Genomic DNA, 288,358 nt, shown 5'->3' on the forward strand with positions numbered 1-288,358 from the left:
TCTGACTTTATGTGAACGAAAAGACACAAAAGCTCCCGTTTTCTCATTGGAAATAGTGATATTTCAAAATATCACTGTCCTGGTCACAAAAGCAAAGTTTGTGGGGAATAATAGCCATTTTCTATACTTTTGAGGCATAAGCAATTAGAAAACAACACTTACTACCCAGGAACAAAAATTGTGTTACATAGTGTTATAAATGCCTGACTGAATTGCATGCTACCCTGACAGTTAAGTTAAATTATGAGTCATGACACTAGCTCTCTTTCTGGGCTTCCCGCAATGCAAAGAGGCAGCATTAGTACAAACTAATCTACAGTTAAAATTACTGATAAATGTGTTGCATGAGCGTGAGTAACACTAATGAACATCACCTCCAGCTTTTACAATTTCTTTGGGTAGCAGAAAAATTGCAATCATTCCCAGTCTGTAGCAGCATAACTCCTGCTCTGTTTAATGAATTCAACAACCTCATACAGAGTTTCTAAATTCCTAGCAGGATAAAGACCTTCATCATACAATGGAAATTCCTTTTTGCAACAAAACTCTCTTGTAACAGCTGTTCTATTTATATGATGCCCTATGCACAAGTATGGTTCACATGTGACAATGTGCGTTTACATTGGTTGCCCTAAGATGTTTTGAAATTTTCAGTAACCATCACAAACTGAACTATGAAAACATCTGCTAGACTTGAAAGAGGATAGACATTCCTTATATTCTTGTAAATAGAAGAGGATATATTCTAAATATGGGCAATAAAGCAGCCCTCCAAACATAAGACAAGAACAATGCAATGCTGTAGGTACACACTTCTAGCTTCTGAAATCTAAGTTGGTGTTATCTGTTTACTTTTAATTCCACAATAAGATCCACAATTCTTGTAAACCTTATATTATCTGTATGGGCAGATAATGTTACTTGTGATGTGATGCATGTAAAATAAATGTACATTTGTATACATATCAAAAAAATAATTATATTATTTATTAATGGATACTGTTTTAATTTATGACATTAAAACTTTCTTTAGCCAGAACATTTTCATAAACATTACACAAAGTAGCACGCAGTACTAAATGTTTCCTTACATAGAATTTTATTGTACTTCATAATTTGATATTGTACACCACATAGAGAACTGCCCCTTCATAAATATTCATATATTTACAGTCCAAATTACAACATACCACATCTTTCTGCAAAACTCTTCTTCCCCAACATACCCTTTTTCATCCTTTGTTTCAAATGACTTCTTCACTCTATACCAAAATGAAATCCCTCATATAAGTAAAGCACATTTTAAAAAGCACAATGCTTGTATTCTTTATCAATTTGCACAGAAGCTTTACCTTAGTTCATTTTGTCATTACAATTCATTTTCAATGTACACTTTTTCTCCCCCTTCAGTTTTTTCTTCCTCACTAACCTTCTGTAACATACCGGTTTACCCCTTTATTTCAAACATTTAAATGGCAGTTCTCTCTCAGTAGTTCCATACAAAAAGCATTTTACATGCCTGCAGTAACCACAAAAAAATCCTCATTCAAGCTGCCACATTGGATGGTTTGCTCTGTTTTATAGTTGTTAGCTCAAACCCACTGTGGCTCAGTTTATAATTCAGTAAAACATTTAAAAAAAAAAAAAAAAAACATTAAAAAGGACAAGCGTTCTATTAAAAAAAAAAAAAAAAATCTGCTGATTGTTTAAGAACAAAACAAACAAAACAAATAACAGAACATTCTACATTTAATTTAATGAAAAAAAAAACCCTACCATAGTAAATTCATGGCTTGGCAGGATAGAATCCATACAATAAGGAATGTACAAATACATTTGAAAGAGTGTGTTCCAGTACATACTATTGAACCTGGGGTCTGTACTTAAAATCGTGTCCACTTATTTACATTTCACAAACAATTTACAACGTGAATGAATCAAATTCCATTGTTTAACTGCTAAAATTCTAATAGAGTTCTACCACAAAAGCCAGTCTAACCCCTAAACACTTACAACACCATAGCGATTCACCAAACCTAAAACAGACCCTAAAGTTTTTCAATACAGATGCCTGCTTTGAAGTAGCTGCCATTAAAAAGATATATACAAAGAAACACATAACAATTAGAAGAATATTACACTGCTCTATTACTTAGAAAACAAGTTTTATAAATAGTCTTTCAAGCCCAGCAATGGCTTTTATTTACACAAACGTTTCTTTTCTTTTCCCTATTGACCGGGACTTTTCTTTTTTTGTTTTCTGTATAGATGTTTTTTTGCGAACTGAAGTTTGTACATTTTCAACTTCCTCTGTGGTGTTCTCAACATTACCAGTCTGGGAAGTGTTTTCATCTGCCTCCATATGGACAATGCCAGAAAGGGTAGATGACCGTCGCTTCACTGTGATGTTCCTTGCCTTAGGTGAACAGCATTCTGGTTCCTCATTAAGCTGTGGGAGCTCCCTTTCTCTTGTTGGGGACTGGGCTGGTTGGTGTGCTGCTATAGCAGTACGGATACAGTTGAGCCACTGTTGCTTATGGAAGATATCGCTGCCTTGCAAAGTATGGGACTGACCCTGAGTTGTGTCTTGGAATCGCACCCTGAAAATATGTTTAGCTAAAAAATAATAATAATAAAAAAAATATATTAGTACTGTTGATTGTCACTATCTTCTGACAAATTAAATTTTATACACAATTACATATTCCAATTACTTTATCATGCAAGAAAAACTCTTTCAACATTATCATGCAAGAAAAACTCTTTCAACATAGTAAGAACTGTGTGAAGCCCCAGGGCTAAGCGAACATTTTATTAGGGTAATTTAGAAAAAAATCAGTAAGAGGCCAATAAATGGTACGTTTTTTTTTTTTTTTTTTAACTGGCTGACTACACATGTTCCTTCAATATCTGGACACCTGGTCTGTTGAAATGTGGCTTCATCAAGATACCATTTACTTATTGTATTTTATGCTCCATCAGCCTTCAAGGCACTATTGCTGGTTACTCTGTCAATTTGTAGCGGACACCAATATCTTACCTTTGTCGGAGTTGCTAAAAGCTCCTCTGAAGGAACCTCCCATTTTGACATCTCCATCCTGCAGGTCTTCAAGAACCAGATCCTGCACTGGAATGGGCTGACGGTACACTTGATAACACTGTTGCTCATTGCGGGTAACCGGTCGAGTGAAAATCAAGATGTCTTGGAACAAGAATACATAAAGTTTCTAGGCAAAGAAGAGAAAAAAAAAATCAGATTTGAAGCATAAAACAAAACAACTAAAAGACTCATACATTACAAAGATATTTGGAAATCAGTATTAGCATGGATATTTTAAGCAGATAAGTAGGCTTAAAAGAAATGTTAAATAAATCACAGCCTATAAACTTAATTTGTAAGCAAATCCAGCCACAATATCATTGTCTGGCATTAAAAAGGATCCCTCAATATTCTTGTATTGCACAATAATTATACATTACACAATCATATGTTCTTTATAGCAAGAAACCTCACGGGTACGCTTTAAAACAAGCATGACGCAACTACTGAATGTTTTTAGGATTTGTAAATTAAGCAACCCACAATTGTATTGCTTAACTATTTAATTTGATTACAGTGTTGATCCTATAAAGTCAAAGCCTTTATTCTCACTTTAGAAAACAGAACTTTTTCCCCCATTTCTAAAAAATACCAGTCAGTTACAGTATTCAAAGTAAAAATGCAATATCTTACTGTTCCACTTTTGTTCCGTAATTCTCCATGGCATAGCAATGCCTTGCTTGTCTCAATACGCGGGTCCTTCTGCCGGTCATCAAGATACTCCAGTTTGTCAATAAAATACTGGCAGTCAGATTCACCTTTCTTAAGATCGATGCCAGAAAGGACTTCATGGATTATAGAAATCTTTAAAAAAAAAGACAAACATATTGTTATAAAACACGTTGCATACCAAGCAGAATTAAGGTTTGGTTAAATAATATCAATGTCTCATTGGCATATGAATTTACAAACTTCTAATTTATTAACAAGTGTTAAAGTGACATACCGCTCCTTCCAGGCTCTGCACGTCTGGGTGATCATTGGGAGTGTGTTTTAAAATCTCTTTCAGCAACAGGGGATATTTAACCAGTCTGCTTCGTGGAATGTCAAGGAAGCTCCAGAGGTCCAGCTTGCGGCTGAATGGAGACTCCAGGCAGCGCTGGAGAAAGTCCTGTACTCTGCGGTCCTGCTTTTTCTGATCCAGGAGTGTCTTTGCTGCCAGCTGCTTACTGCAGTACTCCTTATAAGCATTGAGGCCTGGCAACTAAAGATAAAAGAAAAAAAAGGAATACCATTATTATTTAGAGAACATATGCTTTGTGTTATTTGACATAAACACCCCCCCCCCCCCCCCATCCCCCCCCCCCCCCCCCCCCCCCCCCCCAAAAAAAAACGTAGAACCGTGGATACGCACCCAGTTTACAAATACATGACCGATTTGCCCCACAGTTCCGTCTGGCCCTGTTGCCTTTGTAAGTTGTGCCAATAGATCTGGAAGAGATAAAACAGCCTTATTAAGAACAAAAAAAAGAACAAATCTTTTACTTTAACTCTATGGGCACCAAGTACTTTCCAAAAAGACCCTGGTATAACCCTAGAATAACTATAGTTTCAGTGTTATGAGATTAACATTGGTAAAGTATAGTACTGTAAATTGCTGCTTTCTTGTTTTTTGTTTTCTTTAGATATTTTAATGAAATACGACTACTAATAATAATAATTAATAATAATAGCAATATTTCCGAACGTTTTACCTTCATGCAGAGGGATATATGAATCCAGATCCCCAAATATATGAGTTAGTTCTTCCTCAGACATAATAGACAGCTTCAGCATGGGATCATGGTAAGCCTAAATAAATAAATAAATAAATAAAAGGCCAACATAAATAATTAAAATAAATGTGTTACACACCTTATTTATTTAAATAGAGACCTGATGAATCATCTTTTTTTGAAAAAGCACAGTCATTCTTTTAATAGCTACAATCTCGTTTATAAAAATGCTGCCAAGATCACATGTTCTTGTATACATTTTATGACAAATTATTATAAAAACCACAAAATAACTGACCTTCCGGGCTAACTTGAGGTCTTCGATTAAATCTTTTTCCCCTCGAGACAGTTCAAAAATAGCCTGAGGGGGGAAAAAAAAGGGCAAATTGAAATCCAGTACATGTCAAAATGTAACATAAAACAGAATTAAATGTCTTTTTTGTTCTCACTATAAATAACAATAACAATATTTTAAACTATTAATATTCAATAATGTGTTCCTTGTTTCCTTGACTTGAATATACCTTTGTAACCAATTACCTTCAAGATCTGAAAATGTACACACCAGTTTCATAGGGTTAGTCTGCTGAAGTTGAACTTTCCATTTCAACTTGTACTTTGAATGTGACTGTTGCACATACTTTTCAAATGGCCTTACTATTTGACAGTTTTGACAGTGCGTGCGATGTCTTGGAAGAAATAATCACAGTCTGGCATAAGAAAACCAATGGTAACAGTACACAAAGAGCTGAGTTTTTACAATGTTAGAATGGCTCGACCAAATTAAATATTAGCAGACTGACTCAAAGAACACTATGTAGGCACAACCTTTACACTGACACTGCTAAATAAAACAAACACTACGAAGAGTGAAACTAGGAGCTGAATTCCATGTACAGCATGCAGTTATTAAACAATCAATTATTAGAAATGTACCAGTAATGGATGCCCAACAACCAACTGCAAGTAACCAAAACACAGGGTTCATATTCATTCAAGGACTTGTATTGGCATACCTCCTGCCTCTTTATTTCTTTAGCTGAAAAGTTTCCTTTCATGGAAACATCCAGAGTCTCAGACCAAAGTGTGCTGTTACGCCTCTTTGGTGGGGTTGGGGCTGCAACTTTGCTGCACGATTTCTGGGAACCACTTGGTGACTTGCTTTCCCCTCGAAACGAGATGGACTGTTAAAGGAAAAAAAACAACAAGCCAATTAGTTACTTTAACTGCAGACTAAAATCACATGTTTTGATTACATATCTAAAGCCTTTTCTTTATAGATAATTTCAACTGCCACCACACCTTTAGTTAATTTTGAAAGCATTTCACTTATGATTAATGTATACTATTCTTAAATGATGGCAAATATTATTTTTACCTGGATTGTTTGCCCAAAACGCCTGACAGCGCCATTTCTTGCAGGCGAGATTAGGTTAGCCAGTGATGTTACCTTTCCAAGAGGTCGAACCCGTTTGTTACTTGGCTCCTGCAAAAGACAAAGACTGAATATTAGCTGCTATAATTAATACAGATTATTAATTTGTCACATTTTACAGAACATATCAGGCCAAGTCTAATATTAAAAAAATAAGAACCAAAACATGTTTTGAATAGAGGGTTCCCACTTGACCCTATAAGGAATGTTTCAGAATGGGACTGGTGGACAAGCCCAGTGTCATACCCTCTTGTGTGGAATTTCCCGATTACAATAATGCCCCTCTTGAACTGGTCAGGAAATTGCCCATATCCAACAGCTGTTCTTTAACATGACATGGTTCTTATCTGTTACAATGAACTACTCTCATTTCTAGAAGGTTATAAAGGTCTGGAGCACTTCTGGTATGCATCTCAGCTGTTACGGAAGGGAGTATTGCACTTAACAAATGGTCAGTAACTACACTGTGTTGAACACTGTATCTCAAGTAATGACAGGTTTTTTGGTTTAGATTTGTATTTTACATTTTCCTTGAAAGATAAACATATATCAGGTACAGCAGACCAAGAGCACACAATGGCAATAAGTTTATGTGTGCGTGTACATATACATATTATATATAATACTACTACTTCTCAGTTTGTGGTAGTTACCAGAACTTGTACTTAGATATTTCAAATGCTATTTGATCTCTTTACAGCAGGAATTGATTTGATTTCTTCAAATGGACAACCTGCATTTTAATTGCATACATTTTCTAGTTCTATTAAAAAAGGCCACAACAAAATTAATCAAAGTGATTGGTTATTTTAAGGGTAGGCTATTTACTGGAAAAAAAAGGGGGTGGTACCATACTTAACGTTAAATGAAAATAACTTTCACACCTTTGACTCGTCATCAGGGTTCCTTTCAAGTGCTTTAAACTCGATAAGCAATTTGTACCATCCACTTACTCAAAACCCTGCGGCACAAAACGGCTTTGAGACCTCAAATTGTTCCTGTTTGAACAGGTAGGCTTGCGTGAGACAGTCAGAACACCTGAACTTTGAAACCAGCTGCTAAAAACAACTGGCACAGCCAATATACTGTGCTTCAACAGGTCAAGACATGGATTTAATAAGACAATAGTGAAGTGTTCACTAGTTGATGATCAATGCTCTTTTAAAAACACACACGTTCATAACTAACTAGCAAATAAATCTCCATTGAATCCATGTGCAGCCAATTATTTTAACTATTAGAGTATGTGTGTGTGTGTGCGCGTGTGTGTGTGTGTTACAGCAGTACAATCTATCTTATCTTAAATCTATAGAGTACTGTATTAACTAGAGAAAAACTAAAAAGATGGTCCCTTATTTTAAAATGATCTCTACTAACCACAAGGACCGGTTTTAAAATCTTTATGACATGTACAAAAGACAAATGTTGGCAGCTTTATGGTACATCTAAGAATACAGGTATATCCACTAATATTTGACAATGATATTTGTGTGGTATACTATTGATGCAGGGCACACACTGCAGAAATTGTAGACAGACACCACAAAGGACATTCAAGTCAAACAAACACAACCTGCATTTGACAAAAGCCAGATTAAATCTAAAGCCATTCAGCCTCTGTGCTTGTAAAAGCATGCCATATAACCATAAGACTTTACTTGCCACGAATTTGCAACTCCTGTTGGAAGTACTGTATTTGGCAAAAGAATAGAACTGTTGCTGTACAAATGTTGCATAATTCAGACTCATTTACTAGCAGTATAACATATAATGTCCCAATGGAACTCTGGGGTACAATAAGCAACAATGTTCTCCACATGTCTGACTGCTGGATTCAGATTTCCATTAAGTCATATGTAAGCATTACATAAGTACATTGGTGTTTTTCAGGGAATTTAAACAAAAAAGTGTATCCTTAAATGTTTTCTTTGCTTTTCTTTTATTTGTTGCATTGCAATCTTTGTATGTATGGGACTGGGTAACAACACTTTCGAAACAGATATATTCTATACCAGGTTAGTTCACGAAAAATTGTTACAGTATTCAGCTTCACAGATAGATGGTGATTGTGTAATTTGATATTTACAAACTGTATGCAATGTATATTTCCATGATGTTCTTTATGTAAAAACCTCTAAAGCTGTAAAAACACCATGTGAAAAAAGTATTTCAAAAAAGGAAACATTAAAGTGCTCATCAGTAAAGTTTGGAGGCAACCCAAAGAAAATCATGGAAATATCTTACACCTTAAAATATGCATCCTGAATTGGAAAAACCCTGAAAAAACAATCCACTCCCTACTTAACTCTCTCAAACAGAAGAAAAAAAAAGTACTCTATTTTTAGGTATTGATTAGATAGCATCCATGGGCTGTTCTCTTCTCAGGATAAATGATTTTACCCAGACCACCCAGATCAGATAACTGACTGACAGTTTTGATTTTGCTGCAGTATATGGCTAGTCTGGGTTTCCACTCCACAGACCACATTTTCCCCCTTTCCAGCTGGTGTGCCTCATAAACCAGCTCATATTTCCCTTGATGTGTATTAATTCAGGAGCCAGCCCTCCCAAACCAAAAATTCCAGCAGAATCATAAACTCTAGTATAAAAAAATGAATGCAAGTGGCAAAACACAAACACACACAATTATTATTCTTTTCTTCAAATTATTTGTTCAATAGTGTATCACTGGACTTCTCACTAACCTTAAAAGTTTTTTGTTTGAAAAAAACTCAATTTTTTTTTTTAAAAGGACTGTTTAACCTAAGAGAATATTTAATAAAAGTAATTCCAAATATTTGTATATTCCCACCATTTAATGCATCTGTGCTTAGTGTGTGTGTGTGTGTGTGTGTGTATGTGTGTATATATATATATATATATATATATATATATATATATATATATATATATATATATATATATATATATATGAGCTAGCGCTATTCTATTTTTCTAGTTTACTAAACTGCAGTGGGTAAAGGAGACCGCTGGAGCCGGACCAATTTACTTTTGCCACTGATTAAGTTTTAATGCACCAGAGAGTCAGATTGAATGTTTTTACATTTAAATAAATGGCACTGGGTTGGTTTCTGTTAAACAATAAAACCGAGGACTTAGTGGCACAAAACTAGCATGTTTTTTTTATTTTTGATATAAAGGTTCGCAAGAAGAACAATTACTCATGCAAAGGTACAGGAATAAACATATTAAATTACAAGTAAGTTATGAGTTTATCACTTACTGAAATCCACTGCCACTGACTGTAACTTGCATGCCAACACAATGAAACACATTAGTTCCCTTCTTGGCAATAAACATAAAGGAAGGAAATCCAAATGAAAGCTAAATCAACCAAGAACAGATCTGCGCGGGTCAACGGGAATGCTGACTGGCTGCAGCTTTAAAAGTACCACCCTTCTGGTAATAAAGACAGACTTCAAAAGATATTCAAAATCAACAAAAAAGGTCAAAAAGATTCCCACTGTCTTACAAAATACCCAACCTTGGTATCAAAATGACCACAACATTGTAGATAAACACTACAGAAACAATCTGATCAGCAGCTATGGAGATACACAGTAAAGCCCCCAGTACTTGTCTGAAAACCCGAGACAGCAGTCATGATTACGAAAATGTTACCGATAAGAAAGTTAGAAAAACCATGTAGCTGATATGACATCACAACCTATACAAATAGAACTGAAAGGGCTATTTTTTAGGAACTTTTATAAAAACAATATAAAATGTTTGATTTAAAAACTAAAACAGTGGTCTAAAAACAAAACAAAAAAACCCTCTTACCTCTGATTCTTTATTCGACTGGTTTTGAAAGTCTATGACTTGAAGACTCCTTTTAATAGGCAAAAGGCTTCCGATTTCATCGTAAGCCACCATCCTTTGTAAAATCCTTTAAATCGTCTTCTACACGTAACTCCACATGAAATTCCCTACTATGAAATAACTACCTCCCTCCTCCTTCTTCAAAATACTTGAAGACTCCCAACCTCTGTCTTTGCGAGTCAACTGCTGTGTGGCAGGCTAGAGCAAAGTACACCGAACTTTAGTAAATGTGGGAGGGCTTAACCGTGCATCTGTCCTCCAACTACTGACAGCTGCTGCTAGAGGGGGTGGAGACATTCCCAAATACACCGATAAAATAGGACTTGAGGATACACAAGACACAGAGCAGCAGAATGATATTCATTTACAGTACTTTCAAATTGTTTCAGAAGGGGCACTTACCAAAAGGTTTAAAAAATAAAAATAAAAAATTAAATAGAATTCAAACTATATACAAGAATAGACGGTTCACTTGTTCTGAGTTCAACTCAGTACTGCTGCATATGTGGTGTTATTTCTTACGATCTTCTGCACACTCCACGTTTCAAACTTCACTAGATAAAAGTAACTTCAAGGATGTTTATGATTAAGATGCTTTTTACAGTTCTAACAGTGAAAGTGCAAGTCCTGGATTTCAAATTTAGCCGTAGAAAAATGCTTTTAAACTTCAGGTATTAGAATCCTAATTGTTCTACATTATTCAATTCATGACCTTGAAATGTTTAAGACACTTAGGATATCAGTCCATAAGAAAACATGCAGTTCACTGACTATCTGCCATATTACATGTTTTTAAACTAGAGGGAGCACTGATAACCCATTGCATATGTAGGATATTTAATACTACAATGATCTCATAGGCAAAATAACTAGACAAAATAAAAATATACTATGAATTAATAGGAGAGGCGCTTTCTTTTTTGTAGTAGAACACATAACTATTGTCAATTCTGGCAACACTACCCAACTTTCTTACAGGTTTGTTCTTACATTAAATAAAAACGAAAAACAAATATATACCGGTAACTAGCAATCAGTAATACAACAAAAAGTTTCAGTTGACAGGCACTATATTATACTTTTTACAAGAGGAATGCTGACTCTAGCTCATAAGAAAGCCATAGTATAAGGACATAACGCTGGCTATACCAAAAAAATATTTAGGCTATTTTAGATTACAGATCAAATTGTGTGTACAATTATTCCAAGCAGAACACTTTACATTTGTTTCTATTTCAGGTCATTTTTTATTATATCCACATTTGTATTTCATTATTTTTACATTTCTAAAAGTTCCCTGTATTGTAGAACGAGTAGGGTACACTACATGAGTTCCCAGGGATTCTGTTATTGGAGATATATTGTAAGGAGTGGGTTGCACATAGCAAAAGCAGACAGAGATCCGAGCATGGACTTGCCTAAGGAGGACTAATTTGACATCACTGGTTGTCTGGGATGTTGGGATTATCTTACTCACCTGTAAGTAAGGATTCATGTTTTAAGCAACAAAAGTCCTGCAGCATAATAAGCAAGTCTGGTCTCATGCAAAACCTCTACTGTCTGGGTATGTGGGAGTGAAGTGTGCTAGTGTAATCTATGGCTGAACCAAGAAGTGGTAAGCACTCAACTTAAGCCTGGTGGAATGATAATCGGAAACATGTCACATCACACGTTCAAAGAATACCTGAAGACAGGAATATGCATCCCCAGCAGAAGGACAATAAAATAAAGCCCTACATGTCGTAGCTAGGACTACCACATTATAATGGCTTTAATATGGAGGCCCAATGTTGTTTTTTGCTTTAAAAAATAACTTTGAGGCATTCAATATTCATAACAAACCATTTCTAGTTTTTCTGTGTGACAGAAGATTTTCAATCAAGCAAAAGTCAAGAGCCAGCAAGAACACTGACCTTTCTCTGAATAAACACTAGTGTACTTTAAATAAATACTGCAAGACCAATACTTAAATATCTGAAATAATTGTATTTAGACTTGAAAGAACCATTGTGTAAAGTTGAACTCAGTAAAAGAAAGGTACCTGTACAAATTTAAATGGATCTTATTTTTTAATTTTTTTTATAATCATCAGCAGTCCCTGACAATTCACCCTTGGAATGAGCGCACAGAGAAATGTGAAAAGAAATCTAATATAGCTTACAAACACAGCACAGTGATTACAAAAGACCAGTGACCTGCCTCTAATTTTTTTTTTTTTAACAAATGTTTTTTTCAACAGAATTTGTACTCAGAAAAAGGGCTTAGTCTTCAAGTCTGCACACTGAAAAGATTGTTATAATGGGCTTATACTCCTAAAACAAATCTAGTAAGCTTTTTCTGAATTTTAATACTAGTGTCGGTTATAAAAAAAAGTTGAATTTTTAAAAGGGGCACTAGGCCTATATAGAAGTTTTAAAATAATAATAATAAAAAAAAAAAACTGCTGGGCCACAATCCAACAAGAAATTCCCCAATTTGCACACTGTTGGGATCAACAGTGAGCTGGAATAAAGAACTCCTCTTCATCCGAGTCAATAGCTGATTTCAACACAACAGGTCTAAGAAAGACAACTCACAACTGCAGATTGATATAACAGTCTAGGGAAGATAACTTCACCCAAGGGACTGGTAAAGTGTGCTCTGGTAGAATATTGTTACAACCCTTTGAGTAGGACATCACAAAATTTATAAAGCAAGATATTCTAGGGTTAGTGGAGAGCTATGTTCTGCCTTTAATGAATATGCTTTATTTGTTTTCCATACAGGGCCTCAGCTCAAAATCCTGTCATAAGGTGTCATCCTGGTAAACATATTTTGAATTACAAAATACTGTAGTACTGTAAACCAGTATATAATAATAATGGTGAGTGATGGTTACAAAGCTCCTATTATGCAAGATCAAATGTACACTAATGTATGAGTCCAATTGTTCTTCCTACCATCTACCTACATGACTGCACCCACAGCCATTCCTGACAAGGTTGACATACACTGTCTTAAGAAAAGCCTTGCTGGTTGCTACCAAACACTGAAGGTAGAGCAGTAAACACTCCTCCAATTAGGCAAACAAACTATGAATCAGGTAATGCCTTGAAATACTTGACAGCCAATCCCACGCAGAAATGGAAGAACAAAGGACTTTTTACTTTTAATAATACTATACTATGTAAATATATAGATAAACCAGCATTTATAGTCATTTTCAGGTAGAACGGGATAATAGGTGAATGCTACCAGGTGCAATTTATTGAATGTTTGTATGTTGATGGATTTAAAAAAATATTGCTTTGCTTGCATCTTTAGCATGCCAATTGAAAATCTCATTAAATTTTAACCTGATGAATTTAAGGCAAATATGTTAATATGTATATATTCTGCACTGCAATTGTGGTGTTTTCCTAATTATAAACAATGGGCTCTGTTCACAAACATTTTGAAGTGCTGTTTTTTGAAGGGTGCTTTTAAACTTAGAATAAACTAATAAACCCTATCTGAAACTTGATGCTCTATCATTAGTCAAAATGGGCTTAAAGAACATTCCTTAACAAAACTTTAAAGTTTTGTGAATGGGCCCAAGTTTTTCATCTCACATTCTTGAAAAAACAGTACACCCATTAGCAATAGGGTTACAATGTATTTTTATTTTTTTCACAATTGTTAAAATGTTTTGCCATGGAAAATTTGAGCTATATCCTGAGGCTGCTCAGCGTCGTTCTTTAATCTTGAGGTTTCATTAGACTGTGACAATGCCGGAGTGTCTGGAGTATCTGGGAAGATCGTTAGCGAGATCTTGATTAACTGGTTTGGCAGATTGAAACTGATGAGACAAGATTAGGGAGTATCACTGCCACCTGTGCCAAAACCAACTGTAGTGGTCCAATATCTCAGAAAGGTTTGTTCATTAATATCTTCAATTACTTTTGTTTTTATATTAAGTTCCAGGAGTTCAGTGGACTAGGACTTAATCATGTTGTGTACCCACTTAAGAACAAAGTTTTTAAAAAAAAGGCTTAAGCATTGATGTCATAATTGTGAAAGAAAGGTCTTATTTTTACCTTAAAATCAAAACTGCTCAGACTAACAGCATCATCATCTTTCTCTCTTCGTTTTCTTTTCTGGAAAGGAAAAAAATAATGTAACATTAAACAGATACTGTAGTTATTCAACATGAAAAATAAGTTAGAGTTTTAGTAATTTATTTTTTCAATAAATAGGTATTAGCAAAACATCTGGTTATTAACTAGGCTGATAAATAACAGATCTAATGATCAAGTGAATCAAAATCACCTTTTATTCAGGAGTTAAAAAGGAGTGATGTTACATTTAAAACAAGCAAGGACAATTTTTTGACATCTCAGTGGTTTTATCTGCATCCTCTAAATCAGGGGTGGGAAACCCTGGTCCTGGAGGGTAGGTGTCCCCCCCTGGCTTTTGGTCCAAATGTGCCCTAAACTATTTAATTGGACCAATTCTTGTTCTAAGTAATTTAGGGCATCGTTGAAACAAAAACCAGGAAGGACACCGGCCGTCCAGGACCAGGGTTCCCCACCCCTGATCTAAATCAACATAATTTTGTAAACACAAGTGATTCACATGGTAATTTTTTGTGAAAAAATAAAAATCGAAGAGATTAGTAAAAAGATTAGAAAAACCACAGGAAGGAACCACATTACCTCAAGAGTGAAGTAATGGAGTATGGACCAAACCAGAAAACACTCTCTATTATAGTCCCCAAAATATAGGAAACCCTACTTTAAATCAAATTAAATTTCTATATTACTCTACTGGTAATCACCAGCAAGTGGATCTAGATGGGGAAGAATGTAAAGGCTGGCAAGAGCAAGATGCTGGTTTGAGAGATTAATGATGCCACCCTTAATAAAGCACTGCTTTGCTGTCAGGATTATGTAGTTGGGTAGGTAGGAAGGACATTTTAAATATCTTACTGAACAAAAGTACAAGTTAAACAAGATTGAAAATTACATTTTCTGTTCAAGTTAGTTTGCACATTGAAAACTGTACCGGGAGCACTTTGACTGTAATACAAATATGGGATTGAAATAACTCTCTAGGGTAAAACATATAGGCTATTGGCCAGACAAGGTTTCAAGAGGTTCAAGAAACACTGATATCACCAGACTCGAGACTGTTTTTGAATTATTTGTTAAGTATGAACCAAGTGGCCTTTTTTTAAAAAAAATTGTCTTCATATTCAACTACAGTTGTACAAGAAAAGAGATGTGTTTACTGGTAACTATTGTTTACATTGCTTTATTTTGTTTAGCCTACCTTATCATAATCCATGTATTGTTTAGATCTCAGCAGGGTATAAATCAATTTAAGATTATGGTGCCCTTTGATAAATTAGTCTACAAAAATTAAAGATTAGTTAAGATTAAAAGTCCTTAGCAAAACACTGATTACCAGTTTAAAAACAGCCAACTGTGTTTAAATTGTTTTTATTATTCGTTTAATGAAAAGGGGAAGGCAATGATGTCCATTACCTGTTTTGTATTTGATTAACTGCTGTTTGAAATAACATCTGAATGAGCATTAAGTAGACACATTTAAAGTCCTTCAGTATACACAATTATTATCAGCCTAACTTACATTAAACTTGCACTGCTCCAAACAATTACATGTGATTCAGTGATGTCGACATTTTGCTTCTGTACACAGCATTTATCAACACATTAATTTATATTTTACAAAATCGATACCAGGCCCCTATTAGTGTCACACAATGTTGACTTTCAGTGGGTAGACAATTGGGACCCCTTTCCCTGCACAGACCATAGGATATTTGCATATTACCCCATTAACACCTCACCCGATACCTGTTTTTGCATTACTTACTCTAGAGCTATTATTTCACTACAAAAGACTGAGATTTTTAATGCCTTCTGAATACCCATCTCTGAATATAACTTAATTGTTTGGAGCAGTGTTTCACCAAGAGAAATCAGAAGAAAACAATATAATGGACACAAAATAATATTTGCATCTACTATTAGCAAACGTACAAGCTCCTTAATCATTTACCAAAAGCAAAAATACTGGAACAGATTAAATAAAAGCTTTTGGTTCTGTACAAAGCTGGCACAGCTCAAAATACTAGACATGACCCATGAGGTTTTTAATAGTTTTGCACATGACCATTTTTTTTCTTCTAGTACAAACTTGCATGGTATATTTTACGTGTAATTTTTTAGCCACAAAGTTCCAGAAGAATTTTGATTTTTAAATAAATGTTTAGTGCTTGTTAGTAGCTGATTTTAACCAAATCTGACATTTTTAATATAGACCCAGCTGAAGTTAGGCACTTATTCGATATTCGGGTGTGACTGAAAAGACTGAAAAAGTTAGATGTATTCATTATTTAGTGTTTATTGTTTAACTGATTATTTGCGATAAGAGCACTTTCTGAAGCAACAAGCACATGATGTAACAAATCACTACTGCCACATTAAAATACACACTCTACACAAAATATTGATACCAAATTTATTGCCCTTGCCCAGGAAGAGGCCCCCAAAATCACAGGCAATTTTAAACAATATTTTTGGGAGTCTGTCAACTTAGAAAGGGCGAGCACAATACACTGAGAAAGGAAAATGTACAGAAAACAACTATAAAAACAGTAGCATACTAGTGGGGCTTTGTGAATGCAGCAGCTAACTACATCGACAGTAGTAACTTCCTGGACTATAATATTATTAGGCTGCAAAAAAGATACTGAATTTTTCATATGGAAAATATGGAAAGCTATACAGTAGAACGCCAGAGTTACAAACACCTTAGGAATTGAGGTTGTTCGTAACTGAAAACTGAATTTTCAATGGTTTTATTAAATATGCACACCTGCTATCTACAATATCGAATAATACAGCACAGGATACAACGACAGAGCACAGTGATACAATACTCACAATACTCTAAATTGTTTAAAAACAGTACTGTAAATGAAAAAAAGTCCGAATTGAAATTGTAACTGTAGCAAAAATACAGATTTAAATGTCCATGAAAACCTGGGTTAACATAGTGGGCATTTTAACAAAATTAATTCATGCAGCTTGAGTCCGTTGGCTTGGAAAAAAAAAAAAAAAAAAAAAACTAAAATGTCCCCAGTAAAGCTGCCTGTACTTCCTTTTAAATCTGCCTCACCTTTCAGGAGACATTTGTTGGTTCAGTAATTTTGCCTTTTCTCGTTTGTCTAAGAAAGGAATATCATTATTTTATGAAAAAATGCTTTTTTATGCATGTTGCTTCAGAATGTGCTCTTATCCCAAACAATCATTTAAACAACAAACACTAAATAATGAATACATCTAACTGCATGTTTCAGTCACACCCGAATATTGAATAAGTGTCTAACTTCAGCTGGCTTAAATATAGGCCATCTTTAATTCAGTCAGAATTCCTAAAATGTCATTTAATTTTATTGCGCCAGCTTTCTGTTAAATACAACATTTTTAACTTACTCGTCTTTCGTCTTTAAAATATTTATTCAAGTAAAAGTTTTCCAAAGCCTTATAAAATATCAACACCCAAACCCTATATTTGTTTTAAACATTTCATGATGCTTGCCAAGTGACAGAACTAGGAATAGGTAATCACACCGCATATATATGCGAGTATATATATATATATATATATATATATATAGACACACACACACACACACACACACACACACACACACACACAGATTATATTAGTTCTTTACTCACCAAAGTGAAATCCCAGTTCGGCCCTGGAGTTAGGAAGGTGAAAGAGCTTCCTCGTCGCAGTGGAGGCCTGAAATTGAGAGCGCTGCGTAAGCACTAAAACTATGTGTATCATTTCTAATACGCATGCATAACCGGTGCCAGGCCTCTGTTAGTGTCCATGGCAATCACACGCCATATGGAAATTGTGAGAATCCTTTTTTTTTATTTTAGTATCATCTGAAAACAAGTTTGACCACCAATATAAACTTTGGTAATCTTTAATTATAATAGTTTTAAAAACAAGACAATATATTATACTGCATTACATGTACAGTGCCTATAGAAAGTCTACACCCCCTTGAACTTTTTTTCACATTTTGTTGTGTCAGTGCCTCAGAGTTTTATGCATTTAATGAGGATTATTTTCCATTTATCTAAACACCATACTCCACACTGTTAAGGGGAAAAAAGTTTTTATTGAGAAAAAAATTATATATTAAAAGTCTCCACCCCCCTGAGTTAATACTTGGTGGAAGCACCTTTGGCAGCAATTACAGTCTGTTGGAATGGGTCTCTACCAACTTTGCACACAGCTCTGTTAAGTTCCTTGGGGAGCACTGATGGACAGCAATCTTCAAGTCATTCCATAAATTTTAGATTGGATTTAAGTCGGGGCTCTGACTGGGCCACTCAGGGACATTTACTATATTATACCTTAGTACTCCAGTGTAGCTTTGGCTGTGTGCTTTGGGTTGTTGTCATGCTGAAAGGTGCACGTCCGTCCCAGTTTCAGCTTTCTTGCAGAGGGCAGCAGGTTTTCCTCAAGGACTTCTCTGTACTTTGCTCCATTCATTTTCCCTTCTATCCTGACAAGTGCACCAGTCCCTGCTGATGAGAAACATCCCCATAACATGATGCTGCCACCACCATGCTTCACAGTAGAGATGGTGTTCTTTGGGTGATGCGCTGTGTTGGGTTTGCGCCAAGCATAACACTTTTTGCCACATGGCTACAAAATCACCTGAGTGTTTTTTGCATACTTCAAATTGGATTTAAGGTGGGCTTTCTTGAGTAATGGTTTCCTTCTTGCCACCCTACCATACAGTCCAGATCTGTGGAGTGCTTAGGATATTGTTGTCACATGTACACTTTGATCAGTCTTGGCCATAGAAGCCTGTAGCACTTGTGAAGTTGCCATTGGCCTCTTGGTAGCCTCTCTGATCAGTCTCCTTCTTGTTCTGTCATCCAGTTTGGAGGGACAGCCTGATCTAGGCAGGGTCTTGGTGGTGCCAAACAGCTTCCACTTCTTAATAATCACCTTGACCATGCTCCAAGGGATATTCAAGGCCTTTGATATTTTTTATACCCATCTCCTGATCTGTGCCTTTCAACAACTTTGTCCCGGAATTCTTTTGAAAGCGCCATGGTGTTCATGGTTGAGTCTTTGCTTTGAAATGCACTACCCAGCAGAGGGAACCTACAGGAACTGTTGAATTTATCCTGAAATCATGTGAATCACTACAATTTAACATAGGTGGAGACCACTTAACTTGGTGTGTGATTTTGAAGGTGATTGATTATACCTGAGCTAATTTAGGATTGCTATTACAAGGGGGGTGGACACATCCAAAAAAGCTATTTCAGCTTTCATTTTTAATTAATTTTCTACAAATTTCTAGAACATTTTATTTCACTTGGAAGTTGTGGGGTAGGATGTGTAGATAAATGAAAAAAAAAAAAAAAAAAAAAAAAAAAAAAAACTATTTTAACTCATTTTAATTCCAGGCTATAATGCAACAAAAGGTGAAAATTTTGAAAGGGGGTGTAGACTTTCTATAGGCACTGTATGTGATGAGGACAATACTGGGTCAAAATTGTAGTAAGATCATGTCTTAATCTGTTTACATTTTACTGTCTACATAGCTCTAGTATTAATAAAATAGCTACATTTTTTTTAATTAGTTCACAACATACCAAAGGCTGAGCATTGAAAAATGTGGTGTTTTTGGTGGCTTAATATCCTAATGACCAAGTATCAATACTGAGCCTTCTCTAATTCTAAAATTAAATGGACCAAGGGTGGTCTTCTCTCTATCTATAGATATATGACAATCCTACATAAGGTCAGATTGACAGGTGCCATAACAAGAAGAGGTTGTTACTGAGTAAGAGTGGGTTATATAAAGGATTTACAATAACTGTTCTGACACATTCAGAGTAGAGAGAAACACCAAACTGTTAATAGATTGCCTCACTTCATACTTTGTAAATATCTGAATAAAATGCAAGATCGCAATTTTATGGTATTAAAAAAAAACATCAACACATGATTTTCAAGCTAACTTTACAAAGATTGTGCAGCCAAAGGTACAATAGGATAATTATACAGGTGTGGTTTAAAAGCAAACACAGTATCACATTGCATGTCTGAATATACTGCAGTAAAGACAAAATATGTTGTTATACATGAACAAAGTCTACCAGCATTTTCTTAGTCCAGTCAGTTACAGTATTTTGTCCAGAAATGCTGGGCCTGTTCCTCAAAGTACCATTTTAAGCCCTACGGTATTCAAATAGAGTCAGCTACAGTCTACAGTACCTGTAGGCATCATCTGATACAAAAATAAAACAATAACCCTTCACAGCCTCTATGAAAAGGAGAATGCACGAGAATTGTTGCCAGCTCACAATCTGTGGTGCATAAAGACTACTTTCCACTTGAAAGTCCCACCCCTAATGACATTTTATTTTCGTACAGGAATACATTATATAAACTGTGACTGAGATGGATGAACTAGCAATACTGAGTAAACAAAGGTAAGATAAGGCAATGTAATGTAGTTCCTGCAGACAAGATGGACATTACCCTGCCTTTTAGTAAACTTTACCACTCTGTTAATTGTTCACAAGATAGGCCTAACCGATGTGGTACAGATCACATACATCATGTGCTTTTATAGTAGTAACCGAACGTCACACGAGGTAAATACTATATCAGATCTTGTTCAGTTCCTCAATACGATTGGGCCATTTTCTTTGTCACCTTCTTACATTAGAATGCACTGTAATTATTTATGAATTTGGAAAACTTTAGTAAAAAAAAAAAAAAAAAAAAAAATGAACATATGACAGGAACATTCTATAAATATTCGGTGTATTATAAAGTTTGGGCTTTTAGAAGTACAGAATACTGGCAGATTAAATGGAAAAATCTTAAGCGGGACAAATCATGTTGAGCTGGATTTAACTGGTTTTAGGGTGGCATCAGCCAACATAAACTTTCTCAGGACCATGTTTAATGAAATGTCCTGACATTTCTTGTGGTTTGTTATTGATGTTATTTTTAAAGACTTTCCATTTGCCAAAATTAGAAAGTAAATCAGTATATCAATGTAATGGATTGCTTAACTGTGTTTATTATCTTCTTGTGCTTATTATTAGCTGTGTGCTTTAACTTGTATGCTTGATTTACCATAAAACAAACTAGCACAGTTTTAAAGGTATAAATCATTAAAAAAAATATATCTAACAGGATACATCCATGTGCAGATGATATTAGTGCTGCAACAACAATTTGAATAAATACATAAAAGTGAATCTTGCATTAGTAATCAATTCACTTTAATGTTTATTTATCATGGATTAACCACACCTTAAAAAGCACCATTAGCCTAAAGTGTATTGTGCTCCATTTTGGTATCATAAAAGCATTACTTTTTTATTAACTGGAATAGTAAAGCAGATTCAAAATACCCATAAGTATGCACTATCTAAATAGGTATCCTTAATGTTTAAACTTACCACTGAGAGGTATGCTGTTAAGAATCATAATAATCATACAGATCAGTGTTCTTCATTGCAAGGCCCACTGCCCCCGACAATACACAAATGTGAAAAGGGCGGTGTGGCGGCCCTCACACTGATGTCTTATCGGCAAAATGGGCCCCCCTCTGAAAATTAGTGAAGAATACTGATATAGATTACAGTAAGACTGATAATACAACCCCAAGTAGGTCATGCAAGTATAGTTGCCCAGGCTTCTGACGAATTTGGATTTATTTTATGTCTTCTTTACTACTTTTGGCCCATTCCTTTACAATTTCAGACATGTAGCCTATTCAACATGTTTGCAAGACATGGACAAAAATCCCACCTGGTTAAAAAATGCAGGGTTGTAACACCTCTTATCTAAGATTGTACAAAGTAAACTAATAAAAATGACTCTGCTGCCACCTAGTGGTTAATTAAACAAAGAAAGCGTTTTGTAATGCAGTCCTGAGAAACACTTCCCAAGCTTAGTATGTCCACTGTGGATTTATACACAGACAGTGTTTAGTGGATGCAAGACTAGTATATTCCACCAATGAGGCAATGCCATGAATCTGTAGAGTACTCATTCATTGAGAAATCAAAACATGCAGAATATAGAACCATCTCGATTAAGACAAAATGTATTGTCTTGCACATGTCTTATTTTGTTCTTGGGGTTTTTTTTTGTTGTTTTATTTTTTGGCTTTATTGGAACAGTGTTTGAGAAGTTACGGTGTGTCAGTTGTAGGTTTTGTCAGGATCAATTTGACTTGTGCTGGAGACCGGATCATGCAAGAGCTTTTATCACTGATCCCTATTATTATTATTATTATTATTATTATTATTATTATTATTATTATTTTCTCAAGTACTTTTCAAGTTTTAATTCAGTTAAAAACGTGTTATTCAATCACTATGTCAGGTAATGGAGTCATTCAAATTAGTAGTCGTGCCAGACACAACCAGACAATGTCTTATAAACAAAAAATAGAACATCTGTTTGACAATTTTGTTCATGCCTGCCAGCTGCTGACCACTGGAACGTGTGTAACGAGTATTTCAGTTTCACTAAGCAAGTTACAGTAACAGGGATACCGTTAGTGTTTCAGCATGTGCATGACAATATTATTTTATTTGTTAAAAAGCAGGAGTAGGCTAACCTTTTTCAGATCATGCTGGTAGAGCAACAATAATCAAACAATATACAGGATTCGAATTATGCAGGGTATTTAGTTTGACAAAAACTGAATGCTATTTAATAGAAGCATAGTGTAGGCCACAGGGTGAATAAATGGTTGTTAATAGTGATGGGAAAAGGAAAGACTTGTGAACACTGAGCCCTCTGAACCATTGGTTTGCCAAAAGGTTAACTGATCCAAATCACATGCAGCGTTTCATGTTCTTTAGTGCCATCTAATGGTAAATCTACCCAATGTCTTTAAAGTCAAGGAATTACTATGTAATGAAACAAACAATGACATTTCAGACAGCTACACTATTAGTTTTCAGAGAAGGCATTAACCATTCACAAGTTTTTCAGTACATGCAAACACCTGTGTATGTGGACTGCATTCATTCAGCCAGAAGGTACTGGTGATCCTTACTAACTGGTTAGCATACAGATATTTCGTTCAGACAAGGGTGCCTACACAGCAGTAGCTTGAACCAAGCAGTGTGCAAGGGATCCCAATTTGGGGCCGGAAACCAGAAGATCGTTTCAGGGGAGCAGCAGCCCACTCTTCCTACCGCCTGACAAGCCAATGTTATCCAAGCCGGAGGATCACGTAATAACTTTTACACGAACTCTACTGTTCTTTTATTTATTTTGCAACACTTTTGAAGTCAGCTCTATCATGCGTGTATACACTGCCTTACTCGCTTACACCAAAACAACACAACGGGACGATTATTATTTTTTACATTTCTATAGATTTATTTAGAAGTCATAACACCTAATGTGATGGGGGTCCACAAGCCAAGAACGTTTCGGGACCCCTCCAGTCAAGATGGAAAAGGAAGAAACCCAAAGATGTTCTACTGCAAAGCAGGGGGGTGAGTTACTGACTTTTGTGGTCAGTAAATCTTACATACTAATCAACGCAATGCACAGTGGACACTGTATATTGAATTAACTACTTACCCCAAGAGTCTGCTTAATTTGAACAATATTTTTGTTTGGAGGGGAAAGGCAGGCTGGCACATATTATGCATGTCCCACAGTGGAAAACACTCTGTTGCTTTCACTGCCTGCTATGCCCCAAACTTGGCACACCTTGGCCTAAATGTACCAACCAACAGATTTAATTCGTATTATGTACCATAGATTCAGCCATATTTAAAACGGTACAGGTAACCTGTTTGATTGAATGCAGAGGTTACATAAAAATATAAAACTACCAGTATGACATAATAAATAGGGCTCTAACCGAACACATCTGTGTGTGTGTGTCTTGAGCATGTTGTTTAAGAAAAAACGCACAAGTGGAGGAAAACGTTCTGAGTTTTCCTGCATGTCAGAAGCCATTTACTACGAGGCTTTGCTTGTAAGCTAGTAATCATTGCTTACTCACCGCTTTGAGTTGCAGCTTTCTGGGGTGGTTGCTTCAGAGTTGATGGAGGAATTTCTTCTCTTGGATCCAGCTTTCCGCTTCAGACTCTCATTCTCTGACTCTTTAATTTGAATCTGGGTATCTGCCGTGTCCTCCATTTACAGAAATACACAGCGGGATCGATTTGACACCGAAACTATTTAAAAACAAAAAAAAAATGACGTGTAAGTGGTTAGTATTACTTTGCATTGTTTTGGCTACATTACGGAAGACACAATTCAAACCGCTGCCAAAGAAAGTTTGAAAATGGCGGAAACTTGAAAATCCACCAATCAAGAACAAGGGATGAGTCTAGTTGCTTAGAGAACGGCTCTCTGACAATAGTGAATGGGAGGGGCATGAATTAATTAGAACAACAATAGAACGATGGATGAAGCTACCACTTTCACTGGAAAGGATTAGATTTAGAGGCTTCTGGTTATTTATTTTATTGTTCTTCTTAAACTGCAGTACAATGCAATAGTTACCAGGGTTTCAGTTCAGTTGTAATACTACGTAACAATGTATCTACTACTTTAGTTATTCTTGTAGTATTGTATTGTATTCTTTTTTATTCACATAGCGGCAACCAACGGTAAACATATTTAACAATCTAATGTTGGCAGGGATGGAGTTACATCTGTCCCTGCCAGGAGTTACAGATGTGGCCATTCATAGGTAATTTCAAATTGGAGAATGGCCACATGTATAAAAGGAGCCAGGAAGCCTGTTTGTTTGTTTGGTTGCTTACTTGCTTGCATGCATACATGCCTGCTTGCGTGGCTGCCAGATGGTTTTGTTTGAAACTGTGTTTTGCCTATTATGCTGTGTTTATTTGTTCCTGTGTTTTGTTTACTAAAGTGGGCAACAGCCTTTTAAAACGGCAGCTTTATGTCTCTGGGTTGATTTCCTGCCAGTGGCCAGTCTGGGCTGTGACACTACCTTGTCACATTGGTTTTATTGAGACTCAGCTGTTTATTCAAATGCTTTCTTTCAGTTTAAAACCCTGTAGTTTTGTACAGTATATGGGGAAGCCCCACATACAAGAGGGTAGACATACAGAATGTATGGGTTTAGATTATATGAAGAAATACCCATGCAACTAAAACACTGGCAGCACATAACAACAAACAAGTAGTTCTACAAATTACAATAACAAGGTGTTTGAAAAAAGTTTGAATGAGAAAGTAAGATTGGCACTAACAAAAACATAATTCAAGGCAATTTCACTTTTATTACCTTATGAACAACACGTACAGTAGTATTTCAGAATCTGAATGTCTGAATCTTGTGCAGGTTAAAAACATTACATGTAAAAAATGGCTACTAAAAACACCAAAACAAAACTGTAGCTGCAAAGTTTTTCACAACTGTCTAAAGTTTCTTGTAAACATTAATTCATCGAACAAAAAAAGACTTCAAAGTCCCCTATAATATACTTACTTTCAAATAAAAATTACTTGTACTCCAGTTGACATGAATTGAATTTTTCATTTTATAAACAAAGTACACGTTTAGAGAAAAATATTTGAAAACTATATGAATTTCATTAGGGTTAAAAAGCTATTTTCAATTAAAAGAAGTTAAAGCATTGTGAATAGGGCCCATTATTTTTTCTGTTAAAATGGTTCTGCAAACAAGGTTTTTGGACAATAATTAAATGTGGGATCAAGTTAGCATACAACGAACTGGCATGCTTTGCTGAAAAGATTCTGAGGTGTAAAAATATAGCAGACGTCTCCGTTCACTAACAAAGTTTATAAAAATAATACAAAGACGAGCAGAACACAATTTTAAATTCCATAGAGTTTTAATATTTGTGCAGCAATAAAGAGATTGACATATTAAAATGAGAGCTAGGGTAGATCCACAGTCCATTGAGGCACATTTCCACATTTAAAGGCACCTTGTCCTGGTGCAGCTACTGTGGGTGAGGTCTCTATGACAGCAGACATGGTTAGAGGCTCCCAGTTCCTGCTGGTGCTGCCAGGTTTTTCTTCACTGGATATGGCACAAGGTTGTTTCTCTTGACCTGAAGAAGAAGCCATAACATTATATATTTACAATTGCATTCTTCTTTAGAACTATGATATGGAATCTTGCAATGCAGTCATTTTACTCAATACTGCAACCAGCAACAACAATAAGGATGGCTGCTGTTCAAGTATTATCCATAAGGGAGGGCACCCCTTAGAAATCTTTCCATTGCACCTGTACAGCTTGTATTTCTAGTTAAAGCACACTCTGACATTTTCAAATGGCTAATAATAATAATAATAATAATAATAATAATAATAATAATAATAATAATAATAATAATCCCAGCACCTTTACGGGTGTCCTTTGAAGAGGTACTGTGTCCATGCTTCTTGGTATCCAATAGCTTTGATGGTAGACTGATTCTTTTCACTGCATAGTGATCTGAAAACCATCTATCACTACAAGCATGTAATCGTTCCCCTGATAGAAACCTACAATGGAAGTGTGTTAAAATGAATTGAATTCCTTCACTGTACTTTTTTTTTTTTAACACGGTACAACCACAATTTTGCAACAGAAACACAGAAGGTAAACTTGCAGTCTGAATACAATCAGCTGGTACAAAGGCAAAGGGACCTTTTAACACATTAACATTTCATCTTTATCCTCTTTTATAGTTAACTTCTGCCCTTAAATACCTGCTACCTGTTTGTCTGTTTACTATCTGCTTTGCTCAATCCCTGCTCCTTCAGACTGACAGAGTTTCTCGCTATGCTGGATAACTGTATTTTGCAGTGGTTAAGGGGTGGTAACCCATGAGGTTTGTGAAAAGGCTCAGCCTGTGAAGACCAACATTATCATTGTTACTTGCTAAACTCTTTCATGCTAAATTGTTTCAAAGAGTAATTACTTTCTAGCAGCTGCTTAATGCATGAAGTTCGTTTAATCAATAATTACAGAATATGAGACTTCCTCACTTGCATGCATACAGTGTACCGTATACTAAGTCATGAACATGAGAAACATAAATGACTATTCACACTTCACTGCAATATTCTGCAAAATGTTAAACAATTGTGAAAAACACCACTGCAACTATTAACACAAAAGATTATAATTATATAACTAAAGAGAATGGTAGAAATTAATGAAGACAAAAAGATTTGCAGTTTAGCTCTCAGCACTAGACCCATTCTTAAAGAATCGAATGCATATAATACCCTTCCATTTCAGAATGAGTTTAAACAACTTAACATCCCCTCAATAAGAAAACGAAAATCTGAATTTATCACTCTTTCAGAACAGTGGGTTTTGTTCCAAAAGTGAAGTTAATGTACAGTACCTTGTTCAAGAAACCTGGGGTAAGATATTTAATTGGACCGCTCTTTCCTTCCAAGTCATTAAGGCCCAGAAGTGGGTTATTGGCAATAATCAGTGAAGTTTTATCTTGGTTTGATTCTGATGCTCTTTGCATTAATGCTAGACGTCTTTGGTAGCGGACCATCCGCCCTTGAAACCTCTGATACTTAGTGGTGGGTAGATTCTCAAATCTGTACATCTAATGCAAAGGAAACATTCCAACTCAATCAAATCTTGAATGAAAAATCTATATGGTAGGCTTGTAAGAATGATAAAAAAATCACCATGTTATCTCAACAAAAATAATAGTAATAACAAAAAAAAAACATTCCATATATATATATATAATGTTTCAGTTTCGGCATATGATAAAGTAAGCTTTTTGGATTTGCAACAAGGTTTGAATGAATGACATTGCTTTAGTGTTTTACTGTAGACCTCTTTTACAATGTGAAGAAAGAGAACAATATACCAAGTGTACAAGGCCGTCACTAGCTATGAGGAGACCGAGATTATGTCCTCGGTTGTTTTTTTGCATCATCAGTGCTGATGCTCATGTAAAAATTCTGGTAAGTACAAAAGACTCCTTAATTTTCTCTGTTGGTTTGCCATGTTACATAGATTTGGAGGTTGAATAGTTAATACCAAGCAGTCCTATAAATACTGAGCTATAGCTTGAGAGCTGAGTGTGACCTTGGTAGAATGTCAGCTCTGGATACGATTCTGCAAGTATACATACTTCATCTTTGGTAAAAAAAACAGGCTGTGAAAAATCTTTCGTTCTCATCAGGATGCCTCTAGTGTAGGTGTCATATGCAATCTAAAGAGAAACACAAATATCGAATGTAGTTATGAACAATGTCTTACATCAATTGTACTGACTGACACACTTTTGGCTTAAAGCAATGTTCCAACCAGACCATGTTCTAACCAGGACCAGGTTTTCAAATGCTTAGTATTATACTATTCTAAGCATACCATTAGACCAAACAATGGACTTAAATCATCCAAGTTCTTAGCGTCCTTTAAATCAGCTAACTATGGTGTGTTACCTTTAGTGCCTGAGGAATTGTGGAGTCTAGTTGTATCTGTTTGGATTTAGAATCGTCTCTCAGAATTTTCCAGAGGTCTTCACAGTCCACAAAACCTGTTTAAAAAAATCTGTGCAAGTAACAGAAATGTCCCCGCTAAGGGTTTACATAACACAAGACATATTTCAGAACCATGAAAAAGCAGGCTAACAGCATATGAAATAGATATTTAGTTTTATCACAAACTCAGGTACAGATTTATCAAAATCAGACAAGTGGTTCTCGAACCTCCACATATAGCATTCAATAGCTCGGCCAATAAGGTGTCAATGCAATAGGTGGACTAGCATCTCAAAGTTTAAACTAAGAGGAATAAATAATTTTTAAAGGTATATGGTAATTAGACATGACAACAATGCATTGATGTTGTCAGTGCATTGTAATGCTGTTTCATTACCCATATAGCAACATGATTAATTGACATCATTGTTTGTAAAATGTATCCATGGAGTTATGACATAAGGTCAAAATTAGATGCTATATATTTTAGAAAGGGTAAACAGTAAAAGTTCTGTATCATGTATTATATGGTTAATTGTGTAAAAAGTGGTTAAATGAACATTAGCTAAACTGAATGGCTCTATATATTACATTTTTACTGTACTCCACAGGTACCTCTTACCTTTTGTCTTATTTAATACCCATTTGGCTCTTGGTGAAATAGTTTTCTCCTCAATAATTGGGTGAAGAAAATCTTCAGCTGTTTCTTTTCCTAAAAAGCTATTAAATAAAGTCAATGAATGATCTTGAAAAGCACACAGTACAGTAAAGTACATTACCTTGATTTCTGGATCTGGAAAGTAAATGCTGTCCCACATAGTCTAGTTGACAATTGATAAAATTACTGTTTTCAAGTAAATGTAACATTTTAGGAATATCAGGTTAAATCTCACACCTTGTAATGTAACACTCTTGTAATAGGAAATTACAAATCTAGATTTTAATATCTATTTCACATGTTGTTGGCCTACTTTTTAATAATAAAATAGCAATTTCTTACTCTTACCTTTTAGACATAAGGTAACAGGTTTTTAGTAATAATGTAAAATGTTTTTAGTATTTTAGACAACAGTGTTGTAACCAGGTAAAAGGAATGTTTCAAGAGGAGGATTCAAAAATGTCTTTTATGACATCACAATATTGTAATCCCGAATGTTCAGTTACAATTCCATTGCTTTAGTAACTGTGTTTTCATTATTACTATATTCTCTTTTATTTTATTTGTGTTCAATCTTTTCAATAAAGTATTCAGCAAAAACAAGTATAGAGTAGCAAACAGAGTTAAAAAATCCATTGATAACACCGTGTAACAATTTTTTTTTTGTTCATGGGTAGTAAGTGTTATTTCCTAATTGCTTATGCCTCAAAAATATAGCAAATGGCTATTATTCCCCACAAACTTTGCTTTTGTGACCAGGACAGTGATATTTCAAAATATCACTATTTCCAATGGGAAAATGGGCAAATGTGTGTCTTTTCGTTCACATAAAATCAGAAAAAAACAACATATGAATCCAAATTAACATGTATTTATACTAAAGTAATACAAAAATGACTACAAAAGATTTAGAAGTGAATCTTGAAAAACTACTCACTTCTAAATCTTTTGTAGTCATTTTTGTATTACTTTAGTATAAATACATGTTAATTTGGATTCATATGTTGTTTTTTTCTGATTTTATGTGAACGAAAAGACACACATTTGCCCATTTTCCCATTGGAAATAGTGATATTTTGAAATATCACTGTCCTGGTCACAAAAGCAAAGTTTGTGGGGAATAATAGCCATTTTCTATACTTTTGAGGCATAAGCAATTAGGAAATAACACTTACTACCCAGGAACAAAAATTGTGTTACATAGTGTAATGAATTCAAATGTTTAATTATACGTATACAATAAGTGTGCCAGCATGTCCAATATTAGAGGCTAGGAAGGATTTTATTCTTTACCAAAATGGATGGAAATTGTAATATAACCTTAAATTATTTCCTTAAAAAGTGACAGGGTGAAGTATAATACTGGCGAAGTTTGGTTTCCCAATGGGTGGTGGCGCGGATTCCTGATACCTTTCACCAAGATAGAACAGACCATAGTCCAGTGGCACTCAACTCTGGTCGTCGAGATCTATGCCAGTCCTGGTCTTTATTGCAGCCAGGTCCTAAATTAGTTAATTGCCTCTTAGTAGCTTCAATTAACTACACTATAATATAATTAGAGTAAAAACTTGGACAATTGGATCTCAAGGGCCAGAGTTGAGTACCACTGCCTATGGTCGGGTTGAGGTGGCCATCTTGGTGAAGGTGAACCACACATATGTTTCAGTACTCTACTTAAGGAATACAGCCATTGTTAGGAGTGGGCACTGCATAACTAGTAACAGGTACATCACTGACTCAGTAGGTGGTTAGAAGCATATAAGGGGAACATGTGGGATACAGGGTTGTTAAGCCTGGGGATGATTAGCGACGGTTCCAGCTCTGTACTGCGTGTACTCACGGTTTTTTGATTCCGATGCTGGAGAAACACAGAGCAGGTCGGAGGAGAGCCGGGGGACTATTTACGCTGCTGGAACTTACTGCCTAACTGAAACCCTGGATTAATGGACTGAGGGCTTTAAAGGGATCTTCCTGAACCTGGTGATTTCAGACTTTATTATTTTGTTTTTGGACTATTACTTTGTGGCAGTTTTATTATTTAACACAAACGGTGTATACAAATAAAACACTGTTGAACTTGAACTTTATCGGGCTTGTGTGAATTTGTTTTATTTTTTTGTAAACACTCTTTACAACACCCTTGGACCTTCCACAGTTCTAAATCTATATGCTAAACTGTAAACAAATATCTACTCAGCTCTAAAAGATTTTTGAACCGCATAAAATAGATTATAAATATAAAAAATAAAACCAATCTTCGGCACAGTCTTGTCATAGACTTGTTTTGTTTATTATTCCTTAAAATATTGACCCCTCTATCATTTCACTCAGCTGACCTTTGTCACAGCCATATCAGTAATGGTATTTTTGAAGATAATGTGATTTTTCCATAGCCATGCCATCTAGTGGTAGAAAGTTATGATTGCACTAGTATTCAAAATAAACTCCCTTCTAATTTTTTATTTATTTTTTTTAAATATATTTGTTAAAAGCCTTTTCATCTCTGTTTAAACATATTCGTTTTTGGAAAGTTCAAATGTGAAAAATCCTGTGATAAACTCCTGATAGCGCAGATGGTCAAGGCTGAGGAAGACTCAGAGACGATTGGCTGCAGTTGAAGTGCTTCAAGCACGTATTTATTTAAAGCAAACAAAACCCAAACAGGCACAAAAATCACAAAAACATTCTTGCAATACACAATCATAAAACAAAAATAACCCTCACCCAAGCTGTGCTATCACGGTGAAGAACATACAATAGCTCAATGCCTGGCCACATTATCACATGTATTTGGCAGAGACAGGAAATAACCCTATCCCTGCCAACCACCACCACAAAACACACCCAATATACACCATACAGACAAAAACACCCACACAACAAACCCAATATTTAAAAAAACAAACAATAAATTATTTACATGTGCAGGGCTCTGCCCTGCCACCACTCAAAGAAAAAATCAAAACAAAACAAAACCAAGAAAACTTAAGCTGATTCACAATAGCATGGAGAATGAGCTCAGTAATGTTGTGAGAAGCTAACACAGACTTTTGTTACAGCTCATTATAATAGTGAGTGAAGCACTTACGCAGGAAACAAATAAGAATATCGCTGCCTGCATTTGCGTCGACTTGTCTTTGATGTAGCACTGTAAGCAGTGGTTAAAGCGCCCCCCTAAGGAAATTGCTAAGGAGAGCCCCTAGCTATATGGAACAAGGGGAGCTGAAACAATATTAGAGGATAGTATTATTTCAGCTCCCCCTTACCTCTAGATTTTCACTTTAACTGACTGTTAGCTGTTACTGTGTGGGCCAATTAATCACAAAAGCAATAGGATTGTTCACTGATTTGTGTTCGATGTTAAGAGGGCTCTAGAGGGCTTTTAAGGCTATTTTTGAACTATCTGAAAAAGAAAAATAACTTGCAAAATGAAAACACATCTTGCAATACAAGTGTAACGAAAAGCATTTCATAAGCAAAAAACTGTTTACAAATGTAATTTTCAGAATAAAAGCAAGTACAAAGAGACATTTTCAGATAAGAATAAAAATATTTTACTGTTATAAAACTCACAAATGACTATGCTGTTTCTGTCTAGCTGTTACAATGGTTTTATTCGTTCCATAATACAAAAACACAAAATATTTAACATTTGGTGGAAAATAAACACATGGGTTACATTCTCAGAGCTATTTACTCCAAATTGTCATTAGTACATTTTTTTCAAAAAGGAAAAACTCATCCAATGACGTTACCAAACCAGAAATAAACAACTAAACAACTTAAAATATAGAGGCTTGTAGGTAGCCTATGTTTTTTCTTATTCATTTTATTTAAAGGGAGGATATACAGTAGCTACAGTAGTTGAAATAATGTATAACCTGAAACCACAGCCTTAATTATATCTTTCTTTCTTTTCATTTTTATTTAAGATCATGTATTGGTGCTAAAAAAAATTTTTTTTTTTCAAAAATATATCCATATAATATATATATATATATATATATATATATATATATATATATATATATATATATATATTATAAAGTAGGGCATTTTTAGTATGGGGTATATAATTGCTCCCTATTAAATTCTCCTTTTTGTATTAACAAAAATGATAAGATGTGTCTAGTTGTACTTTGCAGTTTTCTCAGTAAATGGCAAATCATAAGAGAAATACAAGCACAATAAAACATTGCTTACCTATTGCTTCCTCTGTGCTTCCTCTGTGTTTTCCATTTTAAGCTTTTATCCTTGCTTGTTCAACCCTAAAAGAGAACTTCTTCCAAGCTGTTCAAATATATTAGGCCCTTCAGTCTGGTATCTTTAGCATCATTTCCAGAGGATACAAGGTGATTATCTTCCTCCTTCAACACACATTCACTAAACACATGCACAGTACCGTTCTTGCAGTTTCAATGTATAGTACATTGTTGAAACAATACAGGGATTTAAGATCCAATTTCATATGTATACAGTATTTTGAAATGCACCTGCCCTAATAACCCTTAGTTAGTTCTGAATCTTGATTACTGTATTTAAGCTGTGACCCTGTTTATAGTTGCACAAAAGCCACTGTGTTATTAAAGCAACCAGAACAGTGGCAACCTTGAGGAAATGTACACCTTACCTGCACTACAAAAGCAAACAGCAAAGAGATTGTAAACTACGGGGATACTCTTACTGCAAGGCACCAGAAGCATCCATCACACCCTCCAGAGTTCAGAGGAACCCAAGCAATGCAATGGCATTGACACATAAATAACATGTCAGTTTGTAATGTGTTTGTCTATTTTCTGCCAAGCCACTGTAATTAATAATTCCACTGAAATGTAGCGAGGACTTGAACGGGTAGGCTGTATATGATACTATCATCGCAATCAGTGAATAAATTCCACTTATGTCTTTGTAAAAGTAATCAACCAACCAGCTGCATTAACAAATAGAACTGTTCTTCGAAGTCAGAAGTCAGTCTTATTATACAAATACTAATTTAGGACATCATCTTATAATATTAACATTATACCCTTTTTAGAAAAGGGCAGCTCAACCATGGGTGTCTTGGTGGTAAATTAGGCTCTGTTGAAAAATCTATTTCAATGGAGATATTTAAATTTGGCAAAACATATCAAACTGGTTCAAAGTCATTTGGAGGTGTATTTATTGTATAAATGTGTAGCGCCAATGAGCAAACTTTTTCTTGTCAAAACCTAGAATGTTTACTTTCTATCCTCCATTGGAACAATAGTTTACACTGTTTTCTATCTAGAACCAAGTAATAATTGCTATAAAAGAAAACTGTATGAGGTCAACCTAATGCCATTCTCCGAAATAACTAAATCAGCTTGGTTTCAGTTGGAGAAAAAACAAGTCAAATATTGGCATCAAACACTGTAGATGTTGGCAGAATGACCTGTAATTAGTGTTTACCACAATATGTTTGCTGTGTAACTAAGATGTCACACCTTATATGTACCCATTCTTTGCCACAGAAAACAAAACAACATTAAAAAGAGAGTAATAGTTACTTGTGCACATCTTTGTTTTGGGGCTCAGCTTCCACACAAGCTTATTACCACACTGAGGCATGCATGTAAGGTATCTTAAGTACAATAACTTCAAATCATACTGCATTACTCTGACAATAGCTTGAAGTCAATATTGATCAAGAAAAAACTATGAATTCAAACTTTTTTTTTTTAATCATTCAACTTGTTATGCTACTGGCAATTATAGATATTTTTCCACAAAAAGATGTGCAATGTAAAGCTGAACACAGTCAAGCACAAGTGCATCTAATGCTAGGTGGGCTTTGTTACTGTTTTTGTCAGTGTGTGGTAACAACTACAGACACCTAGTAGTAGTGTTCCATACATATTACATTGGATTTGCAAACTTTTTTTTTTTTTTTTTTTTTTTTGGAGAAATACAGAACACATCAACTGAATAAATGAAAAAATAAACAAGGATAAGTAAAGGGGAACTCTAATTGAACTCTACAAGCAGCCAGTATGAGACGGTCCGGAAAAATACATTTCTGAAAGATAGTCTTCCTTGCAGCAGTCAGGCAAATCAACAAGACACTGGTGGGAAGTTATTTTTGTACAGTATATATTTACGATAAGATTTGTATTTGCAACACAAATTGAGATCGCCTTTTATTTTTTTACCTGGAAAAAAAACATCAAAGCAAAGTGTATGCAGTATTTAACAACCAAAGAAGAAAAAACTTCAAGCAAGCACTGGTGTCTGTTGATATTACAGGTTATTTACATTCCACAAAGGTAATGTTACATTTCTTGAAACTTGAGCCAGACCTGCTCCTGCTTCCACTGCAACAGTAGTATGTTTTAGAAATTGTAGCTTGTAGCTAACCAACCTACTTTCATAAATCTTGCCTGTCATGCAATTCCATTGACTATGCAGGAATCAAATATGCAGATTTGAAAGAAGCATGATGAGAACCTGGAACCAACTCCCCAGTAATATTGTGAAGCTGACACCCTGGGATCAAGAAGCTGCTTGATGAGATTCTGGGATCAATAAGCTACTAACAACCAAACAAGCAAGATGGGCCAAATGGCCTCTCATTTGAAAAATTTCTTATATTCTTATGATATTGCAAGCATGTATGTTCATTGTAAACATGGCGTGGGTACTACACCAGGTAAAAGAAGTTCTCTGTTTGTCTGCCTTCCCTTCCAGGAAATCTGTTACACTTCCTGGGTCATTTAATCTCAGCAGTGGCTTCAGGGTCAAAGTATCTTACTGGCTGCAAAGCATTTCTGTCGTGCTGGTTGGCTACTGACAGCATAGGCTGCCCTAAAGGGACGGGGACAATTTCACTCTCCAGGTGAAATGAAGACAAAAGAGCAAGACTGCAATTTATTTCACCTTGTGTAGTTCTAGATATCATGTGTTTTACTTAAAACTAACATTTGAGACCTATACCGTGAATGATTGCGAAAAATGTATTAAATTATTTTGTTAGCTCCAAACACTTTATATATGTAAGAAATATCTTAGCACTCTGTGGTGCAAGAAGAGTGCAATGGAGAACAGAAAATGTAAACATTTCATGTTTCAAACAGAACAGGGTTTAACGAAACAACACTCTCAAATTAGAAGTCTGAAGTGAGCTTATTTTGTAAACAAAACCTCTGACATTGATAAAAAAAAAACAGAACCTTGCAGAAATGCATTACTGCAATGCTGTTTATACACTCATTAAGCTCTGTCCGATTTAAAATCTGAGGTCGCTTTACATTTCACTAAAGCAGCAGTAATTGGATTTGTGTTCTTCATGTCTTCTCCCTACACATTTTATGATTTAAACAAACAGATGTATCAGCGAATGTAAAAACATGTACATTTAAAGAAAAATGTGGATTCTGGAGGCCAGAGCCCTGCTTATTAGGTCTTTGGATATCTCTAGTTTTGTTTAACATGTTATGCTTTCCTAATTACTGTATGTAACTCGACTTTTTTGCAAATAGTCCAGGTGTGACGTAAACGGAAGTTACATCCAGGATTTCTCCTTTTTCAGGGCAGCTGCACACAGTTGAAGTGGTCTATGGAGGCACTCACAGTAATTGTTTTCATTTATTTGTAAATCCAGCTAAAGGAAAGTGATGGTATATACTGTAGTCTATGCAGAATGGGAGCTAAGTGAACTGGCTGTTAGCCACTTTTCCTTTGCACATTTGTCTTGGAAATACCACCGGATTTGGTTATGCCTTTAAGGTCACTGAAAAAAGTCCAGCTATAATCTATGATCACTTTACAACCTCCTGGAATGCTATACAGATCAATACGAGATATTTTAACCTTTTCACAGTCCTTCTGTTTATTGCACATCATTTGTTGTTCTGTATTATATCCTTCAGGAAACAAAACATCCTGATCTTGACAAGAAAGTTGGTACACTGAAATGTTCTGTCTCTTCATTGCTACATTGATTTGAAGCAGATGAATGTATCCCCAGTCATTATAACCGATTTCAAATGGTGCTAGAAAATACTGTGGACTCTGAACACCAAAAGAAACCAGTCATCCTCCAAAGGGGTTTAATGGAAGAAATGGAGGTCCCAGTAGCCACAATTCATAGAAAAAATAACATAATTACATATATATAATATTCAGAAATCTTTACTTAGGAACTTTCGAAATTGTTAATGTGGCTGCAAATATCATTGATTTTCCAAACTGTAAGCAACATGTTTTTCTTGCCGACAGGAAATTGCTGCACACTTTGGGACTCTAGTTTTAATGCCAAGTCATGTGCACCAGAAATCTAGATCATGCCTCAACCTGTGCTTGGCATTTCAGGCATCTATTTTTAATAAATACAAATACAATTTATATAACTAATATAAGAGTTTGTACAGACACGGTTTAAAATAATTTTATACTGGGGCAAGCTATAGAAAAATGGCATTAAAATGTGGTCAGTTCTAGATTTTTTTCATGGTATTTATGAAAATATTAATTTCTGTATGATGTAAATACCATGGTTTTGCACTGAAATAACTGTCCATTTTATTCTTAATGCTGTCATTCTATCTCCAAGAACACTGATTTCAAATGGTGCTAGATACTGCACAGTTACATCTAAACCACCATATGAAACCAGCCTCCTGGAAGAGTACAACGCTGGGGTGCAGTTTTCTGGTACTTGCGGTAAGGGTGAATAGCATTATCTCCCAGAACCTAAACGAAAAAGGACAAATCTGTTGTTTTAAACATTCATAACATACAAAAAACAACTCTTACCTGTACTTAAAATAAACCAATTTACTTCTACAGAAGCTAATGAGGTACAGTACCCCATACTTTATCCTTACCCAGGCTTAATGGCTAAAACTGTGGATCCATTAGCTTGGATAAAATCAAGCTAAATACAAACAACTACTTTTGCAAAGAAACCTGTTGGTATACCACACAGCCAGATCAATAGGGTTATTCTCTACAGACTCATGCTTCTGCTGGAAAAAGTATAACTAAACCACCAGAGGGCAATAGTACTATCGACCGTTTCTGCCCAAAGTGTAAGTATGGGTGTGACCAAACATTTAAGGACAGCACATTAATAGGCGTTTAATTGATGTTCTGGGGGAAAAAATACAAAAAAGTGAATGTGGATATGTTGGTTAAATGTGGCATCCTGCCACAAGGCAATGTTTCCCTAAATACATTTTGCAGAAAAAAAAGTGCAATGGATGAATGATTGTGAACACTAAATTCTACAGAATTCATTGCAATGTGTATAATGTGGTCATATTAGGTTCAATAAGCATGACAATAATTTATTTTCTTTTCTTTATTAAACTGTAAAAACAAAAGTTCATTGTTTTAAGCACAGATCTAAAATAACATAAATCACCATTTTGTTTCTATAATCATTACTAATGCAGCTTTGGTATGCAGTGCTCTCTAGTTATAAGGAAGCCCTTTATACAAATGAGCCAGTAGTGTGATCAAGGCTCCCATTTATCCAGTCAACTAGCACTTGCATTCTCATTCAGGTAGAACACAAATAGCATGGCCTCTCAACTACTGCTCACAACAGAACTGTAGATTGTTTCATAAACATTTGTTAAAAACAAATATATAGTAATTTTTAATGCACTTACCAACCATGCACAAGGAATATTCAAGAAACTACAGTGAAAGATATTGGCCATAACCTTAGTCATGTTATGATATATAGCTCTGTGTTGATTTTGGTTTACTTGAACCTTTTGCCTTTTAGCGAGAAAACTATTACATTCGTTAGATTCTACCAAGAGGAACCAGGCTGGTACCAATACATCCTGAATCCTATACTTTACTGACCTTCAGTAGATATATTTAAAGCCTGTTCAGTAATGTTTTTATTCTATCCTCTCTTTACTAGGCAAGTACCAACAAATCCACTATTAATAACCACACCTGCCTTGGGATTTCCTTTCCAACCCGTCTGTTATTGAGAGATGCATCTGTACAACATAGAAAAAGGTTGTTCTCTTTCAAAGCTTCAAGAATGCAGATTGTTGTTTTTCAATGACAGATACCAGAACCACAGGGGCTGCTGGAATTCTCAAGGAGATCAGCTCAGAAGTTTGGCATGTAGTAGAAAAATGAAACAAACAACAAAAAAAGTTACTAGGAAGTAACTAAGCATATAAAAGTGTGTTAAATTTTAGCAATATTGTAGTTTTTTTGTCAACAATGCAATATTAGGATGTCATTTGATATAAAAGTACTGTGAAATATTACTGTTTAAAATCTAAACGACTGGGAAGTCCAATGGTCAACTAACTGAGTGGTAAATCAAAGGCATTGTATATTGAAAATTGTACTTCAGACCCTAATTGCCAACATCTGTAGTATAATTTCATTTCCAATGTACATAAATGGAACACTTGGCATGACCCAGAAAATACAGGTTGGTCGAAGGGATTTTAGAGACCAATCTTTAGATGCTCTTATAAACAAAGGCTTCTATACAATAGGTACTGGCAGAGTACATACAGGGTTTCTGTCTTATACAAAATAATACCAGCATGTTAATACAGATCTTCATGTCATCAATTCATAGTGCTCTATCATTTTGCATCTATGTGTTTAACACAAATAAACATACCTTGTTTACAGTACCTTGGAGACTGTTTTAGTTGTGTCCGTTCATTTATCAGAAACCTAAAAAGAAAAACAAGTTTAAATATGTCGTTAAAACAAGCACCTCCCTACTATACTGATTCCTATGGAAACAGTGTACACATTAAACAGGGTGGATACAGTCGAAAGGCTAAGCAGTAAATCATCATGTCTTGCCCATGAGTCCTATACCTGGACAGAAAGGAAGATGATGGTAAAGTACCTCTATCAGTACAATCCATTAGGAAACAGGTTGTGTCTTTGTCTTAGTCTAAACACACAACCAGAGACAAAGGTCAAGTGCCATGCCTTTAAGGTCAAATGTACCACAGAAACGGTGTGACCAGGATATTCCTGCTGTTCACGTTTGGCCCTGACCACCAGGCCAAGCTTCGAAATGAACTTTTGTTCATTTCTGAAATATTCTTGCAAAAACTGCGCACACGATTGTATTGTAGGTTACAATTGTTTTAATTTTTGTGAGGTGGGAAAGTTTATTGTTATTTCTTATGCCTTGTTATTTTATTAGTCATACGAAAAACAACAACTGCCACTTAAAAGAAAACCTTAGCTTATATGTTTAAATTATATCAGCTGCTGAAAGGAAAAACAAAACAACATTTGCAATATAGGACGAGTTTACAGAAAATGATGCACTGTACCAAGTTCCTGACAACTGTTTTTCCAACACATAATAACACATGCTTTAATTAGTCACATTCTGAATCACTGAGCACACAGGACGTGGTGAATTACCTTTGCATTTTGTTTGTTTTATACGTATATATGATGGCAAAATATGATATAATTTTGTATTTGACTCTGGACAAGTGAGATGCCGTCCGCCATGGTATTGTTTTGTATTTGCTATTATTTGTAAAAGCCTTGTGAGGATGCGGGACTGATCAGCTACTTATTATTTAACTTGACAATAGTCACGCCTCCTTATTAAACCCGTGCCAAATGTGACCAAGGGATAATATAATAATTGATAGCTAGTCCGTCAGTTACAACTATAAAAGATCTGCAGTTTGGCTGCTTGTGACTGAGAGTGTCAGAGGCGAGACAAGAGACCTGAGTCTATTGAAAATATCTAAATGCAATTGCTACGTATGCTGGGAGTTGTAACCAGCACACTACTTGTGTTCACTGTTCCGTGTTGTTTTTTTTTTGGCCATTGTGTCCTTTTGTTTATATCAGTGTTTTTGTTCTGTTTAAATATTTATTTTTGTTTGTTTAATAAAACCGAGTGTTTCAGTTTGCACCACCATTCCTTGTTTCAGTTTAATTTCCCTGGCCTGACGTCACCCCTGCAGTCATCCATGTCACACCCCCACAGTGAATCAATGGCGTCTTCTATTCACACTCTTATACGGATATTAGTGAACAATCAGAAGATGGCTCACAACTGTCTGCTCTATATAGAACACATATGGAATTCTGTCAGGCTCCAAAAAATACAACATGAGCCACTATAACAATAAGGCATTATAAATTTAGCATTTTGCAATCTGAGTGCCAGTCAGAATCCCAATGCAATGTGAATAGGAGTAACACTGGCACATCTTTTTTCAGTTATTTAAAATGAGAATGGAGATGAAATGCTAAAAACAATTTTATACAGGTTAAGGCTGCTGCACACAAGACGCGATACAACAAAATGAATAGAACCTGTACTTTCGATAACTATCTTTCATACCACAGGTGACATGGCAGGCGATGTGGGAGCGCCAAAAGGGAGGCACTGGAGCAGCACAGAACAAATAGGATGAAATCCTTTTTTTTGCGATCTGTCATGCAACAACTATCAAATGACCAATCAGAGAACAGCTTCAATGCACGTGGTCCAGCAGGGTGAAGCAGTATCCAAATACTGCTTCACCATCTGAAGGAACTGGATAAGCCTGGTATGTACGATTTATTGCCCTATTTGTTGAAATACCGTCAGAGAAGACATTCATAATTGCTACATCATGTTGACGAATATGTACCTGTCTTGACCATAGTTTTGTCAATAGCAATTTTTAATAGTTTTATAGATAAGGCAGTTTTCAAACCTGTCTCATCGCATCTGTGTCGCTTCAGGTGTGTATGGTCAAGTCGCTGCAAAAGTATCTTGTCGCCTGATGAAAAATTGCATCGCGTCTGGTGTGTGGGCGACCTTTAATCATCTTGTGCTTGTGGATGACATCTTAATGAAAAGCAATTTCGTCTACAGTGTAATTGCAGTCTTATGAAAAATCCCTGTATGACGAGGTTCTTCACAATTGCTATCTTTAGATAAATAGGCACAATCCCTTATATTGTTTCTTGATGTATTTATCATATCCTCCTCTCTGTTTGGCATTCATTAGGGACTTTTTCTTTCTCAAAATGAAAGTCTGCAAGAATGCTGTCTCCTTTAATAGAATTAATTTTACAGTAGTGAATTTTGCTTTTACTTCAATACTGGCTTCAAGGGATTGAGCTTATATACTGAAGTTAATGTTCAGGGCAACTCTGGACCACAGAAACTGAAGGGATCTAATGGAGTCCTATCAGTCCATACAGTGGAATACTTTAATTCAAAGAAAATGCTTACCTCTTCGTAACTGGGATCATGACTACTGCCACAATCACTTGAGCTAACACAACTGGGTCACGCTTTATTTTAAGGGCTGTTTTTTTTGTTTATTAACTGTTAACAAACAGCTAATACACATCTTAATGTACATTATTTATTTTCTGTTAACTGTTACTTAATAATATATAATAGGCCAGCTAAAACTGCAAACACCACAGCCCTATGGATGATCAATAAAACACCAGAGCCCTATGGATGATCAATACCCAGTTGATCATATTCTTCAAATTGGTTCAAATTGTTACTGTAGTAATGTTTAGCAAATTAAATCAGGTTTTTATTAACCCTAACCATAGCCTTAACCATAACCCAAAGCTAAAAATTAATAATGCTTGTTAACAGTTAATAGACTAAAGAAACGGCCCTTAAAATAAAGTGTGACCCACAATAGCACAGCAGATGCACGGTTTTGTATTTCAGGAATCAGTTAACAACACTCTAAATGATATGATCGTCCTATATTTTAAATTTTTGGGCCAGTTTAATCAGCATTGTTTAGAGTTCATGAAGCAGGCCCAGTGGGCAAATTAAAAACTGTATGATCTAGTCTCAACTATCATTAGCTGTCACACTGATGTAAGTCTTGGAAACCATAAAGCCAAAGAAAGTAGAAAAAAAGCCAGGAAATAGAAACACTGGAAGCACAGCACCCTACTCATTACACTGCTGGTGGATGAAGATTTTCTAGGTTTTACTCAGAAACAGATGAACTTTTGGCCCTGGGTCAAGTGTGTCCACTGATTCTCCAGCTCTCAAAATCTAGTTTCTGTCGAAAAGCTATTACAAACATTTTAAAATAATTGTTTATAAAGATTTTTTTAGGCACAGCTTTGTAAAAAATAGAAAATCACAATATAGGAAAATTGCAAGGCACACTTGATGCTATTTCTTGAATTTGTGCATCTTTAGTCAACTCATTTTTCAAAAAAAATATTTTAGATAGATACAGAAATGTATAAGGAGTTTCACAAAAAATGGTACTTGGAAATGAGTGTGACCTGAGAACAGACTGCATATCCTGTGCATGGGTGACATTCCATTAAGAGACCAGTGGACATTAAAAGAATGTTTGCTACGAGAAGCCCAGGCTTACAAAGAACATGATGGATGTCTTGTTGATTAACCTGCTGTCTAGTGACTTGCTGCTACCTTGATAACACGATTTTAGCGACAGACTGTTGATATTTAGAGCTTTTTCCAGAATATTCAATGATTGAATCAAACAGCTAACCCACCCAAAAGATGCTTTTAAAGTAAATATTTATGTGTCTAAAACTCTTGTGGACCTGTATCTCCAGATTTCTGTTTAATCTCTCAAGGGAATCAATTGAAGCAACCAAATGACCTGCTCAACAAATAAATGGCAAAATACTATTAAAAAAACAAAATCTTAGTAATCATACATGGAATATAAAATGATTTATTTTTCTTATTCATTGTTTTGTTCAATAAATCACACACCAAATGCTGGTGAGCCACCACTATGCATATTTAAAATGCTCAAACAAAATCCAGCTGTAGCCTATTCTGGCAGGACCAGTATAAATAAGGAATAAAGCCTGGTATTCAGGAAACTTTTCTATTGTTATCAAACTTTATTTAGAGACTTAAAAAAAAACAAAAACAAAAAAACTTCTGTATATAGTGGGGCAGCGTTAACTGCAATGACAATTAAGATATTCAAACATGCAGATTGTAAGTGTTTTTATAGCTTGTGACAGCTTCACAGGGGGTGCTGTTATGTACAAATATTACTACTACTAATAATCTTTATTTTTATATTGTGCCTTTCATAGTGGACCACCATCACAAAGCGCTTTACAAGGTACGAGACTAGGGTGTGTGAACTATGCATCAGCTGCAGAGTCACTTACAACAACTCACCCAAAAGACAGAGCACAAGGAGGTCACAATGAGTCAGTAACTGAGCTGGAATTTGAACCGGGGACCTTCTGGTTACAAGTGCGTTTCTTTAACCACTGGACCACACAGCCTCCTATAATAACTATGTTACATTAACTAAGCCCCATAATGACTATTACCATAAGCTATTTTGATCACAAATGGTCTCAATTATTTACCCTGTAAAATGCCGGTATAACACTGTTGTAAACTTTATTACGAGAGACCCAAAGATGTAGTGGCTGATTTATTTTTCCTATCCCTCTTTCTCCTACCTAGAAACTGAAAAAAATCACCACTCTCCTGTGTTTAATAAATTTTAGATACAGCATGCAGCTGAGGTTCCTAGTAAATAATGACACAATATATCTCTCTTGTAGTACTAGTGAACCAGATATCTAACAATTTCAGCATAAACATAATATTTGTCCGGGACACATTGTCTCTTTCTACACACGGTACTGTAACTCTTGTAGTTTTATAATTAAAAAATAATACTGGTTATGCAACAAGAATCATGCATTGTTTTAAACACCTGAGCTCCTGCTGACACTGTTTGCATGGAACATTAAATAAACAGATATGCCCTATAAAGCTATAGTAACACTTAAGCCACTTCAAGAGGTAAAACACAGCATTAAAATCAGCTCTGAAATAAATAATGTAAGGGTGAAATGTAACACTCAGAGAGCATATCAAAGTCCCTGAAGTCAAAAATGCTAAAATATAAATTGTATAAAAAAAAAAAAAAAAAATAATATAAAAATTAAAAAAAGCATGCTGAGGTTAGTAAAAAGAACATAAGAACATAAGAAAGTTTACAAACGAGAGGAGGCCATTCGGCCCATCTTGCTCGTTTGGTTGTTAGTAGCTTATTGATCCCAAAATCTCATCAAGCAGCTTCTTGAAGGATCCCAGGGTGTCAGCTTCAACAACATTACTGGGGAGTTGATTCCAGACCCTCACAATTCTCTGTGTAAAAAAGTGTCTCCTATTTTCTGTTCTGAATGCCCCTTTTTCTAAACTCCATTTGTGACCCCTGGTCCTTGTTTCTTTTTTCAGGCTGAAAAAGTCCCTTGGGTCGACACTGTCAATACCTTTTAGAATTTTGAATGCTTGAATTAGGTCGCCACGTAGTCTTCTTTGTTCAAGACTGAACAGATTCAATTCTTTTAGCCTGTCTGTATATGACATGCCTTTTAAGCCCGGAATAATTCTGGTCGCTCTTCTTTGCACTCTTTCTAGAGCAGCAATATCTTTTTTATAGCGAGGTGACCAGAACTGCACACAATATTCAAGATGAGGTCTTACAAGTGCATTGTACAGTTTTAACGTTACTTCCCTTGATTTAAATTCAACACTTTTCACAATGTATCCAAGCATCTTGTTAGCCTTTTTTATAGCTTCCCCACATTGCCTAGATGAAGACATTTCTGAGTCAACAAAAACTCCTAGGTCTTTTTCATAGATTCCTTCTCCAATTTCAATATCTCCCATATGATATTTATAATGTACATTTTTATTTCCTGCGTGCAGTACCTTACACTTTTCTCTATTAAATGTCATTTGCCATGTGTCTGCCCAGTTCTGAATCTTGTCTAGATCATTTTGAATGACCTTTGCTGCTGCAACAGTGTTTGCCACTCCTCCTACTTTGGTAGGAGGAGTGGCAAACAGTGCTCATCTTCACTTCATAGTCCTTTCGCCCCAAACTGCACGAGATGACAATAAGACTCTTATACAATAAGACTGAGGCACCCTACACACGATGTAACTAGAAAAGCAAGAAAACTAGTTTCAATGACTTAACTTATAAAATTACATATTCAGAAATAACATTTCAGGATTCATCCTTTCGCTTCCCTTTCCATTCCAATTAAAGCCACACAACTCCAAAGCACTATTAAGATGGCACAACATTAATCATCATTCAGTGGACTAACATGTCTTAGAATACTACTCACCATAATGCTATTTACTACATTTTATTTTAATTGATATAAAACCACATGTTTTTTCAAGGTCCTAGAATATCCCCGGGACAAGTGCTGGTTTATTGCAAAAACAGTTATAAAGGCAAAGTAATTTAGAATAGTATAATTCTAAATTATAGGAGGCTGTGTGGTCCAGTGGTTAATAAAAACAAGCTTGTAACTAGGAGGTCCCCAGTTCAAATCCCAGCTCAACCACTGACTCATTGTGTGACCCTGAGCAAATCACTTAACTTCCTTGTGCCCCATCTATCGGGTGAGACGCTGTTGTAAGTGACACTGCAACTGATGCATAGTTCACACGCCCTAGTCTTGTATCTTGTAAAGCGCTTTATGATAGTGGGTCCACTATGAGAGGTGCTATATAAAGACTATTATTATATAGGACATTACTCAAAACATTACTGCCTCTCTTAGGTTTCACAACATTCCCAAAATGTTAAAAACAACTATTTTTAGTTCAGAAACACCCTTTTTTCAGGCTTTTTCACACTATTTTGATATCCTTCTTGAATGTGCTTTCTGAAACTGCGGAAATATGGAACGTATTCTGGAGGCATGATACTTACTCCAATGTTAATTTATCTTGAGACACATTTAAAACTCCATTTTAAAAAGCATGTTGTGTGTTATACTCATATACATGCCCATTCATCACTGTGACTGGAAATATGTAATTTGCATGACAGGTCACTTGAGGGACAGCCCACTTACACCAAAGTGTGTGCTACAGATGCCAGGTGTTTCATGCATTAAATTACACGGTTTGTCCAAAATTATTTATTTGTAGCTCCTGTGCAATAAATTATGTAATTCCATCTTTTAGTTCTCACTTTTCATTAACATGGATGTCTCTCCTTTTAATTAATAGTAAATTACTGCCTAGAGCAAAGTTGTGCAACCAAACTTATCACCGGCCGCATATCCAGAAAACTAGTTTAACCTAATGTGTATAGCGGGCCGCACATTACTGAAGAATAATCCGAGTTTAGCCCTTAGCTGCAGTATAAATAGGCATACACATATGAGCAATTTCCCTTAGAATTACTGTTAATTTTATTTTGTACTGCACAATACACAAACAAAAATAACAAAGCATTAACATCGTACTGTTACCATAACACACGCACTGCACAATAACAAACAGCAAATTAAATATCTACTTGCTAAAGCGATTTTTATTTTAGCCGACAAGTTGTTCAGTTGTAGCAGGAAGCAATGTAGCAAAAAACATAGGGAAGTGATGTCACCTCCCTAGCAACAAGCCTCCTATGTTGGGAATGGGTTCTTTCAATGCAGTGGGTTTGTGCATTTGAGAAAGGAAAGAAAGTCTTGTGAAATTAGTTGGAGACAAGCTGATGAGAAGCAATTACTCTCCGCAGTACAAATTAAAATGGTGTGCTGCTTTTTATGCGAAAAATTAGAAAAAGCAAGTTAACAAAGTTAAAAAATATATATATATTTACGATATCTTCATAAGTGAAATGGAATTAATACACAGGGCCGCAGTCAGACGATAAATGGGCTGCGGGTTGCGTGTCCCTGGTCTAGAGAAGTGTGTATATAACATGTGCACTGTACAGTATGTAGGTGCATAGTTTTCTTTCAAAACAAAGAGCAATAGGTTTCCTGCAACTAGAGAACACAGTACTAACACAGTGGGGATATGGTACCTATGTAACTGACCATGTCCTACAGTAGTAGTGCACTAATGATTAACTGCATTAATTTCCTAAGCCACAGGCTGAACCCTGCAAGACCAATAAAAAGCCTGTTTCCCTTGTTGCTGTTCTGGGAACACCTCAAAACAGGGTTTGATACAAATTTTCCTCGAATAACCACATCCACGATTGTTGAATACTGAATTAGAAAAAAAAAATACATCAAAAGAGTGCCTAATGCCTAGAGAGAAATTCCCAGAATGCCTTAATATATTTACTAAATGGGTTTTACCAGTGCTACAGGTGCTTTAAGTAGACAGTTCTGTTGTATTTACACATGTGATTAAGTTTCCTCTAACAACTTACTTTACCCTACTGCAACAGTCCTTACTAAAGATGCTCTGCTGACAGTTATTCCCTTGACAAGCCAACCAGGTGAATGACTCTTAAATACTGTCTGACTAAAAACCTGAGCTGGACAGCTTGCAGATATACAGCACAGTAGTACCACATGATTCAAAATAATACCCACAGACATGAGTTCTCCTCTCTACTGATTAGGTTACAAGCATGCCATTTCAAATTGAGCACATTATACAGTAGTCCTGTACATACAATTCCCTTAATCACTATTTCTACTTCACTTAATACATAATTTACTATAATGCAGACAATGTAATGCACTTACCGCTTTCAAAATCTGAGGCTCATATTGTTAAATACTAATGAGCATGTTGCAATAGAAATCAAGACAAGATGTCATTTTTTTTCTCTTAAGAGCTTATTAAATAATAATAATAAAAAAATACAATTTTGATAATTAGGTACCATAATGTAACAGGGTGATACACAATATTTGCTTTCGGAAGGATCCACAGGGCAGCTGTGTTACATTCTATATAAAATATGCAGTGACACAAATGCATGTTTTACAGGCTTTTTATCTTTTATATATGGTATGGCATAAAATACCACAACAAAGTGCTTTATCTAGTGCAAAAAAGTTTGGTTATCTTGTACCTAGAAACTGCAAAGGATCAATTCTGTTAACACATGGTATTATGAGCCTCATCCATTCTTATGATTCATCTACATCCAGTCAATTTATGCCACTTTTTGACAAAAATAATTAATAAAAAGGCAAATAAAATAGTCAAATCTTACATGTCAGACATTTTCCTGATAAACAGCACAAAATAATTCCCACAGATATATCCTGGCATAGCAATCGTTAAAGCATGGAATTCAGGATGTTATTTCTTTACACGCAGTGCTCCAATTTTCTTGTCAAAATAAGCTTAAGAAGTGTACTCCCACTGTTAGGAATATGACACCAGTCTTTCATCGGCTCTTCAATAAAGTCTGAATATACATGTAGTGGAAATTAAGAGCAACAATACTTGCCAAGCTGTTTCACCACCAAAAGCTCAATAAAAAAAGAAGGGTTAAATAAATCGGAACTCACTTTACATCTCCAAACTTAGATAAAACAGAGCAGGAAAAACATCTTGCACTTTACAGCACACAGCCATGTCCCAGCAAGGTTTTATTGAGAGAGTGGGCTTGGATGTAAATGAAAGCAGGGACCGGCACAAGCAGATTTATAAAAAAGAACGCCTACTATATGAAGTACGAGACACAGTGAATTGCCACTCAACCCACCTTAGTATCCGGTTGTCCTGATTTTTTTTTTTGTCTTGCGCCATGGTTTGCCCAAGCCACCTGGCATAGCAATCCACTCTGCCTCTGACTGTATGAAGTCCTCTTCACTGCCTGCTCTTCCTCTCTGTCACCTGCACATGTATTAAAGAAACTTAGGGAAACCTGGCTGTGTTTACAAAATGCTACATGTCTAAAATCTTGCTTCATGTTGTAAAACAGAGGGGGTGGCACAATGAACAAAAAAAGGAAGCACACACCCATTAGAAAAAAAAATGGCAGAGAATCAAGCATGTCAACTACAATACTTCATGGAGGCTGCTCTCAAAAGAAGACAGGAAACAATAATTACATTTAATGGAATATCAGATGAAAATAAATCTGTTTGATCAGTAGTGTACATGCATTGAGTTACTGCATACAAGAAACCATTATTCAACCTTTCTTCTGTGTGGGTGTACCTTTGGTGCCCCACGTCACATTGAACAGAAGCAAAATTGCTGAAACCCTAGGATTTCCAGAGAATCAAAGGCAAATACATTATTATTAAAAAACAAGCAATCATTCAAAAGGCTTTAAAAATTCCCAGCACAGTTAAAATTAGGCCAGATACTGAAATTTGAGATTCACTCAACCTCTTCTTTCATATGACATCAGTGCAGCACATAAAAGCATGTGCCCTTCTTTGGATTTTGAAGCGTTTTTTTATTTGAATTCACGTAACAGATATACTAACCTTCACAACATATTGAAGCCCCATCAAAAGCCACGTCACATATTCCTGTAAAGCAATATAAAGTGTTTCTTTATTTCAACACTGTTACTTACAGTAAATACTGGTATATAATATAATGAATTATCAGGCTTGAATTGATTTTGAAATAAAAAAAAACCTCTACTAATAATGCTATTTTTATAACTTTAAAACACATGATCCTCATGTATTATGTATCCACGTAAGCACATAAGCCCAACCCATAATGGGGAACATGTATCAAAATCGACTGACGCAGCACTGAATTGGTGGAGGATAAAGTAGCATTCTGCTACGGCACAAATTTTACCCCGACCCGAATGAATTAACGGTCCCAAAATTGACAAATTTAAATACTTAAATGTGCTGCGCCAGTGCTCAAAATGATCTACCGGTAGCACAGATGAACAGACTAATCTGAAAAATAGCACCTCCCCTCCAAATTGGCTACCTCAATTGAACAATAGATAGGTCATTTGGAGAGGCAGAAATGACAGTTCAAAATAAGCTAACCTGTGTTTTAAATAAAATGTACAGGTTTTAACCTACTAAACCCTGGGTAGCTCATCTGGAGAGGCAGAAATCACCCATGCTGACTAAGTGTCTTGACTTTATACTATATTATTATTATATGACAGATAAAACGAAATACACATAATGAAAAAGATAACTTAATGAACCAAGGTTATTACATGACAAACACAAACAATTGTACATAATGAAATAGCCAGTACCAAGCTATAATTTCATCCCGAGCGAGATCAAAAAGGTTAATGCGGACCCTAAAAACTCTCCCTTCTCAGTGCTCTCCCTCTGTTCCTGGGTTGTTCAGGAAGGTTAGGAGCCAGGACACTCCGTCGTAATAAATAAGTTAAGACTGCTGCCATAATGCTCCTTCCTATCAGCTGCTGTCTGACTTTTTCTTTGCACCCAAATAAGACCAATTTGAAATCTGACTTATTTGCTGGCGCTTCATGAATCTCATTTTAATATTACAGACTTCATTTACAAATGAGCCCCACCACCAATCTGCCCATGCATATAATTAAGGCTTGACATGCCTTAAAGTGCATGGCTAAATGAGCAGTGGAGTGCATTGCATGGTGGAGAGAATTTGGAAGTGCTAGCACAGCCTTAACTTGCCCATAGTGTCATGATACATATGGGGGAATTTTAAGGCCAGCGTAAACTTGGCCATGTAGCCTTAATGACGTTACAGGACCCCCTATGTCTTTTACTTTCATTTTTTATAGTTCTTGGCAGCTACGCTCTATGCTTTAACTGCTTATATCAAGGAGACATTGAACATGTATTTGGCAAATATTTTCTGCCCATCCCCTTGTGAACTTTACAATCAGACATGACATGAACAGAAGCTAGGCTGCCAAGGTTCAAGCAGAGCTGCTTTACTTATGGGCTTTGAATTTGACTTTATACAAATGTTGTGACCATGGCAGCCTTTTTCAATATTTAGGTATGGCACAGGGTAGGTGGAGTCAGCATAATACTCCTCTGGCATCAATCTGGTTTTGAATGCAAAGGGAAACATAATACCGTAGGTCTGTCTGTTAGTTTTTTTTGTTTGTTTTTATAGTAGTTAAGATCTAGTGGTGAAGAGACTGAGGTAGAGGAATCGAGCCTAGCTCGATTGGGTGGGTTGTACCTCACCATGTCAATCTCTCCCTAGTCTGACAAGTATCCGCTTGAAACCCTGGAACTTAGGAATACAGTGGTATTTTAGTAAGGATATCATTCTTCAGAGGGTTTTTGCAGGCCAAAGCTGAAAACTGTAACATCTTGAGCAGTGCAACGTTCATATAAATAATGTAATAAAACAATTGAGTATGTCAATGTTAATACATGGAGGTGACCGCATTTCCACCCTTGTGTTAAGTGAAAATGTGTTTTGTTTATTTTTCTTCTGGGGTTTATTCATGGCTACATTGTATGTAGTTTTTCTTCTTGTGTCTTCTGTTGCCATTTATGGATTTTATTTTCTGTACACTTGATGTACAGTTGCCTGTGACATGCCACTGCTGGTATAGTCACGCATTTTGTTTTCTTTGTGTAAATAAATCCTGCCCGCTTATGAAGTATGTCAGCATCAACTTCCTGTCTCTTCCATTCTGTCAGCGGATAACCCACAAGCCCTATCACAAGGCCCAATATACAATTCTTGAGTGAAGAACAATAATAGGTTCAATCTAGGTAGAAAGGTTAGTTCTTTTTAAAATACTACAAAAGCCAACCAAGGTATATCTGCACGGTAGTTTTGTAGTTTAACATTATACCAGGTGTACCATTGTTACCAATATACAGTATTGGTTTTTACAAAAGCTTTATCATGCCTACGTTTACAATGCTTGCCTGTGCTTTACAATGGTTTTACTGCTCTTTTACTGTGCTTTACTACGTGTTGCTATGTTTTTTATCCCCATAGGATACCACATTAAGGTTTTCTAAAGGTACACTTTCAACATAAAAAGAAAAGCCTAAGTCACTGTAATTTTCCACAAACCTTACAAAGGCAGTTCCACCTTCAACTCCTACAATTGCATTAAGGAAGGCGTGGCAATGTAATCCAATGGAAATTAATCTCCAGAAAACCCCAACAAATAATTCCCCAAGCTTTGTGTGGGCTTTTAGCTGAACCAATGCCTTTTTGTCACACACTCTCAGAAGTCAGAAGTTGTCAAAGGTCTCTGAGATGCAAAGTGAGATATGTGATGACATACAGTAACTCTGTGAACACTCTTGCAAAAACATGTGACATTTGCTCTGGATAGGTTACCTGTGTACATTTTCATAAGCAGGATATGGTATTCTGTGACCGCCCAGGGACTACTGTGATCTCACTCCAAGTAGAAAAGCTATCGGAACACTCACTGAATAGATACAAATCCCTCCTTTGCCTTGCCTGAACTCCTCCAGTGACAACATTCCTAAAATCCTCAGGGCACTGGACATAATGAATTATCCTTTAGACCACGACTCCTTGAAGCAATGCAAAGTCTGTGTAATGCCTTTCAGATAACACTTATGGAAACTTAAGGGGAAGTCTAAAAATAGAAACACAGTAACTTGAAATTATGACAGCCCCACTACCACCACCCAAAAATAGTTTTTGGTGCTTCTTCAAAAGAAGGGATGACCACACCCGATTTCAATTAGTATAAAACTAGGCAGCAACCTAATTCAATTAGTATAAAAATAGGCAGCAACCTAATTAACGAGGGACATAACAAATCAGCTGACACCAGTGTTGAAGTTCTTTAAACAACTGTTTTTCCTACCCCAATTCCTTTAAAAAAAAAAGTGTATCTCTGCACCTAATATTACAACAAAATGAGTTATTAATGGCCATCTTTCTTTCACTGACTTCATTAAAAGCCACAAGCCTCTTAGCTTGCTCAATGATAAACATACAAATAGTGCAACAAAATACTTTAATTCTTAAGGTTCCTTAAACATTAGAACACACATCCATAATGTTCCCCAAATCAGAGAAACTTGTTTAAAAAGGAAGCTTTAAGGGATATTTAACCCATCCCTTTTGATTAGTAAGAATGCATCTATTCTATTGAGGTATGATCAATACATCATGAAACATCAAATACACAAGTTAAAAGTGAGTTACATGCTATTCCACTATAGTTAATGTGCAGTCATGTGAAAAAAAAAAGAATAAGAAAACTTTTAAAGTCCTCAGTAACCCGAAAAACTAAATCTTACTAGAACACGAACGCCTAATCTTGCTTCATATAATGCACTTGCAAAAGCCTCATTCTGAGCTGCTATGAACACCAAGAAGACTGCGCTCAAGTCTTATGAAAGGTCTAAATAAATCACAAAAGCATTTTCAAAATGTCACATGTTTCTTAGAACAATCCATTATATCCAACATTCTCTCTGATCTGATCGTCGTAGTTAGTTTTTTACACTGCTGGTGTAAGAAAGCAGAAAGCAGAAACTGTTGTACCAGCACACTGTATACTTTAAGCTACCGTAGTCATGAAACAAAATCAATTAAATAGGTAAGTACAAAAGCTATGTAAACCAACCTCAGTCTCCTCAGTGCTAGGCTGTTTCAAGAAGCCTGGAAACCTTTCTCCCTGGACTCAGATGAAATGCTTCCTGGTATCAAGTGAAAGAGGAACAAGTGGCAGAGCTGTCTCTGCTCTTTAATCCACTTCACATATTTCTAGACTGGCTGAATCAACCACGGGAATAAAAGGAAAACCACACCGAGTTGGTTTCTAGTAATTCTTGTCAAGTGAGTCAACAGGCATACGTAGGTTAGTTTGCCTTTTCACCAACACAATAACAAACACTGTATTGCAAGTGTTCAGACAGATGGGGGCGCTCTCACAAAAGGTATGAAAGAATACTGCCAAGAACACATAGTCAACTGCACTTGAACCGTTTTATAAGCTTCTTCTCTAGTGCAAAAAATAAACCCTCTTTAGAATGTATGTATGTCCCCACATTTTCTTTATCAGGCCAGAATATATACAATTTGTGTAATCCATATTTGATGATTTTACTAAAGCTCTAAAAGCACAGTGGCAGGAACATCAAAACAAATGTATTATAGTAAAGCTGAGTGCATAATTGTCAAAAAACATCACCAGCAGGTAGCCAGACCAGCAGATTCATAAGGTCAGATTCTTGTGAACCAAAATGAACCATGTCCCATTACAAGCCCCGTGTATGTTTGACTACCAAGGTTAATCCATAACTTTAGATTCATTTCAAGTAAGCCTTGCGAAACGCATGACTTGTGCATTCTTTCTCAAGTCTTTTGTAATCTGAGCCACTTGCTACTGCTACTACCATCATATTCCCGCTTTGATTTATGCATCCACATAAAAAAATCTACTGATGGAAGAGAAAAACAAAGACCACTGACACACATGCCTGGCTAACCATCAATTTCAGTCTTGTGAATCACCTGACCACAAGATGACTTGCTGTACCTCAGTTCTTTTCAGATGCTTCTCCCTGCTGCACCCAGAGCTGAAATAAACTCCTCTGGGGCCCTTTTCATTTCAGGCATGAAGCGAGTCAAGTTCCTGGTTTTGAACATCATACAAAAACGATGCCAGCTTTTACTGAATCACCTGCCAACAGTAACCAGTTACTTTATTAAGAAACAAACCCTGATCTAGTTTACGCTCTTAATTCCCTAAAATTGAATTTTATTAAGTTTAGATAATATGTACTTTCAAAAGCAGCAATAGTAATGCATCTATCTCTCAGGTATACATCTAAGAAGTGGATTGCATAATGATGGCCTACATATCAACTAATAATGCCTTCTGTGACTTTTGCATTATCCTTCATAGTGAGATATTTACTTTACAACAGACAATAGTACAGCACTAAGCTAAAGCCCTAGAAGTTTGGAAATATTGTTAAAATGCTTAGTGGAAAGCTGAAGTCATTGGTGCGTAGTCAATGTAAACTGCAGGTGTCAGTTTTAAAACTATATGTGAAACAAAACAATTTTCCGGGTATATAGATGTCATTAGCATTACTGTCTGTATCTGTTCTGCTGCTGGATGAGCCATGAGGTACTCTTTTTACTGACAGGATATGGTATAATGGATCCCTTACCAGGTCATGAAACATTACTTTCTCACAATACTTACAGCAGTAACCAAATACAGTAAATCTCATATTAAACACATACAATGACTGTACAACATACATAGCTATCCCAATGATACTTATTAAACAAACAAACAAACACCACATTTACTGATTTGTTCACATCACAGCTAAATTCTTGCATGCTGCTTCATTATTCACAAACGTATTCAATACTACATACCTGTTTGAGTTATTTCAAGACCAGATACAAGAAGCAAAAATGTTGGAAGTTGCTATTAAAAGACCCCTCAAAGGGACCAGCATGTTTTAGGCTATCAATATGTGATACGCTTGAATGTCTCAATCCAGTAAATGGAGGGTTCTCTGGCCTATATAGGAACCCTAACAAGGCCACAGGAGAGGCACATTCTGTAATTCCAATAGTACTAATATAACATTGCTGTTTTTTGACAGGGTAGCCTGCCATGTGAAGGGCTGTCAATTTGACATGAGCACATAAGGTATGCAAGCACATCATAAAGGTGTTTTCTTCCTTTAACCAATAAAGCTCAGATATGAAAAACACTCCTTCATTTTTTTTGTAAAAGGCATCATGTCTAGGTTCAAAGTATGCCCACCTTAAATTTCTCTTTTGATCAGCAATACACGTTATTAAAGATTAAAAATTATTCAGTACCGTCAGCCAATCAGCTTCCAGCTCTAGCGAGCACTAATACATGGTAGATGCCCGCTGGAGCATCATTCACACCAACTGTGAATCAAATTTAAAATCAATCTGCACAAGTGCTGGCCTTTTCTTTTTGACTTGCTGTATTTCTCAGTGTAGTTCACATCTATTGGACAGTAAATACTAAACAAAATCTAAATTGGTCCAAATTAATTTTATTATCCACCAAAACCAGCTAATCAATACTTTGCATCCACAATAGCAACCAATCCTGTACTTGCAACTGCCGAGAGCCAATCACAGACTGTCAGCTCGACAGGAGCACAGACACAACAACAAAGCGAGATGCGGACAATTCAGCAATATTGCTCCATTCATATGTAGATTCAGGAGAGAGAGGTTCTAACCTTGTGAGTTAGGAGGCATTTTAGAGTGGTCTTTGATGAGAGATTGTATTGGTAGTTCAGACTCCATCGTACATGGACTGTTCAGTAATTGCTCCTTCATTCCTGATTATAAATAGGGCTTTAAAACCCTAACAAGTTAATAAAAAATAATAAATTGATTATTTCCTTGTTCTTTACTTAAAAAAAAAATGTTTGGGACTATTTTCTTAGAGCGTCTTTGCTCAGCGGAAAAAGGTACCTGACGAATCGATACAAGTTTAAGGTAAATCTAGGTTTTAAGTTGTTTTTTGTAAAGAAAACAATGGTAAAAATGGTTTTCTAATAGCGATAGTGCCCTCTCGATGATGGCTCTACTGTGTGATAGTTGATCTTGACTTAATTAGCGTCCTTGCCTTTGGCTTGGGACATATAACTCCCGTTGCAGTCAACTATCACACGTTAGAGCCCTCATCAATGGGCACTATCGCTTAAATGTTCATTTGGAAATGCTATGAGGAACACGGTTTCCTAATATTTCATGATCTAGCAGGTATAATGTGCATATCATTTATAAAGTCACTTTAAGGTGCAGCCAACTAGACCTAGACCTAACCTTTGATCCTGTAAATATGCCACATGCTTATAATCACTCACCACCATTCAACCACCTAACCAGCATCCATGCAACAGTTCTAAAAGCCATTAAGAATACAGTACAGAAAAGTACAGAATACAATGACATGGAATCAGGAAAATAAATCCATATGGACATTTCAGAGATTAGCTTAATTTGGTACACTGTTAACATTAACGAAATGAGGGCAATTTAAAAGAAAAAAAACACCCCAGGTAGCATAATCCAGATCAAATGATTTGTAAACATGAAGTAATATGGAAATGTGAAAAGATCTGTATCATTGATATATCCAGAGGTTAAAAACATATGGCACCGAAAAAGTTAATGTTCACTTGTCACCGCCTGTAATGGAACTTGTTTGAGAAAAATCATAGAATACAACTGTACCAACTATGAAAACCTTATGCAAAGCATGCGATCCGTATCATTGATATGGCCAGAGTTTAAAGCAATATCACAATGAAAGGGTTCGTTTTTTTACTAGACAACACTCTTAATGGAACTGAAGAGGCTAAGATATAGGTGTACATGTAATTTCTGTAGCATGCAATGCAAAGATATTCAGTACCTGAAGCTACAAAAAGAAAGTAAATGGTGCTGTTAGATTTTGCCTGCAGAGTTTCCATAGCACTGAAAATGTGAAGTGCAAGCCTAACTGGTTTATGAAATTAACAGTAGTGGGTGTGGTGACTGCGGTGGCAGGTTAACAAACCCACAAAAACTCCTCTTACAAGGAAGCTTAATGGCAACGACTTTACAAGTAGTTTTAAAAGGTATTTAAAAGTCTATCCTCCTCATCAAGGTAGATAATAGCACATTAAGATAAAACTATTTTTCATTTTTGTATATTCAGACTGTGCTCTAAATAGTCACTGAATGAAAAGGGCACAGTACTTTTTTTCTTCATTGTAAGTTTATATGCGCCACTAAAAGCCTTGAGAAGGCAAATAATTATTGACTATTACTGTCTTTACTGATAGCAAATGTTTGATGGAGGACAAAATCAGAAGGGATTTGAGAGTATCAAAATCCTTTAGCTTTCTTAGCTTAACTTTTCAGTTTTCTATTCCAATGAGGCAGTAATCAAGTATATCATTGAAAACTATAAATCATACACAAACACTTTCACATTACCAACAGTTTGTATTCTATGTCTAAATATTCTGAATCTGCCAAGACTTTTCACATAAATTTTAATGAACACCGCAATTTAATAAATATTGATGAAAATAAATACAATCCCAGATAACAAGCATTCACATGACTACATTTCTGTGGAAAAAAAACAGGAGCTGCAGAAACCTGCAAAAAATGTCACACACACACACAAAACTGTTAATCCTTCATCTTTTACAGCAGTTGCTCCATAATAAATGCATAAGAACGCCTACGACTACTTTGAACCAAGGCCACAGAATTCCAAAAACTCAACAGTGGCTGTTACATGGCGTTGTGACAGAGTAACATGATTCACTTGTTTTAATATTTAAATTAATAAAGCAGCACTAAACAGCCTGCTTGCCTTCTTTCATGCAGCACTGTTGTTTTATAAGCTGTACAAATAATGAAATAATAACACCTGCAACCTTGAGCTTCTTTTCATTAAAACAAAACATTTTGATCATAAGACTAATGTTTGCCACCTTTACAAGCTGATTAATTGTCCCTCTGTACATACAAGGCGACTCAAACACCGGTACATGATAATCTGCCGAACCTTAACTGGGAAAATATCTGCTTAGTTGCATAGTTTACTGGAGCACTCTTCTTCATTGTACAATGTAAGATCCAGTCATTTCATTAAACTGGCTAATTAGTAATGTTACTAAACTGGTTGTTCCCAGTATCACCACTTTTTGGTCGTCACTCATTTCAGTTTGCAGCAGCCAATGACTGAAATGAGTTTCAACAAATGTTAAAATGAGAAAGGTTCACATCTGAGGTTGCTTTTAGCCACAGGGTCGGCTCATTGCTGACGACATCTGTACTTGCCAAGTTGCTGCTGAGTTTTATGTTTTGTGATTATGTGTTTTTTTACTTCTTATTTTTTGGGGTTTTATGTTGTTTGCTGTGGTTTAATCCTAAATCAGCAGTAAGTATTTTAAACCATTAAGTACATAATAAACACAAACAACATCTATCACTATAATAACGGGTAGATTTGTGACTTAACTATGAACTAGGACATAGGTAGATGGATTTATGTGGGTTTCAGGTTCATGTGACTGAAGGATATGAAACATAATGCTAACAATTGACTGCACACTCAAATATGAATTGATCTTTCACATGTTTTTTTTGTTTTTTTTTGTAGTACAACTGAAGTTAATTCTTGTCCATTAATTTGCACTAGAACTGGACTCAAATGAGTATACTGTGCTCCTCCCATTAGACCCTTTCCTAAGCCCCTATTGCTCTCAGAGACACAACAGAATTATGACTCTCAAGCCAACCCTTTATGTTACCAAATAAAGTAGGTCAAAAAACAACTAGCATAATGCACCAACATTATAATTTAGGAGCGGATGCCGCTAAATGACCCAGTAAGTATTGAGTTACCTGATTGGTAAAATAAAACTCTTAGCAATTCATCAAACTGTAACTGCACAAAAAGTACATTATTTAGTGTTCTGAAATTAAACTGGGACTGTCCCAAATGTTTCCACTATGCATTTTTAAAATTAACTTAAAAAGTATGAAATGACTACATTCACACAATCAGGGCTGGTTTGAGTATACCTTGTTAAAAAGGGATGGTTTCAACGTGGATACTTAATCTAAGGGGCTGTGAAATGCTATGAGTAATCAACAATAAAAAGAGAGGGATCCGTTGACTTAAAGCCCTACAACTTATCTTCCTGTGTTATATTAGAGCTCATTTTGTTCGATCACACGTTTAGCACCATGAGTAACAGGACAGTCCACAGTGAATTTCTATTAGAGTTGATGATTGTTAGGTATAGCATTTTCAATCTTTCTCAAGTTTCTGGAAGTGACTCAGAGGCTGTGAGGTCAGAAAAGTGCTCTTAATTATTCATAAGGAGTGCTTTATAATGTTGGATTTAGAACAACAAATGTAAGTCTAAAAGGCCAACGCAACTGAGACTCTTCATTAAACAAAGTCCACACTTTCACATTACCAACATTTTGTATTCTATGTCTAACTATTCTGAATCTACCAAGACTTTTCACATACATTTTAATGAACACCGCAACTTACTATAAAACAGTTTGAGGTAATGTCTGGGTTAATTCTGTACTTTCATGAAATCATTTGTAAACTCACATATACACCCACACACAACCAGGCCACCTCATTCCTATATTAGTTTAGCTCCAGTATTTCTGTCTTTTGGCACTATCTGTTAGAGGCTACAAGCTGCATGCTTTTAATTCCAGTACTATATTATGATAATGATTAGTGGTTGGGCTGCACATCATTGTCTCAACAGCTATTGTTGGGAGTGGCTACAAACAGAACGACATTAAGCTTCCTCACAGCCAGTCACTCCAGAGCCTCTGGACTGTGGCCAAGATATTGGTTGTCTGATTTTTAACCAAATGTCCAACTATTACGTTAACTGAGTGGATGTGCTCCATGAAAGAACAACGAAAAGCTAGCAGAACTCTCCTAGTTTCTCCTGGGATTTGGTATTAGTTGAACTTGTTCAAAGACATTTTCTGGATGGAGACCATTTAGATCTTGGAAATCACTGACCTCTCTTTGACTTTGTCATAGTTTACACACTCAGCTTGGTACAGTATGTACTATATTTTGACACCACAAGAAGACATGGCATATCACATTGTTTGTAGATCTTAAACCTTAAACTATCAGGGAAAACCATACGAGAAAAAATGAATGAATGAGAATAAAGTATATAGTTAGGAATCATTGAGCTTCGTGTAAGTCATGTTGCAGATTGGAGTGTAAACTGCAGATGGGAGCACCTGTTTGGCCCTGTCTAAGGATATCTTGACACATCTTTTCTACCCACCTACACATCTATTGGGTCAGGTGTAAATCACATAGGTTTTTAGAACTTCACAGAAAACCTAGTAATTGGAATTCTGTACTTTTTATGTGCACGTCATTTAGTTCTTAGAAAGCTGTTGCAGTCTCAGAAAGCACACTGGCAACCACAGAATAGGTTTCTCCCTAAAGGTAATTACTGTACAGTACACCCTGCTCTGAATGAATAACCCCCTCTACATGTGGTCATGCATTTTCAAGCCTAGCTTTTTAAATGCAAAATAAACATATAGGATTAGGTTTTTACTTTCTCCCAGATCCAGACTAAAAACCAGCTACTGCTGTTAATAAACAAACAATCCTGAAAACCTCTTACCATTTTTGTAAAAAAAACATTATACAAAAATAAAGTTATTGCTGTCATATGTTTATTTGATCACAATAACATGGACATAATCTAATTGGAAATTGTACTTTCTTTCTTTCTTCCTTTTAAAAAAAAGTGCATTTAAGGACTGTGCTTATCTTCCTACGCAGTTTAAAACAGAAGTCGAACCACAGTGACCTGAAACTAATGTCTGTAAATCCCACCACGTATTTTGGGAAACGCTTTATTAAGTAAGTGAATACCCAAATACCAGCAAATGGGTATGTAACAGTGCTGGCTCCAGCTTCCTTTTAGACACCTACACACTGCAGCACTTTGAATTCCAAAACTGCTTCCTGTGAATCATTATACCATTTACCAGTTTTCATCAAACCCTAGCAGGACAAGTAAGAAAAATGAAACAGACTGTGGTGTGCTAGATAATACCTACACTACCTGCTTTTTATTCTTCTGTCTTCGGTGACACAGGGTGCCAGGTAACAGATTCTGCTAGTAATACAGTATAGTATTTATCTACTGAATAATAGTACAATACATCTTGATGCTTTCTGTTTAGCCCTTATTCACGCATTAGCAATAACTTGGTTATTAGTTCTTAACATTTTAATAGCCAGTCTTGTGGATTTCCTAGAATGGCTGTAGATTCATACATCTATGATTGCAATGCTTTGCCTGTTATTTCTTAAATAAGTACTTCAAAACACAGAAAGGAGGCAAGTTACATTTAGACTTATTTGTATTATTTTATGCTACACAGACAAATAAAACAGACAACTTAAACATTAATATTGAAAACAAATAAACGTAAAACATTTAACACAAATATACAGAAAAAAATGCTTAACACATTTTATTATTAAAAACGCATTGGTAAAACTCATTTAAAATAGCAAATGGTAGGTTCATCTTAATCAACTCGCAGTTGACAGTTTCACATAATCATTTACTTGCAGGGTTAAAACACAAAAATGTACAGCTATGAATTAAGCAGTTTCAACGTTTGAGTTTACTACTGTATATTAAGCAAATAAAGATCAATATTAGAAACTGCAACGTTATAAGTTTATAATTAATAGTTAATAATTTGTTTGAAAAAACTTACCTAGTTTCTGCTATTCTATCTTGTTCCTCGACAGCAGTAGAAGGGTGTTTTGCCCCTACACCAGAGTTACCGAGACTGGAGGTGCAATAAAAAAGTGAGTGAGCCTTATTCCTCTGACGTGTGACTCCTCTTATAAATGAAACAGAAACAGAAATGACTCGTGATGGTGTTTTCACAAAGCAACCTGCTAATTCCTCTATTTAAATCTATTGCAAACTGATTGTTGACCTACACCTCCAGCGTACAAGCTAACCTTTCAAATGTTTAAAAACAAATAAACCTCCGCCCTCCCAAAAGTACACTTCTAATCAGATCCAATTTCAAATGATTTCCACCTATTTAAGTAGATCTTGATTACTTCTATTGACTGTGTACTGCATCAAGTAGCTGAGGTATATAACACTGGAGTACATTTCATTGTACTAGTTGATGATTCACCCTCATTACACAATCACTATCTGCCTCATGGCTGCAACAGACTTTGACGATCTAGCATGATCTTGTCATCCAAAACAAGGAAAACATGCAATCCCAGTGCCATATTACACATACTGTTTAAGAACATGGTGCAACACATGGGCAACAGGAGAGAACAAGCAGCTCAATTTCAGAACCCCTGACCATGTAACATGACAGATGTTTAAAAGTAGGGACTATTATTAGAATCTCATATATGCAGGTTTGTGTTTTTGTTAAATATCGGTAAGATAATATGCCCATTTTTTGTTTTGACACATGTTGTAAGTGATTGTTGCTGGATTGCTTTTTAAGGAACAGCAGGGGAATTAAAATATCCTGATTAAACTCAATTCAGTGCTGTGAGATTACCAGTTAATGAATGCCAGTTTTGCAACACATCATATGAACAGCCTGAGAGAAGTCTCTTTGTAAATTGATCTTCTTTCTGCAAACAAACATAGCCGTGGCAATGACTCTGCACATTCTCTGTGATTTAGCCATTAGTTATCTGGCACCAGTCAATACTGGCTGTTCATCAGCATTTCAAAAATGGCTAAAACACCACTAGAAACCCTTGCAGAGCCTTGTGTATAGCTCCAAATATACAGGATTTTAAAAACAATGATCTTCTATTTGACCTGTGACAGGAGACACCTAAAGCAACAAGCATGCCAGTGACACTCATCCACCACAAGTGCTGTAAATGCAAAAATCAGTAACATGAAACAGTAGCTCACCTTCACTGGTAATAAGTTCACTTTTTTAAAATAAAAGAAATACTCTTTCACCATAAACCAATGTGAGGATAGTTTTGTTAGCCTGGTATTGTACAGTGTACACAACAAATGAAAAGCTTCATTGCATATGTGAATAGAGTCCAAGGACCCGACACCCTTCCCTTTTTTTTTATGTTACACCTAAATTCATAGAACGGATCTGAATTTGCATTACACCCACTTCAAACATTTATATACTAAAAAAAATGTTATTGCAGCTTTTAGATGTAGGCCATTTGTGGGTTACTTTTAATGCTTGGATTCTCCTCAATACAAATTATACTGTGTATGGGATAGTTCTCAAACTGTATTATTATTATTATTATTATTATTATTATTATTATTATTATTATGGGGGCCACCGGGTTTTTTTCCGTCTAAGCCAGGGTTCTGCTTAAGCCCCCAGCAGCAGAACAATCTTATTATTATAGTTTTCATAGCCTGTTAATATTTAACCCCAATTCAAGGTTGTTAAACTAATTTTCTCCACTAGCCAGCAGAGAAAAGAAAACAGTAGCCCATCATCATTTATTCTAATAAATGTAACTGTTGTTACACACTGCCAGCGTGTGTTTAACAACGCATATTAGTTTCAGAACAAAGTACATTACTCAATTGTATTTTTTGAAGCGGTACACTTAATTAAAACAAAGATTTCATTTAAATTAATCAATCTCTAGGCATTCCCCACATCCTCCTAAACGGCGCTTCATTCCTTTCACTCTCCTCAGTATTAGTATCCAAGGTTATCAAAGTGGGAGGGCACACATCTGGTGATTGGCTAAAACAGGTAAAAGGAGAGAGAAGGCTTGCCACTCTTGGCTGTTTTTTTAGATGGCTTTACTCAAGTGTTTGGCTAACAGAGGGTCTAATCATAACTACAGAGGAGAGAAGAGTGTGTCTGCCTCCTCTGAACGTCCAGTGGTGACTGAGAGGAGAATCTGGATGATAGCTGCCTCTGCGTAAAATCTATATTTTATTATTGCATATTATATAAATACATAAATACAAATCAAGTTAATTAATTTAAAAATTCTCGAGCAGGCAGTACCTCCCTTGCCTCCTCTTACAAGTCGCCAATGATTATTATTATTATTATTATTATTATTAGCCATCCAAAAGATTTCTATTCATTGGATTTCATTCACCTCTGAACTATTGATAACTAAGACCCAAAGAAAACTATCATATTTTAGGAAACAGAAATAATCAATGAAAAACAAAGTCAATTATAATACGGTTGCAAAACTTTTTTTTTATATTAAAGTACTACTTCTAACATCAAGCTAACTAATGGCCAGACCAAATCAAAGTTAGCACTAAAGCACTGGCGGTAATAAAACACAAGAATTCTCGCGGAACCAAAACAAGCCCTTTTCACTCTTCAAAAAGCAGCTATCACTTGTTGACTACAAGTGGGTTGAGAAGGGGGAGTGGTTTGTTATCGCCCGACCAAATCTACACAATTCCAGCTATAAATCACATTGCAAGATTTTCGCAGGACCGAATTTTATACTTAACTAAGAAGTTGTCAAAAGCTATCACGTATTAAGCAATTAGAAAAAAAAAAAAAAAAAAAAACACTAAATATCCTGATATTTGCGAAAAAAGTACATACCTCAAGCGCTCCACTGATCTCATATATTGAACCCTTGAAGACAACACTGAATAATTTCAAATGAATAATTTACAGTATCAAATATTATTAGATCTATTATTCCTATTATTAGCCTACTACTTTTTTTGCTACAGTTTGTTAAATGTTTAATAAAGCAATATGCATTATTTCTTTAATACGTACAAGAGAGCTTTGCATGGTTTTTTATTTCTTATCTTAGTAGTAAGCTATGACTTAAAGGCACAGTGCTCCATTACACTGAACTTCGATCAAACTCAAGACTAGCAAATGTAAACAAACTAGAATACTAATAAATAACGTATGAATGTTTTAACCACTTTAAAGGTATTAACTTTTAGTTTTTAACATTTGGTTACTCTCATAAAGTACTTCAACATGCACTAGTAAGACCTCATCTTGAATATTGTGTGCAGTTCTGGTCACCTCGCTATAAAAAAGATATTGCTGCTCTAGAAAGAGTGCAAAGAAGAGCGACCAGAATTATTCCGGGCTTAAAAGGCATGTCATATGCAGACAGGCTAAAATAATTGAATCTGTTCAGTCTTGAACAAAGAAGACTACGTGGCGACCTAATTCAAGCATTCAAAATTCTAAAAGGTATTGACAGTGTCGACCCAAGGGACTTTTCCAGCCTGAAAAAAGAACCAAGGACCAGGGGTCACAAATGGAGATTAGACAAAGGGGCATTCAGAACAGAAAATAGGAGGCACTTTTTTACACAGAGAATTGTGAGGGTCTGGAATCAACTCCCCAGTAATGTTGTTGAAGCTGACACCCTGGGATCCTTCAAGAAGCTGCTTGATGAGATTCTGGGATCAATAAGCTACTAACAACCAAACAAGCAAGATGGGCCGAATGGCCTCCTCTCGTTTGTAAACTTTCTTATGTTCTTAACATGTAGACCTACAAAAGCAAAATTACATGAATCCCAAATTCTCGACATGTAAGAACAAGTCCACCATTCCAGTACAAGAGAGCACAAATTTTATTTTGGCCATACCATTTCTGCATGCCAAGCGGTCCCCTCGAAACATATAAATCTGTGTAGATAACAAAATTACGTAATGCCTATAATGGTAGGCTAACTGTCATCTCAGAAGCACCAAGATGAAGTTTTTAAATTTGCTTTGGGTTTTTGACAGAAATAATAATAATAATAATAATAATAATAATAATAATAATAATAATAATATAATAATAATAATAATAATACAACAGCTACCCGACTCTCCGTTTAAAAATAAATAAATCTGCAATCAACTTTTTTTTTTTTTCATGGCACTGGATAGTATTTCATTCAACTTCTTATTGTACTGATCCTGGAGACATTGTTACGTTGGTTTTTGGATGTTCCATTCACCCCAAGATTTGTATTTTTTTTTTAAATTAGCATTTCAATTGTATAAAACTTGCATGGAGTTTCTTTGTTAACTGACATTTTTTAAATTTTTAATCTCTGTTCTTGTGCAGTTATAGCACACTATACAGCCTTGTGCACAACAAAGTCCTAAATGACGATATGAAGTAAATAGCTATGAGAATCTAGTCCTTTCTTTTTACCCCTAAGAACAGAAGAGAACAAATCTGAACTGTAAGTCTATCTCCCGGCCTGGAAGGGCGCCAAGTAAGGTTGATAGTATGCCTTCACAGTTGCTGTCACATTTTCTGGATAAAAACCCCACTGTTGAAGGATCATTGGTAAGGCTGTGAATCTGAAGGAAAATGAAGACCAAACAGCATTCTACAGAAGTTAGAGATAAAGTAATACAAATGCATAGATTAGGGAAAGGGTACAAAATAATAACCAAGTGTTTGGATATTCCAGTGAGCACAGTCGGATCAATAATTCACTATGTAACACAATTTTTGTTCCTGGGTAGTAAGTGTTATTTCCTAATTGCTTATGCCTCAAAAGTATAGAAAATGGCTATTATTCCCCACAAACTTTGCTTTTGTGACCAGGACAGTGATATTTCAAAATTTCCAAAGATACACAAAATACAGTATAATTGTAAATCTCGAAAAACTACTCACTTCTAAATCTTTTGTGGTCATCTTTGTATTACTTTAGTATAAATACATGTTAATTTGGATTCATATGTTGTTTTTTTCTGACTTTATGTGAACGAAAAGGCACACATTTGCCCGTTTTCCCATTGGAAATAGTGATATTTTGAAATATCACTGTCCCGGTCACAAAAGCAAAGTTTGTGGGGAATAATAGCCATTTTCTATACTTTTGAGGCATAAGCAATTAGGAAATAACACTTACTACCCAGGAACAAAAAAAATAATAAAAATTTGTTACACGGTGTAAATCAGTGGAAGTTGCATCACACCACCCAGGCACTGCCAAGAAAAGGCCGTCCCTCAAAACTCAGCGCTCAAACAAGAAGGAGGCTTGTGAGAGAAGCCACAGAGAGGCCAACAATCACTTTGAAGGAACTACAAAGTTCAGTGGCTAGAAGTGGAGTAATGGTGCACCAGTCAACCATATCAAGAGCTCTGCATAACACTGGCCTGTATGGGAGGGTGGCAAGAAAGAAGCCGCTACTCAAAAAGTACCATCTGAAAGCTCGTCTGGAGTTTGCCAGAAAGCATGAGAGTGACCCAGCTGCGATGTGGGAAAAGGTTTTGTGGTCAGATGAGACCAAGATAGAGCTTTTTGGCCAAAACTCAAAGCGCTATGTGTGGCGCAAACATAACACTGCCCATGCCTCAAGACACACCATCCCTACAGTGAAGTATGGTGGTGGCAGCATCATGCTGTGGGGATGCTTCTCATCAGCAGGGACTGGGCATCTTGTTACAATTGAAGGAAGAATGGATGGAGCAAAATACAGGAAAATACTGCAAGAGAATCTGCTTCAGTCCGCTAAAAAACTGAAGCTTGGGAGAAAATTTACCTTTCAGCAGGACAATGATCCCAAGCACAAGGCCAAAGCAGCATTGGAGTGGCTCAAGAACAAAAAGGTGAATGTCCTACAGTGGCCCAGTCAAAGTCCTGATCTCAATCCCACTGAGAATCTGTGGCACTATTTGAAAATTGCGGTCCACAAGCGTCGTCCAACCAACCTGAACAATCTGGAGCAAATCTGCCAAGAAGAATGGGCCAAAATCACTCCGACACTGTGTTTAAATCTGGTACATACTTACCCCAAAAGACTTAAAGCTGTTATTGCAGCGAAAGGTGGCTCTACCAAATATGAATGTGTGGGGGTTGAATACTTATGCAAGCAAGATATTTCAGTTTTTTATTTTTCTTAAATATTTCCCAACATAAAACCAATGTCACCTTACAATAATTGATTTTGAGTTTCAGTGTTTTAAAATAAAATATCGAACAGAACGAAATTTCAATGTACCATTTGTAATTCCGTAATATGAGAGAATTGGTCAGGGGTCTGAATACTTTTGCAAGGCACTGTATATATATTAGGGCTGCACCAAATCCAATTATTTGAGATTCGAACAAATACCGAATCTACAAAAACTGTTAAGAAAACTGAAGGAAAACAAACTGGCAGCTACATGGGACAATATAAATATATCCCTGAATAAGATTTCAGTTTGAAACTTACATAGGTTACTACTTTTGCAAAGCACTGTATATATAAAGAAACCTAACTATCCAGCCAGATCATTCAGAGTACTGTAAAGTAAATGAGGAGGAAAGGATGGAAATTGAGTACAAATGCACAAAATACTATGTGGTAACAGGTTCGCTTTAGGAGAACATGAATTCAATGTAGAATTCTACTTTGGTTTCCACTGGTAACTTCAATGTGAGAACAATAAGATTGTGAGAATACTATTTGTAACAAGCAGGTCAAATTTTCACTAGGCAGTTTTTAAATTGATCAAGATGAGATATCTACAGTTAAAAATGTTTTTATTAAAAAAAATAAACACTTAAAAAAAAAAAATAGCATATTCACATTTCCAGTCAATGGAAAATTTTTCAGTTAACAAAACTCAGTTACTTTCACTCTGGGAGACAAAGGTTAAAAGGTACTTTTCTTTTATGACAAAAAATAACAGTGATCTGTTATACAACAAGAATGTGGTTTAATATCCACAAAGCTATGAGAAACAGTTAGTAACATCTAATATAACTAGTTTCTAATTGAACAAACTCCTATCTGTCACAATAACACATATTCAAATAATCGTCTTACGCGTTTCTAAAATGATGCTATTTAGATGTCTTTCAGCAGGATGGGTCAACGACTCAAACTTTCATATAAAAGCATGTAATACTAGTGTTTAGTACAAGTGCTTCAATGATTTTAGACATATCAAATAAGACTTATTAAAAACACAAAGGGATAGATTATCAGGCAAATATTGATGTTCTTAGTCTTAAAGGGCTTATACTGTATTAGGCAGAGTTTGCACATTTTTGTCATCTTACTTAGTGCCACTTAGTGTCATAAGCAGTGCACACATCCACATTTTGACTTCAGTGGCAGATTAAAGAGTGTGACGCATATCTGATTCTTTCATTTTGGCCCGTTCCAACCCTTGTCCATTTTTCAGGATTCACAAAAAAGATACAATGTCAACTAGATAGCTGAAAGGACTGTGTTTCAAAATAAATTTAGATGATTTAGATGTACTGTAGTTGGTTACATTACTGTATTTTCAACAGAAGTATTTTGATTCAGAACAATATGATTCTGAAAATATCACTTGCCAAGAGAGGCCACATGGACTGTGCATTACATTCTTTTAAATCCGGTACGTATTAATTTGTAGCAGCATGCAAAATTCCACATTACAACCCAATAGCAAAATGTAATCAAAACGTTACCCATGCACAGAATTGTGTAAAATATAAAAACCAATGCAGTTTATCAACAGATTTAAAAAAAAAAAAAATAATTGAAAAAGTATTCAAAATTGCATGTGCTGCTCAATAAAGCTCTGATTTCACAGTGCACTTGTAATTAAAAATGCACAAATGTAAGATCACAGATTTAAAAAAAAAAATACATCACAAAGTATCTAAAACTGTTTTATGATTAACTGTTTCACATTACTGTAGCTGGAATCGCTCTTCTCAATTGTTTATTTGTTGCTGCATTCTCATCAAAAATACAAAACAAAAACAAAACTTGGCTGTGCCGGATAATCAAATAAATTTTAACATTGAAGAGATGGGCTTTGTATCTGAAAACTGATGAGTCGGAAATCGCATGCGACATATAAATGCATTAATTAATTTTAATTAAAGCTTTTATATATATATATATATATATATATATATATATATATATATATATATATATATATATATATATATATATATATATAATGGGGATTGATTTTATTCTTAATACAAGGGCAGTAAAACACGACTGACATGTCTCTGGGTATTGTATATGCGAGTGCTGGTTGGACTTTGCTCTTGTTCCTAAGCCCTAGCTGAGCCATGGCTGCCTCTACAGGTGTTGCTATAATGGAATTGTTGCAAAGAATAATGAAGATCAAGTTTTGGATTTCAGCAGAGAAGCTAGACCTGTAAAAAAGTTCAAAAATCACTTTTTTTCGCACTAGAACATACGTTATTAGTAAAGCTAATACTCTGCTATTTTAACATTTCACTTACTGTAAGTAAGTTTCACAGTGATTCGTGTTAAATTCCACCCAATATAATTTATGGGGGGAAAATCCCACAACTTTATATAAGTTAGTTGTGCTAATTTGGCATTTAGTTTAAAAAAAAAAAAAAAAAAACACAACTGCAGAGTAATACAGGGGTCACATTTTGTGTAAGTTCAGAAGAACAAGTTTGAACAGGTTGAAAATGACTTTTTCAGAACCACAAGTAAACTGTCAAAGTTGTTTGGATTTACTTTTTGTTTTTGATAATCTATTTATCAGTAGAGGGGAGTAGGGGGTTACCAACTTGCTTAAGGTACATTGCCTTGCTTAAAATACTGCTTGTGGTCTCTGTTTTTATTAAAATGGTTATGGATTTCCTTTTCATGTTGATACTGAAATGCCCAGCAACTCAGAACAGTAATCTAACAGCTCCTGTTCCTTCCTGCAAACTTGTTTATTACACATTGTTTACAGTTGTTTTGTTTCTTCTCAGAAGAGTCCGAAAACTAGTTATTATTATTATTATTATTATTAATTAATAATTAGTAATTTAGCATACGCTTTTATCCAAAGCTACTTACAGAGACCAGGGGGTGAACTATGAATTAACTACTGCTGCAGAGTCACTTACAATAAGACCTTGATTTTCCATCTCATCCAAAGGACAGAGCACAAGGAGGTTAAGGGACTTGCTCAGGGTCATACACAGTGAGCCAGTGTCTGAGCCGGATTTTAAACCGGGAACCTCCTGGTATCATGCCCTTTTCTATAACCGCTGGACCACCAAGCCTATAAACTTATATGCTTTTATCAATACATAAATAAAAATGTTAATGAACATTAAATACTACAGTAACGAAGGATTACTTAATACAATATTATTTTCTAACTTTACAAAGGATTAACATTTAATTAGATTTGGCTACCACTTGTAGCCCTTAACTGACAAAAGAATATGAAGAACTGGCTAAACAGTATCAATTGTATGAAGATGAGTACATACTCTACAGCATTGCAACTTGACATGGGAATAAGCCCTGGGGGCATAATATAAGGGGAATTGTATACATCTAATAGAAAGATTAAGCAAAATGGATATAAAGGGTGATTAGAAAGTAAGTTTACCATATGAGATATAGTGCATTGATGTAGTAAATTTAGTTAATAATCACACTACCTAAAAAATGGAAAGTGGCTGTAATGTATATCATGACATATGTACTGTATTGTAACAATTTCCAAAATATGATGGCCACAAAAGGGTTAATTTTATTGGATGACACCAATAACCAAAGGTGAGCAAGAAAATTAAAGAAGACAGCTGTAAACCAAATCTGAAGACATCAAAGCCAGAAGCCTCTCTTTTTCTTATGAGCAGATCAATGCAGTGTTTCCTTTACTTGTGATGCTGTTGTGCTTTTTCAATCTTACGTGTTTTGCAGCAATACCGCCCAACAACGACTGATGGAGGTAAATTAGGAAAAGGAACAACACCACTTTACAGATCCTGTGTTATCTCAATTGCAACTGTACTTAAACGAATGCCTCTTCAGTAACGATTTCCACAAAAAGGGATGACGTAGTTACATTTGCAGACAGAATTAATTGTTCACAAACTCTCCAATATTTAATTTTTTATATGATAAACAGTGGTAAACAGTAAATACATCTTTGCCAAGTAAACAGTAACAAAAGGGGAACACATGAAATAAGATCATTTTATAGTTTTACAGAAAGTTTTCCATATTGACAGATGGACTAACAGTTGAAAAACATCTCCACGATGATATGCATTTCCATAACACATACAAATTCAATGAATCACCTTCATTTCGAGCAGTACCTAACTTAAACAACATTTAAATAGGGTGGGGGTACCGTGAGTAACCATTAAGCCTTTACCAAAAGTCATGCTTTCTCAGTCAACATCTTCTGGAAAGTGACACACACATTTTGGTTGAAATAACAGAACAATAGAAGCTCTGTAAATCATACAGCTTATTAAGAAAAAATGCCTTTATCTACTTGAGTTTCTTATATTTTCCCAATTAGCTTTTTAAAGTGATGATGAACATCTTTTCTCACTTCAACAAAAATCAGCCATCTGCTTTGAAAGGAATATTTTCAAAGAGCACACCCCCTGATAAGAGGTATCCTGTTACATATCCTGAACAGGACATATGTTTTTAAACGCTCCCTTCTGAAATGTGATTATGTAACTCTCTACTGGGAAGAAGAGTGTTAGAACTACAAAGGATTAAAACCTGTGTTGATTACAATTTTCGTTCTCTTGTTTTCCCATTTTGGAGAGACCCAACTCCTTGTTGGGTTACCTGAACAAATCCTGTGAGCAGTTTCATTTTACATCCCAGAAATAAAAATTCCAGCCATCACAGCGCAACTTTAAATAACACAGACTTGTTTTAAAAGACTGCCGGAATCATGATTTACCTGCTCCCCGCAAATACTGTCACCTTGTCATTGGAGGAAAAAATGGTTAGTAACGATATTGCGGTCCTATGTCGGACCAAGTCTGACATTACAATTTTCCCTTTCCAGTCATCAAAAAGATGTAAAGCACAGGTTTCTAGTCATTTTTTTCTGGATAAAGCTGAGAAAACCTTTCAATGGCCGTGTGAGACTGATAGGAGCTGAATGAAGACGAAAGAAAAAGGGACGTATCCGAGCAATACAGACAGCCCTTGCACCACAGAGATAACACGGACACATAACAAATGAGATAGCTACTTCCGCATTCCAGCGCTCAAAGAACAGACAGTGGTCTTGGTATTGAATTTATTGTATACAATTACCGTTACAGTAGACATTTTAAAATGATACCTGAAGTAGTACATAATGCCAAAAAAGTACTTAAAAGTTGATTTGTGAAGAGATAGGAAACAGAAGGTCCAATACATTTTTTAGTATTGTTATAACCTATATTGACGTGATACTGGCTCTTTTCTAAACAACATGTAATTATATGAAACAAGATACAGTACAGTGTTCAGTAGACACACAATATCAATTGGTTACAAGCTCACAGTGGCTTGCATGCTTGATTGTATTAAATATGTAGTACATAAAAGCTATTCATTAGAAATAATGGTACTGTGCATAGCAGATTTCATTTTCAGGCAAAACATTGTTTTTGTTTGTTTAAGAACATGTAGCTCCAACTCCGTTTCAGTCATTGCAATAAATGCACAGGAGTAATACATTTAGGTTGAACAACAGCCAATTTATGAGACTCTGAAGGGTTAAAAAATTTACCGATTCATGGGCTGTATTGGTGAGGCAATGCTTAAATAGTCCTGACTGTGCACACACCATCATGGCTAGCCACTCCTTGAATACTGTTGTATTGTCGATTCTTTCAAAATCAAATCACTTTTTACAGTCTGTGCATGAATGTACATTTTACTGCTAAGCTGCAATTATCCAAATACTGTGTACTTTGTAAATAAAATATTGTTTAATTTGCTGCTGTATAATACATAAAATAGTGTTTTTAATGACATGTTGAAGACTAGTAGGTTTAAACACTGGGCTGAGACCCACTGAGTGCTGGCTGCCACCATGGGAAACAGCAGTATGTTTGAGTGTAGTAAATTATTATGAACCAAGAGAGGCAGTCCATCCAAAAGCAACACATACTTTTAATGCATGAACACAGCAACTTCTGAAACTGCACCACAGCAATCATCCCACTCATATGTCAACCAATTGTGAAGCTACTGAAATCTGTAACTTGGTTTACAAATTACTATACTGCAGAACAGCATGCATGAAATGTCACAAAATAGGTTATTATCTTTTTTCCTTATGAATACTTAATACTTTTTTTGCTGAAATTGCTGTGACAAAAAAAATCTGCAAGTGCAAGTCTTAACCACGTGTTGCACCATCTGCAGCCGAGTGAAAATCTGTAATGAATCCACAAGTCAATAAATCCCTGGTTTGGTAGCTTTATTGTGTGCTTTATTCCTTTCTGAAAAAATGTGCTCATGACAATGTAGAGTAAAGAGCATTGGGAATCTAACCCAACAAGCTGTGAAGAAGGAGAACAATTGTTAGGAATCTAACCCAAAAAGCTGTGAAGGAGGAGCACAGTTGTTAGGTCTGTATCATTTTATTTATGTTCTCTTTATTCAATATTAAAAGATAGAGATTTACATATCTTAACAATAATTTGCTTCTCGTGAATCTATTGCATCTTGAGGTTTTCTAATGCACACGTTAAGCATCCTATAGGAGCGCCCCCCCCCCCCCATCTATGACATCAGATACAAATTCTACAGGTTTCCAGGAAAAAAACAAAAAACATTCTGACGTCAAAGAGGCTGTCTGAACGACTGCCTCTTCCCACCAAAGCCACGTTTACACATAGAAAATAGGAAACTAGATCACAAACATTACATAGAGACACATTACCATGGCAACCAGTACGCAAGTATTTAGAACAACTATGGAGCAGGCAGATTTAGTTATGATAAAAGGCCTTTCGTGACATGTCCGTTGCATGTAATGATGTAATCGCTGTGCTGTAAGACACATAAAATTAGATACGTAAATAATTGCATGGGGGGGTGGGGGTGGGGGGAGTCAAAAATGTTTACACTAGATTCATTGTACTCTGCTTATTTTTACACAATAAAGAGCTGTAAACCATTACAACTCGTACTATGACTGCTCAAGGAAAGAAGAATGAAGTGTTGATTAAATCCTAGCCAGCTCCATGGAAATAATATTACAGATGGCAATCTGTACACCAAAGAACCCACATAACTTGCTTTAACATTACTGGAATTTCCCCACGTTTCATATCAAATTTTACAATCATTAGCTTGACCATGCATAATTTAATTGTGCTTAGATTACACTTGAAAATACATCAATAAATAAATATAACATTTTATAGAATACTTTTATTATTGTTCTCAATACTAGGTTAAGACAAAAATATTGCAGTAGAATACAGTATAAATACAAATATTTAATATGAATCCCTTCTCCCAGGTTATGTTGGGGAGGTTTAAGATTAATAAGACACAACAATTTTTAAAAATAATATGTAACTTGCCTGCCCAACGATTTGTATTGGTATTTTAATCCTGTTGCACATACTAAGATCTCACTCTTTTCTCATGCTGTCAAAGCACTAAAAACAACTATTTGTTTCACTTCTATCAGTTGCAGTTGCTGTGCTTCAAGTGAACCAGAAACAGTGTGGCCTAGCTAAATAGCCTCAAGCACCTATTGGGTGAGTGGCAAGCAGATTTGCATCTGAATAACCTTACCCACGTACTCATAGAAACACACACATCGACCTTTTCTTCATAATAGAACCCGAACAGTCGAAATACATCATTGACCATCTTCAATCCAAAGTAATTCTGATAGAAAAAACAAAAATATATAACAATATATATATATATATATATATATATATATATATATATATATATATATCCTTTCCCTTTAGAAACAAAAAAGAGAAATTGTTTCTCTGGAAAAAAGTGTTTTATATCGACGTTTCTTTTCTTTGACATTAAAGGGGTTTCACTTCCCCTGAAGGTTACGCTGGTTTGATTTCACACTTTAAGTTTGTATGCATGTAAAAGGAAATTAAACATCTGCTGCAATAGGCAATTTCCACAGTATTTAATCACATCTTTGATTAACTTATATTTTTTGAAAGGAGAAAATTTCATGTTAATGTTTCAAATTACAAATAAACCACTGTTGTGCTAAAATGACGCTCATTTACATTACTTTGTTGTTCGGTTCGAGTAGGGCCTACTGTAATATAGGCTGGAGTTCATTAAAGACTAGTAAACCCTTAAAATACGCCCAAATGCTTTTCAATTGTAAAACACAGTCTTACACAGGTAGATACACAGGTATGAATAGCTGCAGTAAACATACAAAACAGGCAAGGTTTAAAGATTCAGGTAATGTAATTCAATTTTCATAGCTGAGTCTCTAACTCAAACATTTAATTGTTTCCCCAAAAGAACAACACACTTGAAGATATTTGTACTTCTCTTCAACTATAAAGGAACATGGCCTTTTTATGATTGTGCCCTTGTGCATTTCTACACTACTTTTTTTGTATATTTTCCCTAAAACTGTGGGTTTTAGATAATTTTAAAACAAGTACATTTTAATGCAAATACATTTCTGTGTTAAAAGCAGAAAGGGTAACTAATGTTCTGTAGATTTTATCCAAACACTGAATTATTTCTCTTTTACAAACAAATTACTCTCTTTTAAGTTAGAAGCACATATAATAATAATTAAAAAAATAAAAATAAAAAATACAAATTCTGATGACATAGCAATCTCAAACGGACATTTTACAAACACAGTCAATATTATTCAGTTGCACACCCCAGTGTTTTCCATGTGATGGTAAAAATATTTAGTGCCATCACAAATTCTCACCTTCTCACAATAAACGAATACATTTAAAGTAACACATTTGCACAATTTCCACTTCTTAATATTCCCTATTCTATGCTATGAAAATACCATCACAGCATACAGCGTATTTGTGAGACACCTCCCATTACTTTAATTACGCCTGCAGTCACTGGTTTTAAAATAAACTATTTAATTAATTGATTTCGTTAATGTTTTGCTATTTTAATTATATTAATAAAAATGTATAGGTCTGCAAATTACAAACTTAAAATGCTGTGGAAATACTATTTGCGCTAAATGAGGCTTAACTTTTACAGGTTTGCACTTCAATTGATTAATATTAACTATTGTGTTTTATCCCTCACATAAGTTTTTTCTTCTTTGTGCCACGACAGTGCATAGAGCAAAGGGGACACTTTATTCAAGCACTGATGAAAGTAAATGCAACCCTTTCTATAATCACATTTCCCACAATATTTGTTTATTACATTTTTGGGGGGAATCTGACAGGTGTTGTTTAGCAGCTGCCTCTGGTTTATGATATCATCCAAAATGTATATTTTATCTCTGCCCCAAAGAGTTTTCACTAAAATAATGGCACAGGAGAGGTAGCATTCTATCTGAAAACTATGGTACATTTTATCAGGAAGTATTTTATTTAAAAACAAAATTTAAAAAATGTATGTTGCCTTGTTATTTGTTTATGAAATAATTTTAAAAGTTTTGTTATGAGAGCATTAAAATAAAAACAACATAACAACAGCAAATGGGATGTTTTCAATTGTGTGTTCTGTGTTCAAAACCATCTATCATTCATGTAAACCGCTAATGAAATAGTTAAGATTTCTTATTTTTTTTTATTGTCTGCATTAAAGTGATTATCAATGTTAGTATGCAATACAAAGCCTGATACCATGTGGATTGTTTTTATGATTACATTATAATTTAAGTTTCGGGGGTGAATGGGTTGGCAGGATTTTTTTTTGTCCCACGTAGTTAAATAGTTCATTTCGGAGGGGGTGGAGGGTGGGGGTTAAAGCCCCTAAAACAACCCCCCTAGCTACGCCACTGCTTGTAACAGTCTTGTAACTTACCTGTTATCTTGATTTCTTCAATTAATATTGTTGGACAATAGTCTCCTGGTGAAACAGTATTACATTTTACTTTATATAATATGCTTGTGCTTGTGTGTGTGTGTGTGTGTGTGTGTGTGTGTGTGTGTGTGTGTGTGTGTGTGTGTGTGTGTGTGTGTGTATATATATATATATATATATATATATATATATATATATATATATATATATATATATATTTTGTGTAAAAATAGGCAAAAATTGAAATCGAAAATTCATTCCAGGCTTGCTGTTTGCAGGTAAGGTTGTTTGCTCTTTGAGAATTTATTTTTAATAAATCTTGTGATTTGCACTTTTATTAATGTCAAAAGCATTCAAAATATCTGTACTATTATAACAGTGGCTGGGTTACATTTGTATAAGTTAATTTTGAAAACAAAGTGATTTACTTAATTTTGTATTTATTAAGGGGAATGTAAATTTTGACTACAATATGCTTTAGTCTCTTTGGCCTCTGTACGAGTTTTCCCACATGGAACACCATGTACAGTAATGTTTGACAAGTCCAAACTTGAAAGACATGTTTTTTTATGCCATAAAGGTGTCCCAAGTCAAGTACATGTTACAGTCACTGGCTAGCACTGATCGAGTTACAAGACTATCCTCTAGACAATTTCATTTATTTTTAAGAGCTTTCACAACTTATAACACAATTCTTATCTGACAAAATTGCTACATATGAAGAGGTTCATAGTAATTAAAACAGGACCCATCAATCTGATCCTATCCTAGGTACGTCCAAGGCTCTTATAAAGGTTGCATCTTTGCTACTTTCATCAATTTATTGGAATACTCTGGACTCGAACTGGCGACCTCCAGGCTATAGAGCACATCCATATATCTATCCATTTCATTCAGGCAATAGGTAGTGGGCACTTGAAAGGAAGGTGGAGGATACTGGTGAAATGGACTGAAGTGCAGCATGAAGTGCAAAACACAATTATAAAAAAGCCGCCGGCATTATCATTAAGGTGAACTACACCACTGCTAACCATAAAATCGCCCATCAGCCACTACTTTCTGCCATCTTGGAATCCACAGTAACAACTGTCCTGCTCCCTTGCAATATTTATAGTTAAGAATAAACACGCTCAATAACATTTACATGTGAAATGCAGGTTTCCTTGCGAAAGTGAGCGTGGATTTCTCGTGTGTTTCGTTATTTGCACAAGTAAATGAGATTTACCCTATCCCTCTCTTTGGCCTTTTTTTCGTTCACAAACCCGATTTACCCGAGACTGTGTATGACCTTTCTGATGATGTCATACTGGAAAGGAAAAACTGTAATGTCGGACCTAGTCCGACATAAGACGGCAAAGGGTTAAGCCTCACAATGTGACCTAGATCACACACTTCAAAAAAGTACCTTTTTGCTGCTTCCTGAAACGCAGACTAGAACATGTTCCAGCAGATTTTATTATCAGCAGTCTGTCTGGTGACAGTTTAATTTTTATTCAATCATTCACGCAAACATCCCTTGCATCTGTGAGTGCATTGAGAAGAACGGGAGAAAGAAGAGCAAGCCACGATGATCTGAATGTGAAGGGCTCTTCAACTAATTTTTTTAAGATTGGAAAAAAGATTGGAAAAAAGATTGGAAAAACGTTAGGAGTAGGCGGGCCAGAAGTATTTTATTCTGTACATTTGTAAGCAATACAATACATATTATATAATGTAACATTAGTATACTGAACAAGACTTACAAATGTTACCATATGAATAGTACTTTAATAATAGCACAATGTGAATATTTAACAGAGTATCATTAGAAACATTTTAAAATGCATGTGACATTAATAGTATAACTGTTATTCTATAATATATAGTCTGAGAGTGAGAACTGCACAACACTGTGGTTGTAAGTAAGGTAATGATGTGACAGAAAAAGAGTGAAAATGTACATAAAAAACTTCCATCACACAATCTGAGTGTGTCACTTAAAACAAATAAACTTGTGTATATATATATATATATATATTTCAATTAATGTAAAATAAACAATGTTCTGTCTATTCATTAAAATTGTCTTTTGAATACCTGATGTCAGTGCAGCTATACATACGAAGAACAAAAGAAAACACAAGCTTCCTGTTCATCATATGCTCACAGCGGCTGAGTCGTAACTGTCTCTCTCTGTTATCTGAACCGAGATTCACTCAGCAACAGCTCCCTTGCTTGTGTCTGACATTAACAGTATAACTGTTATATAATAACAGTTAATAGTGAACTTCAATGCAAAAAATTGCACTTCTTTCCTCGAGCCACCTTAAATCACATTGTATTCCTTAATTAAGAGACACACATTCATTGCACAATAAACACATTGGCTTTGTGTTCGGTACAGCTGATAATATAAATAAGTATTTATCGGTCCACTCACTGTTGAATCTACGATTTTCACCATCACATTTTCTCTTCTTACTAGCTAGAGTAGAGACAGCCATGTTTATATCACTTTCAAAATAAGACAGAGAAAAACTTTTAATAGCAACCCGAGTAAAAAACAAAATCACCTCAGATTATGCAAATTTTACTATGTTTTACTGGCACACAAGGAGTTAATGGAAATGTTATCTATATAATTGAGTTATATTATCTTATATTATTTATCTATTAGTATTTTGTGGCATGCACATTAATTTTTACATCTGTAGTTGAAGGTGTTAATAATAACAAGAATAACGAACCTGGAATCATTTGGTTTCATAAAGAGATGAATCTCAGCAGTACTCTTAAGGAAGAACATATTTGTCTTTATCATTCTGTGGCTCTGCCATGATGTTTGTGCGATTTGTTTGGAATGCCCATATGTGACAGTATGAACAAAGCAATGAGCTGATGCAGAGGACCATTAACGAAACTTTGTGGATTCTTCATATTACATGAAAGAATTTTAAAAAAATACAAATCTGGGCGATAGGCTTCTAGACCATTTATAAAAGGCACTATGGCTTCGAATTTAAGTAAGCAGCAAAAAAAAAAAAAGCCCAGTGTTTAATGTTTCCTCCACACACCCACTCAGCTACTGTTAAAATCGCTAACTGGATTCTACAGAACTTTCTATTGTTATTATTTTTACATTACAATCTTATTTTCAGTTAAAAATATGTAAACCTGTGCTATTATTAGCTTAAACAAGGAAAAGGAAATCACTTCAGCTAACTTGCATATTTTAACTTTACAGACAATATTATTTTCATGTAAGGAAGTACATTTAGTGTTTGCACATTTAGAATGTGTGGAAACAGTAGTTTACATTCATAATAAAAAAAACTATTTTATAGGAGCTTTAATAATTCTCCACTTGGATCAATTTAAGCAACGACTGGCACACTACTGTGAATGTTCCTTCAGAACATATTTAACAATGAAGAAGTCACACTGCCAATATGTTTAGATACAGTTTGTATTTCCAGAGGTGTTTGAAGTGTGCTAGGCCTAAATGTGTTAGTTATGTGTCCTGTGACTTAATTTTGATTGGCTCATACCCATAATCAAACAGGAGAGAATCATTGAATACAGCTGTGTATTGCATTTAGGAGCAGTATGTCAAAGTGTGTAGTATGTATTATCTTTGAAAGAAAAAGTCATGTGACTGCTATATGGAAGGTCACTGGAACAGTTAACCTTCCATTTACATGCAGCAATCCTGGGAAAAAAAGTTCTCAAATCTCAAATGGTCTCAAGAGATACAGTATGAGGTGTTGGTATCAGGTGGTTGTTTGTCAAATGACTGCAGTGAAACTGGATGAGAAAACACATAAATCAAACTGAACTGAATTGAGAATGGGGTACGGCGCAGTACATTTGGCACAGCTTTTACGACTTAGCCGGGCACATCTGGCGAGCCTTCACTGCATTTTCTATAAGGAAGACTCCAATGCAACTCCTACCCTCTGACAGCAGAGTATAAAGCTGGGATTTCCAGATCTGTTTTTTTGGAGATTACAGGAAATCAAAGGTCCAAGCAGTACAGAAATACAATAGAGATTGAACAGTTTAATGGTGCATATGTGCCACACCACACACAGGGTTGGTTCAAATTAGGATGCCACTGTAATGTACTTGTGGAAAACCCATTTACAGCACAGCAATAAAAGGTTAACTTTTATAAAATGATTAAACCAACAAGATTCTCGGACCACCATTACACTGTAGGTCAAAAGGGGTAGCTGATGCTTACAAATGTAAAGCGTAAGCACTGCCTGCTGATTACTTCTAGAAGCGTTTGGTTCGTCATGAGATCAAAATTCACTTTCACATTTTACAGATGGCATCCAACACTATAAAAACAACAACCATTTTGATTACAAAGCTAGTCCCTAAAGTCTTCATACCAGACAATGGAAGTGCATTTCCAAAATACTATAATGACAGAAACCTGGGGCCTATTGCACAAAAGTGGTTTAAAAAAGCCAGGTTGTTTAAGTTACCTGGTTTGAGTTAACAGGATTAACATAGACTGAGTTTAAATTAATCTAGGTAACTCAAACCAGGTTAATTTTTTCTATCTATGCGCGTGGAACCAACTATTTGAATGTGTTGTCATGGTAATTTTTATTAACAGTCATCTGGAAAAAATGGAGAAAACGAAAGGGCGACTTTTTTTTTTTTTTTTTGAGCAACACATTTTAGTCTTATTGCATGACAACATTAAAGATTTTTTTTTTTTTTTTTTTTTTTTTTTAAAAAAAAATAAATAAATAAAAAATGCTACTGCTGTTAACACGCAAGTCTTTTCCCGAGGACACAAGCACAAATCCCGGGCTTTATTATTTAAAACGTATGTATTTATATTGCGCTGTATTCTGATTAATGAAAAATAAAAAATATTTACTATAGGAATGTTTTTGCCTTATTTATATGGATAAAAACATTAAATAGAATAATTATCTGCAATAGGAAGCATAGAACGCCTCCTTGTTGTTCCACTTGACTGGACCAAGTCTGGGAAATTTCACGAAGACTGGCAGCAACTTCTTCAGTGCAAGGTACACTTTCCTTATAGCTCTGCATATCGTTGCTTTATTAAGATTTTCGGCATTGCAGACTGTACACACTGTTCCACAGGCCATAAATCTTAGATCTATGCAGAGTACCTGTATATGGGTAAGCTTTGCTATATGGCTCTGCTTCATCGGGTTGGTTGCTCAAGGGAGGATCTTAGGAGATCCTCCAGATATAGGTCACCATCCCTAGAGAAGCGGTATCGCACATACTGTACAGGGTGGAATCTGGATTATTAATCAGATCCTGGCGATCACTGAACACCCTCTCCCCACGAAAAGATCTTCTTATAATTATAGCATCAACATCTACCATTCTCGGTATAAAAGGTGACAATTATTTTTTTTTTTCAGTTTTAAAAGTCAGGATTAATCTTTGTTATCCTGCTCCGAAACAGGTTTATTTAAGCGTGATATGTTACCATGGTTTTAAGCCAGAGCTATTATTATCTTGTTTTGTGCAACAGAATAAACCTGACTTTCACAATTAAACCTGGAAGTTATCAGGATAACTCTTTAAACCACGTTTGTGCAATAGGCCCCTGGTCATTGACAGTGCCCGAGCCCCTCCCACAAAATATTTACCTTTTATTCTCATTAAAGAAAAACCAAGTAATAGTCATCCACAGATAAAACCGCCTTCAACTTAGACATTTATAATTATTAGTTATATGGTCAGTAATTGTTTTTGAAAGCATATGGCATTTCATGGAAAACCCAGTAGGAGTATTAACCTTGAGCATTGTGCTATGCCATTTTATGTTCCAAGATGTACATTCATAGTTTTAGTATTTCTTTTATAGTGACCTTTTTTCTCTACACATGCCTTAGATTTTGAAAGGCAACCCATCTCGCTTCTTGACAATTGCCCACATTATAAATCAGATTTGAGTCATTTGGCAATAAAACTGCTTTTTACTGGGAATCAAGTAGAAGACCTTGTAAGACTATTCAGCTAAACCAAAATAGACTTACTTGCTTATTTATTTATTTATTTATTTATTGTCAGAAGTATGAGTTGTCTCTCTGTTAGAATGGAATAGCCCGCTATGTGCAAAATTGTTAAGTGAAAATGAACCCAGCTATTAATTACGAGATGTGAGTACACATCCATAATTAATTCTCATAGTATAATGTTTGTAATTAAATTCTGCATGCGTATTAATTATTGGTTGTGCAAGAAAAGCAGTGTTGCAGCCTAGTATGGCACGTAGGGAGCAGCTTCAAGTTCCTATTTGTAGACAGTCCCCATCTGCATTTACTGGTACATGAGGCGCACACATGTCATAAGATACGGAAGTGGAGTTCTCAGTTCTCATTCACACCCAGCTGTCTAACTGAAAGAAACCAGACCAGAACTCTTAGAAAACTCTGGCCTGCCAATAGAGTACATGTCCGTCTTGTCCCCTGTCCCCCATATCATTTAGAGACTAAAGATAAGTTAGTAATGACAACGGGTGGTTTCCCATTTAAAGGTGCAGGAACTGATTTCCATTGTCACCCTATTATTTGCTGTCAATATGCAAAGCAATCTTGTCTTCTTTGTTAATACTTTTCCCCCCCTAATCTGTCCAGAAACAGAAAATCTTTCATTTGGTTAATAATAAATATAAAAAATTTAAAAAAGACAGGACCTATGGTAACACATGGTAGGAATACAAACATTTGTTTAGACTCCTAAAAATCTAAAATTAATAACTAACTAAAACATATATATACACATTTAAAAAGGGCTTGGGGAGGTGGGCATGGAGGGTAAATAGTTGAACAATTGCTTTCCATGTTTCAACTAATCAAGGTAAATATCTCGTCAAAAGCATTGTCAAACTACTTTGTTAAAATATTGAAAATTAGTTTCATCACTGTTAGAAATAAATTAAATTGAACAGCATTATGTAGTTGTATGATTTATTCATTAAATCTATACTAAAGATTGCTCTGTTAATTGAGTTAGCTAATATTCTGCCTCAATGTTTCCCTCCATCTCTGTATCATAATCTGTATGGATTCAGTTGCATGGCATACTGTATTGGCTTCACAGCCAATACTAGAAGCATGAACTACACAATACACATTTTAAACATAAATGGGACAAAAATGTAAACTTTGGTAAAAACCAACATACCACAGTAAAATCATTGTAAAGCATGACACAGAAATACAGTATAGTGAAGCGACGACACTGAAGTAAAAGGGAAGAATGGGAAAAGCATGGTAACCATGCTCATTTTTTATATGGGAAATGGATCGTTAAATGAACTATACATTGTGATAAGAAAAGTTACATTTCTGTGATAAGAAAGGTTACACTTCTGTGTATGCATTATGGAAGAATTTTTTAAATTAAGGTTTTCACATTTTGCCAAACACAGAAAAATTGTAAATGTTTATCATCCTAACCAATCAGAATGTGTGTAGGTTTAAGGTACAGTATTTCAGTCACTTAATTTTTGCCCTGTATTATCACGCTTAACAATAAATACTGTTATTTGAATTATTTCAGCAAAACCTTGCTCTACTGTAAAGCTTTACATTAACCAATATATAAATATTCGATACCTTAATGTTACACCTCTTTACTAATTGAGTTCAAACAACTGATTGAGGAACATTTTTTATGCAGTCAAACCTGCTTAAACAACCCCTCAAGGGCCTTCAAACTGTGCAGGCATAATCTATATCCACTGGAAATACATAAAGCATTAAAATCTCTCAGAGTGGTCATTGAAAACCAGTATTCATTAAAACAAGCTGCCTTCTACAGATTTATGGCAAACTTTACTAACCACTGTGAAAAATATTATGCACTGTTTATAAATGTACATGCTGTAGTGAGGCGAGAAGAATTTCAACTTTTTAGCAGGGGGAAAAAGCAATTTAGGAAAATGTTTTTTCAAACAGTATGTTGTTGAATGAGCAACTTTTAATTTATTGAACATTATAAAATAACTAGTCATGTTCTCCATTTACTACATTAACTTTTCAAAGTAAATACTGAATTAAAACTAGGCCCTGTGTGACACAGCTTTGAAAATAATAATTCAGTTCCTACAGTCTAGAACATACTAGATAATGCCTTATCAATTAACCTATTAAGCATCAATTAAGTGTTAAACCAAGGATTTATACACATAATAACACCTTAATGATGCCTTACCTTTCAGATGTATGCTTTTAGTTATTTCCTCACTGTTTTACTTGTTAATGTTCCTTTGCGTATTTGTTCGTCTGTAAATCTTCTGCATACTGTAATAACTGCCCAGGTTTAATCCCGCTCACCACCATTACATGCCCTTGGGTTTTGATTTTCTTCTGTCAATCTTTCAAAGCCAAATGAAGATTAAACAAATGTCTGTGTTTACTCCTTCATTAGTACATCCAAACACCTTCATTAGTATGTCCATCTTAAATTCCATGTTCTGCTACACAATCTTCAGTATCCTTAAGATTATTTTTTAGAAATTCTGGAAAAGATATAAAAGAATAGTAATTTTTTAATTTTATTACAATGCTCTGCAAGTGTTGTATACTGTAGATACTGTAGACTGTTACAATATTTTACTTTTTTACTAACAAGGAGTAACAGTTAATGACACATCTGCAGTTAGTGCTGTGCAATTATAAGGTTTCATATACATGCCTTAGTCCCATGTTCATATATGTATATGTCTAATATGGTTTATTATATCCTTAAAATGTATATTGATGCATAAAAGTTTATATAAATTCTTAGACTAAAGTATGTAATTATAAGAAAATCAAATACAGTACTAGGGGCAACTTTAAAAAAAAGAATAATAATTTACTATTTTGATTGTTTAATTCATAATATAAAAGTTAACACTTCCTTTCCCGTCACTAATTGTTAAAGACAGTTTTCTCTCTTGAAATTAACTCAAGATTCTTAAGACTGTAAATAATAAATTCTGACAAAACAAAAAAGTGTCAACCCTCACCAGGGCAAACCATGTATTCTGAGGCATTCCGGTTTTGCATTTGTAAAACAAATATGAACAAATATGTCAAAATAAATACTTCACCCCTGTTAGTAGTAATGCTATCAACAGTTAGTGGATGTTTAAAAATATGTTTACAATATACATATTTTTAAATGTGTTTCATATATTTAAAAAGTAAAAGAAAAAAAAAAAACACAACATTTCCAAACAGTATTTTCTTCCTCTTATTTGCTCTTATAATTAACTTTAACAGTACCATGCTATCCCTATGTAGTATATTTTTAACCCCTTTTTTAAACTTTATATTTTCACAGTGATGAATTACAGGAAATGTAGTATAAACAAAATTACAACAGTTCTATTCTATTCTAAGTCTTAAAGCAATACATACAATTAAAAAAATGAAATGTCAAAACAGATCTCAATGAATTAGTTCTTTGTGGGAAATCTTTTGTATTACTTTAAGAGTCACAGGAATCTGAAGATACATGTTTACAACGACTTTCTGTACAACTATGTATTTTTCTACACATGTTTCAACTGGTAGAAATGTCTGGTAGTTTGGATTCTTCCTACAAGCAAGATTTATTCTTTGACTAGTTTTGTTTTTATCACTACAATGTGTTTTAAATGTAAAAAATGAAAATTTCATGTCAGTACAATCTAATAATTATGCAAATCCATAAAAAAGGTGTATTTTTCTAGTGAATTAATACAAATTACAAAATTAATTGTTGGATATTTTATATATACAGTGCTCACCTTTATAATGCTATAGTGGGGAGCCATAGTTACAAGATCATGCTAATTGTGTTCCGCCTTATAACGAGTATAAATGGGCTACTGTAATGGCATTATGGAGCAAATGGGAGTGAGGACCCTACCACCTTATAAACGATTCTGCACTATAATGAAGCGCGTTATAATGGGTGAGCACTGTATCTTTATCAAAACAGTGATTATTTCAAAAAAGCTGGAGAGTGTGTGATTTTTTTGAACATGCAAATTCTGAATGCCCCTTCACTTGTACCTACATGAATTTTCCACCAGCTCTCTTCCTAGTTTTCCATTCTCAAATACCCCACCCCCATATATGAAACAAACAAAAGGAAATGAAATAATGTTTCATACAAAACAGCCTATATATATATATATATATATATATATATATATATATATATATATATATATATATATATATATATATACTTTTTTATTTAATTTTTATTTAACTTGAAAAATAAAGAGAGTTTTTATTTAATTTTTTTTGTTTATTAACTGTGCCCCTGTTTGATGTTTACGAACACAAATGCTGCTAATCAGAGGTTTCTGTTGTGTGACTATATAAAAACGTGTAACACATTGTTTTATAGATAAAGAATTTGATCAACATGAACATAAGGATATTATACAATCGTGATACAGAAAGACAAATATTTAATTCAGGCTCTGGGCACTTTATAAAGAACAATTCCCAAAATGTGTTTGTGCAAAGTAGCTATATCACATAATGGAAAGCACATGTTGTGTAATGCTGCTGTAGATTCTAACCTGTCAATATGAGGCTAAAATCATTAATCTATAATTGCACCTCAGTGGTTAAGATGTACTTTTATTGGAACAGGCTGGAACTATTCATATTTGAGAACCGTAGCTGCATCTCTGTTACCCTGATTGTCTATTACCATGTTTCCATAAACAACAGAACTCAGGTATGTGCTGGCTAAACTTTTACGATTAACGTTTGCTATCTCTCAGTTTAAAACTTAGCTATGGGTCACAACATAACAGTGGAATGATCACAGTATCATGTACTAATTGTCGGACAGTATTGCCACATGTGAAAACTTTTATACACAACCGAAATGAAAATGCTTTAAATTTGCTTCAAAATAATTTAAAAATGGTTAATAAACTAGCAAGCAGTGGTAAAATCAGCTCAGTTTTATATGGTGCAGAACTAGTTTATCTTAACGGTTTGTTTTGTTTATAGACTTTGCGATACCTACAGTGTATTTACAACAACGACTATACGGTAGACTGGTATAGAGAACTAGGTTAAAGAAGCACTGGACAAGGGGAATAATGTGTCAGATGTCAAAGTGGATATGAGAACAGCAGAGATGAAGCCAATTTGCTTGAAAACATTTGAAGCAGACCGGAATTTCCACCAAAGGATTTAAAAAATCTGGAATTGTACTGAAGCGATCAGAAACCCAGAGGCACTGTATCTGCTACTATAGTAGGACTGTTCTTTTAATGCTGAGCATTTTGTGTTATTTTTTTTTTGTTTTACAAGGGTGTAATTAGGTAGCAGACAAAATTGTTTTTGCTAGACTTGTTTGAACGTCTGTAACAAAATGTTTGATTTTTATTATCGATGTGTTGTTGTGGAAGGGGTGTGGGTAATTCACTGACTAGGAGACAGACAGGTGTACTTGAAAACACCACACAGGTGCCCAGTTTTATTTGTAAACAGTTCTTGCTTTTTCCGGCAGAGGGCACTATTGACTGTGGGCTGCCTATCAACGATGATAGACAGCAACACGGAAATACCACAGCTGGTACGTGAACAGCAAGTGCACTCGCAGGTGCTCAAAGAAATAATAATGAAAACAGAAGGTGAAAAGAACAATGGAAAATAAAACAGTAATAAAACTACAAATAAAAGGTGCTGCACTCGGCAGCGTTATCCCGGTCGTCGCTACCCGCACGACCCGGATCACCGTCCTACTCTGTAGGCTAACTAGCCTGTTTTGTCACAATACGCCGGGGTCTGCCCAAGGGTTCCCCGCTCTCTCTGTCTTGCTATGAAACTCTTTGTTTCGCCTGATTCCCGGTCCTGGATCAGAGCTTCCGCACTCTCGTTGCGTCTAAGTGGTCAGACCTGAGGAAACAACGGAGTGATAATTTATAGGGTAACAATCTCCCAAGACGCGCCTCTCAGCCATTCAGAGAGGGGGAAAGTCCACACACCCACTTTCCCACCTCCCCGTGTCACTGCAATGACTTACAGGCGGTTGTTGGACAACTGCTGCCCTCTTCCTGCAGCCCGTGAACACGCCAGCAGAGTCAGCACAGATCTCTCCCTGTTACAGTTGTATATATGACTAATAGTGCAGGCAACGCAAAGTCCATAAACAAAGTTCTGTTCTGCATAAAACTGAGCTAATTTTGCCAGTGCTTGCTAGTCTCATAACCAGTTTAAAATGATTTTGAAACAAATAAAAGCATTTTCATTTAATCTTTTTTGTTAAGGTTTTCACACGTAGCAATACTGCCCTACAATTATTGTATGACAGTACTGTAATCATTTCATTTGTTTTGTTGTGAACCATAGCTTTAAAACTAAGAGACAGTTATGTCGAAGTATTTCAAGTCATTTTTTTATTCCTTCCAGTCATGACAGCCATGGATAATGCATCTTCAGAACTACAATTTAAATAAATGGCTGCTGTTTTGCATTTGACAGCTTTCATCTCTCTATTCCACAGGTGGTTGCCCCGGAAACCATGGTGCTATAAAGCCCCCTTCTCTTCCACTGAGTGAGCAAGTTACAAGTCACTCCAGCACCCACGTAGTGAGTCATCACAGATAAAGGCTAAGGATACCATCCAAGTGGTTCAGGGGCTAGGGCGTACGCAAGACAGTGCATCAACCCCCTTTTTTCACAGATAATACAGGTACCTACAAAAGAATATCAAGAATGCATCCATGTTCTCCCCGCCAGATTACAGAAACATCTAACAGCACTTAAATTGCAAGTATAGAAAATCCACTTAAGGTTTCTGCTCAACCTTTGTATTGTTTTGAGTAATTTTTTTGTGTTTTTTATACACATTTTTCCCTTTATTTTCTTTTATTTTTAAATTACTCTGCATTTTCTCATAAGGTTGCAGAGACAGGGGCTTTTGTAAAAAAACATTCTCCAAACAAGATGCACCCCAAGCCCAGTAATGATACTTAGATATAAAAAAAGAAGAAGAATTCATTCAAAAAAGCAAACATGATAGTACGTTAATAAATCAAGCAGACAAACATGTTTTCCCAAAGCCATTACACCACAGTCAGAGCTATTAGGATTAAGCAATTTGACTTCCAACAATCATTGAATCTTGTTTATGACACACTCAATACTTCTGGGGACCCCAGTGGCGATAAGGTACGTACTGCAGTACAGGGCTGAACCGGGTATCGGGCAGGTTTTTGCGGTCAAATATCCATCCCTAATTTTATATATATATATATATATATATATATATATATATATATATATATATATATATATATATATATATTAAAATGGTAGAATATCTATCACGTTTTCTGTGCACGACCGAACGACTGTGTGGCTTTAACAATTTTTGCTATTCAGTATGACAATTACTGCCAAATGGTGTTTTATTTTAAAACTACACAACAGACGGAAAAAATTTTTTACAAAAAAATGTTTTAAGGTAATTTAATAAATATATATATGTATATATATATATATATAAGTATATATATATATATATATCTATATGTGTGTGTGTCACACACACACACACACACACACACACACTGTAAATTGTCTGAACATTTAAAGAACAACTGAGGATTTAGACATGGTTGTTATTAGACTTACCCTACAAATGTCTACTATAATGTACGCAAAGAGAGGCTATAAATTGCAATGTAGCTACAGGTGGACTGAAAACACTAAATGTAACACATTAAATGTAATACATCCACAGCTTACAGTGCATCATCAGCAGTATTTATCTCATTTTGACCATGCTGAAACTATAAATTAAAACCTCCAATGTACCTTTGATGTCTCATCAACATGTGTTTATGTCCTATCAGCCATACAGACGGAAGACTTACAGTTACAGATACATTAACCAGGCATATTAAATATACCAGCTCCTACTATTTTTTTTCTATCCAACACTACTGTGGATCTGTAAAGCAGATGAGTTTAATTAGATAACCCAGCTAGTTCTGGCACATACAGATACATAGTGCTGTACAACTGAGAACGCAGCGATAACACTTGCACCTATTGCTACAGTCTGTCTTGCAGCCATATTTTGTCAGTTCCTGGAAACTTGTCGCAATAGGTGGAAGAGTAGTCCAACAGATCTGCCACATTTCACCTTGCTTGGTCCATCCCCAGTCAGCAGGACTTTGGGTGTCTGGCTGACAGACTGTTGACTGCCCCATATGTATCCTGCCTGATAGACAGAGCACTTTGCATTTCACATGAGGGCAGACTGAGTTGGTGGAATCGAATCATATGACCTCTGCTTCCGGGCAAAGAGGTCCAGCTTTGCATCGTTAACATCTGTAGCTGTACTGGACCTGTTATACATTATAACCACAGATTTCTCCAAGATCTGTAGGTCATCATCAATCGATGGTGGACGCTGATTAAGTTTCGTAAAGATACTAGATGCTTCATCACACACGTTCTTCCCTTGCCAAGGAAGGCAGACACAACATCACAACCACTGAAGGCATGGAAGAATGGGATTCCACTTGCTTTCGATACCATGTCATGTATTGTAATCCATCGGGAATCCTTTCCTTGACCAAAGGCAATCCACATTTACTCAAGGCCAAGCTTCTTCAGAGATGGCAGAAAAGATATAGCACTCTAGCCAGTGCCACTGGATCTTCTTGACTAGCGCAAAGAGTGGCTGGTCAACAGTTATGACGGGAGTCTGTCCTGGATTTATGAATGCCACTGTGTCCCTGATTTTGCTCATGATATACTTTATGGTGGCAACAGAATGTGCCTGTTCTCGAAGAAAGAGCAATAGTGATGTGATGCTGACTTCAGTTGACTCCTCTTCTGTGATACATGGTGGACTGACCATGTTATACAGAGAATCGTGTACTTGTTCAATAAGCATCACCTTTTCCAGCCAATCACAGTCCAGCTTTAGATTTCTGCTGAACAGGTTGAGGCCTTGTAAAGACAGACTGGGTGCTGAAGGATGATTTGGATTCTTACTTATGAAGGAAGCTGGTTGAATATTTGGGATTTGGGAATCTGGAACTTTCTTCACTCTGCTATTTCTCATTTCGAGTGGTTCTTGCATCTCGCCTTGATTTTCAGAATTTGGATTTTGGAAGATGGAGATAGTAGTGCCATGGAAAGATGTGTTAACTGTGGTTACAGCTGGGTTGTGGTCAATGTTGTCCACTGCAGATGTTGTGAATAATTTTTCTCAAGATTGGTGGGCACACAACTCCATCTTCCACATACAGTTACCACTGCTTCTCCTAGTTGTGATGAGATTTTAAAAAATCTGTCATATGAAATGCTGGTCCCATTCACATGGAGCATATCTATTAGTTGTCTTTTCCAGTTCTTTGCAAATACAGTGATGACCACATATATAGAGAATGGTCTCTCACAATCTTTGGCGTGCCTGTGACTTTTTGCTCCTTCATACTTTGTGTAAAAGTTGTACTGCAAAAGCTGTGCAATGGTTAGGTCTGATTTAGACACACCATGTTTAAGCTGTGATTTGATATCTGCACCACGTTCGATCAGGCACACAAGCTGAAGAAGTGCTGGTTTGAATGGACTCTTCAACACATCCTTGATGGAATGGATTGTCAAATTTTGGCTTGTGATCAAGCATCTGTCTTGTGTATGATTTCAGCAGCTTTGGCTAGCTGAACAGCATCACTGTATTCACAGGCTTGTGACAGAGCTAAGCCTACATCTTTTTTGAAGGCAATGGGTACTTTCCTTCCTTTCTGATGCACTTCCAGCTGGGGCATGCAAGATAGTAACTGGTTCTTTAACCTAGTTGAATTCACATCTGGTGATTCAACTGTGCTTGTACAGCGTGTCTAGCTCTGAAAGCCAGAATATGAATGGATCAGCACCTTCACTAGTAGCCTTTGTCTGAGTGATCTAGGGGACAAGTTCTGGTAATGTTGCTAAGCAGGCAGGATGGTACTTTAGCTCCTGTACCACAACACTGAGTTTTGCAAGGAGCCTTCCATCGTTATGTCCTAGCACACTGGTTTAATCTGTCATTTAATTTCATAGTCATTGCTTCTTTAAATCATATGTTGGGGCCTGTTTCTCACATAAAAAACAAAAAAAACAAAAACATTTTGATGTGTTTGTTGAGAATTTTTTTTTACCTTGCTACAATTCTCCTCTGTTGCAACAGTATAATTTCTTGTTTTAGTCTTTTGTAGCTTTGTGTTGTTGAACAGAAGTCTACAGCTTTGATGATACGTTGAGGTGTTTATTCTCAAAGTATTCTCTGTGCCATCTAGTCTGGTTGGTTCCAGCAAGATTGGCAGAGAATTGATAGCATGAAACAGAGGAATGTTTGTTGCAATGTTTCTATAGATATCTTGTTCTTTTTTGTAGGAACTTGGTGGTGACTTGAGGTCTTCCTGTTACTGTTGACAAAGGCAACATTTACCGCAGTCAGTTTGCCATTTAGATTTGTTAGGCGTAGCCATTTTCCATTTATTGTATTAGATCAACGGTTTAAGGCTGAGAGTTTATCCTTTTACTACCTTAAACCGTGTGTGCTTTGAAGTATGGGATACAACTAGGTTTGTGCCTTTACCCTACACCTAGCCTGATCATTCATCCAGTGTCATTTAAGTCCTGTCCGATCTGTACACCTTCTGGATAACTGAAACCCTGTCACTCTTGGCTCGGCTCTCCCGCGCTGGCACATCCTATCGAGTCACATGCGGCTTCCTAACCAAAAAATAATTTAGTTGACAATGAACCCCATGCCGAGTTCCACAGCAATGATGACACCAGTGTGCCCTGGTAGTGACCTGACATCCCTCTTTTGTCTGTGACAACGTTTTTTTCCCCTGAACATCTGACTGCTCTTGCAACTGTTTGGATCCATAGGTGAGAGTTGGGGTGACCAGTATCGGTAGTCCATCCAAAGGATGTGGCTGACTGCTGACTACCGAAGCAAAGGTACTTCCCCTACTACTAAACTCTTACACCCCAATTAGTAATATACTACAAATGACATGCAACAACTCTTGAAATGATACAAAAGGAACATTTGAGGCATTTATAGATAGCAGAATTAATTTCAGCACGGTCAAAAACATAAAAATGATCATTACACAAAAATGAAACAATTACAATTACTGCTAGCTTAAAAACATACTTGGAAGTAGATTTTTTTTTTATTTTTATTGAGGAGCTGCATATTTTCAATTGCTTGCTTATTTTATTGAAGCCAATAACATCTTTAAAAGCTAACCAATTACCAAAATGAAACTTCCAGAATATTCTTTATTTACTAGTGTTCTTTCACCAGCTATAGAACCACTCCATTAAAACTTTACCACTTGGCTAAAACAACAGAATTACCTACAGTCTGGTTAATTATAAATGTAAAATAATTATTATTAAAAAATCTGAAGCAAAAAAACTATTGGAGGTGAATCTCAGTAATGAAGACTTGCATAAATAATGTTCTCCTTACTGTATATTCACAAATGGAAGTTAGGTTACTTTATTGGTTCCTGGCTTCCCTAAACCTAACTAAGCTCTCTTACCATGACAAAATGCCGTTCTGGCACACATGGTACTTTTATTTGAACGTACTGAATGTTTCCTTATGCAGAAATAATAAGTGACGATTTCAACTTTAGAAGCAATTCATGAATGCTTTATTACACTCTCATAGCACATTGCGAATGATGGAAAAATACAGTTGGTTGAAATGTTTTAAATTAGGGAAGTCTGTGAGACAGAGATTCTAGCTGAATGAAGACAGCCTGCCTTCATTCACCTAGATCTACTACAAATATAATCAATAAAAAGTCTGTGTCACCCTATTCCTGCCACTAATAGAAGGAACCCCCGATATACCCCAAAAGTCAAGCTTTTACTAACCAGTTACATTTCGTTTCATTGCCAAGCTGCAAAGTATCTGTGTTTGTATACTTGATCTTCAAGAATTAATTTTTGAAAAAAGAAAATAGTTTATTTGATTAAAACTTAGTATTGCTATTTAACATTATTAGTTATAAAAGGCAGATTGATGGACAGTTTGCTTTCCATCTTGCAACCTTCTCTGCAGCCCAGTCCAAAGTTTTTTGAGCACTTTGACATGCAATGCTTCATGACTTGCTTGTGCATCATCATTGGCAGACATGAAATCTCTTTTAATATTCAGACCCTGCCAAAGAGTTGTCACTAAGTGATCAGATCATGTGTTCTATGTGCTATATGATTACGATTATGTAATCATATAGCACAATACAAAGTCTGCAGCTGGTCTAGAAAAAGATGAAGACAAGTCTCAGTGATCTGTAACACTGTTCCACCAATGAGGCTTATTCATGGCTGAGTAGTGCTTTCGTTGTTTCTGTACTTTAGTTTTGTTTTGTGATTTTGCAAAATGATCAGCAGTAACTCATTTATACCTACAAATCTAAATATATTCAGTATTAATTTAAAAAAAGGAATTCTGCAACACATTTAAACAGAGTGCTTCTTACGAAATAAGATCATATTAAACAATAATATGCAAAATATAATAAAAAGAATAAAGACAGATGCATAACCCTACAACATAGCATAACTGACAGAAGAGCATCTATACATTGCCTAAATCGTATAGACTTGTGCTTGTTTCTTCTATTGATCTAGATTGTGGTTTACTGCACATCAACATGTTAATATACTGTTAAAAATAAATAATGTTAAACAAGAAATAACTAAGTAATATCGGTTACATCGTTTTAATACAGAGAAAATCAGTCAATGGCTACACACAAAATACAGTATATTATCAAAAACTGTTTCATTTAATGCATCAGTGTCGCCTCTGTGTATATGATCATGTTGCATGGAACATGCTGTACCTATTTACAAAAACTCACGTCATATCCTTTTTGTAGGAATAAAGGCTTTTTAAAAACAATAAAAACAATGCTGTCCAAAACTGAAGCACAAGGGACATCTACTGGTGAACAACATGCACTGAAAATAAATTAAATTAACATTACATATGGGATACAAGCTTCAGTACACACAGCACATCCTCCAAAAACCTGTCAGTTTCCGATAAATGGATTTCTGATATAACAGATGTGAGAAAATTCAAGTGTTGCATGTGTGGACAAGGTCTTACCCAGTAAGTTTTTACCAATTCAATCTCTACACTGTATTTTTTCTTGTTTTTGTGTTTATTAATATGTACTGGGAAGTTTATTTTCCAATGACCGGCAGGTTTTTGGTTTGAAATATCTGGATGATGCACCCTTGGTACAGAATGTTCTTTATTAAAAATGAGCGTGTCAGTGTCTAGACCCTAGGTAAATACTTTGTGACTGTTAAAAAGAGGCACTTGTGTGTCTGGTTCACTTCCAATCAGAACCACTGGCAATCAGATTTGCTGACCAAAAGGGAAATCTGGCATATCTGTTTTTTCTGCAGACTACTCTCTATACAGCTGAAACCAAAAAAGTCACATGACCTCAATATCACAGTCAATGTTGTAATCACCGGCACATTTCATATGCAATTTCTATGCAAACATCAAGTCAGGCAGTACCTCATACAGTTCCAGAGATCTGAGGATTTGACAGTGTAGCTCCAGCAGCTTTTAAAATCTATATTAAAAATCTATCTATGTATATATGTATTTAATTACATCTTTCTTCTGTAGTAACATAACTTACAGTATAAGAGGTAGCAAAACCCTAATTTACAATAAACCCCATACTTTGAGTACCTTATTATGTTTATGTAGACCAAATAATGAAATGAATTGTATTCCATTTAAACATGTGTGACCTGAGGCAACATATTGCAACACTATGTTATTCTTCATGCTGGTTTCCCAAATGATGACACAAGCATTACTTCCTGTTTAGTTACTACAAAGAAGAACAGACACAACACACATGCAATGTAGCTGTACATGTGATCTCTGCGGGATATTAACTTGAAGGCTGTGTGGTTTTGAAATGGGACCGAAAGTACCTTACATTTTTAGCATCAGATGTAAATATTTAGTGCCAGGGGTCAAAAGTTTACCCTTTATTTTGCCTCTTATTAATTTATTTACAGTAATAACAACAGGGTGGCAATGGTGTTCCCTTGCCTTTGTGTCAGCAAACACAACACAAACCAACCCAAACATTTCAGAATGGGTTCCTCCCCTGTATCTTCCAAATGAAAGTCTACAAAACAAAGGCTTCGCATTTTTTAAGTTTTTACTTTTCTATGAATTAGTGGTCTTACAGTGAATTAACCATAGATAATTACTGAATTGTGAAATATTGACGGAGCACTGTACTAAGTATAATACAATGTATGTATTTATTTAAAACCACTGTGTAAGAACAATTAAATACATAATTTTACCAAACATACTGCTGGCCTACCATTCCGAGGCTCACATTAAGGCTATGTGTGCAAGCTTTACCATCCACAGGCCTCCAAATATGAATCTGCTGTTTTAACCTCCCAGTGCTTTATCAAAATGTCAGGTTAATATAAAGTGGTACTGTACAATGCCTAATATTGCATTGTACAGTCTTAAATTGTGATAGAGATGTAAGAAAACGTTCTGCAGAGAATTGAAACACTTACTTTGCACCGGCTATCAGGCCTGCATCATGTGTCACTACAACATCCCCCTTTCTGCAGTGAGATGTAAACACTGTCACGTGCTTGAACTTCATAAGACCAAGAGGAAACACATACTCACAGCTGTTTTTTCTAAGAACTGCCATGATTTTACAGAGCAACACTTAAAAAAAAAAAAAGTTTTCTTTCTTCTTCAGGAAATTCAACAAGAGCTTTAAACCACTGACCTCAATTATAGCATTTCTCTTAAATAGTCTTTGATCAACAGAGCAAAAATAAAACCCTGCAGCATTTTAAAACTACTGTTTCCTTACTACAGTTGTACAATCACATGCAATGCTGCTGTGAATATAATAAGCATGGGTATACAAAATATGCTAAAAGGTAGAAAATATGTGAATGTGTTTCATGTGCATTTGCAAATTATTAAAAAGGTGCATTTTCAAGACAAGACATGTTTAAGAATAAAGAAGAATATAGGCAAAACAAAATAAAAATGTCTAGTCTATATATATGCTAGTCAAAGCAACAGTTTTTATAATGCTGTTGCCTAATACTATTAAGGGATAGTTTTAGGGATGTTTTTCAGCTGGTTGGTATTTAAAACGTGTGTTTGTAAGTCTTTTTTTTTCTATTACAGCAATGAACCTTACCGCAAATGCTATAATGACCAGGCTTCTGGTTAAGAAAAGGACATAAGATGACAAGCAAACACTGGTTCTGAAAACTAAAAAATATTTTTGATATAATTATATATAGTATATATATATATATATATATAATATATATATTATATATATATATATATTATATATATATATATATATATACTGTCCTTTACATTGATTAAGAAATATATATTTATATGTGTGAACTATGTCCTCTTCCGCAACCCACCTTTGGAACTTTTGCGAACTGCCAAACCTACAGTACATCATTTACAGGTTAGTACAGTACATCATTTACATAATTTACATTTAAAATGGCTGGTTTGTTATATCTTTCAATATAATAATAATAATAATAATAATAATAATAATAATAATAATAATGAAAGCATGATTGCGATGGAAAAAAAATGGCTAGTAACTTGCCCACCGAAATGCCTAAAGATATAATCACCGTACTGGATCTCTGCTGTTCAGGAATGACATTTCCACATAGTTCTGATATGTAATTCCTCATGCAAGGCCCTCTTGCATCTGTATGTTGTGTGTAGTATCAGCTTTTAAAGTGGTAAGTGAAGATTCCACTAGAAATTAGACATTGGGCCTTATTTTTAAAGTACATGCAGTGTGTAATTGTAACGTTTTTGTAAAAGTAAAGCGCTCTAGCAATGTTAAAAACAACTTAAGTGGATTTCAGAGTCTAGTCTCTTTCTAGTGTAGGCAGTTTATACCAAGTCGATGTTTGGAATTGACATTGCGTCCTTAAAGAGTAAGTAATGGGGTTCCGAAAAATACAGTGTTACACGTCCCCACGTGTTACTACACTGAACAAAAATATAAACGTAACATGCAACAATTTCAAAGATTTTACGGAGTTACAGTTCATATAAGGAAATCAGTCAATTGAAAAAAAATCATTAGGCCCTAATCTAAGGATTTCACATGACTGAGAATACAGATATGCATCTGTTGGTCACAAATACCTTAAAAAAAAAAAAAAAAGAAAAGGTAGGGGCATGGTTCAGAAAATCTGTCAGTATCTGGTGTGACAACCATTTGCCTCATGCAGCGCAACACATCTCCTTAACATAGAGTTGATCAGGCTGTTGATTGTGACCTGTGGAATGTTGTCCCACTCCTCTTCAATGGCTGTGAAAAGTTGCTGGATATTGGCGGGAACTGGAACACATTGTTGTACACGTCGATCCAAAGCATCCCAAACATCCTTAAAGAGGGACATGTCTGGTGAGTATGCAGGCCATGGAAGAATGGAAGAAGGCCATTTTCAGCTTCCAGGAATTGTGTACAGATCCTTGCGACATGGGGCCGTGCATTATCATGCTGAAACATGAGGTGATGGCGGCGGATGAATGGCACGACAGTGGGCCTCAGAATCTGGTCACAGTATCTCTGTGCATTCAAATTGCCACCGGTAAAATGCAATTGTGTTCGCTGTCCATAGCTTATGCCTGCCCATACCATAACCCCACCGCAACCATGGGGCACTCTGTTCACAACGTTGACATCAGCAAACTGCTCGCCCACACGACGCCATACACGCTGTCTGCCATCTGGCCGGTACAGTTGAAACCGGGATTCATCCGTGAAGAGCACACTTCTCCAGCGTGCCAGTGGCCATCGGTTAGCGTTTGCCACAGAAGTTGGTTACGATGCCGAACTGTAGTCAGGTCAAGACCCTGGTGAGGACGACAAGCATGCAGATGAGCTTCCCTGAGTTGGTTTCTGACAGTTTGTGCAGAAATTCTTCGGTTGTGCAAACCCCCAGTTTCATCAGCTGTCCGGGTGGTCTGCGGTTGTGAGGCCGGTTGGACGTACTGCCAAATTCTTTAAAACGACGTTGGAGGTGGTTTATGGTACAGGAATGAACATTCAATTCTCTTGAAAAAGCTCTGGGAGCCAATTGCATGCTCCCTCAAAACTTGAGACATATGTGGCATTGTGTTGTTTAACAAAACTGCACATTTTAGAGTGGCACATTGTCCCCAGCACAAAGTGCACCTGTGTAATGATCATGCTGTTTAATCAGCTTCTTGATATGCCACACCTCTATATGGATATCTTGGCAAAGGAGAAATGCTCACTAACAGGGATGTAAACAAATCTGTGCACAAAATTTGAGAGAAATAATGTTTTTGTGCGTCTGGAAAATTTCTGGGATCTTTTATTTCAGCTCATGAAACATGGGACCAACATGTTGCATTTATATGTTGCGTTTATATTTTTGTTCAGTGTAGAACTGTTAAATAATGTACCTGTAATTTTTTTCATTGTTAACATCCTGACAACATTTTACACATAAGAACATAAGAAAGTTTACAAACAAGAGGAGGCCATTCGGCCCATCTTGCTCGTTTGGTTGTTAGTAGCTTATTGATCCCAAAATCTCATCAAGCAGCTTCTTGAAGGATCCCAGGGTGTCAGCTTAAACAACATTACTGGGGAGTTGATTCCAGACCCTCACAATTCTCTGTGTAAAAAAGTGCCTCCTATTTTCTGTTCTGAATGCCCCTTTGTCTAATCTCCATTTGTGACCCCTGGTCCTTGGTTCTTTTTTCAGGCTGAAAAGGTCCCTTGGGTCGACACTGTCAATACCTTTTAGAATTTTGAATGCTTGAATTAGGTCGCCACGTAGTCTTCTTTGTTCAAGACTGAACAGATTCAATTATTTTAGCCTGTCTGCATATGACATGCATTTTAAGCCCGGAATAATCCTGGTTGCTCTTCTTTGCACTCTTTCTAGAGCAGCAATATCTTTTTTATAGCGAGGTGACCAGAACTGCACACAATATTCAAGATGAGGTCTTACTAGTGCATTGTACAGTTTTAACATTACTTCCCTTGATTTAAATTCGACACTTTTCACAATGTATCCGAGCATCTTGTTAGCCTTTTTTATAGCTTCCCCACATTGTCTAGATAAAGACATTTCTGAGTCAACAAAAACTCCTAGGTCTTTTTCATAGATTCCTTCTCCAATTTCAGTATCTCCCATATGATATTTATAATGTACATTTTTATTTCCTGCGTGCACTACCTTACACTTTTCTCTATTAAATGTCATTTGCCATGTGTCTGCCCAGTTCTGAATCTTGTCTAGATCATTTTGAATGACCTTTGCTGCTGCAACAGTGTTTGCCACTCCTCCTACTTTTGTGTCGTCTGCAAATTTAACAAGTTTGCTTACTATACCAGAATCTAAATCATTAATGTAGATTAGGAATAGCAGAGGACCTAATACTGATCCCTGTGGTACACCACTGGTTACCACACTCCATTCTGAGGTTTTTCCTCTAATAAGTACTTTCTGTTTTCTACATGTTAACCACTCCCTAATCCATGTACATGTGTTTCCTTGAATCCCAACTGCGTTCAGTTTGAGAATTAATCTTTTGTGCGGGACTTTGTCAAAAGCTTTCTGGAAATCTAAATAAACCATGTCATATGCTTTGCAATTATCCATTATCGATGTTGCATCCTCAAAAAAATCAAGCAAGTTAGTTAGAAACGATCTCCCTTTCCTAAAACCATGTTGGCTGTCTCCCAGTACCCTGTTACCATATAGGTCATTTTCCCATTTTGGTTCTTATTACAGTTTACATAATTTTACGTTTAATAGAAGTCAGGCTTATTGGTCTGTAGTTACCTGGTTCAGTTTTGTTTCCCTTTTTGTGGATCGGTATTACGTTTGCAATTTTCCAGTCTGTCGGTACCACCCGTGTCAAGAGACTGCTGCATGATCTTGGTTAGCGGTTTGTAAATTACTTCTTTCATTTCTTTGAGTACTACTGGGAGGATCTCATCCGGCCCAGGGGATTTGTTTATTTTAAGAGCTCCTAGTCCCTTTAACACTTCTGCCTCAGTTATGCTAAAGTTATTTAAAACTGGATAGGAACTGGATGACATGTGGGGCATGTTGTCAGTATCTTCCTTTGTAAAAACTTGTGAAAAGTAATCATTTAATATATTTGCTATTTTTTTTTTCTTCATCTACGATTTTGCCATTTGTATCTCTTAAACATTTAATCTCCTCTTTGAATGTTCTCTTGCTGTTGTAATATTGGAAAAACATTTTGGAATTGGTTTTAGCTCCCTTAGCAATGTTCATTTCTATTTCTCTCTAGGCCTTTCTAACTTCCTTTTTGACTTGCGTTTGCAGTTCCGTGTACTCTTTCTGCGTACTTTCTTTTTGGTCCTTTTTTAATGCTCTGTAAAGTGCCTTTTTTCGCTGAATATTTTTTTTAATTGATCTATTAAACCATTTTGGCAATTTAGTTTTACATTTAGATTTGTCTACTTTAGGGATGTAATTGTTTTGGCCTCTAGTACTACATTTTTGAAGAACAACCATCCTTCTTCTGTGGGTGTTTTCTCTATTTTACTCCAATCTACTTCTGTTAGTCTCTGTTTCATACCTTCATAGTTTGCTTTTCTAAAATTGTAAACCTTAGCTTTAGTCATTACTTTTGGGGTTTTAAAAAACACTTCAAATGAGACAATGTTGTGGTCTGAGTTTGTCAGTGGTTCTCTGACCTCTGCTTTAGTTATTCTATCTTCGTTATTTGAAAAGACTAAATCAAGGCATGCCTCCCCTCTAGTCGGTGCCTTGACAAATTGTGTTAGGAAGCAGTCATTTGTCATTTCCACCATTTCTATTTCATCCTTCGTGCTACCCACCGGGTTTTCCCATTTTATTTGGGGGAAGTTGAAATCCCCCATTAGTATGGCTTCTCCTTTGCTACACACATTTCTAATGTCTTTGTATAACAGATTATTGTGCTCACCGTCTGAATCTGGCGGTCTATAGCATGCTCCTATTATTATGCCCTTTGAATTTTTGTCCGTTACTCTGACCCATATTGATTCGGTTTTATTTTCTTTGTCCAGGTTTAACACGTTTCAAGTTCTAGAATTTTGTTTCTGATACTTCTAGCATTTAGATAAATACATTTAATGGTTGTCTTACCTGAGTTGTTGTTCTTGTTTTGATGCGGTCTCCCTTCTGTTTTTTTGTTGATTTCTCCCCCCTTCCTTTCTAGTTTAAATGCTTCTGAACCTGCTCGAGGATCTTTTCTCCAAGTAGACTGGTTCCCTTGTTATTTAAGTGCAGTCCATCCCGTCTACACAGATAGTCCTCGTTGTAGAATGTGGTCCAATGATCAAGATAGGTGAAGCCTTCCCGTGTGCACCACATCTTCAGCCATGCGTTTTGATTAATTGCAAGGTGCCGGTAGTATACCAGAAAATACCACAGTTTTGGTTTTCTCTTTTAATTTCCTTCCTAGCTCTCTGAATTTGTTTTGCAGGGATTTTGGTCCGTCTCTTCCAATGTTGTTTGTACCGATGTGGACGACTACTACCGGGTCGTCTCCTGTTCGTTCTAGGAGCCTGTTTTCAAAATGTCCACTCTAGTGCACTGATAATGTAAGGATTGTTGCCCACATTGTCAAACAGGTAACCCAGCAATAACGATCCATGATGTGGTACGGAACAGAAAAGCCAGAGCACTTGTTATGTTATGGTTTATTTCTGTTTTTTTTTTTTTTTTTTTTTTTAAATTGCTCTTCCTGCAGTGATTTAGAGGACACATCTCAAACCCCAGTGCACTACAGCGGACATTTTGGAGAGTTTTGAAACAGACTTTAAAATGTAAAAAGTTATCAGGATGTTAACAATGAAAAGAAAAATTACAGGTATGTGATTAAACAGTTTTGTTCTGCATGTTTTTTTTTCTATTGCAGTTTCTGCTTGGATCGTGAATGTACTGCGATTAGTAGATACAGTACTAGGATATTTTTTCATCCACTTTATACTATTAAACTGTTACTATTAAAGGTGATGAAATATGTTATTTTTTTTGCTAAAAACAACATAAAATGTCTACTTAAAGAAATAAATGTTTTGAAACTTTTAAAATATTTTTACAACATGAATTTCACAAATGTGAAAATAACTAGTTCATAATATTAGTCCCTAAGTTTCTCAGAGGGTACCAGTGGTGAACTGAAAGTGAATATACTGAAGACTTATTTCAAAAGAAAATGTTTCCAAATACTTTGGTCATATTTTACAGCACCTCCTATTGTTCTGATAGGCTATTTTGATGCACAAAGTATTCCAACCACGACAAGCTTTATTGCACTGCGTTGTAAACATGGCACAGTGATGTGACATGACAGCGTTGATTTACGCAATTATCGCCTATTAGCTACACATGAAGCAAAGTTGTTTGCATGCAGATATACAAATATCATGGATGAAGAGAATAATTTCAACACAATACAATGGTAACTGTATGAGCTGTTATTGTTAGAATATAGTAGTCTCTAAAGGCAGCGAGAGTGATGATTCAGACAGGTTTGTTTTAGCAACAGTCAGTGGATAAACCCACCCACAATTCTCTGTGATTGTTTGCAAATATGAACACTGACTGTTCAGTAATTCTCCAGATTTGAATGGAGCTGCTTTTTAATGCTACTAGTCGCTCAACCTTCCCTTTTGTCACATCAAGTGTCATTGTACTGTAATAAGTTATATAAGGTAGTAACACAGCAGCCTGCATGACAATACAATATTTTCTTACCAGCGCGACAATGCTCTTGGGAAAAAAACAGGACGAAATGAACGTCCCAAGAAAGGTTCTGGGCACACTGGGGCCAGTGTTCCAAAAGTGGGACTGTCCGGTTCAAAATGGGACGTCTGGTCACCTTACTGCACTACCACTTTAACTGCACTACCACTTTTAAATTTGGTGGGACGTTGCAAAAAAGAAATCTGGCAATGCAAGGGCAGTCGTTTATTCCAATCACCGGATCTCGGCACTGACCGATATATAAAGCAGCTTTAAACCCTTGTTTATGGCCACAGTCATAGGATGCACTTTTGCTGTCTTCTTGGTCAGCATTTTTATGAAATTGTTTGCCTTCTTAAAGTAGTACTGTCGTTTGTAATAGAAGTTCCTATCTTCTCCTCATTGCATAACAAGAACAATGAATCAGAGAACAATGATTTTTTTGGTTCTTAGTGCCTATTCAGTGGCAAGGTGGAGAAAGGCTAATTTGATTTCCCCACACAAAAAAGATTGCTTCACTGGTGCCCAGGCACCGAAATTAGAGTGGTCTGGCACCATATGGTAAAGATTCTTAAATTAATTCTGAAGACAAGGTTCTGCCTTATATATTATGTGGCACAACGTAAGGTGAATGGTATCTGATAGAAATATGGATGTGCTAGAGAAGCAGGCTATTTTTCACTGGACAACTCTGTAATGGAACTTGAGTGACAGGAATATAGAACACAGCAATGTACCAAATATGAAGCCAATATCTTATTATATGCTGTCTCTATCAAGGTCCAGTCCAGACATCTGTAGATTTAGAATGAATATATATATATATATATATACACACACACACACACACACACACACAGCTCCCCATACAGATATGCTTAAATCCAAGAGTTGTACCTATACGCCTAGATACTACAAACTACTGTATGACCCGCCCCCCCCCCCCCCCCAAAAAAAAAAGCACAGATTGTGATACCTGATGCAACTTTTTCAAAATACCCTTCCAAATAAAGTCAATAATTTAATAGCATGTTTACTGTCTCCAGAAACTTCTGATTCATAAGCAATCAAGATGGGAATTTGAGGAGAACACATTCAAAATGAATCGGTGTCAAATGTTTCCCCTTTCTCTGTGGGAGGACATGGAAGACAAATGTGGTTATATTGACATCACCAGAATACTACTATGGATTTACACATGTATAAATTGGTTTTACCGCGGTCTCAAGATATATTACCTCAGAATTGTGACATTTCAAATTGTTATGCCTAGATCACATGATACATTACCTCAACAGCTGAACATTTCAAAATTTAAATTTAATGCCATGTCCTAAATGAGCCAACGTATTTCAGGAAAACTACAACTGGCACGTGCTAAAAACGCTCATTTTTACCTGAATCTAAATGTTCTTTTTGAACACATTTACATACAGAATGATTCTCATGGTTCATTGTTAATTGACAGTAAAATGAAAATGACATTGGAATTTGTGGATAACTAATACTCCAAATTTTCATGTATGACGCAAAGCCCAAATTGTTATTCAAGTCAGTCAGTTTACACAAAATGCTATGAGAGTGTTAATAAAATCTTTAAATCCATCTACCATTTTTACTGTTGATGCAATATAATAAAAAACATACCGTATTACTTCGACGCCATCGTATTGACGCTTATAACGCGCATTTCTCTCTTACTACCTCACCAGCTGCATTTCCTATGTGGCCACTACTGAAGAACTGAGCTATGCAGAAACGCATACTGCTTAAGCGTGAGGTGTTATTTAGATATGGATTACTGTTACTATAAATAATGTTTCCTTACGCTCTCGTGTGACAGGTTATGGTTCTTGTTACGTCTAATCTATGAGGCGCGCAATATAACGGCCAGTCAATCGAGTGTTATTGTTTTTTATTTTATTTTATTTTATGTTGTTTACCTTTCCACACAGAAGGGATCTGACGTCGTTTGTTATTGCCACCGTTTATAATAATGTCAGTACATTACTGAGCAGTGGTGTTGTGGCAATCGATATGCTACGTAGGCAGTGAATTTAAATCAATAAGACAATATACAATACAGCAAAAAGTACCAGAACTACAAACAGTGATACGCAGAACTACGACGCGATAATTGCAACAATGCAGTGATATGTGTAGTACGCTACTTTCACTGCCAGACTTAATGAAACAGGTTCAGCATCATCAAACTGCATTATGAACTGTAGGTATACGTATATAAATTAACAGTCGTGTCAGTATGTATGTTTACATCGGGAAAATTTCAAATGAAGCTCAATATTTTTGTTTAGTCATTCAGTAATCAAATCTATATGTGTTTGTTGTCTTAACAGCTATAAACTTTAGGGACGTCTTGCTATATCACCTTGCTCTAACATCCTGACTCCAAAGCAAAGGGTTGCGTTCGTGATGACACGCCCACGTCTTGTATGTAAACATGCCATACATCAGCACTACCACCACCCAGTGTTTACCTCAACTTTGAATTGTATCTGCGCAACATTAGCTGGAATGCGGACATTGAAAAAAAAAAAAAAAAACATCCAGTGTCAGAGAAGCCATGTGGCAAGGGACCAAAAATCTTCTCTTATCAACAAAAACATGTCGCAATATTTTTTCTTAATACTATAATCCCACCCTGGATATGTCAAAGGATGAAAGGAAAAACTGCTTTAAAAAAAAAAAAAAAACCTCAGCTAACTATCACATTGTAAGAGGACAACAATAGACAAACCTGCTGATCTATACTGTAAATACTGGACTTTACCAGTTTGGATACATATATAGATAACCCAACTTACGTTTCCCTGTTGCTCAAGCACTCTTCCCGATTCAGATGGAAAGCACATACTTAAAACAGTTAATAAAAAACACCTTATATATATATATATATATATATATATATATATATATATATATATATATATATATATATATATATATATATATATATATATACAGATATATAGCGTCAGTCGACTACGAACGTCAACTGATGCTGAAGGTTTATCTCCCTTTGATCAGGTGTAATGTGGGCTTTCCTTTCCTTCCTGGTTTCTCAGTGCTAGCGCTGGCTCTGCGTCTTTGGGACGTTTGCAAAAGATTGCGTAGTTTCTCAATGTTTTTGTAGCTCATGGCACACTTCGCTTTTCTCTTCGTGCTGTTTCATTGTATCATGTCCATCATGTGACACACAGAGTCCTCTCTATGGAAACTTAAAGGGACCTCCCACGTGACTTTTGCAGCAGTAACAATCACCACACAGCAACACCAGCAGCCACAGCACGAGAGCAAAAGTATATAATCACACTGGAGGAGCTGTATGCAACATTTGGATAACTGGGCAAACAGGTTACAGTTGACCAAACGCATTCGTAATAAAAGTTATTGTTGAGATTCAGCAACAAAATAAAACAAAAACAAAACCAAAAAAAAAAACGGCAGCTTTCCAGAACAATTATCCAAACTAATATTCCAGGATTTGTTCAGAATTTAATGTCAAACTTTTATTGAAAAAATATCCAAAAACAGAGTAATTTAATATGCATCCTCGCCGCCAAGGTTAAACTAAAACAGAACGCCATTTGAAGCAGAACAATATAACTGTAAATGGCAATAATTTTGTAAAATTATTTATAATAACAAGTAACCGTAGGCTATATCTCTTGACTGCCTTTTGTGATCAATATTATACTGCTTTCATGCAAATGTGTGTTGCTCAGCCGATTCAGTAATTATTATAATCTTTTTTCTTAAGTCAAATTCTCTGTAATGTTCATATATCAGATTTTAAAAGATGTTAGCTCTAGTTATCTGTTAGTACTCAGTATGATTTTACTTCAGACTGCAGTGTCCTTGTCAGACAGTGAATGCAATTTTACAGGTCAGAGTCATAGTACTTTTCCAGTATCCTGAATAGCATCAGGTATCAGTCTTGTTTACAGGAAGCATGTGCACAACTCACTGAGTATACTAGTATGCGAATGGCTGTTTATTTCACCTCATTGCATCAGTTTAGTGCTAACAAACTGCTGTACAACAATGAAAATGCAAATCGATGTCACAATATTATATTATAGTATTAAGTGCTTGGACAAATATTCGAATATTGTGCTGGGTGTCAAAATTGACCATATGATTATAGAAAAGAAGTTTGTTTTTTTCTATTTTGTTTTATAGGTAATTGTATTACAGATACATTATTTCCAAAAGTACTCACATTGCTAGTGGGCTGATGAGATGTGTACTCACTGGAAACCACCAATTGTTTTTAAAGCCTTTGGGTTTAGGGCTTAGATGGGTGTTTCTTTTTGCACAGAATATGATGCCACAATGACAACAGGATTCTACCAAAACCATTTTTTCCCCAAAGGAACATTATTTTTCATAAAGGGATCACACACTTTTTTTTTTTCAGCTAGTTAATTGACCAACCAGCCTCTGCTGACGATGTCAGATTGTTCCTACGTGTATTTATGAACAATTATAATGGCTTCTCTGTTATTAAACATGATAGGTGCTTTCTTTGAGTTATTATTCTGAATGAAGCGGAGTTGCTTTTGGGCTATGCAATTCTTATTTTCCTATTGCACGTAATAGATCCCGTATATAACTCCATGCTGTAACAGTAAGATTTATGCAAATCCCAAGTTAAGCCTGTTCTGGCTAAAAAGGCTTTCTATATTTAATTTGGTATTCAACACACCCTTTTAGCTAGAAGTGGCTACATGTGAAACATATATGTGGGTAAGCCATGTTAATGCAAATATCCATGCATTACAAGCTGTATGCTTTAGTTGTCTCAGTGATGTTAATAGAAGTAATTTATTAGCACATGAAAAAATTATACTCTCAAATGGAAGCTATGGATCGCTTCATACATCGACAACCAGTTACAGTAAAAACCCAAAGCCATGTACACCAGTAGGTTCTTGGTATGGGGCTTAATGTTCTGTAATTTACTGGCATGGAAAGGGTTCCATTATTCCTCCGAAGGGCTCAGAACAGTGTCATGCTATGGTGCACCATTAATACCCTGCCAGGGCTGAAGGGTTTCACAATGTCTTACTGTTTTAATTTACAGTCCCTGGATGTTATGATTAACAGTGTGTCTTGCATTGGTACTAACCAAAAAAAAAAAAAAGGAATTATCAGATTTTTTTGGAAAAATAAACAACAGCAACAATATGCTTTAAATCCTTTTTAAAGAAGACTACGTTGTTCTTATTTATAAATATGTTTCTGTATATTAATAAACCATTAACAAAAACTTGTGTTAGTAATATAGTTAACAATGTTGTTAAACTGAATAAAGGGTTCTATATACGAATATATATATATATATATACTATATATATATATATATATATATATATATATATATATATATATATATATATATATATGTGTGTGTGTGTGTGTGTGTGTGTGTGTATGTATATGTGTATGTATATATATATATATATATATATATATATATATATATATATATATATATATATATATATATATATACACACCCATTTTTCTTGTATTATGCCCTCTACCGCTTAATTTACAGATATGTTTGATTCCTCCTCTCTACTGTCTCAGTATTTGAAATATACATCAGCGAGGTGAAGATGAGATGCATGCATACTGCACAGTGGGAAGAACAGTTATAATACATATTCTCCAGTAATAAATCATTTCCCACAGGAATGAAAAATAAATTTAAAAAGTTGCTAATAAAAAATAACAGCACATTGGCAGATACAAAGAATATGCTATTTGGTGTTTCATTTTATGTAGGGCCTACAGTAAATAACTAGGGGTTTAGAACTGATGTCATTTATGAGAAGTTTACATGCATCATCAAGCATCATCCCACATGACACTGCAAATTACATCACACATCATCTTTTCTCAGGACATTTCCTGAAGGTACTCTTAAATCATGAATCATGATCTAATTGCTTCTGTTTTTGCAAGGTCATGTAGTAGAAACATAAAGTAGTGATGCTTCCCAGGAAGCCTTTAACTGTTAAAATCTTTTGACTATCTACTTACAGTCAACAGTCAATATTTTTTTTTAGTATCATTATATTTAAGTCCCTTTATTATTCTTTCTAAAGAGTGAAATGTTTGTAAAAATATAAGCACCAAATAGAGTCCCCATAAAACCCTATAACCACAGCATATGTAAATACAATAGTAGAGTAAATGATAATGCTAAAAAAAAAAGTCATTTAATAGTCAGTAGTAGAGTTAGAGGAAATTTTATTGTATCAGCTGTTGTTTGGCTACTGTTTATTGCTAGTAAACGAGTTCACTAGTGTTCATACATTAAAACCTTTGGTTAACCGAGCCTGTATTCATGGTCTGTGGGGACTATGAGGAACAGTGACTGTGGCATGACAACCTTTCAACATTCTTGACAGGAATATCAACAAAACAATCCCCTTGTATCTGGCAATTCTCGAAATGTAAACAACTTTAACCAAGAGATACATTTAACTTGAAAACAAACATCACTTAACTTGGGTATTTTGGTACAAGGTCTTGTGGATGGGGATTTCCAGAAAAGGAAACAGTAAGGTTGGTGCATGTTAGTGCAAAACGGAGACGCTTATGTTAACAATTCAGTGTGTTGAATTTCATCTTGATTATGGACAGGTTCTCAGCAGTACAGAGCTGCATGACCATGTTAAATCTGCTCTCTTTCTTGCTTTCTTTCTCTCTGCTGCATTTAAGGCATAGTGTCCTACTCTTTCACTATGGAATGTCCTGTTTTCATGTTTTTCTCCTTGTATCGTGTAGAAATATTTTCAGATTTTTTGAAGAATGGCTAAAAACATTATTCTAGATTGAACAGTGCTGTGAAAAAACTATGAAAATATGATTGAATAACAAAAATGGGCTTTAAAACGCAATCCTTAACAAAACATTCCTAAAAACTGTCCAAAATAGAAGGTTAAACATTTGCCTTTTCTTAAGGACAAAATAAAACATCCCAAGAAAGAGGCAATATTTTGAGTTCTAACTCCTTTCAATAGCCTCCTTAATAAGGGTGTACCTAGATAAGGTATTAGATTCACAATCCTACCGCTTCATGTCACTCACATGTGCTCTCATTGTTAGTCATGGCAAGTTCTCAGGACTGATTAGAAAAGGTCTGATGAGCACATGCTCACATGTTCAAATCAATTTTAGAGCAATTACTTAATTTACTGATACAGAACAGTAGAAACAGAAAGCTACTTAAATATATACCACTAAGAATCTTGTATTGCGCTTGACTCAAAACTGAGTCAGCCTGGAGATACACATTGACTGGTTTATACACAGGACACATACTTTTCTGAAAATGACCTCATATGGTAGTACTGCAGCTTCCCAAACTTCTTAGAAACTAAAGAAACCCAAAGCAAAGTTCAGAAAATACCTGCTGCATGTTAGATGGTTGACACCATGTACATTTAAACTAGACATTTGTAATAAATGTTTTAGAGCAACATAAATATACAGTATTTCTATATGTGGTGTTCAAAGTTCTAAATACAACTACACTATGAAACTGTGTACTTGTATAACCTAACAACAAGCTTCTGTCATGAGTCTGTATGAGGTACATTAGTTGGGCGAGGAGAAACGAGACGGTCACACATAATTTATATTTTAAAAAAGCATTTACTGGTTAACTAGAAACAAAAAGATAATATTTGTACAGTATTGGGGATGAAAAGAATTTAACACACTAATACGTGTATTGTTTTTGGAATGTGTAGACATTATTTACTTCATCGTTATGTCCTATGGTGACTCTGTGAACAAGGAAAATATATAATAAAATCAGTCACGTTATTTACTGCTTTAAGTTTTGTAGTGTATTATAAAAGTATGTAAACCACAATCCAGTGCATCATGTGTTGCTTCCTTCTTAAACAAATACAAAAAAAAAAACATGCGGTAATTTGCAGGATCCCGCTCGCAAGTGACACTTATTTATATGCATTTTTGAAGTCTACTTAAGAAAAGAATGTTCCTACCCGCATGGCCTACTTGATCAGTCATAACAAACACTTTGTTTTGTCATTAGTAGTGGTACTGTTTCTTTAAGAGTTGTTACCACGCCCCTGGCAGCCCGCTGTTGGGTTCGTCTCAACAAGATGGCGGCTGTTCCAGAGAACAGAGTCCTTTCCTACAGTGTGTTTAAATGGAGCTCTTACTCCTCTACGTACCTACCAGAGTGAGTAACGCTTCGTAATTTGATTTTAGGAATTCCTGTATTGCTTACACACAGATGTGTCTCGACGTTATGTCTCTGTTTTGCTAAATGCATGCATACATGGCCTGTCCCCGAATGAAGTCCCGCTTTTACGTTAATATTTTAACCAGTGCAGAAATACTGCTATTTTGATACTCAAAAAAAAAAAAAAAAAAAATATATAATAAATCAAATTTTCCACTTAACGATGTCGTGATTCACCGGGGCATATTTACACAATAGTACAATGAAAATAGCAAATTAACTCTCTGGATTAAAAAAAAAAAACCGTAATTATCCTATTGAATTTCGATAGGCCCGGTTTGTAAAATGTTGCATGTTATATTTAAACTCTTCGAAAGACAAGTGGACTTTACCAGTTCTATGTGTATTCTCTCTTCTGCGACGATGAGCCGACGACTGCTAGGATAGGACACATTGGATAAGACACATTGTATAGTCTTAACATTCCATGAAAGCCGCGGTACGTCCCGACAGTATTTATTAAACTGTTATGCAATATACATACATACTTGTCTGAACACCTCAAACTTCAGTAAAATATTATTTTATTTATTTATTTATTTTGGAAAGCAGTGTTTTTTTGTTCACATAATAATTCACTTTTCATACGACTGTCAACAATAAGGCAGCCCTAATGTAACTAGGCACCATCCTAGTAAATCATAACTCCCAGGTTCCAGGATTCAAAATATTATACCTCTGTGTGTGGTGGTTTTCAAAAGTAACCCCCATGTGGTCCATTTCATGCGCTAGTTCTGTGTCAAAACAATAAAAGGGAGATTTTCCTGATATCATTCTGCATTTTGTTTTCGTAGTCTTCGGTTGTAGCATGTACACAGAAGGTAAAATATGTAGTTTCCAAGGTGGGATTACCCTGCATTTAAGGAAAGAACCCTCCTCCCCCCCCAAAAAACGAAACCAAATCTGATAAACAATCTGATAAACACTTCGTTTTAATATTTTTTGTCCTGTACATTCACATTTGCATGATCTTAGAAACCGCAATTTTCGTGGTGTAAAATTTATAATAGCTGCCAAATAAAACAGCTATAGGTTACCCCTCAATAATCCACATGGTGATGCAGCTTTAACTTTACCATGTCCATTTCCAGGGCACTGATGAAAATTGATTTCTTGAATCATCATTCTGTACATTCAGAAATAAAAAAAGAAATAATTGCCACTTGCACCATTTTGTTTCCAGCAGTTCCTCAGCAGAGGCTCTGTGACTGATTAGTACAGAACGCTATAGTGTGCATATACAATAACAAACAGTGTATGGTGTGAGTGAAATGTCAAAGGAGGAGAAAGGGCCTGGTTCAATAATTACTACAAAGAAAGTAAACAAGCATCTCTAGCAACTTAATATTTTCAATATAACTTCTGGGGAGAAAAAGTGTACTGCACTTTGACCTGTGACCCAGATGGCCACCATGTTGAGTTTGTGACTTTCTGCTTCCTGGGTGATAAAGACCTACTGCTTCAAGATACTGGCTTCATATTTCAGCACATAGGTGTAATTCTGGGATTCTCAGTCGAGTTCAGTGTGGGTATTGTGCAAAAATGTGATCCCTTTCATGCCTGTTGTATAAAACTGCTGCCACAGTGTCGTAGGTTAATATCTGAGAAACCACTTAAGGGGGTGGCTTCATATTTTCAAGGCTATATATAAGCCCTATGTAATTATGTATTTTAAACAAGCTGTTATAACAAATTGCATTTTCATGAAAAGACTCAGATATTGTACATTGACTTCACTGTGATTAATTGTTTAAAATACTGTTTGCTTTGTGAATTAATTTAATGCATTTTTTTTCCAAAATTGTATTTTAGGAACATTCTGGCTGATAAACCTAATGACCAGTCTTCTCGGTGGTCTTCTGAAAGCAACTACCCTCCACAAGTAACACATGCCTTTTTAAATTTATTTCAGATATCTATTTTCTTCTCCCTTAAGCCTACATGTGACAATAAAATGTGTTTAAAGGAACCTGAAACACCAAGCAGTTTTAAAACAGTGTGTAATCTTATTTGTCAATGTCTTTTGTGTACTGAATAATGCTCCCTCCTCATTGCCCAAAGAGAGTGTTTTGTCATATGTGTAGTTGAAAAGATAGTGAAAGCCTACTTCCTTGCTTCTCTCTCTCAATGTTTCTGTCTGGTAAACCTCAGGTTTGTAAAATTAGAGGGCTTAAAAAAGGTTTAATGTCAAAAAAGTTACTTTCATTTCAAACCTCAGCTCTTTGTAGTGTTCCAAAGTCAGTCTCGTGGTTTAGACTAAAGGAAATTGAAAGTGGAAGTTGATTGTACGGTAGAGGATTTTGCTTTCAGAATTAGCAACACATTTTGTGTACTTGCTGTTAGCAAGACAAAATGCAGAATTCTAAATAATAAAAATCTCCAGTACTAGCTTCATTTGTGTAAAGATTTATCACTGTTGAAAAGCTTTAGTATTTAACTTGATTATACAATGTACAATTTGCAGAGCATCTGTTAAAAAAAACAAAACAAAATAAAAAAAAAACATTGATATGAAGGGTGACAAAAAGTTATACACTATATCTGAAAATTTCTTGATGGTGGTACTGTTCTCTGAGATACTGCAAATGTATAAGCAGAATTTACACAGTAAAATTGCTCAGTTGTTTATTGACGCTTTGTCCATAAAGTATAATTAAAAAATGCAATGCCCAAGAGCTAACCAGAAACAAGCAGTATAGGACTGGCCTGGATTTTCCTTTTTTAATTTTAGATCCCCTTGGAAAAATAGTAGAATCATTCCAAAAAAGTTTTTTTTTTTAAGCTAAACAAGTCTGATGTAAAATGAATATATATCTAAGTAGTCTTAAGTCAACTACATTTAGTTTAGAAAAGTTGCAATCGTTTATTTTTTTAGGAACTGTCATGGAATCAACAGACTTGGAATCAAGTGTGTTTTTTCAGACTTCTTATTTTACTGTGAATCAATGTGACTGGTATATTTTTTGTCATGTGAGGTTTGGAGTTTCTGGATTATGCATACTAAATATCTGACTGTCTTTCAATATGATTTAATATGAATGTAGGTTATAAAAGATGTTATGGCATTTGTGACCTACTTTTTCACTGTAGTGATACCTGATAGGCTGAGCTATAAATACTATACGTGGTACTTTTAGCCACATTTAATGGGTAGAACATTACATGGACAGAAATACGTTATCCCACTGTATACATATAGTATGTATGTCTGTATTATATAAACTGGTGTATGACTGTGAATTTAATTAATCAACCATATAAAATCTGTGAGGGCTATACACCAGCAACAACCTTAATGCTTCAGAAGTGATGAAGTCTGTTTCTATCTTTCTCTTCTTCTAATTGTGTTTTAGTACTTGAGTCTGAAAATGGAGAAGCCTGCCATTGTCCAGAGTATTACTTTTGGAAAGTATGAGAAAACTCATGTATGCAACCTGAAAAAGTTTAAGGTTTTTGGAGGGATGAGTGAGGAAAATATGACAGAACTATTATCCAGGTAAGTATATTTAAACATTTTAAGTCTTTCTAGTGGACCATATGTCCAGTTCTGTGATTTTTCTATTTGTAGATGATAAACACACCACACTTACTGAAATTAAATCCACACAGCTGTATTTTTTGGTATCTGTCAAGTTCAGTTTACCATCCAGTAGAAATTAAACGTTTTGTGAGGGCCTTTGTTTTCATCTCATATCCTATTAGTGATTTATACTCCACTACCAGCCTGGATCTAACTGGTGGAGGCTCTGTATCCTACATTGAGTGAATCATTAAAGAAAAAAAAAGTGACTTTCATTAAACAACATCTTTATTGGTGCCTGTGTAGTATTTAAATGGTGGCAGTATTTAGGTTTGTCACCATTTACTGCGGATCAGTTATGTCAATTTCATTATTTTCTGTCATTCGCTTGTCCCTGTGACTAATAGTTTTCCAATAATAATAATAATAATAATAATAATAATAATACAAAAAAAATTCTTACAAACGTCATACTTTACAATCACTACTCAATTTTGCACATTTCTTATTTACTTAATGTTTACAAGCCATGGTATTAGATATGCCATTCCTCTTTCACTGTGTCACCGGGGATCTTTTTGTCAAGTAAAACAATATTAAATTGTTATTACAACAAATTAGTTACATTAGGCTTTGACCTATTTATAATAGAGCCAAAGGAAGCATTTCATGCTGTTTGCTGTTTCATATTAAATATTTGTAAATGTACTGCGTGTAGTTTACTTTCTTGTGTATTTGTTTTATTTGTAGTGGCCTGAAAAATGATTACAACAAAGAAACATTCACTTTGAAACATAAAATTGATGAACAGATGTTCCCATGTCGATTCATTAAGATTGGTAAGATTCATTAAAATAAGTGAAGAATTTAATTTACATTTTCTTATTCTCATAAAAATTATTTAAACCTTTTTTGTTATTGACTTCAGTTGGGTTTTTATGTGATACTTTCACCAGTCATTTGTCATCCCTTTAGTAATAGTAAGTTTACCATTGCATTTTTATATTAATAATTTTAATACAAGAATAGATAAATCAGTCGTATATATTTTTATAGAGTCATGTTAAATATTAAAGTTGTGTTGGTGTATTATTGCATTTAACACCTAATCTCAGCATATTCGTTTAATGATAAGAACAGTTTCAGATTTTTTTTTTTTTAATGGCAGATCAAGGTAGGGGTTGTCCAGAATGATCATCAAATACAGCAAGTATGCGCAACACACTGTGTATGCTTACAGCCAAAGAAAAACCCTAGATTTTCAAAATGTAATTACTCGCCATAGCGGAAGTGAAAATAGACACTTGTGACTAGTTTACTGTATCCTAGTTTATTGTACAAATAGACATAGGCTTTGTGTAAATTGAGCACCGGTTTAAAATGTTATAATAATCTCTCTGTGGCTCGCAGGAGGATCATAATAATCTGTCACAAAAAGACATTTGGTGGCTATAGTACTTTTACAGGATGGCATGTTCATATTTTAAGATGTATAAAAATGCCATTGTGTTGATCAAAAAGTGTACAGTGCCCTCCTCCTCCTCCCTGCCAGTCCTAAATTAAGAGACTCTCACTAAGTGAAACTTTTCATAACAGTTCCACTGATGTCCTGGGGGCCCAGTTTCAACTTCAGTATCTGGTATGTTGAACTGCATGGGATTGATGAACCTGATGTGGTGCAGCCGTGCCTTAACTGGTACAGCAAGGTAGGGCCGTGTTTCAATGTTGTCTCGGGTAATCAGAATTATATCACTCCCCACCCCCCAATACATAGCACCAATGAAACCAGTAACTATGCAGACATAATACATTTCATAATACACATCTGTTGACGTGTTGTTTTTCAAACAACATTCTTGCATTTATGCAAGCAGAGATTTAGAAAATATGTTTTACTTGCAAATTATTACAATGCAGGATTGTTCTTTCAAGTATTGTAGTTGTGTAAACATGTGAAAAAACAGCAGTAGCCTGTGGGTGTTTTACAAAATAATGTCCTGCTTGTTCTTAGCCCTGCATGGTTTAAATACAGTTTCTGAACAGAACTTCATCCAGTATTACTGGTTTCAATTACTGGTACTGTATGTGTGTGAGCCTTCTTTATTTTTTTATTTTTTTAATATGTAGCTATTAAGAGAACTTGCAATAATGACACAAAATATTTTCTAGGTTAAAGATTTTAAGAAAAATCCAATTGCATTGAAGCAGCATTGCAAAGACAAAAATAATTGTGGGTAGTATTGACTGCCACTAAACATGCAAGCAGTCAATAGCTTTAATCAGCAAACATAACATAACCTGAAATTTAAAAAACAAGTCATATTGCTCGTTTTAGTTGTATTGGAGCCACTTTTGATTTTATGCTTTAACTTTCAGGTTTAGTTGTATAAGAGCTGTTTTTGATTGTTTCAAATTTCTCTTTGTCTTCGCAAAACTCTTCTTTTTTTCTTCCTGTCTAGAACACAACTAAACAATCAACTAAAAGGGGATAGTCAAAACTGATGCACATAACAACTGTACATGTACATAACGCCACTCAAAGCTGTGGACCTCTCTATAGGATCCAATCTAATATACTAATATGTATAACACCCTTTTTTATTTTTCACTGCAATACTCTAAACCTCGTTAGTTCTCCTGGATAGTCTTTCTGTTACTTGGTGCTGAAAGAATTAAGGTTCATTCAGTAAAGAGCTTCGCATTGTTCAACATTTCAAAACACATACATGGACATAAACAACGTTATTTTCCAGTGCATAGGTTAGATGCTGTTGTTCTAAATTGAAGCTACATGATTAATTCAGAGACCTCATGGGCTTTCCTTGTGTTCTAGTAGTACCGTGAACAGGAAGCCATTCGGCTGTGTCTGAAGCACTTCCGCCAGCACAACTACACTGAGGCATTTGAGTCGCTGCAGAAGAAGACAAAGATCGCTCTCGAACACCCGATGCTGACTGACCTTCACAATAAACTGGTCCTGAAGGGAGATTTTGATGCTTGTGAGGGACTAATAGACAAGGCTGTGAATGGTAATTGGATTATGGAACTATTACTCTACATTTTATTTTATAGATCTACGGCTTCATTGTATACAGCACTGAAAAATGTAAATTCAGAAAGTTATAATTAAAGTCTGCAGGGTATGAATTCGATTTGTTTTGTTGACTTTCACAAATAGCCATTCGTGTAATGTGAAGCCCACTAGTATATGTCTGTCTCTTTAATATATATATAATATATTTATTAGCAAACAGTGATGTACTCTGACCTTTTCAGCCGGAGTCCACGTTGTTCTTTCAAAACAGGTGTCTGTTTCTTTAATTATTACACGACACAATGGAAGTGCTCTGTAAACGCCGTGGCGTACGTTTATTAGCAAACAGAAGTTATAAACAAACAAAAACATAAAACAAAACCTAGCCCTTCTTTAGGCGCTAATTAAACTGGTTAACAGTAGTTCTATCTAAAGCAGGGCAGGGTAAGCCTGTTCCCCTGTTTAAATCAATTCCATAAATCACCTAAACCAAATCACATTCAAGAACTTTTGTCAGAACTCGTACCTTTGTTTCTACACACCTTTCCACCGATCAGTTTCTTTCCTCGCTCTCCGTTTCAACCCTCTCCCCTGAACACACCAACTAAAACCTTTTTTTGATTTGCCCATACAATTAAGCATTGTTACTTAACTATACAATTAAGCATTGTTACAGCATTTATATAATATATGTGTTATAATATTACATATAAGCAATTGTTATATATACAATGTGTGTGGCTAGCCCCAGGGTCCTAAAGCCTCCAAATTGACGTTTGGTACATACACATCATCACACACCCTCCCCCTCTGCACGATCCCGTGGGGTCGGGCATACAAGATTTTTGCTGGCTGTGGAAACCTAGGCAGGAAATCAGCATTTACGTGTTCTTTACCTTTTCTATGTATTAAGTCAAAACAGTAGGGCTGTAATGTTAAATCTCTTTAGGGAAAAATACCCTGGAAAAAAAAAATAAAATTGTTCTTTTGTCTGTTTTTTTAGACGGCTTATTTAACCAGTACATCAGCCAGCAAGAATATAAACCTAGATGGAGTCAGATTATTCCAAAAACTACAAAAGGTAAAATAACAGTACATTTATATTGTATACTTCACCATAATCCTTTAAAATTTACCAGTATATCTTTTGTAATGGGTAAACTTTGTATGGTAATTGTTCTAAACTATAAGATTAAAATATTCACCATGGCCTTAATTACAACCTTAGGCGATTTCTACTTTAGCTGTTTTGTGAACATGTGTTATGGTGCTTTGCTAAGTAACTTTGGTTGCTGAAACCAGACCAGGGTCTATGTTATATAGTAAATATTTATCTGCCAAGGTGTTCTCTCCTTGTTGATGTCTGGGACTATAATTTTATGATTGCCTTAACTGTTAATCACATTATCCTTTATTTAGTTACCCGTTTTTGCTATTGTAGGGTTTGATGTGAAGTGTTGTTGAATTAGTAGACTATATATAATGTGCGGTACACTTTTTTTTTTTTTAATTGAAGGTGATGGAGATGATAGCAGGCCAGGAATGAGGGGAGGACATCAGATGGTGATAGATGTCCAGACAGGTATGGACTGGCCTTTGATGCAAGGCAGTTTTACTGATGATTGTTTAGTTTTATTCCAGTTAAATCACTCTGCAGAAAATTAAATAATAGGGGTTGATCAGATTGTTGGTTTGTCATGTGATTTTTTTTTTTTTTGTTTTGTTTTTATTATGATGATTTTCAGTTGTTTTCAAACAGATTTTTATGTACTTATGGTCATGCCAGGACTGCAAAAATAGCATGTGATGCAAATTGGTAAATGTGTGAAATATTTAGTTAATCTTTTAGGATTGGTGTTGAGCCCAGACTGGGAACATTAATCTCTGTATGTGGGCATCACCCTTTTGGCAGTACTCCAAAAGGATGTAAAGTGTATGCCAGATCCTGCACTGTGTACATCTATAAACAAGGCTGTTGTTGTTATGTGGATTTTGTAAGCTATGAGAATTTGTATATCAGAGACCCATTCTTGGGCTGAAACACTAAGCTCTGTGCCAGAGAAGAAGGGTAATTAGACTTAATGAACTACAATAACCTTATTTGAAACAAAACACTGTTCTGTTCCCTTTTTCAAATTTTGTTTATCCTGCATAATGCTAACCTTTTCATGTCTATCTTCAATTAAGTTGTAGTGGGGAAAAAAAATCTGTCAGGAGTGACCATGTGTTTTCATGATGTACCTGGAGTAAAACTTCAGGTTGGGAAAAGAGTATATACAGTAGTTTTTATTCTGGATTGATACAAACTGTGTTAAGGGGTATCTCTTCTGATTGGACACACCTTAAAAAGAGACCCCGTACAAACAATATGTTCACTTATTGTAAGTCACAAAAAGGAACATTGTACTTAAGCACTGCTATTAAACATAAAACTTGTCTTTTTTTTATTTCATAATGTTCTATGTATTGGGTGAACACCAGATAAAATGTACTGGTATTTAGATTAATCCATATGATCATTTATAATAAGGAATTGTATGGTCAATTGCCTGTAAGTATTAACAGAAGCCCTTGTCACAGATCGTTTTGAAGTCATTTGTGAGCAAAGATTAAGAGTCTGTGTTTTGCTGATTTTCTGGTCAGATACAACATGTTCAGTCATAATCAGGGGTCTTTTGTGGGAATGCACTTAGTGCAGCAGCAACAGCTGTGAACTTCCTTGAAACCAACCACCCAGTGAGGAGGTGGAATTGCTGTTATATCTAAATGCACCATATCTGCCAGTTTACCCTGTTGGCCCCTAACAGGAAGTCTGGTTCTGAAATGTATTCCCTGTGAGCAATAATAGGATATTATTGGGAAATAATGACCAAGTCATCATTGACCTGGATTTGTGTCATTCCACCCTGGCACAGATTTTAGCTATAAAATGATCAGTCTGAAATATAAAAATTCACTCTGCTAGAATACTGACTGTTCTTTAAGAGGAGTCTAATTATAATTTAATGAAGTATTGTTATGAGCAACTGCTGAAAATGTCACGCTTTAAAATTTTTTATTAAAGTTGTTGTCAGGGAAACATACCTAAAATGCTAAATTTTAAAGCCCATATATTCTATGAAAACACAGAATCTGAAAACGTTTATATTGTGCATGGCATTTTAGAAGGTAAGTTTGAAATTCTTCCTCGTTAGAGATGCCAACTGCTACGACGCTACACCAAAGGGGTATTAAGCTAAAATTTTTGTTGAAAAAAATAAATAAATGATGGATACTCAATGCGAAGAACAGTTATTTTTATACCATGTGTATAATTTCCTGTTAATTTTTAATAATTGTATTAGTCTAAATAGATATTTCTGTTGATGACAGTTGTATTATAGCATTCTAATTGGCTCCCTAAAGCTCTTAGTACTGACATCCATGTTACTTAGCAACCGGCTTAGGGGTCCTTCAGAAACTGCCGTGCAAATGTCATCTTGTACATTGCTTACTTTACCAGTTAATAAAATTGAAAGCAGAAATCGAACTCCCCTCCATCTAAAACTTAAGATCCATGTTGGCTTGTCAGAAATATGGTGTCTCTGAGTGATACTAGTTCTCACATTTCCAATGAATACTGCCAGACAGACTTCTGTAAAACTTGGTGGTTGTCATGACTGTGCAACTCACATCGATTACTTGCAAGGAAACAGAAGCAATAAGCAAGGTCTGTTGTTAATTCAAACTGTATGTGTGTCTTTAATTCAATGACAAAGATACTTCAGTGATAAAGCCAGGCAGAGACACTTTTTAAAAAGTTTATCTTTAAGTAAAGTCTTCCGTTTTCTGTTGCTGATCACATCAGTTCTCTGTATGCAAAACTGTATTTCCTGACTCAGAAATCTGCAGTTAAAAAAAAGAAAAAAAAGAGAAAGAAACAACTGAGACACCAGCAGCTCTGTGGTACTGTACACAGCGAGATCATCAAACGTGTCAATAGACTCAATTTTATAAAGTATTAGTATTCCTTGGTCATTTTTGATATACTACTGTGTCTATAAAAAGTTTTTACATGATTGATTAATAATGCAAAACTGATGTTTGGAAGTTGCAAACAGTATTACTATTTAAGTATTGTCATCGGTGTTACTGTCTTCTTGGTAATGCTAATCTAAGTCCAAAGTATATGCCCAAGCATGCATCACGTCATCTGCCTGTAGTGCATTGCAAGCTCAATCCTCAATAGTTGGGCAGTGTATCTGCATTTTAGTAAATGTTTTAAAAGCCTAAGTTATATAGTGTTTTACCGGTACTTGGCTTTCCATAATTGTTGTGTAATTATTTTTTAAAAAAATGGTTTCTTACCCTTTTTAACAATGTTTGTTGTATAGTTTTAACAGTGTTTTTACTCCTTTAGCAAAGCTTAGTAAACCTGCACCATGAATTAATTTTTTAGCTGAAAAGTTGGAGGTCCAGCTCATTTTAAAGAATGAATTGTTAGTTACAGCACATGGCCCGATCCCACATAAAAACCATAGTACCATCCAAGAACACTACAGTTTCCAGTAGTATACCATAGTACATGCTTTAGCAAGCTGTAGCGTTTTTTGTATATGGGATAGTTGCAGAGTATTAACACTAAAATTACAAAAAAAAAAAAAGCAATTATGGTGGATCTTTCATGTGATATATTTCTCTAAACGTATATTGATTCTAAAGTTTTGGTATTTAATATTTAAAATCCAGTTTTGGTAATCCTGATAAACCTGTCCTTGCTAATATTTTAATCCAGAATAAAATACAAATACTGTTTTTCAAAAACACTGTTTTTTTGGGGGGACCGTGAATTTATAAGATTTGTGTCTTTTCAATTACCAAAATCATGGATTGAACAACAAAATATAGTTTTCCTGCCTTGTCAGAGCTTATTAACCCTTTGATTTCTGGGAGCTAGCCACCCCTGGACTTGAATATTGCAACATTCTTTATTTTTATTTATTTTCATGTTTTAAATTATTTGTTATCTTAATTATGATACAGTAATCTTTTACAAAGCTTACCCCCCCCATAATATTTTCAATTTTTATTACAGAAACCGTGTATTTGTTTGGTGGCTGGGATGGTACGCAAGATTTGGCCGATTTCTGGGCATACAGCGTTCAAGATAATCAGTGGCTCTGTATATCCAGGGATACTGAAAAAGAGGTAAATTCAATCGCTTTCTGATTGAGGAATCAGACTATGAAGTGTACACTTGAATTTTTGGTTGTTGTTGTTTTTAGATGGGTTTTCAGAAGGGAGAGAATAGAAAAAAACAAATAAAGCCAATCAACAAAACCTTCTAGATGGATTAACCATGTCTTTACCAGAATAATGATTAGGTCACGCTTTATTTCAGTGGCCCTTTTTTTTTTTTTTTTTTTTTTTTTTTTTTTTTTTTGTTAAAAACAAACATTGTTAATTTTTAGGTTAGGGTAATAAAAAACTAATTTAATTTGCTAAACCTTACTATAGTAACAATTTGAACCGATTTCAAGCATATGATTGACTGACTATTGATCATCCACAGTGCTCTGGTGTTTGCTGTTTTAACTGCCCTATTATATATTATTTACTAACAGTTAACAGAAAATAAATGTACATTAACATTGTTATTAGCTGTTTGTTAACAGTTAATAAACAAACAAAGAAAAAAAAAAAACAACCCTTAAAATAAAGCGTGACCAATGATTATATACTTACAAAATTAACTATAATTTAATCCATGAGCAACTACTTGACTTAAACCGATGGTAGCTAGCAAAATAATTTCAAAATAAGTCAGTGTGCATGTCAATTTTATATATAAGTCTCAAATGTACAATTTTGTATTATTTAAATTAATGAAATCTGGTTCTATACTCTGTTTTCAAATAGTGTACACTTACACTGCTGAAATGCTGGTCAACAGTAATAAGAGGGTTTTTTTTTTCAGTTTAAATTCTATGATAACAGCGCTGTTTGTTTTGACAACAGAAGTGGCGAAGCAGCCAGTCTAAATGACCAAGCGCACAATAACCTCATCTTCAGCGCTGACTTATTCCGGTCATTCTGTCCAAGAGTGACTGTGACTCACTGTTCTTTGTCAGTGTCAAATTTGCCCTTTCATTGTTACGTAATGCAGATTACTACATGGAACATTGTGGTCTTCCTACAGATTCTTTTACTCAAAACCATGAGCATTTTGGTGGTTTATAACCGCATGCTCTGTGTTGCATTATTGATTTTTGTTTTTAAACTTCACTAATCCCTATTGAAAAAAAAAAAAAAACAAACATTGGGATTCTTGACAGTTCTGGGATCAATCAGCTAATTTTGTGTTGAAATTCATTTAAACTGAGTGTGTTCACTGTCCTTGTTTTCACAGAATGGTCCCAGTGCCAGATCCTGCCATAAAATGTGCATAGACTCCCAAAGAAGGCAGATCTACACACTAGGGCGCTATTTGGACTCCTCTGTGAGGAACAGCAAATCTCTGAAAAGCGACTTCTATCGTTATGATATTGACACCAACATATGGACGTTACTTAGTGAAGATACATCAGCTGATGTTGGACCCAAGCTTGTTTTTGATCACCAGGTAAAAAGATTAAAAATAAATAAATAGTATATACATACAGTGCCTATGGAAAGTCTATACCCCCTTTCAAAATGTTCACCTTTTGTTGCCTTATAGCCTGGAATTAAAATGCATTAAAATATTTTTTTTTTTTTCATTTATCTACACATCCTACCCCAAAACTTCCAAGTGAAAAAAAAATTATAGAAATGTGTAGAAAATTAATTAAAAATAAAAACTGAAATAGCTTGGTTGGATAAGTGTCCATCCCCCTTGTAATAGCAATCCTAAATTAGCTCAGATGTAACCAGTCGCCTTCAAAATCACACACCAAGGTAAGTGGCCTCCACCTGTGTTAAATTGTAGTGATTCACATGATTTCAGGTTAAATTCAGCAGTTCCTGTATGTTCCCTCGGCTGAGTAGTGCATTTCAAAGCAAAAACTCAACCATGAGCACCAAGGCGCTTTCAAAAGAACTCCGAAACAAAGTTGTTGAAAGTCACAGATCGGAATGGGTATAAAAAAATGTCAAAGGCCTTGACTATCCCTTGGAGCATGGTCAAGACGATTATTAAGAAGTGGAAGGTGTATGGCACCACCAAGACCCTGTCTAGATCAGGCCATCCCCCCAAACTGGATGACCGAGCAAGAAGGAGACTGATCAGAGAGGCTACCAAGAGGCCAATGGCAACTTTGCAAGCGCTGCAGGCTTCTATGGCCAAGACTGGTCAAAGTGTGCATGTGACAACAATATCCTAAGCACTCCACAAATCTGGACTGTATGGTAGGGTGGCAAGAAGGAAGCCATTACTCAAGAAAGCCCACCTTAAATCCCATTTGACGTATGCAAAAAACACTGTAGCATTCTGTAGAAATGTGGCAAAAAGTGTTATGTTTGGCGCAAACCCAATACAGCGCATTACCCAAAGAACACCATCCCTACTGTGAAGCATGGTGGTGGCAGCATCATGTTATGGGGATGTTTCTCATCAGCAGGGACTGGGGCACTTGTCAGGATAGAAGGGAAAATGAATGGAGCAAAGTACAGAGAAGTCCTTGAGGAAAACCTGCTGCCCTCTGCAAGAAACCTGAAACTGGGACGAAAGTTCACCTTTCAGCATGACAACGACCCAAAGCACACAGCCAAGGCTACACTGGAGTGGCTAAAGAACAAAAAGGTAAATGTCCTTGAGTAGCCTAGTCAGAGCCCCGACCTAAATCCAGTCGACAATTTGTGGCATTACATCAGTGCTCCCCGAGGAACTTGACAGAGCTCGAACCATTTTGTAAAGAAAAATGGTCAAATATTGCCATATCTAGGTGCACAAAGTTGGAAGAGACCTATCCCAACAGACTCACAGCTGTAATTGCTGCCAAAGGTGCTTCCACCAAATATTAACTCGGGGGTGGAGACTTATCCAATTATGATGTTTTGTATTTTTAATATATATTTTTTTCTTCCCTTAACAGTGTGGAATATGGTGTGCAGGGGGTGTAGACTTTCTATAGGCACTGTGTATATACTTGTTGTCAAGAATGTAATCTGTGTTGTTGCGTCTGTGAACAAATACAGGATGATTATGCAGAGATCGTGTAACCTGCTTTATTAAGGTACCGTATTCAATTTCACACCGCCCTCAAATTAAAGGCGTCCTCGTATTGACACCGCAGTCATATATCAGCTTTATAATAGAGGCCGCCCTCGAATAAACGCCGCTATCAATAAAGAAACATTAAGGTATTTTTTTTTCTCCCCCTACTTAAAAAACATACACAGTAAACAAATAAACACTGACTATGTACAAAGAGTCGGAAGCCTCAATCTAGCGCGTAAATTACAAAATAATGTACACACACAGTAAGCGTATTTTATTTTATGGTAGTACAGTTCTGAAAGAAAATCCAAGATAAACTACATATAGAACAGCAGTCCTTCTGAAGTTCTTATAGGTGGTTTTGTTTTTATTTCAATTGTAATTCCCATATAAATAAAAACAATGTGCTTACTATATGAAAAGATTCAGTTTCGTTTTCTCTTTCAGAGAAATTACAAACAATCAAGTTACAGTGAGAAAAAAATAACCGAGTAGGATATATTGTAGTTTTTACAGAAATCAAGCTGATATCCTGAGGTAATGTTTGGTGCAGAAAAGCATCTATGTCACACTCTTGGATTTAACTGCCACACCACCATTGTCCTGCCCCATAACAATCAATACACACTCCTGATTCGCTGGTACAGTACTCCTCTGACCTTCCAACTCCCACCTAATAGGCTCTCGGTAACTGTCACTGATAAATGTACTGTAGTCAAAGTAGGTCAGCCACACACGCTGCTACATACAGGTAGGCTACCGTATTACAGAAAATAAGCATCCGCGATACTTCTAAAATGTTAGAAATCATGTAATAAAATGCAGCATTTAAAAATCGTAGTATTATAAATAAAGGTTGCCCTCGTATAAAGGCCGCCCTCTTCTAAGCGTCGCAGTTGCTTTAATATTCATTTTCCATTTTAATGGGTTTCCCGGTTAAAAGATTGGAAGTTTTGTGAGATGAGAAAGTGAAGTGCGGCTCCAGACGCCTGTTGTCATGAATGAGTTAACATACAGCACAACGGATACAGTATGTGGTGAAGGCATGTTCTTTTGCTGTAGAATTAAGAGGCCTTTTTGTATTTTGTGTTCTTCCTGAATTAGATGTGCATGGACTCTGAAAAACACATGATTTACACATTTGGCGGAAGAATATTAACTTGCAGTGGCAATGTGGATGACACTCGGACTAATGAGCCACAGTTCAGTGGACTGTATGCCTATCACTGTCAATCTAATACATGGAAACTTCTCCGGGAAGATTCCTGCAACGCTGGTCCTGAAGATGTCCAGTCAAGGATAGGACACTGTATGCTCTTTCACACTGTAAGTAACAGACAACCTACATTGGGTTCAGTGGCATTTTAATTGATTCTGGAAAAATCTAGTTTTCTAAGTGATGAGGTAAACTGGAAGCAGTTGATTTTCCTCTCAAACCCAGTGCAGCACTCTCTGTTGGCCCCCAGCCAAGATCTGCAACTTGGTGCAAGCTGAATTTGTAGCACACTTGCATGACTCGCCCTGCACTTCATGCAGCAGTGCTTTTACTAGGTGAGCCACTGGGGACCCTGACTTGTTTAATATTTATGTGTATTAGCATGTTCATTTTGTTAATGAATTACACCTTTTTTATTGTGGTACTTCTATAAAAAGGGAAAAGAATAACCAAAGAGAAATTTGACCCACTACTTTAAATGTTTCATAAAAAACATTTTACTGTCATGGATTACATTTTTGTTAAAGGAATTCAAATAAGAGTACTACTTTTATTGTTTTGTAATTGTCAGCGTGTGTGTGTGTGTGTGTGTGTGTGTGTGTGTGTAATAATTTTCTATTTTTTTTAACCTGTAGAAAAACCGCTGCTTGTATGTCTTTGGGGGGCAGAGATCCAAAACTTACTTGAATGACTTCTTCAGTTACGATGTGGACAGTGACCATGTAGAAATCATATCTGATGGCACAAAAAAGGACTCTGGCATGGGTATGTCGTTTACTTTACAAATATATTTTGTATCAATGCAGTTATCGGCTGTTTTTTTATTATTTATTTGTTTGTTTATTTAAATTGTAAGATAACCGTGTATGTAGGTGCATTTGCTCCCCTTTCCGCCGTCAAGGTTATTGCACTTACTGCCGCTGATGTAGAGTTAAATAAGTGTGCAGTTAAGTACAGAACATTCCTACACGTCTTATTTTAGAGGTACTGTGATTTGTCATCTTAAACTTTATCTGTGAATAGAAGGATATACTTGCCGCTATTCCCGGTTTTGACAGAGAATCCTATATGATTTAAGTAACGTTGCAGAATGCTTTACGCTTTTTTTTTTTTTTGCTGTGCTTATAATCTTGGATCTCGGCAATACACCACACACACACTTCGCTGTAATTTGCTAACCGCACATTATCTTGATTGGTCTTATGCGTTTTGACATGCAAAATGTACCACAAAAAAAAGATTATTAGAACAATGTATTGAATATATTTTGTTGTTATGGTGGGGGGAAAGTTGCAGGGTGCTTTTAGTTGAAATACAAAAAAAGCTACTGTCTGAATGCTGTAATCTGCCCCTGGGTTGTCTCTCCTTGGCCTTGCTTAGCAAACTAAAATAAAATGATCTGTTTTCTAAGTTTAGTTTATGAGTGCATAGGAACAGAATGTGTTTGGCAGATATATTTCATGGGAACAAAGTAGCCCAAAACAGGATAGTCATAGTTGTTTGCAAATCTTTCTGCCTGTTTATCTGTCTAGCAAATATGCTCCTGAATATTCTGTGCATTGTTGCAACATCATTTCAACTATACTATTTTTGGGTTAAAAAGTGGGTTACATTTTGAAACAAACAACCTCTGTCTACATATTTGATTAGTTTATGGAAGAATACTTTGCCGTATGTTTAGGTTGTTTCTTGTCTTACCAGTCCCAATGACAGGTTTTACTCAGAGAGCCACCATTGACCCAGAATTGAACGAGATCCATGTACTCTCTGGGCTTAGCAAGGACAAGGATAAACGGGAGGAGAATGTGAGAAACTCGTTTTGGATATATGACATAGCCAGAAATAGCTGGTAAGAGACATTTAAGACATATAAGACATATAAGATATATATATATACACACACACACCATGTACCATAGAGGGCACTGAAGACAGCAAAAAAAACAATGCCATCTGTGGTCAAATATTATATAGATCTTTTGAGGCAATGTCTACTAAGAGCATTCTGCATACAAAAACAGTGTGTTTTAAAGAAATGATATCCATAAAGACAGATATCACATGTCATTGTTTGCCTGGTTCTCTTCCGGTAATAGAAAATACTAAAATAAGCTCAATGACAAATATTTTGACTAGAAGTCTTTACCAGATATTTTCTTTTTCTTTATATATTGGGGGGGGGGGGGGGGGGGGGGGATGGATCTGCAATTATTTATCTTATCTTTTCTTTTATCAGTTTAGTTTGATTTAATTTCGTGATTTTCACTTTCTTTGGTTTTAAGTGTGCCACCTTTGTAGTGAATTGTGAGTGCAGTCGTGAATGAGAGTTAACCTGTGATTAATCTCAACAAAATAAATGTTTTTCCAGTATGCTGCAGTACAGCAATAAATATGTCTGCACCCAGGGTCATAGGAGAATTTGCTACCAGGTGACTTTTGCATGGATTGGTCCTTGATTGAGACAATGGCAGCTTTCCTTGTTATAAAATTTTACAATTTTCTAATGGCATGTTTCAGTTTCATGGGCTATCTACTGATAACACCACTAAGCCACCAATAGATGGTTGTCTGCTTGAGAATTGCATTTTTCTTTTTTTTCTTTCTTTTTCTTTTAAGGTCATGTGTCTACAAGAATGATCAGGCAGTAAAAGAAAATGCAAATAAAAGTCTACTGGAGGAGGAGCCCTGCCCACGGTTTGCCCACCAGCTGGTTTATGATGAACTGCACAAGGTAATTTGTAAAGAGCGATGGTAAAATGTTTTTTTTTTTGTATTTTAATTTCTAAAGTCTACAACTTTTGCAACAGCCTTTGTTAATTCTAAAATGGTACATTGTTAATGAATGCGGTGCTCTGCACATTACCAAAGTGATCTGATTTCTGGAGTGGTCTTTTTAAAGGAGACCTTAAGTTGATTTCCAGATATATGTGATGTGAAATAAAAAGATTTAAAAAATGGTACTTTATCACTTAAGCAACAAGTACCATTACCAATGCTCCAAATATATTCTCTTTAGGTGGTTAATTGATATTGAATGGTTACAGAACACCTTTTACCTTGGCTGTATCATGTGTTGTCCATATCTTACCACGATCTTGGTTGTTTTACAATTTTTTACTCTTTACTTATGGTAACTCTTTAAAATCTGTTCTTTTTAAAGGCATTAGTTATCTACCTGACTTAATGGGCACATTTTTTGCACTGTATGTGAATTGCCCATGTAATGCATTTAATATGGAAGGGGCCATTGTTTGTGGTTTGCCCACAGGAAAATATAGGCTGGTGTATTTTATAAGTGTAACTTTAGTATAGGCCAGAGTCTTTAAGCTGTGGATATGTTACCTATATACAGATTCACTATTTGTTTGGTGGAAATCCTGGCAAATCTTGTTCCCCTAAAATGAGACTGGATGATTTTTGGTCACTGAAGCTCTGCCGCCCATCCAAGGAGTACCTCCTCAGACACTGCAAATACCTCATTAGGAAATACAGGTATGCAAACACTAAAGGTCTGTGTTCAGCACTTTCTGTTTTTGCTTTAGTACAGTACTGTGCACATTTCAATTAATGTTTCTTTTTTAATAGGGTAACCGTAATGCATACAGTTTTTTTTATGACGTTATTCATTTTAAAACCAGTTGTGAAGCTTTTTTGATATTAATAGAGTTGCCTTTTATTGTATTTGTATGTTTTTTTTTTTTAATTAACAGTATTTTATGTATTTGAGTCAATGAGTATTCGTATTTTGCTCCTTTTCCAGCGTTCTTATTTGTCAATGTACACGTTATAAAAACAAATTAGTTTTAGTTTTGTGATAAAACTGGTGCTTGTATTGATTTTATTGATTGATTTTTGAGTGTGTTGTGGGCAAACAATTTGAACTTATTTTTTGTATTAACCCAGTATTTCATGTGGTTGTTTTTGCAATGAAGAACATTGCTGGTTAATTTTTCATCGATTGTCCATGCTTACCAATCGCGTGTGCCATTTGGAAAGAAGAAAACTTTGTGTTTTTATTCAAAATATATATTGTGTGTGTGTATGTGTATGTATGTATGTATGTGTGTATGTGTATATATATGTGTGTGTGTGTGTGTGTGTGTGTGTGTATACACACACACACACACACACACACACACACACACACACTAGGAAATTAAATATGTGCACATTGAGAGCTGTGTTTGGCACAGTTTCTTTAGTTCCCCAGCTCATCCCTTCATAAAATCCTAATGTACTAAACTTACTACATCTGTAGAGTTGTAAATGTTTATTAACTTCCAACCTATCCTATGCAGTATATAGTATGCAGTATATAGTCTACATTACATTGCCACTGAAGTCACGGGATGTGGTCTATAATCAGAAATGTAAACATTTTATATATATATATATATATATATATATATATAATTTTTTTTTTGCTTTCTTTTCATTTTTTTTTTATAGGTTTGAAGAAAAAGCTCAGACAGAACCTCTAAGTGCTTTGAAGTATTTACAGAATGACTTATCTGTAACTGTGGATCACTCAGACCCTGAAGAAACGAAAGAGGTATGTGGAATTCCTATGCAGTTAATATGCAATAATAATTCTATATATTTTTTTATATTTCTTGTCAATCTAACGCTGCCTCTTCAACTGCTGGTGTCTCGGATGAAAACTTCATATTTGGATGAAGACTTCATATTTTCAATATCATTAAAATATAGTGGCACCATTCACTTTGACCTGTGACCTAAGATGGCTACCATGTTGTGATTGTGTGACTTTTTGGTATTGTGATGGTAGACTTGATGCTTTCAGATAGTGGCTTCATACTCTGCAAACAACTGTATTTCATAGTTCTCTTGGTGAAGTTTGTTTTGTGGGTACCACACAAGAAAAATGAACCCTTTTGTGGCAAAAATTTTACAAAGCTGCCAACACTGCACCGTCGTAGCCTCCTATCAGAGACCATTTGATGCACTAACTTCGTATTTAAATTAGATTTATTTTTGCTGCATTCTAAAGAGATGGGACATTTTTCAGTCATTGTCTGTCTTAATATTTTTACAGTAGCTCTCTCTCTCTCTAGGTATAGATATATATATATACACACACACACAGTGCCTTGCAAAAGTATTCAAACCCTTCCTATGGTGTCCCATTTTGTGAAATTACAAAGTGATGCATACACATTTTTTTAAACAGAATATTTTATTCAAAACTTGAATGCTCAAACTGAAGACTTCTAAGGGTGAGAAGTTACAGTAAATGTCAGGAAAAACTAAAGAGAAAAAACTGAAATGTTGATTACATAAGTATTCAGACCCATCAACTCAATGTTTAGTGGAAGCACCTTTGACAGTAATTACAGCCGCAAGTCTTTTTGGGTAAGTCTCTACCAACTTTGCACACCGGCTTAGTGCACATTTGTGCCCATTCTTCTTGGCAGATTTTCTCAAGCTCTCTCAAATTGCTTGGGGATCTTTATGGACAGCAGTTTTCACGCCTTTCCACAGATTCTCAATAGGATTGAAGTCAGGATTTTGACTGGGCCACTGAAGGACATTCACTTTCTTATTCTTAAGCCACTCCAGTGTAGCTTTGAGAAGAAGTATCCACATAGCATGATGCTGTCACCACCATGCTTGACTGTAGGGATGGTGTTGACTGGGAGATGTGCTGTGTTGGGTCTGCGCCAAACGTAACGCTTGCCATTTAGACCAAAAAAAGATCACTCAGGTGCTTCTTTACAAACTCCATGCGGGCTTTAAGATGGCTTATTTTTAGTAATGGCTTCCTTCTTGACACCCTGCCATACAGGCTACTTTTGTAAAGTGCTCTGGATATTGTTGACTGAGGCACATTTTCTCCCATCTCAACCATTGAAATCTGTAGCTCTTTCAAAGTAGTCATTGGCCACAGTGGCATCCTTCGCCAGTTTCTTCCTTGCCCGGCTACTCAGTTTGGAGGGATGGCCTGATCTAGGCTGTGTCTGGGTGGTACAATGCATCTTCCATTTCTTGATGATTGAGTAGGCTGTGCTCACAGGGATATTCAGAGACTTCAATATTTTTTCTACCCTTCTCCTGATCTATACTTTTCATTGACTTTATCCCTGACTTGCTTTGAAAGCTCCTTGGTCTTCATGGTTGAGTCTTTGCTTGAAATTCACTACCTGACCAAGGAACCTCACAGAGACAGGTGTTTTTATTATGAAATCATGAGAACCATTACTATTGCACACAGACAGAGGCCATTCAACTAACTGTGTGGATAGTTAAGGTCATTTTGTGCACCTGAATTAATTTAGGTTTGCCACAGCAAATGGTCTGAATACTTATGCAATCATGGCTTTTCCATTTTTATTTCATATTAATGATCTATTTACTTCTTTTTTTGTTTTGCTTTGAATGTGTGGAGTAGGTTGTTTATATAACACACATTTCTACTTCAAAGTGTCATAACCGCAAGCTTTAAAGCAACAAAATTTGAAAACTTAGAGGGTCTGAATACTTTTTCAAGGCACTGTGTGTGTGTGTGTGTGTGTGTGTGTGTGTGTGATGTACAGTGTTTTTTTGTTTTTTTTTTAAATAAGGAACGTTCAGGGTTAGAAACTTGCAAGTGTTTTGTTCGCAATCCTGGGTTGCTTATATTCTCTGAGGACCGGGTGCCAATTTGTTTTAATGAAAATGTTTCAAATCCTGGGATGAACCCTATTTCTTTTAGAAATGCCAAACAATATCTATTAAGTTGTTGTGTTCTTTGTATTATGAATTATGAAGTGGAACAAAATGCTTGTATTCCCATGCTTTACCATCTGTTTATTTACTGTTCAGTTTCAACTCCTGGCTTCAGCACTTTTCAGATCCAGCTCAGACTTCATACCACTGGGTAAGTGAACAGACTACTGTGCTTGTAATTATAGCAGAAACCAATAGCATTGTCACATTCAAAATGTATCATTTTCTCTACAGTTATTATACAACAAATGTTCCTAAATATTGAAATGATTACCTGAGAAACAAACAGTGAATGCTAAATTGCAGAATATTTTATTTGTTTGTCCATCTTTTTAAAGATATTCTATTTTCACATCGGTGAATTATCAAACAAAATAAAAGCACATATACATGTAAAAATAACAAGAGACATATGAATGTTGAAATGTCCCCTTGTACTGAACCTTTAGCAGCTGATGTAATTTTCATACAAAACATTAAAAAAACAAAATTGCAACTCTATTCAGTTTGTTCAATCATTTACCGGAAGCAAACTAAACTGCCTGCCTGGTTCTTAAATACAGTGTAACAGGTGTACAGTCAGTAAGGCAAACGTTTGCTGTATTCATTTTTGTGTGATACAAATGGGAAATGCATATTACACGGCAATGGGTACTTTTCATTGAAATTTTGAAATCTGTTATAACCGTGAAAAAAAAAAAAATCCTTAATTACAGCTCTGTTGGTTGTATTTGTTATTTGTGTGAGTTTAACTGCTTTCTTTGGCTGTTCTTTTTCACATTTTTATAATTAAGTTAATTATTAATTATAATACATTTTTATAGTTTCACTGCTGAAAATTCTGTGGTTGTAAATTAATTTTAATTTTTACATATCTATATCTGTATCCAGCAGTATGCAGATATTTTATTAGATTACCTTGGTAAAATATCATATAATATATAATATATATATATATATATATATATATATATATATAGCAGTGCATTTTATAATGTAGTATTATTATTATTTGCTTTTCTGTACAAGAACAGTATGAAGTGGGGGGATGTAGTGCATGCATCTGATTCAATGGAAAGTTACATTTTAGGCACATGTTTATTTTTATAGGAATGCAAAAGTTTGGTAAAGCAACATGTTTACTGTTTGTTGCCCAGGTTTTTCAAACGTGGATCAGACCTATGCTCAGCGGACTCAGCTGTTTGACACTCTGGTGTATTTCTTCCCTGACAGCATGACTCCTCCAAAAGGCAACCTGGTTGACCTCATCGCACTGTAGCAGAGCAAGGAAAAAGCACCTTTTTAGTATTTTATTTAATAGCAACTAGAAATATTTTTATAAAGGTTCTAGTTCCAAAGTAATGGTCAAATGACTACTTACCCGTTTTGGGGGGAGTGAGTTTGTAATGATAAAATCCAGCTTGAGTGGTTTTGGTCAGAAAGTGTTACCTCTGGCTTTTTAATCAAGTGCCCCTAGTTGGTATAATTTAATTTCACAGGTCTGTTTCTCAACAGTGACAAATATCATAGATAATGTTAGATTAAATTAGCAAAATCACATTGGTCTTTCTATTGAGACTATCATAGTTCAGTCTTATAGTTGCCTGTAATTGGATTAAAGTGTACTGAAGTATTATTTAGAAAAATAATTGCAGTGGTCAGAATTATTTTAGGTTACATTTTTAATTTTTTTTTTTTTATCTTGGTTTGCTTTTTTTTGTTTGTTTTACTTCTTTGCTAAGATACACTGATTGCAACTTTTGTGTTTTTCTGCAGGTATTTTTAAAAATAAAGAATGCTTCAGTCACCTATTGGAATAATAAGATTTCATGAATGTCACGACTTCTGTAACCTTTTAGTAGGTTTGCTGTTTACCTTGATCTGATATTTTTTAAGGGCTTTTTTTTTTTACATACCATTTAAAAATGTACATTTTTTAAATGTCTCCAGAGATTCATAAAAATACCGACTGCCTTGTCAATTCTATCACATTATCTGATTGTAACAGGTTACTGAATGTCAGAATTAATATTTAGTGCAGTCCAAGAGTTTTATGAATGCTGAATCACTAGTTCTTTTGTTAGAGCTTAGTGATCTGAACAACTGATGGTACAGACACACACAAAATTAGGTATTAGCCCTAGTTGGTATTTTACAGTGATGGTACAGTATATGTGCCTTTTTACTGCCAACTGTATGGGCAAACCTGGTCCTGGTTTGTAAGATTAGCCTAAAATTTTACAAAATAATTTAGAAAAAAAATCTCTATCTAAACAAATTGCATCAGAAGATTTTTTAGTGATTTAATCATGTCTTTTGTCTTAGCTACTCTACCTATATTTTGCTTTTAAACCAATGAAAGTTATGCTCAGAAAGACTTTAAGTCTTTTTGTCCTTCTTGAAAGTGCTGCAGTTAACTTATTGATGTTGCCAAAACTATTTTATATATGATACGTGAATGTGCTACTGATTTTACTCGTTAATGGGTTCAGGGGTCATCTCATGTCTTGCTTTGTGTCTGTATTTTACAGTGTATATGTAAAACAAAATTAACATAGAACAAAATAGTTGTATCATGAAATTGGAAGATTGTAGTGGTATGTAAAATCATAATTCTCCTCAAAAATCCACCAGTTGTGAAAAAAGTATAAGAATAGGGTTTATATGTAAATGTTGGTATGTGACTATTCTGCATTCCTGTCCCTGACTGTGATTGCCGAAACAACTGTGAGAGTAGGGTTATGCAATATGGGTTTATTCCTGTCACAGTGTTGGTTGTAAGTATCGTTTACATAATATGGAAAAATCATTAACAGATGTGATATTGTTTTTTTTAACCTTACATTGGTAATTACAAAGTATTAGTACCCATCATACCTTCGTTATAAGTTGCTTTACTGAAAGTATGAAACTACTTTTTAAATAGTTGTTCCTACAAGTTTGAAAGTGGTCATGAATTTCCAGAAATTGGCAATTTTTAAAAATGATTTCAGTAACTTTTATTATTTTTAAAATGCCCTACCATTATGATTCAGAGGTAACTTAGTGAAAGTAAATCGCAGAAAAAAAAATGCATATTGTGATTCATATTTTAAGGTCTTTTCCATGGTTAAGGCTTCTGTTAGATCAGTCGTGTTTGCGTGATCTGCCAACATGGACTATATCCTTAGGAATACCCATTGTTTACTAAATTTGAGAGTAAAAAAATAAGTTAAAATTACAAAAATGTCTTGCTTTTAAATATTTTATTTTATGCAATGTAGCATTGTAAACTGAAAAAATAATCCTTTACAGTGCTGTGTAAGAACAAATACATATCTTGTGGGATTGTGTCTGGTGTGCAGTAAACTGAACAGTAAATGCAGTGTTGGATCTTCAACATGCCTCTGTTTCCCATGTGTACAGTGATGTGACAGTACTGTTGTAGGTCATACTGATATCACTTCAATAGAATACACGACAATGATTGCAGAAGAATTGCATGGTGCTTTAATTTTCCCAGTTTCATTGTAGAGCTAGATGGGAATTATTTATAGTAAACAGGATGGGATGTGGGGATGGTTTTAAATGATCTTTCTTACATGCTCCAAAAAGCTGAAGCAAACTGTTGGTCATCTTTTCTTTCAGTTCCATTATGACTTACCTAGCTTCATTAATCCAGTGTGTTCTGGGATCTACTTTTTCTAATCATTTAATTTTAAACAGGTTTATTGTAAATTGTTTTTTACTCATTACAATGTCTTAATGTCAAATATCACTCAGGGTACAACGATTCATTGTCATGCTGGAAAAACAATGATGCAAATATATAAGGATTATAAACTATAGCTTCTTTATAGAAGAAAAAAATGATTCAGTGATTTAGATGCTAGATGTAGTTTATGTCAGCATTTAATATATCATGTAAGATGTTTGATAACAATTCCCATTGTATATTACAATAACAAAATGTAATAAAAAGAAAATCTTGGCTATGATCAGAGAACTGAACAACCTACAACTTTCATGTTACAATTGTGAGAGAAACTATTATTTTAGAAGTTTGAAGCCAAAAAACATAACATTTTATCATTAACATTTTTTACTTTGTGTTAAATTGGCCAAATCTAATCTAACAAACTTATATGACAAGTTGATTTTGTATTTTGTTTCATATCCTAAAAAGGGAAAGCGTTGAAGATGTTGTATTTTTTTGTCATTTTTATTAACGCATTCCGCCCTGAATTGTATTTGTTGAGTTGAAGAATGCGGAATTAAGTTATATAATTAAAAAATGAACTCTTTTATTGAGTATACATGAGAACAGAACACACATAGATATATATATATATATAATATCAGGGATAGTCATTGAAAAGCACAGATCAGGAGAAGGGTAGAAAAAAATATTGAAGTCTCTGAATATCCCTGTGAGCACAGTCTACTCAGTCATCAAGAAATGGAAGGTGCATTGTACCACCCAGACACCCAAATTAACTTCCAGGTGCATTGTACCACTGTGGGTTAACCCAAATTATATTATATCATATATATTATATATATATAATATATATATATATATATATATATATATATATATATATATATATATATATATATATGCATGCATGCATGCACTGCCTAAGATACTAGGGAGTCCAGTGGTGTTTCAACGTGGTTATACCAGTACCTTGAGGTCACGATAGGACTGAAAGGGTTAAAGTTGTGATTGGAATTAATGCTTTGTACTTTCCCTAGCACAACTCAATTTCAGTTTATTTATAAAGGTGCATTAACTTATTTAATTAGGACAAAGTTTCAGTACAAGTGTGATTGTCAGTATTTCTTTCATTAATGCAGTGAAATATTATGATGACTTACAGTAGTCTCTAAATTAGTGATTTGCAACTAAATAAATGTTTATTCTTCATTTTTCATTTCTGAAAAATGCAGAATATGTTGTAGATGGCCACTACACCTAATGCTTGCATGACTTAACTTATCAGAAGATTTGCTGAGGCATGTTGTTTTTGTTTGATTGCATGATATTGGTCTTTGTCAGGCTTTCATGCCAGTGAAAAATGTTGAGCACCTTCCAAAATACAATGCCAAATCCATTTTTTGCATTACTGTATTTTTCTTCTCGTTTATTAAGTTTTGTCTTGAATGGACTGTTAGTAGGATACTTTTAATTTTCCCTCTGAGCCTTCTGTAAGTAAATTTTGTTTTGAGACCCTGGAATTGTTTGATCACACACACCAAATAATATAAATAAATAAATAATATATATAAATATATATATATATATATATATATATATATATATATATATATATATATATATAATGGTTTGTTGTTGGCACAAACCGTGATGCTATTCTAAACTTACACATCTGTAATTCTTTATGTAAATACATTACATGTAATGTGTCTAACAATAAACAAGGGAAAAGTAATTATTTCTACGTTTTCGTAACCAAAAGACGCAAACAACTTGCAAGATGTGACCCTGCTTCAGACAGATGTGTTGAACGTGATCTACATGGAATTAAGCTGTCTAACTTATCAAACTGTATATACAGTTTAGTGGTGCTTCTTTCTGTTGCAGCTGATTTGGCAGACCATATCACATAACCTATTTATATTGGATTTTCTTGTCTCCTTTTCACAAGATTGACAAATTAAGGCAAGTATTACTTGCGATTACATTTCTTTACCAGTAGATGGTACTATATATCATGATTTCTATGCATCCTCATCCTGAAATACAATAAAAATAATAATAATAAAAATGATTTTACACAAAACAGACCTAGGTCAAATATTAATTAACACAAACAGTACAATTTAGATTTTTTTTTTTTTATGTATTATTATTGATAAACAATTATTTGTGTAAAACATTCAATCCAGTTACTGGTACAAATTCAGTGTGTCAGACTTCTGTTCTTAAAAACATTATCATTATGCACATCGATAGCTGGGTTAGATTAAGTGTTAAACCAAGTATATACTGAAGCATGGTGCAGATAAGTGTTGATTCATTTTTCAGAGCTACGGTGGTATATGTTGCAGTGTTAAAATACATTATTTACAAGAAAAATACACAGATAACCCATATCCTACTATTAAGATTTTGATGCAATTCTCACATTAATACTTTAGTTTAGAACTACATTGCATCAGACTTAATAAATACTAAGCGGTATAAAACTTTTTTTTTTTTTTTTTTTTTATCCACTCACTATGCAAATAAGTAACGTTATGTCTTGAAGTAACTTATTCAAATGCATTACAGCAGCAAAAAAAAAAGAAAAGGGGGAATTAAGTAAATAGAAAGTGAACTAACACACACTCACACTCCATTTAGTGGGTAATGAAAACCGAACGTGAACCTCAGACCCCTAGGTATTGTCCACCCAGAAATTTGGCTATACTTGTTTGGGTCTCTCTGAAGGTTCAGAAGTGTTCTAGTCTACTGAGATGTTTTGGTCACTTTGCACCACACCCATGGCACTGTGTAACTTGCAGCACACTGCCACGTTCTGCTGCTCTGGATTTTTATTTTTAGCCACAATGTAATTATTAAAAAAAAATACATTGGTTGTTTAAAAAAATATCTGAATCCTGTACGCATTTCATAAACATACAGAATTATTTACTTGCTTTTCCTTTCTGAGAAAGCTTGTAGGAGGACAGCAGAAAAGATGTAGATGCTGTGTGTGTTGGTTTTTTTTCACATGTGTAGAAACAGAATGATTGCAAACTTCACAAAAAGTTAAAGGGTAGGGGTTAAAAATACACATGTATGTCTACATGCCCTAAAAGCACCAATATGAAGAGATGGCAATAACAACAAACAACAATTTGTAACACTGGATCAAATGAGGTTAGAGTGCATCTAACCTACCAAAAAGATTCCATTACATAATTTTGTAACCACTTGGTAATTATTAAGTACATGTGGTATTTTCACAATGGACAATGAATGTGTTACCTAAACTTTAACACAGCAATGATATTTAAGTCAATCAGCAGATAATTTTGTCACAAATTAAATTTGAACACATTAATAACTTTGTTCAGTACATTTTACAAAAGGCTGCAAAGAATGGTAGTCAGCTTTCTACTAAAATTTTCATTTCATGGTCATTCTACAAATGCAAACATTTTTCAAACAGAAGCACAATGTTCTCAATATAATACATTTTAAGGAGTGGAGCAGGGAGTGGGTATAAGTTCTGCAGTTCTACAGCAGATTTCTTTATACAGTGGCTCTCAAAAGTATTCACCCCCCTTGGACTTTTCCACATTTTATTGTGTTACAACATGGAATCAAAATGGATTTAATTAGGAGTTTTTGCCACTAATCAACACAAAAAAGTCCATAATGTCAAAGTGAAAAATAAAATCTACAAATTGTTCTATATTAATTACAAATATAAAAAAGAAAATAATTGATTGCATAAGTATTCACCCCCTTTGCTTTGACACACCTAAATAAGCTCTGGTGCAACCAATTTCTTTAGAAGTCACATATTTTGTTGAATGGAGTCCACCTGTGCAATTAAGGTGTTTCACATGATTTCAGGTTAAATACACCTGTCTCTTGGAGGTCCCACAGTTGGTTAGTACATTTCCTAACAAAAACTACATCATGAAGACGAAGGAACATTCAAAGCAAATCCGGAATAACGTTCTTCAAAAGCACTAATCAGGGGTAGGCATTAAGAACATTTCCAAGGCACTGAATATCCCCTGGAGCACAGTAAAGTCCATTATTAAGTAATAGAGAGAATATAGCACAACTGTGAATCTGTCTAGAAAAGGCTGTCCTCAACAACTGAGTATCCGGGCGAGAAGGGCACTTGTCAGGGAGGCCACTAAGAGGCCTAATGCAACCCTAAAGGAGTTAGTCTTCCACGACTGAGCTGGGAGACACTGTGCATAAGGGTGCTTCATAAAACTGGCCTTGAAGGAAGTGGCAAAAAGAAAGTCATTGTTGAAAAAAACGCACTTCAAATCTCGGCTAGAGTTTGCCAGAAGGCATGTGGGCGACTCTGGGACCAAGTGGAAGAAGATTCTATGGTCTGATGACACCAAAATAGAGCTTTTTGGCCTCAACGCTAAGCGCTTTGTTTGGTGCAAGCCTAACACCGCTCATCATCCTGAGAACACCATCCCTACCATAAAGCATGGTGGTGGCAGCATCATGCTATGGGGATGCTTCTCTGCGTCAGGGCCTGTAAAGCTTGTGAAGACAGAGGGCAAAATGGATGTAGCAAAGTACAGAGAAATCTTGGAGGAAAACCTGCTGAAGTCTACAAGAGACCTGGGACTTGGGAGAAGATTCATCTTCCAGCAGGACAATGACCCCAAACCTACAGCCAAACCCACACTGGAGAGGCTTAAAAACAAAAAAGTAAATGTCCTGGAGTGGCCCAGTCACAGCCCGGACCTCAATCCAATTGAGAATATGTGGAAACAGCTGAAAATTGCTGTTCACCAAAGGTCTCCATCCAACTTGACGGAGCTTGAGCAATTTTGCAAAGAAGAATGGGCAAAAATTGCAGTGTCCAGATGTGCAAAGCTGGTAGAGATTTATCCAGATATACTCATGGCTGTAATTGCTGCCAAAGGTGCCTTACCAAATATTGACTCAAGAGGGTGAATACTTATGCAATCAATTATTTTCTGTTTTATATTTGTATTTAGAACAATTTGTAGATTTTATTTTTCACTTTGACATTATGGGCTTTTTGTGTTGATCAGTGGCAAAAACTCCTAATTAAATCCATTTTGATTCCATGTTGTAACATAATAAAATGTGGAAAAGTCCAGTCTGTTAAACGTTTGGTTTATAAGTAGGTGTCCTCTAACCCTTCTGGTTCCTCCTTGGTGAGGTTGTCAATTGGAACAATATAGCCATCACCACTGTTCAGGATGGTCTTCTCCTGCATCTCGGGCTGGACCTCCAGTGTAGGGTTGTCATGGTAACCATTTTCAACAGTCTGTAGCTCTTCTGTGAGATGATGCTGAAGATATTAGAGGAATATGTTGTTGTTTTATGTTGGACACACACAACTTCTGGGCAAAAATATCACAATTTGGAACAATACCTACGTATTTGGTATGTTCCTGCTCTTCCTCCAGTGTTGAATCAACAGATCAGATTTTGTAAAATTTGTGACTATTTTAGGTTCTAACTTACGAGCACCGACTTAAAAAATATGGCCACTTTTCTGAAGCCGTCACCTAGAAAGATTTACTTATACACCCCTAAACTAACGACAGAGCCCCAGTGGAAGCCTTTACATATTCAGTTTTCAGACTAGTGATATGCCTTCATTAAAAATGGTCCTATCAGTGAGCTTGTCTTAAACAAGGACAATTCACATTGGAATGTCTGCATATTTTACAGCAAGCTCCATTACTGTACTAAAATACTACTAATAAAACATGTATTATTATAACACCTCCATTACTGTACTACTTACTACTAATAAAACATGTAATATAACACTACAGCAGATAAATAAAACTGAGCACATGGCATTTATATAAATATATAAAATGTATGACAATTCCACTGTGCTACTCAACTCTGACAAAGACAGGTTTGCCATTGCTACATCTTAGGGTTTAACATATTTCATGATTCAACTACCAGTATTAAGAACTATTTCCAACATAGATTATTTAACACATTTTATTGTATTTGTCTGAACGCTTGCTGTATTTACTGAACTATTGCCAGTACATTTAAGCAAGTGATTTTGGAAGCTCTGGAATTTTGGAAGCTTTTTGTTTGTACTGTGTACAAAGTGTTGCTTTGGGAATGTCTGTCATGGGACTCTGAAATATGATATTGTAGTGAACAGAAGGTAATGCCCAGTAACATTACAAATGATTCTAAATCATCTCCTAAATGGCCATTAAAGATACAAAGGCAAAGAGTTATATGATTTGTATAGACAGAAGATCATTCTTTTTAAATGTTTGCCCTGCCGTCCAAGAATCTTGGTTATGCCTCCCTTGATCCACGTGCTGTATCTCTACGAGTATACTTACCCGTTTCTTCCTATAGGATCTTCTTTGACATGTTGCATACACAACAAAGCCAATGATTATACACAGAAGAACTCCACTCGAAAGGAGACTCGCAATCAATGTAGAATAGTCACCAGAGCGGCTTTCACCTCTGGACTGTGGAAAAATCAACTGAAAATTATAATCTTCAGAAATGACTTTATCACATAGGAATTACAAATCACATCACTATTATTATACTGGATTTGCTCTCTCCAGCAACACCAATAAGATGTTCAAAACAGAAGACTTGGGAGCCTATTCATTTTTCTAAATATATCATGAGAACTTTCATTTTAAGTCCATGTTTTCAAAGTTCCTATTTCTAAGTGTACTATCCATTAAAGCCCTTTTTTAATACAAAACTCGACATGCAGCACATGTACTGTACATAAAGGTTCTTGCCTCATTTAGAAAAGCTTTTATATCACCAAATTACTGTTTAAAGTTACATTGATTCACTGCAACAAACATGAACAATACCGTGTGTGACAATACCCTTCTGACAAATTTAGCATATTCTGTACACTGGCACTAACTTTTCAATGTATAACAAAGTTAAATGATAAATATTAGGAAACTACTACACATGTAGCACTAACAATTAAAATCAGTAAAATTCACACATCTTAACTACAGGGATAAATAATGACAAAATGAATAAGACTTTTCCACCAGAGACCTAGTTTCCTGAAGTTGCTCTGCAGCTGAGAATTTGTCTCTTACTCTTCAATGAATATGGAAGTGGGACACATAGAAGCAAATTCACAGATAAGGCTCACCCAACACACCCTCAAAAAAAGAATACCTAATGATAAAAAATATATGAATGGCCCAGATACCATAATAACTGGAGCTTCTTTTAAGATTTTAAAGGTCAGTTATTTCCTGACATCGCATAGATAATGTATGTAGAGTCTGTGGTAGCATAGGCTAACTGCAGGGAACAAGAGTGAAAAAAAAGTGTACTGTTAACAGTAAGTCCCAAGAGTTTGATGTCTCCCTTCTTTGTATTCCTCATTGTTAGGCTACAACTGGAGCTGATGTTCAGCTAGGAGCACAACTTTTCTGTCACTTTCAAACCTTCGGATGCTTTAAAACCTTCCTAGACAGACAAAAAGTGTTTTAGTTTTAATAAACAAATGTTTATGTAATTTAGCTTGGCAGCTCAGATATTTTACCTACTAAACATTACTCTGCAGAATTGTTCAACACATACAAGCTGTTGACAAAAAATAAAACTTCAGTTATAACACTGAATATAGTGTAGGGCCACCACGGGCACTGGTTTTATAAGAAGCGTCTGAAACGTTTTAAATGGTTCTGATTTGGGAAACTTTTGAAGTGAAAATGAAAGGACTGTGGAAACATAAATGCTAATTCATTTCAGAAACCATGTGGTTATTTTGTCAATTTACAGGAAATCACCTCTGATTCCTTCAAATAAAAAAATGTGAAATAGCAAGTATGTGATCAGTCCCATACGAAAACACGTGAAACCGACTTGCAAGAGCGAAGTGCTCCATGTTTATTATTGTGGTGTGGACCATAGTTGTTCCTGTGATTTGCACAGAAGTTTTGGGTATTGGTATCAGTTGTTTTAGGACTTTGTGATATTGTTGGTACCTGTGATCTCAGTGATGTTGCTGAAAAGGTGGTAACAGTTGAGACAGAGCTTCTTGATGTATTTTCTGCCAGTCCAGGAGTTGATGAACTTGTTAAGTTTAATGGGCTAGCTGTAGCAGATGTGCTAGGTGAAGTAGATGGGCTAGTTAAAGTCAGTGTTCGAGATGAAGTAGGGCTAGTTGAAGTACGTGTGGGAGATGAAGCAGGTGGGCTAGATGAAGTAGATGGGCTAGATGAAGCAGGTGGGCTAGATGAAGCAGGTGGGCTAGTTGATGTAGGCATGTGAGATGAAGTAGGGCTAGTTGAAGTAGGTATGTGAGATGAAGTAGGGCTAGTTGAAGTAGATGGGCTAATTGAAGTAGGTATGTGAGATGAAGTAGGTCTAGTTGAAGTAGATGGGCCAGTTGAAGTAGATGGGCTAGTTGAAGTCCGTGTGTGAGATGAAGTAGGGCTAGTTGAAGTACGTGTGGGAGATGAAGTAGGGCTAGTTGAAGTATGTGTGTGAGATGAAGCAGGTGGGCTAGTTGAAGCAGATGGGCTAATTGAAGTAGGTATGTGAAATGAAGTAGGGCTAGTTGAAGTAGATGAGCTAGTTGAAGTAGGGCTAGTTGAAGTAGATGGGCCAGTTGAAGCAGATGGGCTAGTTGAAGTAGACAGGCTAGACTGTTCTTTAGGGGCTTCACTTGCTGTGAAAAAAGACAGTGTGTTTTGATATTAGCTGCATGTGATTATACACAGTTTAGATTTATTGTAAGTAAAATAGAACCCTGAGATGCAATCAGTTAAGATTTGAATCTTCAATGTGTATCATCTTTTCAGTCTCTCCCTGTGATGCTGCCACTGGTCTTTGCTTTTTATGATTAACTCTGTAACATAGTCCATCAATCTATGGGGTTTGTGTCTGACCATTAAAATACTGTAGACAGTCCATTTTAAAATACAGGAAATATACACAGGGTCCATTTTACTTTGTGGTTGTAACAGAGGGATTCCACTGTACTTACACGTTCCATGAGTTGGACTTGTAGTGGCATTCACAGCAGTGGCAGTAGAAGCTGGTTGAGGTGTGGTGTCAGTGATGACCGTTGATGTACTGGAATCCGAAGATAACATTGATGTAGTTGTTTTAGTTGAAATTGATTGACTTGCAATAGGTGTACTTCTGATTGTCGTTGCAGCCTTTGCTTCAGTGCTAGTTATAGGGTCACTGGCTAGTTGTTTCCTGGTAGTTGTCATCTCAGCAGTGCTGCTTGGTTTTTCAGATGATGTTGTACTATCAGTTAAACACAAACCGGTAATCCAAAGACCTGAAATTAATGAGAATGTGCTTTATAAGCCTACCTAAAGTCTGGACTGGCCAAAGTGTCAAAGCTAATTCATGTATAAACTATACCTAGTATGAGGGGGCTTTGGGAAAGCGGCAATCCTGGTTGATTAACCTTTTCTTTACTCATATTCTACGACTGAATTATTCCATCTGGCCCAGAAATGAACTTGTTGCGACCTCCAAATCAACAAACACCTATTCTAACTGCATTATGGACCATTGCTTCAGCATTACTGTAGGTAAAAAGGATGTGGCTATACATTTCCCACAACAGTGAAGCATTTGAAGAAACCGCTGCTTAGTTGTTTTGTTCAGAAAAGGCTTCTTAGTTTTTTTCTATGTAAATTAAAATCCCTCTTTCTTAGGTACTGTATACACTAATGAGATGGCTGGAAAATAGCCCTAAAGCCCCATTAGAGTTGAATAGTAAACTGTGGAAGCTAGTCAAAGAACAAAACAGTGAACAAATGTTCTCAAAGAATTTAACATTTCAATAGTCACAGGCAGAAACAATTCAAAGACACATTAAGCAACACAAATACTGTACTTCAGTGGAGAAGAACTCAAAGCCGCACACATACACGCTATGTGGAAATAAATGCCAGGGAAGTTATGTTGCTGATTCATCCTGTAGAGAAAAGCATCTGATACAGTGTTTTTAAATGGGCTATTTGGGACTGCATCACCATTTCAGTAAGCCCATAACACCAGTTGTGTTAACCTTTTATAGCTGTAGCATGGCTTCAGGTACGACTAGGCAAGTAACTTTAATACGACAGGAACGGCGTATAGGTCGACAGAGAAGTCTGAGTATACATAAAAAAAACAATACACTTCCACGTCTTGTAATTATGTGTATTGGTAACCTTCAATCATCAACCAGCAATTTGTTTAGTTCTTCTTGAGGGCGTTTCATCTCTAGAGCTTTAACACATCTATTGCAAGCTTGTAGTACCCAGCTTGCGTATTTAGTGTCGGGGATCAATGCATAAACCTCAAAAAAACTAAGGAAACTGTAATGAATTAATTTTGCACATGCACATTGCTGGAGCATGTTTCTGTGTGTAACACCATCACTATGCTTCAAATCCTTAAATCGATTGATAGAATAAATCTAGATGCCAGAACAAGTTAATTATTGTGTTCTATAATTTGACTTTATAATCAGAACAAGATTGTTAGCTATGTAATATAATAATGTAAAAACAAAACATTGATTGTATTATATAGTTTAATCAGTATACATTTATTATTGATTGCTATACACGTTTCCTCTCCTTCGGCAATTATTTTAGGATTGTAGTGAATTATATTATCGAGTGTATTGATTGTACAAGGAATACACAAATTGCTATGAATTTATTTGTCAAAATTGAATGCCAAATTATCAAACTTTTAACCATTCAAAACCAAACCTTTCTACTAATTGGTTATTTTTAGACAACAAAAGTGATTATTTATGGTTTTCTTTCAAGACTTACTGTAAAGAGGCTGTGTTAAGTGATGCAAATGAGTTCAGCATCTTCTTTAAAGAAATGTGTCAATCTTTACTGCTAAGCACTTTGTTGGGTGTAATATGAGAACAGGAAGCAAACAGGTACGACCTTCCTTTCATAACAGGTGTTTATGACACAGTAGAGGAGACCAAGCACAGGAATTTTCAAAGGAGATTAAAAAAAAAAAAAACAGTTTTAGTCTTGGTTGTACTATCTGCCAAAGCATTGTTGCCATTAATATATAATAAAATGGAAGGTCTAGTGATGCAAGGGTTAACAAGGGTTATCAAGAACAACTATATCTGTAAGTCGTCAGGGGTGGGTGAACGTATTGAAACACAGAGGGACTACAGTTGTCATTTTGACCTACTGAGATATCGAAGCAGCATTCTGTTCATTCTCAGGGTGAACACAACAGAGCAGCTGCATAGACTTCTTGATAGACTTCATTTACCATGGTGAAGCAAGGTAAAGCCTAAGAACCCTACTTTCTACCGATGTAGTTTGTTTTTAGAACTATGGAAACAAAAATACAAACAGCGTTTCTAAGCTGTACAACCTTCTTCCCTTACTCCTTGCCTAAACTGGCAGACGGCACCTGTAAAACAAGGAACTAACAAAAGACCCTGATGTCACGTTGTATAGCATGCCACAAGAATTCAAGGTATAACTGCCTCCCTGGCCATGTGAACGGTGGTGATAAGGGTGGAACAATCCAGAGTATACAGAACACAGAGGATTATCTTTCATTTTCTTTTCAAGGAGCCAGGGCTTATCAGAGCCCAGCTCTCTATCTGCATCAATGTGTTCCTGACCGCAGGCCCTGTTTGATTACTAAGTAGACAGTGCGTTTTTAATTGTACCGATCTCTTACACATGCAGCCTGTCTGAGCCCCAGGATCTAGGTCAGCTTCTTTGTGTAAATGGTCATTAATAAATCCTTGTTTGCACACTCTTACGATTCATTACAGTACAGCAGACATATTACACTAAACTAGACTTTTATACTGGCCAGAGGATGGCAACCATTTCTCCAATACGAACAGCCTTCAAAACACACAGCTGCCCAACAAATGTTTCTGTGTTCAGATATCCAGATTTTGTATTTACTTTTTGTTACTGTTGTCAAGCTTAATGCGGCCTGTACGACAGCTGAAACAAACAAACAGAGCATTAAAATATTCAGTCGATGAAAACACACACACAGCAGTACTTTGTTGTGGAGTAAGAGGCCAGGTCTTCATTACCATAGAAAAGTCCTCAAGAACCTTCAAAGAAGTACATTTTTATATATTTGTAGGTACCAGGGAATTTGCTTTATTATAAACGTGTTCAACCATCCCTTTCTGGTTGTATAAACCCTGGAGAGCAGTTGCTAGCATTTGCTAATATTGTTAATGTTTAGTTACCAATAGTTATTATTCCCAGCTTCATGAACGCTATAAATAGATTAAATCTTCCCAATGTATGTGGCTGCTCTTCTGACAAAAGACAATAAAAATGCAGTTCCAAAAACTCTTACCCTGAACTTCATACAAGCTACGTAAACGATACCTAAATAAGTTCCACTACATTTCCATTAAAATATGTTGATTAAATAAATGTCTAAATGCTAAAGCACTATTGAGAAAGGAGAAAGTCATTTCTTAAAGATTCCAGCTGTTTAGATTAGTGCTGTAAATATAAAGATGCCAGTCTATACTTATTGGATAAAACAGACGAGCAACATTAACTGGTAAATAAATGAAACCAATTTGAGGGTCTAACAATATTCCTGAACAAGTTTGTTATCTAACGTGCTGCATTGTTCATAGTGAAGGTGTGGCAGGGTGAAAGCCCCAAATGTAAATTGTATATTTTTATTTGACTATAGGGTTGACAAGGAGGGGGTTAAAATCCTGAGAATGAGGCTGGAGACTTAATTGAATAATTAATGATATAAGGGATTAGACAGTGAGGAGTGCTAGTGAGTTGTGTATATACTGTGTTATGGAGAAAATGGTCAGGGAAGGCGAATGACCGGCTTGACAGCCAAATTGTTTTTGTTTAACCTTTTATTTTGGCCCTTGTGCCTGTTTTTTTGTTTGTGTGTTTGTTTGATAATAAACGTGTGCACCAGTGCTTTAAGCTGCAGCTTCCTTGCCTCTGTCTCATTACTGACGCTATCCTGTTACATTTTATTAACAAAATAAGCAAAGCACAAACAATTACTTCTTGTAAATTTTTTTAAATCTTCATGACAATGTGTGAAGCTTGGAGAGTAATTATTTTCCTAATTACTAGGCAGACACAGGCATTTCAATATCCCCTCCCCTAAATGACTATGAATTGAGTAATCTGCATTGATACAGCTGACGCTTTCCTAAATCAGAACAGCATAGCAACGCATTTCCTGAAAAGTAGGGCAAAAACATTATGAGGAAAACTGTCCTAACTTGTCCATGTAAACGCCGCCAATGTTGGTTAATGAACTTCTTTCCCTTGCAAATCTGACAAAGATGTGTAGAGAATGCATAAATATTATATAGAAATCATGTAAAACTTATTTAGTTTTTCTCTAGATTGTAAATTATGCCTCAATTAAATTACTTCACCTCCCACTCCTGTAAAGAAGGGTAGGTGAGCGAAATCAACCATCAGAGCGTGTAAATTAGAAGTGTCCCAGCTTGAAAGATTTAAACACAAACATCAGTTAAAAGTGTACTGTAGTCCAGCATGGTAAAGTGAAAAAAGAAAAAAAGAAGTAATTTAAGCTACTTTAACTTATCAATTTTAGCTATAGGGTTAACAATATGCATACTAAACACATCTTTGTATTTTAGCTTACACTGTACACCATACTACTTACACTAAATCAAATTATTTTGTCGAATTTTGAAAAAAAATCCTGTTCTACATTTTGTTACATAGCTAAGTCAATATCTTTTGTAAGTTTAAGAAGTACCAAAGCAGGAGAGTGTTTAAAGTACATATTTGCGGCATATCACAGTCAATGTGCAAGCATATTACTTGAGTTCACTCTTTAACATTGCTATATAGGTAAACTGGTTTGGGTCTGACTTTTACAAGGCCATTGGCTCCACAAGTATGAAATATGAATCTGTAACATGTAAACTCAATTTACATTGAACAAGTGGTAGTTTACAATAAGTCCCATCTTCAGGCAGAGCCAAATGCAGTACTTTAAAAATTCACCAAATAAAATAATATATCTGTTAATAAAATAATACTGAGTACACCATACAAGCTGCTGAGCCATGGCAAAATTTCTTGTTGCAGTAAGCTAGTTTTCAATCTATGTGGGTGAAAGCTAAAGTTACTATAATTATAATAATTACAATTAAAGCAACTTGCAATTGAATATGCAGAAAATATTTTCTCAACATAAACCTTAAGAAAACTGCCAATTGGTAATCATTGGATAAGGATGATTAAATTAAGACAATCTTCAAAGCACAACCACAACTACATACCAACACAACACATATGTGCTTAAGCCATCACCAGATCAGTACAAAATTAAAATACCAATTTCAAATTGTTTTGGAATACTGAGTGTGGTTCACAATATTCATCAGCTATCCTAGATTCAATAATTTGCCAAGCTTGAATGCTTCAGGTATTGGGGCATTAGACAAAGAAACCTGTCTGATTTTTGTTTTCTCTCATTTATGGTGAGCCTAAAACTGCCTCCAACATTATATACAGTCAGCAGACCTACCAGCAATGAATTTTTTCACAACCATGTTCATAACCATATCTATTTACTACCAAGACACAGAATTCGAAGCAGATTGCCTACTTTGTTTGTGTATTTTAAATTAATTTATCAATGTTATTATATTTAGTTTAAATGTGTTGCAAACTCTTTATTATATCTGTGTTTGTCCTATAACCTTATTGAAAAATGTATTTCGGTTATATCCTAATTCCATTTGACATAATTGGGTAAGCACTGCACAGTATAAACATCTGCATTTATTAAAAACATATGCTACATCAAAAAGCACAGGAATTAAGATTCTACTTGAGGATGTATTAACTGGAGACAATGTTTCATTTTGCTCTTAGAAACAATAAAGGTTTAATTGCAATTCATCTCCAGCATTAAAGCTTGGGTTAACTCAGCACAGCCCAATGGTGAGGTCCTGTTTGTTCACAACAGACGTTAACTCAATTCTGTTTTGTGTGAGGCGTGGGCTATATAAAATTAAAGAATGACACAGGAGTGTATGCAATGGACTCATTTCCTGGGTATTTTGTAAAATTATCCTTTCTGCATATTGAGCTGATCTTTTAAAATGTTAGCAGAAAATACAAACGGCATAATCAATGCATTGTTTTACAGTGCACATCGTGCCAAGCTGGGTTCTCTTTGTAAGTCTGGCCCCATGACAAATCTTTTTAGTCAGGTTACACATGGAGTCTACTGAAAATCCCTGGTGGAGATCACAGTGATGCTACCCCACTGAAGAGCTCACAGGGGAGGGTCACTCAAATATCCCACCAAAGAAGGGTCTTCTTTACACAGCTGATATCCCACAGTTCAATAGACTCTGTTGTGGATTCTGTGTTGTTCACATATAAATAAAAACACAACTGACAAAATCTGATCTACACATTTACAACGTGGAATGACAATGAAAACATATTTGCCATATTGATTAGTTGATATTTCAAGCCTTTTTTTTTTTTTTTGTTAAACAGTGTTTGCCTTCTCCAGCACACTTATCTCCGTTATCTTCCACATCACCTTTGCCGTGTTTCCTTGCAAAACTCAACAACAAACAAACTTTTCTCCAGAGTTTACTAAATGTGTTTTCTATCTAGTTACTTGAAAGTATAATTAATAATGTAAGATAATGAAACAGTTTAAAAACTCACCCATGAAACCAATCACACAAACCAAGACACGCATTTTCTTTCCTGTCTCGCTTGTTTTGCCCACAGCCTTGTTCTCCAATTACTGTGGATGCAAATAAAATGTTTTTTTTTTTTTTTTTTTTTTTTTTTTTTTTTTTTTTTTTTTTAACGGGTCCTTATATTTTTCTTGATTTTTTAAAAACAAGTAATGCTGTTACATTCGCTGTTGCTTATAAAGATGACATGGTTTTTGTTTGTTTGTTTTGAATTAATCAAAAGTGTTTTTGCAGTCAGATGCCTAGTCCCGCGCTTTCGGCTTTCATGTGGATGTTGCAGACGTGAGGTCATTAAGTTTAGTGAATTGCTGGCTAAGATGTGCACTACTAGAGCTGGAGTTTAGCGATATGAAGCGTTGGCACTGCTCACATGCATCAGATAATGCTCAGGCGCTCACCATGTGAAACCAAAACAGGACCCAATAGAAACACTGGGAGGACCCCATGCACTCCAACAATAATAACAAAGGAAGTACCTCCCATAACAATAGAAGTATGACAAGTGCGCATAGCTGTGGGCATGTTTTATACATACAAGCATTTATTCCCATGTCTTTGTTTGTAGTTTAATATTGTGAACTTGTATCATAATGACCAACAATGTAATTTTCTTTTGATTAGGTGTTACGGTATCCTGCTACTGTGTCAAGATTAATATTTTATTTTAAATTGAGATGCTGTTAGTGCACTCATAAATAAGACATTATGAAATGTCACATTCTAGTCATTTACTGTAGATGTAATGACATATACCTAGGGGAGTGGACAAGCTACTCTATTGCAGACAGTCATACATTTTCTGCCCTCCTCGCCCCTTGTAAATTGGTGGGCGAGGCTTTTATTAAGCAACGGTAGCTTGCAAATAGTGAAACTGTAACCCTATACAAACAATAATGGATGTGTGTTATTAACCACACAGCATTTTATTTTATGTTGCACTTTATAAAGTTGTTAAAATTAAGGCTTTTTGTTAATTATAACCTTGCTTCCATACTATTTCAGCAGAAATGTCACTTTTCAACAATGTTTTGCAACACACCAGTGAACCAACCATTTCCATTTGAAGGTCAGGTCTAACTTGCTCTACAGCACAAAGCGCTTTTCTTCAAGATAAAAGTTGTTTAGGATGGACTGCCTGTAAAGTCAGAAATATTATATGCAGATGTAATTTCTGCCCTACCCTTCAGCTGCAAGTTAGTAAATGGACAATCTCACCAATTGTTTACCTACAATTGGGATTCATGTGCAGACCTGTCAACTATCCCTTATTCACCAGGGGTCTCCCGTATTTTGGACCCTTATCTCGGACATCCACTGGGACAGATATTCTCCCTTATGTTGCTCAAAACTCTACTGTTAAACCCCCTTATGTCAGCAAACATTTAATGTCTGCAAAAGTCATGGCCGGTGTGTGCCAAGAGTATATAGCTGCAGAAGGAAGGCTTCCACAGGGTAGCTCACACATGGTAGCTCACACAGGGTAGGTCCCACAGGGTAGCTCACACAGGGTACTGCTGAGAGCACAACTCGTAATTTAAGTAGTGCGTCATTCACTCTCAACACCCCTGCCACGTGACCATAATACCCCACGAACCTTAGGTTAGGTTATTGTCATGAAATAAACTTAATTTTAGTACCTAAATTTATAATGCTTATTGTGAGATCGGGCTGTAGCATATAATGATGACGTCTATTACGAGTTGCATACAGGTATGCATAAGCATAAGTAGTGCTGTAGGAGAAATGATCTCAGGGCAGTATGATCTCATTAAATCACAATGCTTTATGTTGTGGGGAAGCTGTCAGCCACAATTATTAAAGGCATTTCACGTTAAAACAATTTGAATTTTAAAGCAGAAATGTACAGTACAATGAGATCTTGTGGTACTGACAGTCCCAGTGTACTACCCTGAAAGTGGATGTGTACAGAGCCTTACACACACAGTGGAGGATGTAGTTGCTGTAATTCTATGAAAGATATTGGACAAGATGATACAAAAAACCATAACTGCACTTTCAGTTTTACTGCAACGACTCTTAATACACTAAGTAGCCTAATACTCAGTGAGTAATATTATTTTATTATTAAAAGAAATATTGTTAGTATGAACAGAACATAAAGTACATTTTTTGTAATGCATCATGTCAGCAGCTTCTATATCTATCAGTGTTGGGGAAGTTATTTTTAGTAAGTAATCTGTTAATGTTACTAATTACTTGAACAAAATTGTAACAGTAACTTACTAACTTAGTTACAGTTGTAACAGTAACTTAGTTACAGTTAGAAATAGTCACTTTTCAGGTACAATTTAGAGTAATGGATTACTCCCCAACACTCTATCTAAGGGAACCTGTGAGGGTGCGTGTGAGGAGTTGACATGGTAGCCTAGCCTTCCTAAATCTTCAGCAGCTGGTTAAAGGAATTCTCTGTTTATCTAAGAGATAAAGGCTGAAAACCTTCACATTTTTCTCCAATTTTGTTCTCCATTAACCACATCATTCTTTCATAACATAGGAGTGAATTGAAAGAATAGTCGCCCTTTCTCTGACTAAATCCGCAGGTTGATTTTGTTTATACTCACCTGACAAATTAGAAATACAAATACAAATATGCATGCATAATACATATCTTATTTCAGGAAAGCAGTACAACCTGAAATTCACAACAAGCATCCTGTTAGATTAAAGTAAAACCACAGGAATCAAGACCTTGACTTGTGCATGTGTATTCATATTTTGAATTATTGTCTATTTCATCAAAAGGACTTGCTTAGACTGCTTTTACAATGTAAAGCTATATTTGCGTTCTGTTTTTATTTGTATTTTTATAACGAAATTATAAACTTATATGCTTTGTGTAGGTACTGCTGCCTAAGGCATGGTAGTAGGGTTTACTACTGAGAGCAAATCCTGCTAACTGTGTGTGGCCATACATGAACAAGTCACTTTTGTCTCAGACTGTTTATAAAGCTGTATATACAGGACCCCACTATCGTATGCCTCACATTACACTCAATATTAATTTGTAGGCCAACACGTCAATATGTATTGATATGTTGTAAACAAGATGTGCCAAGGGGTGCAATAATCCAATGTCCAGACAATGGTATCTCTCCAAAAACATAATTTAATAATTTAATACACAAAACAAAAGTAAATAAATGCAAAAATAAAGCATCTCAAAAACAGGGTGAGTTGCAGTCCCAAATAATAACAAACAATAACACTCTAGTACCACAATCCTCCATGCAGGAAGCTGTGCTCTTGTGATTAGTGTCCTTTTTCCCAGGTGGTGCTTGGCTGTGCAGTGAAGAATGGTGAGTCAGGGTTAAGCCCGGGACACACCAGTGCATCGCGTTTCTTCACTTCTTTTTGGACGCGCGGTTAGACAGGGACACACCAGCGCATCGCTTCGCCGCACTTCTGTTTTGACGGGGACCTTTACTGGTGAAAAAAAAAACCCACCAAGCAACCATTTTGTGCAAAAAACAACAAACACATGTCTGTGTGCAATTTGTTTTTTGCACAAAAGGTCCCAAGCAGTTGAACGCAGTGAGACGAGCCAAGCTGTAATTGAATAGAAAAATACAGACACAGAATATTGTAAATAGTTTCTATTGTACTTCAATATAATATTGTATTCTACATAAATTTTTGATTGGGGAGAGGTGTATAAATGAGACCTCCCTTTAGATTGTAACTGGTAGATTGGCCAACTGTTTAATAAATTAACTCTAAATTTGTTATGCATCAATATATAGGCTATTGACATAATACATAAAGCGCAACGCCAAAAAAACAATGAAAGAAAATGTAATAGCCTAAACAATTGAACAGAAATTAGTGTTTATACCAGTATATTATATGATACAGAACCGAAATTGTAAATAAGACAAACTGAAAATAATTGGGTTTATATAATAAAATGCATCTATTGCAGCCTTGTGCATATAATAATAATAATAATAATAATAATAATAATAATAATAATAATAATAATAAAAAAAACAAAATTTTGAACAGAAATGAGTCTATATACAGTGCCTATAGAAAGTTTATACCCCCTTGAACTTTTTTTTCACATTTTGTTGTCAGTACCTGAAAGTTTCATGTACCTCAGAGTATTTTTCCACTTATCTATACACCATACTCCACATTGTTAAGGGAAAAAAAGTTATATATTAAAAATACAAAACTGAAAGATCATAATTGGATAAGTCTTCACCCCCCTGAATTAATACTTGGAGGAAGCACCTTTGGCAGCAATTACAGCTGTGACTCTGTTGGGATAGGTCTCTACCAACTTTACACACCTAGATTTGACAATATTTGACCATTCTTCTTACAAAACTGTTCAAGCTCTCTCAAGTTCCTTGGGGAGTGTTGATAGACAGCAATCTTGCCACAAATTTTTGATTGGATTTAGGTTAGGGATCTGACTGGGCCACTCAAGGACATTTACCTTTTTGTTCCTTAGCCACTCCAGTGTAGCCTTGGTTGTGTGCTTTGGGTCATTGCCATGTTGAAAGATGAACTTTCGTCCCAGTTTCAGGTTTCAGAGGATAGCAGGTTTTGCTCAAGGACTTCTCTGTACTTTGCTCCATTTATTTTCCCTTCTATCCTGACAAGTGCCCCAGTCCCTGCCAATGAGAATCATCCCCATAACATGATGCTGCCACCACCATGCTTCACAGTAGGGATGGTGTTCTTTGGGTGATGCTCTGTGTTGGGTTTGCGCCAAACATAACACTTTGCATTTAGGCCAAAAAGTTCCATTTTAGTTTTGTCAGACCAAAAAACTTTTTGCCACATGGCTACAGAATCTCCTTAGTGTTTTTTTTTTTGTATACTTCAAAGGGGATTCAAGGTGGGCTTTCTTGAGTAATGGCTTCCTTCTTGCCACCCTACCATATAGGCCAGATTTGTGAAGTGCTTGGGATATTGTTGTCACATGCACACTTTGACCATCCTTGGATAAAAGCCTGTAGCTCTTGCAAAGTTGCCGTTGGCCTCTTGGTAGCCTCTCTGATCAGTCTCCTTTTTGCTCGGTCATCCAGTTTGGAGGGACAGCCTGATCTAGGCAGGGTCTTGGTGGTGTCATACACCTTCCACTTCTTAATGATTGTTTTGACTGTGTTCCAAGGGATATTCAAGGCTTTTGATATTTTTTCATACCCATCCCCTGATCTGTGCCTTTCAACAACTTTGTCCCGGAGTTCTTTCGAAAGAGCCTTGGTGCTCATGGTTGAGTCTTTGCTTTGAAATGCACTACCCAGCAGAGGGAACCTACAGGAACTGCTGAATTTATCCTGAAATAATGTGAACCATTACAATTTAACACAGGTGGAGGCCATTTGATTTTGAAGGCGATTGGTTACACCTGAGCTAATTTGGGATTGCTATTACAAGGGGGGTGGACACTTACTGTATCCAACCAAGCTATTTCAGTTTTTATTTGTAATTAATTTTCTACAAATTTCTATAATTTTTTTTTCACTTGGAAATTGTGGGGTAGGATGTGTAGATAAAATGATGATATATATATATATATATATATATATATATATATATATATATATATATATATATATATATATATATATATATATATATATATATCAAAGAACCAGGTGAATTTATAATGAATTAAAATAAAGAACATCTCTCTTTAATCATTCAAAACTTACCTTATGTGTTTAAACATAGATAGTTACATTATTCGTTTGTGCATGTGTGCATGCTTGGATTTTTTGTATGTAAGATGAATGTTCTTTGTACATATTGTTAGTTATGTTTAGCTATCTAAACATTCTTCCGCTCTGATTCAAATTCTGATTATGGGATGGCCTTTTCCTCCATTTTCTACTGTCCAGTGACTTCACGCAGATGTTGACTGCTATGCATGAGAACGATCCTTGACAATCCAATGCATGAGAAGGAAAGGAGGGGATTAGTGTGCCGGCCTGGAATCTTAAGCTGCCTCCAGCACGATGGGTTGATGATGGCTGACGCACTCGTGGGTCTCCGGCCCCAAGATGTGGCTTAACTGCTCAATGCTAAACAGCTCAACTACTTCTGCTGCTGTGCAGATATCTGTTCAGGTACGTCATGTGGTCAGCCAATTGTTGTGCCACAACTCGATGTCTGACTCCAGCCGGGGTCGCATTCCTGTCGTTGCTCCTCCTGTCTCTGTACCTCCCTGTCTTCACTCCTCCTTTCTTCTTCAACTCGCCGATGATCTTGCACTTCTAGAGTCAGCACTTCCAGTCAGCACTTGCAATTATTAAACCCCTCAGGGTACTTTTATTCAAACAAAAAACAATAAGCAAATAATAATACACTCCTCTACCAGCGATGGCCAGGAGTGTATACAAAAAGGATGCAGACCCGCACTTAAATAATAATGTGCTCCACTACCAGCAATGGTAGGGAGCACACAAAAAAGTCCCAGAAACAATAATTAACTAATTATAAATCCTGCAGGTTTGTGTCTGGTCATGCACAGCAAGGCGCTCTTTTGCTCCGGTGCTATACAAGTGTCCTGTGTAGAGTGGTGAGATTTGTACATGGTGATCAACAGCTGGCTCCGTGGTGGTTGCTTCCATGCTACTTGTCCTGTGCAACAACAAGCAAAAACAAAACAAAACAAAAACAGAGCACCCCGGTTTGTTAGTCATCAATGTAAGAGGTCATACTCACATAGCTGCAGCCCCTACATACTGCCCAATTCCTCCCCGCAATCAGCTCAGTGTCCTGTCTATCCACTCACTGCGGACCCCATAGCTGATTGCAATGAATTTAGCAGCTCTGCTGCTACGCGACCTGCCCAAGATGGCCAACTTTCAGTGTCTACCCCACGTCAGTCCAACCTTGTCCTGGGAAAGTGTACCACTAACCTTACCCAGTGCCTTCTCTGGCCAGGTGGGAGATTAACAGTTTAGACCCCTTCTCTCTCTGTCACAGTCTCATAGATATATATCTTCCATAATGTTCCCTTCCATCTCAGGACTCCTTTTTTACTACGGGTTACAACAGGAAGCCTCTTAAACCCTATGTAATGCAAGCTTGTCAAAGAAAAATTATACAGTGTAGATCTTGGTTATCCCCCAGGCAACCATATCATATATATTTTCATTATCAGTACCTTTCACTTGTGCAAAGCCTGGTTTCTCCCAAAGAGGGGACACTTTTTATAGTTTTCAATGATTCCCCAATGCTGAGCATGAGGTCTATGAACAGCTACTGTAAGAATCATCAATTCACAGTAATACGATGCAATATATTTATCATAACAAGAGTACTTTTAATTCAAAGATGCCTCTCACCACTGACAATAGATGAGACATTTCTTGTTTTGTCCTTGGTACTTCACGAATTCTCCATAAAGGTCCTCTGGAACATAATCAAAAGAGAATATATTTCATATATTAATCTGCAAAGAATTTGGGGGAATAGGTGCACCATACTAAAAAACAAAAGAATAATGAAAATGTTTGCCCTGCATTGAAACACAATACTTTTCGGTTCAGTCAGAGCTGGACATATACTATGTTTTGCACAGTGAGATTCAAGACATTTTTCAAGTAGTAAGTGATTGATTTTTGAAGGAATTGGTGTGTTAGCTGAGAAACAACCTGCAACTTGTCACTATTACAGTAATTGTTGTTCAAGACTAGACAGTATAGTACTTCATATGGTAGACACATCAATAGAGTAAACAGTTTTGACAAAGAAAGTCCCTGAGAAGGTACTGTAATGTACAAAGAGTTTAAACAAGGAAAGGAAAGGGAGCTGGTGGAGCAGAGATATGGCTCTGCATGTCTTCTGAATTTCTAAAAGCTACTTGGTGAAGAAAGTGGAGGAGTAGCAATTGAAAGGGCAAAGGTCAAGGCATGGATAGGTGTGGTATGATAGAGTACATGTGGATAAGCACAGACATGCTGCAGAGTTCAACATTGAATGGGTGTTTGGAGAGCATTAAGGTTCACCCCTAAAAAGGTGCTTTCTTTCTATTGTGCTTGAGATCTTCAGCCATAATCTTTCCAGCTCAACTGCAGCCAATTGCTGCTCCTTTCTGCTGCTTCAGATAAGCTCTTCACTGTGCGACGCAACTCTTGTCCACTGAACCCAACATCTTGAGAAACCGGTTGTAGAGTGTATCACAGATCCTCGACAACCCACCTCCACTGGGTAAACCTGGACTCTCCATCCTCACTGTTCCACTTCAGCAGCTAGTTCTGTGGAACTCCCAACCATTTCCTGATGTATGCACTGATTAAAGCTTCTAGCTTCCCAACTTTTTAGCTGATTGAATTTGTTGGCAGATCACACTGGTGTGTTCTAAGCATCCTGGGAACCTGGAATGCTCACTTTTTGTACTAAAGTGTCAATGAGACAATTCTTTAATAGGTAAGTTGACAATCTCTGAGCAATAATGCTGAAGAAAATCTTGCCTGACTGATGCTTGTAAAATCTTTTTCTTTTTGTATAAAGACCCCACCTGCTTGGCACCATGCTCTTGGTACAACCTATTTTTCCCATGCTACTTTCACCAATTTCCACAGGATTTGTAGAACACCAGGGGCGCTCTTGTACACTCTGTATGGAACTCCATTAGGCCCTGGAGATGATGGCGCCTTTGCTTTTATCACAGCTTGCTCTACTTCTTTTCACTTAGGTGAACAGTCCTCCATTTGATATTCTGGTGGATTGATAGGTGGGATGTCTGAAGGAATTGACATAGGCTCCTGCCTTTTTGAATCTGTATGTGTTTCCTCCAAATAGCTGTCCAGCTCATACTTAGATGATTTTAGTGTGCCATTTTTCTTACTGGTGAATAACTTCTTTACAAATTTGAATGGATCTTAATAAAAGTTAGTTCTCACACGTTCCTTATTTTTGTAGCGTTTCCGTAGGTGTTCAGCTCTGGGCAATGTTGCAAGTTTATCTTTTATGACCCTTTGTAATAGATTGAGTTGATTCCTCAGCTGCCTTCTTTCTCTAACAAAGCATTCAATCTCCTGCTGCTGTCTAGACTTTCCAGGAATAGTTTGTACTTTCTCTTTCCTTTTTTCAACTCCAAACCTCTCGCTTCCTTGATGTCCCTAAATTTATCCAGCTTCTTTTTAACTGTTCCACTTAACCTTTCCAACACAAAACAGAGATCCGTGTTTACTGTGTCCCACACCGTTTTCTGACAAGCTCTTGGCCATTTGCTGGGATAATTAGGTTCATCGCTAGTTGCATCCACATAAGTCCTCCTCACATCTATGACAGGGGTGCTGATAGTCTGAGAACTGTGGTTTGCTTCCTGTCGCTGGATTGCATTGGACTGACTTGACTGACTTAAATGCAGCAAACTTTGATATTCTATTATAAACTCTAGGAGTCAAAAATGCATGGCATTGTAAGCTGTGTGCTATTGTTTCAGTCAGGAAAGCAGAAAGGTGTTGCCTGTTGTATAAACTAATCAAGACGTCATCTCTGTGCACTTAGTCACACATCTAAAAAGACATTTTTACTATTTTGAGTACCTGTAAAGGGAATTTGTTAATGTTCTGTCTGGTGGTGCTTGTGGGGGAGGCTATTGTATGTGTGGGAGAACGTCATACCTTTGACAGAATACAGAACACTCTGCACCTTCTTATCAGAAAGACTGGTACTGTGTGGAATGTGAAATGAAAGAGAACTCCCATGAGTAGGTATAAGGCAGAGATTAAGAAATAAGATATAAGCAGTATGAAGGGGATGTTTTGTAACTTAAACTTTTGACCTGTAATTGTTCATCCCATCCTGATCATAAGCAAAGATCAACATTTTATTAAATATTCAAATTGCCAAGGCTATGCTGTGGTAATGGATCACATAAAATAAGATTAACCAAACTAAACAAGGCAATGAAAACTGAAGGAAATGCATTTTGTAATTGTACACCCAGCCCACTTTTAGGTGCAGCAGTGTAACTGGCACAAATGAAGGAACAGTCAAAGCAAGTGATCGAAATTCTGTCTCAGGTTTGAATGCATGGGAAGACGCTGGCACACTGTGGGAAACGTCCCGAAAATGAAAAAAAAAAAAAAAAAAAAAAAACGCACAGGCTTTTTTTGGCTCAATAGACCTAAAATTCCTTTAACACAAGCAGTGCCCAAAACGTAATGCCTCAAAGAGTTTAATATGAACGAATTATTTCATTGAAACAACCCAAACTACATACTGTAGTACTTCTCCTGTGGTGGGTGAGCTCTCTTTATGACATGATCCAAGCTAGTACAAGTACTCAGAATTAAAAAGTAAGTAGCGGGTTCTGAAAAATATAGCAGTACGCGTTTTATTTATTTATTTATTTATTTATTTATTTTTAAATCACTCTTCCTGCAGTGATTTAAAGGACAGATCTCAAATACCAGTACACTAGAACTGCCATTTTGAAAAGAGATTTGAAACATACTTTACAGCTACAAGTGTAAATAGTTGTCAGGATGTTAATAATGAAAAGAAAAATTACAGGTACGTAATTTAAACAGTTGTAGCAGCACATGGGGACGTGTAACGTTATATTTTCCGGAACCCGGCTTCTTACTCTTTAACTTCAGCAATGTCAATTAACAGATAACATAGTATTAATGGCATGCTTAAAAGAGAATTTAAAGACTAAAGACCCATATCTGTTACGGGCCAGAGCAGCTCAAATATTATGTACTCCTTTTCAGTGTTGAGGTTGCGCGTGCTTCACATCTAAAATCTACAGCCTCAGGCTGAATGGTTTCCTTTCTGTACATAAGAACATAAGAACATAAGAAAGTTTACAAACGAGAGGAGGCCATTCGGCCCATCTTGCTCGTTTGGTTGTTAGTAGCTTATTGATCCCAAAATCTCATCAAGCAGCTTCTTGAAGGATCCCAGGGTGTCAGCTTCAACAACATTACTGGGGAGTTGATTCCAGACCCTCACAATTCTCTGTGTAAAAAAGTGTCTCCTATTTTCTGTTCTGAATGCCCCTTTTTCTAAACTCCATTTGTGACCCCTGGTCCTTGTTTCTTTTTTCAGGCTGAAAAAGTCCCTTGCGTCGACACTGTCAATACCTTTTAGAATTTTGAATGCTTGAATTAGGTCGCCACGTAGTCTTCTTTGTTCAAGACTGAACAGATTCAATTCTTTTAGCCTGTCTGCATATGACATGCCTTTTAAGCCCGGAATAATTCTGGTCGCTCTTCTTTGCACTCTTTCTAGAGCAGCAATATCTTTTTTATAGCGAGGTGACCAGAACTGCACACAATATTCAAGATGAGGTCTTACAAGTGCATTGTACAGTTTTAACATTACTTCCCTTCATTTAAATTCAACACTTTTCACAATGTATCCGAGTATCTTGTTAGCCTTTTTTATAGCTTCCCCACATTGCCTAGATGAAGACATTTCTGAGTCAACAAAAACTCCTAGGTCTTTTTCATAGATTCCTTCTCCAATTTCAATATCTCCCATATGATATTTATAATGTACATTTTTATTTCCTGCGTGCAGTACCTTACACTTTTCTCTATTAAATGTCATTTGCCATGTATCTGCCCAGTTCTGAATCTTGTCTAGATCATTTTGAATGACCTTTGCTGCTGCAACAGTGTTTGCCACTCCTCCTACTTTTGTGTCGTCTGCAAATTTAACAAGTTTGCTTACTATACCAGAATCTAAATCATTAATGTAGATTAGGAATAGCAGAGGACCTAATACTGATCCCTGTGGTACACCGCTGGTTACCACACTCCATTCTGAGGTTTTTCCTCTAATCAGTACTTTCTGTTTTCTACATGTTAACCACTCCCTAATCCATGTACATGTGTTTCCTTGAATCCCAACTGCGTTCAGTTTGAGAATTAATCTTTTGTGCGGGACTTTGTCAAAAGCTTTCTGGAAATCTAAATAAACCATGTCATATGCTTTGCAATTATCCATTATCGATGTTGCATCCTCAAAAAAATCAAGCAAGTTAGTTAGGCACGATCTCCCTTTCCTAAAACCATGTTGACTGTCTCCCAGTACCCTGTTACCATATAGGTAATTTTCCATTTTGGATCTTATTATAGTTTCCATAAGTTTGCATATAATAGAAGTCAGGCTTACTGGTCTGTAGTTACCTGGTTCAGTTTTGTTTCCCTTTTTGTGGATCGGTATTACGTTTGCAATTTTCCAGTCTGTCGGTACCACCCCTGTGTCAAGAGACTGCTGCATGATCTTGGTTAGCGGTTTGTAAATTACTTCTTTCATTTCTTTGAGTACTACTGGGAGGATCTCATCCGGCCCAGGGGATTTGTTTATTTTAAGAGCTCCTAGTCCCTTTAACACTTCTGCCTCAGTTATGCTAAAGTTATTTAAAACTGGATAGGAACTGGATGACATGTGGGGCATGTTGTCAGTATCTTCCTTTGTAAAAACTTGTGAAAAGTAATCATTTAACATATTTGCTATTTTTTTTTTCTTCCTCTACGATTTTGCCATTTGTATCTCTTAAACATTTAATCTCCTCTTTGAATGTTCTCTTGCTGTTGTAATATTGGAAAAACATTTTGGAATTGGTTTTAGCTCCCTTAGCAATGTTCATTTCTATTTCTCTCTTGGCCTTTCTAACTTCCTTTTTGACTTGCATTTGCAGTTCTGTGTACTCTTTCTGTGTACTTTCTTTTTGGTCCTTTTTTAATGCTCTGTAAAGTGCCTTTTTTCGCTGAATATTTTTTTTAATTGATCTATTAAACCATTTTGGCAATTTAGTTTTACATTTAGATTTGTCTACTTTAGGGATATAATTGTTTTGCGCCTCTAGTACTACGTTTTTGAAGAACAACCATCCTTCTTCTGTGGGTGTTTTCTCTATTTTACTCCAATCTACTTCTGTTAGTCTCTGTTTCATACCTTCATAGTTTGCTTTTCTAAAATTGTAAACCTTAGCTTTAGTCTTTACTTTTGAGGATTTAAAAAACACTTCAAATGAGACCATGTTGTGGTCTGAGTTTGCCAGTGGTTCTCTGACCTCTGTTTTAGTTATTCTATCTTCGTTATTTGAAAAGACTAAATCAAGGCATGCCTCCCCTCTAGTGGGTGCCTTCACAAATTGTGTTAGGAAGCAGTCATTTGTCATTTCCACCATTTCTATTTCATCCTTCGCGCTACCCACCGGGTTTTCCCATTTTATTTGGGGGAAGTTGAAATCCCCCATTAGTATGGCTTCTCCTTTGCTACACACATTTCTAATGTCATTGTATAACAGATTATTGTGCTCACCGTCTGAATCTGGCGGTCTATAGCATGCTCCTATTATTATGCCTTTTGAATTTTTGTCTGTTATTCTGACCCATATTGATTCGGTTTTATTTTCTTTGTCCAGGTTTAACACCTGGGCTTCAAGACTGTTTCTTATGTATAGCGCTACCCCTCCTCCTCTTCTGTCCTGCCTGTCTTTCCTATACAGTGTATACCCACAAATATTATATTCGTCCCATCACTCTCAGATAACCACGTTTCTGTAACACCTATCACATCATAGTTACCTGTTAGTGCAGTAGCTTCAAGTTCTAGAATTTTGTTTCTGATACTTCTAGCATTTAGATAAATACATTTAATGGTTGTCTTACCTGAGTTGTTGTTCTTGTTTTGATGCGGTCTCCCTTCTGTTTTTTTGTTGATTTCTCCCCCCTTCCTTTCTAGTTTAAATGCTTCCGAACCTGCTCGAGGATCTTTTCTCCAAGTAGACTAGTTCCCTTGTTATTTAAATGCAGTCCATCCCGTCTATACAGATAGTCCTCGTTGTAGAAAGTGGTCCAATGATCAAGATAGGTGAAGCCTTCCCGTGTGCACCACGTCTTCAACCATTGGTTTTGATTTATTATTTCCATGTTTAGCTTTTTTCTATAGTTGCCAGTAGTTAAACCCTAACCATTATTAATGATTTACTGCAGGGAACTACATAAATACTGAAAACAAGGAGATTTCCATGTGCACTGGGTGACTGCAAAGATGCTACTTTTAACTTCTATTTATGTTTCCCTGAGACTTTCCAACTGTAGTTACTGAGTTATCTAAAGGTCAGAACCAAACCTTTGGTATCTGGGGATTTTAGATAGTATTAGTATCAATCATGTCAGCCCTTTCTGGTTTACAGCACCTCTAACATGTCCTCCTCAGTGTGGGATATGAAACATCTGTTTGTTATCGCACCCAACTCAAAGACTTCTGTGGAATCAACAGGAACTGTATTATTTTTCAAAGGCAAAATACATTGTTATACGTACCTGTACAATTCTAAAATATCATCTGTGATGACACATACACATTCTTACTCCCACTAGCCCAGGAAGCAAGATCCTGAAATGCATTGTGTACACAAATTCCATTTAATAAAATGGGTTTTCTTTATCATAATTTGGCCTTGTTGCTTGAATAAATAAATAAAACCAGAATATACAGTATTACCATGATTCCACATGAACACACGATTCCCCCCCCCCCGGCAAATGCCCCACTCACCTGCTATGAATGATGACACAGAAGCAGTTACATTCGTAAGCATGGGGTTAACAAAGTTCAAAGACCATAATGATAAAGAAGCTTTGTATTTTTTTTTTTACTCTGTTAATGATACATGTCTGTATAGTAGCATAGGCTTAATTTACACAGGGGATGCAAGGGACATATCCAATATACTTTTTCACGATGGAGAAATGTTCCCCTCATATTGCTGCAGAACTAAAACTTTTATGTCTCAATAATTTATTTGTATATCACTAGTCAATAATAGTCTCCACTAGGACCCAACATAAAAGACAATCTACTGAAGCAGCATTGGCACGTAATGCACTGTGGTCAATGTCAAGCAGAGAGGAGAACCCGGTAGTAAAGAACTGTTTCTACAAGTATGGTTTTTTCTGTTCATTGTGAAATTTCTCAGTCATGGTACCAGTCCCAATGCCTCCAGCCTCAATACTATATATGTTTTCTATTTGAACATTGGGATCTTATTGTCCTAAAGTTGCTACAGAAACTGCCCCCAGCACTTTTGTAACCAAAGTTCCTCCTCTGTTTAGTAGGTCATACTGTTGAAAATACTGTTGGGTCTAGTAATTTCCCAACTGGAGCTCACTCATTCTAATCATCTGTGTACTGTAATTACATTGATGACATACTACTATAAAAAACAGATGAACAACAAATATTATTATGTGTATCTGCAAAGATGTTGGGATGACAGATGACTATTCTGATATCCACAGAGGCGAGTGATTTTCAAATACCATCTAGTAAACTGCAACACATTAAATACACAAATCTGTCAATTTTTTTAATGACTTAATAAAAATATTTAGTGGCTTTGCTGCAGGTTTTTATTAATCAGCTTTGGAAAAGGGTACAGAAACCTGGATAATGAGCCTTTGCTAGACACTAAACACTTAAGGTATTTCTGCACAACTTAAGGAAGCACAAATAAAATACTTATAAACCTGATTTGATCTACATCTCTGGAGCCATTTTCTAAGCTTCATTTTTTTTTTTCCCATAAAGGCGTCACAGGAACAGCACCAGAGGCAAACATTTTCTGTTATAGACAGACTGGATACAGTACAGGAAGCCACAGTATGAGCTTCCCCATACACTGCTCCACCATTGTGTATCAGACTTTTCTTTAGGTGAGATGCAAGTACATTGTCAGCCTGCCTATGTACCGGTAAAGACAATCTCTATTAAAAAGACAATTAATCCAAATACAAAACAAAAATTGGTACTGTAATATATGACGAGAATTAAAACTTATATCAGACCTACCTCCCTTGTCAAATACATATGTGCAGTTCGGTTCACATTATCAACTTGCCTTTTTCTTCATTATTCTACGAAATTATATTTTAGCACTATTAATTATTTAACCCTCAGCAGGGGGTGAGTGAAAAGGACTGATGCAGAAGTCCTGTATTTATGTAAAGTACCCTCGTAGTCAAGTTTGTGCTAAATTAACAGTCTGCTGTGTAATTGTCTGGCTCTTTTTTGTAGTTGTTAAAACTTGTGGTATGTATGGTCGCAGGATCTCATAGATACAACCAGTTGTCGAGGTTAAAGGTGGGAAAGTGTAACAAGCAGTCTGAGTCGCTGCCATCATGGATCCTGACCCCGATCTGTGGCATGTTACAATCTCTATAGCCACTCATGCAGAAGAAGCCTGGCACTTTTGCATAGTTGTTAAGATGCTGGTTTGCTTGCAGTTCTTGCCGAACCTCTGACATGTTATAAAGACATGAGAACAAAACAGCTGAATCACCCTGTGTCTTACAATAACTTACACTCTGAGCGAAAAATACAGATAAACAAAGAATTAAAAGCATGGGTTTTCCCATCTTTAGGTGTGTCTCTGCCACCTTATTATAGTCCAGCAGGATAAATTATTATAAAATGTGCCTGCTGAATTTCCTGATGCCATTTGCTAAGATATAGTTGACTGGTACCAGAATAAGTCATTTTGGATACGGAAAACTGGTGGATTTTTTTAAAGTGGGTATTATTTACAATATTTGGCAATAAATTATGTTGTTTAAATACCAAGCACTACTGTATTTTGTGAGAGAATTTTGCACAACCCTTTTTATTTTGAGATTAAAGACCATGGCAATCAAAGATCCTATAGATCTAACATGGCTCTTGTGTGTTTCTTTGTAAAAAGGCCAGATAAGTTTTATTAATTTGCTCTGGCTTTATAGGAATGATAATTTTGTACATTAAAGGCTGAGTTTTTAGTGGAAAATAATTAAAAGAAACCATCGCCTGTTAGAGGGGTGAGGTGAGGGCGATTCCATCCATCTTGAATCCTTGTCTCTGCATGATGTAGGAGTTGCTGATTATTTGAATCCTGACCCTGCACAGACCTTGCCACATTCCGTAGAGAGGAGCTGAGCTTCAGCCCACAGAGATGGAGACTCCCTTTCCACCTTGCCAGCTCTATTTTTGGCATCAGCACATTCGTGCTGTTTCACTAATTCCCTGTTGGAAGAGGTTGTCCCTGTTAGTACTCTGAGGAAGCTGAGAAAAGCCTAACATTGAACCAAAAATACATAATAAAAGCATAATATACAGCTGCCCCACGACTTCCAGCTCATTAGAGCAAAGCATTTTGAACTTTGTCTTTAGGTTGTTTCTGTGATAACATCACTCATCAATATACAGTACATACATGTGAAAGGCATTGCTTATTAGAAAGAATGAATTTTATTTATTTATTAAGTTATTTAGTTATTTATTTAAATGTTATATATTTATTGGAGTTAATTAGTTCATTATTTTCTGTTGAGTCCTGCTGGTATAATCATGTTCAGTCTATTTATCCATTTACTTAATTTTATTCTTCTATATGTCGCATTGTCTAATTTTAGCTGTTCTAATACTACAAACTTTACATCATTTATGTCATGTCCTTGACTGATGAAGTGCTCTACTATTGGTTCACTAATTTTCTTATTTCTAATTAATGAAAGGTGGCTCTGAATTCTTTTATATATGGTAAAGTTGTTCCAGTCTCTCCAACATATTTTATTTTCTTCAAATTTTTCACAGCCTTTTCCATAAACAGCATTGCTATTTTTACAATAGGTATTATTTTTTAGTGGATATGTGTTGTTTTTTTTTTAATTATATTTTTACTTTTGTCCAAGTACTATTGCAAGTATTTGTAGAACCTATTCTGGCATTTATTCTTTTATGTGAACTAAAATATGACCTAAATTAGCTTCTCTTTTGAATGCTACAACTGGGGCCTTAAGAAATACTACGCTGATCATGTTCAGCACCTCTGCTGTTGGTATTGATATATCTAGTCTATTATCTAGTGCTTTTTGACAAGCTTCTAAAGTTTCTTTACAAAGGACACTTGGGTACAAGGATTTTACATCCATGCAAAATAAAATTGTATTCTTTTGAAGGTTGTGCTTTAGTGATTGAAGTCTTTTTAAAATTGTGTTGTATCCTTAACATTGCTTGGTAATTTCTCAACAAGTGACCTAAGTTGCTATTATGTGTGTTAGATTATCAATCTTGCTGACTATCATTCGCACAGGGTGTTTTTTTTTTTGCCTGTTCTTGCATTATTTGGGTGCATGTATTTTTAAAATTCTTTTGATATAATGCCTTCATTGTATAGTCTCTCCGTGATTTCCTCAACCTATTTAATTCACATTCTACAGATTTCATATAGTCATCTGTGTTCATTATCACTATTCCTGAACCTTTATCTGCTGGTCTTATACTTATATCATCATCATTTAACAACTCAGTCATACCTTGTTCTTCAATATTAGTTAAATTAAGTTTACATTTTTAAATGTTTAAAAATAATATACTATATATATATATATATATATATATATATATATATATATATATATATATATATATATATATATATATATATAGTTAGCTCTTTGGAGCAAAAATGTAGCACTGTATATAACTGTATATTTAAAACGTAAGAAAAGTAAACACAGTGCATTAAACTTATTCAAGAATTCTGTGGAAGATGTTGTGATTATGTCGAAGAGGTTCTAAAGGTCCTTGTTTGAAGATCAACTCATATTCCTTTTGTTTCCAAGCAGCATTTGTTCCATACCGCAGATAGTGCTGTCTTCACTTTGTGGAACATTTACAAAGCATTCAAATCAACACCACTACATTTCCAGGAGCCCGACATTTCACCAGTGATGATCACACTGCTGAAGACATCGGCATCTTGAAAAATGTCATCTTCAGACTAGGAAAACTCCCCCCTCTCTCGCTTTATACATGCATATAACACAGACCACAAAAGTGGAATCTTTAAAAAACAGGGACAAACATTATTCTATAGGAACATTTTAGAAAAGATGAAATACATATTTCTTAAATATGTTGACTATAGATAGCATATCTAATAGATATGATAAAAATGTCATTAAAACTGATATACACTGACGGAACTCTTTGCTGCCAAGCAGAACTGAACACTACCTCCTGCTGTGCCACAGTAAAAATGGCAACCACATTTGAACTATTCATGTACAGTAATGTTAGAAAAATAACTACTCTGCAGTAATATTCATTCTAGACATCATTGTACATCTACAGCCAACAGTTTTGCATCATCTAGAATTTTAAGATTGAGATTAATAATAATAATAATAATAATAATAATAATAATAATAATAATAATAATAATAATAATAATAATTTTAAAAAAATGAACATAATTTAGATCTTTTATTTAACATCATGTAATCAAAGAGACTACAAAATGACATTGCAAAGGTTGACAGGAATCCATAATAGTAGTACTGTATTTCGTGTTAGATTTCGAAATGTAACATTTATCAATTTTTAAGCCATTAAGTATATGGCAAACTACAAAGTGGTACATAATTCATTATGTAAATGTACGTTAACATTATTCAGCAGGTTTCATTCGACTTTATGAAGCAAAATTAATTCATTCTATAGGGTGATGCAAAACTTTTGGTCATAGTTGTATGTTTTTAGTTTCAGAAACAGTTCTGTCTTATAATCATATTGTAACAAAGATGAATCTTTGGCATGACACACAACTGCTGTTTGAGGTTTCAGTGAGGATTACTTTTTTAAGAGAGGCACCAAGTGATGTCAGGTTTTGCAACGTGACATAGCTGAAGTTAATATGGTTATCTTTCTGCTCCAGGAGAGGAGAGAACATGAATTCCACAACACCAGTGCTTTAAAATTAGCCAGTATATTATGAACTCTGAATGTTCTAATTCCTACTGATATATAGAAACTGAATATATTATAATATCAAATTACATAAACACTTGATTTTATATGCAACAATGACAATGGGTAATATTAATACATCTATGAGTGGTACTATTTTAATTAACCTCTATAACGAGAGAATCTGGCTCCTTATTGTTGTAATTTGGCAGCCTGATTTGACATGGCTTCCCATCTGCCATTTCACTAATAAGATACCTACCATGCACGCTTCATAAGCCCTTGTGCAACTGATTATTCTGTTTTCCTCATTAGCAAACCTTGTGAGGTGCAGAAAATCACCAAAAGGCTCAATGGGAATTAAAAGCATAAAAATAACCAGTGCAGAAATTAGTTTTCAAAATCAAAACGCATGTTTTTGTACATGGAATTTAGCAGCTGGCCCAAGAGGCTGCCAGTGCAGTGAACAAAAGGCAGATGTTAACAGCAAATTGGAGCTATAAGGAGGAAACTATAATAACTATACTGCCTTCACTCTTTCCAGATCTCCAGTGCTTATTTTTAAGTATGATTTGCAAGGGATTAAAAATCAGGTGACTCCCAGACGTGGATTCGTTTTCATCAAGGAAATTTGGTAAATTCTAAATTATGTTGTGACCAGAGAAGGCGTTTTGTGCATGATTTGTAAACAGTGAACCGGATGTAAATAACTTGTGCAAGAGGAGATCATCTGAGAAAATTATCTGTGCGGTTTGCACGCGACTAAATTTCAAAAGATCTACACTGTAATAATGCATTCATTTCTTACCCATTAAAAATCACGTTATTTGTTGCACAGTATATTAATTATATATCAATTTGATTATCTTTTACTAGATTTGCAAACTAATTTAATTTTTAACTACAGGGTCTACTCCTAAAAGCTGGAATTTTAGAAATGAGGGTATGTGTAGATATGCTTTCTGCCCCTTCTACAACTTTGAGTTAGTAAATGAAAATATTCAAAACCAGTTACAGAGAGGATCGACATTACTGCTTAATTCCACACCTGTTGTGGTAATTTTTCAAGTCCTGTCAATTTATTTTTATAGCAGCCTGCACAAACCATGTTCTTCTGCTCCCTACACTTTTTTCTTCACATAATGAAACAAACCTATAAACTGGAGCTTAAACTATTTCAGGTTTCTCTATTATGACCTTTGTATCTGGTATTTATCCATCTGCTTCAAGGGTTACAGCTGAGTCTTTTTCCATTGGAATCCGCTTTTGGAATGTGTTTCCTTCATTGTCAAAGAAGACAGCTCTGCTGCACCACATTTACGTTCTGTTTACACATTGGTATGCCAAAGGTTTGAGGCATTTTGATAACCTTGTCTTCATAATGTATGTTTTCAAAAATGTGACGCATTATACATAGCTGACTAAGGTTTTCTTGAAATAGCATTCAAGGGTTTTCAGCGGGTCACTCAAGGTATTTTTTTACATTATACCTATTTTAATCAAAGGATTTTGCTCTCGTCTTTTTAAATAAGAAAGAAGAACATATTAATCCTAATCGAAGCTCTCAAAAGATTTTGTGCAGACACACCCCACACAACATTATCTGTTTTATAAGAAAGAATGGTAGCTGTTATGTGTGGTTTATAAAGCAGATGAAAAGAAAGTCACAATTTATTTCAAGAAGATTATGTCTGAAATGGGGTTCCAATGTTAACATTGCACCCAAAGATGTTATCTTTAAAATATTCCATGCAATTGTCATAATCATAACAATGTTGCTTATTGTTCCAGTGTGTGTTGGATCCCAAAGGAGATGATGGTGTTAAACATCATGCATCCAGTATCTAGACTGACCAGAATTTATACAGTACAGTATGTATATAGTTACCATTTAAAAAATCTGATTCTCTGCCATTCTTAAACTGACACAAGTAATAAGAGGCTTGATTGATACTAATACATTGAGAAATATGTATTATTGATATTCATTAATATTACTGGAAAATCTACTTAATAGTTGAAGCACACAAATGTAACTAGTGTTAGTGTTTATTTGACAGAGAGAAACACCAAGACATTTACATATTGGGAGGAGAGATGTGAGATTGCGCTTTTTTTTTCTTTACTGCAATGACCCCACAATTTCCAACACAGATTGCATCAGCAGATGACTGACCCAGAGCAGGCCCTTTTAGGGTGACTACTGATGGGGCTGTGTAAGCCTAATGGATTGGGAAGGATAAGCTCTCACCAGCACATATCATTCATGGATCCCTAACTGCATGGCAATGCACTCTAAAGGTCTTTATCAATAGCTGGAGTCAATTTTTGGAAGCGCATCTTGTCCGTGCCGGGATCAATCTTTCCCACATGTGCTACTTGTGAGTTTCTGCTACAGTGAAACATCAATGTGCTGCCTTGTCGTCTCTATTCCCTTGTTTTCAAACTCCATTGAGCAGGCCGCCTTATATTGTTTAATGACTCTTTTTTTAAGTTAAATTAATTACAGCTTAATTACTAAGGAACTGTTTTGCGATTATATTTAGATAAGTATTGAATGTAACATTAAATGCTGCTTAAGTCAGATCAATAATTACATAGTGACCTGACGTTATCTGTGAACATGATGTATATTTACCTTGACAAGTCATCTGGTCTGCTTGCCTCTAAAGACAATTATGAATGGTACTATTTTATATGGCTCTTCTGTAAGCAGTTATTATAAGCAAATGCTTTGTACCTCAAATGACAGAATTTGCTGAGTGAATAATGACGTAGGTTAACAATGACTTGCCCATGCTGATGCCAATAAAAGAAGGAATATGGTAAATTAATTACTGGTATAATTAATTATCCCAAGTTTCATTGAACAGAAGAATCTCTAAGTGAGGTTGAAGTAAAACTATATTTTGGTCAATCAAAGTACAGTATCAGAGTTTGATCTGGCAAAATTATTGTATTATTATTTTAATGTATATAGACAGGCCCTTTGAATGTATCGGTTTGGGCCAGTTTCATTTGGTGGGGGCAGGAGTCTGGGTTATGCTCAGGTTTAAAAACCTTTAGGAGGTCAAGTTTACAACAGCATGTAACAGTACTGTGCTTTGTCAGTGTATATAGGCTTGAAATCCATACAAAATACTCCATTAGTTGCATAACTCCAAAGCCAATAATATGACATGGGGAAATCATGCAGTCCCAGTTGTCTGAATCCAAAGTTATTTTATTTATTTATTTATTTTTAATTTCCTGTACAAGAGGGCAGAGTTAAACAAACAGCCGTGTTGGGTGATGCAGGGGATTTGAAGAGGAGAGAGATACTCTTGCTGTTGCTGTTGCCACACTTTCAATTAGAGTTTGGTTGTCATTTTCCTTTCGAATGTATCATGAGATATAAATATGAAGCTGCTACTGGGAAATGTCTATGACCTGGTGACCACCGTCTGCCAGGGTGAGAGGCTGACTAATCCTTCATGCTTTAATTTAAAGCCTCATTTGAAAGAAGACATGTACTTTGCCAGACTATGATGTCATTATGTGCTATTGATCTTTTAATGCCGGAGGATACTGAATTTATTTGAAAAGTGGGGCTACTGTACATTTTCCATTGTACAGTAAAGAGAACAGGATTTGTGTTAACGTACCACTTTTAAGTAAAACTTTTAATTTAATTAAACATTTTGCTTAACACGGGACAATAAAGATGCTCCCAAATTAAGTGAATAACTACTTGATTATGAATTATATGACAAGTGCAATCTCTCTGTCATTCAGTTCAATTCAAGGCAATAACAGGTCATGGTACAGTTTCAGTATCTGAAGCTCCCTTTCCCAGCACATCCTGTCTCTTAATGACTGTTGAATAATGCCTTTTTGCTTCAACAGCAGCAGACTTAGCAGACTACTCTGTTTTTTTTTTCTATTCAAGTTCCCTGTTATACATTACTCTCAGTACTACATATTTGTGAATATATTGTTTTTCTCATGCACAGACTATTGTTGTGCTAGTTATTTTTCAATTTGTCAGTATTTCTGCAAAGCTTAGCATCTTGAAATCATTTTTTATGACGTACAATTTCTCCAAAACAACTGAGATATGGAATGTCATTGTCTTTTTATAAAAGCTGAAATACACTGTCAAAAAAAAAGAGGTAATCTTTTCTAATCTAATACTGGTAACAGAAAGAGATGTGGAGGTGCTAAAAGCATTCTGCTGTGCATCGGCTAAAACACAGAATGGTCTGCAGTATTTTGATGGAAAATGTTTTCATCAGATAAGCTCTGCTTTTTTCATTGCAAACAGAAAGCAGATGAATACTAAACTTGACTGAATTATTAAATCACAAAACAAAGTCTGTCCATGTTAATGCTTTTGACACTGGACTAAGCAGTTATGACCAAAATGCTATCCTTGTTTACTTATGTGCAAAACTTGAAGACAGATAAAAAGCCTAGCATTATTATCATTTAACCCAAATTAAACTAAGCCTGTATAGTTTTGTCCAAAATAAAGGAATACGTTAGTATATACCTCAACTTACACTCTCCCACTTCCCAGACCTGTGATATGACATCATTATGTGCCACTTTCACAGAGAATTATCTACTTGTAATTCAGTTGTAAAAGAAAGAATAAAGAAAGTCAGGGCTGGCCCCAGCACAATAACCAGACAGCTTTGCTATTACTTCACTGCTTCTCCAAGTGATTAATGTCATCACTGCAGAGTCATGAGGGTCATTTCAACTAAGGCCTAATGCCACTTTCCAGTGAGTTGAAAAATCCATAATTAAACTCATTCGTATTTTAGACATGGCTGGAAATCATTCAATCGAGTAAAAAAAAAAAAAAAAAAAAAAAAAAAAAAAAGAAGAAAAAAGAGAAAGAAATGCAACCTGCAGATAAAAAGATATGAATGTCTTGAATGTAAAATCTTTACATTTTAAAGACAAGCAACTCTACTCTTTGTTGCTTGGTTGACTGTGTCAGCAGGTTGCCAAGGTTGGCCTGGTAAACTGCAATTGATTCCTTTGGTTTATATTAAAATATGCAACTGTGTAACAGTAGGTTAGTCCATATTTTATTCCTTTTACTTCTTGAACAAAAAATAAAACAACCATAATATTTGAGACATTGCTTGATTTATTGAAAATATATATATATATATATATATATATATATATATATATATATATATATATATATATATATATATATATATATATATATATATATTAATCAGTGTGAGATTAACCAAGCAGATTGCTGTACCAGCAAGATCAATCACTGAATCACAATATTCTAATAGTGTACTATAATCAGCAGAGGGCAGCATCACACCTGCAAATGGCTGTATTTATTCAAAATTAATAGTAGCTCATTCTTACACAGGGTGGCAGTAATACTAGTTTAATGTTATAGTAATTGTATAATTATGTTTTGTATGTATGTCGTAAAGATCATTCCTAATGTCAATAAGGTTAAAATTCAAATAAAAGGATAGAAACTGAAAGGTTTGCTAATGTGACTCACACAGCTGTTGAGGCTAAATGTTTCAATAATAGTCTTGTTCTTTAAATGACTTTAAGCTGGTATACCATATGGAGAAATACCCTGATGTTTGATTGTACAATTGCTGTATTAGTCTGTTAGTTATTAGTTATTTTACACGTAATTTTATGTTAAATGACAAACTTAATTAAAAGTCTAGATTAAAATGCTGTCCTGTATATGTTTTAGCGTGTTTAACAATTCGATACACCAGCAGATGTCGCTATAAGGCAGTGGTGCCTTAAAAAATTGACAATGAAAAGAAATGCCATAATCTTTAAAGAAATGCAAGTCTTGAATTCAGATGTAATTGACACTTTGGGCTGATTAATGTAAAGGGTAGAATTAAGGGATTAGTTTACATTCCACTCTTTCTGTAGCTGCATGCCATCCATTATAGAAAATCTAATTTTCTACCATGTCACTATCACCGTGGGCGTGCTGCCAATAAACACCTGGCTATATCTCAAGCATGTGTTTTTCTTATCCAGTTGTGGGACACCATGGTGTTCACTGGTTTATTGCTCAGTGAATTAAACTCACTGTTTCCATCACCCATTCCTAAAAAGGAGACTAATGTTACAAGAGACACACATCTCCTCCTTATTTAAACTTTGGCCTTTAGCTTGATCTGCAGACTCTATTTTAGATTCATCAGCCCAGTGCATTATGTTTGCTGTTAACACTGTCTGGTAACCAGAACATAACATGCTTGCTGAGGGAATTTTTAATTCTAGGTTCCTGAGGCTAAGCTTTTATAGGGAGTTAATCTTTTTTAAGGCTATTTGCGCAGCATGCCTTACAGATTGGGTTGTCGTGGGTACTAGGGTCATTAATCCATCTATAGACAAACACCCTTACCTACTATCAGGCTACCACCAATCCTGTCTACTCCTATGCCTTGTTTCCATCTGCCACTGGGATCGTTTTGAATGCAGTTTGAAAACGATCCTGCACGGTTCCATTAGCAGCAGATCAATATCAACATGATTTGAACTGGGACTTTGACAGTATGAGTTTGAAATACATACTGAGAGAATACTTTCAGGCTTTGGATTGAAGAAAAAAGCAACCAGGCAAATGTGACTAAGACAGAATTTAGAACTGAAAATTGGGTTGCATGCAGACTATCGATGGAGCCGAAAGCAGCCCCAGTTTGGTATGGGGGGGAGAATAAGACGAAATTTCACATACTTAAGATGTAAACATGACATTAGTGATAAGCAGCTGCAAGATTTTTTTAAGATCTGGCAGACACAGGAACAAAAATAGTGATTGCATGTAATGTAATTGTTCATGTTTGGTACAGTGGGGAATCACAATCAAAGCTTGCACTTTGTATTTGTATTCTTTTTTATTAAATGTTGTTATCCTGCTGTTGTCCTTGACCTTTAGAGTGTCTACGTTTGAAAATGTAATTCCAAGAGAAAAGCTTTGCATAAAAACCTATTTACGAAGAATGTCAATGGAAATGTTATTTTGGTATTGGCATCAGTGCTGGGTGAAAGGAAAACGTTAATTAACCTCATGCTCAGTTTTAGGGAATGTTTAAGTTTTCAAGGATACAGAATCAGGAATGCATGCATACTTGAATGTACACTGAATAACTTTTCTGGCTTCTGCGTTTGTCTGTATATATAGTACTATATAATATTAACATTGCATTGTTTGTATTCTAGTACAGGTTTTGATGAGTGAGGCAAGAATTATTTTAACAAATATGTCTTAAAGTGTTACAGAACATGCTGCAGTGCTTATAAATACACATTGTCCCCTTTGCAGGAGTAAATTTTCAACATAATCCAGATAAAAAATGTTTTGGATCAAATCTTTTATTTGGGCAACAAATAACAATAGAACAATACAACAAGAAATTCCCCCAATTTTTCCATTTTTATCCCTCCCCCTGGGTGGCAACCTCCCTCCCAAATCCCCCTATAAAGGACCTCAGGGACCTAGTTCAGTCAATAGTAGCTGGATACAGATTAATTACAAATCTGATGGAATCTGGTTCCATGGACCCGTGTGATAGAAAGTGCCAAATAAATGATGTCAAGAAAAGAGAAGGTCCAGTGGTGCCATGAAAGGGAGTGCAGCGGCTGCCTATAATCCAGATTATCATGGGTCATATAATAGGAGCCAGAAGAAAGAGGCTCTGGATACAGAATAACAGAATTTCACCAAAAATACAATGTCTCCCCTCTCTTGTTAACAATGATAAATCACTCTATTTCTCTTTTAAGTTTCCCCCTCAAAGCTAACATATCATTAATATTGAAAAAGGATTGAGAGGAAACAGACAAACAGAAAGCATAAGTCTAGGGCCGGGATGAGGCGGACATCTTGCTAAGGGCAGCTACACAGATGCTCCCAGTCCCATCTCATCAATATGGCGATTAAGTAATAGACCAATCAGTTAGTTATTAGCTGTTGTTTAAATGATGATTTGGAGCTTGGCGTGTATGTTGGGTACTGTGAGCTAGAGGTTAGTTCTTTTGGGGAACAACCTGGCAGGAGATCTACAGAATGAGCAAGGGAAAGACATTAACTGCCTATGGACATGGCTCTGTGCTTCTGTTAACAAGAGCCTAAAAGCAACCAACCCTACTTGTGTCAAAAGTGAGGGAGAAAGGACATGCTGAACTATCCGTTGAGCCAGCTCATGGTGCGTCTGGTTCCTCTACTACCAAGCTCACCAAAGGCTAAAATTTGTATATATTTGATTGGTTTGGACTTTAACTAAGCTTCCCAGAGCTTAACAGGCCCTCACACCAGTACCTTTCACAGGGACATTTATTTAACATTCTGTGTTCTAAATATAATGCTAAGATGGAAGTCGCTATTCTATCACTAGATGCTGAAAAGGCATTTAATCAGATCGTATGGGAATACATGTTTGTAATTTTAGAGGGATTTGGTCTTGGTTTTTCTTTTATTACATGATTAAAACAAATATTTTATATGTACTCAAGGGCCTTTGTTCTGACCAATCAAAATATGTCTGTTGCTATTTCACTATTCAAAGGAATATGTCGAGGTGTCTGCTGTAACCAAATTGTTTGTAATGCCAACACCCAGTGGAAAAAAAAAAAAAAAAAAAAAACATTAAATTTCTCTTTATGCAGAAAATATTCTTCTATATATATCTCATCCCAAATCATCTATCCCTCCCATATTACATTTAATAGACACATTTGATACTTTCTTGGGCTACTAAATTAACTGGGATAAGACTAAGCTGATGCCAGTCAACAAAAATATAGACCACATATTTCGCTAGTACTTTACAACCAGACCCCACAACATTTTGTCCATTTGTCTCCCATCACGTGACAGTGTAAGCAAGATGAAAGTATTTTGTTTCATTATTTCTGGTTATGACCCAAAATTCACAGATTTTTGTGTTACGTATTTCATTGTTGCTCAGAAATATATCAAGATAATTTGGAACTGGGTCCAAATGTTAGCTATTTTTTAAATCTCTGACAGCATTGTTCAAAAGAACCATTACAGCTTAAAAATTAACATTATAATTTTAGCAGAGAAATGTTGTCCCAACATTTGATTTGGGATCAGAGATCAGATACTTTACATAGGAGAGAATGTGATTTAAGATGTTGGATAAGATTGGTGATTTTGTTGCAGTCTGACAACCTTTCATTTGATTACCTAGCCAGAGATGGAGTACACTGAAAAGTAAGGCAGTGCTAAAAGGAACTGTCTCCTTTTTTAATGTACATGTATTCTTTAGGTACAGATGGGTATCCCATGGTTGCATCTGGACGATCCCTGTGGTACACTTTTATAGCCACGCTCTGTATATTCTCAAGAATGTGTATTGTATTTTTTATGCTGTTTGTTTATTCTATTCTTTACCTAGAAAACAAAAACAGTGCCTTGATAATCCATCTGAAGAAAAATGATTGCTTGATTTTGTACTGTTTTAACTAAATAAAAGATTTTAAATAAATAAATAAATAAAAGACTACATTGGAGACGCTTAGCCCTGTTGCTCCAGCAACCCTGTAAAATCTCCATACCACCTTTGCAAGGAAACAGTGGAAGAAAAAATTAATCCATGATACCATACATGACATTACAGTATTGTGCATAGTTATACAGTAATATGTTTAAAGGCTGTTGAGATTTTCTTCCTGATGGTCTGGTTTGAAATTCTTTATCAAACGAGAACCATCTCTCAGGAGAATTGTTGCATAGCAAAGTGTTCTTGTAACATGCCAGCTCTTGCTCTCAATTATAATGACCAATAGGCAGACAATTCTGTCTAAGAGCTGCAATGATATTACACACACCTTGCGTATGACGTGCACTGTCTACAATGCACTGAGCAGTCTTGGGTTACATCCCTTTGGAAACACACACCACTTGTCTAATATGTCACTCTTGTATAATGCACACCTTGTATTCTAATTGTGGCAGGGCAGAAACCCTGCTGGTGTAAATAGTGTGTGGTGGACTGTAAGTTTGGCAGGGATGGGGTTAAATCTGTCCTGGCCAACAATCACAGGTGTGGCCATTCTCCAATGAGATAATTGAGTGCTAATTGGAGAATGGCCACCTGTATATAAGGGAGGAGAAAGCCTTTGCTTGGAGAAGAGAGTTTGGGGAGTGGTTTTTGGACCTGTAGTGTGAGATGTGTTTTGACTATGTGTAGTGAAGGTTATTGCCCAGCCTACAACTGGTTATTCTTTTGTTTGAACCTTTATTTTGGCCTTGTGCCCTGTTTATTTGTCTTTGTTTAATAAATGCACACACTAGTGATTGGCCACACCTGTGATTGTTGGCAGGGACAGATTTAACCCCATCCCTGCCAACCTTACATTCCCCACACCCTATTTACACCAGCAGAGATTGTGCCCTGCCACATACCCTATCAAAAAACACCATAGTATACTATATAGAGTACTATTACCAATGTATCCTGCATACATTGCATATTGCACAGGTAATTTCTCCCAAAAGTTGTAAAATATATTTAGAAAATAAGATGTACAACAGTGTTCACTGTTTCCTGTGCTCACCAGTTTTAGACATGTTTAACCTACTCATAGAATTGTATATGAGTCACAGTGAATAGGAATACATACTTACTGTATGTTTCAATCTTAAAGAAAAAAAACTAGAACACTTTTTTTTTCAACTTTCAGGAAAATGATCATTGACGCATTTCTCAGACTTCCATGTTAGCTTTGATTTCTTACTTTTTACTGGCAATTGTCAATGTTATAAAAAATTAAATTCTTGACATTCTTTACCTTTCGTGACACTATCCCTCATGCAGTCGTTACTCTTCCACTTAACATGTGACCCTCTGTCATGCATGGAGACGAGACACAAGAATAGACAACTGTCCGTATAGAGTACCCGGTATGAACTGAGTCTGGTGACGTTATCAGAGGTCAAGATTGAAAGCCTTCTTTGACCTTTCACTTACCATGTGACAGAGGTTCCAGATGTTGTAACGTATGATTAGCCCCACAGTGAATCAGGCCAGCCAGTTTCATTTGATTCTAAAATTCTATTCCGTTCAATCCAGTTATTTATTGTTGAAGCGGGATGAGAACTCTTTGAGATCTACTTTTCATTTCCAAGGTGGTCCTGCAGGCAGCAGCAGCACATTCAGTGCCAAATAATGGCATTACTGTACAGGTGTCTTCATTTAGCTAAAAGCATGCCTTGATCAATGTTCAGTCTCTGTAGTACCTCCAAAAGCATCGATGGAAAGTCATTAGAACACAATATTTAACAAGGTCTTGTACACAATTCTCCATTCAACCCCCCCAAAATTGTAGTAGACTTGCTGTTCTTGTTTAAATTTCACTGGAACAAGGCAAAATGTATAATATTGTAATATTATACTGTATATTCAAAACATGTTAATATTTTTCAAATGGCATTATAAATGACACATTTCCGGAAGGCATTCTAATGAATAATCAATTTCTATTTGTTTGTGCATACATGAGTGTGTGTGAGCTATATGTCACACATCTACGTTTCTTAATAGAGCCACAGGCTGCTGCTGGGTGTTTTTCAGATGTTGTAATTTCAAGGTTGCATTACTCTTTGCTGGTATTATTTTCATACCCTTGCCTTCTAATATTGCAACTGATTGAATTGCAAACTCGCTTCTCTTTGTATGTGTATGAGGCACTATGTGGTTATATCATTTTGCTTTCTGAGAGTAAAAGAAAAAGTCTAAATAAAATGTCTATAGTTTGATCTACAACTATAACAGAGCAGATGAACATTTCGAATATTTCGCTCGTTTAGGAAGTAAGAAGGCCAGCATGGGGTCACTCACCACTGCTACATTGAGAGCTGAAATTGTTGTGTTATGAGATGAACCCTTATACAAGTTTACCACAGTAAGTTTACACAGTGATTTTTCAGTTTTCCCATGCTTTTCCCATAGTTATACAATGCATTCAACTAGTTTACTATGGTTTAACATGCTTCGTAATATACTTTAACAATCTCTCTGGGCTTTACAGTGCTTACCTATGCTTTACCATGCTTTTATGCTTTATTACACATTTGTATGATTTTACTATGGAAAACTTTTTAAAGGTAAAGTATAATACTTTATTACACCATATTTTTCTATCTAAAAACTATATATGCTCTCTGGACAAAAGGCAACCTCCAGTGTAAACACAGAATCTAATTATGTGTTGCTAATTAAGTTGTACATGAAGGAATAAGTGCTTCGCAGTAGCAAAGTTTATTACTGATAGGATCCGCATGTGCCAGCTCTTTCATAAAGCTTTAATAAAGTGGCTCAATCCAGCTGCACTTGCTAGTCATGTTAAAATTCAGACAAATCCTACAGTATCAACTACTTAGTTATTATGTATATTATGTATAACCGATCAATTTTTCTCTTATTTTATAATATGCAGAAAAAAATCACAATAAAATCTGATTACTCCCAGAGATCTACCTCACTTTAATTCCACTTAGAGATGCATAGACCAAATTCTACGCCTGAGGAAATATTGTTTTATAAACGTCCTTGATAGAGCTAGCAGTGATAGTTACAGACTCCATTATTAATATTACAACTAGGGTGCCACAGTATAACAGTGCTGTAGGAGTTGAATAGTTGCTTTGGTTCAAGTCAAACTCAGAAGCAGCACATTATTGTTATTATTATTGATTATTATTATTATTATTATTATTATTATTATTATTATTATTATTATTATTATTATTATTATTATTATTATTATTTTTAACAAAAATACAGATCCTTAAAAAGGGAAAGACCAAATGACTGCATTGTAATAGCTAGAACTGGAAGCATCAACTGTCCTGGATGTTATTCACTCAGAACACTGACATCTCCATGTACACTCAATGCACTCTGTAGCTATTGCTTAAAGAACAAAGAGCTGCAGAGCAGTAAATATTACCTAAAAGTATTTTCATCCTTTCCTAAGTCTAACATTTTCTAACATGAACCACGCACACATTATGGTAATGATGAATTACAATTGTAATGGTATATTGGAAGCTATTAGTAAAGAAAAAAGTATCAATCACTCCTTTCTGGTTCTTAAAGGCTGCACTATTTCAACTTCAATAGGTGGCATGAAGGAAAGCAGCTGCTATAGAAAATACATCTGTCATAGGAAGAACAGTGAGTGGTACTGCAATTACACGGTCAGAAATGTAATTTCAAACAAAGCACTATTTTCCCTTGATCCCCATCCTGTAAATGACTCAGAAAGCTAGCTCAGAGCTATAAAAATCTACCTTTCCATGATTGCCAGCTACTTCTGCTCAAATGCCTTTGGCAAAACATATAAATATTTGTCCGTCAGGCTGTTTTTTCAGTTTGAGAAATTGTTGGACCACTACTTTTTACCTAAACACAGTATGGTGGTTTTCTTGAACGGACATTACAGTGTTTCGGGCATAGCAGGTGATAGTATAGTTTAGAGATGAATTTATATTGAAGGCAGTGGATTCAGAATTGAAGGTAATGTTGTGCCTCTACATGTCATGAGCCTAACTCTTAGTTACACATCTGTATGTTCATTTGCTTTCCTTCTTTTATAGTGCCACCCAAGCAGAGGTGTGAACCTAAAGCCATTACAATACATAACTGTGCATTACTTCTTTTCTTTCACAATGTTGTGACACAAAAACTATACAGTAAACAGAAACATGAAATTGTACATGCGATACTGACTAAGAATGAAAATAAGATTTATAAAAGAAATCCTGCTGTTTGGTCACATGGCCAATGAAGCCAGTTTTGAATAGATTTCTAGTGTTGGCTACAGTGTTTCATGCTGGTCAAGTTCTGCTACTGGGATTATGACAAGCCCTCATAGTCTCCATGTTCATAAAGAATCCAAGCAAGAATATATGTATGTAGTGATGACATCCATTCCATCGCCTCAGTACACAACCTGGACAAATGGAATGCTTAGCAGTCAAGGAAGCTGGGACTCTACTGTTTTTAGATTAAGATGCATTTTTACAAAACAGCTTTTTTTTTGGTAGTTTTTCAATTTTACAACCAAAACTTTTTAAAATTCAAATTGGATTTATGGTTTTTTTTTTTTTTTGTGAGACTATTTTAATTCTTCTATTTATCTTAGTTTTTCAAATTTTAGAATTTAACTGTGTTCTTTGTGTTTCTTTTCTTAATTCCAATTTCATAGCATTTTTGTTTTACTCTTAATTGTTCTCATTTTTACAAACCTGTTTTTCTATTTTTATGATTAAAACCACATTTTTTGTCACTTTTTAAATTTCTGTTTATTACATTTTGTATTAGACAGGTTTTTAATTTAATGGTTTAATTGTTTCTTTTTTTGTGTGTGTGTGAAGCGGTTTGGGATCCTTGTGATGAAAGGCACTATAGAAATGTGAATTCTATTATATTGTATTGTATTTTATTGTATCATAAATCAAAGGTTCTGGGATGGAGCACCTTTACAAAATTGTTAGCTCTCTAAGTTATTCACTCATATTACTGTCTAGGCTTGGATGTAATTCATTTCTAATGTGCAACTCTCAGAATTCTCTTTGAAGTAATATCTATACCCCATGGCTTAAATGATGCTGAAAGAAATGTTAGAATTATGACAAGCAATAAAGGAGGATACTTCACACACAAGCCATTTCTCAAAATATGACACAACCAAGGCCTGCAATACATATACAATATGTTCATATTATGTGTGTGTGGGTACGTATGATGAAATCACTGGTAAGCTAGATTTTTGTTTTTTCCCCTTTTATATACATACATAATTTCAATAATAAGGTAATTTACATATAAATAAAACATTGGCATTTATGTACGGGGAAAGGGGGGGGGGGTTGACAGTGAAAACACACAGGAGACATTTCAAAATTCTTAAAAATATAAAAATATATATCTACATTTCCTTATATTGAAGTGCATTATCCTGTTTAGTATCATGTTATGTGTGTTCTGTATGATTCTATGTTACTGTTTCTTTCTAGATTGCTATTTATCATGCATACTAACTATTCCCCCAAACAATGCTTCTGAAAAGACTCCCCAGGACTGATTTTTTTCTTTTCTTTTTTGAAGTGAGTAGTGGAAGAACACCACTGCTGCACAGGCTTCAGTTCATAATGCTTCACGTTGGGCTAATATGCTACACCACTTCACTTCATTACGACAGCCTTGAGTGTTTTTTTCAGAAGCAATTCCTACTGGAATAGTTTGTAAATAGAATCATACTGAGCACTCACGATAGGATATTAAACAGGTGAGAAATTAAATATTAGGAACAGGTAAATAAAATGATATAAATGATTGATGTATAGACATTTTGGACATTATTTATATGGGGTACACTTCAAAATATACTTACACTACATACAGTTTTCCTCTCGCTATATGAGGTAGATGAATCCTAACTGAATCATTTCATTTCTTATGTCATGGTCGTTTTTACAGATCACTGTTTATGTAAATATTACAAATGAAAATGATAATATCAAAGAAAAATACTTCTGTTTTATTGGGGTGTGTGGCAAGAAGGCTTGCGGATGACGTCAGAACAGGAAGGAGACACACACAAACAGTACTGGGATGTATGAAGCGCTGATGCGCGTTTTAATAATTGAATAAAAAGGTTGAACATAACAATAGACTTTTACAAAACAAAACGGCACGTGGCCAAAACAAACACAGACACAAAACACTGAACCAAACAAGTCGTGCTGGTTTGAAAGTAACTATTGTTATTGTATATTTCTCAGTTCTTACTTTTCTCGTTCTTCCTCCCTGAACACCCAACCCCGAGTGAGAAATCCATGCTGCTTTTATCTGCAGCTGTGCCAGGACTCGATTGCTAATCAATCATTCAGCTGGGTCGAGACATCTCACCTGTGCAACATAACCCAAACTAAAAATAACCCAAATACACCCAGGGGCAGGGGGGGAACCCCGTCACAGGATGATGTTGCTAGGAACTGAACATATTATTGCAGTGTCCAAGGGTGTTAGAGTACTGGAGCACATATCACCTGCTGCCAGCTCTCTGGGGAACAACAACTGTAAAAGCGACCACCAGAACACAAGAATGCAGTGTCCTTCTTGCAAAACACGTTTGCTATTATTATACTCTGTGACTAAACTAGAAATGAAAAATGTATATTGCTTTTTTTCCCAAATAGTGTTTTTCTTACAGAGATATTATTCTACTCTACAGCTAATAATGTCAACATTATATATATATATATATATATATATATATATATATATATATATATATATATATATATATATATATATATATATTAAATAAACAAATAAATAAAAAAAGAAGTGTATTTTTAAAGGTGCGCTATATCTTTAATGACTGGGTCCAAATGTAATTTTAAGCTCTGCACATTTTAGACTTTGTGTTTAAATTATTCCTTTGGTGTTCTTATTTTTTTCACAAAAGTAATATCTGTATATATCATGACTATTTCTTGTGCCTCAGGGTAATTGAGTTTTGCAATAAACACATTTGCTGTGTTTTGAAAATCTGTTGTAATTCCCCAGTAAGGCCAAGTTCACAGTAAATTTAAATATTTACCCAAGAAGAGCATTTTGAGATATGACATCATATTTAATAAATTAAGAGATCAATGCCAACCAAGCCATAAAAATCAACCCAATACCCAATACAATACAGTGCATCAAAATCTTGGTTTCTTTAATTAAATAACCTTTAAATGGGTACAAAGGATTGCAAATAACCCTTATTACTGGGTTTTAATCACTGTGTAAATGACTACTAATGTTATATTATTGTTCCAACCCCTTCTCAACTCAAGGGTGTGTGGCAAGATGGCTTACAGGTGACGTCAGACCAGGAAGGAGACACACACACACACACAGTACTGGGAGGTATGAAGCGCTGTTCGTATGTTAATAATTGAATTAAAAGGTTGAACAAAAGACTTTTACAAAACGGCAGACTTTGTGTTTAATTATTCCTTTGGCATTCTTATTTTTTCACAAAAATAATATTTGTATATATCATGAAAATTTCTTGGGCCTCAAGGTAATTGAGTTTTGTAATACACACATTTACTCTGTTCTGAAAATCTGCGGTCATTTGTTTTTATTTGAATACTAATGCAATACTTCTTACATTATGGATGAATCACAACAAAACAGTGGCTATAAATCACTATGCACGTTTTATCCTGAATGCAAATCTTATAGTTCGCTGGTTTCTTTAAATTCCTTAGTTATATTAACTTTCTTTAAAATTGATGAAAAATCCGAATTAATGATGAACCAAACAGGAAATAAGTTTCATATGTATTTTTAAATTGTTAGTAAGATAGCAAAGTGCAATACAGTATTGGTACATCCTAACCAAAAGTGAAAAAAGTATAGGTAGAAACCGACTTGGCGTCTTCCTGAACATGGTGCAGAATTCAGAAGGGTGGAGGCCTTGCTAAAATGCATTTTAATCTTGAGGAGCTTCAGCAAACCTGCACAGTGTGAGTACAATGCCGGTACCAAGGTAAACAACAGTTTGGTTAGGTAAGAGGAAGTACATTCAGGGTATAAGGTTCAAAAACAAAATAAAAAATGCACTGGATACCAGTTTCTACAATATTTTAATAGTAAAACTCCAGAAGGCCCATGTGTCTTTTCAGGTATGCCGACAAACATCAAACCCTCAAACTGCTAAAAAGAAAGATCACATATGCAGTTTATATAATTTAAATTTAAATTAAAGAAAAAATTATTTTTAAAAGGTGCGCTACATCTTTAATGACTGGGTCCAAATGTAATTTTAAGCTCTGCACATTGTAGGCTGTGTTTAATTATTCTTTTGGTGTTCTTATTTTTTAATAAAATAACAGCTCAACGCCAACCAAGCCATAAAAAAGCTACCACTAGTTCAGTTACAATGTAAATATTGCTCACAGTGGTTTTGTAGTATTTGATTTGTGAGAAGTAATTAATGAAGCAATACATGCCATGTAGAATAAAAAGCAACCCAATACCCAATACAATACAGTTCATAAAATCTTGGGTTCTTTAATAAACAACCTTTAAAAAATGGGTACAAAGGACTGCAAATAATCCTTATTACTGGGTTTTAACCACTGTGTAAATGACTAGTAATGTTATATTATTGTTCCAAGCCCTTCTCAACTCATTGGAAATTCTTATATGTTTTATAAAACTCAAAAGGAATAATTAGAGTAGATTGTCACCAACATCCATGAATTCTACCCGAAATACTGTAGGAACAAGAGACAGAATTAATTCCTGGTGAGTTTGATCCATTATAACCTCATACTGTGGTAATTCCACAAATCCTTATTGAGCATCAGAATATCAGCCTTTATGAAAGCCTTTTTTCTAAATCTTGAGTTATTATATAAATACTTTATATTGATTAATCCCACATTAGTCCTGCTTCATTTAATCCTTAATGTGCTCAAACCCAGGTTAAGTAACCTTCAGATGTAAATGGATTTTGTTGTCTTTCCAGTACTAAAGCATGAATCTTGGCAGTCCTATTTTTAGGGTTATGTTAGTTAAATTAATATATGGGTGTGGCAGGCTGGCGAGTGGATAGAGGCCCAGAGACAGACTTCAGTTCAAACAAATATACTTTTATTATAAATAAACACAAAATGAAAGGGCACAAGGGCCAAAACAAAGCAATTTAAACACAAAAAAGATAAAAAGCAAAACTTACAAAAATAACAGTTTCCAGGCTGGGCAATGCCTTCACTGGATTCAAACTTTCTAAACAACCAAAAAAAAACCCAACCTGCTTCCTCAGCTCCCTCTCTCCAAATGAGAAGCAGAGGCCTCCTTTTATATCAGGTGGCTGGGCGCTGATTGATCATTAATCAACCTAATCAACTAATCAACCCCAGCCACCTGAACATAATAAACCCAGGCAGGCAGGGGAAGTTAACCCCATCCCTGCCAATTTAAAGGGCAGAGCTTTGCTCTGCCACAGTGGGACATTAGGAAATGATGGTGGAACACATCGATGGGTTATTTCAAGAAGTTTTGTAAAGTTCAGGGTGACTAATGATACCAGTTTGTTACTGAAGTAAATACACAAATAGGTTTAAGAAAGGCAGGGGAAGTGAAGTACACAATGGTCCACTGTAACTGTTATTCATCTTAGTAGTATATTTTCAATATCATTAATTTGTAGACCAGCAAACAGTCTTTGCTCCTTTTTTTTGGACTGGTTGAGGGTATTGTATTAGACTGCACTGAAATATGGGATCAAAACCCTAAACTCACTGCCCCAACTATGTTGTTAAAAATATGCTCTATTTATACATTTTATACAATTGTCAGCATTGTCAATAAAACTGAGTAATCCCATCTTTCACACTAGATTGATACTGTAGTGTCTTTGGGCTCAACATTAAATCGGTAATAGAAAACCCATGAGAATGGAAACAGAAAAAAAGGAAAGAAATCCAAAAGCACTACATTAGCAGGAGATCAGTATGAACTTTTCTTCTGATTGTCAGCACAATAAATTAAACTGATAAAACCCAGTACAAATGGTTTACTGATTAATAATAAAAACTCATAGTTTTATTTTAATGGTCTAATCAGCGTCAGATCTAAAAACAGCCCTTTACCCCCCATATTAACAACAATTAATAACCGCAATACTCAGACCATCCACAGTTTAGGGCAGAGGTGTCAAACTCCAGTCCTCGAGGGCCGCAGGGTCTTTTGATTTTCATTCCAACTTAAGCTCTCAATTAACATAATTGATCTACCTATTTGTTCAATCTGACATTTCATATTTTTCAAAGTCTTTTACAGCTGATGGTTTTAAGAATGCACTTGAGTCAAGGTACACTACCTAAACATTTTGAGGCCTTAAGAGAAGTGTTAAATGTGTCCAGTTAATCAAATTAGTAATTGAGAGCTCGGGTGGAGCGAAAGCCAGAAGACACTGAGGCCCTCCAGGAACTGAGTTCGACACCCCTGCTTTAGATCATTAAAACTGAATAGAGTGACTCTCAACATGTTAATTACTAAGCTTGCTTCTGATGTCTCTTTGAAGTTTTGCGTCTGTAAACACCTATTCTTTTGAAAATTGGTTCTATTAGGCTATACCATTTTTTTAAACCTAATTTCATGTCTTTACGGGGATACTTGTCTGTTGCAACATAATATCTCAAACAGAAAAAATAAGTCCAATTAGGCTCCCTTTACTGTGTATAAAAATATAAACTATGTTTGTTTATAACCCAAAGTACAGTTAGTCAATTAAAAATGACTAACCCCAACCTTTTCAATCATCTGAAATGCATTGTTGCTAAGGAAATATAGTCTTTAGAGCCTCATTTGAGTAGTGTCAGCAATGGATGACAATATGCTTCAGTTATCCTTGTACAAGTGTACTAATTGTCAGACATAACCTAAAATATACGAACAAACAATTCTGCAATGGCTTTGTCAAACTTAGTTCTTTGCATTGTTCATCGTGCTTACAAAAAAGACATTTTGTCTGATTCAGAGGATCATGTGCAGGAAGGAATACAAACTTTTAAAGAGGGATTAATTTACATCTGTTCGGTGTCATCATAGCCAGCATACATGTAGCTGTTTATCCAGGGTTGTATGGTATCTGTAGGATAGTTAATGAAAGTACATTTCTGAGACCATAGTTGGTAGACATTTTCTTTCAAAAAATAAATAAATGTAGGGTGCAGTAGATTGGAATCCAGCAGTACTAAACCCGTATTACAAGTTCAGAAATAAACTGTTAAGACTTGTGACTAATTAAATCCATTCATTGTTTAACAAAAGTGGTGCATTTCACGAGAAACTATAAAAACAAGAAGCGGGTGAAACTGAATAAAAATCATTGTTCTGATAAAAAACAAATGTTAACAAGAGATGCAGGAACAGCAATATGATCCACTAATGGATAAAAAAAAAATGATGAAAAGGTAGAGTTCAACAAAAGTGCCTGCTTCAACATTTCATTGAGGCCAGACTCAGACTTTCATGAAGGGGGGTGGGGGAGGAGGGGGTCACCTGACAAAAAAAAAAAAAATACAGATTTCAAACTTAAGTAATCTTTTAGAATATAATTTATTTATCTCTCTGACAGTTAAATGAGAAAAGTTAACCTGGTTATCTTTTTTGAAGACCTGAAGCTTAAAGAATCTCACCCAAAGTAGTTTATTGATTCCCATACTTCCTCAAGCTAAATGACACATCAGTCTGTTGGAAACACATCAACAGTTCTCAGTAGCATTTAACAAAACATTCATGTTGTGTTTGAAAGGTTTTGAATACAGCAGGCTAGCGGTAGAGCCTCAGGAAAGAGTAATGGTACGTGAGATTACTGAGGCATACATCAAATCTTATTTCAAAGTACGGTACAATTACAGCATGTTAAATAATGAATTTCCTTATAAACGTCAGTGTACAATGGTGAAAGCATAGCAAAAGCATTTTGAAATCATGGTAAATATATTGCATCAATATGGCATTGTAAAAGAATGTTCACAGAGGCGCAACTTCTTATTTTCAGATCTCTTAGAATTAGCCAGAATAAGTTAATCTGAATCATTGTTGATATTTGGCCAGTACTACTTCACTGATAGAATAATAGGAGATCTTTAATGTTCTCCACAGACACATACCTTGTTTTAACACAATTCCAGGGGACCTCTGAAGGCCTCCCTTCCAAGTAGAGGTCTGACCAGGTCCAGTTCCTCATTGCCACCTGTTCCATTTTATGGGTGGCAGTCCAGCACAGGACTTAGGAATGAAACATACCCAATGTTGCATCCTTTATTTACTTTATTTATGTACCGTACTTTGTTTTTATTCAAGGACAGAGAATATCATGACCTTTGGGGGAAAAAAAAATCTCAACACTGTATATACTTAGGCATGTCACAAAGAAAGAAATCAATTAACCAGTAGTTAAACCTAATTAAGCAACAATGAACAGCCCATCATTTCAGCGATTTAACGATAGCCACGCTCATGTTTTGTAATACAAACCAACTGGGAGCCACAGTCACAACAAACCGCTGCTTAATCTAAATTGAAACCCTGCTAATCTCATTAATGAGCTAACCCTCGTGCCATAGAGCTCCAAGACGCCTTAATATCACTGTGTGCTTATCTACAGAAACTAAATGAAACTACACCATGCAGGGATGGGGAATTCAGTAATTGTATGCCAACATTAACTGTCCAGATTTTACAGTTTTACTAGATTGTACAGCTTTTACCCAGACACTAGATCTCTCTGATATATAATTAAGTAACTTAAGATAAACCTACAGTATGTTGATTTTAAGACTGCTTCTGAAGAGTTTCCACATTTTGAAATACTTTTTTTTTTCAAAGCTACATATTTTTTTATTATGTCTGATTATGCATAGAATAATTCATCTCTAAGCATGTGTCTGCTTTTTTTATATGCTATGAGAAGCATTGCAGATTTTTTAAAATTTATTTAGGTACTGGCACTATTCCTTTTTAAGTTTAACTGAAGTGCAACACAATCGTCAGCCAAGCATCCACTGGCATACATCTCGCATACGCTTTACCCACCTTCCATAGCCATATCTTGCCAAGCTGAAAACAGAAATTTAATGATCCCCTTTTGTCACTGCGACAGGGTAGCGTCACGACCTAAGCTGTTACAGACAGGAAAGAGACTCAGAGACAGAAAGCTGCAATTTAAGCGTGTATGCACATGATTAAACAAATAAACATGGCACAAGGGCCAAAATAAATAGGTTCAAAACAAAAGAACGAAATAGTTGTAGGCTGGGCATTAGCCATCGCTACAATGTTAGCCCCGCCCCGCCAAACTCCTCCAGCAAACAAAGCATTTTTGTTCCTCTTTTTTACATGTGACTACTCCCCACTTAGCATCAATTACCTAATTGGGAAATGATCACACCTGTGATTGCTGGCAGGGACAGATTTAACCCCATCCCTGCCAACCTTAAATTCCCACGCACACACTATTTACAGCAGCAGGGCTTCTGCCCTGCCACAGTCATGATATATGATTGCTAAAGCGGCTGTTAATCCTAGTGAACAAGTACAAATCGGTGTGTGCTTCATAGTGATGAATGACTGCATCAGTAAGTGGAACCTCTCAATGCTGTATTAAATACTGTTGTGGGAGTTTGAGCGGAACAGGCCACAGCTTGGGAGAATCATGTACTAAGAATGCTTTGTAATAGGAGTTTTATTGATTGGACTAGTTTTTAATGGGATTTCTTCTCTTTTTAAAAAAACAAAACAAAACAAAAACAAAAACACAAAAAAAACCTTGGCTAGATTAAACACCATGATTGGATAAATAATATCACATGACTGTGCAGTAAAAATTGTCTTACTGCATGGCGTAAGAAATAACCCACGACAGGGTGTGTGGTAATACAATTATTACCTCACGCCCTAGGTGCATTGTGAGGTTTGATTTAAAGCGAGTGACGGTGGGAGCATCACATACCCAAGCTGAGAGAGAGTTCCAAAGAACTGTGATGTGCCCAGAAACCAGACTGTAGAGATTCAAGCAGATTTTTATCAGTGAGACGTTTCATCAGCTGACTGGCTACAGCCCGTTCGAGAGATTTTTAGAGAAAAGGGAGATTGGAGATGGGACAGAAATTAGATAAGTCATCCGGGTCAAGGGAGGATTTGAGTACTGGCGTAACTCAGGTAAGCTTAAGGGCAGCAGGAACTGAGTCCAGGGACAGGTTGAGAGTGTGCATAATGGAGGGAGCAAGATCAGAAGCACTGAGATGGACAAGGTTAGTTGGTCAGGGGTCCAGGGGGCATGTGGCAGTAGTTGATTTCAACAGAAAGCCCAATCGCTATGTCAGCAGTGAGAACAGGTGAGATTTGAATCAGAGTTTAAATCTGTTTCTGAAATCAGAGGGTGGTGGTTCTGCTTCACTCTCATTAAGAAATTATTCAAATGACAATCCTCCTAAAAAGGTACAAATGAACTTGTGGAAAGTCACACATGTTTTATTATTATTATTATTATTATATTATTATTATTATTATTATTATTATTAGTAAGACATAGTAATATTAATAAATCAGGTAATAGAGCAGGTCTATGATGTCATAGCTGTGCGGTAAGACAATTATTACTGCACGGTCATGTGATGTTGTTAAGCCAATCACAGCACTTAATTTATCCGAGCCATTTTATAATGTGACATACAGTAGGGGCTCATCACCTCTGAAGATCAAAGCGTGTCTGAGAAAATGAACTTCTTGCCACCATTGCTGGCAGTTAAGGATTTCAGGTCCCTTAGATATTCAGCATTTTTTAAATCCTTTTTTAATTGCAAACACAGAAATTAAATATATTATTATTATAAGATGCATTTGATATGGAGCTTTTACTGGATATATTAAATCCTAAAACAGGTCCAAAGAGGGATATGCAGTATTAAGGATTAGGCTGAGTCTGATCTGTCTTTCCTTTTTTTTTTTTTTTTTTTTTTAAATAGGACATCTTCCTCTGCCAAATTGTATAAACTAACAAATGTCTTAAAACAGACAATTTTAAAACAGCATTTTGCACAACTAAAGAATGTCATCATGTTACATATGAAGCACCTGCGGAGACTATGATTTGCAAGGTAAATTAATACAAATAATTACAACAATTTGGTTCCTGGTTTGAATCTAATGGACAGGGAGGAAAATGTAAACTATTCATTCTCATCTGACACCTCTTTATGTTTGTATGTATGGCATGTTCAAGCTTTTTCAAATACAAACTTAGTGAATGGAAATAGACATCTCTGCTTTGTAATAAACTTCCATATGTGAAGGAAGGAATGACTGGATATGTTATCTTGCCATAGCAGAACACACCACACTTAGAAGAACTGGCAATGACAGGTGAGATGAAAATACTGAGACCTGAGGCCAGTCACACTGAAAGTACAACATTCTCTGGAATGACATTTTGACAGGTTTTTTATTTGTGTCTTCACATTTCTGTGCACTTTTACAGTAGGTACAGCTTTCCTATGTCATATACACTGCTGTGCAAACGTCTTAGACATTTGTATTTTTCTACTGGGATGCATTATGAGCATGAACAATTTACAATTTTTAAATATCAACAATATGCATGGTATTTTTGTCATTTCTAGCCAGTACAAACGTCTAATTTTTGTATATGAATACATGTTAAAAAAATATTTGTTTGAATGTTCGGATATTTGTCCCAGCACTAACATATAATACTCTGCACAATTGCATGGGATCGGGCGCATAACCGTAGTGAGAGAATACAATGACAATATAGGTACATGTATAAACGTCTCAAATTCAGAAAAATAAACGCAACTTGAAATACGTTATGCACTCAATACAAACAACACTATTCTCTCGCAACGTGGGCGGCGCCACCATAGGGCGCTAGGGGGGCCATGGCCCCTGCACTTTTCCGACAGGAGGGGCGAGCATATAGTTTGGCCCCCGTACTATTACTCTGAAAAAATAAAACTGCTCTTTTTTAAATTTTTTTTTTTAATGTCCTTCGTGTACCGATGTGGCGCTGTTGTGTATTAACACCTTTTTTTTTTTTTAAAACGGTGGTTATTTTAAATTAGAACACACTTTCTATGGCTTTGGGAAAGGAAAACAGAAGGGAAGATAACAGTTAGCTGGATGTGGCCAGATTGAATCGGCAGTACCGATATGCATGACAGAAAGTGGATACACACCAGACTATTTAATCAGGCACATTTTTGTAGAGCTTACAGTTCTATAATTAAAATAATTGATAATATTGAGAAGCAAATACTAATCAATTCAGATTTAAACAGTGAGAGAAAGTAGCATGTAAGGGTTTGCATGACCACCTTTGTTTTACTGTTAAGGAACAAGACTGCGGTAATCTGTTTATTTAGACAAGTGCGTGCAGTTTTGTATAAAGTGAAACTAATGAAACTTTGTACTTTCTTTTTCAAAATAACCTACTTTAGTAAGCATTACCAGTAGGGACAATTTTGAATACAACTTCATACAGATCCTGTCGTGTTTGACCAGCAGCAGAACAGCAATAAAAAACATGCACTGTTCTTGCCAAGTGCTTTTAAACCTTTCTTCGTTTTCAGCCAGGTGGCTGAGAAAATTATGCCAGGGTTTAATTTTTTTTTTTTCCCCCAAATAAAACAAGTATTGTTCTGTGATTTATCAACAAGTTAATATAGCTATTTTGTTTCTCAGACGCCTGCTTTGATAAGTGATAGTTAAAGGGTTAATGTTTATGGCCATGTTACTACAATGGAAGGATAGGCAGATTTGTGATTTTACCATCCTGTATGTCATACCTCAGCTGTAGTAATAGAAGCTCAGGATAAAGTCAGGTGCTTTACATTGAGCTCTTTATAGAATGTTACTAGCAGTAAGAGCTGCACTTGTGTTTGCAACATACAAAATTAAGGGTCTTTATGTACAGGCCTATTGGTCCAACATTATTCTAGTGGGCCCCCCCTCCACTTTTTTATCCATGATATGAGTGTACAAAACATTAGGAACACCTTCCTAATATTGAGTTGCACCCCCTTTTGCCCTCAGAACAGCCTCAATTCGTCGGGGCATGGACTCTACAAGGTGTCAAAAGCGTTCCACAGGGATGCTGGGCCATGTTGACTCCAATGCTTCCCACAGTTGTGTCAAGTTGGCTGGTAGTGGATCTCTACTCTGAATTGCTCATTCCATCTCATCCCACAGATGCTCAATTGGATTGAGATCTGGTGTAAGCTGAATTCATTGTCGTGTTTGTGGAACCATTCCTGGACAATCCTAGCCTTGTGGCATGGGGCATTATCCTGCTGAAAAAAATCCATTAGCAGATGGATACACTGCTGCCATGAAGGGATGCACCTGATTGGCAATGATGTTCAGATATCCTGTGGCATTCAAATGTTGCTCCACTTTTATCAAGGGGCCCAATGTGTGCCATGAAAACACACCCAACACCATCACCACCAGCCTGAAATGTTGACACGCAGCATGATGGATGCATGTACTCATGTGGTTTTCTCCATACCCTAGTCCTCCCATCAGCGTGAAACAGCAGGAACCGGGATTCAATAGACCAGGCAATGTTTCTCTAATCCTCCAGTGTCCAATGTTTTCATTCCTTAGCCCACTACCACCACATTTTCTTGTGTTTTGCCTAAAGAAGTGGAACTCTGTTAGGTTGTCGGCTGCCATACCCCATTCGTGTCAAGATACGATGACTTGTGCATTGTTGGTCTTTTGGCACCAGTGTTGTACTGGACTGTCAGTTGACTAACTGTAGCCCGTCTGCACAATGTGTCAGCCTCCTTTGGCCTCTTTCATCAATGAGCTGTTTTTGACCACAGGCCTGCTGTTGGCTGGATGTCCTTTGGGTGGTGGACCATCCTTGATACACACGGGAAACTGCTGAGCGTTAAAAAACCAGCAGAGTTGCAGTTCTTGATACACTCAAACCGGTGCGCCTGGCACCTACCATACCCCGTTCAAAGGCACTTAAATCTTTTGTCTTGCCCATTTACCCTCAGAATGACACACATACACAATCCATGTCTCAATTGTGTCAAGGCTTAAAAATCCTCCTTTAACCTGTCTCCCCTTCATCTACACTGATTGAAGTGGATTTAACAAGTTACATTAATAAGGGATCATAGCTTTCACCTGGATTCATCTCGTCAGTCTATTATATCTATCTATCTATATTTCTTACATCAATGAGGGATCATAACTTTCACCTGGATTCACCTCGTCAGTCTATTAGAGAGAGGGAGATATATCTATATATCTATATCTATCTACACACACACTAATCCGTCACGTATCACATATCCACCCTAACCATTATCTGCCATGATCAATCTCTTCAGGAGCGTTAATTTATTATTGAACAGCAAAGATTAGTGGAGAGATTGTAGACCTTACCAAAATGTGTACATTATACTGTATGTACTCTGTGTGCAATCATTGCTGGTAGTGTCAAGTGAGCTGTTTATGTAAATAAATCCTATTTGCCTGAGGGGCGTATCAACTTCAACCTCCGTCTCGATCTCCTGCCTGTCACTCAGCAGCGAATGCATGCACCCCCATGACAGACAGCTACTGTCACAAGCACTAATGCCCTGTAGCTTTCTAAACAAGGGATTTAGGGGAGCTCCGTAATAAAAGATGAATCGCAAAACAAAACTTGTGTGAATATAGTAATTGTTACAGCTGTGTATAATGGTACTTAAAACAGGATTCCTTTATCTACCTTTTTACATATCCTCCCTTACTCTGGTCCCACCACATTCGGATTTGACTCTGTGTGTGTATGTGTGTGTGTGTGTGTATGTATGTTAATTCTGCAAAAGAAAAGTCTTTGAATGATGTCTGGTTATTCAGAAAGTTTTTTTTTTTTCTTTCTGAATAGCCTGGCAAGAAGCAATTACTTTTCTCCTCAGTACCATTAAACATCCCAAGAGAAACGTATTCATCTAAATCTCTTAGAAATACACCAGATTTACTACATATATAGCATTTCCTACATCTTATCAGACAAGCTTGGAAACCTTAAAACTCAGAGATTCCAATTGAACTTGTATTATACGAATTATTCTTCAAAAAAAAGCACAAGTAATATGAATTAGGAACCATTGGATTTGAAGATGAAGGAGTTACTTTCCCTGGGCTTGCTTTACTGAAATGGAAATATTATTCCGATAAGGCGGCGAGAGATTGTCCTAGGACAAAATATTCCAGAAGTTATTAAGCACGAAGACACTGCTGTTAGAATTCTATAAAGAAATGACACATTCTGTCACATCTAGTTATTGAATCCTGATTTCATTAATGCATGAAAACAACAGCCTCCATATATCTTATTATATTTCACAACCTCGCAATATTACAATTTCTAGACTGCATGTAGATTTGTATATACATATACAGTACTTCTGCATATATATATATATATATATATATATATATATATATATATATATATATATATATATAAATGTGCTGCAACTCACACACGTTCGTTGCCCCTTTAAAATGCAGATCCAGACATAGGAACTTGAAGTTTTACAGCGCTGATGCACTATTTTTAATAATCAAACAAAATGCAAAATAAACAAAACAAACACCTAGCTCTTTTTCGAGCACAAACTAAAAACACAAACATGAACCTAAACTATCTGACAGGACGTCTACCTGACACAAACAAACAAAAAACACACAGTTTCACACTCCCAAGGGTTTTTACACTACCTTTCTGATGTATGCTTGAGCACACCAGCAGGCTGAATATACTGTCTGCTTTCTTTAAATACCCTGCACCTGGCTCTAATTTACAATGATAGCCAGGTGCAGGGGATAATTAATAATAAAACAAATGAACAAATCAATTAAACAATTAAACAAATGTGCATTTGCACATGTTTTTTTTTTCTCAGCAGGGAGGAATTAACCCTCTCACTGCTCACTATATATATATATATATATATATATATATATATATATATATATATATATATATATATATATATATATACACACACACACACACACACACACACACACACAGTGCCTTGCAAAAGTATTCAGACCCCTGACCAATTCTCTCATATTACTGAAGTACAAATGGTACACTGAAATTTCTTTCTGTTCGATATTTTATTTTAAAACACTTAAACTCAAATCAATTATTGTAAGGTGACACTGGTTTTATGTTGGGAAATATTTTTAAGAAAAATAAAAAACTGAAATATCTTGCTTGCATAAGTATTTAACACCCACATATTAATATTTGATAGAGCAACCCTTTGCTGCAAAAACAGCTTTAAGTCTTTTGGGGTAAGTATGTACCAGATTTGCACACAGTGTCGGAGTGATTTAGGCAGATTCTTCTTGGCAGATTTGCTCCAGGTTGTTCAGGTTGGTTGGAAGACGCTTGTGAACCGCAATTTTCAAATAGTTGCACAGATTCTCAATGGGATTGAGATCAGGACTTTGACTGGGCCACTGTAGGATATTCACCTTTTTGTTCTTGAGCCACTCCAATGTTGCTTTGGCCTTGTGCTTGGGATCATTGTCCTGCTGAAAGGTGAATTTCCTCCCAAGATTCAGTTTTTTAGCAGACTGAAGCAGATTCTCTTGCATTATTTTCCTGTATTTTGCTCCATCCATTCTTCCTTCCATTGTAACAAGATGCCCAGTCCCTGCTGATGAGAAGCATCCCCACAGCATGATGCTGCCACCACCATACTTCACTGTAGGGATGGTGTGTCTTGAGGCATGGGCAGCGTTAGGTTTGCGCCACACATAGTGCTTTGAGTTTTGGCCAAAAAGCTCTATCTTGGTCTCATCTGACCACAAAACCTTTTCCCACATCGCAGCTGGGTCACTCTCATGCTTTCTGGCAAACTCCAGACGTGCTTTCAGATGGTACTTTTTCAGTAACGGCTTATTTCTTGCCACCCTCCCATAGAGGCCAGTGTTATGCAGAGCTCTTGATATGGTTGACTGGTGCACCATTACTCCACTCCCAGCCACTGAACTCTGTAGCTCCTTCAAAGTGATTGTTGGCCTCTCTGTGGCTTCTCTCACAAGTCTTCTTCTTTGAGCGCTGAGTTTTGAGGGATGGCCTTTTCTTGGCAGTGCCTGGGTGGTGTGATGCAGCATCTACTTCCTGATTATTGATCCAACTGTGCTCACTGGGGTATCCAAACACTTGGATATTATTTTGTACCCTTTCCCTAATCTATGCATTTGTATTACTTTATCTCTAACTTCTGTAGAATGCTCTTTGGTCTTCATTTTCCTTCAGATTCACAGCCTTATCAATGATCCTTCAACAGTGGGGTTTTTATCCAGAAAATGTGACAGCAACTTTAATGGTTCACAGGTGGAGGCCAATGGTAAGGTAATTGTGTCCTCGTTAGGGCAATTTCTTTCTTCGGTGCAAACTGGGAGCTTCCACAGCACAGGGGTTGAATACTTATGCAAGCAAGATATTTCAGTTTTTTATTTTTCTTAAAAATATTTCCCAACATAAAACCAATGTCACCTTATAATAATTGATTCTGAGTTTCAGTGTTTAAAAATAAAATATTAAACAGAACAAAATTTCAGTTTACCATTTGTAATTCAGTAATATGAGAGAATTGGTCAAGGGTCTGAATACTTTTGCAAGGCGCTGTATATATATCTGTAAATGGACAAGGGTTTGAATTTTACAGTAGTTAAATTCCAGTTCCAAGAATTCCTTCCACATAATTGTTTTCTAACAGTTTCATTTTCAGAAGTTGTATGCAGGAGAGGACATTAAAATAGGCTTTTGGGAAAAGAAGCCACCCATGTCACCAACTGTCTGTGTTTAGTTATACTCCCCTAGTGGCAATTAAGGACATAACAGCCACCAGTAGCAGTTATTAACACAGAGAGAAGATGAAGTGTGTAATGGATCCCCTCCTAGCGGCTGATGAGTCAATAATACTGACATCAGCAGAAGACACATAGTTGCCTCTTGACTACAGATCTTGCTCTTTAGTTGAATGGTAAGATGCTTGTCTTTGAGCCGTGAGGTTGATGTTTCACGTCTACATTCTTGCTCATGCCACACATGGTAATACTTTTTGGATAAACAGATCATTTCAGCTGCCAGCTGTCGATCTGGCGCATTCCAGAAGGAATACATTCATCTGAAAAAAAAAGGTAATTTGATGTGAAATAAGAAAACACTTAGCATTACACATAGTAATACAAGGACTGTGGTTTAAGATAAAGTTTCTTCTGGAAAAATCTGATTGCATGTTCTGTACACGTTTTTTTTTTCTTAAGCTGATTTACTTTCTGCCTCCCTTAAGTCCATAACGTTCTTGTCAACGCTTAAGCCTGTTTTTTTCATACTGTACCATGTAATATTTAGTTTAATTCAAAAACCCATCTGTAAGTCCTTAAGATGATACATTCTCTGAGCTTTGCATCACTTTATTATTTTTTATATTAATTTGTCAGGCTTTTAGAAGAAGTAGAGTTGTCGCTCTGTTTTGTTGCAGAGCTAATGTGAAGTTTACTCATTCTGCATTGTGAAAAAAAAATGAGAAACATGTGAATACATACAGGGTGAATACTTATGCAATCAATTATTTTCTGTTTTATATTTGTTATTAATTTAGAACAATTTGTAGATTTTATTTTTCACTTTGACATTATGGACTTTTTTTGTGTTGATCAGTGGCAAAATCTCCTAATTAAATCAATTTATATATATATAATATATATATATATATATCATATAAGATATATAATATATATATATATATATAATTATATATTAAAAACAGCATTCAAAGTTTGTGCCTTTTGAAAATCTAACACATTTTTTTATTGAGCATTAAGTCTTTGCCAAAATCACTTTGATTTATGTAGTGCTGGACATTGTTGAGTTTCAAAGCCTCAGATACTGTATATTTCAATTTTGGGAGATGAAAACCTTAACACAATTTAATATTAAGTTTAAGTTTTTAAACACGTCTTTGTCTCTGTTTTAAGACTGGGTTCTATTTTCAGTGATTCTTAAATCTTGGTCATCTTCAGGTGCTTTGTCAACAGTAGATAACTAATAAAAATGTAATCTGTTATAAAACCTAATCCATTCAAAGGCATAATTTATGTAGTGAAAAGATGTCAATTTTTTAAAAATGTGTTTGAAATCTTAGAGTAGCTTGCTTTTTTGAAGGGTAATGCGAGAGGTTGAATATTAGGAATTATTGACTAATTGAAGATTAAACAAAACATTGCTTTAATTAAAAGCATACACTGCTTTAGACTCACCATTTCTAAAGGTAATTACACTTCTAGTTTAAGAGCTCCAATGAAAGCTACTTCTTTAATCCCAATAGTATGGCATGTTCTGTTTTGCGGAAACAGCGATATCTTATTGAGAAATTGGAAGTTGCTCCACTAATTTGAACAGTATTTTGTTATCCTGTTTGAGTGGCTGGTTTGTTTACTTAAAACACATTAGATGGAGATTATTGATCTCATTCTTAGTTAAAACAAAAATGAAATAAGTATAAAATGAAATAGATTTTTCATTGCCCCTTTATTAATTTTCTGGCAATCAGGCCTGCTGCCATCCCAAACCAAAAAATCATAACCAACATTCTTGTTTGGCACACCGGCTTATTGTAGCCCATTATGACCCTTTAGATGTTGTTATAAATTAAAATTGACCTTACATTTGAATTCATTAACTGATAGCAGCCACAAAGAAAACAGGCCACCAAAACTTAAATTCATGTCTTGAATACATGCAAAGCAAATGAAGCTACCTCCCTGAATACAATTATACTGACCTGCTTGCAGAAGTAACTACATTAAACAATTTAAAGCAGATTACAGATATTCGTACTGTGACTGCAGACGGTACAATCTCCTTTTCAAAATAGGTGTTTAATACATTTTGGAACTGGGTAGTAAGCACAGCCTTCCTCAAATGACTATCAAGTTTTTTTCAGACAAGCTGTTGTCTGTTCAACCAATCACACTGGTACATTATTACAGCTTTCCCAGTTTTATTAGCTGCAGATACCTGTAACTACTGCTCATGTTCAAATTAGAACTATGCACAGTAACTAACACGCGCAAAAGGCAGCTCAGAAGGGTTTAGGGTAGGCAGGCTGTGTGGAATGTTTCAATTTAATTAATTCATGAATCAAGGATATACAAATAGCAGTAATTTGTCTTGGTAAATACATTTCCTTAATCTGTACTGTACATATTTGAGAAAATGTAAATACTGTAACTAAATCAATAAATAGTTCTTTATGTAATGCTTACTGTCCACGATGGGTCATCCAGTTAGGCCATATAAGAGCCAGAATTGAAACCATGTGCAAACCACAATAGGAAAAAAATGCAGCATTTGTGTCTTTCATCATTGACCCATTGGTGTTTTTTTTTTAATGTAAAGAGGTTTTTCATTTTCTTCTAAAGTACTCTTATGCTGTTGAATCAAGTAGTTTATCATTTCCCATTGAGAGTTTTAAATACTGTTATCCTAAAACAATTAAATTAACAGTATACCCTGCCTTTAGGTTTTTAACCTGAAAGCAGTTAAATGCTTTATATTTGTGTCTGTCTGCAAAACCTATTCATTCAGCCCTATCTAGTGGTATCTTAAAAATGTAATATCAGCTTTTTATTTACACAGCTACCTATGTCTGAGCTTGTGGAAAGGCAGCTAAACCCTGATAGATGTAGAGAGATGACATTACGATTGATTTTTACTCTCCACACTGGTTTATGCTTGCAAAAATCTAATAGAGGTGCTGCCAGCACTGACAACATGTATTCAGTATGCACAGCACTGTCTAAATAAACAAAATGGTTATGCATAATTATATGACTACTGGAATCTCTTTGCCACTCACTGTCATTGGAGTTTCATGTTATTTTGCTTTTCAATAAAGAAACATCACAAAGGGTCCCATTCACAGCACAGCACAGCCTGACAGCAAATTACTAATTCCATTCTAATCAGACCAACAGCATTCAGAACTTAATAGATTTTTAAAAATTGTAATCCAGGACCTTTTTTTTTTAAAATCAGATATCCTAGCACTCCAAAACAAGTCAGTTGATTAGAAATATATCTATAACAATAACGTTGAATCTCTAAAGAATTTAACAATTTCTATTTCCTATTTCCATTTAAATCACAGTTTTAGGTCCACAAAATATATGGTCTTAATGTAACATCTGACAAGCAAATTGAATTGCACCCCCCCCCCCCCCCCCCCCCCCCCCCCCCCCCCCCCTCTGGCCGTGGGGTTTCTAATGCATTTCTGATCCAATTCAAAGTCACGATTTAAAAGAAATTAACCAGTGTGTAAGTTCATAATTATTAACCTCTAGTAATCCTTTCTGTTAAGTAAAATAAATGAAAGTGTGTGTATGTAACATGGAATTAATATTAATGTATTTATGAACCTTAGTGACAATCTGTAACAGGAAAGTAGAGAGTTGTTTGTTATATGCTATCTGGGATATTGGTCGGGTTGTAAGTAGCTTTGTCATTTTGTTGCTGAGTGTGTGGTTTTTAAATACAGGAATTTTTAACCCTTTAAGGTACAAGGGACATATGTATCCCACAAATCAAGTTATGCTAACTTTCTTCTGTTTACAGTGAGGTGCATGAAACAATGTTTACAATTTACTGACAGGTTGGATAGGGTCATCCAAATTTTCAATTTCCTTGTGATAGTTGAGTCACTATCAAATGTATTTTAAGAAGAAACCGTTTGAACTACTGCTCAATTCCTTGTGTACCTTAAGGGGTTAAGTAAGATACATGCAATCTTATAATACAAACATGTTATGAAATATATATCTAACATTCATACATGTATAAATCTAAACCCACAACCCATACCCATACCTTCAGTGATAATTATTACATAATAAGAATTAATATGATAATAAATGTTACAATATTTTTTAAAGGTCACTGCAGTGAGCCGACTGACCTTACTATATATATATATATATATATATATATATATATATATATATATATATATATATATATATTATGTTTTTATAATTCATTTATTAACGAGCCTCTCTAGCTGTAGGACACATAGCATTAGATGTTTCCATTCTGTGAAAGCTGGACATTTCTCTCCTTCCCAGTATTTAAGGATTACCTTTTTTTTAATATTAAAGAACACTAGCTTAAGACAATATTAACACAATTTATATTAAATGGCATCCCACAAGATGTTATGCCCAAAATGCAGACACTAGGTATCACTGTGTGCCTTACTTTGTAAATATCAGAAATGTACTTCTGAATCTCTGAATCGCACCTGATATTTTAGTGTGAAGCAAAAGCTGTGATATGCCCAGGGCTACATCCTAAAACTACTAATCTAATTTCAGTATGCAAATGAATCAAGTAACAACACATATGTAAGTGTGAGATGCTTGAATTATTATTGTTGCACTATTAGCTTATAATTATGTAATACTAAATTTAAATATACAGTAGTCTCCACATATAGGAACATCTCCTAAGAGAACACTTTGCTTAAGAGAACACCTGTGTTTTGAAATGGATTTTTCCCATTTTAAATGCTCTGCCTAAAGGAACAGGAACTTTGCTTGAAAGAACCCCTTTTAGGCACCGCTAGTGATTCGTTCACAACAGATACGGTATGCTTTTGTAACTTGATAACTCATCATCATCAAACTTAAATTCAAATGGTTTATGAAATCTTTTCAAATGTGACTTATCATCGTGAGAGTGTCTTGAGGCACGGCGATTTCTTTATTCAATCTTTCCAGTACTGCCGTCATATCATTGCCTCATTTTGTGTTCTGGTTTCCACGAGTGCACCTCATTGCTACAAAATGGCATGTAAACAAAATGGCGAAATACTCCGCTGTTTCTCTTGCTACGAAAAGTTGGAAATTGTTCGAGATCCTGAAAAAAACCTGAATCAGGCACAAGTCACCATTTGGGGCAGCATTTTCAAAAATCAGTGTTATTGTATCAAACTCATGATATAATAATGAGAGCTTTAGCAGCAAGTGATTTTCAAATGAAATGTGTTAATTAAATGAATCCGTTATTGCTTTGAAATTGAGTCGATGAGGTCGTTAATGAACGCATTTCTCAATAATAAGCTTAATTGTCACAGGTAACGTACATCACTTCCTGTCTGACTAAATAAGGGGAACTCATTAATCAAAATGGATGTTAGCTAGATCAAGAAAATGAATGGAAGCATAATTCGTTGTTATGGAAACTACTAGCGTATAACAAGACGGCTTTCTCGCCAGCAGCAGCCAAATTGCAAATTAAACATAACCGGAATATCTATTTTGCGTATAATTTGTAAACTTGATTTAAAATTGTGCATTTTGTCATAAGAATGTCTGTTTATTTAGATAACTTCACATATACAATGCTGATTTATGATTATCTGGCGTGTGGGTAAAAATCGGACGGCACAGATCTAAAAAAAAACCAAAAACCACAAAAAAAAAAATAAAACTTTTTTATTTAATTTTTGGATGGGGCGGGGGGTAAGCCATCCATCTATATTGGTTGGAATTTATTTTCTTATGTTGACATCTACTTTTGTATGTATTTTAGTTTGTACGATTTTAGGCTATAAATAAATACGTTTGAGGTGTCATTTGTGTTTGTAGGTGTTCATTATTATACATTTACAATATACAATAGAACTCCCCAACCCAATACACAATTTGTTAATAGTTAATTGTTCAGTGAATTCTATGGTACTTTTTGCTTGCCTCCGCGATAAATAAACACAACATGAATAGAAGTAGCCACAGAACACTTACAGTATTATAACAAGATGTTATGTTATGTGCATACAGACATGTGAAGGTGAGAGTTTGCAAATACGTTTGACAAAATCCATGTTAGTGATCTCGATCACATTAGGTATTGCATTCATGTCTGTGGCGATATCTTTTGAAAGCAAGCTCCATATTGCACTTTTTAACTATTAGACGAAATGTTTACAAAATACTTAACAGCTGCTATTAGGACCATGTTGCTTGATTTGTTTAATATTAATAATGTTAGAATTAAACTATACCAAATCACAAAGAGAAAATATGTTTTTGCTGACTTTATAAGTATTTGGGCGAGACAGTATAGGTTACCTTCATTGTAAATAAAAAACGTGATTTGGCATAATTGAATGATAACGTTATTAATACCCTACGTTAAGACACTTCGCTTGCGTCCCGAGGGGTGATCTGTAAGCCAGAGACTACTGTACCAGTACAAAAATATGTCTCAAATAATATTACTGACTACTCTTCTATCAGTACTGCAAAATAATAATAAATTGCTTCATTCTCCCTACTGTTGAAACATTTTAGCCTCCTGATTTACCTTTATTACGATTACAGTTTTTGCACGGAAAAAAAATTTGAAATAAAGAAATACTTTCTGCATTCTGGATCTGCCACGGTTTAGATCATTAAAATAGAGCCGTTGTGTTTTGAGGTTATAAAAATGAAGCATCTATCTGTGCGTGTGAGCGTTTAGCGTGTGGCATTTTACATATTGGAAGTATGATTTAAACAACGGTGGCATTTAGATCTGCAACTGTTTAGATCAATTAAACAGACCCCATTATCCCTTATGTTGCATAATAGTTATTAGTTTACTATTAGCACCTAATTGACATATTTCAGTAAAATACACAACCATGCAGGAATGCTGACCCAAGCTTATATTGGTGCATTTGGATCTGTAGCTTATACCATAGCGCCTGATTATGTTTACCAGAGGTCTGTCAAGTTTGCAAGCTACTCAGACATGTTTCCAAGCCTCTTTCTAACATAAATCTCCCTTTACAGATTTATATTGCCCTGCTATAATCCTGTATGATTATGATTATGGCAGCACATTGCCAGATAAGGATGTTTCTGTTTTTAATATTACTTTCCCTGTTTAAGATCTCTGTGTAAATCAGCTTAACTGCTGTCTGATTGCTTTGTGTGTTTTAACCAAGATTAGAAATGCTTTTATCATGTCTTGCTTTCATTCTTCCAAGTTAGGGTCAGTGCTTACAATAGCTTTTTTTTTAAAGCACTAAACCATACAGAAACATTTGATTTTCATTTTATAATGTGTGTGTGTGTGTGTGTGTGTGTGTGTGTGTGTGTGTGTTTGTGTGTGTGTGTGTGTGTGTGTGTGTGTACAACTCAAAAACTGTTGCTAAAACTATGAGCACGGAAGAAATGAAACAATATACCGGCTTCAGATTTCATTTCTAATTATTGCTTTTACCTGCCTCCCCAACTGTTTTGCATCATTTATTGAGCTCCTCATTTGGTCCAGTTCCCACGAGAAAAAACATTTTATGCGCACATAATGTCATCTCATATTCCAAGTCCTGTAGGATGAAGTATTTAATATCTTAGCTTCATGGTTTTTTTTTTTTTTTTTTTTTTTTTTTTTTTACAAGTACTCTTCTCCATAAATCCTTCTGATCATTTTCAATTGAATCACTGATGGCTCAGTTCTCAAAGCTTTAAACTCCAAATTGTTAATAGCACATTTTAGTTTCTGAATTATAATTCCAAAACTAATAAGAAACAAATTAAACACTAATACCCCTTTCACACAGAGAAGTTATGGGAGTTCAGAACCGGCACTGATATGGAATTTTAGTCTGTGTGAATTGCCTATCCAGTCACAGAGCCGTCATATTTTATGCCATCTCTGAACCACCTTGGCACTGAAGCGTCTCAACTCCTGTGTGAAATGCTATGCCGGTACTGAAGCGCTATAGTGCCCATGGATTGATAGTCAACATCCCACGTGACTGCATGTATACTGGACGTGTTGGGTATTTAGTCATTGGTGCTACATGCTTTCAAAATCAGTATAGAGTATACTGAGTATACTGAAGAGGTATGAGGTTAATTATGCCCAGCAGAGTTTCCCTCCAGAACCCTCAGGATCACAATGGACCCTGTGGGCCCCCAATGTGCTCCTGACTCCAGTGTGACACTGCCTTTCCTGGACCCATAGGGGAACCTACAGTAGGTTCTAATATTCTATTATTTGTAAGGAACAGACAGCAACTTGAATTTTTTTTTTTTTTTTTATCATGGGCACTTTTTTAGTAGATGTTCTCTCTTGAAGAGTATAAAAAAACAGGAATTTGTAAATACAGTATAATTGTAAATCTCAAAAAACTACTCACTTCTAAATCTTTTGTAGTCATCTTTGTATTACTTTAGTATAAATACATGTTAATTTGGATTCATATGTTGTTTTTTTCTGACTTTATGTGAACGAAAAGACGCACATTTGCCCATTTTCCCATTGGAAATAGTGATATTTTGAAATATCACTGTCCTGGTCACAAAAGCAAAGTTTGTGGGGAATAATAGCCATGTTCTATACTTTTGAGGCATAAGCAATTAGGAAATAACACTTACTACCAGGAACAAAAATTGTGTTACATAGTGTTATTATTATAAAAAATAATAGTGTTACATTAAACAAATTCCTGTTTTTTTATACTCTTCAAGAGAGAACGTCTACTAAAAAATGATAAAGTGCCCATGATAAAAAAAACAAAAAACAAAACAAAACAGTATAATGTTATAAATGTAACATAGATGGAATCCTTAGTCTTTATTGCATTTCCTAAGCCTGTGGCTCGGTTTATAGATGATGAGTTATTTTTCTGTTTATGCCTTTGACGTCCTGTTAGTCAGACAAAAGGATTTGTAAAGATCTGTATTATTTTATACAGAATCAGCTTGCTCCTGGGTATCTTTAATTGCAAAACACAGTCTATGGATATTTCTTTTATATGTAACCCTAAAGCAAAAATCAATGTTGGGTTCACTAATAAATATTTATACCATTACTATTGTAACATTTGTTACTTTAGCATTTGTTACTTTTTTTTTTTTTTTTTTTTACTGTACTTGAGGCTATATTTTCCATTTCATTTTAATCATTCGGCCATTTAGTTAAATGATTTGAGTGCAAGAAATTGTACTTATGTACAGTATTTTAACTGATGATCTAAAGAGCTACAGTAAAATCTGAGGAGTGCTGAAAATACAAAGAGAAACTTTTCTACCAGACTGTGAAGAAATTGATAAAGACTTCTCATCAACATGTTTATCAAATAACTTTATTTGTTTCTTTTAGCATTTGACAAGCAGACCTGACTGTCTTTATAATAGCTCATTACACAAGACAAGTATGATCAGTAAAACAACTAAACTGAAACTGTATTACTTTGTGAGTTATTGTAGGATTAACACTTTTTTGATGGTTTTGTCAGCGTTAACCCTGTTGGCACATTAGTAAAGATTCCTCCTAATTATGAAAACCTTAAAGTAGAACTGAGCAAATTGATCTAATTTCAATTGTTATCTTATTATTACAGTGCATATAGTGTAACAACGTGGGTAATATGTGAAAAAGGCTGACCTCACAATTGCTTATTGCGCAGCTGAGCAAAGAGAAACAATGTATTATTATGAGTAATTTACCTGTTCTTTTCTCTGACCTGAGTATGTCTATAGTTAGTACTTTTTTTCCTGTTATGACTACATTTTTTTAAGCTGCCAAGTAACTTTTATGCTATACATTATTCACAGAAAACAGACACTACATTAATTTGCGTGATTCAGGTGTCAAAATTAGCATTTTAAATGTTTTTAAATTAAAATGCCAGATGTACTTAAATGCATAGTTTTAACCCTAATAAATAATTTAAAACTCTTTGTTGATTGAAAAAAGTATCAAGGTCTGTGAAACACCATACTGTATTCGATATGTATTAGACATCCTTGATACTTTATACACTAAATACATACAATGCAATTTGGGTATGCAGGGACTTCCAACAGTATAGGTTTTGTTTCAACCTAAACTTAATTATTCACATAAATGTATTCATTTTTGAGGCTTCAGACAGGTAGCTGTGTAATCAATTGTCATTAAAATCCAACACGTTTTAGGATCTAGTTTAAACAAAAAACTGGACTGCTAAGGGTACATGAGGACCAAAGGTGAGAATCTCAGAAGTACTGAACAGATTTTGGATAGATCAATTCTAATTTGTCCAAAAAGAAGAACATAAAGAATCAATACTCTTTAGATAAAGTGCCAATCATTATCATTACTAGTTTCTTAGAAAAAGAAAATAAATGGTTGAGTACATTTGAACTTGCTTTTATTCTCTCAAGAGTACAGATTATTCCTCACCCACAATCATGCATCATCTGTTGCATTGGAGTTAAACATGACAGGCAAGACCTGGAATATTTCCAACAACTAGCTCATTATTTACAAAAGCAAATCTTTATTAGTAGTATTTAAGAATGCAGTACTGTATTTATGTCACCTGGTGCTAACTCTAAACATATAGTGCCATTACATTTTACTGATAATGTCTCTTAATTCAATGAATGGCAGCACCAGGCTTTATTCAGTGCACATCTTCTAATAAATATTGATCGAGACAAAAAAAAAAAAAATCTATATTTAAATCAATACACAAAGTCAATAGACAAGAAAGGGCAGTGCTTAACAAAAACATGTTTAATTCAAACCATAGCCATGCCAACATTTATCATGAAAACTTCACTTTATAGGTAAGAAAGGAAAATAAATAATAATCTAAACCAAATAAAATAAACTGATGGAAATAATAAAATGTGTTTGTTTTCACTACTAGGAAAAGCATACCGTAATTATATTTAGTGAAAACAAATGTTATTATTCTGTTTAGTAGCTCCAGCTCATGTTTCTCATGTGGAAAGGCAAACCTTGACCCGTCATTGAAATAACATTTACCTCTAATGCTTTTTTTTTTTTGCAGCACACAGTGCAACCAGTGGCCAAATACTATAATTCTGGGATGGATCCTAATAGTAAAGGACAATTCTACATTTCCTGCACACACCCAGGTTGCTGTTCTGTCGCAACTGTAGCCTTCTGATGTCAACTTGTTCTCTCAGGGCAAGCGACGCTGAATGTTCCAGCAGTAATTCCGCAAGAACAGTTCCTTGGTGGGAAACATCTGCCCAGAGCTTTTCCACTTGCTTCGATTGCTTGGAATGCCGACTCTTCTTCTTCCTCGGGGGAGGGAAAGGAGAAGCAGAGGAGGATGAGGAAGACTGTGAGGACAATTTTCTGCCTAAATTACTTTCCCAGTTGCATCATCCACTCTCCCTTGGCACAGACTCACAGGCTTACTGAGCAGCTTTGGTATACAATGTTCAGGTTTCTAGTCTTTAGGAGGTAAATACTCATATGGTAACTGTTACAGGATAAAGAGAACCTACTCCAGGGATGTGTGTGTTTATTCCTGTTTCATTGCAATCACTATTTGAGATCTTTGGTTCTACAGTGTCACATTTTTATTTTCAGTGTTATTTAGCAGTTTGTTTTAAAATTGTAATGTTATGTTCAAAGTATTTTTTTTCACATTTTTTCATGCAATGCAGAGAAATATGCCATGTTTTTGTTTTTTAATTGTGGAATTTCTATAACATTAGCTCTATTTGATTATTTCCTAATCTTTAATAGTTAAACTCCAGTGGGGTAAATATGAGTTAAAGAACAGCGATATTTAGATCTGCCACTGTTTAGAACATTAATATTGACCCAATATATCTGTAAGAGAAATGTTTAAAGCTAATTACACAGAGTAAACCATTTATCTTCTGCTCTAATGAATAACACGAAGGAGTATATTGGAAACAATACATCCTGGATTTAAGGAAGATCGTTCTTCAATTCGATCTTTGGTGAGACTTAATTATAAGAGGACTGCTATGAACTTCTTTACACATTTCTGACTCAAAGGCCAGACCTTGTTAAGAAACCAGTTAGGTAATAGGTCCTTCTTCCCACATGGATGCCTGCACAGAAAGTAGTATCATTAAAATAAAGGAATTCTCATTTAACGTCCCATTCAGTAGACTATTTAGCATTGACAACATGTGACCTATTCCAGTCTTTTAGATTTGCCTATTTTTCAACCAACCAGCCAATGAGAAAACATTTCAATTAAACAGTGCTTGTAAGTGAAATTTGATTATTTTATCAAATGGACAAATCCCACATTAATGGCATATATTATGAATATTAAGACAACTGTGTCAGAGAAAGGATAGAGACAGCACAGTGTATTTCTACTGAATATGGTATAATTAAACTTAGATGGCTTGATTGGGAAAGAAGAGAAAGCTGGTCTTTTCATTGCTACCAAATCATAAGTATTGGTTTTACTAAGGATGATTGGAATACCATATAGAACTACATGTATATTAAGTAACATCATTCCATAGTTTTACTCAAACCTAAATACCATGAAAAGAAAAATAAAACAACACAACACAACACACACTGATCACCAGCAACTGCTAAACATTCTAGCATCATGCTAGAAATACAGTTGTGGCCAAAAGTTTTGCATCACCCTGTAGAAGTACCACATTTTGCTTCATAAAATTGAATAAAACCTGTTGAATAATGAAATGCTAACATACAGAATTACATAGCGCTTTGTAGTTTTCTATATACTTAACGAAAAACGGACAAATTGAAAAATGTGACCATTTCAAAATCTAACATGAAATACTGTACTACTATTATAGCTTCTGGTAGTCTTTTGCAATCTAATTTTGTAGTTTCTTTGATTTCATGATGTTAAATAAAATATCTAAATTATTTTTCAATTCCTCTTCCTGCCTACTCCAGCACACAATGTTTGTTCTATCCATTTCTCTCAGCAATATTTGTCATGTTTGACTGTCCTCATGATCATAAAATCAGTTAAAATGTTCAATAGTCCATAAAATAAAGCATTGTTTTTCATCTTCCCCTTAGTCCCTCTGAATTGTGAACCATATCACATTGCCATATTGCATGGCTTCACAATTTGACCTATAGCCACTGATTAATGTAAGAAGTCATTTTAGACTACACAGAACATTTTTATTGCGATAAAATGGTACTTTCACTACAACACTGCCTTTCACACCAGTGGAGACAGTGCAAACAACGTAATAGGCCACTCCTCTCATTATATCATCAGCTGGAAAACAAATCACACCTATTGGTCCTGTTATACAGCTAATAAAAATGTAGAACACATGATAGCTTTTCAGAATACTTATTTCAGTAAAGGTAAACTAAGCATACACACCAGCTATATACCTGGAAATGGACTCCCAGATGTTCTCCCTCATTGCCGTGTCTTTATAATTTTTGCGTCCTTTATTGTACAGCTCCGTGTTTCCATAATGCAAGAATGATCTTTTCTTCTGCCATTGTTTACTGAAGGCATGCAAGGGAAGCTTTTTCTCATTGGTCAGTTCCTTAGCTGCCCTGCAACAAAAATCACGAAAATAGACAGCAATCCTATTTTTTTTTCGCATTTTTTTTTAAAAGCAGAGCTTCTCTGTTCACTAATATGTTTTTGTTATTTTGAAGCATATCTCACAAAGATTTGTGAAAAGTGGAGAGCTCTATCAAAGAACATAAGGCATAAAGTCTTCTCATGTCAGGCTATCATCAAAACGGTAGAGAGAAAAACAAACAAAAAAAAAAAAAACAACGGTTATAAGGTTCTCTTAACATTTCGTCTTCGTAGAGAGCATGTAGTCAACTTGAGGGGAAAAGTAGGATGACAACAACTTGTAAGTAAGCACCACCAATTTCAATTCAGTAAATCTAACACATTATGCGTGGTCAGTAAGACATTTTCCTCACCATGTTGACTGTTCTTCCTTAAACTCATCAAATTCTCAAAGGCTAGTTGTGCTAACGTACATTGGGTTATTTCTTCTGGGTATTCTTTTTGATTGGCTTTCGTGACCTTTTTTTGGAAAACAAACTATACTGTAGCTTTATCACGTGATCTTAAAACATTTGTGAAAATACACGAAACAGCAACAATAGTAACCTTACTGGAGTCCAATCCATGAAACAATTAATACAATAATGTAGGTGCTACACAGTTATAACAAAGGCAACAATAACAGTAGTTTTGCAAGTATTATTCTGTACAAATTATTCTCTTCCGTTTCAGATGTGTATATAAAGGAACACAATAAGCTAACTTTTACATAAAAAATATAGTACCATACTTAATATACCTGTACTTACTATATAAGAAAGGTTACTTCCAATTGTGGTTTGAAAACAGACCAGTGCTCTTGAATCCAAGAATCTCATTTCTTCCCAGCAGTCTATTCTGATTATGTCTTGAAATGACCAAAGCTTTTTTTTTATTTGATGTGGGAAAGTTATTCTTCTCAAAATGGAAATATGTCACTAGTGTTAGAAAAGAATACATTCTGTCCGTACATCAGCCAGTCTGCATTGTAGAGTGTTGTATTAAACAGTTATATTTTTCAATCTGTGGAGAGCCAAATTAATTTCACCTTTTCTAATACAGTTATGTGGGCTTGCTGCAATAAATATAAACATGGTTTATTAATAAGTTTGAATAATAAGTCATATATTTTGATTTATGATCTACCTTGAGTGTTGCAGATTTGACAGTACTAAACTGTTAATTAACACTGCAGGGAGAATACTATACTGGTTCTGATATTTCTTAAGGTACAAATCTTAACCACATTATACATCACCCCCAGTCTGATGTAATTTCCTCTTTACTCATCAGTCAGACCTGAGGTGCTATTTGTTAGTGGCTCTTGGGTTTTTTGGTAGAAGCCCAACAGTTACACATCCATCTAAGCTACCTCCTGTGGAAGCATCATTTTAGGCTTCTAAAAACTAAGCTTTTTTTTTTTTTAAAAATCTAAAACAAATGCTTTATTAACCCCATATCTTTACAATTTACTCACTTCTCTTGAACAGTTAGCCAATGCATCTGGAGATGCTTTGAAAACCAACTTCTCATATCTTTATTTCTAGAGATCACCCCCCCCCCCCCCCCCCCCCCCCCACCACCTTGAACATTATATACAGGACGTAATGCACTTTGACACCTGGCCTTGAAGAAGTCCTTGACAGCATCAACTGTCCTCCTGTCCTCTGAAAACGAGTCTGTTAATTAGCCTCTGTTAGTTGAAAAATTTACATTTATCGGTTCCCTTAAGGCTTGATGTGTTTACAAAATAAGTATTTGCCTTCAGGTCCTAGGTTTCTAAAGTATATAGGAGAAAATTTGCTGCAAGGCCTATATCCATCTATGTGTCATATATGGTTGATTTGTTATGAATTAAAAAGCCTGTAGCTGCATTGTATACTCCTCCTGATCAATTTGGCTGAAATGCAACAATAAAACATGCAGATTGCGGCATACTGAAGCGACAAGCAGAAACTGATGAGAACTCAGTTCAGATGTTTTATGTCTGAAAGTCTATATTTATTATATACTTAAAAGCAAGAAAAAAACAGAGAAAAACGCCCCAAACAAGCATATCTTTATGAGTGCACCTTTACTGTTAAGTAACAATATTTTGGTTTGCTGTACTTATTTAGGCTAAATAAAACACCTAGATTAAAAAATGGAATGTGATGAACTGTATTTTCTTCACTTGTTTTTTCACCTTCTGCAACAGAACAACTGTATTAGAGAAACTATCACACAACTTCGTTTGATCAATGGAGTGTTGTGAGGTTAATACTGATTTAAAAAGAATAGCCCTTTTTTTCAAGTGCACTTGATTTCTCATTATTTGAAAGCATTGTACATGCCTTGCTATTTGCTAGGAAGGTTGGGACAGCAGCAGCAATGGGTTCCTCCACAGTCATTGCCTGCCAATCATCAATGAATTATCAAGCCATCGTCTTCAAGAACTAGAACTCATAGTCAGACACATAGCTGCAGTAAGGCAGTATACCATGACAATTAAATAGAAAGAAATCTAGAGAACCCCTATTTACTGAATCCTACCACGTTTATTAAACACTATACTAAGCACACAAACATAATCCCTTTTCTCCAATTCACAAAACATTTAAGCTATAGTTAAGCATCAGATACAAAATTCTGGGCCAGCAGTTGGCCCACAGGCAAAGAGAGGCATCTGAGAGGACCAGATAAACAAGGAATAGGGTTAGGGCATAAATGATTGCATTTTGATCCTGTTAATGAATAAGCTCTTATATACAATATGGACAGGCAAGATAGATAATCCCATTAAGGAAATTAGAAACTGCCTCTATTAAATAGCATTATAAAGTTCCTAAATACCCAATCTTCAAAGAATAACGCTAATGCTCAAATAATATATTGTTGGTAAATCTGTGTTTATTTATTTATTTGTGGGGGGATAGTATTTTTTATATCACACATTTATTTTCAAGGATTGATATACACCATTGTTGCCAGAGAGCACTTTCTGCCATCTGTTGAGTTCTGTACAGTAATCTGGACATGGTCTAGCTATTCAGCTGTTATGAATTACAATGTTGCTGCCACTCTACATTGTAAGTGCTTACATGTCAACATAATCTTCTGACAGCTTTATGTTTATGATTGAAGGATGAAACTTTAATCACAATGTCTGTTTGTTTACACTGTATGAATATGTGCATGCCTTGCACTTCAAATAAACCTCACTTTTAAAATGGCTTTGAGCAGCATTCTGATTGGATCTCAATAACCTCCTTTCCATTTCTATTTTAAAATGGCATTAACATTCTCCAGGCTGTGTAATTGTTTGTGTAATATACACCCTTCTCGGATGGCCCGGTATATTATAAAACAATCACACACACTGTCTTATTGTCGACATCAAAAATATATATATATATATATATATATATATATATATATATATATATATATATATAAAGTATATATAATATATATATCAACACACTGTTGTGTATATATATCATATATATATATGGCAATTGTGTAGCGGTTTCATCAGCCTTAAGGATGATGAATTATGATGAATTAATTAATTTTGAATCATCAGCTTAAAAAAACTGCTACCTATATATGGCTAAGAGAACACCCCTCAGGAGGCAAGTGAAGTGCTCTCTTAATAAGGGTTCTTTAAGACGGAGTTGACCACCCGACACAACATGAATCAATAAATAAATAAATATTTATTTATTACTTGTCATGACGCACGTACATCAACCTATAAAATGAACAGAATAAATACGAGAAAAGCAATAGGCAAGTGTAGTTTAATAAACTGCAATAACCTACAAACTAATATTAACAAAACTAACTGTCAAACTAAATTAATAGAGCACCTCTACACATGTTAAAAAGAAGCAGCTCTAGATTCATTATGAATACCTGTACTCAGGAGCAATATAGAATGATAAAGCAACTCACCAGAACAGAAAATACCAAATTGCTCGGCGACTTGTGTCTGATTCAGGTTTTTTCAAGCGCTCAAATAATTTCCAGATTTGTGAAGCAAGAGAAACATTTGTTTACATAAGAACATAAGAACATAAGAAAGTTTACAAACGAGAGGAGGCCATTCGGCCCATCTTGCTCGTTTGGTTGTTAGTAGCTTATTGATCCCAAAATCTCATCAAGCAGCTTCTTGAAGGATCCCAGGGTGTCAGCTTCAACAACATTACTGGGGAGTTGATTCCAGACCCTCACAATTCTCTGTGTAAAAAAGTGTCTCATTTACATTTTGTAGCGGTGAGGTGTTTGATGACGATGAGTTCTCAGGCTACAAAACAGTCCTGTATCAGTTGTGAACGAATTGCTAGCGGTGCAGATATCACAAAGGAACTCTCATTTGCGGTAAAATATCTTTGCTGTTGATTTCTGTATTATTAGAGGCTCACTCTAATTTGAAAGCAGACTCAAATTGTTGAAGAAACGGGCTTGTACCCAGGAGGTCCCCAGATCAAATCCCAGCTCAGCCACTCACTCAGTGTGTGACCCGGTGCAAGTAATTTAACCTCCTTGTGCTCTGTTTTTCGGGTGAGATGTTGTTGTAAGTGACTCTGCAGCTGATGCACAGTTCACACACCCTACTCTCCTATCTTGTAAAGTGCTTTGTGATGGTGGTCCACTATGAAAGGTGGTATAAAAAATTAAAGATTATTATTATTATTATTATTATTATTATTATTATTATTATTTATTATTATTATTATTATTATTACCTACCACCAAATATGAAAGTAATACATAAAGAAGCTTCAAAATCCATTTCAATTGATTCTCTTTGCATTTCCATAACTGATTTATTTGTACCAACTTTACATATAGTGTCAGAGTAGATGAGTGGAGCCAGTAGACTTGAAAGGTGTGTATTTAAAAAGAGCTTGGCAATTTTCAAACGATTTACTGTTCTCTGAGGAATGTGCAGGAAAAAGGTCAACAAAACACTGCACATAACAGTTTAAGAACTCATTATGTATTTGCACTGCTACTGAATTATGATTATTTTTCAATTAATGATCCCCATTTGTCCTGCCATTCATATGAACATTATATAATAATTCAGTGCTCATCATATAATAATTCAATAATTACACTGGCGCTCATTACAAGTGTAAAGCATTATTTAAAAAAAAAAAAAAAAACACAGCCTACTGGGAAATGGAGTCAAAGTCAATAGCAGTAAAAACGCCAGCAGAATTTCAGAGCACAAATAGCTTTAGGCAGTTGGCAGAAATCCTTGCCCAAGCCAGCATTCATGCACAGACGAAAAGAGAAACATAGGTCATGGTTTTGTTCACTTAAATGGCTTATCACAGATTTACAGGATACTCATAAAGCACATAGGATACACCATAACAGGAAATCATGACACATTTACAACTTTCTCTTGACATCCAGTCTTAGCATGTAATTATAATGAAAGTATTCACATTAGAAAGACAGGAAATCCATTTTGCAAGGCCTATTTTGTTGTACTTTATATAATTAAATTCTATACCATTGCATTGTATTCAGCCATATTGTCCTTAATGTTTTTCACAAGTACAACGATATAATACAGCAATCCAGGATGTATTTCCCCAGTTTTAGTGGTTCAACACGTTAGGTGGCTTTGTTGTACTGGTCTCTGTATGAGTACGGTGGCTCATTAAGGACAGTAGGAAAAAATAAATAGAAATGTGTTTGAACATAAGAACATAAGAACATAAGAACATAAGAAAGTTTACAAACGAGAGGAGGCCATTCGGCCCATCTTGCTCGTTTAGTTGTTAGTTGCTTATTGATCCCAAAATCTCATCAAGCAGCTTCTTGAAGGATCCCAGGGTGTTATGTCAAGATTGCAAGATAAATTCTCAGTAACTTGACATCTCAATCCATTGTTGAGATCACAAGATAAATTCTCTCAGGTTCTAGACATAACATAAAAGCATTTTTCATCCTCAGAAAACCTTTTTTTCCGAATGTATTTCTATGCATTAGTAGCTTATGCTTTTATAAAGGTAAAGGATAATTATAACATGTATCTCCCATGTGTTATTTAACTAGTTTTTGTTGCTGTTGTAAAGTATCACTTTGGATTTGTGAGAATAGTTCTATAATTATGCTAACAAAAAATAAGAGATAATTAAAGATTGGAGTAAATGCTTTGAAAATATAGCCCATTGGGTTACTAGCTACTCGTTAGCTACAGTAGTTCATAATTAAGATAAAATACCAACATCTCATATGTAATAAATGGAGTATGTTTTATGAATACCTATAACAAACTATGGAGAATTGTAAATCAGTAATTGAACCCGTTTAGAATGTCACAGGGTGCAATACGACTCTGTGGCAAAGTGGCTGGTGAAGGGGAACAGGTGTACATAAGAACATAAGAACATAAGAACATAAGAAAGTTTACAAACGAGAGGAGGCCATTCGGCCCATCTTGCTCGTTTGGTTGTTAGTAGCTTATTGATCCCAAAATCTCATCAAGCAGCTTCTTGAAGGATCCCAGGGGTGTCAGCTTCAACAACATTACTGGGGAGTTGATTCCAGACCCTTACAATTCTCTGTGTAAAAAAGTGTCTCCTATTTTCTGTTCTGAATGCCCCTTTTTCTAAACTCCATTTGTGACCCCTGGTCCTTGTTTCTTTTTTCAGGCTGAAAAAGTCCCTTGGGTCGACACTGTCAATACCTTTTAGAATTTTGAATGCTTGAATTAGGTCGCCACGTAGTCTTCTTTGTTCAAGACTGAACAGATTCAATTCTTTTAGCCTGTCTGCATATGACATGCCTTTTAAGCCCGGAATAATTCTGGTCGCTCTTCTTTGCACTCTTTCTAGAGCAGCAATATCTTTTTTATAGCGAGGTGACCAGAACTGAACACAATATTCAAGATGAGGTCTTACTAGTGCATTGTACAGTTTTAACATTACTTCCCTTGATTTAAATTCAACACTTTTCACAATGTATCCGAGCATCTTGTTAGCCTTTTTTATAGCTTCCCCACATTGTCTAGATGAAGACATTTCTGAGTCAACAAAAACTCCTAGGTCTTTTTCATAGATTCCTTCTCCAATTTCAATATCTCCCATATGATATTTATAATGTACATTTTTATTTCCTGCGTGCAGTACCTTACACTTTTCTCTATTAAATGTCATTTGCCATGTGTCTGCCCAGTTCTGAATCTTGTCTAGATCATTTTGAATGACCTTTGCTGCTGCAACAGTGTTTGCCACTCCTCCTACTTTTGTGTCATCTGCAAATTTAACAAGTTTGCTTACTATACCAGAATCTAAATCATTAATGTAGATTAGGAATAGCAGAGGACCTAATACTGATCCCTGTGGTACACCGCTGGTTACCACACTCCATTCTGAGGTTTTTCCTCTAATCAGTACTTTCTGTTTTCTACATGTTAACCACTCCCTAATCCATGTACATGTGTTTCCTTGAATCCCAACTGCGTTCAGTTTGAGAATTAATCTTTTGTGCGGGACTTTGTCAAAAGCTTTCTGGAAATCTAAATAAACCATGTCGTATGCTTTGCAATTATCCATTATCGATGTTGCATCCTCAAAAAAATCAAGCAAGTTAGTTAGACACGATCTCCCTTTCCTAAAACCATGTTGACTGTCTCCCAGTACCCTGTTACCATATAGGTAATTTTCCATTTTGGATCTTATTATAGTTTCCATAAGTTTGCATATAATAGAAGTCAGGCTTACTGGTCTGTAGTTACCTGGTTCAGTTTTGTTTCCCTTTTTGTGGATCAGTATTACGTTTGCAATTTTCCAGTCTGTCGGTACCACCCCTGTGTCAAGAGACTGCTGCATGATCTTGGTTAGCGGTTTGTAAATTACTTCTTTCATTTCTTTGAGTACTACTGGGAGGATCTCATCCGGCCCAGGGGATTTGTTTATTTTAAGAGCTCCTAGTCCCTTTAACACTTCTGCCTCAGTTATGCTAAAGTTATTTAAAACTGGACAGGAACTGGATGACATGTGGAGCATGTTGTCAGTATCTTCCTTTGTAAAGACTTGTGAAAAGTAATCATTTAATATATTTACTATTTTTTTTTCTTCATCTATGATTAAACATTTAATCTCCTCTTTGAATGTTCGCTTGCTGTTGTAATATTGGAAAAACATTTTGGAATTGGTTTTAGCTCCCTTAGCAATGTTTATTTCTATTTCTCTCTTGGCCTTTCTAACTTCCTTTTTGACTTGCGTTTGCAGTTCTGTGTACTCTTTCTGCGTACTTTCTTTTTGGTCCTTTTTTAATGCTCTGTAAAGTGCCTTTTTTCGCTGAATATTTTTTTTAATTGATCTATTAAACCATTTTGGCAATTTAGTTTTACATTTAGATTTGTCTACTTTAGGGATATAATTGTTTTGCGCCTCTAGTACTACATTTTTGAAGAACAACCATCCTTCTTCTGTGGGTGTTTTCTCTATTTTACTCCAATCTACTTCTGTTAGTCTCTGTTTCATACCTTCATAGTTTGCTTTTCTAAAATTGTAAACCTTAGCTTTTGTCATTTCTTTTGGGGATTTAGCGGTGATGTGATGCAGAAGTGACAGGCAGACAACGATATCCAGAGAAAAAGTGCTTTTATTTGTAATCCAGGACTGGTGACCGTAAAATAATAAATCCCCAGCTATACACAACAACGTGTAAAGCGCGGGGATAACAATAACAGGGCACAGTCCCGAACAAAAACAACCACACTGTCACCAGTCCTGGGTGAGTGCAATCGTGCTGGTGCTGAATGAACACACGGGTAATTTGTGACGATAGTGCAGTGGTGCTCCGGACAGTGCTGACCCTAGTCGACAGCTCCGGAGGTGTGCGTTAACTGTCTAGAAGTGAAGAACAGACAATAAACAGGACAAACACAATAGCACACAACACGTATTCTTTTACACACACTGAGAGCTCCTCTCTCAATTCTTCTCTCTCTCCGATCGTTTAACCCAAACGAAGGAAAAGATCAGCGTTACCCTGGCCCATATATGTAATCCCGCATGATATCTTGGTAAACGGTTGCAGCTGCCTTATTACTTTTGGCTGCCCCTCGTTTACCTTTCAAGTTAATACGGTCTTACAACAGAGTCTCGCTTCTTTCCAGGCTGACCCTCTTCCCGGTCCCGGAAACGAACTGTCAGGCCAGCCCTTCCACATACTTCTCTCGTTCTTTAGCGCCCTCACAGGTCGGGAGGAAGATTTATCACCAGAACTCATTGTATTTCTGTCAGAGGCTCGCATAATTTGAATTGGTTTCCCGGCTCAATTAACGCCCAAACAGATTTGCTTTACATCAGATTGTCTTGGGATCAGTTGTAAGGGAAGCACACATAGGTTGGGTTGTGATATGTAAATGTGTTACATTGTTCAAAGGCATGGGAGCTGGACAGTATTAGAGCATGATGGAGCTTCTGACCCACAATTGTACAGAATAAAACATTTCAATCAAACCAAGTCAAATGTGCTCTGTATCACGGGGCTGAAGTTCAGTTACAGTATGATCCCTGCTATGAAGGTTTTTTTTTATAGTGGCGATTAACCTCAACATACAGTTTCAATAAAAAAAAAAAAAAAGTATTTTGACTTTATAATCCAAGAATTTGCTTCTGTAAAATATTCTGTATTTAATAGATCAATACAGACATTGCTCACCACTGCTGACAGAAGATAAATATAGCAAAGGTTTTATTTTCACAAAGAAATCATAAACTGAGCATATTGAAGTCATAAGGTTTATTTTAAGATAATATCTATCTATAATCCACATTCATAGCTGTTGAAATGCATAGCATTTATTAAAGTCCACAGAATCATTACCAGCGACTATCAGTGAGGATGGCATAACACAACTGATAGTTACCCCTGTTCCCAGCCATTAGAAGGTAAGTAATACAGGAGATGGTCTTATGTAGTATCTCACCCTTGAAAGGGAATTTGCAATAAATGTACAATGATCCTGCCAGCTGTTTAATTTAGTATACAAACCAAAGGTCCGGCCACATGAGCAATTATATAATGAAGACAACTTATCAGATGTAGGGCTTTTAACTTGTTCTTAATGAATGTAATTATGAAATGAATGCCTGAAAATCTATGAATGCATATAATACTTCATGTATTGGACTTTTACTATGAAGAACTACCTAAACTTGTGAGTTAAAGTTATTTTAATCTACTCCAATTAATTTGTTAACCAGCAAACAAATTTTTATGCTTTTAATGAATTCATTAATAACAAAATCCCGCTCCTTTCAGGTTACTGATACTACTGCATTAGTTGCTTTATGCTATGTTCATATTAATAATCTTTAAAACACTGCACTGATGATTCAGTCACTAATTGATTACTAACGCATCTTAGGGGAGTATAACTGAAAAAAAGGAGAACACAAATCAAAGAAAGAAAAAACATAATTTAAAACAGTTCAATTGGTATCAATAAGATAAATCAATTGTTTTTATATGAAGTAATTCTGTACACAGGAAGCATGTTTATTAAATCCCACATCTTTTCACGTTTTCTACAATGTCCTTTCGCCTGACTGGAAAAAGCATGGCAGGGGGCCGTTTTTATTGACTGCTTACATAAATGAATGAAGGGTTTGTTTTATTTTCTTCAGGAAATGATGTATTTTGAATCGGTGTAACAGGGGCAGCTGCCGTCACTGGCTTCTCGCTTGCATCCGGATGTCCGCAAGACAGAGACAGGTGCAACACTTCTAATGCGCTACCAAATAAGGTTTGTTTAGAAGTTAATTTGTCTTGTATAGGGTGTCTATTATTGTATATTTATTTATTTATTTTGTTTTTTAAATTTGGCAAAATCTTTTCACTCTAGTATTTCTCATTGAGCATCAATCACACTGGAAAGGCGGGACAATCCGATAAGTGAATCGATGATCTATTGACTCAAGCATTTTTCATCTGTAAGTTGCACCCTTGGGCTGTGTACATTCGGTCCAATCATTTTTCCTTTTATAAAAGGAAATTGGAAAACAGGAAAACAGCTCGTTTTTTGTTTTAACTTTGTAAGCAGAGATATAAAAAGAAAAAAACACAATGTTGATTTCCGGTTTTAGAGAAATAAATACAAACGTGATTTGTTATGCTTGTTTCACCATCAGGTTTGTGCAGGGTGTTAAAAATATTACATACATGTCATTCTCTATGTATTTATTTTTTCTTGCCAAAACACATGCCCTGCATCCCACCAAAATAAAAACTGATTTGTTTTTATGTATAGTAGTTCTAATTTATCACCTGAAAGACATGGGGCTCGTTTGTATATCATACAATGTCGTACTATATAGCATTTCTATATAACTATTGCTTGTACAGATTACAAGTGATAACTGATCGAAAGACCTATCACATTTGAAGTTATGATCTTGTAATATAGAAATAAGCCCCTGGTTGTTTCAGCAAACAAAATTCTCTTTGAGCTCAAATGAGTTATGTGTGATGGACTGGAAACAGGGGCGGGACTAGTGGTATACAAACTTGGCTTCCATTCCAGGAAGTCCATTACTTCATTATACAGTTGTGAAATTTACAGTCTTTTTAACTATTTATTTTAATTTTTTTTTAATTTTATTTAAAATTTGTTAAATGTTCACCTATAGCAACCTCTTTTTGAGGATGTTAATTTGAGTGGTTTCTTCAGCCGTCAGTTCTTGATTCGACGCTGAAGATCGTGAAGATCCCTTTTCAAGTCTTGCGAGGATTTCCAAGTTCTGTCTGAAAACAGCACGCTTTCTTTCTGTTTCCATCGTGGACGATGCACTTGCTGCAGACGCCATTACTCCCTTGGCCTAAATTTATTATTTATTTACTTATGTAGAGTGGCAGTTGATTGGTCATGGTGCTTACACAATGGTTGGATATGCAATGTTGCACTGCAGACTTGCCGTGCAGCCACCTCAGAGCTATTGCGTTGGAGGACAACGTAGCTCTGGGCAGCTTACGGGCAAGCCTGCAGGCACCCGACCAGACTACAGGGGTCGCTGGTGCGCGGTGAACCGAGGACACCCTGGCCGACCTAAGCCCCCCCCGCCTCTCCTCGGGTGGCGCTTGGCCAGTTGTGCGCCGCCTCCTGGGAATTCCTGTCTACAGTTGGCAATGGAACAGCCTGGACTGAAACCGGCAACTGCATTTCAATTTTTATTTATTTATTGATTAATTTTTTATTTAATTTTGGCATAAATTATCCTTGCGTGGTTACATTAAAAGAGATGATCTACTAAATTATAAAGATAGAGATAAAAAGGTAAAAAGAGTCCCATTAGTGATAACTTACTCCAAATTTTTGCCTAATATTTCTAAGATAGTTTGGAAATACTTATACAAAATTCAGAAAAATTGAAAAAAACTATTTCTTAAGGCCCCAGTTGTAGCATTCAAAAGAGAAGCTAATTTAGGTGACAATTTATTTCACAGTAAACAAAAGAATAATTGACAGAATGGATTATAGAAATATTTGCACTAGTACATGTAATCGAAATCGAACATTTATGTCATGACTTGAAGATTGCTGTCCATCAACGCTCACCAAGGAACTTGACAGAGCTTGAACAGTTTTTTAAAGAAGAATGGTCAAATGTTTTCAAATCTAAGCGTGCAATGTTCGTAGAGACCTATCCCAACAGACTCACAGCTGTAATTGCTGCCAAACTCAGGGGGTGGAGACTTATGCAGTTATGATCTTTTAGTTTGGTATTTAATATATAATTTTTTTTGTCAATAAAAACTTTTTTTCCCCTTAACAGTGTGGAGTATGGTGTGTAGATAAGTGAAAGTAGATAACTGCAAAAAATGCATGTACTCTGAGGACTCTATGTATATATATATATATATATATATATATATATATATATATATATATATATATATACATACATACATACAGTGCCTATAGAAAGTCTACACCCTCCTTTTTCACATTTAGTTGTAAAACACAGACATAGTAAATCAACAACTAGCTAGGAGAATCTAAACGTGGCTAGAATTTAAAAATGTCAATTAGAGCTACAGTAATAATAATAATGATAACAGATTACCTGTAACCCTAACCCAACTGTGTTCAGCTGTTAACTGAGGTAGTTTAAATAAGATATTTGACTACATTTGCACACTTCCTTTCACACAGCTGTTAACTCTACTATTTACACCTACAGTCATAAGTGGTATTTATATAAAACAGAAATATGTTATGGCACATTAGGCAGATTTTTTTTTTTTTTTTTTGTTACAAACACATATGGATATTTTATTCCAAACAAAAACACATGTACAATAACATGCAAACAGTTGTGTGAGAGTGTGTGTGTGTGTGTGTGTGTGTGTGTGTGTATGTGTGTCTATATATATATATATATGTGATTATATATATATATATATATATATATATATATATATATATATATATATATATATATATATATATATATATATATATATAATCATTGTGCTAGCTAAGCGAAGGGAAAATAAATAGCACAGATCAGTACAAAATTGTGTTTAAGTGTACTGCTACACTTTTTTAGCATGATGAATGTCAAGCAGACAAACATCGACTAGTGACTATGTCAATGGTTTTAAACTTAAATGGCTTATAGTTTTGATCCATTAGATGTACTTTTGGGAAAACAAGACATGTTTTTCTAAAACCTGAATGCTACGCATGTGCCTGTTTTCCTAAAACATACAGCTTATGCTCACGTGAAAGAAACTGTTGTCTATTTGAAATGCCAATGCATTAAAGATGCATTAATCACTGCTTTCTGTTTTCCCAGTGTATATTAATTTCATTTTGCAGCAACCTATTCAGCTGTCCTCTAGTGTAGTTGGCATAGGTTCCAAATGCTGGAAGAATAAATAAGCAGTTGGATGAGGAAAGACTCTCCTGGGAAACGTGCCTCTAACACGCAGTGTTTAAATCTAAAACTCCAATTTAATGAAGATGATCTCAAAGATGAGTGATATTACATTAAATGCAATATATTTTAGAAGCTATAGATAAAAAAAGGAAAAAAAAAAGTTTGGCATTTCCAGGAGGTGGTTTGAAGGACCCCCTGTTCACCTGTGAGACATTCATATAGTCCTCTGTGATGGGGTACACCCCACCCCTGTGTGTATTTTTTTTTATTTTGTATTAATTTATATTGTATTTGTTGCATTATGATTTAGAGGTATTGTTTAGTGTGTAAAAACACAATGTTTTATTGTTCATTATTTTACAGCATGGATGGGGTTAAAATTCTCCATCCATGCTAAACTCATGCAGAATGTGACCATCTCCAGATGGATTGATTGACTGATTGATTGATTGATAATTTGGAGACTCTCACATGTATATAAACCTGCAGCTTTGGCTGATAGTTGTTGGTGTGCTCAGAATGAGAGTCATGAGTAGGAGAGAAACCTAAAGTAAACAATTGCTACGCATGCTGGGTACAAACCAGTGCGATACTTGTTTGTTTGTTCCTTGTCGTCTTTTTATTTTGGCCACTGTGCCATTTTGTTTTGTACTAGTGTTTTGTTCAAACTTTTATTTGTTGATTTATCATTAAATGCGCAGCAGTGCTTACATACAGTACCCTATTACTGTTGTCTGTCTACTTCCTGGCCTGACGTCACCATAGAGCTATCTGTGACATCCTCCTTCATTATTCTCATGATTTTATAATTCAGTTTGGCCATGTTGACAATACATTTTACTATGCAAGGACCTTTTACCAAATTCACTTACCTTGATAATAAAATGTTTTAGGTTAGTCAAATAATGCCTTTTTATGAACAGCATATTGCCTGAAAATCTACCATACTTGATTCTCTTATTTGAGAATCATGAAATTAGAAAATGTTTAATTGCAAGGGGGACCCGAGTAGCTTACACGGTAAAGGCATGGCCAGCGATTTTGTTTCTCTAACCAACCTGCATGAGCACATTAAGAGGGTTTTTTTTTTAAACACAAGAATGGAAAGGCCACACAAGAAAGAAATTTCATGACAGGAAGAATAATTATTACTTAGACTTTATGATTATAGAATTCCAAGAGGAACTTGAGTTGCTTAAATAGTAAAGGCATGACCATGTGGTGTTTAGGGTAAGTCATACAGCGAGGGGAACACAGAGGAGTGTCCTATCTATGGGAGGCTGCTGATCTTTACTGGGGATTCCACAAGGAGCGCCACATTGGCACTTGACTGTGAGTAAGGGAGGCAAAATTGCTATAAACTGTTTCTCCATACAGCACTACTGCAGACCATACTGGTTAGGCACACGGTGAGCTCAAAACAGACACCTGCAGGGCTGGCCGTGGTCCTTAATCTGGTCAAGAGGCAAACATCACAGCAGCACAAAGCAAACAAATACAACATAGAAAAAATAAATAAATAACACATTAACAAATATATACATGTAGTTTTAATTTGATTTGAAATTCATTGCAATCGTAAGCAGTCGCAAACTGAAATGAATTACACCCAGAAACAGTGGACACTCTGGGAAGAACCAGTCTAATAAATGAATCTGATCTTAAATTGTAAACTGAAGCAGAGAACTGTAATAGATTGTGCAGATATAGTGGGGTTTTCCCAATCAGAGTTCTATAAACTAACCTAAGCTGGTGATCAAATTGCCTAGTGTGCAATGAAGGCCATTTAACCATAATATAAAGCTCGCAGTGATGAGTAAGATGAGAAGCACCAGTTATAAATCTTATAGCAGAATGGTATAAAGCATCAGGCTTTCCCAAAGCAGCTTGCTGACATCCACTGAAAAAGGTAATTGGCTTGATCGTGGGGCTGGAGGACAGCCACTGGCTTTAGTTCTCCTGAGCAGTTGTGTGGATTGCTGCAGGGAGGGGAAAAGGGAGGTAAAATAATTGGGCACACTACTGTAAAAAAAAGTTTTTACATTTTTTAAATCCCAAATCAGTTTGGTGAAAGCCTATTATAAATTAAAAATAGAACGTTTTACAGTGTAATTGACGTAAATATCACTGGCTTGTGTGTGACTATCGCCACCTTTTCTAATTATAATAAAATCATTTCTTAGCTGTATTATATAATAGGTTTTTGAATCATGGTCTGTCCAGGTCCATTTAAATGTCCTTTAGTTATGGTTCTTTAAGAACTGATCATAAGGATAGCTCCATCATGTCCTCAAAGTCAACAATAAAAATGTAATTTATTTGAAAAATCAATAAACAGTGAAGAAGGTCTCCAGTCAATGATATATTACAGAATAACCATACATATATAGAGTAGCATATTTTTTATATCAACGGTGTACTGTATGGTGTATCATATGGGCATGGCTCTCCCAGGTACACAGGCCTGTACTGCTACAAGTGCAGACATCAGATCTTACAGCTGTCTGTTTCTTTTCCGCACATACCAACCCAGACAGGCACAAAATCCAACAATGGAAATTGTCATTCCGAGAAGGAGAGCAACCGCATCCCCTCCCTGGTCTCTCCATTACAATTTATATCTCTCTACTGTAACTGTAACTGTAACCTACTGTAACCTGCCCCTAACCCAATCATATCAGCTGTCTTGCTATACAATCAACCTGCTCAGCCTATGTGACAGCAAAATCCATGCACTAATAACACAAAACCTAATTTAGCAAGATGCAGTACTACCAATAACAGCTCCCAGTCATTTCCCCAGCTTATTTTTTCCCACAACAACCAAGAAGAGAACTTGGTACACAATTTGGATGCAAGCCAAACAATGCCAGGCACATTTAACTGTAAAGACAATTCTAAAAAAACTCAAGCCTTTAATTCAGATTCCCCTTGAGCTGCGTGGGTTTAGAAATAAAAAAAATAACAAATAGGTCATTATTTTCTTAAATTATCCGTTGTTGTCAGCGGGATAATGCATCTTTAATGACTCTAGCTTTTGTAACTAATTACAGTACCATGGTTTCCAATAAATAAAGTAGCTTTAAGGCAATGGTTTTAAGAACATTTAAAGTTAATGTGACTACAGTTAAGAAAAGGGGGCAGTGACTCCAGTAAAAGCTCTCCAGCATGAAAGAAGGTTGTCATATGATTCGCTGGTTTGGGTCCAAAGTTAGTTCACCTCACTGTACTTCAGCACCCGTATACCAGCCAGACCCATGTGTCCATGTGGACTTCAGAATGTAGTAGCTCATTGCTTAGATTTGTCAGGTAAGTCAAGGTAAATGGAATTAAATTATTTAGGTTGTCTGTTCAGTCCTCTGTTGGCAAGTAAATTGCAGTGCAACATGCAACATTTCAAACTGTGTAGAAAAACACATTTCTTGTTAGCTGTGCAAAATATGCATCATTAGTTTTGAAGGTTTGTTTTTCAGTAAGGATTGGTAATACGTTAATTAACTATTAAGAGGGGCTCGCTACTTAAATGTCAGCAGCTATTCAGGGTATGAAAGACTGTTGTTGGCTGAAAGACCAATTCATATTTAACGCTATGCATTGTGATGCTAAACCATGCTTTTTAGATACATACTTATGTTTTAATATTTATATTTAGATCTGCCCCAATCAAAGAAAACATGTTGCTTATAGGATGTATAGGGAGGTTGCAGCAGGTTGTAAATGAGCCAGTTATGTTTTATGTTTATAAATTTTTATATTTATTCATAACATATAGTAAACAGGAAAAGGTTTTAAATAGATGTGTTAAATATATTAGATCATGGAGATAACAAATAATCACTGGTAAGCAATTTGAAGTTTGTGTGTTTTAAAGTTAATTGCTTTTTAAAATTAATTAATAGATAATCATATTAGACATATAATCAAAGTGTAGTTACACAGAAATATACTCAATTAATTGTTAATTACTGTAGAGTTATGATTAAGAAACTTCTTGATTTGGCTTAAGATGTACGAATCAGATTTACTGTCATACATTTATTTTACAGATAATACAGTACAGTTTTGCAATCATACCATCCATAATGTTTTTTTTTTTTTTTTTGTTTTGTTTTGTTTTAGTTTTTCATAACACTAAACATTAAGGGCCCGATTGACAATGGCTTTTGAATTACTACCATCTCTGTCTTAATATCAGTGCCAATAGCCTTCTTCAGTAAATGATCTAACCCACAAAGGTCAGTCTGTGTGTCTGAATTAGAGCTATTACACATTTTCTTAATAGCACTTTGTGGACACATTAAGGTTGTTCGGTGTTAATAATATAATCCATGCAAAAATGAGGTACTAACTCTATTTTATACACTGGAGATGTAGGAAAATGTCTGCCATGCTTTGGTTACACAGAAGGCGTAAGGAGCAAGAATTAGGCAGTGGAAATCCTGTCTGACCCATATCGACCCCAAACAAATATAGACAGTTTTCCAGATTATATGTTTTTTTAAAAGGTTTCGCCTCACATGGAAGGCAGTATCAGAAATATGCAAGGAGCTCAGTCCTGAACTGGAATTTACGAGCAGTCGATCACATGCAATATCTGTTGAGGTGAAGGTTTAAGAAGCATTTACAGTGCTGTATTTTCTGTAATTGTACAGCATTTACTAACTCTGTATGATGTTATTATTATTATTATTATTATTATTATTATTATTATTATTATTATTATTATTATTATTTTAGTAGTAGTAGTTTTTTTTTTAAATTATTTTTTTTTTAAAGCAAAAACACTATTTTTCTATTTTGTTTTATCCCCCCCCCCCCCCAAATGGGAATAAAATGTTTATTTTACTTTGTTTGTGTTACACAATTTTTAAAAAGTTGATTTTTACTTCGTTTTTCGCAAAAAGCAGGGCAGACAATGTGCCTGCCCTTCCCCCACTCTGCACAAGGCAAGAGCAGGGGATTTTAAAACAAAACGATTTTTAAAACAAAACCTAAAACAGTTTTAGAACTAAAAATAATTTTAAAAGAAACTAAACAAAGTGCTTTTTATTATAAAATTAAAAAGCACCGAAAATAAAATGGATAAAACAAAGACAAAATTCAAAGAAAGAAATCAAACACACACTAACAAAGGAAACAAACACTAATTATAAAGAAACTAACCGATAAAAACTAAAGATTTTTAAATCAAAAGATGCCTTACTACTTCAGATAAATGATTTTAGCAAAAAGAATAGGAAAACAAAAGTTGAAACAACTGTTTTTAAAGGTTTTAAAGGGAAAAGGCAGGAGCTCTCGAACAGTGCAACCTGCCAGTAGTAGTCGTAGTAGTGATATTATTATTATTATTATTATTATTATTATTATTATTATTATTATTATTATTGTCATACACCAAATGTACTACACATTTCTAGATAAGAATATCCTATAGGAATCTTGCAGAAGGCTTGTAAGCTACCTGAACTGACCCAATTTAAAGGTTTAATCTGTATATCTGATCAGCCTGTCACATAAATGATTATGTTGCCGTTCCTCCACCACTGCAGGACACAGTGCAAAGAAACACAAAATAAAACAGATGCACACACACAAGTTTCCACTTTGTCTATCAATAGAAAATCTAACTGATAACTTTATACTAATACTAAAACTATTACTGCTACAACTTCTGCCGAGACATCGCTTGGCGGGAGACCCTCCGACCGCCGGAGGGCGTCAGTCCCCAGTGGGAGGCCCTGTACTCCCTGCTGGTCTCCAGGGGAGCTGGAGACCTGGGATGGAGGGTCCTGCACGGAGCGCTCGTGTCAGGAGAGTTTCTGAGTCACTTTACCGACTCGAACGCCGCTTGACCTTTCTGCGGTCAGTCCAAGTCGGTGGCTCACATTTATTTTCTATGCGCCAGGTTGCAGCTATTCTTCCTTCTTTTGAAGAACCTTCTGCTGCAGTTCTGGCTGCATTTCTCCCCCACCCTCGTCATCTTCGGGCACCCTGTTCGTGACTCCAGCAAAAAGAGAGACCTCCTCGTGAATCTGCTCCTGGCTCTTGCTAAACTGGCCATTTACAAGACCAGGAAGCGTAAGATGAGCGGGGAAGGTCTCTTTGACTGTGGGGCCATGTTTAGGGCCCTCCTCCGATCGAGGGTTAAGTTAGAGCACGCCTACGCGGAGTCTGCTGGTGACATGGCATCATTTGTCAACCAGTGGACTCTAGGGGGCGTGCTCTGTACCACCTCCCCATTTACAGTTCTCATTAACTTACAGTCCTTTTTCCCGGTTTTTTCGTTAAATTAGTTAAATGCCTACCTATTTTCTCCAGTTGTCGCAAATGACGACTGGAGGTGACGTAGCCTATTACGCATTTAAATAGGACTACTATTACCTTTAACATTTAATTTACAGTCCCTTTTTCTGGTTTTCGTTGAATTAGTTAAAAGCCCATCCCTTTTAGAATCCTCAAATTGAGGATGCTAATGAGAATTATTTTCTCCAGCTGTCATTTGACGGCTGGAGTAGTCCTCCACATTGGACAGTCCAATCATGGGCTTTTAAATAGGACTACTGCTACCTTTGGCGGAAGATGACGAAGGGAACATCGTCATTCGGTAAGCGTCGCAACAAGACGCACGCACTGTGTCGCAGGTGTGGCTCCAAAGCTTACCATCTCCAAAAATCAACCTGCGGAAAATGTGGTTACCCCGCCAAGCACAAGAGAAAGTACAACTGAAGTGCCAAGAACAAGAGACGTAACACCACTGGAACAGGACGTATGAGGCACCTAAAAGCCATGTAGCGCAGATTCAGGAATGAATTCCGTGAAGGAACAACCCCCAAGCCCAAGAGAGCTGCTGTTGCAGCATCAAGCTCCTTTTAAAGACTTTGGTTAAATAAAATGTCCTTGTGGCAGGCTGGCGAGTGGATAGAGGCCCAGAGACAGACTGCAGTTCAAAAAAATAACTATTTTATTATAAATAAACACAAAATGAAAGGGCACAAGGGCCAAAACAAAACAATTTAAACACAAAGAAAGACAAAAAGCTAAATTTACAAAAATAACAATCTCCAGGCTGGGCAATGCCTTCACTGGATTCAAGCTCTCCAAACAACCAAAAAAACCCAACCTGCTTCCTCAGCTCCCTCTCCCCAAATGAGAAGCAGAGGCCTCCTTTTATATCAGGTGGCTGGGCGCTGATTGATCGTTAATCAACCTAATCAACTAATCAACCCCAGCCACCTGAACATAATAAACCCAGGCAGGCAGGGGAAGTTAACCCCATCCCTGCCAATTTAAAAGGGCAGAGCTTTGCTCTTCCACAGTCCTGTTAAAAAAACAAACATTGCTTGTATTCTCTTTATTGCCACTAGCATCACCACTGAGACCACAGGGACAAACGAAGATAATGACTTGATTCAGAGCAACTGGCATCATTAATGGCATCTGTTTGAATATTAAAGTGTTTGTTAAACGGAAAAAAAAAAAAAAACTACTACTACTACTAATACACTCATAAACCTTGTTTGCAACCTCATTTCCAACCAATAGCGAATGTTTGAGATGCCCTCATCCAACAGTGGGCATATAATAACCGTTTCTGTAGCTGAAGATGATTATATACTGAGCTACCATTTGACTCTGATGCTCATAAATGAGACATGTTTTTGTGTGGTTTTGAAATGAAAAACGCATTAGACTAGTGCATTCCTAATAAGCTAAGACCTGCCAATCATTGTTTTGGAACCTGCTTAGAATGGTAATATACTGTCACTGGGAGAGCAATGAGAAATGAAGCTAAATGTTAATTATCTGTGCTAATTTTGATTCCAGCCCACAGTCGGCAGACTGTAAAGAATACAATACGTCCTCACTGGTAGAGGGCTCCCTAGTGGCGAGTAGGACAATGACAGAGGCCAGGGTTTAGTCATGGAGATGCTATCAAGGGTTTTTATGATGAAACCTTGAACTGGAACCAGTCAATTAGGAGACAATGGTTGAATAATGGTTTATTAATATCACTCTGAACAAACCCTTTTGTAAAAATCTTCAAGCTTATAACAGTTTAGCATTTTATTACTGATTGCAGTCTTTACCAATGTACTGGAAACATTACCATTTTATATTGGCTGTCAAGAAGAAGGAGAAGCAGAAGAAGCAGAAGCAGCAGCTTGGCCAGGTAACACATCGTTGATATCACGATTTTAGGAAAAGGCTTGCTGTGACTATCAAGATGTTGCTGACAAAGATATGGGTCTCAGTAGAAAGTTTGCAGTGGATATTTATACTGCGATTGATTTTTAAATCAAGATTGTTAATCTAAAAAATGGTTATGTAAGATCTGTTTGATATAGGCCATGTAAAATAGCCTTGTTTATGTCTGCAATGTTGTAAAAGATTAGTTTTTTATTTGCAGAACATTCTTAAAAGTATCATTAAAAGTGGGCTAGAATGTGGGATACAGATACAGTAGATGGAGGCTATAAAAAAAACAAGGGGAGCTGAAGTTAATTTTAGGTACTCCTTACACTGATCATGTCACTCGGGGTGGGGGGCAGTTGATCGTAAAAAGTAATTTGGCTATATTGCATATTTGCTGCAGTAATAGAAAAGGCATTTAAAATAAAATGAAGACTAATTCTCTAATTCTAAAATATTGTTATTTTCTTCTCAGGCCCTAGTACTTACCCCAAATGGTCTATAATTTTTGGTAATAATCACCTCCTTATCTCATCTCACTGCTTAAATTTAATGGCATTCTATTAAAATGTGATATTCAGCTTGCAGTGCCATTATCAGAGTGCCCACTCTAGCTCACATAATTAATAACTGTTTAAATGAATTTATCCAAGAAAGGTCAATCTCAGCATTTTCTTAACTCTTCTTTCTTAATTTCACAGAACTATTGTGTAGTATCTTGATCTTGAAATGTCCTTCTACAATTTATGACAACATCCTGACAGCAATGAAAAGGCTTTAATACAATTAATTAAATTATTATTTGCATATGTGTAAATTCATTAAACCTAACTGGTCTTCTTAACAATTCTAACCTTTTAAGTTGGCTTCTGGCACAGTTAAAGTCTCTGGCCCAACTACAATTTTGACAAGCTCCACATCAGGCAAAAGTTTTGCATCAACTAGACTTTTATGAAATATCGTAAAAACGATTAATGTCTTTAATGGCACAGGCTGTCTGTCTATATCCTGCTATATCAGGGCTTTTTCTATTATTGAATACATTGTGTAGACTCAATATCACGTACGATTTTCAGGAAAAATCAGCTTCACTCCATTTTTTAGGCATAACGTAAATACAAAGCTTTAATTGAAGGCACAAGAACATCTCATGTAATGTGTTGGCATTCTATTCTTCCTGAAGCCTCTTTTTTTCTGGCTTGCACAGATTTATATGTAAGTGCACCATCTTTCTTGTGGGCAAGGCTGCACGAAAAAATAAATAAGCTATAGGAGGGTGTCAATACACATGGTCATCACTATTCTGTTATTAAAGTTGGTTACCAGATGCAATCTGCAGTTGTAATTGTTTGTGTCGGTATAGTTTTATCTGTATTAAAATGTATTCATTCAGTTGATTTGCTACTAAAAAATTCAAGCTACATTATTAGGTACTAGGACATTGGTAATGATACCTTTTGACAATGGAAACATCCACAAATGTCACGCCTACATACTGTTATCTGCTAATTAACATTCTGAATTTGACAGTATCCTTAGTTTTTTTTTTTTTTACTCATTTAATAAGATTCCCTAAATTATGACTTTGAGTGGCTCATCTATAGGAAATGCTAGATGGGATCACATTATAACCACTAATGGTGAAGCATGTGAAATACATCAGAAAAAAAAAATGCGTATTGCTATTGTCTACATATCTATAAAAGGGAAATACAAAAGTTTTTATAAATGACAACTCTTGGTATCTATTTATTTTTGTTTATATTGACTCAAATATAGACATACCCCTACAGTATGTGTTATTGTAAAATCAGTAACATGCCAACACCTGAATAAAGAGAGAAAACTTTGGACCCCATTAGTATTTAACTGAATCCATATAGTGAACTGTGGTTTGTGCACAATGACATTGTCAAAGGGTGTTTCCCATTTATACCTTCAATTTACACGTTTAATAACAAAACAGTATTATAGAAACCAACATAGGATCTGACAGCACATGCCCATTGGTAAATTAAAATGCTTTATTTTAAACATAAGATGGATAGCATTTTTGACATATGCAACAAAATGCTCACAAGTAAATTAAGTAACGTTACAGTACTAACTTTAACAAATACTAACTAGTGTTAACATACCGAGAAACCGCTTGCTGAATTTTGAACACAGCATAAAATCAGCCACCGGTAACCCTTTTGTTTTAATGAGTACAGTATGTATCTCAGTTTGCAAGTCTTCCTCTCACATAGACTGCCTTTGGTCAGATAGTGTTTCACTTCTTAGGTTATTACTAGGGGGTCTAACTAAATCGCGATTTCACAGAAATCGTGAAATTGAGGGGTCACCGCGAAATTCACCTATTTTAGGGCCCAATGCATACAAAAAAGTACGGAGAGGGAAAAAAAGAAACCTTGTTTTAATGAACTACTAAACAACGCAAGTGATGCAAACTATTTATCTTCCTTCTGTAGATAGCCCTTTTTTATTCCTTCCCCGTCCTGTGGGCATTGCACCTAAGCAAAAAACAAACAAACTAAAATTGGCCACAAATAGCATTTACAAAAAAAAATAAAAATGTCCAAAGCGGTTAACGTTTTGGTTTACTATTCAAATGACAACAAAGTTTTAATCAGCCTATCGGTGCATCAGGGCTGCTTTTCTGTGACCTGTACTGTGCAGTAGTGAATGGGACAAAGTTGGTGCTGCATTGTTTTAATTTAGGTTGCTAAAAATCTAGTTTTCAGCATTGAAGGTAAAATAGCAGAAATGGACGACAAAAAAAAGCAAAGTATATTTCGGCTGATGATTGTTTCAAGATATTTCCCAAAGAAACTGTACGTGCAGATTTAGGTAATTGTTTTGCATATCTTAATGTATCTTTGGAGAAAATACGATCGATCGCTATTGAGATTCAGAATTGCACATTAAACAAAGGGCTGCTGAACAGAACGTGAAATAAACAGCTTTCAGAAACCAAACTAGAAAGTCAGCCAAGACAAGTATTCCTGTCTGCAAGTTAAATCGGTACTAATGATCTAGCACAGCCACCTCGCTTTAACCTGTTGCTTACTTTTTCGCAGTTGGAATTTTAGACCTGACTAGCCATGTTGTCTATGTTTCGACTCGGTACCAATAAAATAAATTATTGGATGGGATGAATAACAATGACAACTAAAGTGCTGCATACATTGCTTTTCTAATCGATTTCTACATCTGTATAACTTGGCAAAGCTTTGCCTTAACTTCCAACCAATTTAGTGGATGTAGAGGTGCAGTCTGAATGTATGGGCAAGTCAACTGCAAGGGGATGCTGCATGCTTACCTTTAACAAATGATAGCACTCTGTTTTAGTAAGGAAGCAAGCACCACTATTTTTAGGCTTTATAGTGTTCTGAAATACTGTCTACTTAGGTTTATTCAATGTTTAAACAGGTACACAAAATGTCTGCAAAATCTTAATTTTATTCCGCAACCTACCCATGAAAAATACATACATTTACCGCAATTTAAGTAGACCCGTAGTCATTATGTCTCAGGAGTGTCTTGCGGTTCAGATAATGTAAAATCATGTCATCGTGCTTTTACAAGTTATACATTTCATTTGGTTTGTCCAGGATGGGTACACCAATGAAGTGTATCTGCCAATAACAGCAAAGAAAAATAAAATCGCTCAGACAATCAGAGGAAATGTTAAGATAACTGTGTTCTGTATTGGCTGGCCTCGAGCTGTGTCATATTCCATTTAATGTTATTTAAGGAACAATTAAACACCAGCATGGGCCACTGCAGATACATTCGGAGATTTGGGCCTAGGGTAATACAGTGCCTCCTATTAATTTCCTGGGCCTTCAGATGTCACAGTCATTTCTCTAATCCTTTAATCTCAGATTGAGGTAGGCCCCAGGTTACATGATAGCTCTCTTTGTTAAGCAGTTCACGCCCCAGCTTGTCAGCACAAATGGAAATTCTGAGGAACAAACAACACAAACTTTAAATACTTTGGGGAAATGATAAAAACTAAAATGTAATAGAAATTTGTAACCATGAAACAAAGATTTCAGATGATATTCAGCTGTAAGTAAGTTATTGAGTTATTGTTGTTTGGGAAAATACTGTAATGGCAAAAACAGTATAGAAAATAAAATCAACCAACTAACTAAAAAAAAAAAAAACCTCAATCAACAAAAATCTGTGTTTGTCCTTATAAAAGTTTCCCATACTAAAAGCACAGCAAAGTGTTATAAAGCAAGGTAAATAGATAAGCATCACAAAACCCAGAAAAGTATGGTAAATCATATTAAAAAATCATGGCAAACAGTGGTAAACTACAGTAAATGCATAGTATAATCATGGAGAAAGCATGGGAAAATTGCAAAAATATTCTGAAATTTACCACAGTACACTTTTATAAAGGAGAGGCCAACATAGCCCATTTTGTTTCTATAGTTTTGGCACCGCACCCACAGACCAGCAGGAGTTGTAAAATTGTCTGTGTAAAATATGCTGTGAATTTATCAAGGCCTACAGATTTATCTTTTTTTTTTTTTAATTTATTAGTAGCCAGTTGATTTTACCTTGTTTTTTTCTCCCAATTTGAAATGTCCAATTGTATTTTTAGGCTCAGCTCACTACTGCCACCCCTGCGCTGGCTCGGGAGCGGCGAAGACGAACACATGCTGTCCTTTGAAGTGTGTGCCATCAGCTGACCACTTCTTTTCACTCTGCAAGCCCGCCATGTAGCCAAACCAGAGCTACAGCTTCGGAGGACAACGCAGCTCTGGGCAACTCACAGGCAAGCCTGCAGGCACCTGGCCAGTCTACAGGGGTCGCTGGTGCGTGGTGAGCCGAGGACACCTTGACCGATCTAAGCCCCCCCCACTGGGCAGCACTTGGCCAATTGCGCACTTCCATGTGGGAGCTCCCGTTCACGGTTGGCAGTGGAATAGCCCAGTCTCAAACTGGCAGCCTCCAGACTATAGGGCGCATCCTGCACTCCACGTGGATCGCCTTTAACGGATGTGCCACTCGGGAGCACCCTACAGATTTATCTTTGGCCTACTCCCTTGGAGACCTTTCTTTGCTCAAAATCTTTCTTGGTTGTTGTTTTCTTAATACAGAACATTAACAATAATACTCATTGTTCATTAACCAGGATTATAACCCATTAAGATTAGCATCTAATTTCCAATGAGGTTCTGGAAGACAGCAGCAGCACGTAATTACACTCAAACAAATGGCAATTGTTGTGTTATAATATCGGGATGTGTTTGCTTTAGAATAGATAACTTGTGCACAGCAGGAGACAGTTCCTAACCTGAAAGAAAATCACTGTTTTATGCAGAAGCCGTGAACCGAGAACATAACTCCCTTCACTCACAAGAATGTTCAGTCGGTTTCTAATGAGTGTCTGTCTTATTATTCCCATGAATTTGTGGATCATTAAAATTTTGACTGTAGGTCCATAGTGTAACAGCATCATACATTAAAGGGTCTTTTCTTTTCCCTTAATAATGTATTGGCTCACATTTTACTTTGTGAAACTGAAATAGATGGTTGTCATGGCAAATTGTCTTTGGTGTTTCTCAACCCTAATTTTATATTTCACAGAACCATTCAGTACATACAGTACTGTACTTGCAGAGCAATATATTGAAATTGTGTCACATCCAGTAAAGGCACTTCGCGTGGAGTGCAGGATGTGCCCATAGTCTGGGGATCACAGGTTCGAGTCCAGGCTATGTCACAGCCAACTGTGATTGGGAGTTCCTAGGGGGTGGCGCACAATTGGCCTTGACAAATTAGCAGGAGCACATTTTGGAGGACGCATGCTCCAGCTTCTGTTCCCCGAGTCGGCAGGGGGGTTGTGAGCAGTAAGCCAAGAATACAGATAATAATTGGGCACACCAAATTAGGGAGAAAACCAGGGTAAAAAATTAGAGATGACTAAAAAAAAAAAAAGTTTTGTACCAATTTAATCTCCTATCCAGGTTTCAAAGCAGTTTGTTATTTAATTATACCTGTTAAACGTGGTGTAGGATGTTCCTCTGTGACCAGGAGGTAGCATGTGAGCATGTTGCAACATCCAAGCAAGGTGGTATTAAATGTCTATACTACATATGTCTAAAACAGAAGTTGTTTTACTTTTCCCTTACCTTTCTCTTAACTGTTCTTCAATTATTATATAAATGTTCTACCCTTTTTAACTTAATATGTTAAAAAACCTGCTACTTTAAATAGTATTTCCTGCACTTTCATAAAACTGAAGCAAAAGGTCAGGTGGAGGTCAAAGAGTTAAGACTGCTGCCAGAGTAGAGCTCCAAATAGAGCTCCATAATGCTAAACAGGATTTTCTGGCAATTATAGTGAGATTATCTAGAGAGTTGGGATAAAGCCACCCCCATCCTTATAGCATGAACAACCTAGATAACCACATATTAAGATACTGGTGGTTCATAATGCGTTGAGTGGTGATTTGATTTTCAGCCAAATCCCCATATAATTAGGCTACGGTTCATTTTAATAAAAGAGAATACGACAAGAGAGAAAAGTTGTTTTTTGGGGTTGATATTGATTTAATGCATTTTGTATTTAACTTAAATTTAGGTTTGCATTGTTAAAAGCTTGAATGAGGATTTTTTTTTAAAAAAAATCTGTTTTGTTTTAAGCAATCAATAAGTAATAAGAAAGTTATTCATCATATCACAAAATATTGCACCTTTAAACATATTCAGGATGTCCCTACATTTCAAATTCCTTGTCTTCATCGTGTTTCCAGGAAAAATTAGATGTTTAGGATCTGGCCACAGTGCTGTAGTGTATCTTTTCAGATGGCTGTGTTGCATGCAATATACAGCACACCAAGGGCCATGATCACAAAACATTTACCACTGTGCTAAGTTTGCACCAATTTTTGTAACAGGAACAATACATTTTTAGCTGAACTAGGAAGACGGGTGCATGTAAGAGTGCTTAAATGAACCTCCTGAGTTGATTATTTAAACATTTTTAACACCAGTGTTATGTTTGGTTTTGTTTTTAGAAAATACACTGGTGTCAATTTAACACAGTCATGGGGTTTCCATGCAAGTTTTTTTTTGTTTTTTTTTTAAACTCAAGACATTTACACAAGAAAAATGTCTCGTGTAAAATGCTTTTTTGGGTTTCCGTTCACTCAGTTTATTTTACTCGAGTAAACCAGGCTTTTCACCCGATGTCATGCAAATGAATAGGAAAGGTGGGGGTTGATATGTAAATTAGCTCTGCATAAAGTACCTGTCTTGTTTTTGAAGATTACTAGTGACATTTTGTGAAACTGTGGTTTCCATGCGCAGGGAACTGGTGCACGAGTGAATCTAAGCTGCTGTAATAAAGCAAAATAGCTCATGCCTGGTTGGTTAATAATGTGTTTTACTGCTCTTGCCCAAATTGTTTTTCAAATGTCATCAGTGGGGTGTCATGTTATTAGTAGTATATACTGTTTCAACTAATTTATAATCAACTAATTTTATAATCTTACGACTCAGTAATTCTAAATAATCTCAGAGGTATAAAATGAAACTGACCAACAGGTATTGCAGATCACCATAGCTGAAAACCGGCAGAGACGTTTTATATATATATATATATATATATATATATATATATATATATATATATATATATATATATATATATGCTTAAAAAAAGCCGCCTGCATTATCATTAAGGTGAACTACACAGTAACAGCTGACCTGCCCCCTTGCAATATTTATAGTTAAGAATAAACACACTCATTAACATTTACACGTGAAATGCGGGTTTCCATGCAAAACTGTGCGTGGAGTTTCCTGTGTGTTTCGTCATGTACACAAGTAAATCAGATTTACCCTATTCCTCTCATTGCCCGTTTTTCCGGCCACAAACCTGATTAACCCAAGTAATTCTCCCAAACGTGCACGCACATTGCTATTTCAAATGTACATTGACCCGCATGGAAACCCTGTGAGTGTTACATGTTTTGTGAATATGGCCCTACATGTGAAAGCTAAAGTGTACCATTGTGCGCAACCGCTGGCTGCTGCAAAAACACCTTAAAAAAAACGAGACATTTCTTGAATGCATTTTCAATTACACAATGAGCTGACTGATGTGTGTTTTTAGAACTCTTTTCAGCAGGGGTTAATGGGCTGGCAAATGGAGACTCAAACTTGAGCTGCATCAGGCTTCCATCTGCCAGTGGTTAACTATGTATGAATCATGGGTTTCACAGGGTCATTAGGAACAAAAATGGGAATGCCTCCGTTGACATCAAAGACCACTTTTCAGAATCTAGAAATTGCCTTCTGTTCCTGAAAACACATTGTCAATCTGCAGGTGGTCTGAGTGTCCCATAGGCGCAGTGATTGACCTTGATGCATACTTTATTCTCCGTAAGGGTTGCCTGTCAACTGGAAAAAGAGACTTATTGATCTGTTTATCTTTTTGTATCTGGTAGACCTGTTTAAAAAAAAAAGCACACTATAGCCTACAGAGAACCACATGCCCCTGAAGTGTTTTTGATGGCCACAACGTGTTGATACATTAACCTGTTGCCCAAGTTGTTTTTATATGATCCTTCTCTTGCTCCTTGCATTCATATACAGTGGTATACATATCAGAATATATCATTATTTTTCTTGTTGTGTCGTCATTTCTTTGATGCTGCAAACTAAAATTGTAAACAAAGCAAAAACTAAAAGATCCACATGCAAACAAACAAAATTTAAAAAAATTAACATTTAAGGTCAAGGACTAGGTATACTAAACAATATGGCTTCAACTACAAAAGTCAGTAGCCTTTAAACATCATTTAATCTGTCTAGTTGAGATAATACCCTTAGGTGTATTTCTGGTAATCCAGGGAAATGTTCATTAACTGAACAGCATTTAGTCTTAAATAACAATAATTGAAGAAATTAATTTAAAATGCATTGATGTTATAAAGCACAGTCCCATTTTAATAAAGAAATACATGCTTGTAAACTTACAGTTTAAATAAGTGCTAGCCAATGATTTCAAATCAAATTTCATATCAGTTATTAGCTTTAACATTAATATTGTTCTGCTTTGATTGTGATGAGAATTTATTTTTTCTTCTCGTTGTTTTACATTAATTTAAAATACAGTGCTGTAGATTAATGGCTACATGGTCTACAATGCAGTGAGTTTGAAATATGTGTCTGAAATATCATAGACCACTGATAATTTTACTATAGTGTAGTAAATAGATTGAATGGCACTCCTTAAAAGCAGATACCTCGGTAACACATACTGTAAATGAGGAATAGTTAACAGTTTTCTCCAGTAACTCTTAACTAAAGCTCTGTGGAGCCTGTTTTGTATGGATTCATTTGAAACAACACCATTGATGTGTCTATCAACTGATCAGCTCAAATTCCTAACAATACTGATGAGCTTTCTGCAAAATGCAACATTATCACAAAGTGAGTACACAGCCTTGATTAATAGCCTTGTGATGCATTATTAATTTACAATGTAACACAGTGTTGTCAATTAGGAGAAGATATCTGTGTTTTGATGGGCTTAAATCACGAGGATTTGCCATTAAACAGCCACTTTAGCAATTCATTTATCAAAGCCCAGAGAATCGCATATTATTCCTGCCACAGCCTTTACAGTCACATTTCTCCTCTTTTACAGAGTCATTCATCCAAAGGGAGTTTGCATTGTAATGATGTGCATTATATGCATTATTACTGATATTTCACTGAGATACTGTGCACTGGACTGTTGGTTAGGTGCATCTCCAGGGAAAAGCCTAATGAACCCCTTTCAGAGCAACTTACAAGGCCTACCCCTGGCAGCCTCGAACATTTACATGATGTATGAAAAGCATGCATTATTTTATGGTGGTTTATCCTTACTGTATCTTTACAATAATAAAGAGATTGAACATAAACTAGTTTTTTTTTTATTAGATGTCGAGGAAGCCCAACATTTCTGCAGAGGTAACTGTGTGATGTTATAATGTAGGAGACTGCAAGAAGGGTTTGTATTTAGGGATGAAAAAACAGAATTTTTATTTGCTGCTGGAAGCCCTATGACATATGGTGCTGTAGAGAGCAGATGATGCTGAAAGTCAAAGGTTTCCAACATGTCGTCCAGGGACCACTTGTGACACATTAGTTAGAATAGAAAATGAGAAATCTGTCAAGGTGCAATTAGAAGAGAATGTTATAGTTACTTGGAAGACGTTTCTGAATGGGAATACAGAAATGCAACAACTGCAATTAATTTAATGGTATTGTCAGTGTGAAAATGGCTTAGAGTACACAGTAAGAATTTATGCTGAGAATGGATTGAGGAGCAGAGGTTACTTTCACATGTTCTTATTGTTGTGTTTTTCTTCCTTTTCTTAGAATATTTCAAAGTAACAAAACTAATTGGATTAATGTTTTGTAACACAATAGCTGAGTAATGATTTCCTCAGACCAGAAAGCTGACAGAGACACACCACAAAAGTCTTGCAAACACATAATACAAAACAATACTGAGGTCATGCTGGGAAGTTGGTGATCCTCTAATCCTTTTCTTTCTCTTCCGTTTATAATTTTGTTTAGCTTCTTTCTGTTTTGTTTTTCCAATCTCTCATACACACACATTCCTCCTCCGAACACCCACCCCAAACAGAAGAGGTTTTTATTTTGCAGGTTTTTATCCCTGTGACTATCTCTGAATTAACTCTAAATTACACTATGTAACACAATTTTTGTTCCTGGGTAGTAAGTGTTATTTCCTAATTGCTTATACCTCAAAAGTATAGAAAATGGCTATTATTCCCCACAAACTTTGCTTTTGTGACCAGGACAGTAATATTTTGAAATTTACCTATTTCCAATGAGAAAACAGGCGAATTTGTGTCTTTTCGTTCACATAAAGTCAGAAAAAAACAACATATGAATCCAAATTAACATGTATTTATACTAAAGTAATACAAAAATGACTACAAAAGATTTAGAAGTGAGTAGTTTTTCGAGATTTACGATTATACTGTAAATCACTTTCACGAATCAGCCCCCAAATGTAGTCTCCCATCATGTTCTCATTATACTGTCCTTGATAGCGGCGTTCAAATTCCAGTATATCCTGGTGGAAGTGCTTGCCTTGCTCCTCCGAGTACACTCCCATGTTCTCCTTGAATTTATCAAGATGAGCATCAAGGATATGGACTTTGAGGGACATCCTACAGCCCATTGTGCCGTAGTTCTTCACCAGAGTCTCAACCAGCTCCACATAGTTTTCGGCCTTGTGATTGCCCAGGAAGCCCCGAACCACTGCGACAAAGCTGTTCCAAGTTGCTTTCTCCTTACTAGTGAGCTTTTTGGGGAATTCATTGCACTCCAGGATCTTCTTTATCTGTGGTCCGACGAAGACACCGGCTTTGACCTTTGCCTCAGACAGCTTAGGGAAGAAGTCTTGAAGGTACTTTAAGGCTGCCAACTCCTTATCTAGAGCTCTGACAAATTGTTTCATAAGGCCCAATTTGATGTGCAGTGATGGCATCAGCACCAGTGGCTCCCACTTGACGTTGTTCCTCCCCACAGAGAACTCGTTCCTCTGTGGCCAGTCCCACCTGTGGTAATGCGCCTTGGTGTCCCTGTTGTCCCAAAGGCAAAGATAGCAGGGAAACTTGGTAAAACCGCCTTGGAGACCCATCAGGAATGCTACCATTTTGAAGTCTCCTGTGACCTCCCAGCCGTACTCATCATACTTCAAGGCGTCCAGCAAGGTCTTGATGCCAGGGGAAGAGACTGGTACTTGTTACCATTATGGAGCAGCATGGCTTTGAGGCTCCTGGATGAGCTGTCAATGAAGAGGCGCCACTCATTCTGGTTACAGGCGATTCCGATTGCCTCGAACAGACTGGTCACATTGTGGCAGAAGCAGAGTCCATCTTGATGGGTGAAGAAACTGGAAAAAGGTTGGTGACGCTTCCTCTGATCTACAACTTGCACACTTTCATCCAACAAGTTCCACTGCTTGAGCCTAGACGTCAAAAGCTCGGCATTGGACTTGGTGAGACCAAGATCTCTAATCAAGTAGTTGAGGTCTTTTTGGTTGGGGTAGTATGGATTTCTCTCCTCAGCTCCACCTCTAAAATTGGCATCTGGATCTACAACGTCTTCCTTGCTCTCTGACTTGCTGCTCTCTTCTAAAGACGGCTGCTCTCTCTCCGGAGGAGTGGGTACGGGGAGCTCATGGCAGTGTGGCATCGGGGCGATGGATGAAGAGAGGTCCGGATACGTGATAGCAGGTGCATTCTTGCCAGTCCGATGTTTGAAATGCAGAAGTAGCAGTTGCTTGAGTGGTCAGTGGGTTCCTGCCAAATTCTTGGGATAGCGAACTTCATGGCTCTCTTTTCCCCTCTGTACAATCCTACAAAAATACATTTATTTCACCCCTGACTAATGTGTAAGAGATTCTCGCAACATTTTTCATATATGATATATTTTTTCAATAACATTGAAAATTGTAAAACGTTTTAAAATGAAAATCTTTTACAATTTTAAAAATTTTAACAATTTTTATAACATAAAATTCTGAGCAACAATTGTCCATCTTACCTTCCAGAGCTTTTTTGCAGTGCTCGCAGGTGAAATGAGGTGCGCAGGGTTTGTCTTGATCCCCGACAGGCATGCCGAAATATGCCTTGTAGGCCTCACACATCTTAGCAGATGTTTCCACAGAGTACTTTTTCACTCTTGTCCTGATAAATTGGCCGCAGACAGCAAAATGCGTCTGCCGGATGCTTGCAGCCTCTTGATGCCATCTCAGAAAAATGCAGATATGTATCCACTTAGGCAGCTGGAACTAAACTGAACTGGTGGGCTTAAGGCCCCTGTATTTATACTACTATTTATATTACTGGAAAGTTCTAGAAGTTACTCCAAGTTTACTCAGCACTGAATCTATCTGGAATGTTCTGGAAAATAGGTAAATTTCAAAATATCACTGTCCTGGTCACAAAAGCAAAGTTTGTGGGGAATAATAGCCATTTTCTATACTTTTGAGGCATAAGCAATTAGGAAATAACACTTACTACCCAGGAACCAAAAAAAAATATTGTTACACGGTGTTATTGAATTTGGAGATGGTCACATTCTACACAAGTTTACATGGTTGGGGCTTTTACTCCACCCACGCTTCCAAACAATAACAAAGAAAAAAAACAACATATTTTGAATAAACAATTTATTAAAACAACACCTGTTTTAATAAACATAAACAATACATTCACCTGTGCTAAATAAACACAACACAATTAATTTTCATGCAGGGCTTTGCCCCGCCCCCTCTAATTATGTGTGGGGCTTTTCCTCTGTCCTGCTACATGCTTTAAGAAGTAAAAGCTATGAAGTAAAAAGGGCATATCATGAACATTTCTTTACTTCCCTTTATAAGGGAATCTACAATGTCAGTTCTACTGAAAGCTGTTGTAAGATTACAACAAATATTAATGAAAAGCAGAAGGTCAAAGGTTTCTGTATTCTGTAGTTTTAATGAGAAAAGCAACTCAATAAAAGTTACCTGGTAATTCATTCTGTTGCCAGTCTTCAGGAACATATATTTGTCTTGGGTGTCATGACATACTTACAGATGTGAATACGGGAGAAAGTTTCGAGATTATACTGTACAATCTTAACCAATGGTGAAATAACTTTAAAAGAGTTTAGCTGAAAAAACAGATGAGATTCTCAGGAACAACCACAGGAGTATTAGTAGAAGAAGGGTCAGTATTCACTGCACTGCAACTGGAGTTCTGGGGAGGACTGAGAATAGAGAAACAGAAGATGGAGAATGAGCAATCAATTGTGGGATGCATTGAGAAGTTCAGAATTATTGTGGACTTTTAAGGTTTTCTGAATAATATCCTTTACTGTTTTGGAATCTTTTTGTTTAGGTTAAAATTATATGATACTTTTGTGAGATGGACTGGAGTCTGTTGCTGATATGGTGGTGGAATGCAGTTCCATCCCATTAGTAAAACCAACTATATTCCTTTAAAATAAAATATATTGAGCAGCAGTCAACAGTATGTGATGAATCAGCCCTGATTTCATTTGTATAAGGGGAATGCTGACATCAGTAGTTGCCAAGAATTGTCTTAGCAATAACGTTTGACTTATTTAGATCCTTTTTTTCTAGTTCAAATGAGTTGAAACTGAAGTAACAACACAAAATGTTCGAAAAATAAAAGATTTTCAAATCACCTTATTGACTTCCATTGTTACCTGCAACACTTTGTTTTATGGTCAATTATCCAAATTGTACCTTGCACAGGGTTTTGAGCAAAGTATTAAAGTAATTCTTGTATCTCTTCCCACTCTTTATTGACTTCTTCTGGAAGTCAATTGGTAATACCTGTTAATGCTGACTCTACAGTCTCCAAGAAGAACACTTTTTTAGTTAAGATTATTGTGAAATGTCAGACCTGTACCAAGTTTCGCTTTAAAGTTACAATTAGCAGAGTGTACAACAGCTTCAGTCCATAAGTTGTTTTTATTTTGTTTATGCTAAATAATGAACACTTATCTTGTCACTATTGTGAGACTCTGAAACCTTAATCCAGAACAAATGCACCAAGGATAGGCTATTAGAATTTTGTTATGATTTATGGCTCTATCAACCTGTGGATTTTAATGTGCCTTATTTCAATGCTTTTGTGACAAAGTAATAATAAACCTTAGTACACAGAGCATAAATAGGTAGGAGAAAACTAAATGTGTAGCATCACATTTTGAAGCACATACATGACATTTATTAACTGGGAATATTCTGGGATTGTTCTTTCTTTGTCAACTCTATAAACCTGTGACCCAAGAAAATACAAAATCCCTTCTTGCAACTTCTAGTTTTTTTTTTTTCAGGTATTACGATTTCAGATCCTAAAATCCTTGATAACTTCATTATGGATGTAAATCCTGGTACAAAAAAATAAAACGCCTTATTGTCCGTCATCCTTTCATATGAACAGTACAGCTCTATGTGAAACTCAAAATGTCATCTCTAATGAAGCTATGATTGGCACGTCATACAAAGGCTCAAGGCTTGTTTTTCCCTTAATGCAACCCCGTACCCATGTCTATTATGAAGTGCTAGGGTCCTTAATGTGTGAGTGTGCTTGCTAGAGTTGATAAAAGCATGGCAGCAGTCTCAGGCCATTAACAATCTCAACCCCCCACCCCTCTCCGAATTGTATGCCATTAAACTCTGCTTTACCAAAATGATTGTCCCAATCCAAACTCCACTGGTAACATTGCATTATCAATTATTCATAAAACATCTGTGGACCCCTCTTGTGATCTATAAACTTTGTGTTGTAAAAAGTTCATTATTTAGCCTAATGCACCTGATTACGTGTGTTGTTTTTTTGACATTTATTATTTATCTCAGAAGAGCAAGAATGTTTTATTCGACATTTAGGTCCAATAAGATAATCAATGTAACTGTCATTGTTTACAAATATGCATGTAGAATGTATTACGTTTCTGCTGAGACATATGACATAGCTATGTAAAGACAAGCTTGTAAATCTAGTAAAGTCAATAAGACACTTCTGCTCAATTGATCTGTAAAACTGACATTTTTGATAATGTAATCATACGCATTAGTCGATTATAGTAAAAGTCAAAATTGAAGGTAGTGTATTGTATTAAGTTGCTACCAGTGAACCTAGCACAGATACAATTGAATATTTTATTTTATTTTTATAAATGTGTTTTTTCTAAAAATACAGGCCCAATGAACACATTTAGAATTTTCATTTGAAGCCAACACTGGTAGGAGGAGGACGGGCCCCTAACCCAGAAAGCTGGGGGAGCAATACTTTTGGAATATTAAAAGTAGGCTTGGCCTTTATAAGACTGGTTTGTAAATCTGTATAAATACAGGGACAATTCACAATCCTCTGTGTTCTGTTGGACTAATCCACATTTTTCAGTTAACCGTTAATGATCTAGGAAGTGGCTAATCTCGATACACTCTATTATATTAAACAGTTTGATGTTTTCCCTTAAGGATGATTTATTGACCTCCTCATTTGATCTAGGCTGTCCTTATTATTGGCCTTGAACCCCACACCCACATACTGCAGTCTGCATCCTTAACACTATAGAGACAGTGAGTAAGGATCGAACCCCAGTCAGTCAAGTTCAGAGACAGCATAGAGTTGCAGAGGCTCTATTTGAAGAGCAAACAGTTATTGAATGGTAGTTGATAGTTTTTACATGGTAGCTTATCCACATTTTCAAATGGCCTGGATAAGGGAAGCCATGTGGTTGGTTCTAATCAAACTGGCTCTTGCAGTACAGTCCTTTTGGCTTGATCTCTGACATTCAGTCAGAGATCAAACCCACATATAACATTAACATTATAAAGACCCTGACTGAGGATCGAACCCCAGTCTGTCAAGTTCATAGATGTGGTAGCCAGCCTCTATTTGTAGTGCAAACAGACAAGGCTTTATATTATTCAATTAAGCCAGCTACAGTACTAGAGGGAGTTCCTTGCACTCGTCTTTGCATTTCAATCCTGAACTTTATAGTGGTCACTGTGAACATGGCTATGATTGATTGACAAATAAGATGATTCGTTATTCATTTGTTGTTATTTGGGTCTATTAAGGTTATTTTTAAATCAAGAGCTTGTGAAAAGTAGTTCCAGAATGTCCTTTCATCACATTATTTTGTTTTGCAATGTAAGGATTTTTTTTTTCTTTTTACGGACAACTGGCTTAGTCTATGAGGTTATGCTTTCCTAGAAAAGAGGAAAGAGCTGAACAGCAATCTGTTATGCTTAGACCACCTGTTGCACACAGGACAATTCCTGAGAACACTGAAATTCAATGAAAAATGTCCCTTTTTCTGATGCTTTTGCTGGAAGGAATGAATCTACAGCAACCAACCAAAATAAGTTGTTTTGGTAAATACACTTGTAAATATTATAAATATTATGAATGAAATAAATATATACACTGACTATACTATATCTATATTACTGATTTGTTTTATTGACTGAGATTCAAACCTGTATCCTCTGGTGTCTTGCTTATCTTCCAATTTATTGATGACCAAGAGTGATTTAAACACAGGAAAAAACTATTTCCCCTACAGTGTAGTTACATGTTAAACAGTCAATAGACATGCCATGCACGTGTGTACCATATCTATCATTAGACTGCCAGTTGAGTTCATATTTCATATGCATGTGGAGTATGTTTTTTGAGACTCTGTAATTTCCTGCTCCAGAAAAAAAAAAAAAAAAAAAAAAAAAAAAAGCATACAAAGACTGTTTATAGTGTCACTGATATTATTCTATAAGCAATCCACACTACATACATGTGCATTTAAACCACACAACTGCCATTCACAATCACATTTGTGAGACGGGAAGCCACCTGGTTTGTTAGCTGTTGTCATATAGGCTTATGGTGTTGAAAATCTCAACAGCCCTTTGGACTTAATTTGTGACATTCAGTCCAGGTTCCATCTCCAAATAAAAGGCTCATTTTGATCTCTTAAGCCTGGATAAATGGCATGTAGTGTTTGTTTTTAATGGCAATACTAATTACAAGACTGGGAACATGGTTTGCTTTTTTATTCCAGTTTTGTTAGTTCCTGAATAACAGAGACAGGCTCTTTTTCACTCATGAAACTAGTCTGTACTTGTTCAGCTGTTTGATTATGTTCTGTCTGTGCAACAGATCATGTTTTACACTACACAGAGTTTGTCAATTTACACTGATCTGGAAGGTTTTTGAACAGTACTAAAAGCAGGTAGTACAATTCTCTAACTAACATTTTGACTAAGAAATGTCTATCAAAGTATTAGTACAGCTGAGGATCAGAGCTGGTCAGCACTGTAAAATCTATTATATACTTATCTCTAATTCCTTTGGTGTTTTTTTTTTTACATTAACATAAACAATTCATTTTGAAAAGGGGCTGCTGTCAAGAGGATCTCTTATTATCTTCTGCTTGAATATATAGTAAAGGCAGGTGTCCTATTCTGATACAAAATCCCTAGCAAAGGTTAGTGTATATCATAACATGGGGATTACTTTGAATGTCTGTCTGATTGTATGTCATCATAATAGTTTTCCAAATCTGGAGGACCGCTTATCCAATTGTGATGAAACACTCAAATGATATTCTTTGATAGTGTCAGAATAATGGATAAATAAATGCTGTCGGTCTGTGCCATATGTTACTTTTATGTTTTTTTTTTTTTTTCGATTATATGAACCACAGTTTCAGATTTAATTTATTTTATTTCAACATAGTTGGTTACTCCAAATTGGGAAGAAAATGATCAAAAACGACTACTACATTAAAAAAAAAGAAATGTGAGACTGTCATGACTGAATCAATACAGGTAATGAACAGATAGTTTGGGTTCTTTGTAAGGCCTTTTCTAGTTTTTAGTGTTTATCTTCATTTGGGAAAATATTACAAGGTAGTTTTGTTACAATCTGTCTTGGAGGACCACATACTCAAAATCTTGAAACATAAGATATAAAAACCATGTTGGTTTTGGAAGCTTTTCTGCTCTATCAAGGATTTTTTATTTTTTTTAATCAAATTGGGGTCTAATTTGCCTTGTATATTCAAGTCATGGAGCCTTCGGGTCAATTGCAGCCTACCAGTGGTTGAACCCACATCAAGTGGAATAACTGGATACTGTCTGTCTGCCTGTCCAACCGCGTCTTTTGATGAAAATTTGCCCTGGACATGCTCTCTCGTCTGGATGTATAATGTCAAACTTTTAACAATTTTACTATATCCACTGATATGGTACTATATTTATTTTTTAATGTGACTGATAGCTCTCATTTTGTCAACAGCTGTGTGCATCTGAAACATATTGCCATTGTTTGCTTTTTCAGCATTTAGAAAATTACTATAATTATGAATCTAATAATGAATAAATGTGGGTAAATGTGTAAGGCCAACACCCCATGGATTTCTATTCTCAGCTGCAAAGATCTTAACAATCCAGCTAAAGGAAGATTTTCTAACGAGTGGCAGGAGTTAACACATGTTTACATTTTTCTTTACTCGCCAAAGTGAACAATAAAGTCTGAGACAGATAGAATTCTCTACTAATCAGTGAAAAACAGTGCTTTTCTAATGATCCAAGTAAAAAAAGTTTCAACCCTCCTGACTGAACTAAAGCAGAGGGTGCCGTGATAACAGGACTAACTGTTTCTGCACTGCTGATTATTCATTTTTGGTGCTTTATATGTGTATTTAAATGTTAAGATATATAAAATGTCTTTATATGTTAATCTTAGACAATATAAAGAGATAAATAATGACTTCTTCTCAACACATTTGTCTAAATGCATTATTACTAATCTGCCTACATTCTGGCTGGTATTTGAAGGATTCATTTGAAGGCTTGTTGTTGATTGCAAAATGATAGGTTAAGTATGTAACCCCCAACCAACAACCAATACTTTTGGGATTGCCTGGCACAAGTCAAGTATTTACTGAGCATTTTATGTCAGAGATGCCGATAGGCCCCTCTGGGGAGTGACATCCTTGGTCCCGTCTTCTGGATTACCTCCTGGATTACCTGTGTCCTGCTGCATTAAAGAGTTGCCATCCCAGGAAGCCGTGATTGAGATCACGTCCTGTTCCTCCTCGCTCATTGCCTTGTCTCGCTCCGAGACCTCTGTGATCTCCGGTGACGGTGGGGTCAGCATACCGCCAGGTGCTGGAGTCGGAACTTCGGCAGGAGCAGGGGGAGGAGCCTGCTGACTAATCAGGTACTCTAAGACCTGAGACTTCAGGTTCGAGATATCCTTGGCCTGTCTACTGTGCCTTGCCCACTTACTGCTCCTTGAAGGAAACCATGCGCAGTTGTGAGCTCAGTGGGCTGAAGTCTGTGTACAGGATATGCTCTGTGATGGGCTTGAAGACAGGTGGAGGAGGGGGGAGGATGGGGCTCCTAACACTGCAGAGGGCTCAGTTGAGCTGGCCGAGGAAGCTGCTCCTGTAAACTGCGAGCCTCATGCACAGGGTCCGAGGCTGGGACATTGCGTTGATCACCCCCTAGGGCGAAGGAGGCATGCTGCATCCCCAAGCACCTCCACAGGGCATGCAGGGGTGGAACTTAGACATCTCAATGTGCCAGGGAAAAGTACCAATGCAGGAAGGTCCAGGGGTACCAAGGATCTGAGGCACCAAGGTACAAAGGGTACCAATGCAGGGAGCATTTGAGCACTGAGGGCAGTGAAACATTGTGGCGCTGAGGCATTGAATGTACCAAGGTGATGAAGCACCTAGGGCACCAAGGGCATCGATGCAGGGAGGCACCGAGGGCAGCAAGGAACCAAAGGCATAAGCACCGAGGTTACTGGGCCAGGTGTCTAGTCTGGACCGCATGCAGTCACATAACCGATGCAGTGCGCAGCTTGCAGCAGTGTGGAGCACTGCTTTCAGACAGTATCAGTCTGGACCGCTTGCAATCACACAATCCGAGCAGCAAGGTGGGTGGTCACTGTATGCAAGTCTACTCTACAGTGGGCTGAATCAGATCCAGAGGAGGAAGCACACTTTGATGGTTTTTTTTGTTGTTTTGTTTTTAAAACAAACACGCACAATCACACACAGCATAATCTGAAGGGTAGGGTATATATACACACACACACACTCATATATATATATATATATATATATATATATATATATATATATATATATATATATATATATATATATATACACATATACACACATATATATATATATATATATATATATATATATATATATATATATATATATATATATATATATATATATATATATATATATATGGCGGGTGCCAAGTTCCAGCAGCGTCGACTGACTAACAGCGACTGAGTTCGTGGTGGAGGAAGCATCTCTGTTCTATATATATATATATGATATCAGCGACTTATTTTCTGGAGGCATATGTCTATATATATATATATATATATATATAGCAGTTTTTATAGTCTCCTTTTTGTGTCTGTCGTCTACAGACAGCAGATCTGCAGGTTAGAAAAGCAGACAACAGTCAACAAACGATGTCAGGCTGTTGAAAGTAAAGAAAGAAAAAATATTTTTAATAAAGGGAAGTGGGCAATTTATTTATTTTTCATCTTGATGCAAGGCACTTTATGTGGGAACAGTTGACAGCTTTTCAGCTCAATCCTCGGAAGCCGAGTTACTGATTCCAGGGAAGTGGCAAGCCCACTTTCGGCAATAAATTGCAGAGGAATTAGCAGAAAAACTCGGAAGTGAGAGCTCTTTTTCAAGAATCAATCACACAACTGGAGAGCTTAGTTATACCTACCTGATTGTGAGAAGCAAAAGACAACGTGATCTCCACGGAGTGACTACTTATTCCCTCAGTAGGCGGGACCGAGGACATCACTCCCCAGAGGGGCCTATCGGCAGCTCTGATATAAAATGATCAGTAAATATCTGACCTGTGGCAGGCATATCCCAAAAATATTGATTGTTGGTCATCTTTGAATTTACAGGGAACCATAGTGCATATGCATCTCTAATTAAGCATTGATTTTGCCCTTTCAGACAGATCAATAAGAAAGCTCTGTCTGAGTAGTAGTGCGAGAGCTGGGATGATATTTAATTACCTGGCATATTATGGTTGTTTCATGTTGTAAACATATACAACTTCAATATAAAGGTAAGTATAACATGATACATGAATATTAAGGTATAGTATAATTGTGGGTAATCAAGGTAAATCTCAAAGAAACAAAGTAAAGACAATGGGACATAGTTACACAGTAAAAGCAACAGCCACATTTGCAGAAAACCAGACCCGCAAAACACAACTGATGACAGATGAAGCCAGCAGACATGTGCTGAGTATTATAACAAGCAAAATTCAAGTGACATCTGTTTCCACTTGGACAGTGTGCCAGTAGGTATATTGCCACATTTTTTTTTATTTTTATTTCAAGACGTTATTAATCTTGACATTTTCTATTGATCAATTAATCATCCGATCTACGCAATTGATAGCTCGATCAATCACACCTGTTTGTTATTGATATGACACTGAATTGAAAGACAAATTTAAAACGCATCTAGCATTGGAAATTTCTGCAGCTTTCCTCAGCTTATGCGTTTATGCTCCGAACAGCAAAAACTAAGTAACACTGTAGTTAAATCACTGAGCCTGACCGTTTTTCAGACAAACACGTTTTTCATATACATTTTCTGATACTGTGTGAAAGAAATCCATTGAATAAAAAGAAAAATCAACTTACTTTTGACTAAGATGATACAATAAACTTGCTGTACTCCCATGAAAGGAAAGCATCATTGAACAAATGTTGTTGTGCGCCTTTTTTATACTGCACTCAGGTAGACAAGATTAATCGATCAAGTATCAAGTTTAAGCTCCCCAAGATTCATAGCCACATGCCTTACTCTTGAAGGTAAATACAACATGCCTAACCAAGGCCACTTTATGTCATCGATAATTAAATTAGTCTCAAACTGGGTAATTATTTATATTTGTAAATCCTAGAAATTCTGCCTTTTTAAGTTACATTTTCTTAAATAATTTTAAAATAAGAAATTATTTCTTACCTGGTAAAGCCAAGGCTATTTTTTGAAGCCATGTAAGAAATTATTCTTTTTTAAAAAATAAGAAACCTTTTCCTAATTAAGAAAAGCTTTTTGTTGTCAACATAGTGAATATTAGCATGTTGAGTTGGATTAAATAACTAGATAGCGGGGCATTCAGGGACTGATAAGTTTGAAGGTTTTTATTTTTTATTTTTCTGTAGGTCTATCAGACACCTAGTGTCGTAAACAAACATTACAGCCTTGTCTTAATTTATTCAGGTTACCTAAGTGTTTTGTTGGACATAAATGGTTTAAAGACTAGATCCAGGATCATTTAAAAAGTATGCACTTTGCCTAAATCTAACTTATTGTGCATTAAGATAAAATTTAGATATATTTCTTAGTTTTTCTATCACTTAAAGCCTCATTTACCACACATCGTCAAAGGCACTGGTAGCATTTTCCAGTTCTGGGCTGATCTAAAGTACGCTCCGTATGAATGAGTTTGTGCTGCTTGCAGCACCCTTGTCTCTCCAGCAAGAGAGCCGTGCTCCCCATGTATGTTTTGTTAACCAAGGTGGATAATTGCACTCCCTGTAGCAGCTGTTTTTTCTGCCCCAGAATTTTCATGATTCCTGGGTGAGTCTAACCCAGCTGTGGATCAAAACCACCCAATGTCATCTGCGTTTGCCCCTGGTCCATTTAATTTTCTCCTTTGCTTTTTTCTATTTTTGCAGGCATGTTATAAAGACAAATTGGTAGTTAATTAGGAATTAATGATGTTAATTTGTTGTGTCTGCTCCCTCACAGCTGCCAATAGGTTTTTCAATCAGCTTGATGAACGATCGAACCCACCACCCCCAGCATGGTATTTTGCAGCAAGTGCCTATATTTCATGTTTAAGGAGCAAACTCAGCATTTGAATTGAAATTCAAACATTAATGTCACCAGTGTGAGATCTACTGTATCATCATATTGTGTATAATAATACAGTTATGAATACAAAATGAGGTTTGGGTATTGTTTCATCTCCATTACTTAAACATTCATTTTGTAACATCTGAGCAGTTGGTAAATAATTTACGTTAATTTAATTTACAAGATAACAGAAGGTACTTTTCAATAGCAAGACTTTTTTTCCCTGCAAATGATGTTAGGGACACATTCCATTCATCAATAACTTGCCCAATATGTTTAAATGAACGTTTTATATTACCAGAACTATGTATAAGAAATACAAATCAGTCAGAACAAAATGGTAAAAATTATGATTACTATTACTATTTTTTCTGATTACATTTTTTTGGGGGGTGGGGTAGGGGGGTGGGGTGTCTTGAGCAAGTTATACTCACGTTTACACATGAAGTAAAGATTTTGGTAAATAATTATTGTTATTTGAGAACTACAGTACTTTCAAATTCATGAGCCATAATCAACTGACAAGGGCAGAGTCATTACATCAAATCTCTCCACACACCCCTACTCAAGCAAATGACAAAGCTATGCACTTCACAGTTGCTTAAAACAACCCAGTGAAACTAAAGAATAGTATTCTTATAAGCTTTTAAGCTTGAATTAAGGACAAAATATCCCATTGTTATACTCCTCCTCTTACTCAATGAAGCATGAAAAACCTATTTGGGCTAATCCTGCTGCTTTTGGCCATCACTACGATTTGAAAGCTTTGTCACAGTTCAGATCGATTTCCAACTGTTTCCACTGCATTGCTGTTGTTTTACTTTGGCCTTTTTCATTTTAATTCAGAGGTTCCTTCAAACAGTTTTTTTTAGTTTGAGACAAGTGCTAGATTGGACTTCTGATCAATGCATGGGTACACTTCCTAACTGCCTTCTCAAATTGCCTTTATACCAAAGTCTCACTTTTCCATCAATCTTGCTTTTTTCTGGATGAAGAGTTTTTTTTTTTCTTTTCTTTTTCTACAAGCTGCATGCCTGGTAAATGGGGAACAGAACTGCTGCTGTGAAAAATGTCTACGTAAAAATATGGATGAGTAATTGTAGAACCTGTTGGTCTACTCTTATTTCTGTCTAATACTCTCAGCTGTGTGGTTTGAGTGCAGGGTTACGCAGGGCCAGTTCAATTTTATGTCCTCTCCGCCTAAGAAAATAAACAACATATGTACATAAACAAATATGACAATTCTTGTTTTCTTCTATGCTGCAAGTTACAGAGCTTAATATTATTTTGTTTTACATTCAACTCATAATACAGGGGAGAGATTAAGTTACAAGGCTAGTCAAGTTACAAGTATCCTAGACCATATTCTTCTTCAAGCAGTGCCAGGCCAAGGTTTAATTTACTATTGCTTGTAAAGCAATTGTAGAAAATAGTTTTCCAGTTTCAGCTTGGCCACAACTTTAATTTTAGCTTCATGCAGGTTGCTAGGGCTAACTGGTAACGGATGTGCTATGATTCAGCTCAAACACAGCACATCTCAGTTCCATACCCACCGCCTCTGTACTGCGCTGGACCAGTTGCCACTGAACTCAGATTTGTCCTTTCTCAAACCCCAAAGATAGAAGGAACCATAAGCTTTAATATTCAAAGTGTTGCATACATTTAATAAATCAAGCAGTATGACCTGGTAACCTTGGGAATTATTTCAGTACAGCTGGCCAGTACAAACACTAATGTAGATATTTCTTTGTTAACCAGTAGCTGCTGATTGATAATTTTATTTGGAAATGATTTGTCAGTTTATCCAACTTAACTCTTATTATAGTTTATTACACCTGACTCAAATCTTTACTAGCATTTCTGGGGGATTAATTACCAGTGGGGTTGAGCTGTTAACCCTAGCTGGTCATCAATTCCCCTGGAATTTATTCAAACAATCCTTTGAATAAATACAATTTAAACTGTTTTACTTGTGTTCCATAACTGTTAGCCTATGTGTTTCACAAATTCAAATTAAGCTCTATTTTATAAATTAATCTAATTATCTGACTGCCAAGTTTTGTGTGCTAAAGGTGCTTAACATATTGTGCAATACCCTACAACAGGGCTGTCAAACTCAGTTCCTGGAGGGCCGCAGTGTCTTTTGGCTCTCGTTCCACCTGAGCTCTCAGTTACTAATGATTTGATTAACTGGTCATATTTAACACTTCTCTTCAGGCCTCAAAATGTTTCATAGGTAGTGTACCTTGAATCAATTGCATTTTCAAAACTATCAGCTGAAAGACTTTAAAAAATATGAAATATGTCAAATTGAAAAAAATAATTAAATCAATTATGTTAATTGAGAGCTTAAGTTGGAATGAAAACCAGAAGACCCTACGGCCCTCAAGGACTGGAGTTTGACACCCCTGCCCTGCAAGGTGTTCATGAATGCCAGACACTTCTGTCACGCAGGGAGTTGGAGGAATGAAGGCTTGTTGCTGATTGTATTGGTATTATCGTTTTTTATTTTAAAATATATGTTTTATAATGAAATACATATTGCACCTTTACAGGCAGAATGTTACTCCACATACACATATAAATATAAATATGACTGAGGATATATATATATATATATATATATATATATATATAGTATGTACATTTGCATAATTAGCAGAGCTGTATTTTCAATATTTTTATGGTGTTCCTTGTCAATACTGAAAAGTCAAGGAATCTGGGAGAGTGAATGATGGGGGTCATTTGAAATGAACATTAATTATATGATTATTATAACTTTTCCTGAAGTTATGCATACACTGTAGTATTGGTGCATTAAGAGATCATTTACTGTATCCTGTTTACAATACCTAAACAACGCATACTCCAGTGTTGAAAATTTGACACCAACTGCCAGTTGGTAAAGAGTTGTGTAAATGCTGCTTTGCTTAATAGAAAGATCGATAGATTATAGGTATGTGTAATGTATCATGGTCAAGTGGATGGTGCAGGTGAGATTTATTAGTGGCCTCCAGTGGTAGAACAAATCAAAAGCAAATAAATGAAAAGAATTCATACAAATAAATTCACAAAATTCAAAGCAAATGCGAAGAACTAAAAATACAAAAAGAAAACATTTAAACAAAACATGCTGTTTAATCACCTTTCTTTCCTACAGAGTACTCATCTACTCAGCTGACACTCAGATAGAGCTTCATACTCCTTGGTACAGCTCTTCAGCAGAAGTCTCCACTTTGTACTGTATTATTGCTACCTGTGGCAGAGCAAAGCTCTGCTCTTTAGAAATTGGCAGGGATGGGGTTAACTTCCCCTACCTGCCTGGGTTTATTATGTTCAGGTGGCTGGGGTTGATTAGTTGATTAGGTTGATTAACGATCAATCAGCGCCCAGCCACCTGATATAAAAGGAGGCCTCTGCTTCTCATTTGGGGAGAGGGAGCTGAGGAAGCAGGTTGGTGTTTGTTTTGTGGTTTTTGAATTTTCTAAATCCAGTGAAGGCATTGCCCAGCCTGGAAACTTTATTTTTTGTGAGTTTTATTTTTGCTTTATTTGTGTTTGAGTATCTGTTATTTTGCCCTTGTGCACTTTATTTTTGTTTATTTATAATAAAATAGTTATTTTTTGAACTGCAGTCTGTCTCTGGGCCTCTATCCACTCGCCAGCCTGCCACACTACCCGATACACACAATGTTATTTCAAGATCCTTCTCTTATAGGTACCCTATAGGTCATACTACCTAAATAATGCATTATGTATTGAAAGCATTATTGCGAATAAAGTGAAAGTCAGTCACATGTTGGTTGTGCATTATTTAGATAGAATCTTTAGTTGTTGGCTCTTCTGATCTTGGTCTTAAACCTTGTCTGCTTAACATGCAACATAATTTTGACTGAGCTATTTCTACAGTCTTGTGAAAAATCACAAGTTTTGTTTATTTAATAAATAAGTAAATACATACACACATACATATGTGTGCCTCACATACGAGCAGTGGTGATGCGCTTGACTATTTTTAAAGCCAGTTATACTGTAAATGATGATGATGTATTAAAATGATCCATTGAATGTTTGTTTTCTTTTTTTTTTTTTTTTATCTAAGATGCTAATTAAAATATGTTTCACACATTTTTTTTTTTTTTTACCAACTTAACCCCATCTCAAAGTCTAAGAATGACGGGCCCTTCTCTATTACTTATTATAGGTGATACATTTAAAGTCAGGCATGAAAACCTCTTATATAAAACCCTGTAGGTAGTAATCAGTGGTGGCTCATCATAACAGGCTATGGGGGCTAAGCCTACATGTCATTTTGTAAAAGTAAAAAAAAAGCTTACCTTATATCATGCTTTCCAAGGTCTACTGTATTGTTACTGGCTAACATGTAGCTTCAAAATGGGTAGGATTCCGTGTGTGTTCCACCTGCAATCACCCTTTCTATTAAATTCTACTCTGTATTGGCTACACAATGCAAGCTTGCTGCTAGCCTCTACCACTCGTAATTAGACTTAGCCTGCTTGTCAACAGACACGATTATGGGTCACGTATAGCTACTCCCTTAGGTTTTGATTTCCATACAGTACGCTGTAGAATTTTTTTATTTTTTAAATTAATAACTTCATTTTCCTAGCTTTCAATTGAGGAAAAATTAAGAATAAAAAATAACAATAAAGGTCGTCCAAAGCCTAAACTGGACCTTCTTCAACTGGAAGGACAAACACAAACTTGCCTTTTTAATTGCTGGTGGTACAAAAAAATAAAATGGTGAAGTATTCACAGTTTGAGTTTTCAAACTGGATCTTCATCTTCCAAATATTTTTCCTACAAATGACATCACTCAGGATTCATCAATCAAGTAAGTCCACAAGTTTTTGTTATATTCAGTTGCTTCTCTTATGTGCTTTGTATACTATATTACATTTCTTATTAAATTATAAAGTACCTTTTGTAATATCACATGCAATGTTTTATTGTATAGAATAAACTATATATATATATACATACACTGAGTGTAGAAAACATTAGGAACACCTGCTCTTTCCATGAAATAGACTGATGAGGTGAATCCAGGTGAAAATTATGATCCCTTATTGATGTAACCTGGTAAATCCATTTCAATCAGTGCAGAGGAAAGGGAGACAGGTTAAAGAAGGATTTTTAAGCCTTGACACAATTAAGACATGGATGGTAAATGGGCTAGACAAAAGATTGAAGTGCCTTTGAATGGGGTATGGTAGTAGGTGGTAGTAGGCCCGTGTGTATCAAGAATGGTCCACCACCCAAAGGACATCCAGCCAACAGCAGGCCAGTGGTCGAAAACGGCTCATTGATGAAAGAGACCAAAGGAGGCTGACACGAATTGTGCAGAGCAACAGACGGGCTACAGTTAGTCAACTGACAGTCCAGTAGAACATTGGTGCTGAAAGACCCATAAAAGAATGCACAACTCGTCGTACCTTGACATGAATGGGATATGGCAGCCGACGACCTAACAGAGTTCCACTTTCAGCAAAACACAAGAAACTGTGGTTGCAGTGGGCAAAGGAACAAAAACACTGGACACTGGAGGATTGGAAAAACATTGCCTGGTCTGATGAATCTCGGTTCCTGCTGTTTCACACTGATGGGAGGATTAGGTTATGGAGAAGCCCACATGAGTACATGCATCCATCATGCCGCATGTCAACATTGCAGGCTGGTGGTGATGGTGTGGGGTGTGTTTTCATGGCACACATTGGGCCCCTTGATAAAAGTGGAGCAACATTTGAATGCCACAGGATATCTGAACATCATTACCAATCAGGTGTATCCCTTCATGGCAGCAGTGTATCCATCTGCTAATGGATTTTTTTCAGCAGGACAATGCTCCATGCCACAAGGCTAGGATTGTCAAGGAATGGTTCTACGAACATGACAGTGAATTCAGCTTACTGCAGTGGCCTGCCCAGTCACTAGATCTCAATCCAATTCAGCACCTGTGGGATGAGAGGGATCGAGCTATTCGGAGTAGAGATCCACTACCAGCCAACTTGACACAACTGTGGGAAGCATTGGAGTCAACATGGGCCAGCATCCCTGTGGAACGCTTTCAACAACTTGTAGAGTCCATGCCCTGACAATTGAGGCTGTTCTGAGGGCAAAAGGGGGTGCAACTCAATATTAGGAAGGTGTTCCTAATGTTTTGTACAGTGTGTGTGTGTGTGTGTGTCTATATATATATATATATATATATATATATATATATATATATATATATATATATATATATATATATATTTACCATACCATTCATGTAAAAGCTATCAGAATAGACTTTTCAGAGTTTAAATGTCTGTGGTTAATTTTAGTAACAGCTATACAGTTTTAATTATTTATAGCAGTTTATTCCCATCTATCCATGTGCTGCACAGCCATAACATATCTGTTCAGACTCAAAAGACTGTATTTGGTACAAGCATCTCCATAGCAGAAGGAAATACTATACAGTATGGGTCTAAGTAACTAACACACCACACATGCACATGGATTTAGGTGCGATTTACATTGGCATCCCCAGTATTAACTGGTACTGTATTTTAAATTCCAGTTTCAATAGCCACCCAATCAAATCCACATCACCCAAATCCAAAGTCATATACGCTACCACTAATCTACTCACAAGAAGCAACTAGATTACCTACAATAGTCATTTTTATTTTGATTTGAAACTGACAGCTGATGTTGAACATCAGGGCATACTTTCTTTGGATTTCTGTTATAAAGCTAATTGCTTTCGATGGCTTTATATATGAAGAATAGTCTACATAACTGGAAGAGGACATTTTCCACAAGCAAGAGTGAGTGCTACAGTATCTCACTCTGATAATTAAAGCACAGTAACTTGTTTTGTGATAATAGAAATAGAGGAAGTACCATAAACTTACTGTAAATTGCAAACAATAGCTTGTTTTAATGGTCTGCTAACATCTGACAAAACACCAACATCCAGATACAAATCATTGAAAATATGACATACAGTGTTCTAAAGAATGTAATACCAGTACATTTGGTTTCATAATAAAGTTTATTCTATATTACAAATAGTATTTTTCTGGACCGCAAAATAGGAATGCATTGTATTTACATACACAGGTATACAATTAATTATAACAAAGTTAGAGAAGTTCTCCCCCCCAAAACAGGATATTTAATTTGTCATCAAATATCATGATATTAAAAGTCTTTTCTAACATTTCTTTTGACACCTGCAATAACACTGAGCTCTAAGGACATTTCCATACAAAACATTCAAGGTGGAATCTTTATCAAGTAGTTAGAAAAGATTTCACATCATCTATACCACATTTATTTTTGTAGAGAAACATAAAACACTTATACTGTCTTGTAAGAATATGACAACACTGAACAGTAATATATTAAAAGGGAAGCCTAATGAATATTTGAGTTGTCAGTTTTGTCCCCCCCCAAAGACATGTATGGTATTAGAAGTCGATTTTCCCATTGCATGTTTGCCCTCAGTCCTCTCTTTCCTCAATGAGGAAAGTGCTTTATGGAGGATGTCAGTAAAGCTGAAACTGACAGGCGCTGCTACTCTTTGACTTGCCACTCTTTAGAGAAAGAAATCCAGTCTTTCAAAACACCATAAAATATATTTTAATTTAAAGAATGTAAATGATAAAATAAGAATGGCTCGAAATAAAATCTGCATTGGATGATCAGCGGTTTCCAGAATTTTGGTGGGGCAGGCTTTCACAGGCTTATTTTAAAAAGCCCTTGCTTGTGCAATTTCCTCACAAAATTAAATAGTGGTCTTTGGGGAAAACAATCAGAATATGCATATGCACTTGTTAGGTGTGGAATTGATGAAAAAAAAAAACAATCTAAGTCCATATTATATTAAAAAGGCACAATACCAAATTACATGAAAATGTTTGCCACCCGCTTTGGTGGCATTATTCCCTTTGATCCACAAGGGACAATGGAGACTACTGTATTAATAGCAGCAGTTTATTCACAGAAAGGGACACCCTGTCTTGAAAATAAACCTCTGAGGAGGCAAACAAATTAAGAGTTAAACCTAAACCTAACACATACAGTACAAGAGAAAGTTTAGTTGAATGCAACCTCCACTTGCACCTGGTATAGGTAGAGTAAATATTGTGATTTCAAGGCAGATCCATTTCATAACACACAGATTATAAAATCCCCATGCACGATATTGACTGTTAAGGTTCCATTAGCACCTAACACTTTATTCAATTTGGAATGGTTTTTATGGATTATTGGACAAAGGTTCCACCTTAACTGAGATTATTATAGTAACATGACAAACCACTCTGGCTGATGCTTCCAAGCAAATTGAAAAACACATCCACATCACTGCAAGGCTTTTGTTTCTTTAATTGTAGTACATGCGCTTAAAAAGCCAACGACCCAACCTGGGCCTACTGAGGCATCCACACATTCACATGACAAGTCTGGCACATTTCAAGGCAAAATACAGCTTGAAGGTAGAAGGGAGGGAGGGCTGCTTTGTTTTATTTTTTTTTCCCCAAAAATTCTTGAGATCTTGTTTTATCTCAAAGTAAGAATGCTGTACCTTGGAGAAACAAAGCAAACTTTCTTTCAAAGGTTTTTTGTTTGTCTATTGATGTGCAAAATGGTAACTGTATTCAGCAACATTTACAGTGTGCAAGAAAACAGACATGAATAAAAACCAGCTTGTCCACAGATTTTTTCGACACACTGAGGATATAAATAAAATAGCATTTTTGTTTTATTTTGTTTCAATGTGGCACTCCCCCCCCCCCACAAAAAAAAAAAAAAAAAAAATCTGACTCCTTTGGTTTTTTGCTGGCCAGCATTGTCCATTCATTCCACTAAAGTCATCACTGGACATCCAGTGACATAAAAGTCTTCAAAATGCAGTTAAAATGTCAAAAACATGTTTTGTATCCATTAGGTGAACAGCTGTGCGTTAAGTGGCAGTTTAGAATTCCCAGTACTGCAGTCTAGAGGCATTAGGTAAAATCAGCTGAGAACAACACTAGCTTTCAATCTTTTTTTGTACACTTCAGCTATTTAAAACTGTCCTTGTCCCAGACCAGGCATTTCAAATAGAAAGTCACTGCCACTTAATTGTGGACTATTTTACAACTGGGTATGTCTAATCAATTTTTCTTTACAGAGAGAGATTGTGCACAGACCCTCCTAAACACTTCAGCAGTGGAGAAATACACAGATAAACAAGCATTGTTACCATCACCAGCCTTACTGTACATTCAATTAACTTGTTGTTTTAGATTATTATAATGGAACTGAGCATCCTTTAAAATTCCAAGCAGTTTATGTTTTGGAATTTCTGTCTTTTATAAAATTGTATTTTTGCAGAAAAAAAAGAGTTTGTAAATTGCATTCACAATGCTTCATATAGCATACACACAACGGTTAACCACACTGGGACGGCTCTGAGAATTAACATCAGGACTTTTGCCACAAGACATTAGACTCCCAACTAAAAACACGTGCTCCATTGACACCTAAGTATGTTCAGATCATCTTACATTTTAGATTTTTTTCAAAGGTGAGACACGGAAGGAAATGTACAATAGTTGTAACCTCATTTGTCAGAGGTGTTTACCCTTTCAGTCATTTTTTTTTTGTTTAATCATTAAACATTTCACAGCATTTAATAAAAAACAAAGATATTTTCTGCAAGTTGTATATTAATCGATATTAACATTTTTCGATACCTTTTGTATTTAAATATAAAATTGATGATGACAACAATGATCCCCATTCTGCTCTACTCGACTGTTCTAGCAGCACTTAAAATATACCAAGAGTAATATCAATACATCAGACTAGAGTAAGCTCTCCATTTAAGGAAGCACAGCAATTTTACATATACAAGTTGTTGTTGTTCATAGGTTTTCATAGTGATGTATTTCCATGGTGAGTCATTAAATGAATATCATTGCACAACCAGAAGCCAAAAATCTGCTAAGCTCAGTCATCCCCAGGTATATTTTTTTCACAAATAGGGCAAAGCAGAGATAATTTGGTGACAGTGCTTGTAGCCAAATGGAACTTGCTGATGGTAAAAAGATGACAGTCTTCATTCAGGCACGGCTCGGTTTCTACTCTGCCAGCACTTCCTGGGCCGGTGGTTTTCAGCTGTCTATACTCATAAAAGTGACCACTTGTTCAAGCTTGAATGCCAGTCTCTGTTTTCTTGCTGCATCGTCCTGTTCTAGTGCAGTCACAATCTGGTGGAAGAAAAGTCATATTCAATTGTGTAAGACTTTGAATATTGACACTAACATTGGAAAATTATTTCTCAAGTACAGAGCTTGAAATACCAGTTAGTGATTCAGCACAATTCCCATGTGGAGACCCTCAAGCTCCGAGCAACAGAGCAAAGATGGAACAGATACGCTCACAACTATGTCTGCACTGACCAAGACAGATGCAGTATCATTATACATAAAAATAAGCTAATCATATTCATTAAAATTCAAATACCTCACAGCAACACCCACACAGTGACATTTCAAATCATGTGAGGGAACACAGGCTTTACATTTTTACTGTGATTGAAACATTGCGCCACGTAACAGACAACCAAATTTGCTGCATGCAGCTGACATATCTTTGTAGGGTCATATAGGACACTATACATCAAACAGCTTGTTGAATCCTTAAAAACATAAGATGTACCCCCACATCCATCAGTGGTACAAATTACCATACAGGCTTGTTGATCTATGTAGACTAGGAGAATAATCTCTATGGTAGCTAAGCAAAAAGGCAAAAGAGAGGATTAACTATGCCCTGGGGGGAACACTGCTGTTTCACCTTTTTGCCATGTCTGATTTCTTTTAGTCTGTCAAGCTGAAAGCAACCTCCAGCAGGCTCTAAATTAAGAGGTGCAGCAGAAAGAGGCACACATCAATACAGCCAATCAGATTAAAGAAAATACACCACTGCCAGCTGCGGAGATCTCATCTAATGGTTTCTAAGAACAGTCCTTGGACAGTCAGGATGCCCTGCGGAAGACTAAGAGAAACCTGAACATGATCAAATTGTAAGAAATCCCATGTGCACTTTTATACATCCACATGGATTCTACAGAATGTTGTAAAGTGACAGACCATTTATAAATCAGTATTTCTAAACAAAGCTGCAATCTAATAAAGTAAATTCCTGTTAAACAGGTTTAAAACTTGACCTCTACCAAATCAGTGTTTGTAGTTGCAGCTGATAACTAATAGATTGAAAACAATCTATTAATGGAAGTTATTACTCACCTCCTCACTGTATTTGCTGACATAGGAGTAGATCTCACTGAGTGAGCTCATTGTGTTAAACTCATTCATGTGTATTCTGGACTGTTCAGCTAGATATGCATTCATATCCTGGTCACTGATGACAGGCATTTTGCCTATGTCTGAGTAGTACCTGTAGAAGACATATAAGAAACAGAGAACATATTGAAACAAGAGCTTTAAACCCCTAGTTACAACCTTATGAGGAGTCAAGTAGGTGTACAGTAGCTATAGATCAGAAAATCAAGCCAAAATAGAGTTCTCCAACAGGGGTCTTCTCAAAGCTGAGTACTAAATGCGAATGTGAAGTACAGCCACATTGAAAATGAGTGAGCAGGCTATTGGTTACTCTGTATGAAAAATAATTGTTGTCTGTGGAGGGAAAAGGTCACAAGTGTGAATACTCCATGTGAAGAAAAACACAATTATTCTATCATCCAACACTGCAAAACACTGTGTGGCAGGCAGCAGTGATCTGAATGGGGGAGAAATAAAATCAAGGACCTACCAACTTTGAGCTCTAACGAAACTGGATACATTAAACTTACCGTTCCTTTAACTGAATATGGCAATTAAAAAGAGGTCAAGTATTGAATACATGGGTGAAAGTGGCCACTGATCATTTTGACTGAAACTCCTGGGGCAAATCATTTCTTGTTATAAATATTTATGTTTTTTATTTTAATATTCAGGTAAGTTTTACACTTCGGATCAGGTACATTATTTATATCTTTAACCAGGGTTGACAGTGCGCATAACAGCAGGGAGAGTATAAGCTAACAATTTAATTACCTTACGATTCAGGTGCCTGCCTTCTAAACTATTGTCATTATTTATACACAAATAAGATTACTTGACTTGAAAAATGTATTAAGCAAATTCCTACTTGGTTTGCTTGAATGAGCAGTAAACAACAAGCTTCAATATGAAATCTGAAAATTAATTTTAATAAAGAACGACACATTTTTAATGAAAAGAAAAAAACACTTCTAAAGTAAAAATGGGATTCTGTTATTTTGCAATACCAATGCTTCAGATTATTATCAGTGCTTAACGTTCCTGGCCCTGCAACAACCTGGCGGGCTACGAACCTACTAACGTCCTTATTTAAAAAAATAGTCATCTGAATATAAAACAAATGTCAACATACTCACTGTATACACTGACCATCAACTGTTATCATACCAATGGGAACATCCAGTGCTACTTGGTTATTTTCCCTGCATGGCAACCATTGATGCCCGTCATTTACATTTTCTTCTCAGGAACGAAGCTGTCTGCCAAACACCAGTACATGCCTATGGCTTTTAGTGAAATTTTGGCCTTGTAAAATGTCCCAATTTTGAAAAACACCTGTCTGGACTATTTGTTGCCCCTATACCCCTCCCCTCCACACAGATCTAACTAGAGAGAAAGGGCTAGAGGAAGGCAATCAGTCACTGTCAAGCGCAGCTGTGTGCTTCCTGTCAACTTGTTAATTAGACTCCATCATTTACATTTTTTATTCCTTCAACGTGACATCTTCTGGACAAAAAAGCCATCTTGATAATAGTCCATTATACAATTAGGAACAAATGTTTCCCAAGCCAAGGAAACTGACAGGTGTCCTACTGTCTAAAAGTGACGCCACGGCACCAAGCACCTGATGATCTTCAGGGCACACAGCAAGCTACCAGGAGCTGAGGTCATTTTTCATTCAGAACCAAAGCATGGGGCACTTAGACTTGACTCTTAGCACTTAGTGAGCATTTTCTCTGTTTTTGTTCTGTAAAGAGTTTTGAAGGTAACAATTTGACTGTACAGTGGTCACCAGGACATCACTTTTCTGTGTTTATTTTCATGTATAAATATGTCTTAATTATGTAAATGTGTAACATATTTGACTATATGTGCTAAAAGAAATGTGATCTGTGCTCTTATAAAATCACCATGACACTGCAGTACCCAAGAAGACCAATAATAATAATAATAATAACAACAGCAATAATAATAAACACATCTGTGTTATAAACCGTTTGCGGGTACCAATTTTTCAGCTGCATTAGTACGGTCACAGGTGAATATTTTAGTTATATTTTTTAAAGGTTTTATATATATATATATAAAACCATAGCTAAACTAAAGGTATTAAGATTTATTAAAAAAAAAAAAAAAAAAAATAACTGTAAATAAAGTAAAAGCTTTAAAAATATTCCCCTCAATTCCCCTTTTTGTGAAGGCTGCAGGCAAGGTTGTATTTCTGTGGAGATATGAATGTTCCTGCTGCACTATAAAATGCATGTGCTTCTCTAGTAAAATAAATGCAAATTAGTTTGTCAACAGAAGAAGTACTATCTGCATTGCCATCTAGTCTATTAAATCAGGTTTTCTGAAGTTTAAAACTTGGCCTTAGGGATCTGTTCTCAAAGACTATATTTCTAGTGAAACAAAAATGCATTTAAAAACCAAAGCATCATTAACAGCCACAGCTAGACCATATCTGTCTGCTGCTGTCTGCATGAAACTATAAAATCGCATTTTCACACAACTAAAAATGTGTTATAGGAAACATCTTATGAAATTGATTGAAGCCTTTTCCTTGTAACATTATTTATGTGACAGTTGTGATCTGTATACGTCTGTGATATCTAGTGTATTAAACAGCTCAGATTTAAGTAGTGGATCATACAGCTCTTGAAGTCTTGAACATTGACCATGGTCATTTTTTGGTATAAAAAAAAGAAAGTAAGCGACTACAATAAAAACACTAGCCCTCTCTGTTTCATACCCAATGCATCTGTCTCCACATAGAACTATCTCAAAGCCCCCATCCATAACAATTACTTTCATCAAGCCAGTGTCTAATTGGGAAATCTCTATCCAGCGCTTACAATCTCCAACTATTTAAAATCTATTTTCAGACATGCTATACCATTTGTTTTCATCACGATTAGGTACCAATCTTTTTTTCTTGCCATGTGGTGGTGTCATGTGGAAGTGTACAGAAACAGCAGTGAGAATTAACCTCATTTCACAGTCACATCCTTCAACATATGTACATTCAGGGGGTGACCCATAAGAAAATACACATCACTGTGTAATCTAAAAGATGTTAAAGCATTATCATAATGCCTAGACCTTAAAAGCCAGTCAGAATTAATTGCAACTACAATATAAATCATTTTAGAGATATAGCTGTCAGTTTGGGTAAAGACCTGATTACAAAATATAAACTGTGACAAGGCTTGCATAAGCATGTTATGTTATACCATTAGCCTCAAGGTGCTCTGAGACAACCTGGTATGAGGATGGTGTCAACACAATAGAAATGAGTCCAGAAGATTAGGATCTCTATATTATATTCTGTGTTAATATCATACTTTATATTAGATACAACCACTTGTTTGGTGTATATATATTAATATTATATACCGTGATCTATATATATATATAAGATTATGATAAGTTCTTATTTAATTAATATACTGTGTCAAATGTAATTAATGGCCTAACATGGAACAAATGTGCTTTACAATTCCTTAGCAACCCTTATGTTAAATTGTGTGTTCATCAGTGCTGACTGGATTACTGTAATAGTCTGGAGATTCAATTTGGTCCTTGTTTATACTTTTTTTATATTAATTCCCTGGGGTATATTTAAGGTGGCAGTATTAAGACTTAGTCCTGTCTTAATGCCACCCAAAAATTCACAACTGTAATGATGTGAATACATCGATCAATAAATCCTCCTTGAGGGGTAACGGGACAATGTATTGATAACTAATAACTAATTTAACTAATTAATTTGTCAAACTGATATGGAAAAAAACAAGAAAATCAACAACTGGAGGATTTGGTTGGGGTTAGGTGGTCTAGTACAGAGGTGGCCAATCCTGGTCCTGGAGAGCCACAATCCTGCAGGTTTTCTGGGTCTCTTTAAATCAACAATGACCAAAGACCTAGGAAACATGTCAGTGTTGACCAATTAAGAAAATAATTGGTTCAATTAAGTAATAGAGAACTTGAGTGGAATGAAAAACCAGAAGAACCTGCAGCTCTCCAGGACCTGGGTTGGCCACCCCTGGTCTAGTATGTAAGGTACTAGCTTTAACATGGTCGCATGGGTTCAGATTCCACTTTGTCACAAGTGCAATGAGAAGGGATGATAATTAAAATCTGAACAGAGTTCATTGCTGGAGATTTGCGGATCAGCTCACACAGCATTTGCCTGCTCCATGTACAGTGGTATGGGACTTGACATGTATGTGCTTATACAGTATTGTGTATGACTGTTCAAAATAGTGCTACTTATGTCAGAGCAGTTCAGACTGTTGTAGCCCATGTTATGTCAGTTCCATTTCACCACGTGTCATATTAACTGAGAGGTCTTGTGAAGTTCTAACAGCCAGACAGATGTGGAACTCGTGCGGCACTGCAGACTTCAGGCTGGAGTAACTGAGAATGCATGACAGTTTAATTTACCGCAACTAACTACACAGATCAGTTGGCCCGTATAACTGGAAGCTGTTACTTTGTTAATGTTAAAGTGTCATTCAGCACATTAAGACGGTATCGGTGACAGCCCACTACTGACCTCTTTTTTTATTTAAATATTTTGCTGTTGTCATATATAAAGGTGACAGATGACAGGCTATTGACAAGAGTTCCCTGAACAACTTAATCCCCTTTTCCATGCCTTATTTCACTGAAAAGGAGGTTGTGACGCAGAATCGCTCTGCAACCTTTAGACTTTCAGAGAAGGCTTTGCCACAGACCTTTCTATCCATAATCCAGCAATAACTGCACTACAGCATCTTCAGCTTTTGTGAGATGGCTGGTAAGGTTCTAAGTGTTCATTTGTAAATAAAATACACATTTAACTATGCCTTTGGAATTAATCATACACTAATGAAGGCAGACTGAAGCATAAAATTAGTAAAATATGACTCACCTTTGCAAAGCCTGCAGTGTTAAACTGCCAGCTGTCTTTGGGTGCTTTGAATTGCTTTAATTGCTTACTTCTACAAGTGCTTTATCTATTTATGCCTCATCTTTATTACAGTAACTTATAAAGCCTTGTCCATAAAAGTAAACCACATACTCTTAACGTAATTGTAGCAAACTAAATCATTTTGTAAATACTTACCATTTTGCACTTCCATTAGCTACATATGTCACAAATGTGCAATTTTAAAAGAAACACATGTGATTGTACACCTGTATTATATAAACTTATTCTTGGGTTATCTGTTTGCACTTCCTAGGTCATTTCACCTCAGCAGTGAGCTGAAATGACCCAGGAAGTACAAGACATTCCAAAAGCATGGTTTCCAGCCAGTTTTCCATAACCTAGCGTAGTACACATTTTAAAATAAAACTACAAAAACATGCCTTGGCATCTTAACAATCCTAAAACCAAATGATGGAAACTTCCCTTCCTAAAGATGCTGTGAACCCTGATCCTAAGGAGCACCTGCTGAGTTGTCATCTGTTGTTTTGGCTCACTGCACTATTGCCTCAGTGTTTCTTAGGACTATTCATAGTTTCTTAAAATAATCTTCTTTTTTGGTTGGTTGCTGTCCTCCGGTGTGAGAGCAACATGTCAACTCAAGGAGCTCTGCAATGGCAAATGCCCACTTGATGTCTGCAGCCTTTTCATTATTATACTGAATTTTTTAATGCATCAATACAGCTTGAGAAAAGTGACAAGCTGATTCATTGCTTTGGTTTGCAAATTGTAGAATGCAGGAGTCTGACTGGGATGTTCTCATCTGAATGTAACCAGCCCAGCTGCCAGAAATAGCCATCATCAACATCACATAATATGAAATGATAAACAATTTATGATGCAGCTTTAGACCAAGCTATGAAATAAGGGGTGACCACTTAAAAGAACACAAGTTGCAGTAATATATAGAATCTACTCAAATCTCATGGGTAGAAACATACTGAAATTCCAGACCAAATACAAGGATTTATTTTCAGGGCCTGGAATCCCTGCAGGAATAAGGGTTTACTGCCAGTTAGAATTACATTTTTTTTTTTTTTTTTGACTGTTTTATATGATTAATAGAAATAGGATGATATTTAGGATCATAAACACTTGCCCTTTTGTATATTCTGCCAAACTAACCAAAAGAAAACAAAAATGAATTGTCATTTTTGTGAATGTTTGAATACACGACTTATCAGCCACAATTACAGTACAACCAAAATACTTATAAATGGCACACCAAAGAAACGTATTAAATGCTGCTATAACTTAATCTTTCAGGTCTCTTATGTACTTGTGTATGGAAAGCCCTCAAATGCAATCACCAAATGTATATTTTATTAGGTTTATAAGAGGATTCATTTTTATTCAATTCTTTATTAAGAAATGCAATAAAACCCACATTTAACAAATTATCTACACTGCTGTTTGCATTTCTATACAGAAACACTGATCTGGACATAAACTATAGGAGAGACACAAGTATTGTTATGGTCCCAACTATTTATAACTGTATTTAAATTTTAAATTTAGTGTTTAGGCTGTACATCACCAAATCACCTTCTCCCCTTTGGGCTTACTTGAGACTCTAGCAGCTGTTCCTGTTTTAAAAAAGGTACATTACTGACTCTCTAGACATTTTTTATAACAGCGAATAGCAAAACCCAAAGGAAGCAACAAGTTAATCATTATTTTCAAGTTCATCCAGCAGACTGTTTCAGAGCTAGATTTTTCAAAGACAAGGCATTTGGCACTCTTGTGTACTCTGATATGCACACGAGAGTCTTGCTAAACTCGGGGCTCCCATGACCCTTTCTGTCCTTCAAAACAGAAGATTATTGAGAGAGCGCAGTGCTTTGGAGAGCAGCTTGATAATACTCTGTGTCTGTGATTCCCTGTTTAAAGCTATTTAGGTTTCAATTAAAATTAAAATCATGTCAGACTGATAACTCAGCATTGTGCACGCTCATCATTATACAGCTGTCGTCTTTCAATTATCTTTAATGACCTTTTTTCCCACAGTCATCTTTTTTTTTTTAAAGCAATCAAGTCCTTCAGTCATAAAGAAATGCAATTAAATCTCGCCCATAAACTGCATATTTTTAAAAAGTGAAATCAAAATGCATGTCGGAAGGGGACGATAAATGAATCTTTCCTAATCTCTGTAGGTTAATGAATTTAGCAAAGTTGTCTGAAGAGCTCTGCGATGAGAGTCATACAGTCTGAATCACATCATAGGGAGTGTTGATTGAGATGATGAGGGATACCCAGTCATGCTTTAATGCATATGCATATTAGCTCCTTATCGTCAACTCCTCCTTGTGAGCTCAAACTCATCAAAAGTAAAGTAGATGCACTGTACTTACCTCCTCCCTCCATCTGAAGTGTACACATTATTAGAACATTGATTTATGGGCCAGCAATATTTTTGTCCCGAACTAATTGAACATTCTTCCCATTAACAAAAGGAAACCACTTGATAAATCACTTTTAATTTATTAAACATGTGTAGTTGACACATTTTGGCAATATCTGCTTTAACTGGGGTATACGCAAAGAAGCTGTGGGGTAGTACTGACCGTTCCACCCAATTCTTGTAACTGGGAATGTCCTTGGCATATAGCAGCTTGTTGGAGGGGGAGTCTTTGCCCAGCCGGTGCTCGGATGTTGAGCAGGAGTCCATGAAGGTCTGTGCCACCACTGAGAGGCAGGCGTCTGTGATGCTACTTTTGTGGATGTCGAAGACGAACTGTGGGTTCTTGATCACGTTCACCCAAAATCTTAATGGCAGGCTGTTAACCAAACAAAACCATGTTATTTGAGTGGCACATTCTTACACAAGACCATTCATTAACAACAACGTTTTAATTTTTTTATAAAAAGAAAAAGAAAAAAAAAGCATAAGTATAAAGCATCTCAAAAGGATAATTTTAAAAGACAAAAATGAGCTTTACTGGTTATGTAAAGACATGTAAAATCAGGCAACAATGTGCAGATTTATTAGATTTGCAAATAAACACCTTGTAGCTCCTACAGTACAATTAAATCAGTTTTTTTTTATTGCTGATTCTGGAATATTAGCTGTTTGTTTTACATTTAAAAATGGGGTCCAAAAATAACAAAAGTTGAGGGCTGATTTATAATTAACAGGAAGCCTGCATGTTGTTACTGTACCAGCCTATTGGTATTTAAACATTGAGGGGATACAAAAAAGAAACATATAAAGCACACATGCAATTATTTTAACTCCCAAACATTACTCATCTGTGACCTGTACAAAAGAGGATTTGAGAAAAAAACAGTATTATACCTTGAAATGCATCTGAAAGAATACGTGGGGATTTGTCAGACTCAAATGGATATTAACACTGCAACTATAAAACCTGATTATTTGCATTCTGGCTAGACTAACCTAGGGTAATATTTCAAGAGGAATGAAATCATTTACAGGAACAATTACACTTAATTTAGTGGTAACTGTCTGAAATATAAAATGTGCATGGATGTATAGTTTTTTTTTTTTTTGGGGGGGGGGGGGGGGTTGTTTTGTTTTATTTTTACAGTTCTTTATCTAAACATTTCACACAGGACTGAAATATTCATACTATATAATTAATGAACTGGCAGCTAAGGGTGGTAAAATATTATGCTGCAAAATTTCTAGAAATTAAAAAAGGTCAGTGTTTTTTACATCACTTGACCTTTAAAACAAAGTGGCGCTGATGTGTAAATTATGCATTATCAGGTCCCAGTGCCATGCTTGCCTGTTCAACAGAAATAAATGAGATACCTGTAGTGAAGATATTTCAAACTGCTTCAAGTTAGGAAATATACGCACATTAGAGCTATTGAAAAGATCCTAGAACGTGACTGTAGAAATCTTACTTTAAGGCAGTAGTTATCATATGTACAGATATCTTTTTTTTTTTTTCATTTAAATTTAGACTGTCCAATCAGGTATTTACCCAAATTTACTTCCCAATTTGAAATACCCAATCTGAATTTCACCTCACCGCTTTGGTCAAGGTGATTGGGAATCAATGTGTCCTCTGTTCCTGTTACTTAACCTAATTTTACCTAACTTGCCCATGAGAGCACA

At 35.8% G+C, this 288,358-nt stretch overlaps 4 protein-coding genes, 1 long non-coding RNA gene and 1 pseudogene across 10 annotated transcripts in view; 2 read left to right on the forward strand and 4 right to left on the reverse strand.

Moving 5' to 3' along the window:
* Positions 1–1,723: 1,723 nt before the first annotated feature.
* Positions 1,724–24,368, reverse strand: LOC121319869 (neuroepithelial cell-transforming gene 1 protein-like). 2 transcript variants are annotated; one of them, XM_041257778.1, is made up of 12 exons: positions 24,183–24,368; positions 17,824–17,890; positions 14,149–14,208; positions 6,194–6,301; positions 5,832–5,999; positions 5,114–5,176; positions 4,795–4,891; positions 4,455–4,531; positions 4,047–4,304; positions 3,734–3,904; positions 3,041–3,227; positions 1,724–2,616 (listed from the first exon to the last, which is right to left on the reverse strand). In XM_041257778.1, the coding sequence occupies exons 1-12, from the start codon at positions 24,317–24,319 to the stop codon at positions 2,204–2,206; spliced, it is 1,806 nt and encodes a 601-aa protein (XP_041113712.1). In that variant the 5' UTR covers positions 24,320–24,368; the 3' UTR covers positions 1,724–2,203. The 2 variants fall into 2 exon arrangements, with proteins under 2 accessions (XP_041113712.1, XP_041113710.1); XM_041257776.1 differs by lacking the exons at positions 14,149–14,208; positions 17,824–17,890; positions 24,183–24,368 and adding an exon at positions 10,055–10,293.
* A 13,652-nt stretch (positions 24,369–38,020) lies between these two features.
* On the reverse strand, positions 38,021–110,076 carry LOC121319870. Of its 2 annotated transcripts, XR_005950758.1 has the most exons (6): positions 109,972–110,076; positions 87,486–87,792; positions 63,283–63,357; positions 50,499–50,543; positions 49,766–49,896; positions 38,021–39,968 (listed from the first exon to the last, which is right to left on the reverse strand). It is a non-coding gene; the product is annotated as an uncharacterized LOC121319870 (long non-coding RNA). The 2 variants fall into 2 exon arrangements; XR_005950759.1 differs by lacking the exon at positions 63,283–63,357.
* A 5,231-nt stretch (positions 110,077–115,307) lies between these two features.
* On the forward strand, positions 115,308–142,459 carry LOC121319871 (muskelin). 2 transcript variants are annotated; one of them, XM_041257779.1, is made up of 18 exons: positions 115,308–115,397; positions 117,273–117,342; positions 118,814–118,956; positions 119,731–119,819; positions 120,577–120,686; positions 121,817–122,009; positions 123,018–123,095; positions 123,531–123,596; positions 127,089–127,201; positions 128,403–128,615; positions 131,295–131,516; positions 132,042–132,171; positions 133,108–133,255; positions 134,023–134,137; positions 134,759–134,898; positions 135,856–135,958; positions 138,229–138,283; positions 139,290–142,459. In XM_041257779.1, exons 1-18 carry the CDS (start codon positions 115,318–115,320, stop codon positions 139,409–139,411), a joined length of 2,190 nt encoding a protein of 729 aa, XP_041113713.1. In that variant the 5' UTR covers positions 115,308–115,317; the 3' UTR covers positions 139,412–142,459. The 2 variants fall into 2 exon arrangements, with proteins under 2 accessions (XP_041113713.1, XP_041113714.1); XM_041257780.1 differs by having other exon boundaries at positions 139,909–142,459.
* A 4,443-nt stretch (positions 142,460–146,902) lies between these two features.
* LOC121319872 (putative protein TPRXL) lies at positions 146,903–157,954 on the reverse strand. Of its 2 annotated transcripts, XM_041257781.1 has the most exons (5): positions 157,534–157,954; positions 150,831–151,133; positions 149,827–150,512; positions 148,183–148,317; positions 146,903–147,146 (listed from the first exon to the last, which is right to left on the reverse strand). In XM_041257781.1, the coding sequence occupies exons 1-5, from the start codon at positions 157,565–157,567 to the stop codon at positions 146,970–146,972; spliced, it is 1,335 nt and encodes a 444-aa protein (XP_041113715.1). In that variant the 5' UTR covers positions 157,568–157,954; the 3' UTR covers positions 146,903–146,969. The 2 variants fall into 2 exon arrangements, with proteins under 2 accessions (XP_041113715.1, XP_041113716.1); XM_041257782.1 differs by lacking the exon at positions 148,183–148,317 and having other exon boundaries at positions 146,904–147,146; positions 157,534–157,953.
* An 84,858-nt stretch (positions 157,955–242,812) lies between these two features.
* LOC121320272 lies at positions 242,813–243,125 on the forward strand (annotated as a pseudogene).
* Positions 243,126–274,919: 31,794 nt separating this feature from the next.
* Positions 274,920–288,358, reverse strand: part of plxna4 (plexin A4) — a 242,437-nt gene continuing 228,998 nt past the window's right edge. For both annotated transcript variants that reach the window (XM_041257784.1, XM_041257783.1), the window contains exons 30-32: positions 286,839–287,051; positions 279,270–279,420; positions 274,920–278,228 (exon numbers count right to left, since the gene is read on the reverse strand). In XM_041257784.1, coding sequence (XP_041113718.1) covers positions 278,133–278,228; positions 279,270–279,420; positions 286,839–287,051 — 460 coding nt within the window. In that variant the 3' untranslated portion in view covers positions 274,920–278,132. The remainder of the gene's footprint in view (positions 278,229–279,269; positions 279,421–286,838; positions 287,052–288,358) is intronic.

This window comes from Polyodon spathula, chromosome 8, assembly GCF_017654505.1.
Source record: "Polyodon spathula isolate WHYD16114869_AA chromosome 8, ASM1765450v1, whole genome shotgun sequence".
Classification (NCBI taxonomy): Eukaryota; Metazoa; Chordata; class Actinopteri; order Acipenseriformes; family Polyodontidae; genus Polyodon; species Polyodon spathula.

Excerpts from the sequence above, each read along its gene's own strand:
- LOC121319869 (XM_041257778.1), bottom strand. The coding sequence starts at position 24,319 with ATGGAGGACACGGCAGATACCCAGATTCAAATTAAAGAGTCAGAGAAT. Across the intron at positions 4,892-5,113 it reads ACCTCAAGTTAGCCCGGAAG|GCTTACCATGATCCCATGCT; the intron begins GTCAGTTATTTT and ends TTATTTATTTAG. Across the intron at positions 4,532-4,794 it reads ATATATCCCTCTGCATGAAG|ATCTATTGGCACAACTTACA; the intron begins GTAAAACGTTCG and ends TATCTCTTCCAG.
- LOC121319871 (XM_041257779.1), top strand. The coding sequence starts at position 115,318 with ATGGCGGCTGTTCCAGAGAACAGAGTCCTTTCCTACAGTGTGTTTAAA. Across the intron at positions 120,687-121,816 it reads GCCTTAACTGGTACAGCAAG|TACCGTGAACAGGAAGCCAT; the intron begins GTAGGGCCGTGT and ends GTGTTCTAGTAG. Across the intron at positions 123,096-123,530 it reads TATTCCAAAAACTACAAAAG|GTGATGGAGATGATAGCAGG; the intron begins GTAAAATAACAG and ends TTTTAATTGAAG.
- LOC121319872 (XM_041257781.1), bottom strand. The coding sequence starts at position 157,567 with ATGCGTGTCTTGGTTTGTGTGATTGGTTTCATGG. Across the intron at positions 150,513-150,830 it reads AAGTCCAACTCATGGAACGT|CAAGTGAAGCCCCTAAAGAA; the intron begins GTAAGTACAGTG and ends CTTTTTTCACAG. Across the intron at positions 148,318-149,826 it reads CAACATCACTGAGATCACAG|TCCAGAGGTGAAAGCCGCTC; the intron begins GTACCAACAATA and ends ATTTTTCCACAG.